Source organism: Sorex fumeus, unplaced genomic scaffold (genome assembly GCF_029834395.1).
Source record: "Sorex fumeus unplaced genomic scaffold, SorFum_2.1 ptg000033l, whole genome shotgun sequence".
Classification (NCBI taxonomy): Eukaryota; Metazoa; Chordata; class Mammalia; order Eulipotyphla; family Soricidae; genus Sorex; species Sorex fumeus.
In genome coordinates, this window is record NW_026606090.1 from 12,839,170 (window position 1) to 13,123,074 (window position 283,905).

Genomic DNA, 283,905 nt, shown 5'->3' on the forward strand with positions numbered 1-283,905 from the left:
CTTTTTATCTTTTCTTTTGTTGATATGGTGGATTATGTTGATTGATTTCCGAATGTTGAACCATCCTTGCATCCCTGGGATGAATCCTACTTGGTCATGGTGTATGATCTTTTTGATGAGTAGTTGCTACCGAGAGTATCTTGCCCACACAGCAAATCCTGGAATGCTCCCTGTGATGAATTTGATATGCTAAATACAGTAACAACAAGTATCACGATGGAGATGTTACGGAGCCCGCTCGAAAATCGATGCACAACAGGAGGATAGTGCTAGTGCTACTCATATACAACATTTTAAAATTTAGAATAATGTATGTATAAGACTCTAATTTCCCCCAATCTTCCTGATGAAAACAGCCTAATATCCATCAAAATTAAGTGGATACACTGGAATACAGTACATTAAAAGGATACACTGGAATACAGAACAAAACAACTATTACACAAATTGGCACAAATATGCCTCACAGACTTAATGCTGAATAAGAGAATCCAGACACAGGTGAGGATGTTTATATGAGTTGATTTTTAGAGTTGAAATCAAGAAAAATGATTATAGGTGATAGAAAGCAGAGTTCAGGGAATGCTGTAGGGTCTGAAGAGACAGGGGCATGCTAGTGATGGTCTATTTCTTGATCTGGATGATGGTTGCATGAGAGTGTGCAGTTTGAAAGTACATCAGGCTAACACTTCAAGTGTACATGCTTTTTTATTTGTATATTTAAGTAAAAAGTTTACTTGAATGCATATTTTACTGATAGTGGGTCTTAAAAATTTTGAAAATGGAAAGCATGCTTCAATTTAGAGGTGGGGGAGGCGCAAAAGAGAATGACTTCCACGAATTTTTCCAAACATTTAAAGAGGACCTGCTGCCAGTCCTCAAGCTCTTTCAGGAAATTGAAAAAACGGAAACTCTCCCAAATAGCTTCTATGAAGCCCATATCTCTCTAATACCAAAAGGAAACAAAGGTACCACGAGAAAAGAAAACTACAGGCCAATATCCCTGATGAACACGGATGCGAAGATTCTCAACAAAATACTAGCAAATAGAATTCAACTACTCATCAAAAAGATCATACACCATGACCAAGTAGGATTCATCCCGGGGATGCAAGGCTGGTTTAACACTAGGAAATCAATCAACATAATCCACCACATCAACAAAAGAAAAGATAAAAATCATATGATCATATCAATAGATGCAGAGAAAGCATTTGACAAGATCCAGCACCCATTTATGGTGAAAACCCTAGCCAAAATGGGGATAGAGGGGACTTTTCTCAATATAGTTAAAGCCATCTACCACAAGCCTACAGCAAGCATCGTCCTCAATGGCGAAAAACTGAGAGCCTTCCCTCTAAGATCAGGGACGAGACAAGGATGCCCGCTCTCTCCACTGCTGTTCAATATAGTATTGGAAGTACTTGCAATAGCGATTAGGCAAGAAAAGGATATTAGGGGCATCCAAGCAGGAAAGGAAGAAATCAAGCTCTCACTATTCGCAGATGATATGATACTATACTTAGAAAACCCTAAAACCTCTATCAAGAAACTTCTAGAAACAATAGGCTTGTATAGTAAAGTGGCAGGTTATAAAATCAATGCCCAAAAGTCCATGGCTTTCCTATATGCAAATAGTGAAAGAGAAGAAAAAGACATGAAGAAAACAATCTCATTCACAATTGTGCCCCAGAAAATCAAGTACCTAGGAATCACCTTAACTAAGGAAGTAAAGGACCTGTACAAAGAAAACTACAAAACTCTACTTCAGGAAATAAAAGAGGATACGAGGAAATGGAAAAATATCCCCTGTTCATGGATTGGGAGAATTAACATTGTCAAAATGGCAATATTTCCCAAAGCACTGTATAAATTCAACGCAATCCCTATTAGGATACCCATGACATTCTTCAAAGAATTGGAGCAAACACTCCTGAAATTCATATGGAACAATAAGCCCCCACGAATAGCTAAAGCAATTCTTGGGAAAAAGAAAATGGGAGGAATCAACCTCCCTAACTTCAAACTCTACTACAAGGCAGTAATAATTAAAACAGCATGGTACTGGAACAAAGGCAGAGCTGTAGACCAATGGAACAGGGTTGAATATACTGACGTCCCCCCCCCCAAGCATACGAGCATCTAATCTTCGATAAGGGGGCAATAAAAGTGAAGTGGAGCAGGGAAAGCCTCTTTAACAAATTATGCTGGCAAAACTGGACAGCTATATGCAAAAAAATGGGCTCAGATCTCTGCCTAACTCCATGTACAAAAGTAAGATCTAAGTGGATTAAAGACCTCAATATCAGACCGGAATCTATAAGATACATTGAGGAAAATGTTGACAAAACCCTTCATGACATAGAAGCTAATAGTGTCTTCAAAGATGTCACACCGCTGGCCAAGCAAGTGAAAACAGAGATAGATAAATGGGACTATCTTAAATTAAGAAGCTTCTGCACCTCAAAAGAAACAGTGACCAAAATACAAAGACAGTCAACTGAATGGGAAAGGATATTCACCAACTACACATCTGATAAGGGGTTAATTTCAAGGATATACAAAATACTGGTTCAACTCCACAAGAACAAAACATTCAACCCCATCAAAAAATGGGGAGATAAAATGAATAGAAACTTTGACAAAGAAGAAATCCGAATGGCTAAAAGACACATGAGAAAATGTTCCACATCATTAATCATCAGGGAGATGCAGATCAAAACCACAATGAGGTTTCACCTCACACCACAGAGACTGGCCCATATCCACAAGAACAAAAGCAACCAGTGCTGGCGCGGATGTGGTGAGAAAGGGACACTCCTTCACTGTTGGTGGGAATGCCGACTGGTTCAGCCCTTCTGGAAAACAGTATGGATGATTCTCAAAAAACTAGAAATTGAGCTCCCATTTGACCCAGCAATACCACTCCTGGGAATATATCCCAGAGAGGCAAAAAAGTATAGCCGAAGTGACATCTGCAATTGTCTGTTTATTGCAACACTCTTTACAATAGCCAGAATCTGGAAAAAACCTGAGTGCCCGAGAACAGATGACTGGTTGAAGAAACTCTGGCACATTTACACAATGGAGTACTATGTAGCTGTTAGAAAAGACGAAGTCATGAAGTTTACATACAAGTGGTACTACATGGAAAGTATCATGTTAAGCAAAATGACTCAGAAAGAAAGGGATAGACATAGAAAGATTGCATTTATCTGGGGAACATAAAGTAACAAAATAGGAAACTAACACCCAAGTATGGCAGAGATTAGTACCAGGAATTTTACTCAATGACCCGGAGGACAACCACACATGTTAGGGGAAGGGGGAGCTCAGAAAGAGAAGGGAACACCAAATAAAGGGTGTTAGGAGGATCCGCCCACGATGGGAGAGCATGCTGAGGGTAGATTGTCCACCAGCATGATTGCCACTCAATGCCTCTTTTGCAGACCATGGCACTCAAAAGGAGAGAGAGGGAAATGCCCTGCCACAGAGGCAGGGTGGGATGGGGGCTGGGGGGGAGGGGATGCTGGGATCCGTGGTGGTGGGAAATGCGCATTGGTGGAGGGATGGGTGTTTGATCATTGTATAATCGAAACCCAAGCACAAAAATGTGTAAGTCTACAACTGTACCTCATAGTGCCTCACTATTAAAAAATAAATAAAATAAATAAATAAAAAAAAGAGAATGACTTCCAAAGGTAAGAAGTTGGTTGGAAGTGTGTGTGGGAGGATTAATGAGATCACACTGCGAATTTCCTTCGGTGCAATGCCAAGGACTGAGAATTCATCTCAAAGGCAATAGGAGTCTAGTGAGAATTGTGTGATGCAATGTGACCAGTTTTATGCTTAAGAAAAAAATTATAAAAATGCACAAAAAATAGTGAAACCGGGGAGAGAAACTAGAAACAGCATTGTAAAGATCACGATCACGATCACGACCACCCTGTTGTTTGTCGATTGCCTCAAGCAGGTGCCAGTAACGTCTTCTTCGTCCTAGCCCTGAGATTTTTTTTTAAAGTGCCATATTCAAGGCTTTCTCAGGGTTAGGAGAATGAGACCCATCATTGTTACTGGTATTTGGCATATTGGGTATACCACGGGGAGTTTGCCAGACTCTGCCGTGTGGGCATGTTACATTTGGTAGCCTGCCAGTTTGACCAAATTAGGAATGAGATGATAAGATGCCGCTTCTGGGAGCTGAGTGTGATGATCTCTGGATCCTGGCCGTTGTTGGAGATACACGGCAGTTGGTGGGTGTAACTGTCTAATTACTGGCAGGTCCAGTCCCAAACTGTGCAGGCTTGGAGATCTCAGCCCAGATATTTACAATATCTTTATCTATTGTAAAGATAGAGAAGGTAAAATGCAAGCTTGAGATGTTGTTTTTCTTACTTGTTGGGAGAGAGGGAGAGAAAGAAAGTAGGAGAAGGATATGGGAAGAGGACAGAGGATAAGAAAGTGAGAGAAGGAAAAAGAAAGGGTAGAGATAAAGTGAGAGGAAAAGAGGGAGGGGGTAAACAAAAAGAAAGAGGGAGAAGGCAGAGAAGGAGAGAGGAGAAGATAGGAACGAAGAGATAAGAAAGGAAGAGGACAGAGACAGAGAGACAGAGAGAGACAGATATTTGAGGGATTGGCCCACAGTCACCAGGAAAAGCCAATCTTGCAGTCCAAATTCAAAAACTATCTGCTAAATCTGCTCAACTTCTTGCTTGGGAGAAGTCAGACTTTGGTCTTCATAATTGTACAATACCCATCCAATTATGACAAATAACCTAATTCATTCAAAGTCAACCAACTAAAATGTAGATTTTGTTCATAACTATGCTCCCAGAGACATCCTGAATAATGTGGGAACAAACTTCTGAACTCTGCAGTCTAGTGAAGCCGACATATACAATTAATCAGCACAACATTGAGCACCAACTTCTGGGAAGAGGCCAGGCAAATGTAGCCTTTTGCTCAGCTTCTGGTGAAAACCTTGGATTGAGTCTCTAATGAGCTATCCTGGTACATGACATTTTACAAGTACTGTCACACCTAGTCACCAGCAGAATTAAGCACATCCTGAGAACTCCCCTAGGAGTGGACCCTCCCAGAAACTTGCATCTGGCTCCCCCCATGCTCTTCTTCACTTTGAGGATGTTGCTTTGCCTTCATTTGCCTTAATAAATCATAGTTTTAAATTCTCCTTGTGAATCATTGAGTCCTCTGAATTCTCCAAGTGAATCATCAAATATGGGGAGAACCATGGGGAAACCCAACACTGGGTATAAGAATCTGTCTTATTCCTTTCTTCCTTTGAACTATATTAAAAGGCACAATTTAATATATCAATCATAAATTATATCAAAAGCTGTTATAATGAATATTATAAATTGGTTAGGATAAACTAGAATTTACATAATATTTTGAAAATTTGAGATGTTACATAAATACCAAATTACAATAATAATAGTACAAATTATACATTTTTCACTTACTTGAAAGAATATATCCTTAAGACCTCTATCAAAAGAAAATAAACTTAATTATGCATATTTAACAAGAATTGTTGTAAACAAATATATATAGAATATTTTTAGTGAGAAGGGAAAATACAGAGATCCATTAACCAAAGAGAAATGATGTTTGGGGACTACTAAATGAAATTTCAAGCCTTATAGGTTTTGAAATCAGTTTCTTAGAATTATAAGTAATTCAAGTATAAACATCTCTGATTTTGCTTAGTGGTCAAAATAAGTATTTCCTGAAGTTCATAAAAAGTGTAGAAAAGTTAACAATGTTCTATACCTGACAAATAATTGAAAGTAATAAGTATTCACATGGTCAATAAAAATTTTTTAAAACTTAGCCCAGTAAACAAGAGTTCTTTAAGACAGTTTTTTCTAATGCCACATGCATAAAATGACTCTACTGACTAGGAGTTCTCAGATTCTATAATGATATATAAATAGAAGTATTCTACAGTTTCAGGTCTATATTAGCATCCTTTCAAGTTCAACTTTAGCCAAATGTTTATTCCCAAGGGATTAACACATCAGACTCAAGTCTGGGACAGGGATAAGACGTGTAAAGGTGTGGGGAAACACAGAACTGAGACTTCACAGAGCTGTCTAAATTGCATAGTTGCTGTAGAGAAGCAAAGTAACATATCAATATCTTAAACAAAGGTAAAGACGATGAATTATCTAAAGTGTAATTTGTAAGAAGTGATTTCAACCAGACACCAAGCAGATTTTATCTGAATATTTCTCACAAACAAAGCTAGAATTTATTCACTTGAAATATATAGGCTTAAAAAGTGAATCTCAACGTATGGTTCTCAACTCATCATAATCTGGAAAGTTGAATAACAAGAGAAGAAGAAAGAATATTAAAACAGGGGATGGGGTTTGGCCCAAAGGGACAAATATATGGTAAAATAAAGAATTGGACTTCCAGTGGTGACCTTAATGTAGAATGTACATATATGTTGATGCTCCATGATATTGACTTTACACGTCAAAGACTATAATGCAGTGTTACTTCAATTTAAAGATTCACTATTGGGAAAAGGAGTTGAATAGATATATAGTTATTTTTTTCCTAAAAATATATATTCACATGAAAAGAGGTCCTATATGGCTGCTATAAATATATCTGGCATAAAGGTTTTGACTGCCAATGATACGTTGTACAGTATATCCACTGAATAAACATCACACCAGCTTACACAGCTACCAGCAAGAAATTGGATAATGTACTGCTCACGTGGCTTCCCTTTTAAAAAGCCCTGTGTAACCTAGATAACATGGTCACCAAGGGATTCTGCTTCTCCTTTATTGCTCCCTAATTCCTGATTTCATAATTTTAATGAGCCAATAAATAGCAAACCTGCAAAACCCTCGCCCCTGGACACCTCACCCCTGGATACCAGGAAGAGCCCCAAGAACATGTTCCTTTTCTTCCTTAACCTGCAATTTTTCTTTGCGGCCCTTAGTTTTTCTATGTTCTATCCAGAATTAGAGGATAATAATTTTTTTATTGAATCACTGTGAGATACAGTTACAAAGCTTTAATGTTTGAGTTTCAGTCATACATACAATGATAAAACACCCATCCCTCCACCAGTGCACATTCTCCTCCATCAATGTCCCCGGTATAACCCCCCTTTCCAACCCTCCCCCACCTTTATGGCAGATAATTTCCACCATACTCTATCTTTACTTTTAGACATTATGGTTTGCAAGATAGATACTGAGAGGCAATCACGTTTGGCTCTTTATCTGCTTTCAGTACACATCTCCCATCCCGAACGATTTCTCCAACCACCATTGACTTAGTGGTCCTTTCTCTATTCCAGCTGCCTTCTCCCCCACAGCTACTGAAACAGGCTTCCAATGATAAAGCAATATCCCTGGCCCTTGAGTCTACTGTCCTTGGGTGTCAGTCTCATAGTATGTTATTTTATATTTGAGGTGATGCTTTACTATAATTCTGGTGTTTCTGTTTTTCTGAAAAATTTTTATGTCTTTGGGTTACATAAATTTAATTAAGAAATTAAGCCTTTGAGTAAGTCTACTAATTAAAATATAAATGTGATGTTAAAAAATTCTCTTAACTCCTGGGAATATATCCCAGAGAGGCAAAAATGTATAGTCGAAGTGACATCTGCACTTGTTTGTTCATTGCAGCACTCTTTACAATAGCCAGAAACTGGAAGAAACCTGAATGCCCAAGAACAGATGACTGGTTAAAGAAACTTTGGTACATCTACACAATGGAGTACTATGTAGCTCTTAGAAAAGATGAAGTCATGAAATTTACATACAAGTGGTACAATATGGAAAGTATCATGCTAAGCGAAATGAGTCAGAAAGAGAGGGACAGACATAGAAAGATTGCATTCATCTGGGGGATATAAAGTAACAAAGTATGAGATTAATACCCAAGAATAGCTGAGATCAGCACCAGGAGGATTACTCCATAACTTAGAGGCCAGCCGGGTATCCTAGAGGAAAGGGCAGTTCAGATAGAGAAGGGAGCACCAAATAAAGGATGTTTGGAGGATCCTCCCAGGAGGGGAGATGCATGTCGAAAGTAGACTATGGACTGAACATGTTTGCCACTCAATGCCTCTTTTGCAGACCACAACACCCAAAAGGAGAGAGAGAACACAGGGGATTGCCCTGCCACAGAGACAGGGGGGATGGGGGGATGGGGGTGGGAGGGATATTATCCATGGTGGTGGAAAATGGGCACTGGTGGAGGGATGGGTATCTGATCATTGTATAATTGAAACCAAAGCACAAAAAATTGTAAATCTACAACTTTAAAAAAAAATAAAATAAAATAAAATAAAGGAAAAAAAATTCTCTTAAGAGATTTTTACTTACTTGTTTATTGGGGTGGGGGAGCTGCACTCCGTGCTGTGCTCCAGGCTTCCCTAGGCTCTGCTCAGGGATCAGTCCTGGTCATGCCCAGGAGACTGTTAGGGTTCAAGAGCCTTGACCATTGTATTACCTATCCAGCCCCAGTTAGAAAAGACTTTTTTCATTGTATTTATAAAGGGCTGCGTAGGGTGTTTGCCTTGCACACGGCCAACCCAGGTTCGATCCCTTCATCCCTCTTGGAGAGCCCAGCAAGCTACTGAGAGTATCCTGCCCTCACAGCAGAGCCTGGCAAGCTCCCCGAGGCGTATTCGTTATGCTAAAAATAGTAACAGCAAGTCTCAAAATGGTACCTGCTTGAGCAAATTGATGAACAATGGGAAGACAGTGCTACAGGACAGTGCTATATTCCACAAGTGTGTGCAGTCATTCTATGTCTGTCCCTCCTTTTCTGACTCATTTCACTTAGCATGATACTCTCCATGTCTATCCATTTATAAGCAAAGTTCATGACTTCATCTCTCCTGACAGCTGCATAGTATTCCGTTGTGTAGATGTACCAAAGTTTCTTTAACCAGTCATCTGTTCTAGGGGACTTGGGTTGTTTTCAGATTTTGGCTATTGTGGACAGTGCTGCAATGAAAATATTGGTGCAGATGTCATTTCTACAGTGCTTTTTTTTTACACCCTCGGGATATGTTCATAGAAGTATTATTATGGGGTCACATGGAAGCTCAATTTCTAGTTTTTGAAGGAATGCCCATATTGTTTTCCAAAACAGCTGGACCTGTCAGCATTCCCACTAACAGTGAAAGAGCATTTCTTTGTCCACACTAACACTGTTGCTTTTGTTCTTTTGAATGTATGCCAGTCTCTGTGGTGTGACATAATATCTCATTGTTGTTTTTGATTTGCATTGCCTTGATGATTAGCGATGTAGAGCATTTTTTCATGTATTGAAAATTTCAAAATGGCCTTTTGGCCATTTGTATTTCTTTTTTGAGGAAGCTTCTGTTCATTTCTTCTCCCCATTTCTTAATGGGGTTGGAAGTTTCCTTCCTGTACAATTTTACTAGTGTCTTATATATCCTGGATATTAATCCCTTATCAGATGGGTATTGAGTAAATATTCTTTCGCATTCCATGGGCTTTCTCTGCATTTTGATAACTGTTTCTTTTGAGGTGCAGTAGTTTCTTAGCTTAATGTAGTCCCATTTGTTTATGTTTGTTTCCACTCGCTTGGTCAGTAGTGTTTCATCCTTAAAGATGCCTTTACATTCAATATCATGGAGGGTTCTGCCTACATTTTCCTCCATGTACCTTATGGATTCAGGTCAGATATTGATGTCATTAATCCACTTTGATCTGACTTTTGTGCGTGGTGTTAGAGAGAGATCACAGTTCATTTTTTTTGCAGGTAGCTGTCAAGTTTTCCCAGCATCACTTGTTGAAGAGAATTTCCTTGTTCCGCTTCACATTTCTTGCTCCTTTTTCAAAGATTAAGTGATCACATATTTCAGAGTCTGTGACAGAATATTCAACTCTGTTCCATTGGTATGCAGGTCTGTTTCTAGCCCAATACCATGCTGTTTTAATTACTACTGCTCTGTAGTACAGTTTGAGGTTGGAAAAGGTGGTGTTATCCGTCTTCTTTTTCCAAAGGATTGTTTTAGCTCTTCGTGGGGCTTTATCATTCCGTATGAATTTCAGCAGTGTTTTGACTATTTCTTTGAAAAATGTCATGGGTAACCTGATAGGAATTGCATTAAATCTGTATAGTGATTTGGGGAGTATTGCCATTTTGACAATGTGAATCCTCCCTATCCATGAACAGGGAATGTGTCTTCATTTTCTAGTGTCCTCTTTTATTTCTTGAAGTAGTGTTTTGTAATTTTCTTTGTATAGGTTCTTCACCACTTTAGTTAAGCTGATTCTGAGGTACTTGATTTTCTGAGGTACAATTGTGATTGGGATAGTTTTTTAATATCTCTTTCTTCTCTTTCATTATTTATATACAGGAAAGTCATGGACTTTTCGGTTTTGATTTTGTAACCTGCCACTTTACTGTGTAAACCTATTGTTTCTAGGAGCTTTGTTGTAGAGTATTTAGGATTTTCTAAGTAAACTATCATCACTTGATCACTTTATCACTTGACATCCCATTACCCATCGATTTGCTTGAGCGGGCACAAGTAATGACTCCATTCATCCCTGTTGCATGCTAGTGTAGCCCAGTGGTGTCTGCTTGTTCTAGAAACATGAAGAGCCTCAAACGATCGTTCAGGGTCTTGATGAAGAAGTCTGACAATCTAATAGGTGGGCGGCCACACGATCTTTTGACGTCCAGGGAATCTAGTAGGTAAAGGAACTAGTACAGCCGTCATGTCAAAATCTCATTAGTGTCCAGCCCATCTGATTTTTGACGCCTTGGCAAACGAGACAGTGTCCCTGATTCTTGACCAATGACAGAGGTCAAAACTCCGGATTCTTTCTCTCATTTGAGTGAAACGTGATACTCCAAGAATAGCTCTTTAGATTCCTCTTTGGGAGACCCAAATAGCATTCTATTCCTGTTTTCCTAGGGACCAGGTCTCTGAGGCGTATTCTAATGCAGGAATAACAGTGGAATTGTTCTTGAAGGCATTACAAGCTGCTCTCTTTGTCCTGTGCAACTCAGGTGCCAGGTCATTCATCATATTGACTTCTAGACCCAGGTACACATAACTGTTGCATTCAGAGATGTTCGTTCCGTTGAAGGTGAAGGGAACGTCAGGAACAAGACTGTTTCTCATGAATATTGTCTTCATGAGATTCAGCTGTAGTCCAACCTTTCCACACTCACGGTCGAAGTCGGCCAGCATTTGTGCCACTTGGCTAATGTTTGGTGTTATTAGAACAATGTCATCAGAAAAGCGAAGGTGGTATAGTTGCCGACTATCTACCTACACTTCCACTCCTTCCCATTCCAGTTGTTGCATGATGATCTTGAGGGTGGCACTGAAGAGTTTCGGTGAAATGGTATTGCCCTGCTGAACCCCTCTCTTGACATGGATGATCACTTCTTTGTAGAATGGTGAGGTTCTGGTAGTGAATCGGCATAACAGCTCACAGAGGATCCTGATGTATTGAGTTTGAATGCCCTGTTTGGCTAGGGCATCGATGACCGCTTCAGTCTTAACAGAATCAAAGGCCTTTTTAAATTAATGAATGTTAGACAGAGCAGCATCTTGAACTCCCAAGAAACCTCACTGAGCTTGGTTATCATGAGGCTATGGTAAATCATGCTGAATCCTTTGCAGAACCCGGCTTGCTCGCATAGTTGTCCTCATCTAGTGTTCTGCCAATCCTATTCAGGATGACTCAAGTGAACAGCTTGTAGACGACAGACAATAGGCAGATCGGGCGATAGTTGCCAATGTTGTGGATGTCTCCCTTCTTGTACAGTAGTACAGTCCTGCTGGTTTTCCATTGGGACAGAACCTTGCATTCAGACATGTAGCGTGTGAAGAGCTGAGCCAGTGTATTGATGAGTACTGATGGCAGGTTCTTCAGGTGTTCAGGTCTGACCTTGTCTGGGTCGGGATGCTATTCACTTCTTTATTGACGAAATGGCGTGTTGGATTTCGGAAGGGAGAATGTTGGGAACAACATATCCATCCTGCAGAATTTGGTATGTGGCTGGTGTATGTGGTTATCGAAGAGATCTGAGTAAAAGTCATGAATAATCTTCTTCATTGCCCTTCTGGACGATGCGATAGATCCATCAGGACATCGAAGGGCAGTCATCTTGGTCTTGTAGTTGGCAAAGGACAGGCGGGTGTTGTGAATGCTTTTCCCAGCTTCTGCTGCATCTGCCAGCACTGCTGCTCTTCTCTCTTTGTGGTCTTCCTTTATCGCTTCTCTTCACTGTTTTGCGAGCTGGACATTCGCTTGTGGTTACCTGAGGCTTGCGCCAAGCCACATTGGTGAATAAGCTCAAGAGTTTTCAGACAGGCTTTTTTTTTCGTGGCTATCTCTCTCTCGGCATTTCCCGTAAAATCATGGAGGTGCTGAACCAGTCGATTGTATTCCTCATCAATGTTGTCAACGACGGCATCTTCCCATGTTGCTGCTATAATGCCAAAGAGCTCCCAGTTGGTGGTAGATCCTGGAAGTAGAATTTTAAAATTCTACTCTGTGAAGTAGAATTTTGCATGAAGGAAATGGTGGTCCGGTCCTCTTTGTAATTTTGGGACAACAGTGACATCAGTCAGGCAAAACCGTTGATTGAATATGATGTGGTCAACTTCGTTGTGGAACCGTCCACCGGGAGACTCCCAAGTCCAATGTTTAGATTCGGCCTTCTGGAACTGTAAGTTACCATTGGTGGTCTTGGTCGACATGATGAACTCAGGCAGTCTCTCACCCTGTTCATTCCATTCTAGGCCATGGGTCACAATGCGGAGTTCTTTGGCTGATCTTCTCGGTCCTTTCTTGGCATCAAAATCACTAACAATGATCTGTAGAAGGTGTGGTCTTCTTTATAGAACTTCTCCAGCTCCATGTAGAGCATCTCAACTTCTCCTTCATCATAATTGGATGTTGGTGCATAGACAATGAAGATAGAAACTGCCGGCAGTGAGCCACATCTATTCAAGTGTAATCGTCTGATTTGGGTTGTTAGGCATTCGAATGAATTAATGCTTATGGCCAATTCATGTTGACAAGGACACTGACACCACCAACGCTTCTTCTGTTGCATGTTCCAAGTAACAGTTCTTCTCCAGTGTCGAAAATGGCGTGATGTGATTGATGCCTTCTGGTCTTAGTCAGACCAATGATGTCATACTTGACCTTTTGCACTTGCACCACCAGGTCTTCGATGGATGCATCTGATGCCAGTGTAACATGCATTGAAAGTACAGAGTCATCTTTGTCTTTTTTTGTTTTGGCAGCCTAGTTCGGCCTTGAGATTTTATCAGCCTCTCCTTTCTCATCCTTCTTAACACTGACGTTTTGGTGGCTCTTTCAGGGTCAGGGGAATGAGACACATTGTAATTACTTGTTTTGGCATATCGAGTATTTGATATACTATCATATCATTTGCAAATAGTGATAGCTTGACCTCTTCCTTTTCTATCTGTATACCCTTGATATCTTTTTCTTGCTTAACTGCTATAACTAGAACTTCCAATGCTGTATTGAATAGGAGCGGCAAGAGTGGGTAACCTTGTCTTGTCCCTGATCTTAAAGGGAAGGCTTTTAGCTTCTCCCCATTGAGAATGATGATTTCAGTCGAAGCAAAATGTCTGTGGAATTCCTCACAAGTAATGTTGGGATGGAGTGTGTGACACAATAGGCATTTCTAGCCATGGGTACTGCCATCAACAGGTCTGGAAGTCAGAAAACACTAACATTAGGAAAATGCAAATCAAAACTACATGAAGACCAAATAAAGACCCTTATGACATTTGCCTCTTGCCTCATTAGTGACAACTTTTGAGAGTACTAGTATGAGGCTGTTAGGAATCTCTTCAAAGGTTCACATTGAATTATCCTTACATATATTTTCATTCTATTTTCAAGAACAAATCATTATACCCAAGCAGATTCATCAGCAGTTGGTGGGTTTTTTGTAACACAGGACCATATTCATTATTTTTTAAAATCTAATGTAGAAAAAAAGCAGCAACTGTTGATACAGTTTTGCGATTAAAACTGATTAGATATTCCCCCAGTCTCCTGTAACCCAGGGTGTGTAAACTCAAAAAGACAGAAACACCTATCTCTCTGGTCCCCGCATTCTATAGTCTCAAGCCAGTTCCCTCACCACAGGGAGGTCAATGGCAATGGGCAGGCAAAGGAAGGAACGAGGGCCAGGCTGGCTGGTCTTCGTTGCAGTTTATTCTAATCCTCTCTCCATTCACTCCTGTATCTCTCCTCTGCCTCCCCCAACCCACTATGGAGCGATAGCACAGTGGTAGGGTGTTTGCCTTACGAGCAGCCAACATGGCCGACCCGAGTTCGATTCCTCCGCCCCTCTTGGAGAGCCCGGCAAGCTACCAAGAGTATCTCACCCGCAAGGCAGAGCCTGGCAAGCTACCCGTGACGTATTCGATATGCCAAACACAGTAACAACAAGTTTCATGATGGAGACATTACTGGGCCCGCTCGAGCAAGTCGATGAACAACGGGAGGACTATGACCGTGACCGTGATCCCCCAGCATGAGGGGTTGGGGTAACAATTTTACATAGTTGTGGTCACAATCAATAGGGGTAAAGTTCTTTCCCTTGGGGAAAGCTGCTTCTAGGACAGATTCTCATTAGCAGGTTAACCCACCCTAGAGCGGAATCCCCTGGGTGTGGTTCTCCTCCGCTTGTCCAACAAATGTATAAGCATCACTTGATCACTTAACATCCCGTTGCTCATTGATTTGCTCAAGCGGGTGCCAGCAATGTCTCCATTCATCCCTGTCATGTGCTAGTGTAGCCCAGTGGCGCCTGTTCGTTCTAGGAACACGAACAGCCTCAAACCGATGGTTCAGGGTCTTGACAAAGAAGTCTGACCATCTCATAGGTGGACGGCCACATGTTCTTTTGACATCCCATGGAATTCAGTCAGTAATGGCACTAGTTCAGCAGCCGCCTCCAAATCTCATTACGTGTCCAGCCCATCTGATTTTCGACGCCTTGGCAAATAAAACAGCGTCCCTGATTTTTGACCATCTACGGAGGTCAAAACTCCGGATTCTTTCTCTCATTTGAGTGAAATGTAATACTCCAAGCATAGCTCTTTCAATTCCTCTTTGGGAGACCAAATAGCATTCTTATCCTGTTTTCGTAGGGCCCAGGTCTCTGAGGCGTATTCTAATACAGGAATAACAGTGGAATCAAAGAGATGTGCCCAGAGCCAGAGGTTCTTAATCCTCTTAGCTATTTCTTCGACATTCTAGAAGGTGTTCCAAGCCACTCTCTTTGCACTGCACAACTCAGGTGCCAGGTAATTCGTCATATTGACTTCTAGACCCAGGTACACATAAATGTTGCATTCGGAGATATTCATTCCATTAAGAGCGAATGGAATTTCAGGAACAAGAATGTTTCTCATAAACATTGTCTTCGTGAGATTCAGCTGTAGTCCGACCTTTCCACACTCACGGTCGAAGTCGGCCAGCATTTGTGCTGCTTGACTGATATTTGGTGTTATTAGAATGATGTCATCAGCGAAGCGGAGGTGTTGTAGTTGCTGACCATCTACCTACACTCCCATTCCTTCCCATTCCACTTGTCACATGATGTTCTCAAGGGTGGCACTAAAGAGTTTCGGTGAAATGGTATTGCATTGCCGAACCCCTCTCTTGACGTCAATGATCACCTCCCTGTAGAATGGTGAGATCTTGGTAGTAAATTCACAATACAGCTCACGGAAGATCCTGATGTACTGAGTTTGAATGCTCTGTTTGGCTAGGGCTTTGATAACCGCTTCTGTCTCAACAGAATCAAAGGTCTTCTTTAAATCAATGAATGTTAGACAGAGCAGAATCTTGAACTCCCGAGAAACCTCAATGAGCTTGGTTATCGTGTGGATATGTCGACCGTGCTGAATCCTTTTTGGAACCCAGCTTGCTCACATAGTTGTCCTTCATCTATTGTTCTTCCAATCCTATTCAGGATGACTCATGTGAACAGCTTGTAGACAACAGACAATAGGCTGACCGGGTGATAGCTGCCAATGTTGTGGACGTCTCCCTTCTTGTACAGTAGTAAAGTCCTGCTGGTTTTCCATTGGGACATAACTTTGCATTCAGACATGTAGCGTGTCAAGAGCTGAGCCGGTGTATTGATGAGTGCTGCTGGCAGGTTCTTCAGGTGTTTGGGTCTGACCTTGTCTGGGCTGGGTGCTGTTCGCTTCTTTACCTATGAAATGACGTGTGGGATTTCGGAAGAGAGAATGTTGGGAACGGCATATCCATCCTGCAGAATTTGGTATGTGGGCAGGTGGATGTGGCTATCAAAGAGATATGAGTACAAGTCATGGATAATCTTCTCCATTGCCCTTCTCAAAGATGTGATAGATCCATCAGGACATCGGAGGGCAGTCATCTTGGTCTTGTAGTTGGTGAAGGACAGGTGGGCATTGCGAATGCTTTTCCCCTCTTCTGCTGCATCTGCCAACACTGTTGGTCTTCTCTCTTTAAGGTCTTCCTTTATTGCTTCTTGCACTGCTTTGTGAGCTCGGACATTTGCTTGCGGTTGCCTGAAGCTTGTGCCAAGCCACATTGGCGAATGAGCTTGAGAGTTTTCAAAGACAGGCATCTTTTTGTGGCTATCTCTCTCTTGGCGTTCTTTGCACAATCATGTAGGTGCTGAACCAGTCGATCGTATTCCTTGTCAATGTTGTCAATGACAGCATCTTCCCATGTAGCCGCAATAGTGTCAAAGAGCTCCCCGTTGGTGGTAGTTCCTGGAGTTCCCTTCTTAAACTTTGCAGCCCTTTCTCCCCACTCTGTGAAGTAGAATTTTGCATGAAGGAGATGGTGGTCCGATCCTGTTTGTAATTTTGGGACAACAGCGACATCAGTCAGGCAAAACCATTAATTGAATATAATGTGGTCAATTTCATTGTGGAACCGTCCACGGGTTCCAACATGTCCAACATTTAGATTCGGCCTTCTGGAACTGTGAGTTACCATGGGTGGTCTTGGTCGACATGATGAACTCAGACAGTCTCTCACCCCGTTCATTCCATTCTAGGCCATGGGTCACGATGTGGAGTTCTTCGGCTGATCTTCTCATTCCTCTCTTGGCATTAAAATCACTAACAATGGGGGCTGGAGAGATAGCATAGCAGGTAGGGCATTTGCCTTGCACGTGGTCGACGACCCGGGTTCGATTCCCAGTGTCCCATATGGTCCCCTGAGCACCGCCAGGAGTAATTCCTGAGTGCAGAGCCACGAGTAACCCCTGTGCATCGCCGGGTGTGACCCAAAAAGCAAAAATAAAATAAAATAAAATCACCGACAATGATCTTGTAGAAGATGTGGCCTTCTTTATAGAATTTCTCCAGCTCTATGTAGAACTTCTCAATTCCTCCTTCATCATAATTGGATGTTAGTGCATAGACAACAAAGATAGAAACTGCCAGCAGTGAGCCACATCTATTCAAGTGTAATTGTCTGATTCGGGTTATTAGGCATTTAAATGAATCAATGTTTATGGCCAAGTTCGTGTTGACAAGGACACCGACACCACAGATGTCTCTTTTGTCGCATGTCCAAGGAATAGTTCTATCTATATTATACGTAATACAAGTCATTTTGTATGGACACAGTAAGAAATGGGCTGGAGCTATAACACAGTGTGTTGGGTGTTTGCCTTGCTCACAGCCAACATGACCAACCAGAGTTTGATTCCTCCGCCCCTCTCAGAGAGCCCTGCAAGCTACCGAGAGTATATCACCCACACGGCAAAGCCTGGCAAGCTACCCATGACGTATTCAATATGCCAAACACAGTAACAAGATTCACAATTTACTGGGCCCACTTGAGCAAATCGATGAACAATGGGAGGACTGTGACAGTGACAGTGACAGTAAGAAATACCTTAAGCTTATAGAATTGTTCTTCTACGGCTATCTCAATCTCAGACTACAGTGCTCAGATCAGATAATCTTTCCTATCCCTAGCAGGGTCCTAGTCTCGTCCTTAATTTTGGATCATGACAGCATTTGTCTATGATCAAGCTCTTAACTTATAGTTAAGAATCGTTGCACTTTGGCCTGGCCCATTTCAATGCCAGGGTAGCTCACAGCTTGCCCTGGGTCCATTCAGTCCATTCAGTCCCTCGTCAGGACCCTGCTTTTGGGGTGTTAGGAACTAAGGGCAACTGAGCTTAAGTCAAGAAAGTAGATGCCGGGGAGTGAATAATAATCAAAGCCAATTAAATCTTAAGTTACAAAGCATAATATTAACTGTCTTCCTGTATCTATACAAAAAGGACATTACCTTAAAATAAACTATTCAAAAGACACAAGGAGAGGAGAAAATCAATATTAACTTACAATACAATTTTAGTGTCCTACAAGGATCTGACCTTACAAATTAACAGATTCTGATTAGGGGAAATCTGACTAACTGGTTGGGGTGGAGAGCATAGAAGAGGTTACAGATAAAGAAAGGAATGGAAGTGACGCGGGAGCAATGTGATGGGTGTGACTCAATGAACCTAAGCTCCTTGTGGCAAGGGGGAAAGGGCAAACCAATGTTAGGCCTAAAATATTTGGAGCTATATTCCAACACCAGGGTCACGCCCATAAGCCACCTCCTGTGGCACCAGATAATCTCATCATCAATCACCATCCAGATCACAGGGCTTTTTCTCCCAGAAGGGAGCAACACGATGCCTGCCATAGCCATGCCACTGGACCTTCTGCCAGGCTGTTTCACTCAGGGTTCTCCAGAACAGGGAGGATGAGAGCCCTCCCCATCCCAAGGGACCCAGCCCGGATAGCCAAAAACCTCCAGAACCCAACCACCACCACGCTCAAGGCCGTTCCCCACACACTCAGGCTGAGATTGTGTAGGTGAGTGAATTCACGGCCTCACACTGCACGAGAGGTGTTTATCACATCCTGGTGGGTTTCCTATTTATCCAATGTTCGGCAGTGCACCCTCTTATAATTATGGTCACCTTCTAGTGACTGAATTTATTTGGATATCTTCCATCCTTCAGAGCCTTAAGATCATAAGTTCTCTGATGCTAATAGAGGCTTAAAATATGAAGTCAGCCAAATCAATAAAATCTTAGCATAATTAAAGTTGAGCACCCTCTGAGTTTGAGAAAAGCCATGATGATGTTCTCATCCTTTAGAAAGGGCTGGCTGGAGTCTAAAGATTTTCAATACTTTAAAATTTCCAAAGAGATTTGTTTCTCAGAGTCCTTAAAGGAAGGGAAAAAACATAAAAAGAATAGGAGAGGACTGTCTTGGAGAGAATTGTAAAGATAATTACCCCCATTAGTCATTTTTTATCCATTTTCTTTCTATGCTTTTTTCTTAAAAAGCTAGAAAGGGAATCCAATTTTTTTAAAAAAAACTTTTTCAATAATGGAACAAATCCCTTTATGAAGTGTAACTACGCTTGAGGTATGAATCTAAATGACAATGGTGTAATTGACAGATGATGTTCAAATATTCTGCCCAAGTCAGGTGTTGTAACTCTATAAAAATACAGATAACTGGTGTTTAGAGGAACTTCTCCATGAGTGCCCTTCAGTTAACCTTGAACTCTCCCAAGGGAGTTTGTGCTATAATTTTGGACATTCTGCTTATATAAGTGCAATCAACTATATGAGGGTATATCTGCTTCTAGATGCACCAGGTCCCTGGGTTACCCAAAACCAAATCTGCCAATACTGAAATGCCATTTCTACCACTCACTCACTGCTTATAATAATATCTGGGTAATCAATGGTGGTACTTCATGAACATACATAATATTTAATACAACATATTTAATGTAATACAAAATAGCAAAACTACTATTAATGGAGATACAAGTTCATGAAACTTTCAACATAGTAGAATTGTATATAACTGCAACTTACTACACGTGACAATCCTAAATAGGAGTGCTACTCAAAATATTTAACAAGTCTTATAATTCAGCCACCAACCATTCATACACACACACACACAGAGTCACGTGTGTGAGTGTATGTGTGAATAACAATTGATGCATATTTATTTCTGCTTTCAGCATACATAAGCCCTATTTATTTTGTATTTTTTTAGAATCTGTATTATAGGAGATAATAAAAGGACAAAGAACCTCCAACTACGAGCACATCTCTTTGATTCCACTATTCTTCCTGCATTAACATATGCCTCAGAGACCTGGACCCTACGAAAACAGGATGAGAACACTATTCGGGTCTCTCAAAGAGGAATCGAAAGAACTATGCTTGGAATATCACGATTCACTCAAATGAGAGATAGAATCCGGAGTTCTGATCTTCGTCAACGCTCAAGAATCAGAGACGCTGTCTCATTTGCCAAGACATCAAAAATCAGATGGGCTGGACATGTAATGAGGTTTACAGACAACCGCTGGACTAGAGCCATTACTGATTGGATTCCACGAGACATCAAAAGATCACGTGGACGCCCACCTATAAGATGGTCAGACTTCTTCGTCAAGACCCTAAATGATCGGTTTGAAGCTCTACATGTTCCTAAAACGAACAGATACCATTGGGCTACGCTAGCACGCAACCGGGATGAATGGAGACGTTACTGGCACCCGCTCGAATAAATCGATGAATAACGGGGATTAAGTGATTAAGTGATGATTAAGTGATTATAGGAGATCTACCATAAACTATTAATCTCAGAACCCAAATGAGAAGACCAAAATAATCTTGATGTCTTTGACCTTAAGTGTAAAAGAATAAAAGAGTTAGATGGAGGATAGTCAAAAAATGTAGGAAGAAAGAAATGTAAAGATTTCTTTTAAAGGTCCTTCTTGAAACTGAAATATTGAAAGGATAAACTATTTTCAGAGAGTAGCCCCACTGGAACGGAAGCAGCTCTGCACACACACCCATTAACTTGGTGTGTGTTTGACAGAAAGGTTTGAAAGAAGAGATCAAATTCTGTCATGAAAGTAAGAAATCAATCTTCATAATGCAGATATTAAAGCCAGCCTGGAAAGTTTCAGGATGTAAGATGACAGAGTTTGCTGGTCTCATGTGAGACGAGATCCACCAGCATCTATTTCTGTCCTGTGTGAGGAACTAGATTCAGGGACTTCGAGAGAAGGAGGAAAGTAGAGAGAAAGTCAAATTGTCATTCCTGTGCCTTACTGTAAGAGCTGCCCATTTCCTTGAGAGACCCATGACTATCATTACTCTGAATTGGCTGTCATTTGTAGAATCCGAATGATGTCAGAAACTCTTAGTGCATAGAGAAGCATGCAATGGGAGAAAGATAAGCATCTTGAAAGAGTGAGTGAATACTCTTCTATTGTAATATGCCATGCAGTCCCAGATTTACTGAGACAAATTGGAAAAACCTAAAGTAGTGTAGTGGAGCTGGTAGCAATAGAAAAGTTAAGTTCTGGGTAAGACTTAGATCTACTTCTTCTTCAATTACTCCCCCTACTATGGGGCAGAATAGGTAACAGGACTATATCAATACCATTTATTTATTATTTATTAAAAGGGTATCATTAATAAAATAACCATATCATGTTTTATATATTTTATAATACATATGAGAGAATAGTAAAATATTAAGACATGGAATGTGTTTAGAAGTTAAAACTGCCATCTTACTCAGCTTCAGTTTACTCAAGAAGTTTTTTAACTGATTACAGAAGAAATTATCCTTAGCATCAACAGTTTATACATGCTAAAAAAATTCGACAATATGCTTTCTATAATTTTATAGAAAAGCTAATTTTTGTTTTATTGAATATGTGTGTATTCATTGAATATGTCAACCTAGTCTGTTGACAGTAACCAACACTGCAAACTTCTTGCCAACTTCTTGCCACTGTTATACAAACTTAGGGACATGATATATAATTGCACACCTGCCCATTTCTCTTTTCAAACTAGAGGAATCAGTCAGGCAGATTCTGAATACAGAAACTGCTGGTGTGTCCCTGGAAGACAAACCAAAGAATAAGGCACCTAAAAAAGTTGAAAAAAATCAAGGAAACATTCTGTCTTGAACCTTCAGAAGAAATTAATACTTAAAATAACTTGACACTAGCCTAATGAAACTTACTGAAAACTTCTCATCCAATAATAGAGAGTAAGTGTGCACTGTTTAACTTTTTCTATTTTAATGTTTTTATTCATATTATAGTTTAGGTAACATGATTATAATAGTGTTAATAGGTACAGCTTTTTAAAAAATTTTTAAAAAATTTTTAATAGTGAGACATCATGAGGCACAGTTGCAGACTTACACATTTTTGTGCTTGGGTTTCAATTATACAATGATCAAATACCCATCCCTCCACCAGTGCCCATTTCTCACCACCATGGTTCCCAGTATCCCTCCTCGCCCCACATCCCCCCCCCCCCCCCATCCCATCCTGCCTCTGTGGCAGGGCATTCCCTTTTGTTCTCTCTCTCTTATTGGGTGTTGTGGTTTGCAAAAGAGGCAATAGGTGACAATCATGTTTAGGCTATAGTCTACTTTCAGCATGCTTCTCCCATCCTGGGAGGATCCTCCCAACACCTTTATTTGGTGTTCCCTCTCTATCTGAGCTCCCTTTCCCCCTAGCATGTGTGGTTGGCCTCCAAGCCATGAAGTAAAATTCCTGGTACTAATCTCGGCCATTCTTGGTTGTTAGTCTCCTATTTTGTTACTTTATGTTCCCCAGATGAATAAAATCTTTCTATGTCTATCCCTTTCTTTCTGAGTCATTTCGCTTAACATGATACTTTCCATGTAGAACAGGTACAGCTTTTTTAGGGAGGGAGGTTCGCCTGGCTGTGCTCTTGGTTCTGTGCTTAGGGATCACTCCTGATGGTGCTCAGAGGACTATGTATGATGCTAAGAATTGAATGAGTCAGCAGGCTGTGAGACAAGTGCTTAACTCCTGTACTCTTTCCAGTCAAACATTTATGGTATTGATATACAAAGTTACTGCATTGTCCCTACTACCAAAGTACACAATCCCCCTTGCTAATGTCCTTTTAATGGCCATATAAATATATATATATGTATATATACACATATACATAAAACAAAAATATTATTGTGTTTATATTTTGATAATACAAATATTAGTTTTATACTTTTAGTGATATTACCCCATGCACATCACCAAACTTGTTTTATTTCCTTATACTACTCACATGAGTGAGACGATACAATACTTGTCTTTTTCTTTTTGACTGGCCTCGCCTCACTTAGCATAACTTCCTCTAGTTCCATCTAAGTTGCAGCAGACTGCAAGATATTTTCTTCTCCCATAGCTGAGCAGTATTATATATAAATGCCATAATTTTTTTACACACTCATCCACTTGGCAGTGCTGGGGTTGTTTCCATACTTGGCTATTGTAAATAATGCAGCAACGAACATAAACATGCATAGACCCTTTTAAGTGAAAGTTCTTGTGCTCCTGAGGTAGATACCCTGGAGTGGAATTGTGCATTGTTTCAAATCACCCAACTTGTGGAAATTGTTACAGCAGCAATAGGAAACAAATACACACCTCTCAGAGTTTTGAGGCTGGCCTGTGCTATGATTGCAATCAGAGTATCCATGTACCCTTCAGGTCCATCTTTCAGTCCTACCTAAGGACGTATTGCTCCAGCAATTTTCCTCTGTCTCCTATGTCAAAATTCTCTCTCTTTCTAGTTGAATCTTCTCAACAACATAAAAAATATGCTTTTGGGGGGATTTGTTTTGAGGCCAATTCCAGCTGTGGTCAGGACTACTGTTTCTGCACTCGGAATCACTCCTGCAAGTGCTCAGGGGATCATATGGGGTGCTGGGAATAAAATCCAGGTTGGATGAGTACAAGGAAAATTCCTTAACTGCTTTACTATTACTATGGCCCCTAAAGTGTGCTTTTATTATTATTTTTTTAATCTTAAAATTTCCTCTTTCTTTTTCTTAAGTTAAGCTAATGGGGTCAAGGTTTATTGATTGGAGTGACGGTTATACAACTCTAAATCACTAAAAATCATTGAATTGTGTACTTTAAATGTTGAATTGCATAAATGTGAAGTATGTTTCAATAGGACTATTTTTTAAAGATATATCAAAAGTTCTATATTCTAAGATTTGAAATGGATAATGTAAGTTACAATGACACTTGGACTGCTTTATTGCAGGATCAGAAAAAATTGGACTTATTCTATAAAAATTAATGCTTGTTCATTATAAATATGTGGTAAAGTAGAAAACAAAAGCAGAGATAAAAGTACATCTTTGGCTATTGTAAATAATGCAGCAATGAACTAATAATAATCCGTCTGAACCTCACTCTTTTCTGCAGTTGTAAATTTAATATTCTCTTTCCGTTTGAATCAAAATGTATTTTTAAAATTGTCTCCACTGTTTTTCCACACTAGAATTTATCAACTCCATACAAATTATCTGGTAATACTATTATAAAAAAACATGGCACTTTAAAAAAAAAATCTCAGGGCTAGGACGAAGAAGACGTTACTGGCACCTGCTCGAGGCAATCGACGAACAACAGGGTGGTCGTGATCCTGATCGTGATTGATACAAATTATCATTTCATCACTTCAATAAAGTCCTTCTTCAGTCACCAGTAACTTCACTCTGCATTCAGGAATCACTCCTGAAAGGGCTTGGGGGACCACGTAGGTGAATCTGGGTCAGAGGCGAGTGAGGCAAACAACCTATCCACTGTACTCTCTCTTCAGCCCCTGACTCACTAATTTGTATTTTTACTCTGACTTCTCACCTGTGAACTACATTTTCACATATCCAATTGTCTACATGTGAATAACTGTCACTTTAAAATTGAATATGCCCCAAGTCACACTCTCAGTCTTTTCTGTAAATTGCCCTCCTTGTAAAATGGTAACTCCTTTCAGATACCCAGCCAAACCCTTGGACTCATTTTCACTTCTATTTTCTTAGTATCATCATCATCTCTTACAGTTTAATAGCCTCTTTCTCCCTAGTGTCTGTTTTCAATAAAGTGAACTAAAGTGAACTTTAAAAAATATAGGTCAGATCCTGCTTTTCTTCTGCTCAAAGTCTTTTAATGATGCTGCAACTCACACTCTGCTCTACCAACACTTTAAAATCCTGTATAATCTGATTTTCTGTTATTCTGTGATCCTATCTTTTCTCCTCATTAATTTTCCTCCAACTGCAGGAACTTCATTAGTATCCCTTGAATATATGAACTATCTCTTGTCCCAGAGCCTTTGGATTTAAGCTCTTCTATCCTTGGAACTTTCCTCCTCTTATTCATGCTTCATTTTATTCTAATCTTTGCTTAAATGTTACCTTTAATGTGAGGACTTATCACATGAAAAATTTCCATTGCCTTCGTTGTCCTGGTTTCCCCCAACTCTTGTATTTCCTATAGGATTATTTCTTTGACAGATCACAGATTTTACCTCAAAGTTGTTTCAATTTTCTCTATAATTCATGAGAGCAAGAAATTTTGTTTTGTTGTTTTCTACTGTATGCTCAGAAGGTGAAATTGTCTGTTACTTAACTTGCACTCTATAAATATTTGATGAGCCATAGACCAGATAGATGACATTGAAGAATTTGACTAATCCACATAAATGACACCTGCTCCATTCATTGTGTGTTATTTGTTGATCTTAGTAATTACTAAATCTTACCTGACATATCTTAAATATAGCAATTAAAAGTGGCTACCTAACAAATGCAGAATGGAACTATCCAGAAAGTATATATTGATGGAGAAAAGGCAAGGATTTCCTAATTATTTTGTGTCTCATCTGGTAATTAATTTGTCTCAGAAAAGCATAATTTGTTTCATTTTGAGACTGCATACAGATGTTCTCAGGAATCCCGGTGGTGCTCATGGGGCCATATGTGGTACTCGGGATTAAATACAGACCATCCACATGCAAGGCAAGTGCCTTAATCCCTGGACTTTCTCTCTCTGATCCAGTCCACCATTTGTTTCAAGTCATTTCTCATTAAAGAAAATACAGTTGGTGTCAAAGAGAGTTAATCTGTGAAGAGAAATAGTATTTCTGCTAATCAAGACAAAAATAGTACTAGAAGAAGACACAGGAATAATTCAGCTTTTGGAAATCAAGTAAAGGTCCTGGAGTTGTAGAAGGGAGTAAAAGGTGAATGTTAAAAGCCTAGATATTGGAGTCAAAATACCTTGGTTTCAGTCTTAAAGATGAGATGATTTTATGTACATAACCTAAATCTTTAGTTCCTTGGATTTCTCCTCTGTGTAATGCATTTAATAACAGCATCTAAGTTATAGGAGTATATGGGTATATTAAATAAGTAGAGATGAGTGTGCATTCACATATGTATATAGTAGGTTTTGTATAAGTGATAGCTGTTACTATTAGAAGCTTTGGTCTTGTTAGACATGTGGGGAAGTTGACTCCTGAAGTCTTTGCTGGACTACACACTCCTCTGTGAACTCACAATATTGTGCTGGTGTTCTTCGTTCATTATCTATCTCTCCCTCTAGACAAGAAACAGTCACCATCTAGGACCAGACTTAACTGATTTTTAGTAACCGCTTCCTGATATAGCACTTGGCATATAGCAAATATTCTCATGCTTCTAGTGTTCAGATATTTAACTGGGTAAACCCAGCTGGAGGTAATTTAGAGGTGGAGATAGTTATCTTCTGGTAATACTGAAAAACTTAGTAACTTCAGCTTATTGTCTGTATGGAAATACATAGGCTGAGGCTTCATATCATCTGATTAAAAAATAAATATTTTTCTTCTAAAAATTAAACACATATTCAGCAAGTTAACATTTCAAAGTCCTTCATATCATAAGGTCTTAGTGGGATAAAATTAAGATTTTTGTGGAACTGTTACAGGGCAGAGTCTGGCAAACTCCCCTTGGCGTACCCAATATGCCAAATACCAGTAACAATGATGGGTCTCATTCTCCTAAAGAGCCTTGAATATAATCTCAGGGCTAGGATGAAGGAGACGTTACTGGGGCCTGCTCGAGGCAATCGACGAATAACAGGATGATTTGTGATTTGTGATTTATGGAACTGTATTCTTTTCTGAAGATTTATTTCCTTACATTATTACCATCTTGGCTCAAGGTTCCCTTCCTTCCTCTTTAAAGCCTACACTGCTCATTAGAGTTATGCCCATAATGCCTTTTTTTTTTTTTGCTTTTCTTTGCACTTTTAAGAACTTCTATGATGTTAGACTTACTCACATCATCTATAAAAATACCCTATGTTAAGGCCATTTGTTTAGCAGTCTTAATTCTATCTGCAATGTTAAAGGTACATCACTTAATCACTTAATCACTTAACTTCCCGTTAGTCGTCGATTTGCTCGAGCGGGCACCAGTAACGTCTCCATTTGTCCCTGTCGCGTGCTAGTGTAGCCCAATGGCATCTGTTCGCTCCGGGAACATGAAGGGCCTCAAACCGATCATTCATGATCTTGATGAAGAAGCCTGACCCTCTGGTAGGTGGGCAGCCACGCGGTCTTTTGACATCCCGTGGAATCCAATCAGTAACAGCTCTAGTCCAGCGGTCGTCTTTAAATCTCATTATGTGACCAGCCCATCTGATTTTCGACACCTTGGCAAATGAGACAGCGTCCCTGATCCTTGATCGTCGACGGATGTCAGAACTCCGGATTCGTTCTCTCATTTGAGTGAAACGTGATATTCCAAGCATAGCTCTTTCTATTCTTCTTTGGGAGACCTGAATAGCATTCTCATCCTGTTTGCGTAGGGCCCAGGTCTCTGAGGCATATGTTAATGCAGGAAGAACAGTGGAATCAAAGAGATGTGCCCGGAGCCGGAGGTTCTTCGTCCTCTTAGCTATTTCTTCGACGTTCTTGAAGGCGTTCCAAGCCGCTCTCTTCCTCCTGCGCAGCTCGGGTGCCAGGTCATTTGTCATGTTGACCTCTCGACCTAGGTACACATAGCTGTTGCATTTGGAGATGGTCGTTCCATTGAGAGCGAATGGGGCGTCAGGAACAAGGCTGTTTCTCATAAACATTGTCTTCGTGAGATTCAGCTGTAGTCCTACCTTTCCACACTCACGGTCAAAGTCGGCCAGCATTTGTGCCGCTTGGCTGATGTTTGGTGTTATTAAAACAATGTCATCAGCAAAGCGGAGGTGGTGTAGTTGCCGACCATCTAGCTTCACTCCCATTTCTTCCCATTCCAGTCGTCGCATGATGTTCTCGAGGGTGGCACTGAAGAGTTTTGGTGAAATGGTATCACCCTGCTGCACCCCTCTCTTGACATCAACGATCACTTCTTTGTAGAATGGTGAGATCCTGGTAGTGAATCCGCAATACAGCTCACGGAGGATCCTGATGTATTGGGCTTGAATGCCCTGATTGGCTAGGGCTTCAATGACCGCTTCCGTCTCAACAGAATCAAAGGCCTTCTTTAAATCAATGAACGTTAAACAGAGCTGCATCTTGAACTCCCGAGAAACCTCAATGAGCTTGGTTATCGTGTGGATATGGTCGATGGTGCTGAATCCTTTGCAGAACCCTGCTTGCTCGCATGGTTGTCCTTCATCTAGTGTTCTGCCAATCCTATTTAGGATGACTCGAGTGAACAACTTGTAGATGACAGACAATAGGCAGATCGGGCGATAGTTGCCAATGTCATGGATGTCCCCCTTCTTGAACAGTAGTACGGTCCTGCTGGTTCTCCATTGGGACGGAACCTTGCATTCAGACAGGTAGCGAGTGAAGAGCCGAGCCAGTGTATTGATGAGTACTGACGGCAGGTTCTTCAGGTGTTCAGGTCTGACCTTGTCTGGGCCGGGTGCTGTTTGTTTCTTTACCGACGAAATGGCGTGTCGGATTTCGGAAGGGAGAACGTTGGGAACGACATATCCATCCTGTGGAATTTGGTATGTCGGCAAGTGGACATGGCTATCGAAGAGATTTGAGTAGAAGTCATAGATAATCTTCTCCATTGCCGTTCTGGAGGATGTGATGGATCCATCAGGACGTCGGAGGGCAGTCATCTTGGTCTTATAGTTGGCGAAGGACAGGCGGGCCTTACGAATACTTTTCCCGGCTTCTGCCGCATCTACCAGTACTTCTGCTCTTCTCTCTTTGAGGTCTTCCTTGATCGCATCTCTGCACTGCTTTGCGAGCTCGGATGTTAGCTTGCGGTTGCCTGAGGCATGCGCCAAACCACGCTGGCAAATTAGCTCAAGAGTTTTCGAAGATAGGCGATTTTTTGTGGCTATCTCTCTCTTGGCGTTCCTCGCACATTCATGGAGGTGCTGAACCAGTCGATCGTATTCCTCGTCAATGTTGTCAACAATGGCATCTTCCCATGTTGCCGCAATAGTACCAAAGAGTTCCCAGTTGGTGGTCATTCTGGGAATTCTCTTTTTGAACTTTGCAGCCCTTTCTCCCTGCTCTGTGAAGTAGAATTTTGCACGAAGGAGACGGTGGTCCAATCCCGTTCGAAATTTTGGGACAACAGCGACATCAGTCAGGCAAAACCATCGATTGAATATGATGTGGTCTATTTCGTTGTGGAATCGTCCACCGGGAGACTCCCATGTCCATCGTTTAGATTCTGCCTTCTGGAACTGTGAGTTACCATGGATGGTCTTGGTCGACATGATGAACTCTGACAGTCTCTCACCCTGTTCGTTCCATTCTAGGCCATGGGTCCCGATGTGAAGTTCTTCAGCTGATCTTCTCAGTCCTATCTTGGCATTAAAATCACCCACAATGATCTTGTAGAAGGTGTGGTCTTCTTTATAGAACTTCTCTAGCTCCATGTAGAACTTCTCAATTTCTCTTTCATCATAATGAGATGTTGGTGCGTAGACAACGAAGATAGAAACTGCAGGCAGTGAGCCACATCTATTCAAATGTAAATGTCCGATTCCGGTTGTTAGGCATTCGAATGAATCAATGCTCTTGGCCAAGTTTGTGTTGACAAGGACACCGACGCCTCCAACACCTCTTTTATTGCATGTTCCGAGGAACAATTCTTCTCCAGTGTCGAAAACGGCATGGTGAGATTCGTGCCTTCTTGTCTCGGTCAGACCAATGATGTCGTACTTGATCATTCACGCTTGTACCATCAGGTCCTCGATGGATGCATCTGATGCTAGCGTACGTGCATTGAATGTACAGACGATCATTTTTGTCTTCCTTCGTTGTGGCAGCCTAGGTCGGCCTTGAGATTTTGTCAGCCTCTCCTTTCTCATTCTTCTCAGTGCTGCGATGTTGGTGAAGCCTTCAGGGTCAGGTGAATGAGACCAGTTGTAGTTACTGGTTTTGGCATATCGAATACACAGCGGATAGCTTGCCAGGCTATTCCTTGAGGGCGGAATACTTTCGGTAGCTTACCAGTCTTTCCGAGAGGGATAGAGGCTTTTGGGGTGACATCTAATCACCCTTGTAGGTGTTACCATATTTGAACCCTATCAAATATGGTACGACAATTCCAGAAGATGGGTATTTAGTGTGTTATGATGTGTCGCGCGGCCGCAAGCGGGTCCGGAAAACATCCTGGAGTGTGGCGACGGCTGGGTAGTGGAAGTAGTGTAGTAGTAGTTAAAGGTACATGGCCATTAAAATAATGTATTCACAGATTACAGGGGTTAGGCCATGAATATCCTTGGAATGCCACTTTTTGAACTACCACAGTTCCAAATAAGGACATAAAAATAAAATTTGGATTGTGGTGGTGATTTCTCTGTCCTTTGTTTGCTTTGATTGCCTGAGTTTGCTTTCTTCTCTCTTGAGGTTAGCCTTTCTCATATATTTGGTGATTTATGATGTAAGTTTATCTTCAGTGGGAGATTCCTTCCCCTCCCCCCCTACAAATAACCTGGATCTCAGAAATTTCAGGAACTATGGTTGTGTTGGTTCCTCTGAAATCATCTTGGTAGTTGCTCTGGAGTTTCTGTCACAGTGGTTTCTTAGTCATTTGGGGGTTGGCCTATTGGGAGGATGTTTGGGCAACACCTGGTGGTGCTCAGCCTTACTCCTGGCTCTGTGCTCAGGGAGGATTGCTGACTGTGCTCAGGAATTGAACTGGGGTCATCTATGTGCAAGACAAGAGCCCAAACCCCTGTGCTCTCTAACCCATGGGCAGAATCTTTCTTCTGGGCTGTGATGCCTTCCTTTGCCAAGTTTCTACCTCTCCCCTTCATACTGAGCAAACATTTACATTTTTACCCAAATATCAAAGACACTTCTACTTTCAAAGCTGAGTAGGTTTTACTTAATGACACCATAGAGTAAAAGAACATATTTGAGAAGCCTAAATAGTATTACCAGATGAAAAGGAACGAACTTTCTATTGGGCAGGCAAAATTAGCGGCCTCCCAGGTAACCTTTTTACAGCCGACACCTGAGGCTCTTTCCACTTCTTCATCATAGAGCTAACATTTACACAGCACTTGTTACGTGCCAGAAGCTGTCCTAAGCACTGGGCATATATTAACTTACTTTTTCCTTTCCTAGCACTTTATTGCAGATGAAGTTACAGAGAGGTTAAATGACTTCTCTGGGACTATTGTATATTTGATTCTGAGCAACAGAAAAGCATAGATAATACATGAATGAATATAAGGGAATACCAAGAGAAACTGCACACGAACACCACTAAACTCAGTTTTCACTCATTTAGTTTCTTCTACCATCCAATGCAACAGCTGTGAGCAAGTAAGAGAAGACAACAGGTTGAGGGAACATGCCATGGGAATGGACTCTCTGTCACTTTCCTTGCCAATAGGTCTGTACATATAGCTAACTCTTTTTTCTAGTCTTCAAACAGGGCTGAAGTGACTTTGTGGTATGTGGTGGTCTACAACCCCTCAGGCAGCCTCAGGAATTAACATTTACCATGTAAAAGGTTGACTTGGAAAGCTGACTCCAAGAGTGGGAAGCAGGTTTGCAGGTTCATTTTATAATCCATTTTTCCTCAGAAGTATTGGCTGCAGTTTGTCTTGGCTGCACCCAATGTTACATAAGCCCATGGGGCTGGGGTGATAATCCATCAGGTAGGGCACTTGTCTTGCATGCAGCCAACTTGGGCTCGATCTATGGCATCCCATATGGTCATCCGAGCAAAGAGAGCATGAGAGCAAACCCAGGAGTAACCCCTAAGCATTACCAGGTGTCCCTCCCACAAAAATATAAAACAAAAATTACATAAGCCCTTGTATCATTCATATGCATTGTGGGATAGTTATACCATACTTTATCAATACATTTCAGAAATTTGGGATTTTTATAAACTTTTTAAGAACATTTTTCTAAACTTATGACTTTGGGGAGTAGCAAGTGTTTATCTCTTTTGAGTTAGGAAACCGTATGCATGGTTTTAATTATTTCTTGAAAAAGAATACTTACAAGTGAAGAAGCTTTTGTCAGAGGGATATAAAAGCTTGTTTACCATTTTAAAACACAGCAAATAGATTTTATTTATTCTTGTTAAAATGTAGGATGAGACAGTTGCTAGTGATAAAGCTGGAATACATATGCAAATTGTCTAAATATAGAATCCACATTCATAATTACTATATTATGCTCTCTTTGCTTGAATATTAATACCAATATTAATACTTCATTGATATTAATGTTGAACTTAATTCCCCCAAGTAAGTAGGACTCACGAAGAGAAAAACCTAAGCACTGAATATCTTGCTAAATAAGTCACTGTCACTGTCACTGTCCTCCCGTTGTTCATCGATTTGCTTGAGAGGGCCCAGTAACGTCTCCTTTGTGAAACTTGTCACTGTGTTTGGCATATTGAATACGTCACGGGTAGCTTGCCAGGCTTTGCTGTGTGGGCAAGATACTCTGGGTAGCTTGCTTGCTAAATAAGAGACATCTTAAAAATCAATCTACAGTTGCTGTATGGGGGTACTATTAAACTAAAAAGTAAAGTATTTTTAAATTTCTGTAATTTTTATGTTGTTTTGCTTTCTTTAATAAACTTCCTCTGACCAAAATTGGTTAACATGATTATAGGGGATTTTTGTTCACCCTTGACTTCATAAGACTATATACTCTTGAGTTTCCAAATGCAGTGTCAGCAAAAATGTCTCTTAGCTTATAGATGAATCTTGTCCATGGTATCTTGAGCATTTATGACATAAAAAGATTACTAGCTCTCCTAAGGACCAGGTGAAAAAATGACACTGTCTCAGTCAAACTATAGCTCTGGTTTGTGCTTGTGGATTTGCAGAGGAGGCATCTAAGAATAAGCAGACTTAGATCTAAAATATGATCCACTGGGAAGCATACAGATAGAATAATCATATCAAATGTAATTGATATATGGAGACTGCAAGGTTTATGATTGTAATTTAAAGAGTTTCCATAGAATCTCTCCAAAATACAGGAACAGAACTCCCATATAACCCATTGATAATACTTCTTGGCATCTTTCCCTAAACACAAAAATATTAATTTGTGAGGATATCTGCACACTATTCATCACTACACTAAGTACAATAGCCAAGAAACAACTCAAATTCCCAAATAAGAATGAATGAATGAATGGATGAAGAAACCATGGTTACTCTTGGCTGTGCACTCAGGAATTACTCCTAGTGTTGCCCTGGGAACCGTATGGGATGCCGAGGCCTGAACCTGGGTCGGCTACGTACAAGGCAAACACCCTACCCACTGTACTATTATTGCTCCAGCCTTGAAATTGTGGTGTATATACATAAAAGAATACAATGTAGATCTAAGAAATAATAAAATCATGCAATGTACAGCAACATGGATGGGACTAGAGGATATAATGCTGAGTGTTGTTAGAAAAAAAGGGATAAATCAGAATGATCTCATATGTGGGACCTAAAGATACACAAGATAGCAACAAAGTGCCAATGGTAATTCAACAATCCACACAACTGAATTGGTGGGGGTTGAAAGAGAGAGAGAAATTGAGGTCTCTGGGGAAGGAAAGTGGGTACACTGGTGATGGGTGTGGTGTTGAAATTATGTGCATAGGAAACCACCACCAACAGTATTGCAAATAACAGAACCTCAATTAAATTTTTAAAAAATTTTCCTGATGGGCTAAATAATATCACAACACACTGACCTTAGAGGTAGTGGATTTATCTTTTGTGTAACCATTATGGCAACATGGTATAGGTTCACATCTTTATACCATTTGGCATTATTTTGGTGAAACAAAAGTTTTTAAATAAGATAAAGAGCTGAAGAGAGAATACAGATGTGAGGCACTTGCCTTTCCATGGCAAACCTAGATTCAATTCCCAGCACAGCATATGGTACCCAAGCACTACTAAACATATTCCCTGAGAACAGAGCCAGAAGTAATCCCTGAGCCCAGACAGGGGTGGCCCATCAAAAACAACAAAATAGTAAGATAGCATACGTGTATAATGCTCAACAAAAATTATTGGATATAGGGACTGCATAAAATTAAGGATCTTTGGGTGAGAAAACAAGCGATCTTTCTTTGCTTAAGATTCCTGATATTGGTGAATATTTAGTCTTAGCCACTAGCTTTCTCATAAAGGTAGTTGTGAGGAGACAGCCATTAGCAACTCTGAGTTCCTATTAATACTTTTATGTATATCTGATAAGGGAATGACATATCCCTAAATAAGTCTTTATAAAACATAGAGGTTATTTAATCCTCACAATTATGCAACCAAAAAAAAAAGAGTTTTAGCATGACCGAGTAGAAACATATCTACCAAAATAGTCAGGCAGTAACTATCAGTTATGAGATTCTTGCCCAGGTTTGTCTGGCTCCAAGCGTTGCTCATTTTTCTATAGTACACTGTATTCTGCAGGGAATTGTACTTAATAACAAGATTAAGTAACGGTAGCTGTCCTTTCTTGTTTAGGGATCAACGTTAATTCATGTAAGTCTAAACTTTACAATCTTATGTACTTTAACCACTTTCAACTGAAAGGGTGGCAGCCATTTCCAGGGCTACGGTACAGCATTTATCCCCTAAGCGTGCCCCAGTAAGCACTGAGCTGGGAGCACCGAGCACACCAAGACTCCCCCTCCCTCCTGCTCTCCATAAAGCAGTTTCCAATAGACTGAACATATCTGAGAGCAACTTAACCTTTTAATTCTCTATCCAGCAGAAATTTTCATTTATTTTGTACTGAAACATACAGAACAATGCATTTTGAATCAGGGTATTACTACTACTACTACTTTTGTTTTATGGTGTGGTATCCAGAGGCTATTCCTGACTCTGCTTGAGAGACTCTTCTGGCATTGCTCAGGGGATTGTGCAGTGCTGGAACCTGAATCTAGATATATAGCACACAAAGCATGCACTCCAGCCCTTTGTCTCTCCAACCCTGTGGGTTACTACTTACTTCTTGTGGATCTATGAGTAATTGGCCACTAGGTGATGGGGTGAGATACTTCTTATTCTCCCGATACAGGAAAAAGGTCATAGGTAAGTGGGAAAAAGGTGAATTGTGAACATCTACTGTGTCATGTGGATTCACTATCATTGCTCAATTAACTTTTGCTATCTGCTGTGAATTAAGCTAGGATTCAAAAGTAGGAGGTTATGTGTTGCAGGCTGCAGCTGAACCAAGAGAGCTTTCCAATCCCACCAAATGTCTACTTTAAATAATGACAAAAAGCTTGTAAGACATTAAAATCCGAGCCCCAGATTAGGTGACATTAGATGTCGCTCATAATATGTTATGTTTTGCTTATTGTATTTAGGTAGTAGTCCTGAGTTAACATACTTATCTTAATGGAAATATTTAAAATATAGTAATTTTATTTTTTATTTGGGAGTCACATCCAGTGGTGCTGAGGAACACTCCTGGTGGGCCTGGGGAGGCCAGATGGGGTACCGGTGATCGAATCCAGAACAGCTATGTACAAGGAAAATGCCCTACCTGGTGTACTATTGCTCTGGGCCACATTGATTTTATTTAATAGTAAACACTGTAAAATAATAATTCATCTTTTTGTTTAATATTTCACAATTTTAAATGTTCACTTGGTACATGTAAGTTTTGTGTTTGCTTAAGACAAAATCGCCATTTCTGTTTACACTATTGTAATAATGGTGTTTGCCTAAACTTCCTGACGCCAAGTTTATTTATTGTACAGGACTCAAAAACTGGGTAACTCAGTGAGATTATCCTACACATTAACAGATTTCCTTTGGCAGACTAAAAAAAAAAAGGCAGTACAGACAGGGGGGAAGTATGTAAAAAATAAATAAATAAATAAAAGATACCAAGTATACCATTGATAAGAATGGATCTGACAGCAAATGACAGATGTTTTTCTTTTTTGGCTTTGGGGGCCAGCACTGTGGTACTACTGACTCTGTGATCAGGGGTTATTCCTGGTGGTGCTCAGGAACCACATGGCACTTATGATCAAACCTGGGCCTCCTGCATGAGCTCAGCCTGAGGAGCTCTCTCTCTCTTTCTCTCTCTCTCTCTCTCATCTAGATTATGTTTTTGTCTTAGTTGTGTGTGGTGGTGGGAGGGTAGAAGGAAAAAGGGTGAGAGCAATGATTGCAAGAGGTTCTGCTAAAAAAATTAATAATTATGAGTGAAGATTAGGGTGAGAATAAAAGTACAATAACAGTCTAGAAAAATATTAATCTTAAGTTAGCATCTATCGAGCTTTTAATTTGATTTTATAATTGAGAAGCAGTAATTAAATAGCATAACAAATTAACAGTTAATAAATGGCAGGCCTTGAATTTTAATCGTTATCTAAACCACAATTGAAAAATGATCTATACAAAGAACAAGAAACTGAAAATTTAAAAAGATACATGGACATCTATGATTCTTATGTTATTTAAAATAGCCAAGATCTGGAACCACCCTAATAACCAACAACAGGTAAGTGGAAAGAAAATCTGATATGTATACACAATGGATTACTACTCAGTTATTACTATCCATCCACATGTAGCAAGAAACTGAAATGCTTCTTGTTACATGTGAATGGGATTGGAGGGGTTGTGTTATGTTAAATATAAAAAGTTAGAAAGTCAGGAGAAAGACACAATATTTGGTGTTTTTTTTTTTTCCCCTTTTGGGTCACACCAGGCGATGCTCAGGGATTACTCCTGGCAGTGCTCAGGAGACCATCTGGGAGGCTGGGAATTGAACCCAGGTCGGCTGCGCCGCAAGGCAAATGCCCTACCCGCTGTTACTATCACTCCAGCCCTAAGACACAATACTTGGATCATCACACTCATAGGTAGTATACAAAGGAACAAATCGAAGGAATCACCCCTGTCCAATGAAAAGGAAGCCTTAGATTCTAACCACAGAACTGAGATTACTAATCAATAAACAGAGGCGGAAATGTATTGGCACTTGGCGATGTGCTGAGCACATTCTAGGAACTTGTATCCCTAAAACAAAGCACTTCAAACCTCAATTAAAGATAAAAGAAATGCCAAGGGGCAAAGCACTATTTAAAAATTTTCATTACCAGGGGTTGAAGCTATAGTACAGTGGTTACTTGCCTTGTACAGGGCTGACCCAAGTTCAACCCCTGGCACCTCAGATGATCCTCCAGGCACTGCCAGGAGCCCTGAGTGTAGAGCCAGGAATCACCTCTGAGCACCCCCAGGCGTGATCCCCAAAGAAATGAAAATAACATTAACCGTAACAGATGCAAATTTCGACAGATATACTTTTCTTTCATTTTTATTTTGGGGTCACACCTGGCGGTGCTTGCGGGTGGCTGCCTCGTGTTGAGGGGCTCTGGTGGGTCTGTATTTAGATGTGGGAAGGCGCCAGACCCCCGAGCCATAGTGAAGCTTTGAAAAGAAACCATGAAAGAGAAATATGCTTATATGACAGAATTAAAAACTGCCTAAAAAAATTAACCAGATTAAATATAACACCCGAATATTTAGTGTCAATTACTAGTGCCTGGGCTGAGCAGAGCTGGGCGAGCAGAGCTGGGCAACCAAGTTGGAAAGAAAGGCAGGAAGTTTCCCTTCTGAAGAAGCTGGTCCCAACTTTCAAATCGGCCCTGCCCGCCCATCCAGCGTCACAAAGCCCGCCCCCTCGTCCCCGACGCCACGCCCCCTCCCGTGGCCGGGCTCCCAGCTCCCAATAGCTCCCTCCTTCTCGCTGACTTTTCCTCCTCCGCCTAGCGTCATTTCCTGTGCGCTGGATGCTCATTGGCCCGCCGGCCGGAAGTGAGGGCGGGTAGTGGGGGGCCGTTGCCGCAGTGACAGTGCTGGGGGAGTGCGAAGATGGCGGCGTCGCGTCGCTCTCAGCATCATCACCACCATCATCAACAACAACTCCAGCCCGCCCCAGGGGCTCCGGCGCCGCCGCCGCCACCTCCCCCCCCACTCAGCCCCGGCCTGGCCCCGGGGACCACTCCAGCTTCCCCGACGGTGGGTGGCTTGGCCCCCTTCGCCTCCCCTCGGCACGGCCTAGCGCTGCCGGAGGGGGATGGTAGTCGGGACCCACCGGACAGGCCCCGATCCCCGGACCCGGCTGACAGTGCCAGCTGTTGCAGTGCCACTAGCCCCGTCTGTCCGGTGGCGCCCGTGCTCCCGACGGTCGCAGCTTCATCCACCGTCGGGGTCGCTCCCAGCCCGGCCGGCGGGGGCAATAACAATTCCCCGTCGTCCTCTTCTTCCCCGACGTCTTCCTCCTCTTCCTCTCCATCCTCGCCCGGATCGAGCTTGGCGGAGAGTCCCGAGGCGGCGGCCGGAGCTAGCAGCGCCGCGACTCTGGGGCCTGGGGCCGCGGGCGCCGGGCCGGGGGTCCCCGCCGTGAGCGGGGCCCTGCGGGAACTGCTGGAAGCCTGCCGCAATGGGGACGTGTCGCGGGTCAAGAGGCTGGTGGACGCCGCCAACGTGAACGCTAAGGACATGGCCGGCCGGAAGTCTTCTCCCCTGCACTTCGCTGCAGGTCAGAGACTTTTTGACTTGTTTCTTCGGGCTTTGGGGGGGGGGGGATGCGGGGGACGGGGAGACGGGCAGGGGGCGCCCAGGCTGGAAGAGCAAACGAGTTTGGTGATGGAGTCACGCTGCGGGCGTGGCTGGAGCCCCTCCCTCACCCGAAGACTTCGTGGGTGAAGGGGGCGTGGTTGGAGCGAGGGGACTTTTCTCCTTTCGCGTTTGCACCGTGCTCCACTTGTGGTGCTCCCGGACAGGACACCCCCGTGTGCTTGTGGCCTCTGACTATGGGTACCCTAACTTTTCCGGTTCGCAGCCTGACTTGGGCGACTTTGGAGAAGTTTTGTGATTTGTTGCCTTTTCCTTTTTGACAGAGTTGAGTATGCCCCTTTCGGAGAGCCTTCGGACCAAAGGAAGTTGACTGTAACTCAAGAAGTGTTTTGCGTCCTAGGGCTATGTTTTGCCCTGGGAAAAAGCCAATGAAAGATAGACATTTTTCACTTGAGTTGACACACTTTCGAAAGTTTACGGTTTGATTGGGGAGACCAAAATAGCCTGTTGGAAACAACTGGCGGGGAGAGTATTTGGGTGCGCAGTGAAAACAAGAGATTGTTGATCCGTTGTCTAGCTAGTTCAGTCGAGATTGCTGTAACTTTGTAACTTTTCTCCTGGGCCACAGCGATGTATTAAGGTGTTGTGAGCATTGAGAAGCCTGTGGAGTACAGGTGCGTCGGGATCTAAGCGAGAGTACAGCGGGTAGGGCACTTGCCTTGCAGGCCGACTGACCAGATTCGATCCTTGGCACTGCATATGGGCCCCCAACCAAAGCAGTAGTGGTCCCTGGGCACAGAACCAGGAGTGAGTGGTGAGCACTGCCAGGTGTGCCACCACCCCCCCACTCCCAACACCTGCAAATGCTAATTCCTAAAACTAACCCATCTTTGCATTTTGATGTTTTGTTTTTTCTATTTAAAAACATCTCAGATACTTCTCAACATATATATGTTTTATATATATATGCACACACATATTTATTTTTTTCTTGATCAGATTTGACATGAAACATTGTGGAAACACAAACACTTACATAAAATGCAGAGGAAAAATGTAAAACAAAAACAAAGAAGTATCACTCTCCAGGTACCTGCTCTTGTTAAAAAAGGTAGTAATGTTGGGGTCGGAGGTTATGGCTCAGTTGTAGAGCACTTTACTTGCTTAGTATATGTGATACTGTGGGTTTGATTCCAGGCATCGCCAAAAAAAAAAAGATAATTATGCTATATATGTTAGAAACATTTACATTAGAAATGTATAATAAGTGTACACTGCAAAATTCATCTAGGTGCAGAAAGATACAAAATGAAAAAGCACTGGGGAAATGGTCCAAAGAGCTGCGAACATGCAGGAGTTATTTATTTATTTACTTATTTATTTTTGCTTTTTGGGTCACACCCAGCGATGCTTAGGGGTTACTCCTGGTTCTGCACTCAGGAATTACTCCTGGCGGTGCCATATGGGATGCTGGGAATCGAACCTGGGTTGGCCGCATGCAAGGCAAACGCCCTACCCACTGTGCTATCACTCCAGCCCCACATGCAGGAGTTTAAATCCTGGTACTCTATGGTCCCATAAGCACTGCAGGGTGAGGTACCCAGTCAGAAAACAATAATAAACTCCACAAGACTCAGATAATATGCCAAAGCTACCTCACCTTCTGTTAAGTCTCAGATAATATGCCAAAGCTACCTCAACTTCTGTTATGTTTCTTTCTGTTTCTGATATGTATCATTCCTACATTTTTGTTCAGTTAATAAAACTTGTTAAAAAACTTTATGTGTTACTTATTTTTACTGGAGCTTGGAAGATACTATCTTCATTTTCAGATGAAACTATTGAGACATATTTGAACTCAAGTCAGTTTGATTTTAGAGCTTAACTCATGCGTATACTGCCATTATTTGTAATTGGGTTAAGGTTACTTTTTCTTTTCTTTCACTCTTTCCCTAGAGATGCTGGGGGCTGTGCTGCAGCCAGAGATGTGAGGTTAGCTCAGGGTGCTGGGAATCATATCTGGGCCCTGTGCATGCCGTCTCCATAGTCCCTGACCCTACTTTTTATTTTCTGTGAACAGTGAAGTATTTTTACATTTATAAAATTTCGAAACTAATAATTGAGCGCACATACCCCGAGAGGTGTGTGCATTTTTTTTCTTATTGCACCCCATTCTTAAAAATTTATTTTACATTGCTAAACATTGTCATGCCTCTTTGGATGAAAAGTTTCAGGAAACAATGCTTTTCTTATACTGCATGTATGGGTTGTACTTTGGTATTTTGATAGCATATACTTTCAGTTTTTAGAAATGAAGTTTGTGATCCATTTGTGGGATTTGACCAACCAAATGAGAAACTCAGTGAATGATTATTACATCACTGGATCCACTATTATATATAAGTACTATTGTTAGGAAAGTAGCGACTTAATTTACTCCATAAGTAGGCCATAAATTGCCTTCTGCTTAGGAGATTTTTGCCAAATATGTTGCTTATTTCAGGTGAAATAACATTTCTTTTTCTTTTGGGTAAATGTAAAGTCTAGGCCTGATGTAAATTAGCCAAAGTTGTTTACTTTTGTTTTATTTCAAATTTAACTATTTCAACACTTTTTTTTTTCTTCGCGTCACACCCTGCGATGCTCAGGGGTTACTCCTGGCTTTGCACTCAGGAATCACTCCTGGCAGTGCTCTGGGGATCATATGGGATGCTGGGAATCGAACCTGGGTTGTTTGTGTGCAAGGCAAACGCCCTACCTGCTGTGCTATTGCTCCAGCTCCATTGTTTCACATTTCTTATTATTTCTCCCCATACTCTTATGTCACTGACAAATGCTAGTTCTATTTATTTGTGTAATACTATTGTTATTAGTCACACATAGGGCTTGTCTCCCAGATGGAATCTTACCCCCTTAGTTAACTTTTCACTTGCTTAGAGTTTTAGGTGTGCCCAGATAGACTAGAAGACAGTGTAAAACAGACCTCTAATTATAGTGCCTTATGTGAGTCTCACCTTGAGTGACATTTTCAGAAGAAGTTCATTTGTGAAAATAAGATACAATTATGATAGACTCTCCATCATATTAATCTTTGTATTAAAATATGACCCCTTGTATGGCTTACTATACTTTTACATTTGTATGCAGATTAAAGCATTGTTAAATCTAGTTTCTCCATCATGCATGAGCTGAGTAGTTGAAAAATTCTCAGTCAACTATTGGTTGTTTGAATGCCAGTCATTGAATTGTCCTGCAATAGATGTTTAAAGGTGAAGTTGGCACAATCTTTTGGATGGCAAGGCTTAAGTTATTTTTAGTTGTCTCACAAGTATTACTTACTGCAGGTCATGTTAAACACTGACACAATTTTGAGGTGACATGTATGTTGTGTCCTTTGGAGTTCACAATATAGTATGAACAACAGTAACAAAATCCTCCCCCTTGAGTTCTTGATTTGGGGTTTAATTATAACCTAGAGTGACAGGAAAAGTACATTCTACTTTGGAACATGTAAGAGGACTTTTGTGTTGTACAATGACTGTCTGGAAAAGAGGCTTTTTTCAGTGTGAATTCTAATGATGAGTCTAAACTAAGATAGAAAGGAAGAATGTTTTTTTTAAATTATGGGTTAACGCTGTTCTTTATGGTCTTGATGTACAGTCACTGTACCTTGCCACCGCCAAAGTTTATAAGACCCTCTGCCATTGTCCTCATGTTATTTATGGTTTAAAAGAATAATACAGTTTCATAAAACTGTTACTATAGTTTTATAGAATGAACAAAATCATTTAAAAATATTTCAGAATTGGTATGAGGCCATATTTAAATCTCTAGGACTTTTAAAATAGCAATACAGTTTTTTGCTACAATAGAACTAAGAATCTCTCCCACTAGGACTGTGATGCTTGTTTAAAATATGATTTAGAGATTATATTAACAATGGAATCTCCCCATTCACAATTAGAAACATAATCCTCAGTTTCCTTAAAAAAACAAAACAAAACTATTTCTAATGTCTTAAGACAGCCATATCGAAATGATCTAGTCTTTTTATTGTTAAGTTTGTATAAGACTTTCTCTTCAATAGATAAGATCCTTGACCCTGGTTTTCTGTTGTTCAAAGGACAACAGTCAAATAATAGTTATTATTTTTTAATAGTTATTATTTATAAATAGTATTCTCTTAGAGTGATCTTAATTCAGTCTGACTAGTAACATAATTTTGTTGAATGATCACTTTATTCTGATGAAAGATCTCAGTTCATTTTTTTTAAATCCCTTTTAACAAAAGCATTGAATTTTGAGTTTGCAGTACTTATAGTCAATTTAAACAGTTTTGAAATAGGTTTCCTGATAATTTGTGACTTGAATTAGAACATGTATTATGAATTAGAACACGTACTAAGCATTTCATTATTAATGCCAGAAAAATATGGATGACAGTTTGGTGCTTTCTTTTGATATGAATGCTAAATACAACACTCATTTAGCCTTCAGAAAGTTATCTTACTCATGTCTCTTCTGATGTTTTCGTATGTTCCTGCTTTGTCTTCACCTTACCCCACTGTACTAAAGTAGTTCTTTTGCAAAACACTGTTTTCTCATTCGTGCCCACCAGTGGGTAAGAGAATGAGTCAGAAATCTTCAGTCTTGGAATGTGAACCTTTTGTACTCCTCTTCATTTGGCATGGCCCTTAATTATACTTTTAAGAGAATGCTGTGCTTTGAGGTTTAAGAACAGTTTAGATAATGGAAGAAATTTCTTGGAGGGTAGGGTACTTGCCTTGCGTAGGGTTGACCCAGGTTCAATCCTGCAGTCCCCAGAGTACTCCCAGTCCCCAGAGTACCCACTCCTTTATATTAAGTTAGAAATCTCACCTGAGCACTGTGTTCCTGACCACAAAACATCCCAGTCCACCCACTGAGGGAAAAAGTCTGGATAGAAGTTTTAGGTACAGTAATGTGTTAAAGTTCTCTTTCTTTTGCCTTAATAATATTCTTTGGATACAAATGACAAAATGGGCAGTGTTCTTGCCTTGCATGTGGCCAATTGGGGTTTGATCCCTAGCATTTCATATGGTCCCCTCAGCAGCACCAGGTGTGTTCCACAAAGAACAAATGAGCTGTATGCGAGATGTTAGGTAAAGTTATTTCTCACAGGGAGAAGTTGGTAACAAGCAAACTGTTCAGTATATTGCCTGCATAAGTTATGGATGTTGCATGAATTCTGTTGCTTATCTGTCTACTTTAGTCCTCTCTCCATCAATATTTTTGGTTTTTGATGCTTGTTGTTGGAAATTGCACGCCATCTTTGCAGTTTCTCCTGAATGTACCAATATGCATGTCCTTATAGGACTCATTGCTTAAGGATTTTTAAAAAAATGTTTAGTTTGTATACTCTTCTGGGTATATTTACTGCATGTTGACAAAGGCAAACACCTGTGCACCCCAAACCATTTAGAAAGCCACTGGTACCTTAGAATGTTCTTTCTTGCTCTTCCCCTCAGTTGTAGTCTTTCTTTCCCCAGAAACAGTTACCATTCCAACTCTTTTTTTCGCTGTGGATTAAAGAGTTGCTTGTTTTAGAGATTTATATAAGCGGAGTTATATAATATTTACTCATTTCATGTAAGACTTCTTTTGCTCATCATATTGCAATGTTGTCAAGTGTTTCAGTAGTTCCTTTATGTCTTAATGGTATTTCATTTATATGTATATCCTGCAGTTTGTTTATTCCTTCTCTTTAGGAGACTTTTAGGCTGCTTCCAGTTTGGGGCTTTGAATAAAGCTGCATGAAAAGTCATATAAATTCTTTTTGTGAACACAGGTTTTTCTTTTTGGCAAATGCCCCAAATTGGAATAGCATGACAGATAAATATTCAATTTTATGACAATGAATTTTTCTCAGAGTGAGTATACTTTCTACTTTCTCATCAGCAGTATATGAAAACTCTAGTTGTTCTATATCTTTACAAACATTTGATGTTCTCAGATGTTTTCATTCAGACCATTCTGGTGAGAAATACTGTTCTGTAATTTCCTTTACTTGCAATGGCTTTGTCAGGTTTGGATATTAGGATTATGCTACCTTCATAAAATTTGTGTTTGAAAGTGTCCATTTCTTTGTTTTATGAATGAGGGTGGGGGAGATTTGCATCTATTCTTGACTATTTGATTTAATCTCCTAATGAACTACCTAAGATGTATAGTCTCTATGGATATGTAGGTGTATATATATGTATGTACACTTGTATGTAGATATACATATATTTATATATAGAGAGAGAGATAGATTTTGTTGTTGGGGGCCTGCACCCAGCAGTGCCGAGAGCTGCTCTGGACTCTGATCAATAGTGGTTTTTCAGTAGTCACTGTGTCACTGTCCTCCCGTTGTTCATCGATTTGCTCAAGCGGGCTCAGTAACGTCTCCGTTGTTGAGACTTCTTGTTACTGTGTTTGGCATTCATGACATAAAAATTACTATTTAATATCATTTTTAAGTCATCAGTAGCATGAAGTACATTCAGTGTTCAACAGTCATCAACATCTCTGCCCATTACCAATATTTTCATCTTAAACCAAAGCTCATATCAAGGTCAACATGAACTGCCTATTTCTCCCATTCCATAGCCCTGACTTACCTTTGTATTCACTGAAATTTGAAACCGTAACTAAACAAAACAAAAAACATCTTAATTTCTTTTCATGAAAAGTAGTTTTTTCTTTTACTTTTCATCTCTTGAGGCAGTACTGGGATACCAGCTTTGATCCCTGGTACCAAGGTCCTTCAAACCTCTGCAGGGAGTGACCCTGAGCACAGAGTTGGGAGTAACACCACTGCGTATAAACTAAAAACAAAAGAACAAAAAAGCACCAAAAAACCCCTACTGAAGTCTAGATTTTGTGCCATGCGAATATCTCTAAATGATGCATGAAATAATGGTTGTGTGTCACTGAAATTTTATAAAAACCATGACCCCTATGGACCATATTTGTTACACAGGTTTGAGGGTTAGAGGATTGATCCCTGTAATAAGGCATTATCTGTGAGATATATATATATATATATATATATATATATTTATGCCTTAGTATCTGAAATGATTTTTGTTTTTAATTCTTTCAATTTCTAATTCAGATATATTTCATATTCTTTATTATTCCTTAATGTCTTTTAACTAGTGTTGAAAGCATGGATCATAATTTTATCTTGTTATTGAGCATTATATTCTGGTGTGCATTGTCTTTAGGGATGTTATTTTCAAATTAGTTTAAAATGAATCAGTTTTTTTTGTTTGTTATTTTTAAATTTGAATGTGGTGCAGGGAATTGAACCCAGGATTTCACTCCTGCGAGGCAGATACCCTACCACTGAGTTCCATCCTCAGCTCAGCTCATATGTTTAAAGGTACTTTGCCTGGTATTTGACCTGATTCTTTTTCTTTTTGTATAAAATTAATTGCTAATTCCAAGGCTAAAAATAGAGATGTGAGATGTCGAGGATAATTTTCTAGTCCTTTGTTCTCATGCTGAACCTGGAACTGCCTTTAAAATAGTGGAAGTCTTTTTAGCCAGCTTATGGCTAAAAAGCTATTTCAGAGGTAGCAGTTGAAATAACCTTCACCTTCTGCTAGTTCACTTTAGCTAGCCAGTGTCATTCTTTCTGAGGAGCCTTAACTAGAGACATTCTGCTAAAGGTACTTTAGGATATTTTATACATAAGGTCTCTTCCTCAGAGTTTGTTTCCATAAAACTTTTTTACAAAATATTTATCCTTTTTTCCCCCCTGGGCATCTATTTCTTTCCTGGTACCAGAGCCATAGTACAGAGGGTAGGGCATTTGGCTTGCACGTGACTGACCTAGGTTTAGTCCCCAGCATCCCATACGGTCCCCCGAACACCACCAGGATTAATTCCTGAGTGCAGAGCCAGAAGTAACCCTTGAGCATCTCCAGGTGTGACCCATAAAGAAAAATAAAAGACATTCATTCTATAGATCACTGGCCAAGGTTTCCTTTCATTCACACCTAATGAGTGTAATTCTTTGGCATTTAGGGGCTAAAGATGAGTATCATGGAGGGCCTTATTGTGAGCCTAAATAATGTTTTTAGAAACACAGTTTTGGAGCTCAGGAGAAGGAAAATAATGAAAATGATGCAGAGGAAACAAATTTTATTACAGTGTTAACGTTTTGAGGAGGAATAAAGATTATTAGGAGTCTCATAACAAAATGAGGGTAAAAGCTGAGTAGCTCATTTTCGAGTGTTTTTATTAGTGTTTATGGACAAAGTTTGGAGTAGTTGATTGTAAAATGTGCAGTAGATACAACTGGAGATAGGCACGTTGTTAAGTTCTTACCTTTCCCCCAATGAGCAAGGGCCTTAAAATTATTTTGGCCTATTATTTCTAATAAAATGCACTCCCCCTCCAAGGTGGGTTATATCCCTGATCTTATGGTTCCCAATACCATATCTATCAACACGGATTCTTAATAGAATTGAGCAGGGAGGGTTTTCTAGGGGTTTCTGTAGAAGTCTAGGTGACCAAGATAAACACTAAACACTTTTTTAGTAAAAAAACTATTTACTACTTTTTAAATTTAGGCAATAATGCTGTTACCAAACCTTTAGACAGGCAGTGTTCCGATACCACACCCGCCACCAGTGATAGGGTTTGTTCACCAGTGTGTTCCTACCCTCCTACCCCCTTGACTAACTCAGCCCTGTAGGCTGACTTAGGTTCTATTACCATTGTCTATTTGTTATTCCCTCATTGTTTGTTTATTGAGGTCATTAAAAAAAAAGACATTTTGATTTTCCATAATTGAGGAAAGTGACGAGTATTTTCTCTTTGTGTGCACACTGGATTTTCCTTTTAAGACTTCATCCTAGTGAAGATTGCTCTTCTCAGCAGTGAATTGCTGTGTGTTCTCTGAGCGGCAGAAACTTGTTTTGCATGTTTGAACAAGTATCTCTAGGACTGGAGCAATGTAAGCCACTTTTCCTTACCTTTTTTCGTAGTTTGTGGATATAAAATTTTGTAAGACATGTCTTTGGAGTAAAAGGAGCTAAAGTTATGGTTGATGGCAGGTTTTTTCCCATTTGATTGTTTGGACCTGAAACTTTTTACTTCTGTGATGGGTTAAAATCAGGGCACATTCAGATGACTTATGTTTACTATAAACTGGAAAAGAAGTCATTTGAATTTGCTTAAACTAATTATTGAACACGAAATCCTTAAAACTAAAATGTCCCTGTATCATCAGTAATTGTGTTAAAATAATCCCACGCCTCTGATGCATGATTAGTGTCCATTTAGGATGCTTTTGAAAAGCCAATATATATGTGTCTGACTAGACACTGGAAGATCACATGCCTGTCTTCTAATATATTCACCATCCATGGGAACAGTTTTTACACTCTCATCCATCATGTTCTACTTTTACGAAACCTCATGTTATTTTGATATTGACTCTGGAAATTTTTTAAGCAAGAAATGAGGATACATTTATAATATTTATAATAATAATACATTTTAGCTATTTTTTAAAATATCGTGAGATGATGAGCCATGCTATTCATTTTTTGCAGGAAATAGGCTCATTTGTTAAATTCTCTCTCTCTGTCTCTGTCTCTGTCTCTCTCTCTCTCTCTCTCTCACACACACACAGTCATGCTCACACAGAACCGAGAGATATTATAGGGCTTAAGGCATTTACCTTGCATGTGACCAACCCTAGTTTGATCTCCAGTACTACATGTGGTCCCCTGAGTATAGTCAGAAGTAAGCCTGTGCACTACCAGATGTGACCCAATTCTCCCACCCCCTGCCCCCCAAATCAAAATACCAAACCAAACCCCCCAACTTTTTGGACTTAAAAAAATTAGATATTCCTCTACTCCAAAAACCCACCAGAATTTAAATTTCATAATAGAAAGGTATGACTGAATCTTATTGGAATTTATAAAAACAGATAAGTTTGAGGTATATAGTAAGACTTCATTTAAACTGCTTATATGCTTTGTAAATATTCAAGCAAGTGACTTTATCAGTTAACTTTTCTGATCTTTTGATTTTCTTCTGTATGTAAATGTTCGTCCATGTGTAAAAGCTCAGTGTTCTGACATCACTGGATCTTTCATTGCTTTAGAATATATAAGAATGAAACAAGTTTTGATGTTACTACAAGTTAGTTTAAACTTGAATAAAAAGAGTAACAATTGTCCTGGAGTGAATTTTGTACTTCCCCTTTGTAGCACTGTAGCAGTGTTCTTCCTTGTTCATAGATTTGCTAGAGCAGGCACCACTAACTTCTCTGTTGTGAGATTTGTTACTGTAATACACCACGGGGAGCTTTCCAGGCTCTGCTGTGCAAGCGGGATACCTTGGTAACTTGCTGGGCTCTCTGAGAGGAACGGAGGAATCGAACCCAGATCGGCTGCGTGCAAGACAAACGCCCTACCCACTATTCTATCGCTCCAGCCCTTCCCTTTGTAATTTTGTTTAATGTTTATAGCAGTCAGAGTCTCTTGCCCCAGTGCCTGGCTATCCTCACCGGGGCCCCTTGGAGGGGGGAGGGTTGAGTTTCCCTCCCCGCCCCCAGCAGAGCTCTGGCAGCCGAAGACCTCCAGAACCAACCACCACCATGCTGAGACCACTCTCCACACACATGAAGATACTGGCAGAGGAACAAAGGCATGCGGGTCCTGGGGCTGAGATCTCCAAGCCTGCTCAGATCGGGGCTGAGCATCCTGCACCCAGATCCTCCATCTTCCAGTAGGCAGGGGCCACACCCACCAACTGGTCCCCTGGCGCTGTGTAATCCCATCAACGGCCAAGACCCAGAGGCTATAAAACCCAGCTCCTGGAAGCTTATTATCTCATTCTTACTTTGGACAACCTGGCAGGCTACCGAATGTTACCTGCCCACATGGCAGAGTCTGGCAAACTCCCCCTGGCGTACCCAATATGCCAAATACCAGTAACAATGATGGGTCTCATTCTTCTGACCCTGAAAGAGCCTTGAATATGGCACTTTTTAAAATCTCAGGGCTAGGACGAAGGAGATGTTACTGGGGCCTGCTCGAGGCAATCGACGAACAACTGGATGATTGTGATCATGATCATTTATAGCAGTTATACCAAATAGTTTTTAATTGTTTTACAGATACTATTGATGGGACTTAGGGAGTAATGTTTTGTCCAAGGTCTCATGACTGTCAGTGATGGAGCCAAGGAAGCCAAGTTCAGAGTTTGATCCCTGGCAGCTCCGGGGTAGCCTTGTTGCCCCTCTGGAGTATCTATAGGTGGCACTTATCACCCCTTGAGCACTGCCAGGTGATACTTGTGGTTTGGATCCTAGCACCATGGGGTCTGAGTAGCAGCACTTCATCAAATCAGGCACTAAACCTTCAGGCCTGCACTGGAATGGCCTCGATTAAAAAATGTAAATACATCAACAAGGAGTAAGTGATGAAGCGAGTAAAACCACTTGATCCATGAAACTGAAATAGTTGTTAACAGTGAGAAATAAGATGTCAGTAGAATAGTTACTGCTTTCTCAAAACATTTTTTCTGAAAATATAAATAGAGATATCTTCTTTCCTCTTTTTGATTTTTATTGGGTCAGGGTTATTTACAAAGTTCTTCACAGTAGAGTTGTTTTAGAGATACAATGTTCTAACACCAGTCCCTCCACAGATACCCCCCACTCGCACCTTCTCCGTTTCCCTCCCATCCCCAGCACCCATAGGCAGGCTTTTTTCCCTGCCCATCTTCTTGCAAAACTGGTTTCAGGGCTATGAATTCCCTAATCTGGTAAACTGTTGCTTGTCTGTGAACCCCTTGTATCCTTCAAATTTGAATGATAATCTAGCTGGATAGCATATTCTTGGTGAGCAGTTCATTTCTTTGCGTTTTTTTGTTGTTGTTGTTTGTTTTCTTACTGTATTCCTTCATATCCTCATGGTTTGGAGAGTCTCATTTCATAGATCTACATCTGCATCCCATAGACACATCTTATGGGATTTCCTTTGTAAGTTTCTTTTTTGGTGCTGCTGCTTTCAGTATTTGGATTTTGTCATTTTGAGTACAATGTGTCTTGGAGCTTTCCGAGTTGGGTCTACATTCACTGAGACCCTTTGTATCTCTTGGATCTTGATGCTTAAATTCCTCAACTCTAGGTAATTCTTATCGATGACTTCTATATTATTTCTTCTTCACATTTGCATTCCTGTTCTTTAGAACTTTGATGTCACTGTCACTGTCCTCCCATTGTTCATGGATTTGCTCGAGCCAGGCCCAGTAACATTGTGAGACTTGTTACTGTGTTTGGCATATGGAATACGTCTTGGATAGCTTGCCAGGCTTTGCCTATGAGTCTTGTTCATTTCTGATTCAAACTATCTTCTGCTGTCTGCAGTTTCCTAGCAGGTTCCTCCTCTTCATTTTGGAGCTCCTTGCTCTCCCCCCCCCCCCCCCCCCCCCCCCCGCTCAGCTGCTGTTATTCCACTATTTCCAGCCTCTACTGAGTCTTTTAAAAATATCACTTACCTTGTCCTTCATTTCTGACTAGTCTTTTAAATTTCCACATTATACTTTCTTGTGTTTTGTTGATTACCTGTACCATTGTTTTTTGGAGTTCATTAAAGATCCTCATCATGGTATCACTAAGGTCATTTTTGGAGGATTTACTGAGCTGGTTGGTGGTGTTTTCACTCATTGCACTTCAGGGCTTCAATGTGTTTTTCCCGTGCTCTTGCTGTGCTGGGAGTGAGTCTTTGCTGAGACTTTAAGATGCTGAGGGATTCTCTGCCCATCTCCACTGAATGACAGGAAGCATAAGTGTGAGCTTTGTGTGATTTGTTGAGTAGATCTGTTGTACAGCCTCATGAACAGCTGTGTGCTTCAGGAGCTGTGGGGTGGGCCCTTAATATGACTCAGGTCAGGTGTGGAGGCTCTTGGGACCCAGAAGGAAGAGAGGGGCTCTGCCTCTGCCTTCCAGACCAGGCCCAGTAATGTCAGCCTGAGGCAGATCTCACTTGAGATGGCAGAGCAAGAAGCAGGCCTTTGTAGAAATTTTTGAAAGCAAAGTAAGCAGTCCATCTTTTCATTACCACTAAAGTCATTGTGGCACTTTTTTCCCTCTGATACTTTGTTTTGGCCTGTAAACTACAGCAAAGGTGACTGTGGATTCAGGATTCATGGGACCATGCTTTTAGTAATACCATATTGAAACTTTTGCAAATATTGGAAGTTGGCCCCTCAGTTGCCTTATAAAGAGTGTGATTGAAACTAGTCTTTGCAGAACTTTGTGATTAAACAAGGGGGTGATTTTGGAACTTCTTTCTTTAAAAGATTACTGAACTCTAGGTCCAGAGAGATAGTACATTGGGTAGGACATTTGCCTTGCATGCAGCCAACCCAGGTTAGATCACCACCACATTTGGTCTCTCTTGTATCATCAGAAGTAAGCCCTGAGCACTGTCAGGAGTGGCCCCTCCAAACAAACACAAAAGATTACTTGATTAAAGTTATCTTCATTGCTATATATTTTAGATTTATGGAAGCTGTCCAGAAAACACTATGGAAATCAAAAAAAATTGAAAGTACTTATTGCTCTTAAAAATGGTAATTGTAGGTTTTGTTACAGATATTTTGCCAAAATAAAAACAATGCAAGATATCTGTATTAGTGGACATTTTGGTGTCTTGTTTTATATATAAGAAAGAAGTCTTTTGCAGGGACGGGGTGGTTAGGGTGGATTTGGACCACACCCAACAGTGCTCAGGGGCTATTCCTGACTCTGTCCTAAGGAATCACCACTGGTGGTGCTCAGGGGAATATATGTGGTGCTGGGAATTGAACTGTAGTCAGCTGCATGTAGGGCATGCTTCTTGCATCCTATACTGTCTTATCTCTCTGACCTCAAGTGAACTCACCTAAATAGAATCACATGAAGTGTAGAAATAGCTTATTCAATACAGTGAGTCCTAGTGATTTGTTGAGACCTTTTTATTTTTTAATTTATATTCGTTAATAATTTAATAATAATCCATTTACATTCATTAATTTACATTCTCTCAGTGATAGTAGTTCTTCTCTGGCATTATGAAACTCTGTATTGATAAAATGCTTATAGAAATTAAAAAAACTTTAATGTGACTTGCTTAGTAGTCGTTGGGACCTTCCTTACTGTGTATTTTTCCCTTTGTTCAATTTTTCAGAAGTCTGCCATTCCTAAGGAGTGCCCTGAGATTTTAAAGTAGTTTAGCAACAACTCAAATATTAAGTGTCATAAGGAGCATGATGAGAATATTTCCTGTCCTTGAGGAAATTTATTGTGAAAATAAATAATGGTTCTCAAATTTTTTATCTCATAGCTCTTTATACTCTTAAAAATAATTGAGAACTTTGTTTACATTGGTTTTGTCTTTGACAATTTATTATATTGGGATTAAAACAAGTACAAAAATAGAAATAATTGAGTGTTATATGTAAATCACTTTTTAATGAAAACTAGCTATTTTCTAAAATAAAGATTAATGAGAGGCATTATTTCAAACTTTGCAAATCACTTTAAGGTTTGAGTTAATAGAAGACACTTTTGTTCTCATCTGCTGTTGCCTTTTATTGTATGGTGTTAAAAAGAGGTTTGAGTTATTTTTAATTTTGCATGTATTTGACGAAGTTTTCCCCACCTCGCTTGTTGAAGAGATTTTCCTTGCTACACTTCATGGTTTTGCTCCTTTATCAAAGATTAACTGATCACATTCCTGATATATCTCTGCATCTATTGATTTGATCATATTATTCTAATTTTTTTATTGACAAAAAATAGTGTGTTATGTTGATTAACTTCCAAATGTCAGACTATCCTTGTATCTCTGGATAAATTCTATTTGGTCATGGTGTTTAGTGAGTTGTTGGATTCTATTTGCTAGTATTTTGCACCTCTGTTCATCAGGGATATTGTAATTTTCTTTTTTGGTGGTAACTCTGTCTGCTTTTAGTATCAAGGTGATGTTTGCTTCATAGAAATTGTTTGGGAGTGTTTCTGTTTCTTGGAAGAGCCTGGAAAGGATTGGCAGTAGGTCTTTAAAGATTTGAAAGAATTCACTAGTGAGTCCATCTGGGCCAGGGCTTTTGTTTTTGGGTAGGCTTTTGATTATCATTTCAATTTCTTCAAAAGTGTTAAGTCTTTCAAGTATTCTGTATCTTCTTGGTTTAGCTTCAGGAGGTTATAGGAGTCCAACAATTTATCCATTTCTTCTAAGTTCTCTTATTTCATAGCATAAAGATTCTCAAAGTTATTTCTCATGATGCTTTGAATTTCTGTGTTATCTGTTGTGATGTCCCTTTAATTTCTGATTTGGCTTATTAGGGTGCCCTATCTCTTTCTTTGAATCTTGCTAATGATTTGTTGATCTTGTGTATTAATTAAAGAACCAACTCTTGGTTTCATTGATCTTTTGAGTTGTTTCTTGGATTCCAGTTCATTAATTTTTGCTCTATTTTATTATTTCTTTCCTCCTGCCTTCTTTGAGCTTCCTTTGTTGGGTGATTTTCCAGTTTCTTAGGTTGTGCAATCAAGTGATTTATGTGAGCCTTTTCTTCTTTCCTGATGAATGCTTGCATAGCTATGAACTTTCCTCTTACTATTGCTTTTGCTGTACCGCACAAGTTTATTTCCAGCAATCTTTTAATTTCCTCTTTGATTTCATCATTGACCCACTAGTTGTTCTATAATGAGCTTTTTAATTTCCAAGTGTTTTGAATTGTTTCTCCATTTTTTTGTTTGTAACTTTTATTTTCAGTGCATCACGGTCTGAAAAGATAGTTTGTATGATTTCTGTGCTCTTGACTTTGTAGAAGTATGTTTCGTGTCCCAGCATGTGGTCTGTCATGGAGCGTGCCCATGTGCTTTGGAGAACAATATCTCTTCAGCATTTTGAAGATGAAAAGCCCTATATGTATTTTCTAAACCTCTCTCTTACATTGGACTGGAGTGATAGCACAGTGGGTAGGGCGGTTGCCTTGCACGCAGCCCACACGGCTCACCCGAGTTCGATTCCTCCACCCCTCTTGGAGAGCCTGGCAAGCTACTGAGCGTATCTCGCCTGCACGGCAAAGCCTGGCAAGCTACCCGTGGCGTATTCGATGTGCCAAACACAGTAACAAGTCTCCTGATGGAGACGTTACTGGGCCCGCTCAAGCAAATGGATTAACAACGGGAGGACAGTGCTCAGTGCTCTCTTAAATTTCTTCCTTCAAAGCCAGTATTTCTTTAGTTGATATATTGAGAGATGATAGAGCTGTGTTGCAGTCTCCAGCGACTCTTGTGCTGCTATCAACATCTTTAAAGTCGATAAGCACTTGCTTTAATTATTTTGCTGGTTCCTCATAAATGTTTAGGAGTGTGAGATCTTCTTGATGTACATATTCCTTAATCATTAAGAAATGACCTTTGCTGTCTCTTATAACCTTTTCGAACCAGAAGTCTGTGTCATTTGATACTAAGTATGGCCACCCCATTTTCGTTTTGAGGGAGTTGTTTGTTTGAAGAATTGTCTTCCAACCTTTGACTTTGAGTCTGTGTTTGCGCTCACTCTTCAAGTATGTTTTTGTTGTAGGCAGTAGAATGTTGGGTTCAATTTTCTGATCCATCCTGCCACTTTACTCTTAATTGTTGCATTTAGCCCATTGATATGCAGTTTTGTGGCATCTTTCTACAGGGGTTTCAAATGTTTGTAGGCTTCACCTTATCTTAAAATATACTCCTTAATTCTTCTTGTAAAGATAGTTTGAGTCTGTGAAGTTCCTGAGTTATTATTTATCTCTGAAGTTGTGTATCATTCCTATAAATATGAATTAGAGTCTGAGTGGGTAAAATAGTCTTGGTAAGGTGTTCATTTCATTGAGGGTCCCCCCACCCCCCCCATTATCTTAGAGTCTGAAAGGTTTAGTTCGGTAAATCTACTTAAATCTTAAGCATGTTTCTTTGATCTTGCTGCTTTCAGTGTTCTGTCTTTATCTGTGGTTTTTATCAGTCTGGTAGGATCTCTTTTAGCTGGGACCCTTTGGTCCTCCTGGATCTGGGTACATGCACTCTTTAGCTCCAGGAACTTCTCAGCAGTGATGGCTTTGACTGTTGCTTCTTCATTAGGTCGCCTTCCTTCCTCTCTGGAACCCTGATGATTCTTATGTTTCTCTTGAATTCATCCCAGGTTTCTTTTGTCAACTGTTTTTTTTTTTTTTGTGTGTGTGTGTGTTTATCTTCTGCTGTTCTCTGGAGGTTTTCTGCATTTGACCTTGGAGCTCGGTGATTCTGTCCTCAGCAACTGTTATTCTGCTGCTGACCTTTTAGTGAGTTTTTCATTTCGCCTACCAAGTTTTTTAGTCTTGTCACTTCTGTTTGTAGTTTCCTCATTTCTGCTCTCATATCTTCTTGTATTTCATTGGCAGTCTGATCCATTGTTTCTTTGATCTTAAACATCCCCAATGTTTCCTCTCATCCGAGGGGTTATATAGCTCATCATTACTGGTGAGTCTTCAGGGCTACCATCTTCACTAACTAAGCATGATGGGGCTCTGCATTGCTTTCCCATTGTGACATTTGTAGTCTGAGGGATATTGTGTGTGTGTGTGTGTGTGTGTGTGTGTGTCTAGTTGATTATGGTTAGGATGTATTTATAAAGTTCATGGTGAGATCATGAACTAATGAAGAAATGCTGGGCGCATAGCAGTTGTATGCCTTCTGAACAAGGGAGATTCTGATCTGGGAGACAAAATGAGTAACAAGCAGATCCTGAGTAAGAAGCAGGGCCCTGCCTGATGCCACCATTATGCCTCAGTTTCTTGGGACTGGGTAAAACCTAAATGCATATCTTTAAACTTAAGGGGAAAACTTTTAAATACATAGATATTAATAAATAAGTATGGAAGATGACTTTTCTTTTTGATGAATTTTCTTCTTGATACACCAGATAAGGTGAATGCATTTAGCAGTTTAAATAAGTACAATGATTGTGGCTCTGTTGACAGTCAAAATTAGAACAAAAATGTCTTAAGTTGTGTTTTGCTATAATAAATAAAGACATTTAAAAGCATTCAAAGCACTTTAAGTTTTTCTCTGTTAAAATTTGGAAGTCATAGTTTATAAGATTTAATATTAACCAGGATTGTGCCTCTTAAGTTTTAATTTCAGATGGCTAAAATGCAGAATACATAGGAAAAAAATTTCATCATTAAACTCAGACCTTATTAATAGGTACCAATGATCTTATATTTAATATCGAAGTCTTTTTTGAATGATACCAATTTTATCTTCAGTATTAGGATAAAAATTGTTAATGTCACTTGACTATGGTTAGGAATGCAGGTTTTATTCTAATACCTCATTATGTAAAATAATGTAATTTTTGGGTGGGGGGTTGGGTCCAGACCTGAAAATGCATAGGGATTACTTCTGGCCCACACTCAGGAATCACTGCTAGTGCTCCAGGGACCTTATGGGATGCTGGGAATTGAACCTGGCTTGGTTACATGCAAGGTAGACACCCTACCTGCTCTGGTTCCAAAATCACTTGATTGTTTCTCACACACTGTTTAGGGGAAGAATATTATGAGGTATTCATAATAGTAAGAACACCAAAAACTCAAAACCCGTTATCTTTAGAATCATTGCAGTTTTCTTTTTTATTGCCTGTAGGATAAGACACTTTTGTCCTTCCTGCATAGCCTCGGGTAGCTTATGTATATTGGGTTGCTCCCATTACAGTGTTCACATTCCTTTTTGTTTATTTGTAACTTCTTTCTTTGTGCTCTGTTGACTAGTAAGTATTGTTTTTCTCTTCTCCCTGTGTCCTTTGCATAGTTTATTCAGAGTAATATCCTTTTTGTATGGACACAAGATGACAGTATATGCTGTGCTTTTGTTATGTGACTTTCAGTGATATTTTCCTCCCAGGAATCTGTTCTCTCACCTAAGCCTCAGCTGCATTTCTTCCTAGCGGCCCCTAAAAGAAGGGTCTCGATGAGGGACTGGATGGAACCAGGGCAAGTGGTGAACTGTGTGCAGTCCTGGCATTGAGATGGGCCTGGCCAAAGTGCCATAATGAAAAAAGAGGTTGGTTATGGACAAATGCTGTCATGATCCAAAAAGTAGTAACTAGATTCGCACCCTGCTAGGGTTAGGAATGATTAATCTGGCCAGATTGCTGTAGTCTGAGTCTGTGGTAAGATGTTCCCAGGAGAGCTGCCCTACAAGCCTCAATGTTATCTCTTACTGTGTCCATACAGAAATAACTAGTATTGGGGCCAGAGCGATAGTACAGTGGGTAGGGCATTTGCCTTGCACGCAGCCGACCTGGGTTCAATCCTGGCATCCCATATGGTCCCCTAAGCACTGCCAGGAGTAATTCTTGAATGCAGAGCCAGGAGTAACACCCCCCAAAACCCAAGCAATGCTGGTTGTGACCCAAAAAGCAAAAAAATAAGTAAATTTAAAAAAAAATAACTAGTATTAAATTGTTGATAGAGTTATTGGACTGAGGAAAGGAGAAAAACACCTTAGGAGGTATTTTGTCCTTGGGCAGTCAGGAAGGGCTTTGGTGTACCTCTTAGTGGTGTTTCCTTTGAACCTGGTGGGCTCTCAGTAAGGGCTTTCTTATGTTGATTTGGCTACCAGACTGGGTGCAGTGTCAGCCCAGAGTGCTGGGGAGTTGGAGAGGCCAGAGAGCTGGAGAGAGGAGAGGGAGGCTGGGCAGCAAGATGGACCATGGAGAGGCTAGCAAGGGGGAGAGAGAGAGGATGTAGAAGAAGAATACAGGAGCAGGCATGTGGAGAGAAAGATCCCAGGCTGCGAGATGAAGTGTGGAGAGATGAGCAGGAGAGACAGAAGGAGACCGGAATGAGGGGCAGTGTGAGACTAGAATGGGGGGCTCAGAGAGACTGTGGCAGGCACATGGGGAGAATGGAATAAAAGGCAGCTGATCAACCAACTGGCTTGGCCCTTGTCTCCTCCACCGCCTGCCCCGTGTCCCGGGCTGCCCTGGCTGGGCAAGTGGTCTGGGGCTCACCCTGAATGCTGGCGGCTGGGGGAAGAGCAGTTGGGGCCTCCCCCTGGCCGCTCCCTAAAGAATTTATATAGTGACCCATCTGTACATCACTGTCTTTTTCAAGCCACTCTCAATTCTTGCCTAGACTATAGTAGAAATAACTCTTTGACAGTTCTCTTTACTCATCAATCCAATTTTCACATACCTGATTACCCTTTTAAAACTTTAGTAGATACAAGTAATTTCTCTTTTAGATAGATTCCCTTGCAGTGAAACCCAAATTTCTTATCCATGACTACCCGAAGTTGTGGCAGGTACTAGTAGTAAGATGATACATATCTGTGGAAACTTTTGGGGATTTTTTTTTTTTTTTAGAGCTGAGTTTCTACAGATAACTTGTCTTCCCGTTGTTCATCAATTTGCTCGAGCAGGCACCAGTAACATCTCCATTGTGAGACTTGTTACTGTTTTTGGCATATTTAATATGCCACGGGGAGCTTGCCAGGCTCTGCTGTGCGGGCAGATACTCTTGGTAGCTTGCCAGGCTCTTTGAGAGGGACGGAGGAATCCAACCCAGGTTGGTCACGTGCAAGGCAAATGCCCTATCCGCTGTGCTATTGCTTCATCTTAAAGTATTTTTCCTTCTATTTTATACATATTTACTTAGTTCACAGCAGGTAGGGCGTTCGCCTTACAAGCGGCCAACATGGCTGACCCGAGTTCGATTCCTCCGCCCCTCTCGGAGAGCCCGGCAAGCTACTGAGAGTATTCGATATGCCAGACACAGTAACAACAAAGTCTCCAATGGAGACGTTACTGGGCCCGCTCGAGCAAATCAACGATCAACGGGAGGGCCTTTACCTTTACCTTTACTTAGTTCACATATGCATAAATGGAGGAAAATAGGACATTCCTACCTGTTTTTTTTTTTAAGATGCTAGTTTCTGACTGTTACACAAGAAGTGACAGTATCGAGGTATTGTTATCTCAATTAAGACCTAATAAAGCGGGAAAGAACGTATTAGCTTAAAAAGATAAAACTGCTAATAATTGTAGTTTTCATACAACAATTTATTATAGTTATTCGTCGATTGCCTCGAGCAGGCCCCAGTAACGTCTCTTTCATCCTAGCCCTGAGATTATATTCAAGGCTCTTTAGGAGAATGAGACCCATCATTGTTACTGGTATTTGGCATATTTGGTACGCCACGGGGAGTTTGCCAGACTCTGCCCTGTGGGCAGGCTACATTCGATAGCCTGCAAGTTTGTCCAAAGTAGGAATGAGATAATAAGGCCCTCCCGTTGATCATCGATTTGCTTGAGCGGGCCCAGTAACGTCTCCATGGGAGACTTTGTTGTTACTGTGTCTGGCATATCGAGTATGTCACGGGGAGCTTGCCAGGCTCTGCTGTGCGGGCGAGATACTCTCGGTAGCTTGCGGGGCTCTCCGAGAGGGGCGGAGGAATCGAACTCGGGTCGGCCATGTTGGCTGCGTGCAAGGCAAACGCCCTACTGCTGTGCTATCGCTCCAGCCCGAGATAATAAGATGTCATAAAAAAGATGTTCTGATAAGATGTTGCGGCTGTGCGGTTCCGGGAGCTGGATTTTATAGCCTCTGAGTCTTGGCTGCTGATGGGATTACACGGCGCCAGGGGGCCAGGTGGTGGGTGTGACCCCTGCCTACTGGAATTTGGAGGATCTGGGTGGAGGATGCTCGACTCCAATCCGAGTAGGCTTGGAGATCTCGGCCCCGGAACCCGCGTGGATTTGTCTCTCTGCCAGTACCTTCATGTGTGCGGAGAGTGGTCTCAGCATGGTGGTGGCTGGTCCTGGAGGTCTTCGGCTGCCAAAGCCCTGGTCGGGGCGGGGAGGAAAGCTCAACCCGCTCCCCTCCAAGGGGCCCCGGCGAGGAACAGCCAGTATTATTCTCAATTTCATTACTGCAATTTAAATTATCACTGGTTATTTTTCCCCTTTATTGATCTTGCTAAGTCTTCATCATGTTGAAATTTGCATGATATTGTTGCTTTTTGATTTTTTTAATGTCCTTTATACTTCTTACTTTTCTAAGTGTTTTCAGGGCATAACACAGCTTGACCGCCCCTTCCACCCTTTTCTGAGTATTCTGATGCTTATTAGTGGTCTGGTTTTTATATTTCCATATTTTCAAATACCTGTATACCCACATTGTGCAATCATTTTTAAAATTTCACATTCCTCATATCAATAATTTAAACTTTAATTGTTTTTACTTAACTACATCATTAGTTTGATTACCAGTCCCAAGAGTAGATATTTTGGTATTTATCTTTAATTCTTTTCAGACCTTTAGCTACCAGATCATCACAGTATTTATTGGGTTTGTTTTTTTGTTTTTGGGACACACCTGGCAGTGCTCAGGAATTAGTCCTGGCTCTGCATTCAGGAATTACTCCTGGTAGTGCTCTGGGAACCATTTGGGATGCTGGGGATTGAACCCAGGTCGGCCATGTGCAAAACAAATGCCCTACCTACTGTGCTGTCTCTCCAGCCTCATCACAGCATACTTGTAGCATCCATACATTCCTTTTCAGTCCCCCTAGTATAATGTCAACTGTTGTGATTTGTGTTCAATTTGATATGCCTAAACATTACATAACCTTTATCTCTTAAAATCCAGTAGATGGATTTCATACCTATAATTTTGCACTTTGAAGCATGAAAATAAATACATTGGACAGGAGTTTATCCTCATTCTTTTTGCATATCAAGCATAATTGCCCAGCAATTATATTTTAAAAATGTTTCTTTGATTTAATTCCCCAAAGATTAAAGGAAGGATGTTCTTAGTTCTGGGAGATCAGAGAATGGCATTCATATAAAAAGAAAGAAAAAAAGAGAAAAAAAGAAAGCACTACCTTTATACTGCTGTAGAACATGGTCATATTTGTTGAGATTGCTAAAGAAATTTTGATGTTTCTTTTTACAAAATTGTATAAATGCATATTTTTCATTCTTTTTAGGTTTTGGAAGAAAGGATGTCGTAGAACACTTACTACAGATGGGTGCTAATGTCCATGCTCGTGATGATGGAGGTCTTATTCCACTTCATAATGCTTGTTCTTTTGGCCATGCTGAGGTTGTGAGTCTGTTACTATGCCAAGGAGCTGATCCAAATGCCAGAGATAACTGGAACTATACCCCTCTGCATGAAGCTGCGATTAAAGGGAAAATTGACGTATGCATTGGTAAGTATTTTTTGATGATATCTAATTTGTATGATCAATCTGGTGATATAATATTTTATTTATTTATTTATTTTTATTTAGATTTTTATTAGTGAAACACCATGAGGTACAGTTGTAGATTTACAAATTTTTGTGCTTGGTTTCAGTTATACAACGATCGAATACCCATCCCTTCACCAGTGCCCATTCTCCACCACCACTGATCCCGGTATCCCACCCACCTCCCACCCCCCCCTCCCACTCTGTGGCAGGGCATTCCCCCCTTGTTCTCTCTTTCCTTTTGGGTGCTGTGGTTTGCAAAAGAGGCATTGAGTGGCAATCATATTTGTGACATAATATTTTAAATGCAAATATATTATTGTTACTTGCTTTTTACTGTGAAAATAGTTATTACCCCAGAAGCAAATAGAGAAGGCTACGTTTGCTTAGATCTCTTTTTCCATCACAAAGGAAGTAGAGAGACAGTAATCTAAAGTTGGTCAAGAACAAGATGCACAGCATTAATTCTTCAAGTGCAAGTCAAATGCTGACTTATACAGAGCTAAATGTGATGGGTTGCTGTTATCGAATCTAGTTAATCTATCATCTCTTTTGAAGACTACAAATTTTCCATCTTAACATAAATAAGAGTTATAAGGTACACGTTCTTACAGAATTACATAACATATTAGATCCTTAAATTGATTCTAGGAAGTACACTTAGTACTAAGGCAAAGATGTTATGTTGCTGAAAAAGAGCATTAGCCATTTTATTGGTACTGGAAAGCTTTGAGTGATTCAAATAAAGTGGTTCAGTTTGATGTCTTCAATTTAGACTATATACTAGAGAAAAAAGCAGTCTCAAACAAAACTTTTCAATCACTTCATGTATTGAGATTATATTAAACTGTATTCAGCATTTTTCTCATATATATGTATATATATTTCCGTATGTATGAATTTATGTATTTAGATCTTGCTTCTTCATTGTATAAAATCTCTTGATTTGAAATCTAAAACAAGCTTCTAAGGCTGTGGTCTTCACCCACTATCCATAGATGGTGCTGGTCTATAGCTGTAGAACCACTGGTCTGTTACCTTCACGGTTAAGACAGGTGTTGTTGATCTGCAGGTGTAAAAATGTTGAAGAACCTAGAGGACAGATGTACATTGTCCTGAGGATATTATGTTTCTCAAGTGGTAGATACTTGTTTAGCTCATACCAGATTTACGTATGTTTTGCTTTGATAACCATTTTAATCAGTTTTCCTATAAAACAACTCAGCTATATCATTTATATTGCTTGTCATCTTGTTACTCATTGATTTGCTTGAACAGGTGCCAGTAACATCTCCATTTGTTCCTGTCACGTGCTAGTGTAGCCTTACTGATTTTCGATGCTTTGTCGAATGAGATGGTGTCCCTGATTCTTGATCATTGATGGAGGGGGTGCCAGCTATTGTAGATAAATGATAAATAGAGAAGGGGCCAGCTATTGTAGATAAGTGAGGAGTAGGAAGTTTCACTGACTGCAGTGGTGCACCGCCTCATCGTGGCAAGGGGTTGGCAACAGTGCCAACTGGTGAAGAGCGAACCAACATGCCACCCGCACGGCAGAGCCTAGCAAGCTATCCGTGGCGTATTCGATATGCCAAAAACATCAACAAAAATGGGCCTCATTCCCCTGACCCTGAAAGATCCCCCAATACAGCAGCGTTGAGAAGGACGAGCAAGGCTGCTAAGATCTCAGGGCCGAACTAGGCCGCCAAAATGAAGAAGGACTAAAATCACTGTCTGCACTTTTAATGCACATATGCTGGCATTAGAAGCATCCATCGAGGACCTGATGCTGCAAGCGCAGAAGATCAAGTCTGACAGAGACAAGAAAGCATCGATCACATCATACCATTTTTGACACTGGAGAAGAACTATTCTTGGAACATGTGACTGGTAGGTGGTGTTGGTGTCCTCATCAACACAAACTTGGCCATGAGCATTGATTCATTTGAATGCCTTACAACCCGAATTGGACACTTAGATTTGAATGAGACGCTTACGTGTGTCATTGCTGGCAGTTTCTATCGTCATTGTCTATGCACCAATATCCAACTACGATGAAGAAGAAATTGAGAAGTTCTGCATGGAGCTGGAGAAGTTCTGTACAAAAGACCACACCTTCTACAAGATCATTGTTGGTGATTGTAACGCCAAGATATGAACTCCACATTGGGACCCATGACTTAGAATGGAAAAAACAGGGTGAGAGACTGTCAGAGTTTATCATGTTGACCAAGATCATCCATGGTAACTCGCAGTTCCAGAAGTCTGAATCTAAATGTTGGACATGGGAGTCTCCCGGTGGACAGTTCCGCAACAAAATTGACCACATCATATTCAAGTCATGGTTTTACCAGAACGATGTCGCTGTTGTCCCAAAATTCCAAACAGAATCAGACCACCTTCTCTTTTGTGTGAAATTCTGCTTCACAGAGTTGGGAGAAAGGGCTGCAAAGTTTAAGAAGAGAACTCCCAGAACAACTACCAACTGGGAGCTCTTTGACAATATTGCAGCAACACGGGAAGATGTTGTTGTTGACAACATCGATGAGGAATATGATTGACTGGTTCAGCACCTCCATGATTATGCGAGGAATGCTGAGTGAGAAAGCCACAAACAGACGCCTGTCTTCGGAAACTATCGAGCTCATTCGCCAATGTGGTTTGGCACGAGCCTCAGGCAGTCACAAGCTAATGGCCGAGCTCACAAAGCTGTGCAGAGAAGCAATAAAGGAAGACCTCAAAGAGAGAAGAGCAGCATTGTTGGCCAATGCGGCAGAAGTTGGGAAAAATATTCACAATGCCCTCCTCCCCTTCACCAACTACATGACCAAGATGACTGCCCTTCAATGTCCTGATTGATCTATCACATCATCCAGAAGGGCAGTGGAATAGGTTATCCACAACTTCTATTCAGATCTCTTCAATAGCCACGTCCACCTACCCACATACGAAATTTCGTGGGATGGATATGTCGTTCCCAACGTTCTCCCTTCCGAAATCCAAAATGCCATTTCATCGATAACGAAGCATACAGCACCTGGTCCAGATAAGGTCACACCCGGATACCTGAAGAATCTGCTGCCAGTACTTGTAAATACACTGGCTCGGCTCTTCACACCTTCCCTGTCTGAATGCAGGGTTTCATCCCAATGGAAAAGCAACAGGACTGTTCTGTTGTACACGAAGGGAGACATCCACGATATTGGCAATTATCTGATCTGCCTGTTTGTTGTCTGTCGTCTACAAGTTGTTCACTCGCGTCATTCTGAATAGGATTGGCAGAACACTACACAAAAGACAACCATGTGAGCAAGCTGGGTTCCAGAAAGGACTCAACACTATCGACCTTATCAACATGATAACCAAGCTCATTGAAGTTTCACGAGAGTTCAAGATGCCACTCTGTATAACATTCATTGATTTAAAGAAGGCCCTTGATTCTGTTGAGACTGAAGTGGTCATTGAAGCTTGAATCCCTAGCCAAACAGTGCGCTCAAACCAGTACATCAGGATCCTTGTGAGCTTTATTACGGATTCATCACCAGGATCTCACCATTCTACAAGGTAGTGATCATTGACGTAAAGAGAGGGGTTCGACAGGGTGATACTATTTCACCAAAACTCTTCATTGCCACCCTCGAGAACATCATGTAAAGGCTGGAATGGGATGGAATGGGAGCGAAGATAGACAATCAGCAACTACACCACCTCCGGTTTGCTGATGACATCGTTCTATAACACCAAACCTCAGCCAAGCGGCACGAATGTTGGCCGACTTTGACCTTGAGCGTGGAAAGGTTGGACTGCAGCTGAATCTCACGAAGACAATGTTCATGAGAAATGGACTAGTCACTAACCTTTCATTTGCTCTCAATGGAATGAATATCTCTGAATGCAGCAGTTATGTGTACCTAGCTCAAGAACTCAACATGACAAACGACCTGGCACTTGAGCTGTGTAGGAGGAGGAGAGCGGTGTGGAACACCTTCAAGAGCATTGAAGAAGAGGACGAAGAATCTCAGGCTCCGGGCACATCTTTTCGACTCCACCGTTCTTCCTGCACTAACAGACGCCACAGGGACCTGGGCCCTATGAAAACAGTCTGCTATTCAGGTCTCCCAAAGAGGAATAGGAAGAGCTGTCACTGTCACTGTCATCCTGTTGTTCATCGATTGCCTCCAGCAGGCCCCAGTAACGTCTCTTTCGTCCTAGCCCTGAGATTTGAAAAAGTGCCACATTCGAGGCTCTTTCAGGGTCAGGAGAATGGAGACTCCATTGTTACTGTTTTTTTGGCATATTGAATACACCACGGGGAGTTTGTCAGACTGCCGTGTGGTCAGTATACTTTTGGTAGCCTGCCAGGTTCTCTAGAGTAAGCACTAGATAATAATCCTGCTTCCGGGAGCAGGGTTTTATAGTCTTTGGTCTTGGCCGTTGATGGGATTGCACAACACTGGGCTGGGGGCAGTTTGTGCGTGTAACGCCTACATACTGGAAGATGTGGGATCTGGATGGAGGAGGCCCCAGTCCCAATCTGAGCAGGCTTAGAAGAACTATGCTTGGAATATCATGTTTCACTCAAGTGAAAGAAGGAATCTGAAATCCAGCAATATATATTATTTAAAAATTTAAAGTTATGGTCCCATTACCAAGGTTTCTCCTATTCCAATCTCTAACCTGTTTTTTTGTTTTCTCCTCAAATTATTGCGATGCTTAGCTATATATAACTATCACATTCTGTATCATTTCAATAATCGTGTCTGGTTTTTTGTTTGCAGTCTTCTCCATTTCTAATTTTTTTTTCATCTCCACCGTTGTCTCTCACTAAATAAACAACCTCCTGGACCAAATAGTTAAATAAAACGGCTTTTTAAAACTTGAGCTTATATTCTGAAATTTTATTCTGTAAATGCTTTTAATATGTTACTGAAACAAAATCATGCCTGCCTTATCATGCCTGCCTTCTTCCCTTCCTAATTTTCTTCTGCAAAGTACATATTGAAAAGTGCCTTTCTGTTTTTTAAATCTAGGTTTTCTTGAAATGAGGGGCTAGATCTAGTACTTGAATCTTTTAAGGAATGGATTTTTATATTTCCCCAGTCTCACACTCCTCAGTGGGCTTTGGCACATACAACTTTCCATCTGGTTCAGTTATTGTGCTTTAAAAATGTTACTTTAAAAATGTTGAGGGAAGGGAAAGGGCACCTTTGAAACTACAATCAAAATATAATTGGGCGACAGCTGTTATTAAAGCATGTAACATAGTTACTATGAAATAAGATTGGTTGTAAACTCTTCTGTACTCCTAAATTAGCTCTCAGGAACCTATTAGGATGGTTTTTAAGTTTATTAAAACGGTTGATTGCTTATATGTTTCTCTTTGTGAATTTTAGTATAGTTGGGGAACTCTAAAATGTTTATGTGGGATAATTTTCTACTTCGGGATTGCTGGATGAAAAAATTGAATATTGTATGCCTCGTTCTACCCTTTTAGATCAAGTCTGAGGAGTTTGACAGATCAATTTGCAAAGTTTTAAAAAGGATTTTCCTAGGACCTGAGATTACAGCAAGTAAAGTGCTTATCTTGCACACAGCTGAGTCAAACTTTGCCAGATATGGCACCCAAAACAAAGAATTTTCCTTGATAATGAAACTCATAATTTTTTATGTGATATAGAATAACAAACACATTTGATTTTTTTTTTTTTTTGTCTTGGGGCACACCTGGCAGTGCTCAGAGGTTACTCCTGGCTCTGCACCCTTGGGAGTGCTTGGGAGACCATTTGGGATGCTGGGAATTGAGCCCTGGCCAGCTGTATGCAGGGCAAGCACCTTACCTACTGTACCAGCTCTTTAGTCCCCAAGAAACACATTTGGTATTGCTTTGTTTTGTTTTATGTTTTTAAATTGTATTTTTACAAAGTTGTTCACAATAATTTATTACATTTAATATTCCAACACCAATCCCACCACCATTACACCTTCCCATCACCGTATTGTGAATGTTTCCACCCTGATCCCCAAAACCTGCCCCCAAAGCAGGACCTAAATAATTTACTTTGTATTGCTTGTTTTGAATAATCTGCTAAAAATGATCCAAAAAAATTTTCATAGAGGAAAGTGTATGAAGATTGTTGTATTTTACCCTGAAACCATTAAGTCTTTATATAACAGATTACTAACATGTTGTTAAAGATTGAGCCATTGTGCTTATATATATGTGTATATATATATATATAATTTTTTTTTCTTTTAAGATAGGTTGCCTTCTGCTTTACACCCCATCAAATGTAGTGTGCTATTCTTGGTACATCAGTGGTGTAGAGTATGAGATTTGTGGTCACGTGTTCTAGGAATGCTAAAATTTTAACATTTGGTATTTTTAAAGGTAGAGCCAAGGGCCAGGAAGATAGCCCCGTGGGTATTTACTTCTTTGCAGGCAGAAAGCCTGAATTCTCTCCTGGTATCACTAAGACCCTGATTACTTCCTGGAGCAACTCCTGAGCACAGAGCAGGAGTAGCCCTGGAGCACTTCCAGGTGTGAACCAAAAATCACGATCACGATCATCCTGTTGTTCGTCGATTGCCTCGAACGGGCCCCAGTAACGTCTCCTTCGTCCTAGCCCTGAGATTTTAAAAAGTGCCATATTCAAGGCTCTTTCAGGATAAGGAGAATGAGACCCCTCATTGTTACTGGTATTTGGCATATTGGGTACGCCACGGGGAGTTTGCCAGACTCTGCCGTGTAGGCAGGTTACATTCGGTAGCCTGCCAGGTTGTCCACAGTAAGAACCAAAAATAAGACAACAATAAAAAATACTAAGTGTAGAACCAAATCACAGTACCAGAAGTAGGGAAGTAGAAAGATAGATGGAAAGGTAGAAAAGTGTAGAAAAACAGACTGCTGCAAAGCACACGTGTTGCTCTTATATCCTGATCCCACCAGCTATATCTGTATGAGATGAGGGTTCAGTATGGTTCCACTAGCCATGCTTTGAAGAGTTTTTGGAAGATTAGCATGGTAGTCCATTTAAAGTACTGGGGAAGGTGAACATAAATATTGATTTTTCTCAATATTATTTTTATGATCTTTACTTGAATTATGAGTAGTCTGTGATGTAGAATTCTGTTTCTTCTATTTGCCTATTATTAACATCAAAAATAAAATGCCAGTTTAGAATATGCCAGACTTCAGGAAAACTGTGGTAGGATTCTTGCTTTGCATGCCTGTGCTCATGAGCTTATTCTTTGGTTCTGTAAGAAATTGTGATCCATGATATCCTGAGACAGCCCCCAGTAAGCACCACAACTAAGTGAGACAGTACTTCAAACTACTCTGGAGAGCATGAATTTGATCTGAGTGTAGGCTTAAGTGATACTAAGGATTTACTCCATTCTTTTTGGTTAATGTTGCTGCAGAGAGACTATTACAAGTAATAATACCTGTTTGACTATTTTTTTTTGAACCAGGGTCTATTCAAAGAAGGGAAGTGTGAGCAATTAGAACATGTGTCCAGAATTGCTAAAATTGCTCATAAATATCCAAATGAAAAATACCCTCCAGGAAAATAAAAATTAAATTTGATTGTGGAAGAAAGTTCATAGCACTAAAAACAAAAATAATCTGTTTGATGAAGTTGATAAAAAAGATGAAGTAAAAACTACCCTAGTAATTAGTAATTATATTAGTAACCTGTAATCTAGAAGATCATATGAGAGAAATAATCCCCAGCATAGATCAGAATGTTAGTATATGGAAATCCTGAAAATCAAGGAGGGGAATTAACCAAGGAGGCAACATTATTTTAAACTCTTAAAAGTGTTAGGAGTTCCAGGAAAAAAAGAAAGAAAATATCTGATGGAAGAAATCACTTATGATTCAATAAATGATAAGCAACAAATCCCAAGTCATGAGATTGATAAATGATAAGCAACAAATCCCAAGTCCTGAGATTGAAGGACTCATGGAGATGCATGCTGTATTGATGAGAAAAGACACATTGAGGAATGTAAATATGCACTGAAGTTCTCCAGGCAGAAAGAATGAGTTGTCTGTGGACCTAAAACCCCACAAATTATCTTCTGGAGATGAGAACGTGGGTGATTAAAAATGGTTTGCATCTTCCCTTTCTCCTTCTTGCCGTGTGCTCTAAATCTTCAGTGTTTATGTCTTACTTTTACAATGAAATCAAATAAAGGATACTAAAATAAAAAAAAAAAAAGAAGGAGGTGTCTGTTAAGGGGAAAAGGCAGCAAAGGGCCTTGCCACTTACAACCCTGAAAGCTGGAAGACTGCTGAGTAAAAGGGGTTAAGCCATAATTCCCTTGATAAAGAGCTGTTCTTTGGGGACTACAGTTGAATTGAGCAAGTGACGTTATTTTAGAGAAACGAATTCTACCATCTGCTTTTTTTTTCTTGTTTTCAAATAATTCTTGACTCTGTCTTACTATACAGAGACTAACAGGTTCCTTACTGTATATCTTTCTTAGAATTTCAAATGCAGACTGCTACCTAAAATTTAATAATTAGCTCTTTAAGAATACTGGTTGGAGTCAGAGAGACTTAGGTCTTTGAATAAATTACTCTCTTCCAATTATTACAGCTGCCCAATTTTATGATAAAAAATATTCCCATGATATTGGGTCAGATACTTTTATATTAAAAAGTCATTGTGCAGATTTGTAAACAACTAGAGATAAGGCCAACAATGTTAAAATATTCCATTTAATACTGTAATTGAAGCTAAGTGGGTTATAGAAATGAATTATTAAAAGCTGTTAGCTATAGTCCACACTTTTATTATGCCAATTTGGAACGTCAATCAACTAATTAATATGTAATAGAATTTCTCTATTTTCTTCATTTATCACTTTGGATTCTTTGTTTTAAAATTAAATTTTATCTCTTCCTTTGCTGTGAAAAGTGAAGGACAGACCCTTAGCTGTCATCATTTAATTAGATAAAGCTTGTTTATACACATACTAGCTTGGATAAAATTCTAGTTCATTAAAGTCAAAATGTCTTATTTTTGTATGTAGTTTTTATGTTTTGTATATAAATAACATGTGTATGCTATTGACATATAATTGCTTAATCATGAGATATTAATATTCTTTAGTAACTCATCATGCTTTAAAAGGATACTTTAGTATCATTTATAAAAAAAAAAAGTAGTAGTCTTAAAATCATGCTTTTGTAGTGCTTGGAAGTGCTAATTGCCCACTGTGTATCTTCTCATAAACAGTCTCCATTGTCCGTTGACCTTTGTTGACAAAAATATAAGGTTCAAGTTAAAATTATTGAGAATTTCGGGGCTGGAGCAATAGCACAGCGGGTAGGGAGTCTGCCCTTGCACGTGGCCAACCCGGGTTTGATTCCCACCTCCCATATGGTCCCCTAAGCACCGCCAGGAGTGATTCCTGAGTGCAGAGCCAGGAGTAACCCCTGTGCATTGCCGGGTGTGACCCAAAAAGCAAAAAAAAAAAAAATTATTGAGAATTTCAAGATGATGACCAGACAGTATTAAAACACGCATGGCTTTTGTACAATGACTACTTAAATGCCCATAAAGTTGACCCTGATCAGATAAATTCAGATTCATGAAAGGATTCTCATGACACTTAAATAAAACCCAAACTTCTTTTTGGGGGGATTTGACCTGACTCAGACTGTTGCCTGTGCCATGGGCGTTGTCTCTGTCATACTCCCTCTTCTTTCCACATTCAGCAACATTGGCCTTCATTCTCTCCAGGAAGTACCAGGCCCCTTCACGAGAGCTTATGTATTTGTTCCTATGGCCTAGACCACGTTTTTCTCAAATTTTTGCTCAGAATGTCAATTCCTGTGCTCTTTCCCTCACAACAGTATCATCATTTCCTGTCCTCCTCTTGTCTGACTATATTTCATTTGACTTCATAAATTTTATATCTAAAATTAGATATTTGCTTGATTATACATTATTTGCTTGTTTGTCCTCTGTCTGCTCTCCCCTACTCTGCCTGAATAGAAAACACAAGAACTTTGCCTTATTTTGCACTGTATCTTCAGTATAATACCATTGTGCGCACTCAGTTCCAGAACCTCTTTGTGATTTTTATTTGCATTTCCCTGATAAGTTATTGTTGAACAGCTTTTTATGTCCTTGTTGGCCAGTTGTATATTTTTTGCGGAAAAAGGTCTTCACATCCTTTGTTTAATTTTAATTGGGTTTGTCTTTGCTGTTGAGTTGTGATTTGTTCTTGATGTGTTTTGTTCTTTGTATATATAATTGCTGCATAATAAGTTTAAGTTAATTCAAATTGCTGTAATCAAAATATATTTACTTTCTTACACAGCCACAGAACCAGGTAACATCTCTTTGTACCCTCTCCATGAAATATATTTGCTTGCCTCTTTTCTTTCCCAGCAAAATAGTAGGTGGGAGCAAAATATATAACTTCTGAGCTGAAGTGGTAAAAACTCGAGTATGGTTCTTACATTGGTTATTGCAGTACATTTGTTTGTTTTGGGGCCACACTGGGCACTGCTCAAGGCTTACTCCTGACTCTGCTCAGGAGTCGCTCATGGATGCCAGGGTTTGAGTCAGGGTCAGCTGTGTAAGGGTCTGCTGTGTACAAAATGTATATCCTTCAAGCACCCTACGTGCTGTCCTGTCATCACTCTGGCCTCATATTGGGGTACATTTTAGGGCGTTCGCCTTACAAGCGGCCAACATGGCCGACCCGAGTTCGATTCCTCCGCCCCTCTCGGAGAGCCCGGCAAGCTACCGAGAGTATTCGATATGCCAGACACAGTAACAACAAAGTCTCCAATGGAGACGTTACTGGGCCCGCTCGAGCAAATCGACGATCAACGGGAGGGCCTCTTCAGATAGAGCCTGTGCGTAAGAGAATTCCTCTACAGTAACTTGTTCAATTTGCAGTGTGAGCAAGAAATGAATTACTTCACTAAGCCCCTAGGATTCTAATCCTGTGTTACATAGATTGTTCTGACTGTTCACACATCTTATGAAATTGAGTTAAACAACGATGGAATGATTAAGAAGAATGACTTGTTTGGTTGCAGTTACAGAGAATAATGTCCTGGATCTCATCTTCAAGTGAACTAGGGTCATCATACTCATAGCATAAAATTCCCTCTATGTAATAGTTTGTATATATAATTGCTGCATACATAAGGTTAAGTTAATTCACATTGCTGTAATCAAAATATATTTACTTTCTTACACAGCCACAGAACCAGGTAACATCTCTTAAATTGAATCAGGTAGTGTGAACTTGAGTATGTTTCAAATTGGTTAGTGCCTTGTTTGATGCTCCTCTAGTATTTTGCTTAGACCTTCCTCACTTGGTTCTTACCTGATAGATTGTTAGTTCTCTTAGTTTTCTGCCACAGAGAACTAATAGTGTTAGACTTGTTTTTCCACATATTTTCTATTCTGAGGTATCATTGTTTACAGTGGAATTGAATTTGTTATTTTATAGTTTCATAATACTCTACCAGACTTATAAAACATCTTCACCATTTCCCTATAATTCCTTTCCCTCTTCCCTCCCTCTGTTCCCATTGATGAGACTTTGTTTCCATTGAGGATTATCTAATCCCTTTCTTTGTTCTTTATACTCTACATATAAGCAAAATTTTCTGTTAATTGTCTTTTGCTTTCTGACCCATCATGCTCATTATGATATCCTTCAATTCCCTCCCGAGTTCCTGCAAACTGCAAAAAATTGCATGTTTTCTTGTAGTCGAATATCAAGTATTCAGTTGTGCATACCTGCCACAATTTTATCTACTTCCCTGCTGTTGGGCATTTGTGTTGTTTCCTGGTCTTGGCTGTTGGTAAAGGTGCTGCTTTGAACATCGGTATACATATGTCTTTTCCAATTAATATTTTTGTGTTCTTGGGGTAGAACTCCAGGAGTGGGATCTCACAGTCATATGAAAGTTGTATTTGTAATATGTTGAGGAGACAATGAACTGTTTCTTGCATTTGTCCACCTTAATTAGGGTAAATTCCTTAGAAGTCACACTTCTTATTATGTACCCAGGAAATTGTAGCTACCAGAGAGCTTCATTGGGGCTCTTGATGAAGTTTGTCATATTTTCTGGCCAAGATCTTTTCCATAAATATGCCGAGTTAAAAATGAGATTTCTGGGGCCGGAGCGATAGTACAGCGGGTAGCACTTTTGCCTTGCATGTGGCCGACCTGGGTTCGATTCCCGGCATCCCATATGGTTTCCCAAGCGCCACCAGGAGTAATTCCTGAGTGCAAAGCCAGGAGTAACCCCTGAGCATTTGCTGGGTGTGACCCACAAAGCAAAAAAATAAATAAATAAATAATGAGATTTCCTATACTTCCTTACTCTTTTCAGAAATGTGTTGAAAATTTGGTGAAGCCTTGAGAATTTGATTGACTTTTGTTTCATGTCTCTCTTTTTTTTTTCTTTTCCTGCCAGAATACCTCTGTTTGGCATTTTTATCATCTATTTCCCATATAAAGACTGAATTGAGATCTCTTAAATAAGTTTAAGTGTAGCATTTTCATAAAAATAAACATTGGCAGTATTCCATACTGATCTTAAAAAGGAGAATAGCTGAGAACTGATGATAGCAATTTTACCCTTCTGAAATAATCCCAGCTGACAAGATACAATTTTTTCTTAATTACATGGCTTCGTATGTTCAGCTGTTTTCAAGAAGGATCGCGTATTCACCCGTTTACCTGATCATTTTGGACTTTAATGGCATTTAGGATAATAATGGTTTTATATTTGTTGATTGCATTTTATTAGAATTCCCAGAAAAGCTGCAGTATATGAATTTACAACTGCATTTTAAGGCCTTAACAAATACATCAATGTTGCTTAAATGAAGGGGAGGGAAATTAGGTCAAAAAACAAGAACAACAAAAAAAGCCTCATAGACTTTTTAAGCATGACTTTATTGTTCCAGAATATCTAATTAGATGCACCTTTGCATTTACTTTTTTTTTTTTTTTTTGGCTTTTTGGGTCACACCCGGCGATGCACAGGAGTTACTCCTGGTTCATGCACTCAGGAATTACTCCTGGCGGTGCTCGGGGGACCATATGGGTTGCTGGGAATCGAACCCGGGTTGGCCACGTGCAAGGCAAATGCCCTACCCGCTGTGCTATTGCTCCAGCCCCTTACTTTTAGCTAATCAGGATGATTCAAAACAATTGGTGAATTTCAGTGAGATGAAGAGTATGTGTTTGGGGTTATAGGAAAGTAAATCCTGTAACTAGTCAGTTCCCACTTTACATCGTTCTCATGTTATCTGAAATTTGAGCATATTTGATCTGCACCCTGGCTTTGTACAATTCTGTGTTAACTGGTATTTCTAAGGAGAATCTAGATTAGAATAAAAGATCTTTAGAGTCCTTCTCCCTTCTTTGCTGACTAACTGGAAAATCGGGAAGATTCACACTTGTTGTTTCAGGCTTTAACAAATTTGTTTTATATTCTTAGTTCATGGATTATTCACGGTCACGGTTCTCCCATTGTTCATCGATTTGCTCGAGCGGGCCCAGTAACATCTTCATCGTGAGACTTGTTGTTACTGTGTTTGGCGTATTGAATATGTCACGGGTAGCTTGCCAGGCTCTGCCGTGCGGGCGAGATACTCTCGGTAGCTTGCCGGGCTCTCTGAGAGGGGCGGAGGAATCGAGCTCGGGTCGGCCATGTTGGCTGAGTGCAAGGCAAACGCCCTACCACTGTGCTATCGCTCCAGCCCATGGAGTATTCAAATTTGCTAATTTTTATTTTATTTTTAATCTTATTTTTATTTATTTAAAACTTTTAAAATTTGATTTTCATAAAGTTCACAATAATTTTTACATTCAATATTTCTGTACCAGTCCCACCACCATTACACCTTCCCATCACCATTATTTTGAATTTTCCCACCACCACCCAAGCCTGCCCCATAGGCAGATGCTAAATAATTTGCTTGTATTTCTTGTTATGAATAGTATGAGTTGTCACTTGACCACAAAAGCTCCTGGAATTGTAAAATTTTTAAATATTTGGGGTCCAGAGGCATCTCTTGTGATGTGCTGCTCTCTCCCAAGATTCATTTGTGAGTCTGTGTATCACGGCTGTTAATGCACTTAGAGGAGTCCAGAGGATGTTCATGGGTATGACTGCCAGGAAACTGGAAGGGCAGTGAGATAGGGGGAGGTCGCCCATCCTGACATTGTGAATCTTGGAGTTTTCAGTCACTCGTCCCGCATACCTGGATTTTTCAGCGGGTACATTCTCATGCATGGAGGACTTGGGATGAGGCTGTGAAAGTCAGCCGTGGACGTGGCGGTGATTGGGTCCTGGAGGTTTGCAGCTGCTGGGGTCATTTGGGGTAGGCAGAGGGACACACCCGCCCCCCTCCGAGGTTTCCTGGTGAGATCAGCCTGGCACAGGGTGGGGAGACATCTCTGCGGTGTGCTGCTCTCTTCCAAGATGCATTTGTGAGTCTGCAAATTCTCACTTTAAAATGCAGTGTATGTTCATCTATAAACAGAATCTAGTGTTTAGAATGTAAGCTTTACTCTGAGGTATTTAATATCCTGCCCTCAGATATGATGGAATAAATAAGAAATTAAGGCATTATGGGCTGGAGAGAGTTGAGTGGGTAAGGTGCTTGCTTGTGTGTGACCCAGGTTTGATCCCCAGCATCAAATATAGTTACCTGACCATTGTCAGTAATGATCCCTGAGCTCAGACCCCAAAGTAAGCCATGAATACTGTTGGGTATGGCTTCAATACAAAAACAACACAAAAAGGTATTCTATTGTGTGTTCAGATGCTTATAATATACCAGTCATCTTATAATCATGTATTAAAGGTAGAAGGCATATATTTTATTTTGCTTTTGGGGGGCTGGTTTTGAGTGTTGTTTTTAAAAAAAAATTGGGTAAATGCATTGAGAATGCAAGAGCAGAAATTCTACCTGTCATGTTCTGGTTTTCTGCTCTACTTCAGGTATGTATTGTGATGGGATTAGGAAGAGAGCATTGGTGATGGGAGTAGTAGATGAGGTAGATGTTGATGTGCCTTTCAGAATTCTTAAGGCAAAGAAAATCAGCCATAATTTAGGGAAGATCCAGGCTCTGTGTAGACTGAAAAGACAGAAATCAAGTGTTGGCATGAAAGTATAAGTTCTGGTTTATCCATGTAAAGACTGTGAATCTCCTTTATAAAATAGACACCATGTGCCTGTTGCATCGGCTGTTGTGGGAAATGAAACAGAACAATAAAGCAGCTAGTGCCTCAGTCCTTGCGTGTTTCCTTTTCTTTTTCCCTTGGGCGGAGACAGGAATGTGTTCTTAAAGGCCATTTTTATATCTTGACACCCAATGAAAGCTTAGTGACTGGTTGGTGATTCCTGTATGCTGTTCTCTGTTATCATTGATGTGAGTTAGTGTTCTGTCTTTTATTTTATATTCTTTGTAATCTTGTGAAACTGAATTAAGATTTTATAAGTCCTTAATTTTTTTTTCTGGTTGCAAATTATGTCTTTTAACTGAGACAGGAGAGGCTTCGCGAATAGAATAATGGAAATTTATTAATATAGTTTAAATATTTTCCCTGTAAATATTTAATAGAAGTTCCAGTGATTTTTCTGTGATTTATAAAAGTGAAGATGTATGCACAGTGATTAATATTTTAAAAAATGAATTAGTCATGGGTAAATAGTTTTTGAGCTGCCAGAGGGCATCATTTTTGCTGTTTCTGAGTATTAAAACCTACTTGAAATGAGAAGAAAAATGTCAGAGGAGATAAAATTTTCTTTTCAGTCTGGGTATAGGAGTGAGGTGGAGTGGGAAATGGTGATTGAATGCTGTCATTAGGACAAACTGGTAACAGGGTGATTTACTCAATCCTATAGGAAAAAAAATTTAAAAATTACTTATTTCCTAAACAATGAAAAATTAAGAGTTCTATTCTTTGTCTCCTCTAGATTAAAGGAACAACTTTATCCTGGTTTGTCATATCATTCCATGAAACCTTAGGAAAATAACTGATGTAATTTCTAAACTAAAATTTAAAGTAGAATAGAAAATGTTGTGGTGTGGGACTGGAGCAATAGCACAGTGGGTAGGGTGTTTGCCTTGCACGCGGCTAACCCAGGTTCGATTCCCAGCATCCCATATGGTCTGCTGAGCACCGCCAGAGTGATTTCTGACTGCAGAGTCGGGAGTAACCCCTGCGTATCGCTGGGTGCGATCAAAAAAGCAAAAAAAAAAAAAAAGTGTTTACATAGTTTTAAAAAAATGTTGTGGTGTAAGATTAGCCACTTTTTTTTTAATGGAAAAATGTCATTAGATGTATAACTTCAGATATGTAACTTTGTTTATACAGTAGATGTATAACTGTAATAGCAGTAAAACTGGTATTGGCTGATTTTAATGTCTTACACTAACAGAAAGCTTTCCGGAATATTATACCCTTGAGAGAGGAGGAGGAGGAGTTAAGCCTAGGAATGGATTAGAAGCACAGGTGAAAGTCTGCTTTTCTTCCAGTGATGGACTGGGAAACACCTTATTTAGTTTTTCTGCAAAATTAGATTAGATTGGATCTGCAAAAAAATCTTTGTTGTTTTTGTTTTGGGGTCATAGCTGGTGGTGTTCACGCCTTTTGGCTCTGTGCTCAGGGCTCTCTCCTGTCCATTCTTGGGGGACATAATGGAGTACCAGGGATCAAACCCGGGTCAGCCGCTTGCAAAGCAAGTGCCCTACCCGCTGTACTATTGCTCTAGCTCCTGAACTGTAAACATTTTGGATGTTATAAATTTGTGTGTGTATGGGGCAATAGCACAGCAGGTAGGGCGTTTGCCTTACACACGGCCAAACCCGGGTTTGATTCTTTCATCCCTCTTGGAGAGCCCGGCAAGCTACCGAGAGTATCCCGCCCACACGGCAGAGCCTGGCAAGCTCTCCGGGTGTATTCGATATGCCAAAAAACAGTAACAAGTCTCACTGGAGACGTTACTGGTGCCCACTCGAACAAATTGGTGAACAACGGGATGATAGTGCTAAATTCGTGTGAACCAGCCATAAAGTTACGAGCTATATTCCTTATTAGCATTTTCATTAGCTGAATCAATCAAGTTTTATTTTAAAATTGTTTTGATTTGTAAATTTTAAAATATTTTTTGCCATGCCCCATGGTACTAACAAGTTGACTCCTGGCTGTGTGCTCAAGGGATCACTCCTGATGTGCTTTGAGTACCTATGGGTTGCTGGGGATCGAACTCAGGTCATTTTTGGAGCACAGGCAAGATAGGCTCCCTACCCTTTTTTACTATTGCTCCAGAGTCAAAGTTTTAGAGGTTTTCTTACTCTAAAAGAGAACATTAAGTGTTTTTTTCCTTTCCTTTCCTCCTTCTCTCCCTCCCTTCCTTTTATCCTTCCTCCCTCCCTCCTTCCCTCATCCATTCCTTCCTCCCTTTCTTATCCCTTCTTTCCTTTCCCTTCCTCTCCCTTCCTTTTCCTCTTTCCATCCCACCCTTCTTCCCATCACACTCCCTCCCAAACTCTTACACATCTGTTTTTGAAATGCAAATGAAAAGATTCTAAACGCATAAACACGGTGTTTATGAATTTCCTCTTTGTACCAAGACTAGGTGACACTATTGTTTTATTTAATGTAACAGTATTCCATGGAAGTAGGTAGTGTATTATAAAAGAGGAAATTAAGATTGACAGAAATGAAATAAATGATTTAAGGTTAGGCTCTTTATAAATACAATGTAATTTCTTAAAACCCAGATTTGTCTGACTACTGGACAATAGTTACAGATTTAACTCTGGGAGTTCCAAATAGAAGGCAATCACTTGTATCACTTGTCATCCCGTTCATCATCAATTTGCTCGAGCAGGCGCCCTGTCTCCATTTGTCCCTGTCACGTGCTAGTGTAGCTCAATGGTGTCTGCTCGCTCCAGGAACACAAAGAGCCTCAAACTGTTCATTCAGGGTCTTGACGAAGAAGTCTGACCATCTCGTAGGTAGGTGGCCACACGTCGGTAGCAGCTCTAGTCCAGTGGTTGTCTCTGAATCGCATTAGGTGTCCGGCCCATCTGATTTTCGACGCCTTGGCAAATGAGACAGTGTCCCCAATTCTTGATCATCGATGGAGGTCAGAACTCTGGATTCCTTCTCTCACTTGGGTGAAACGTGATACTCCAAGCATAGCTCTTTCCATTCCTCTTTGGGATACCTGAATAGCATTCTTATCCTGTTTTCGTAGGGCCCAGGTCTCTGAGGTGTATGTTAATGCAGGAAGAAACATTACATAGAATGCTTTACATAGAACAAGACATAGAAAGCCATGTGTTTTGTTATATTTATTTTTATAATTTTTCTAGTACTTGTTTCATCAATAATAATTTATGGTTTCTATTAGCAGATGGTGCTGACTTTTTAAAAATGTATTGTGGCTTGGCTTAAGGTTTTATTTCCAAAATGAAATAATTGATCTTGTATATAAATCAACTGGTTCAGCACCTCCATGACTGCGTGAGGAATGCTGAGATTGGGAAAGCCACAAGCAGACGCCTGTGTTTGGAAACTCTCGAGCTCATTCGCCAATGTGGTTTGGCATGAGCCTCAGGCAGTCACAAGCTAATGGTCGAGCTCGCAAAGCTGTGCAGAGAAGCAATAAAGGAAGATCTCAAAGAGAGAAGAGCAGCTGATGTGGCAGAAGCTGGGAAAAGTATTCACAACACTCGCCTGTCCTTCGCCAACTACAAGATGACTACCCTCTGACATCCTGATGGATCTATCACATCGTCCAGAAGGGCAGTGGAATAGGTTATCCACAATTTTTACTCGGATCTCTTCAATAGCCACGTCCACCTGCCCACAAACCAAAATCTGCAGGATGGGTGTGTCATTCCCAAAGTTTTCCCTTCCGAAATTCTACGCATCATTTCATCAGTAAAGAAGTGTACAGCACCCGGGCCAGACAAGGACTGACCCTAACACCTGAAGAATCTTCTGCCAGTACTTGTCAATACACTGGCTCAGCTCTTCACATGCTACCTGTCTGAATGCAAGGTTCCATCTCAATGGAAAACCAGCAGGACCGTTCTGTTGTACAAGAAGGGAGACATCCACAATATCGACAACTATCGCCCAATCTGCCTGTTGTCCGTCGTCTACAAGTTGTTCACTCGAGTCATCCTGAATAGAATAGGCAGAACATTAGACAAAGGACAACCATGCGATCAATCCGGGTTCCACAAAAGGATTCAGCATGATTGACCATATCCACACGATGACCAAGCTCATTGAGGTTTCACAAGAGTTCAACATGCTGCTCTGTCTAATGTCCATTGATTTAAAGAAGACCTTTGATTTTGTTGAGACTGAAGTGGTCATTGAAGCCCTAGCCAAACAGGGCATTTAAACCTGTACATCGGGATCCTCTGTGAGCTGTGTTACGGATTCACTGTGACGATCTCACCATTCTATAAGGAAGTGATCATCGACGTCAAGAGGGGTTTGGCAGGGTGATACCGTTTCATTGAAACTCTTCAGTGCCACCCTCGAGAATGTCATGTGACGACTGGAATGGAAAGGAATGGGAGGGAAGATAGACGGTCGGCAACTACACCACCTTTGCTTTGCTGATGACATTGTTCTAATGATACCAAACAGTAGTCAAGCGGCACAAATGCTGGCCAACTTTGACCGTGAGTGTGGAAAGGTCAGACTGCAGCAGAATGTTCATGAAAAATGAACTAGCCCTGACATTCCATTTGCTTTCAGTGGAAGGGACATCTCCGAATTCAGTACCTGGGTCGAGAACTCGACTTGAGGAACAACTTGGCACCAGAACTGCACAGAAGGAAGAGAGCATGGAACATCTTCAAGAGCATCGATGAAGTTGTTAAGGGGATGAAGAACCTCCGGCTCCTGGCACATCTTTTCGACTCCACCATTCTTCCTGTACTAACATATGCCTCAGAGACCTGGGCCCTATGAAAACAGGACAGAAATGCTATTCGGGTCTCGCAAAGAGGAATTGAAAGAGCTATGATTGAAATAATCACATTTTACTCAAGTGAGAGAAGGAATCTGGAATTCCGACCTCCATCGATGATCAAGAATCAGGGATGCTGTCTTGTTTGCTAAGGCGTCGAAAATCAGATGGGCCGGACATGTAATGCGATTCAGAGGCCACTGCTGTACTAGAACTGTTAATGACTGTATTCCACAGGACATGAATTGGACACGCGGCCGCCCACCTACGAGATGGTCAGAGTTCTTTGTCAAATCCCTGACTGACTGAATGGTTTGAAGCTCTTTGAGCAAATCGATGATCAACAAGATGACACGTGACACAAGTGATACAAGTATATAGAAATCTACACATATGCAGTAATCACCATCTAAATTATTTAAATTATTGCTTATATAATAATGAGTCCTTTTAAAAATCCTGGATTTCTGCATTTATTGAAAAACTCAATGGAGGTGACATTTAATTAGATGATTCTTTTGTTCTAAAATGTAATCCCAGGGTTTGTTCATAAAGTGCTGTTCTTTTTTATTAAAGTTTCTAGATTAATTTTTGAGTAAATAAATATTTTGTAATGTCTTTTAAAAACTCTTCCGTACACTTGCCTGTTTTATGCAGGGCACTGTTCTAAAACCTCCTCAAATAGTTGTTTGAGGCTCGTGATCCTATAAGGTAGGTGCTATAATTGAATCCTGATTGACTGATGAGGAAAATGCAAATGCAGGGCTGGATCTCCACAGCTCTGCTCCTGTTTGTTTATTTAAATTCATTTATTTGTGGTGCCACAGATTTAACCCAAACCTCAAAATGAGAGGCCTATGCTCCCTGACGCCACAACATTGTTCTTAACCATAGCTGTAGGTTACCTTTCTGGCAGGCACTTTTCCCTCTCCCCTTCCCCTCTTCCCTGTTTTGGGCATTGTTTGCAGTACAGATACTGAAATGTTATCCGGCATATCCCTTTACCTACTTTTACTACTTATTCTTGTCCAGCATGATCATTTCCAGCTATTATTGTCATCCTGGTTCCTTTTCTACCCTCTGCTCCCCATACACTTGTGGTTGGATCCAACCGTGACCAATCCTCTTAGGCTCTATTTTCCCTGGCCATGGATATGTGTTCTAATATCGATAGATAGATAGATAGATAGATAGATAGATAGATAGATAGATAGATAGACAAACACACATATCTGTCACTGTCATTGTCCTCCCATTGTTCATGATTTGCTCGAGCGGGCCCAGTATCGTCTCCATCGTGAGAGTTGTTACTGTGTTTGGCATATTGAATATGCCACAGGTAGCTTGCCAGGCTTTGCCGTGTGGGTGAGATACTCTAAGTAGCTTGCTGGGCTCTCCAAGAGGGGTGGAGAAATCGAACCCGGCTCGGCTGGGCTAGCTGCACTCAAGGCAAATGCTCTACCACTGTGCTCCAGCCATATATACATATGTATGTATATATATATATATATTATATACCACACATTAATGCAGTCATTCTGTATCTGCCCCTTTCTGACTCATTTCGCTTGACATGATATTCTCCAAGTTCATCCATTTATAGGCAGATTTCATGACTTCACATTTCCTTACAGCTGAGCAATATTCCATTGTGTAGATACGTGCTGTAGTTTCTTTATCCATTTGTCTGTTCTTGGGCACTCAGGTTGTTTCCAGATTCTGGCTATGGTGAATAGTGCTTCAATGAATATAGGAATGCGGGTGGTTTCTACTGTGAGTTTTTGGGCCTCCAGAGTATATTCCCAGAGGTGGTATTGCTGGGTCAAATGGGAAGTCAATTTCTAGATTTTTTGAGGAATGTCCATATTGTTTTCCAGAGAGGCTGTACCAGTTGGCATTCCCACTAAGAAAGAAGGAGAGTCCCTTTCTCTCCATATCTGCACCAGCACAGGTTGTTCTTACTCTTTTGGATGTGTTTCAATCTCTGTGGCGTGAGATATCTCACTGTCATTTTGATTTGCATCTCCTGATGATTAGTGATGAAGAGCATTTTTTCATGTGCCTTATGGCCATACAAATTTCTTTTTTAAATAAATTTCTGTTCATTTCTAATTCCCATTTTTGGATGGGGTTGGATGTTTTTTTCATGTAAAGTTCAACCAGTGCCTGGTTATCTTTGATATTGGCCCCTTATCTGGAGGATTTTGGGTGAATAACCTTTCCCATTCTAAAGGTTGTCTTTGTATCTTGGTCACTGTTTCTTTTGAGGTGCAGAAGCTTCTTAGTTTAATGTGATGTTGAGTCTTTAATTTTATCTGATTTTTATATATGGTGTTAGGTAGAGGTTTGAGTCCACTGTTTTCTATGTGGCTGTCCAGTTTTCCCAGCACCACTTGTTAAAGAGGCTTTCCTTGTTCCACTTCACATTTTTTGATTATTTATCAAAGAATAAAGATATATTTGAGGGTGTGTGTGAGAATATTCAATGCTATTCCATTGGTTTGTGGGTCTGTTTTATTTCTAGTACTATGCGGTTTTAATTGCCACCACTTTGTAATACAGTTAGAAATTGGAGAAGGTGATACGTCCCATCTTTTTTCCCAAGGATTGCTATAGGTATTTGTGTGGGGTTATTGTTTCATATGAATTTCAGGAGTGTTTGATCAATTTCTTTGAAAAATGTCATGGATATCCTTATAGGAGTATTGCCATTTTGACAATGTTAATTCTCCCAATCCATGAGCAAGGAATATATCTCCATTTCCTTCTGTCTTTTCTCATTTCTTGAAGCATCATTTTGTAATTTTCTTTGTACAGGTTCTTTGCCTCCTTCGTTAAGCTGATTCCAAGGTAGTTGATTTTCTGAGGCACAATTGTGGATGGGATTATTACTTTAATATCACTTTCTTCTCTTTCATTATTTGTATATAGGAAAGCCATGGACTTTTCGGTATTGATTTCACAACCTGCCACTCTACTATGCAAATCTAGTTTCTAGGATATTTTTTGCTAAAGATTTTAGGGTTCTCTTAGTATCATTTCATCTGCAAATAGTGAGAGCTTGACTTCTTCCTTTCCTGTCTGGATTTCCTTCATATCTTTTTTCTTCCCCAACTGATATGGCAAGTATTTCCAGTACTATATTGAATAGAAGTGGCAAGAGTGGGCATCCTTGTCTTGTGCCTGATCTTAGAGAGAAGAATTTTAGTTTTTCCCCATTGAGAATAATGCTTGCCCTGGGCTTGTGGTAGATGACTTTGACTATATTGAGGAAAGTTCCTTCGGTTTCAATATTATTGAGAGTTTTCATCATAAATGGGTACAGGATCTTGTTAAATGCTTTCTCTGCATCCATTGACATGATCATATTGCTTTTATCTTTTATTGATGTGTTGTATTATGCTGATTGACTTGTGAATGTTAAACCATCCTTGCATCCCTGGAATGCTGCATCCCACTTGGTCATGGTGTATATCCTTTTGATGATTCTATATTTTGTTGAGTATATTTTCATCTCTGTTCATCAGGGATATTGACCTGTAATTTTTGGGGGAGGGGGGTTGTCTGCTTTTGGTATCAGGATGATAGGTGCCTCAGAGAAACTGGGAGTGTTTGTGTTTCTTCAGTTTCCTGGGAAAGCTTGAAAAGGAATGGTAATAGGTTCTCTAGTAAGGTTTGGAATTCACTAGTGAATCTATTAGGATCTGGACTTTTGGTTGTGGGCGGACTTTTGATTACTGTTTCAATATCCTTGATAGTGTTAGGTCTATTCAGGTATTCCAAATCTTCTTGGTTCAGCTTTGGGAGGTATAGGAATCCAGGAATTTGTCCATTTTTTCTAGGTTCTCTTTTTTGTGACATACAGCTTCTCAAAATAATCCCTGATGATCTTCTGAATTTCTGTGGTTTCTGTTTTGATGTCCCCCTTTTCATTTCTGATTTCATTTTGTTTATTAGTGTTCTCTCTCTCTCTCTCTCTCTCTCTCTCTCTCTCTCTCTCTCTCTCTCTCTCTGTGTCTTGCTAGTGGTTTATCAATCTTGTTTATTTTTTTTAAAGAACCAGCTCTTGGTTTCATTGATCTTTTGGATAGTTTTTTGGGAATCCAGCTCTTTGATTTCTGCTCTCAGTTTTATTATTTCTTTCCTTCTGCCTACTTTGGTCTCCTTTTATTGGTTATTTTCTAAGATATTAAACTGTGAAGTCATGTTATTTATGTGGCCCTTTCTTCCTTCCTGCAGATCTATAAATTTTCCTCTTAACACTGTTTTTGCGGTGTCCCACAAGTTCTGGTAGCTTGTTTCTTGATTCTCATTTGTTTCCAGCAATCTTTTAATTTCTTCTTGATTTTCTCTCTAACCCATGGTATTAAGAAAATAAAACATGAAAGGGGCCGTGCAGCGGCTCTGTCTGTCTGTCTGTCTGTCTGTCTCTCTCTCTCTCTCTCTCTCTCTCTCTCTCTCTCACCCCCTGCGTTCCCTGGTCTCGCACCACTTCCCCCACCCGGGTGCCACCGATGGTGATGGGCAGGCAAAGGAAGGAATGAGGGCCAGTCTGGTTGGTATCAATTGCAGTTTATTCCAGTCTCATCTCTCACCTCCATTCTCTTCTGATTCTCCTGCTTCTCTCTCTCTGGGTCCCCCCCCCCCCATCCACCCACTCTTACAGCCTAGTTTATATAGAAATCATGTAGGGTGGGGATACAAAGGTGGAGTTGAACATTAACAAGTCAGCAAAGAGAGGTGAGGCCACTCCTCCAGGAGATTAACTCAAGAACAAAATCTCATCTAAGGACATTACTCCAGATTACTAGGAGATCTGCTCAAGAACGGGATTCCATCCAGGGTAGTTGCTCTCTTCTTTCCTCAGCTAGTTACTGTCACTGTCCTGTCCTCCCATTGTTCATCGATTTGCTCAAGTGGGCCATTGTGAGACTTGTTACTGTATTTGGCATATCGAATATGCCACGGATAGCTTGCCAGGCTTTGCCATGTGGGCGAGATATTCTTGGTAGCTTGCTGGGCTCTCCAAGAGGGGTGGAGGAATCGAACTCGGGTCAGCCATGTTGGCTGTGTGCAAGGCAAACACCCTACCCGCTGTGCGGTTAAATACCATGTTGGCTGCGTGCAAGGCAAACACCCTTCCCGCTCCTCAGCTAGTAATCCACCTAAATAGTAGTTGTAAATTTACTTCCAATATTTCTAGCAGTGTCATTTTGTATGAGCACAGTAAGAGACATATCATGCTTAAAGTTTGGTTCTTCCTGAGGACATCTCACTATATATTCCAGACCACAGTCCTCAGGCGAGGTTACTCTTCCTAACTCCAGCAGGGTCCTTATCCAGTTACTTCTTTTGGGTCATGACAGAATTTGTCCATGACTGTGTGATTAACTTATAGTTTAGTATTATGGCGCTTGGCCTGGCCCATTTTGATGCCAGGGTAGCTTACAGCTTGCCCTGGGTCCATTCAGTCCCTCATCGGGACCCTGCTTTTGGGGTGCTAGGAACTAAGGGCACTGAGGCTTAAGTTGAGAAAGCAGATGCCCACGAGTGAATATTGTTTGGAGTCCATTAACTCCCAAGTTAAAAAAGCATAATATTAACTCTCTTTCTGTGTCCATACAAAAAAACACATTGCTTTAAAGCAAACTATGCAAAAGACATAAGAGGAAGAGAAAAGCAATATTTAACTTACAAGTTCAGTATCCTTAGAAGGATCTGACCTTACAAATTAACAGAATCTGGTTAGAGGAATAAGGTGAAAAACTTGTTGGGGAGGAGAGTACAGAAAAGAGGTTACAGATAAAAGAATGGGAGTGTCTCCAGAGCACTTAAACCTCTGCTCCCTGTGGCAAGGGAGAAAGGACATACCAATGTTATTTTAAAATGTTTAGAGCTATAGGGGGCTGGAGCAGTAGCACAGTGGGTAGGGCATTTGCCTTGCACGGGGCAGATCCGGGTTCGATTTCCAGCATCCCATATGGTCCCCAAGCACCAGCAGGAGTAATTCCTGAGTGCAGAACCAGGAGTAACCCCTGAGCATTGCTGGGTGTGACCCAAAAAAAGCAAAAACCAAAAAATTGTTTAGAGCTATACTCTAACAAACCTACTGTTTGTTCTGCAACTAGCTGTTTAGTCTTCTTTCTTTTTTGGGGGTGGGGGGTTTACACCAAGCGATGTACCGGGGTTATTCCTGGATCATGCACTCAGGAATTACTCCTGGCTGTGCTTGGGGGACTATATGGGATGCTGGAAATCGAACCTGGATCAGCCACATGCAAGGCAAACACCCTACCAGCTGTGCTTTCACTCCAGCCCCGAGCTGTTTAATTTTCACGTGTTTGATTTTATTTTCTGTTTCTGTGTGATTAACTTCTATTTTCAGCGCGTCCTGGTCTGAAAATACAGTTGATACAGGTCTGTCATTTTGATTTTATTGAGGTATGTTTTGTGGCTCAGCATATGGTCTGTCTTGGAAAGTTTGCATTGGAGAAGAATGTGTATCTGGCTTTTGGGGAGATGAAAACCCCTGTATATTTCTACTAACCCTTTCTCTGCCATTTCTTTCTTCAGGGCCAGTACTTTCTGAATTTTAGTCTCTTTTGATCTATCAAGAGGTGATAGGTGGTGCAGAAGTCTCCAACTACTGTTGTGTTGCTACCAGTGTCCTTCTTGAAGTCTATTAGCGGTTGTTTTAAATATTTTTCTTGTCCCTTGTTGGGTGCGTATGTATTTACGAGTATAATGTCTCCTCTATATATGTATCCCTTGATTATTAATAAATGACCTTCGCTGTCCCTTCTAATCTTTTTCAGCCTGAAATCTATGTTTTTGGATACTAGTATGGCCACCCCAGCTCTTTTAAAGGAGTTATTTGCTTGAAAAATTGTTTTCCATCCTTTGACTTTGAGCCTGTGTTTGATCCAACTGTTCAGACATGTTTCTCATAGGCTGCAGAATGTTGGATTCAGTTATTCAATTCCTTTTAAAAAAAACTCTTGTGTCTCTTAAATTGGTGCATTTAGACCATTGACATTGAGAGAGATTGTGGTCATGGGGTCTGTGTCATTTTTCTGTAGAAGTTTGTTGTTTTTGTGGGGTTTATCTTTTCTTACAGTAGCCCCTTCAGTCTTTTTTTTAAGGTTGGTTTTGAGTCTATGAAGTTACTGAGCTGTTGTTTTATGAAGTAGTGCGTCGTTCCTTGAAGTATGAGTGCAAGTCTAGCTGCAGAAAGTATTCTTGGTGAGGCGTTCATTTCATTGAGTTTTTTCAGTATATCCCACCACTGTCTTTGGGCCTGGATAGTTTCATCTGGTAAGTCTGCTGTAAATCTAAGGGATGCTCCTTTGTATTTAATTTGTTTCTGTGCTCTTGCTGCTTTCAATATTGTTTATGTATGGTATTCGTCGTCCTGATTATATGTCTTAGAGTCTTTTTATGAGGGTCTGTTTTAGCTGGTACCCTTCGGGCTTCTTGGATCTGGATGTCTGCACTCTCCAGCTCTGAGAATATCTCAGCAATGATACCTTTAACTGTTGCTACCTCATTGGAGTTGCCTCCCGGTCCTTTTGGTACTCTGATGATTCTTATGTTTTTCCTCTTTTATCACATACACCTCATACTTTGCCCTTGTGCTATTTCGAGGTCTTTTTCCATCTTCTGTTCTTGCCTGGATGCTTTCTGCAACTCATCTTCAAGCTTACTGATTCTGTCTTCAGCTGTTGTCATTCTACTATTGAGGGCATTCACTGAATTTTTAATTTGATCTACTGAATTTTTATTGGTGACACTTGTGTTTGTAGTTTATTTCTGCTCTCATTTCTTCCTGTATTTTATTGGCTGACCATTCCACTGTTCTCTTCATATCCTCTTATATTTTATTGGCTGTCCCTTTCTCTGTTTCTTTGAGCTCATTAATATCTGCATCATTTTATCTCTGAATTCTTTATCAGAGAGATTCGGGTATTCCCTGTTGAGACCTTCAGGGCTCTTCATTCACTTCTGGTGGGGATCTGTTATTTCCCCATTATGCTGTAGTAGTATGGAGGTGGATCCCTCCAGCTCACTAGCAATGTCTGCTCTCTCACTACTAGGGAGGACTCCGGGCGAGCTCGATAGATGGTGGTCTTGAGACCTTTTTCCCCTTCAAGGATATTACCTTTCTCTTTGGTGCTACTGCGTGTCATATGTCAGGCCTCTAGCGCTGATCAGAGGACTGTTCTTTTAGATTGGGTGTGGAGCCATAGTGCAGTGGTAGGCCGTTTGCCTTGTGCGTGGCTGATCCGGCCGAGCCGAGTTCAGTTTCTCCGCCACTCTGGGAGAGCCCCGGCAAGCTACCGAGATTATCTTGCCCCCACAGCAAAGCTTGGCAGGCTACCCGTGACGTGTTCGATATGCCAAATACAGTAACAAGAAGTCTCACAATGGAGACGTTACTGGGCCCGCTCCAGCAAATCCATGAACAGTGGGAGGACAGTGCTACAGTACTTGTACAGATTCTTGTGTTCACTGTTATTTTGGTGAGTTTGGGGGGCATTTTGATTGGAATAGGTTAGTGGACTATTGACTGAACATAGTTGGTGTAGCCAGGCTGCCTTCATTAGAGTTCAGATAGGAGACTGAGGTACGGGTCCAATGCACTATGAAAGGGGAAGTTAACTGGTGGCCCAGGGGCCATGCCCCGCTGCCCACATATCTGTGGGGGGAGGGGCCTTATATTGGCGCAGATTCTGGGTTACAGTACTGAGTCCCACTTCCTGTGCACTTCAGGGGAAAAACTGCAGGGATCCCCTCTCACCTAGTTGCTTATTAGGGCACCTGTGACTATGCAGGCGCCTTACTGCTTGTTGTTGCTGCTCAACATAGTGATTTTTGGTGGGGGGGGAGGTTCAGAAAGCATAATGGACCTCTGGAACCCCATTTTGTTGTCTGAACACTTCCATGAGTGATCCCTGACCACAGAAACTGAAATGGACCTTCAGTGTGTTACACCTTGATAATTGTGTTGGGGGTTGGGGGGAGGGAGAAAAGAATGAATTCTTAAGATCTAAAGATCAGTGGTTACCACCACGAGCACTTTCACCCCTTTAAAGGGGTTAGAGATCAGAGGCATATCCTTCAATGCACAGGATAGTGCCCCACTGTCAAGTACAAACAAGACAAAACGGTCCCAAAGCCAAGGTCTGACTGAAGGACTAGTAAAGTTGCTCTAGTCTACGCCTACCTTTGGGTAGTTTCAAATTACATATACAGTACAAAAGAATGAGGAACCAGGAGTGCAAGTTCCACATGGTTTAGAAAAGATGACACTGAGGGGCCAGAGTGTTGCTACAGGAAGTAGGGCATTTGGCCTTGCACATGCTGACACTGGTTCAATCTCCTTCATCAAATATTGTACCCTGGATTCCACTAGGGGTAATCCTGAGCACCTCTTCCCCTGGAACTTTCCACCTCCAAGACACTGAGAGAAAAAGAATCCAACAACTGCAGCATGAGCTGTGGGACGTGAGGTACCCTGTTCTTAAAGCCTGTGAAAGGGGTGTACAAGAGCTTCATAGCTCATTGCGGTGGGGAGTGGGAGGACACCACCCTTTGGCATCCTCCAGTGCAGCTACAGGAAGTGAAAGATGGTCTCAGAAGAACTCTTTGCAAGCCTGTCATCCTTTCTTACTGCCAGAGACTGCAAGACTTTGCACCAAAATTTAGATAAACTGAGATTTATGCCTTTACTTACTACTTGAAGACACTTGCAGTGTCTTCAGAGCACTTTGGTGGAGTCTTCTCTTGCAATGAAGAATGGCCAGAATATATTAACAGTCCTTAAGATGAAAAACTTGTGTGTAGCACTGGTCAATAAATATAAAATGTCAGGGGCCAGAGGGTGATGCTTTTGCCTGTACACAGCCTGCCAGTTCAGTCTCCAGCACCGCAGAGCGTACCCTGAGAACCACCAGGATGCCTCCTCGGCACAGAACCTAGGGGTAAGCCCAAGGAATTACAGACCAACTCCTTACTTTATATATAATTTTTACATATATATTCACATGTATACTATATAATGCCAGGCAAATATAATTTGACATTTCTATCACCTGTGATAAACAGAAACTGGTGATAAAAATTTAATAATATATTTTCATTAACCCAGCTATCCAGATTATTGCATCCCATAAAGCATATATAAATTATTTTGAAATGAAAATCAGAAAGTCTTATTAACAATAAGAAGATAGCTATAGATCCTTTTCAGCTAAATTTCTAGTGTCTTGTATTTTATACTGAAATTACCTTTGACTTAATACAAAATTCAGACATAATACTTGATGTATAAACAGTAAAGTTTGCAATTGAAAAATATAGGTCCATATACTTGAGATGTTCAAAGTTTAGTATTTTCCAGTAACTGACTCAAAAATCACCTTTAAATTAAGTTGAAGTTAAGTACGATTAATCTGATGGTACAGGGTAGGTGCAGTTCCAGAACATAGTACCAATGTATGACTAATGGCTACTTCTGTGGGACACTGTAACTTTTGAACATGGGAAACTTTTACACTGTGGACAAGCAGACCAAAGGAGAAGCAACAGTATTACTTTGGGATTTTTCTTGTTGAAACCAAGTCACTTAGTATCAAGAGGTTCATGATACTGTTTAATCTCCATTTCAGAAGCACTCTCTATACATTTCTAATTTTTCACATTAGGCCATGCATTCTATTATGAATTTCTCAGAGGATACACCAAAAACTAGTAATTAATGAGAAGGAAATCTTCACTCATTGAATGTCACTACTGATACATTGAAGGGGCAGTGAATGTCAGAAGTGTTGTGCTCAAGAGAAATACACTTAATTGGCATGAGTATTTTGAAAGAGAGACAGATTCATTACTCTTTTTGAGCCCCAGCTTTAATTTGTTATGCAGAACCCTTATGTCCTATGAATATTGGGATTAGAAGAATTCATTTTAGTTAAAACAATTTCATTACTCAGTTTATTTGGAGATAGAAACTCACCTGTTTGAAAGGAAATGGAACTTAATAATCAAAGAGATTTCTAAAAAGAAATGTAAGTAGAAATAAAACATATAATGCAGAAATTTGCAAGTGAAAATACATCCAGAGTTCGGTCTGACTGTTAAGATTTTATCCAGGAACTTGGTCCATGCTTGGAAGCCTGCCTCAAGCTCTAGGGGAGAGGGTAGTTGGGATAGAGAAGGGATCACTGTCATAATGATGGTTGGAAGTGATCATTCTGGATGGGAGATGTGTGCTGAAAAATGAGTGAAGGACCAAACATGATGGCCTCTCAGTGTCTGTATTAAAAACCATTATTCCCAAAGGAGTGGGGGGAGGGAGGGAGGGAAGGAGGAGAGGGAGAGGAGATAAGTACCAGCCATAGAGGCAGAGTGGGGTACGGGATGGGAGAGGAGGTGGCTGGAGGGAAACTGGGGACTTTGGTCGTGGGAAATGTACACTAGTGGAGGAATAGATAATGGAACATTGTATGACTGAAACCCTATCATGAAAGCTTGGTAACTGTGTATCTCATGGTGATTCAGTTAAAAAAAAAAAAGATTTTATCCAGGGCATATAATATATCTGTATTGTGGTTGTAGAATAATTTAGAAAACTTTGAACTTATGAATTTATCTACTTTCCTATTACCATTTGTCAAAAAAATTTTTAAGTAATTTATTGTAATTAACTTGATGCTTCTAAGTTATGAATAACAATGTGATGTTTACACACTTATAAAATAGTTAATTTTTGGAAATCTATCTGGAAACAGTATAATTAACTTACTGTTCAGCAGTCTTTGCAGTTTGACACATTGTAGTTTAACAGTCCATACAGTTGACATGTTGAGTAGCACTGTAGCACTGTCCCACTGTCCTCCCATTGTTCATCAGTTCGCTCGAGCGGGCACCAGTAATGTCTCCATTGTGAGACTTGTTACTGTTTTTGGCATATCAAATATGTCACAGGTAGCTTGCCAGGCTTTGCTGTGCAGGCGACATATTCTCGGTAGCTTGCCGGGCGCCGAGAGGGTCGGAGGAATCAAATTCGGGTTGGCCACTTGCAAGGCAAACGTCCTACCCGCTGTGATATTGCTCCAGCCCGACATGTTGGATAATATCACAAATTATCTAACATTTTTATTTTACTACATTTTAAATATAACTACTCATGCTTAGCATTTTCAGCTGTTTTTGTAGTAGTTATTTCTGTTTTATATGTATATATTTTTTCCTGCATTCCTCACTAAATTCAGTGTCTGGGCTTCTTGCACTCATAATCTCTTATCAGTTTTGTGAAATCTCAGGAATTCTTTTTAAATATGTGTTAAAATCTGAAGAGGAATGAAGCTGTGTGAGATGGTCTTGTACCCCAGCATCGTGCCAATTAAAAATATATGTATAGATAGGTACAATTTTCTCTTCCTTTAGGACTGAGTATGTTCTGGTTCTTCTCACTTTATTTTTACAAACTGAGTTGTCTTATTACTTACTTATTTTGGGGCCATACCCAGCAGTGTTCAGAAGTAACTCCCAGCTTGATGCTGGGTGGGTGTAGGGGTCAGGAGATGCCATTCCTGGTAGTGCCTGGGATGCCAGAAATGGGACCTGGGCCTTCTGCATAGAGAGCATATGCGCTGTCGGTCCAGTTTTGTTCCTTTTTTTTTTTTTTAAGTAGTCCCCCCTCCCTGTCACCAGCAGTGCTGTGGCAGTGCAGGAGGCCCTGACCACTCACAGCAATACTCAGCTGGATGTATAGACCCGATGAATCTGTGCCCCTTTTAATACTTCAGATATGAAAGTATTCAGTGGTGGTACTCGGGGAGATGCTGTGGCGGGGCTCAAATCCAGGATCTCGGAAAGGCCAGGCCTATATGCTAACTTGAGCTATCTAACAGGCCCGTGTCTTCTGTCGATGTGTGGGTATTATATAATGTGAATCTATGCTGTTATATTTATTTCTCTCAGATGTTCTAGCTGTGGTTTACCTTTTCATGATCTTGTTTTTTCTGTTTGGAGGTGATACCTAGCAGAACTCAGGTGCCATACTCTGCTTAGTGCTTTGGGGGTCATTCTCAGGATGCTCAGGGAGCAGTGAGGTGCTGGGGTTTAAATACAGACTTCCCACTCTCTGCACTATTTTTCAGCTTGCCTTCTCATATTGTTTAATAATGTCCTTTGAAGCTCAGAAACTCAAGACTGACATAAAATACAATTTATCAATGATTTCTTTTGGTTTTAAGGCTCCTTGCATTCTAACATATGTTTCCTATCTCTATCATAGTAATTCTCTTCTGTATTTTGTTCTGTGGGGTTTTTGGTTTTTGACTTGGTTAACTTTTAAAATTTATGTTCACCCGAAGTTAATTTGTTTGAGGTGAGTTAAGTTATATATGTTTTCCTTTTTCCTTTGTAGATAACCAGTTTTAGCATGATTATAGCACGTTAGCACTATCCTCCTGTTGTTCATCGATTTGCTCGAGAAGGATTATATATGGAATGTGTGTGTGTGTACATTTAGGAATGTATGTATATAATGAAACAGTATCAAAAAGTTTTTTTGCTGCCACTGAATTTGCCTCTGTAATAAAAAAATACACATGTGTATTGGTTTGTGTTGTTGTAGTGCTCTACTATTCTTATTCTAGCAATACACTATATTATTACAGCTTTATATTGGCGATTCAGATCTAGATTTTTCATGTGATTATCAGAGAGTATCTCTGCTTAGTGTTTCAGGCCATATTTTCATTTAATTTTTTGAATTTATAACATACTTTAAAGTTTTGCTGTGTCCAACATCTGTATCCTCTTGGCTGTAGTTTCTTTTATTTGCTTTTTTTGTTGTTTATGTTGTGTGACACATGTTTCCTTTCTCTATATCTAGAAGTTTTTGGCTCAGTGATATTTCAGACTTTCTTCAGTGTTGATTTCATGTGTTACTTTTCTCTGAATTTTTTTTTTAATTGTTTTGGGCTCACTTTCCACACTGTCTTCTGTGCAGGTCTTAGTGAGGTTTGGTTTGGAATTTATTAAGGTGTGCCAAGAGTAGGGCTTACTTGAGAATGGAAGCTTTCAAATATGGGTTTGTTCTTACAAAATTTCAAGCATTTTGAAAAGCTTTTGTCTATATGTGCCATACATAATTATATTGGACATCAAAACTGCAAACTTTTAAAAAGTTGCATATTTAGTAGACAATAAATTGGTATATGTGTTAATAGAACTAAAATTAAAATATCTTCATTAATGAAAAAAGTGCAGATAATCACTTTGTTTTATATGAACACAACTTTCTTTATGACCTTGATCAAGGTCAGATGGATTTTCATATTGCTTCTATGAGCGATATTTTCTAAAATGTTCTTTGTATTGAAATGTATACAAAGCATTCAGATTTGTAGTTTAAAGAGAGAAGCTTTTAAAGTAACTTTTTTCAAATGTTGTATATTTTTCTTTTTTCCCCCAATGGAAGCCACACCAGGTTGGTGTGGGCCAGAGGGTCTGGAGTTCAGGCCTGCCAGTGCTCAGGAGCCACCAGGGCCACACCTGACATTGCTGGATGAGAAGCATGCGGTGCTGTGATGTATCTCGGGAATTCGCATGTGCTGAGCACATGCTTTGCCATTTGAGCCACATTTTTGGTGCAATTTTGATAATCTTACCTGATAGTTCATCCAAATGTGACAGCTTAGTAGTTAATTGACACTAACACTAAAACAGAAATTTTTCTGTCCTCTATCTTAACATCACAATCTGGTGGTCTGTGTTTTACTTTGAAAGCATGTAGCTTTGTAATAGTTTCTGTTGCTCATTTTGAGAACATTGGCTTACCGAGTTCATAGGTATTCCGATATGTTTTCACATTTTTGTTATGTAAAAAAAATTCATTTGTTATCATTAATACTTATATCAGCAAAACGTCGAGCTCAAGCTCACATAGCAGTCAAAAAGTTATTCAAGGGCTGGAGAGGCAACACAGGGGTTAACAAGTTGATTGGCCCCGATTCAGTCCCCTAAGCCTTGCTGGAACATGTGTCTCCGAACACCATGTGGTTCCAGCCTCCACCTATCTACCCCCAATGATTCGAATTGTAGTTTCTTTTCAAAGCTTAAACTTACCATTAACATTTTAAGACATGTCTGCCAAATAATCAGGTCTGATTATCCCTACTAGTTCTGCATTTTTTTTAATTAAAAATGTTCCTGACTCAAAATGGTTAATTCAGCCTAGAATTCCAGTAGTCAATCAAGTCCTATTTCTTGAAACACCTTGTTGCTTAGATAAGATGCAGAGGTTCTTTAAGTGTACTTTCATTTCTTCACTGAGAATATAAAAGGATAGATGTCCAAGGGTTAATATTTAGTAATAGCGATTTTTACTGCTTTCTCAAGGGCATTCTGAAAGGAAACAGCCTTCCCCGCTGTTACTGCAATGCTTGATGGTAAAGGATGCAGTGATCATTAGTGTGGTTTGGTGCTACTGCTTGATTTGTGCTCTGTTAACAGCAAGTTTGATTCTTCATTGCTTTGCTCCATCTTGTGCTAATGTTAATACTGTGAAACAAGGAAATGTTGTGATATTATTATAAAAATAGGTTTGACATTTTAGACCCAAACTCTCTGCTCTAGGGAATGGTGCTTATTTATAAGGTGACCTTCCCCCTAGCTCCGACTCTGCACCAATTGTGTTAATGGAGTGTTTTGAGGATCTCTTTACTCTCTAAAAGTCCAGATTTGAATTGCTGGACTTTTAACCACTAGCACCTCTGTGTTTGCTCTTCATCAATGGCAGCTTGTACCCATTAGCCTCAGAAGGCCTTGTCTTCAAACCACGTACATCCTAGCCAACAGCCTGGTAATCACAGGGGATTCACAGATGTCTTTGTGACCAGACCCCTCTCCTTCCATATCCTACCCTGCAGATTCTGGTCAGCTCTTTGTATATGATTATTCGAGAAGGAGAATTGAGTAGCCAGGAGGCTCATCTTTTGGTTTTCCTTCTTTTAAGAATCACAATTTAGAACCACTGTTGATCCCTGCCTTCAATTATTTGGTTCTATATTTGTCTGGCGGCTGGAGCGATAGCACAGCGGGTAGGGCGTTTGCCTTGCACGTGGCCAACATGGCCGACCCGAGTTCGATCCCTCCGCCCCTCTCGGAGAGCCCGGCAAGCTACTGAGAGTATTCGATATGCCAGACACAGTAACAACAAAGTCTCCAATGGAGACGTTACTGGGCCTGCTCGAGCAAATCGATGATCAACGGGAGGGCCTTTTATATTTGTCTGGCATTGTAATTGTTTACGTCAGGGAGAGCGGGTTAGCCTGATACAGTTATACAACCATGACTAGAAACCAAAGGCCTCAAGTTTAATATTGGTTGTTTTATTTTTATTTCAGACATATTTGATAGCTCTTCATGTTTGCTTTCACATTTTGAGTAGTTTCTTCTCAGCTTGTCTGTTAAAATAAGTACAATAAACATAGTGTTTTTTTTTATCATCTGGTAGAAGTTATTATGGGTCTGTGTTTGTATTGTCTGTTGCCACTCGTTATTTCTGTATTTTAGATTCATGTTAGACATGAACCCATAGTTTAGTTCTCTTGACTCTTTACCATACAGTTATTGACAGGAATTTTTTTTTCTTTGATAAACATACCATGTCCTGAGTGAATGAGCATATATCTGCCAGAACTCTGGCCTACTGCCAGGTAGGGCTGCCACAAATCAAAATTAAGGCTTCAGAAATCTTTGATAGTGCCCACAGTTTCTAACCAAAGCTCCAACTCTGTAGTAGTTGACATTGACTAAATCGTCAGCTTGGGAGGATAACCTTATTGTGTGGTTGTGAGTCTTTCGTAGGGTCCTTACCCCTGTTTTTTCTAAGAATGTCCTTTTATTTCATTTATTTAAAAGAATTCTTTTTAATTGAATCAGTGAGATTCACAGGTACAAAGTTGTTCTTGATTGGGTTTCAATCATAGTGTTCTGGCACCCTTCCCTTCGCCAGTGTACATTTCCCACCACCAATGTCCCTGGTTTCCCTACACCTCCCTCTCCACTCCCCCACCCCCATCTCCGGTCCTCCCTCCCTCCCTCCTTCCCTGCCTCCCTCCCATTGGGCATCATTCCTTATCTATTTTTAATAGAGGCTCACCCAGTGGTTCTGAAGGGACCTTAGGCCACTCTGAGAGAGAGTTCAGTGCCTGAGTTTAGTATGCCCAGGGGCCACCAGGATGATCTCTTCTTCACACCTTTACCCCCAGGGTGATCTCTTCTTCTTCCTTCCCCCCCTCGATTTCTTTTCTTGTCTGTCTTTCTCCCTATGTCCTGGGGTGAAAGGTGATCTAGGATCCCCCTGACTACATTACATTTCACTGTCTAGTTACTCTGTATACCATGCAAGTGAGATCATCCCATGTTTGTCTTTCTGGCGTACTTCACGCAACATATCTTCCAGCTCCACCCAGGTTGCAGCAGATTGCATGATTTCATTGTTTCTTGCAGCTGTATAGTATTCGTGTGTGTGTGTGTGTGTGTATCATATCATCATGTTTTCATAGTCCATTCATCTATCTTTAGATACTTAATGTTGATCCCATATTCTAGCTCTTGAGCTAAGTGCTGCAGTGAATAATGGTGTGCATATGTCTCTTGAATATTTTTTTTTTTTGTCTTGGGGGAAGGTGCCTCAAAAAGTGAAATTGCTGGGTCATATGGCAGCTTAATTCTAAGTTTACTGAAACCCCTCCATATGTGAAAAATATAGTTATATTTAAAATAACCAAAATGGCAAGAAATCTTCGTGGACCATCAGTTGTCTGTGGCCAGAGATTGGAAACCATTGATGTAGTCCTTAAAGTTTAAATACTTTCAATCTGATTCTTTCCAGGAAAAATAAAGATCTGACTATCTGGCTCTAGGACATAACACTGAATTAGTAATTAGTGGTAGAGTTGAGTATAGGCAGCTTCTATATTTTAAAGTGCTTTAAATATTGCCAGTAGCCCGTGTCTATTATTACTGTTTTGTTAGTGCTTTAGCATGCCACTTTTTGTTCTATATAATCCTGTTGATACTGACCTTTTATAAAAGTTAAGTTTAGGTCTTTTCTACTTACAGATTCTTTTCTTGTTCCCAAGACTCTTGGGTTTAATCTTATCTAGTAAATTAAAAATGGTCAATTGTTTTCTAATGGGGATTTTGTTATTAGCAGCTAGCTTCTGGTTCAGAAAATTCAGCCTCTTCCCCTGTCACTGTGTTGCTTTGCACTGGATGTTTCTGTCAGTTCAGGTTCAGTTACAGAGATAGTTGTGGCACAGGCATACTTTGAGGGAAAAAATTCTGCTAGAAGATTGCTCCTGTTAAGCACTAAAAGCAGAAGTGCCACAAAAGTAGAAGTTGTAAATATAATAAGTTATAAAGAGATTATAGGTCAGAAACTGCTTATACACAAAATTAAGATTTGAGGTACTTTTAGAATAGTAAGGTTTTGAAAGTGTTATCTGTATCACTCATTAAGCTGCAAAATGAAAGCCCCCGTTATATTTTTTGTCCATCCTGTTAAAAAAGCATGTGACTTTACTTTTTCAAATGCAGGTTCTAAAGTTCTTGAAGCATGGAATAAAAACCTCTGCTTTTCATGGCAGCTGCTATTTGTTTTTCTGTCCTTTACTTATGTGATCCATAAGAACTAAAGAAAGAAAATATTAATATCTGTCAGTTTTACATTTGATACGTGAGTGTTTCATAAGAAAGGCTGTTTACAGACCTAATTTTTATGTAGGAATTTCTTGAGTAAAAAATATTGCTGTGAAAGCTTATTCTTTATAAGGAAAGAGTTACCATATTTTATATATAGTCGCACTCACTGTTTTGACTTACTCTTAAAGCAGTTTGTAAACATCTGTAAAATAATTATGTGCATTGCTTACATTCAGTTATGAAATAATATAGAAAGCCTTGGGCATAACTCAAAGCATCTTCTCAAACTATGCTAGCTTTTATTATGCCATATTGGAAAGTATCTTAGATTTAATGCAAGGAGCCCTGATAGTTAGTGCCCCACCAGTGTTGTCCTACTTCTAGATAAGGCTATTCCTTTATTCATTTTAACAAAGCCATTAACTCGGTGGCTTATGAATTAAATGCAGAACTTCAAAAACAGCAGACTTCTTATTTAGTGACATCTGAAAAATTGCCTTTGAAATAGTCCAAGAGAATTGGTTTTCTTTTAGCACGGAACTGTAATGAATGAAAAAGTGGGACTCATCAACTGTAGTGACTCAGGTGTTTTGAGATATTATATAACATATGCCTTTTAACTCTTTAGTTGAATTCAGTATTTCTGCTTTGTTTTAAATATATGCCACAGTAGCATTGTAAAGAGTAGCAACTTTTATTCTCTCCAAAAATATACAAAAACATAACTAAACTTATTAGAATAACTTACATTGAACTGTGCTTAAAAAACATTATTTTTTAAGTATATTAATTTTAACATTAGTGGCCAATATGATGATGACAGCTTTTCCCCAGGTCCACACATATCAGATAATGCTGAGAAATGTTTTGGCTTGATAAATTTCTGTATCTGAATTTTACTTATTAAAATATATATATTAAGACAAATAGATTTATGTACTTGGATTTTTACTTATTACTTATAGGTATCTCAATTTTTTTTTTGTAGTGGCCTCCGTATTAAAGACTTCTTTATAGCTAGTTCCTACTTAATATAGCATGAACAGCATTTATTCATAGATAGTGATTGAGTGTTCAGTTTCTAAAAATTTTCTGATGAAAGAATGATTGTAGATGCAAGTTCTTTCTTATTCTTTTTTTGTGTGCAGCTTAGCTGCAGGGGGCCAAGCTACATGCTTTACTATATCTGTTAAACTTCTTGGAAGCAAGCCAGTGAGTTTCATATGTAAGTGGTGAGCCTCTAAAAGGCATGCACAGTATTACAGCTGCTCCGGGGAGAGAAAGTGTTAGGACAACCCAGCAGTCAAGCTACAGCAGCAACAAGCAGCCACGGCAGTGGTAAAGAGAGGGCTACTCATGGCATACTTCACAGCACGAGACTGTGAGCAGCACAGCATCCTGCTTTCTGGAAAGAATCAAAACAAAAGTGTCCATTGCCAGATTTTTTGAGTTTCATGTTTATGATGTGAAGTCATGTGACCCTACTGTACCATAAGTTGCCAACTTCGCTGTACTCGAGAGACGGTCCTTTACTGCAGTGCTTTTTTTCCCCTTCCCTTTTTCCGGCTCTTTTTTTTTTTCCCCTCTTAAAAGATAAAAGAACTGTGCAATGTATGTTTATGCCTACACCATGCCGAGGCGACACTTACCAGTAAATAATCTTTGTGTCCCTGAGGTAAGATACTGTTTCTGCTTTCCCTGCACAGTGCTGCTGCAGCACGGAGCGGATCCAAACATTCGGAACACAGATGGCAAATCGGCCTTGGACCTGGCGGATCCTTCAGCAAAAGCTGTCCTCACAGGTAAGAAAAGAGCTGTCATGGGATTTTATCACCAGAACTACCAATCTGATGTTATACGAGCTTTCTGCATTGAATTTTCTTTTCTTTTATTTTTTGCTAGATATGCTCAGTGGATGCACATGTGCCATTATTTCTATTATTTATTCGATCTATTAACTGTCTCTTGAATTGTTCAAACTGTCATCAGCATAAGCAGATTGTTCTATATAGGATTTCTGAGGATTAGAGCATTAAACGATAAGAGCCAGAGTTCACGTATAGTTATCTCTTTTTAATGGTTTGGGTAATAGTTTTGTGTGCCTCATCCTCCCCGTTGATTGTTTGAAGACCTTCAGTGTTGTGCAAGCAAGGGCATTTGTATTACTTTATACAAGTAGTTTTGATTGATGACAACCTGCTGCCTTTATTACTTAGATCAATAGTTTAAAAATTTGATACTCCCTCTTCCTTGTTACAGTATTTATCTTTTTTGTCATATAGTCTTGTTTTTCCTCTAATTATTGAGTACTTTTTAACTGAGGCAGTGTATTTCCTTTTGAGTCCAGATAGTGAAGAAAAATGGGCTCAAATACTCCTTTTTATTTGCTAAATATCGGGAGCTAGCAAGGAAACTAGACTAGAAGAGAAAGGATCTCTCTGAACTATAGAAAATAATGGCCCAACTAATATGATATTGAGCAGCTGTTTTCATTGATCTTTATTCTCAAAATGCTGCATTGGAACTATTTTTGTTTTTCCTCATAGCATCTGACTTCTGCTGCCTTTGCCTTCTTTTTTTTGTTACTTAACTGACCTTTGTAATTTGGACCCTCTTTGTCCCTGCAGTGCTAACAGTATTATTTTAGGTTGTGTGAGAGTTAATGACTTTTAACTTCCTTTTAAATTTGACCATGTTTGAAGAAAATAAATCTTCTGTTGCCTTTGAAGTTTAGAGCTTGTGCTGTGCATTTTTAACAGCAACACTGAGAATGGAAACATTTGTAGAGAGAAAGCTTTGGAAATAGGTGGAATTTGCTTAATATATATAGAAGACAACTTCTCATCCTGTTAGAATTAATCTGTGTTAAATCAGTCAAGATTTTCCTCAGTGAATAAAAGCTTAGATAACCCTGCTCTTGAATCACCATAGCATGCATTAGATATAAATATATTATTTAAATACGATGATGAAATTTTAAGTAACACAATGAAAATACTTTCAAGCCAGCTTTGGTTCTGCAGCCTTTCAGCCTTCCTTGAACAAAGCCCTGAGCAATAGTGATCCCTGACCAGATGAGAGATTGGTCAAAGTAATACAGATGGACTAGGAATGCTGACCAAGACTGTCTCTCTGTCCTCCCTCTGACCTTTCCTTCTCCTCAGTTCTCAACGGCTGCCTTTCCCATGTGTTCGACTCATTTAATGCAACACCACTTTTAGATCCACTTTCATGTTTTAAAAGGCAAAGTTTAAATGAAAGTTGTTAAAAAGAAGAAACTCTCCCAACTTGAAACGCATTTTCCAGGGGAGATTGTTTTGGCTCTGGTTGTGAAAGATCTTTAGCCTAATGCTCATGGGGACTAGGAGTTCTGGAGGAGAGATACCACGTATGCTAAACCTGATTTAAGAAGCGTCTTGCACTGGGCTTGACTTTGATGGGAAGATAGTAAGTTTTCATTGCTCATACTGCTGAGTATATTAATTGTTCTCTTTTGAGAACATTTACTTTTTTGGAAGTGACATGCAAAACATTTTAATAATACAAACAAGTAGTACATCTTTGTGTTATGTAATGCAGTGAAATAGCACTTAGATGAAATACATCCTGAAATATTTTTCTTTCCATGTTTTCTTCTAAGCAGTTTTTTTCTTGATGTAATTATGGAGAATTATTTATAAATCTAAAAGAATAAGCATCAACTATAAAAGGGATTTGAAAGGAATTTGAAAAGAATACTTTTAAGTTAGAGCTATTAGAAATGATTCCGGGTGATATGTCATTCTTTACTTTTATGATAGATACAGCTATAGTACCACTGCTTATTTTAAGATTAAAGTTTCTGTTCTTAATTTTTGGCTTCTTTGAGTACTTAGCTGCAAAGGATCACTTGCCAGCATCTTTTTGTTACTACTTTTGTGCTTTAGCCAAATGGTAGGTGTATATTTATATGTTCCTTAAAGGAAATGAAGTGAAAATTTTGTTTCACAGAATATCTGAAAGTATGTAAATGACTAACGCCCTCTTCAGCATAAAGAATGCATGTATTTTTACAACACTTTTAAAAACAACTGCATTTTCTTGGAGGTACAGTTAAATGATGCATCATTCGGGTCCTTTAGCAAATATAGTTTAATTAGTACATACATGTATTTTAAAAAGAGTAATTAAATAAATTTCTCCAAACTGTTAGCCATGTTATTGTATAAAGTCTTAATGTGCAAGAAATCTTGAGGGACATTTTTGTTTTGTTTGGGGGCCACATCTGGTAGTGCCCAGAACTTGATCCTGTGTCAAGGATCACTCCTGGCAGTGCTCAGGGGGACTATGTGGGGTGACAGGGATCAAACAGGATCACTTAGGTGCAATACAAGTGCTTTAACTCATCTCTCCAGTCCCAACAGGTTATTTTCTCTGCACAATTTAAATTTCTTTCCACCATTTTTACTGAAGTACTGGCATTTATAATATTGTTAATTATACTTTTGATGCATACATCGTTCCAGCACCATACCTGTCACCAGAGTACCCACTTCCTTTCACCTATGTTCCAAGGGCCCCATATCCCCTCCATGTAAATTCAGTTCTATGGACAAAATCTACAGTTCTTATGACATTGAACATTGATGTTGTCTTACTATGTTTCTTCTTATCCCACATCTCTGTAGAGGTAGCATCACCTACACGTATATAGATGAAATGAAGAGCTTAAATGATTGTTTACAAAATTATAACCCAATTGGTTTTATTTTTTTATGACACCAAAGTCCTAAACTATCAACCATAGGAGTTGGGGGTGAGTTTTGTTGTTGATTGTGGTTGTTAGTGGTGGTGTAGAAAAATAGAATATGAAAATTCTAAATCAGACTTTGTAAATTTATTTATGAGTGATTTTGGTGAATTATAATTAGGACTATAAAACTTTTATTTTGCTGTTTTTTCTAGTTTAAAAATATTTACTATGGAAATTGAACCAGGGAAAGCATGAAAAGGGAGAAAATCACTAGAAATTCTGCCACCTAGAGAGAGGATATTTTGGCATGTTTAATTTCAATGTTTTGTCTTAGTAGTATTTTACTTGAATAGATTATTGTGAATAGTCCTTTGAATTTCATTTTTTCATGTCTTTTGGAATTGTGCTGCTTTATTAGTGATAGCACCAACAGATGTGTTGCATCTCTCCATGCCTCACTCATTTATATGAGGATTGAGAATGAGGAACGTACATTTAGAAGAACTGAGGCATATTTAAATTAAAGGTGCTTGGCCAATGGGATTTTCATTGGAGAATGTAGAGATGTTTCTTAATCATGTAAAGGGATTATGTGGGACAAAATGTTTTGTTTAGTAATATTTAACTTGAATAGATTATTGTGAATAGTTCAATTATTATTACTAGCTAAATCAGTACTTATCAAGGAGATGATAGTGTTTATCTTTGGAGGTGGGTGGTGGTCATAGTTGACTCATGGAGAATGGTATGAGTGTTGTTGGGGTGTGGAGGTCGTGGGGAAGTTCCTTTTGTTTGCTTAAAGAAGGTGGTTTTTCAGGGGATCACTGAGTGATTTATTTTGTTGACCGGATAATTTGGGGAACCCCAGGCCTAAAAGTTTTTTTTATCTTCATAGATTGCCCCCTTTCTGGTCTTTTGGCTTGAAGGCAAGTGGTTCCCCCCCCCCCCCCCCCCCCACACACACACACACCCATTGGTATTTCTGGGTTGCCAGTTTAGGGACTTACACAGAAAACTTTTACCTAGGCTACTGTGGTCCATAGCCAATCTATTTTCTTCTGTTGGTCATTGAAAGTTGTTTTATGTTTATTTTATATATGATGTCCAGATTTTTTGTCACTTGAAGGGAAAAATCATTAATAGAATAAAATCATTAATTTTAAGAAGTAGGGCTCATAAAATTATTGTAATTACATGGAATCAGTTATTACTCATGCATGCCCTCTCACGATTAAAGAGTTGGGTAAAATGGTTTTCTTTTTTTTTGGTTGCACCCAGCAATACTCAGGTGTTACTCCTGACTCTGTGCTCAGGAATTACTATTGGTGGTGCTGGGATTGAACTCAGGTCGGCGACATGTGCAAGGCAAACATCCTACCCGCTGTATTATCACTCCAGCCCTCTGAACAGAAATTTTTGTGGTACACTTATTCTTATAAGTCCCCTTGATAATTAAATTTAAGCAACTAGAGTTATGGAGGGTGATACTGATCCGAAGAGAAAATACAGTTGCTTAATGTTGTCACTTTAAAACTCAAGTTAAGTGGCTGGAGACATAGTATATTGGGTCAGGCACTTGCCTTGCATATCGCCAACCCAGGTTCAAACCCTAATTTTGAGCACGGAGCCAGGAGTACGGCCAGATGTAGCCCCGAAAACAAAAATAAAGGCAAAAAAAAGAATGAAAATTCAATTATTATCTTTAGTTTTTATTAGTTGAAATAATTGTCACTAAAAGTAAATGTTATCTGTGGCTTCTGGTATGTCAGTTGATAACTGGTAGAGAAGGCCATGGTCTCTTCGTTCACGCTCTTCTTCATTGTTCATCAAGCCCATTTACTCATTGGCACAGACAAAAGATCAGAAGTAGTTCAGTAATCAGTATTTTCCTAGTTTATTTACTTTACAAGAATTATTTTTGTAAATCATTACAAAAATCATTTTGTAAAGCATTGAAGATTTAGCATGAGGTTATTATTATTTAAAAAGTAAGCTATGATTGTGTTGGCTTTGGGGTCATATTCAGCAGTGTCTGACTCTGAACTCACAATGTGCCTTTCAAGAGTTGCCTATATATCCAACATTGATGATAAATATGAGGCAGGTGTCTGACATGTTTTATAATGAGACAAAGGTAAAAAAGTTTTCACACCCTTTCAACTTCTGTATCAATATGGATAGCTTTGGGGATGAATCCAGGGATTTCTGCTTTGTCAGGAGGTTATATATATGTTTTTTGGTGAGGGGACCCACATCCGGCAGTACTCAGGGTTTACTCTAGGCTCTGTGCTCAGGCATCACTACCAACAATGCTCAAAGAACTGTATGCAGTACCCAGGATCTAGGCAAGAGATTGGCTGCATGCAAGACAAATGGCATAATCCCTGTACTCGTTCCAGCCTGAACGTTATATTTTTTAAAGCAATAGAAATCTAAGCATACAAAGTAATGAAAATAAAATATATGTATATATTTTTCAGACATATATACAACATAAAATACCAAACACTGCACCAACCAAAACTACAATAAAACAAAGAATCCCTTCAAGTTTATTCTTTTTTCCTGTCTTTTTTATTTTCTTTTAAAGAAAAGTTTTGATTGCTTAAGAGCTCAAAATACCTCTTTGTTTCATTTTATTCTAATGAGAAATGTACATATTAGTTTCTGGAACATGTCATATACTTTGTTAAGTATTAAAGGAGATAAGAGCAAATGTATGAAAGAAGCCAGAAGATTTTACTCTCCTTTGTAAATGCTAATTTATTTACTTGGACAAGAAGAGGTTGGTTGGTTGGTGAGAATTGGAGATAAAAATTTATACTGTTGTGGGGTACATAATAGACTGTGGGCTATTTAATGAAGACATTAAGTATAGATTATGGTCTGGGACTGTTAAGAAAATTTGTGCATTAAAGAGTTCTTGAAGCCTCCAAGCTGCCAAGTTGTCCCAAGTTGATGGATCTCCAGGCTGAAAGTTCTGTGGCCTTCTCAGAATGGGCACTGGCAGTTTCCTTAGTTCCAGATAGGTCCAGAAGCCCTCATGCCTGAAGTCCTCTGACGTATAAACATATCAGTTCCACAGTTCTTGAAGCATATGGCCACATATGCAGGCACATAAAACCTCCAAATTTCATGTACTGGCAGTCCTGTAGGACCACAGCAAATTTGAAGGGAAAGTTACATAGAAACCACCAATTTCAGCCAGTGAAACAAACACAGAAGACTCAGCCAGCACCAACCAGCCCAGTAAATCCTCAGTGACTTCAGTAACACCCTTGTCAGAGAGAAGTTAGCACAGGTTGACTTTTATTGGTCTGTTTCCTGATCATTCCATTTACCATTTGGTTTTAACAAGCAAAATGAAGTAAATTCATGACTGGTAAGAGGACATGCTTGGGAGGGGGGGTAGGAAACTTGGGGACATTGGTGGAGGGAAGGTCACACTGATGATCGTACTGGTGTTGGAACTTCAAATATCTGAAACAACTGTATTATAAACAACTTGGTAAATCATGGGTTTCAAATTTTAAAAAAAATGTTCTTGATCATGAAGCAAAGATTGGGATTAAAATATACAATTTCTAGAGTTTGAAATAGGGTATAGAGATAGAATTTAACGAATCTTGTAGTGGGCAAGATATATGTATGTATACAAGCTCTTGCGATATTAGGTGTGTTGGCTGTTTGCTGTTTGTACACTAGATACAGATTTTTTTCCCTTGTAATTTTATAGTACTTTTCTATGTCTGGAATTACTGAAAAGAAAATTTTCTAAAAGGTCACTCTGAGTAAAAAAACAAAAATGTGAATTTGATCTATAAATTTTGTTCTCTTTGTACTGTTTTCCACTATTTATCCCAGCCTCATTTTTAAAAAAAAAAATGTAATGTCTCAAAATTAAATGCCCCCCCCCCTTTTTTTTTTTGGTGTATGTGACTTAAAGTCAAAGTGCCTTTTCCTTGCTTTAGATCAAATACCATCTCCTGGGCATTGTTAAGATTGTTAACTCTCCATGCTTTCTCTCGTCCTGAAGAAAAATTCAGGGTATTGAATTTGTTGAGATTGTTCTGAGACTAGTATCTGTACCCTTTTGACTTCTTTTCCTCATGAGTAAAATAGACTCAGTGTTCCTATTGGGTGAGAATATATTCAGTTCTTTCTTTGAGGATACATTTCCTTAGTGGTCACTGAATGGATCCTAACTAATTCCCAGGAAGCTTTGTAACCTTCTTAGCTTTATACAGATCATTCTATTAGGTAGGTGAACAGTATTTTATTTTTTCAGGAAGAGAGTCGGTAATTTATAGTATCATAAAATTCTATGTTGATCTAGAAAACTGACTCTGACAGTTTTAGCACTGCTCAACTTTTTTGATGTGGACATTGAAAATCATCTGAATTGATAGACTTACAGGGTATGGGATGGAATATTATGAATTACATGCTCATTTTTTTTGAATGAAAGTAGGAAGTGTATAATTATCTGAAATGGCTGACTATAATAATTATTTTATATGTGTCTACTTCTTTCAGAAGAATTAGTTTTTCAGAAAGTCAGTCTTGGTTAAAGAATGCTTTTCAAATAGGCTGTCCATTGATTATGGATTATCAGAATGTAATCACCTGCAGTTTGTATTGTATTGCAGAGAGAAGAAATATTCTGGGCTATCAGATTTAATGTTCTTTCCCTTGGGTTTTTTCTTTGTGGGGAAAATTTCTTTGCTTTTTATTATTCTAGTTATATATATTTGGCTCAGTGTTCAAAAATAGGCCCTAGGTGATTGGTAAAACATCTTTTTTTCCTCGATGGATGTTCTCATCTTTTTTTCTTTCTTATTCTTTTTTTTTTTTGTATTTTATTACCCTCCATTACACAGAGAGTAAATGACATATTGCTAAAGATAGAACATAAAAATAGCTCTTGTTTTTTAAGAAGTTATTAGAATGCCAGTGGCAATAACTACAGACATGGGATAGTATCCTTTCTCTAGAAAAGAAAAACGTTTTGTGAACTTACTTGCAAAATAAATCTTTTTATTTTTGAAAGTTAGTAAGGGAAAATAATGTAACCTGCCTCTTCGTAAAACATCTAGAAAATTTGCTCAGAATATTAATGGTGAAAGAGAAAGCTAGCCAAAAATAGAGAAGAAAAAAACTCACTTAAGAATGGAACCAATATTTAAGCTCCTTCTATCAAATGCTTTATACCATCATACTAGAAGTTTATGACTTTATTATATTTTTTCCTCTGAATATAGTTTAATAGGGACTGGAGTGATAGCACAGTGGGTAGGGCATTTGCCTTGCACACAGCCAACCCAGGTTCGATTCTTCCGTCCCTCTCGGAGAGCCAGGGAATCTACAGAGAGTATACAACCCGCATGGCAGAGCCTGGCAAGCTCCCTGGGGCGTATTCAATATGCCAAAAACAGTAACAACAAGTTTCACAATGGCGACTTTACTGGTGCCTGCTCAAGCAAATCCATGAACAAGGGGGTAGAGGAATGACTGTGCTACTGTGCTACCTTATCCATATTTACGTTAGGGAATATTTGATCACTCACAAGACAAGGGTTCTCTAGAACTTTTTTTTTTTTTGCCTTTTTTGGGTCACATCCAGCATTGCTCAGGGGTTACTCCTGGCTCTGCACTCAGAAATTACTCCTGGCGGTGCTTAGGGGACCATATGGGATGCTGGGGATCGAACCCCGGTTGGCCGCGTGCAAGGCAAGTACTCTACCCACTGTACTATCCCTTCGGGCCCTCTGTAGAACTTTTCGAATCCTTTTATATCTACCTTCTCAGGATTCCCTTGTCTGTCAGTGTTACTCAACTCTTATTTAAAATACACATAACACCTAGTATTATGCTTAATGTTGTGGGTAATAATTTGAATTATGACAGCTTTTTAACCTTAAAGATTTCTAATTTCCTGAAGAAAATAATGACCATAATCATATAACCAAGCCTCTGTGTGTATATACATACATACACATTAAAAAGATATGTACATTTACGTATGTTTACACATATACATACATATATGCACATGCGCATTTTATGTAACCTCTGTTTTTCATAGTAAAGGAAATAGATGTTACTGGACCCGCTCGAGCAAATCGATGAACAATGGAAGGACAGTGCTACAGTACTACAGAGTTTTGTGGTTTTAAGGAATGGTAGGTGTGAATCTTATGGTAATGACAGTGCTACAGTAAAGGAAATAATGTTACTGAATGGTAGTTTGCATATTTGTTTCTGAAAGATTAGTCCAGGTAATTTTTCGTTTTGGTCTTGTGTAATACTTTTGAAGGAAACTTAGACAAAAATTTAGGTGAATGAGACCAGTTGTAGTTACTGGTTTTGGCATATCGAATACACAACGGATAGCTTGCCAGGCTCTTCCGTGCGGGCGGAATACTCTCGGTAGCTTGCTAGTCTTTCTGAGAGGGATAGAGGCTTTTGGGGCGACCTCTAATCGCCCTCGTAGGTGTTACCATATTGAACCCTATCAAATATGGTACAAAAATTCCGGAAGATGGGTATTTAGTGTCTTATGATGTAGCGGCCACGCGGGACCAGAAAGCATCCTGGAGTGTCGCGGTGGCTGGGTAGTGGAGGTAACTCACAGTTCCAGAAGGCAGAATGTTGGACATTGGAGTCTCCCGGTGGACGATTCCACAACGAAATGGACCACATCATATTCAATCGAAGGTTTTGCCTGACTAATGTCGCTGTTGTCCCAAAATTCAGAATGGGATCAGACCACCATCTCCTTCGTGCAAAATTCTACTTCACAGAGTGGGGAGAAAGGGCTGCAAAGTTTAAAAAGAGAACTCCCAGAATGACCACCAACTGCCCAGAATGACCACCAACTGGGAGTTCTTTGGCACTATTGCGGCAACATGGGAAGATGCCACTGTTGACAACATTGACTAGGAATACGATCGACTGGTACAGCACCTCCATGAATGTGCGAGGAATGCCCAGAGAGAGATAGCCACAAAAAAACGCATGTCTTCGAAAACTCACGTGGTTTGGCGCATGCCTCAGGCAACCACAAGCTAATGTCCGAGCTCGCAAAGCAGTGCAGAGATGCGATCAAGGAAGAACCTCAAAGAGAGAAGAGCAGAAGTGCTGGTAGATGCGGCAGAAGCCGGGAAAAGTATTCGTAACGCCCGCCTGTCCTTTGCCAACTACAAGACCAAGATGACTGCCCTCCGACGTCCTGATGGATCCATCACATCCTCCAGAATGGCAATGGAGAAGATTATCCATGACTTCTACTCAAATCTCTTCGATAGCCATGTCCACTTGCCGACATACCAAATTCCACAGGATGGATATGTCGTTCCCAACGTTCTCCCTTCCGAAATCTGACATGCCATTTCGTCGGTAAAGAAACAAACAGCACCCGGCCCAGACAAGGTCAGACCTGAACACCTGAAGAACCTGCCGTCAGTACTCATCAATACACTGGCTCGGCTCTTCACACACTACCTGTCTGAATGCAAGGTTCTGTCCCAATGGAAAACCAGCAGGACTGTACTACTGTTCAAGAAGGGAGACATCCATGACATTGGCAACTATCGCCCGATCTGCCTATTGTCTGTCATCTACAAGTTGTTCACTCGAGTCATCCTAAATAGGATTGGCAGAACACTAGATGAAGTACAACCATGCGAGCAAGCCGGGTTCCGCAAAGGATTCAGCACCATTGACCATATCCACACAATAACCAAGCTCATTGAGGTTTCTCGGGAGTTCAAGATGCCGCTCTGTTTAACGTTCATTGATTTAAAGAAGGCCTTTGATTCTGTTGATATTTAAACGGTCATTGAAGCCCTAGCCAATCAGGGCATTCAAGCCCAATACATCAAGATCCTCCGTGAGCTGTATTGCGGATTCACTACCAGGATCTCACCATTCTACAAAGAAGTAATCATTGATGTCAAGAGAGGGGTTCGGCAGGGTGATACCATTTCACTGAAACTCTTCAGTGCCACCCTCGAGAACATCATGTGACGAATGGAATGGGAAGGAATGGGAGTGAAGATAGATGGTCTGCAACTACACCACCTCCGCTTTGCTGATGACATTGTTTTAATAATACCAAACATCAGCCAAGCGGCACAAATGCTGGCCGACTTTGACCGTGAGTGTGGAAAGGTAGGACTACAGCTGAATCTTACGAAGACAATGTTTATGAGAAACAGCCTCATTCCTGACACCCCATTCGCTCTCAACGGAACGACCATCTCTGAATGCAACAGCTATGTGTACCTAGGTCGAGAGGTCAACATGACAAATGACCTGGCATCCGAGCTGCGCAGGAGGAAGAGAGCAGCTTGGAACGCCTTCAAGAACGTCGAGGAAATAACTAAGAGGACGAAGAACCTCTGGCTCCGGGCACATCTCTTTGATTCCACTGTTCTTCCTGCATTAACATATGCCTCAGAGACCTGGGCCCTACGCAAACAGGATGAGAAGCTATTCAGGTCTCCCAAAGAAGAATTGAAAGAGCTATGCTTGGAATATCACGTTTCACTCAAATGAGAGAGAGAATCCGGAGTTCCGACATCCGTCGACGATCAAGAGTCAGGGATGCTGTCTCATTTGCCAAGGTGTCAAAAATCAGATGGGCTGGTCACGTAATGAGATTTAAAGACGACCGCTGGACTAGAGCTGTTACTGACTGGATTCCACAGGATGTCAAAAGACCGCGTGGCCACCCACCTACCAGATGGTCAGACTTCTTCATCAAGATCATGAATGATCGGTTTGAGGCTCTTCATGTTCCCAGAGCGAACAGATGCCATTGGGCTTCACTAGCACACGACAGGGACAAATGAAGACATTACTGGTGCCTGCTTGAGCAAATCGACGACTAACGGGAAGTTAAGTGATTAAGTGATTAGACAAAAATTTAGTTTTAATAATATTTAGTTTTTGGGGGCTGGAGTGATATCACAGCGGGTAGGGTGTTTGCCTTGCACACAACCGACCCTGGTTCGATTCCCAGCATCCCATATGGTTCTCTGAGCACCACCAGGAGTAATTCCTGAGTGCAGAGCCAGGAATAACCCCTGTGTATCACCAGATGTGATCCAAAAAGTTTTAGTTTTTTAGTTTTAGTCTAAGCAAGCTGGCAATGATTTAGCAAAACCTGGCAAGCTACCGATGACATTTTCAATATGCCAAACACAGTAACAATAAGTGTCACGGTGGAGACGTTACTGCCCCCCCTTTCCTTTAGCAAATTGATGAATAATGGGAGGATAGTGCTACAGTGCAGTGCTAGTAACCATAATTCGTGATTCACAATTTTTTTGTTTTTTGGGGTTTTTAAAATTATTATTACTGGTTTTTTAGAGCATTACAAAGCCACTCATGATTGCATTTCAGTCATACAGTATTCCAATACGATCCGTCCACCAGTGTACATGTCCCAGCACCAGTATCCCCAGGTTCCATCTCATTACCCCATACCTCCCTTCCCTTCCACCCTTTGCCTGCCTCTTTGGCAGGCTCGCTCTCTCTCCTCTCCTCTCCTCTCCCCTCCTCTCCTCTCCCCTCCTCTCCTCTCCTCTCCTCTCCCCTCCCCTCCCCTTCCCTCCCCTCCCCTCTCCCCCTCTCCCCCTGCTCCCCCGCTCCCTCTCCCCCTTTCTCTTTCACAGTTTTTCAATATTGTCAGTGATAGGATTTCATGAATACAGTATACCACACCACCCACAGACTGTCCCCTTCTGTCCAATACTGTCTCAACTGTCTCAGGGTCTACTCTCAGTTTTCTTTCCTCCTTCCTACTATCATGGCAAACTCAGTTCTTAACTGTTTCCTACTATGCTTCTTTATATTCCATGTGTCAAAGCTATCTGAACCTCAGTTAGACCTGAGAACGAAAACGAAGGCAATATTATTTTCCCTTAAAAAAATCTTGAAAATGTGAAGCAGAAAAATTCTTTTAAATGTGTTCAGAGCTATAAGAGTGGGCATATTATTTGGAATGGAAAAACCGTAAGAATATGTTGTACAAAAAGTTCTAAATGAGAGTGTACATACCTTGAAATGTTGATTGGTACACAAATCATAGTTACTTTTTTTTTTGCATAGTTACTTGGAATAAAGGAATAAACAATTGCAAACTTTTTATTAACTTAAAGAGATGTAAATTGGGTAGAGGTGCCCTAAAGTTTTACTCAAAGTATATGAAGATACCTAAATTTTAAAAGCACTTAGATTTACAAAATTCCTCTGAACAATTTTTGCTCAGATCATATGGTTGTCTTATTGTCGTCTATTGTTATACATTATGTTTTTTCCCATGAATCTTAATTGAAAAATATTGCTAGACTTTATTATTATCTGTGCCAACCGGTCTGCCATTGTTGGCAACATGGTAAAAGTTTGAATGTTCTCATTTAAAGCAACATTAAAGTAACATTTATTGGTTCTTTCAGATTAAAATTCTGGAATACTAGCTAATTCTTTTTAAATTACCTATCTTTTGGGATATATGGGGACACCCAACATTGTCTAGGGCTTAATTTTGACTCTGTGCTCAGGGAATTTATATCTATTGCCAGGGATTTAAACCAGGGTCAACCCTGTGCAAAACAAACACTTTAAACCCTGCACTGATTCTCCGGTTTAAAAAAAAGTCATCTGTCTTTAAATAGTTTTAAAATTAAGGAGTGTAGGATATGTTTGAAAGGGCAGGATTGCCCCCCAACCCCAAAGAAAACAAAACAGCTCTCAGGTAACATATACTTCTGAACTGAAACTTGTATAAACATAAGGAAAACAGTTTCTGAATAGTTCTCACTGGTGGGGTGTCAGAATGGCTTTATGAGTTTTGACCAATCATTTCTTTGTGGATTAGGAAAAAAATTTAGAATAGGGGGAGGAAGAAAGAAAAGTTTTTAATTGAAATGTGAAGTAAACACGATTATTATAAATGACATAGTTGGTTATTTTCCTACTGTATACTTTTCTTCATCTAATTCATTGATTTAGATGCCCTCCCCACATACTCTCTGTCTCTCTGTCAGGGAAAAAGCTATACAGTCTCCAGAAAAGTCTTGCTTTCTTTAAACAAAGTGAAAGCCACCCATTCTCCACTTGCACCTAAGGCTGCTGCATCTTCTTGGGATTAGTCGCCAGTCCCTAGGGTGTGGGAGTTCAGCAACACTGACCTAAACTGTCATTTGTGTAGCTCCCTGGATTTTCCAAGTTTTTTTTTTTTCTTTTTTTAGTGAGACACCATGAGATACAGTTGTAGACTTACAAATTTTTGTGCTGGGTTTCAATTATACAATGATCAAATACCCATCCCTCCACCAGTGCTCATTTCCCACCACCATGGGTCCCAGTATCCCTCCCACCCCTCATCCCCCCATCCCACCCTGCCTCTGTGGCAGGGCATTCCCTTTTGTTCTCTCTCTCTCTCTCTCTCTCTCTCTCTTTCTCTCTCTCTCTCTCTCTCTCTCTCTCTTTTTGGGTCCTGTGTTTTGCAAGAGAGGCATTGAGTGGCAATCATGTTTGGGCTGTTGTCTACTTTCAGCATGCTTCTTCCATCCTGGGAGGAGAATCCTCCCAACACCCTTTATTTGGTGCTCCTTTCTCTATCTGAGCTCCCTTTTCCCCTAGTATGTGTGACTGGCCTCCAAGCCATGGAGCAAAATTCCTGGTACTAATCTCGGCCATTCTTCGGTGTTAGTCTCCTATTTTGTTACTTTATGTTCCCCAGATGAATGGAATCTTTCTATGTCTGTCCCTTTCTTTCTGAGTCATTTCGCTTAACATGATACTTTGCATGTAGTACCACTTGTATGTAAATTTCATTACTTCATCTTTTCTAACCGCTACATAGTACTCCATTGTGTAAATGTACCAAACCAGTCATCTGTTCTCAAGCACTCAGGTTTTTTCAAGATTCTGGAGTGCTGAAATGAACAAACAAGTGCAGATGTCACTTCGACTATACTTTTTTGCCTCTCTGGAATATATTCCCAGGAGTGACATTGCTGGGTCAAATGGGAGCTCAATTTCTAAATTTTTGAGAATCGTCCATACTGTTTTCCAAAAGGGCTGAACCAGTCTGCATTCCCACCAGCAGTGAAGGATGGTCCCTTTCTTGCCACTTCCGTGGCAGCACCGGTTGCTTTTGTTCTTGTGGATGTGGGCCAAGTATTTTTCAGTCAAAGATCTGGTGTCTTTTTATTGTGTAGGGTGAGATGACAGATTTTCTGTGTAATGTATTAAAAGAGTTCATTAACTTTTGTATTTCTCTATGACTTAATAAAATGTCCTTAATTAACATGGGGACTACTCTTTCGAAATTGTGGTGAGCTCTTATTGTCACAGAGCATTTGGGTGTGGAATGACTATATTGATCCTGGGGCAACAGTGGAGGTAAAGAAAAAGGAGTCTTTTGAGTATTCAAAAGTCCCGAAACAGTCTTTAATTCATTTCTCCGAGGACATTTGTATGTGTGTCATCTTTCAGTAAATTGTATAAAGCTTGATGTTCCAAAACACAGTTAGGAGTAAGTGTAAATAGGTTTTCACACAGTAAAGGACAATTCAGAAAAGCGTCCCATACCTCTGAAAAGTACTCGTACAAAGAAAATATCAAAAGATCTCTTTGCCAATATTGATATAATATTTTCTTTTTTTTTTTTTGCGGGGTGATCACTCTTGGCAGTGCTGAGAACTTATTGCTGGTTCTGTGGTCAGGAATCACTCCTAGAAAGATCAAAAGGGGTACCTGGGATCAAACCCAGGTCAGCTGCATGCAAGACAAGCACCCTACCTGCTATACTATCACTCCAGCCCACAATTTGATATTCGTATACCTATCTTAATCATTTCCAAAGGAAGTTTATTCTTAACTATAACACACACATATATATTATTTAACTTATTCCTTAAAAATGCCCCGAGCATTTTAAACTATAGTATTGTAAAGTAAATAAGTCACTGTCTATCTGAATAGATCCATTGTGTTTAAGAATATTTCTCTGACTATATGGATGTCAGTCATTGAAAGTTAATTTGTCAGCATAAGAATGTTACAAATACAGGTGTATTCTTATTGCTTTAAAAATGCTTCAAATTTTTAAAGTGCTTTAGAAATGCTTTAAAATTGCTTATTTTGATGCAGTGTCTGGAATTTTCGTAATTTTTGTCTTTTACTTTGACATGGGCAACATTTTTGAAATTCATTCAGAAAATATTCAGAGAAACTAATGTGGCAGAATACACATGACATAAAAGGATACCCTCTGAGAGTGTGTGTTGTATGTGCGCAGATGTACGCACATGGCTGGAAGGAGGGACTGAGAGACACTAACTCGTACAATGGCTTTGGTGGAACCACCTATGGCTCCTTCGGATGATAAATTACATCCCTTTTCTAAAATATCTTCAGAAATTATTGTTCTTTTCCCTATCTGCCCCAAGGTATGTCTCTCTCCACAAGTCTATCTATCACCCATATTTTCTGTGGAATGTGAAAGCTTCTCAGTTCAGTCTTTGTCATAAAAGCAATAGATAACATTTCACGCAAAGCAGAGAATGAATTTTAAAGGGTTTCATTGTTTTACTGCATCAAATAACATCACTGTTCTTAAATTCCAGAGCAAATTATTGGACCCCTAGGATTTCAGATGTTTTTCCTTTCCAGACAACTGCAAATAATTCTTTATGAGCTTGATGTATAAGTGTTTGGTTTAAGTCTTTTAAGTGTATTAAAATGAAAAAAAAATTCAGACTGTCAAGAAAAATAGCTTGCTGAAATTTTGTGCTCATTCTTATTGTCTTTGTCACTGTTCCTGGGTATTGTTTACAGAAAGCATTGTACAAATGACCAGTAATACCAGTTAAAATACAGTTGCTCAGAATAAATGTATGATTAAAGAAAAATCTAGCACAGAATGAGTTTATGCAAAGGAAGAATTATGTTCAGTGTTCTCAGCTAGAGTTTTCCTTAAAACTTTACAGTCTGTGAATTATATAGGCATATGAACTTATTTGAAACAGTTATCTACTTTGTCCACCTAGTTTAAAATTTGTATTTATATGCTCTCTGGGGCTGAGGACAAATAATGTGCATTGTTGCAGATGGATCAGAATAATGGCATCCTTTATAAACATGATCAGCCAGTGAAATAATCTGTATACTTGTCCAACTGTTATTTTTTATGTATAAAATAAATCTTTAAAAAAGTTTATTTTTATCACCGTGATTTACAATACTGCTCAATATATGTGTTTGTTGTAGTTAAGTTCCAGCCCTTAGGCCTCCTCCAGAGTCACCACTTTCCTCCATCAGTCTCATCTCCTTCACCCCCGAACTCACCCCTGCTCATCTCTCCTCCATAATTAAGTCTTTAAAGGTTGTCTTTGAAATAAGATTTAATTTGCTTTGGAATACCAACCATCATTTCTTTTTCATTTTTCTGTTTGTGTTATTATTTCTCAAATCATTCCTGAAGGAGATAATTTAATTCTTAGTTAAAAGTGAGTAAGGGGTTTGGCTGGGGCAGGAAATAGTGTATAGTCTGGGTGTGTTTCCAGTACTACATTCCATGCCCCTAACACTTTTTGGATATTACCCTGGTGGCCCCCAGCACTGCTGAGGAACACCTCCAGACAGAATAAATAAAGGTATACTTAGAAAATGTGCTCATCTTTCATAGTATGTAAACTTTGGTTTATATTGTGAAGAAATATTAGTAAATAAGTGACATATTTTAATAACTCAAACATTCATACAGTTTCAGTATGTAGAAAATTAATATTTTACTTTTGGGGAGGATAACCTGAATAAGGGTATGCAAATACTGTAATTCTTTATGTCCTATTGTATAGTAACTGTACTCTGAATAAAAATATGAACATTTTTGTATAAATTTATGGAATTATATAAATTTTAAGTTGGTGGAAGGATGGCAGAGATCAAGTAGAAACCAAGTAATTCTTGGTTAGAGAAATTATTCAGATAGGTTTGCCTTTGACCCATATTGTAGACTTATGGAATCTTGGAATATTAGTCTTTATTTTTCAAAAAGTCATTCATTAGACTTGATAGGGATTAGACTTGATCACTAGGCTTGATTAGGTCTTGATAGGGATTTTAAGGAAATTTGTATTAAGAGGATTTGATACCCTTTAGGATAACTGCTGCTTAATCAAAAAAGAAATAGTAAATATTGTTGAGGATATAGAGAAATTAGAACCTTTGTGTATTGGCAGAAATGTAAAATGATGCAGCCAATATGGAAAGCAGGAATTCCTTCAGAATAAAGATAGGATGTCTACCTACCGAGGTCACCAGTCGCCCCCCACGAGTGGCTCTCCAGCACAGCCACGGCCCCAGAAGCACAAGGACTTAATGCAGAACCCAGCAGCTTGGAGCAGAAAAGTGAACGGACTATGCGTTGATCCAGGCCATCAAGTCTGCCGGAGGGGAAAGGGTGTTGCCCCATTCGCCCTCTCCTCTCTGGAAAGAAAGATGGCGACCACATGGGAGCCTTGTGGACAGCAGGTATGAGCTGGGAGTGTGGGGGCGACTAAAACCTCATGGGAAGGGGGGCGTTTCAGACCGCCCTTCACGCCCTACCGAGGCCACCAGTTGCCCCCACGAGCGGCTCTCCAGCACGGCCACAGCCCCAGAAGCACAATGACCTAATGCAGAACCCAGCAGCTTGGAGCAGAAAAGTGAAAGGACTATGTGTTAATCCAGGCAATCATTTCTGCCCAGAGGGGAAAGGGTGTTGCTCCCTTCCGCCCTCCTCCCTCTGGAAAGAAAGATGGCGGCCACATGGGAGCCTTGTGGACAGCAGGTATGAGCCGGGGGAGTGGGGGCGACTAAAACCTCATGGGTCGGGGGGCGTTCCGGTCCGTCCTTCACGCCCTACCGAGGTCACCAGTCGCCCCCCACGAGCGGCTCTCCAGCACGGCCATGGCCCCAGAAGCACAAGGACTTGATGCAGAACCCAGCAGCTTGGAGCAGAAAAGTGAACGGACTATGCGTTGATCCAGGCCATCAAGTCTGCCGGAGGGGAAAGGGTGTTGCCCCATTCGCCCTCTCCTCTCTGGAAAGAAAGATGGCAGCCACATGGTAGCCTTGTGGACAGCAGGTATGAGCCGGGAGTGTGGGGGCGACTAAAACCTCATGGGAAGGGGGGCGTTTCGCTCCGCCCTTCACGCCCTACCGAGGCCACCAGTTGCCCCCCACTAGCGGCTCTCCAGCACGGCCACGACTCCAGAACACAGAAACCAATTTCTTAACTATCTGACTTTCAGTAGAAATACCTCCAGGGTCAATACGTAAAATAGCAGAAATCCAAAACCAACATTTAATTCTTGAACCCAGCTGTAGAAAGCAAATCACTTCACAATGCTTTTTCAGCATGTCTGATTTGGGGGGGCGGGGGTAAACTCTAAAAAATAGTGGTGAATCTTTTATTGAAACAATGAATCTAATCAAAGCAGATAGAGTGTTAACTAGAATTCATCTGCCTCACAGGGACGGGGAGGGGTGGGGGTGGGGCTTTATTGGGGTTCTTCATGGTAAAAAATAAGTATTGGTAAAGGGAAATGTGTTTGATATTTGCATGACTGAGACATAAACCTGAAAGCTTTGTAACCTTTCCCACAGTGATTCAATAAATAAAAAAAAAACAATAAACAACAACAACAAAAAAAATAAAAAAAAAAGATAGGATGTCTACATGATCTAGCTATTCAAGAAAATGAAAGAGATGCAAGAAATATCAATATAGTTTTGGTCACAATAGCCAACAGTCAGGAGCACCACAGTGTCCATTCATTGGATAAACCAAACATGTTGTATGCATAAAATGGGAAATTATTTAACTTTATAAAAGGCTAACCGCGTAGAATTAGTCCGGTATTCTGGAAAAAACAAAAGAGGAAATGAAAATAAGTTATTTGCATCACATAAATGGCGGTATATTTAGTTAGTTTATGAGTTGTCATTAAAAAAATTCCCCCTATAACATTCAAATAGCCCTGTCCTCAAAACTATTTGCATTTAAGATAGGAGACTTGTTTTCTGAAGCTGAAATGTTATAGCTAGCCAACTTCGTGCTTTCCAGCTACATTTATTTGTATTTGGTTAAATATTTTTCGCAGATGAAAGTGTAATATTTTTATTCAGCAGCTTCAAATTGCCACATCCATTATTTTATTCTGTCCTTATTAATAATGCTGTTTTCTAAATCTATATCCAAATCCTATCTTTTTTTAAACAAATCTTCCTTTGACCTTGTGATAGTTTCTTAAATCTATACCTACAACGGACTCCTGTGTTGCTTAATGCAGTCCCTTTGAGATTAGACATCATTTTTAAGAAATATGTTTGACTCCAGGAGTCTGAAAGTGACAAATGTAGGTGCTTCCCACACCCTCTTTAGAAATATCACATACATTGACATTTCTAGGGATGAATAAAGAATATAAAAGATGAGTCAAGGAGCTCAAGTAAGGGAACAGACAGAAGAACTATGAATGACTTTTCATACAATTTAGAAGATGTTACGGAACAAAGAAGAAGAGCCATTGATTAACTGAAGAAATAACTAAAGTCAAGTGCTCAGCAATTACTGGTTTGATTTGAATAGCTTTTAAGCATTACGATTTTCTAAAGTTTTTGTGTATTTTTCCAGTTAAAATATTTTGCTTTTTTCATATTTTTGTTCGGCAGTGTCAATAGAAGCTTACCTAAACTTAGAACTAAGTGAACTTGCTTACTCTTCACTTACTTCTGGGTTCTCTAAAGAAGCTTTGTATGACATAGATACAATAAAGGAGCGATAGCACAGTGGGTAGGGCGTCTGCCTTGCACGCAGCCAACATGACCGACCCGAGTTCGATTCCTCCGCCCCTCTCCGAGAGCCCGGCAAACTACCGAGAGTATTGGATATGCCAGACACAGTAACAACAAAGTCTCCAATGGAGACGTTACTGGGCCCACTCGAGCAAATCGATGATCAACGGGAGGGCCTTTACTTTTACTTACTTAGTAAAGTGAGGCGAATAAAACCTCCTCTGGCTTATTCTCATTAATAACAGCAGCATTCTACTAAATATATAGTACTTGCTTCTATAGCCATCAGGAGATAATCAAATGATCCGAACATTTATGCAAAACGTGAACACAAGAAATTCCTGTCTAGCTTGAGGGTAAAGGTGTGCTTGCTTTTGTACTCACAACTGGTTCCCTAGTTGTTCCTTCAAGTTAACATATAATTTTGAAACCTGATTTTCAAGAAGATGGAGATAGGGAGCAGTTTATTTAGATCTCAGTTTGAGTTCCTTTCTTTAATTTTCCTCTTCCCTGCCCCCTCCCTTCTTTCCAAGGAGCAAGAGAAGAAAATAGAGTTGAGATTTCAATCCAGCAAATCTTACATTCCTGTCCTTTAGCTATGAATGCACATAGACTCTCAAGGATCAGTGGAACTGATATTGACTCCATCCTCTTTCAAAAGCAGCAGTGACTTTGAAGGAAGGATTGTTGGTCTTTTTTTTCTTTTTTCCTTTTTTTTGAAGGGGGGGTGGTGTCACACCTGGCGATGCACATGGGGTTACTCCTGGCTCTGTACTCATGAATTACTCTTGGCGATGCTCAGGGGACCATATGGGATTCTGGGAATTGAACCCAGTTTGGCCCTGTGCAAGGCAAGCACCCTTCCTGCTGTACTATAGCTTCAACCCCTGGTAATCTTTATAGCTATGATGTGACCTTGTTTAGAAATACTGTTTTGTATGAACTCCTTGGCCATATCTAGTTTGAAAATTGTCTTTGTTAATGAGCTGACTTGCCTTTTCTCAGTATTGATTATTCAACGAATCCCAGAAAAATTTTAGTTTTAATTTATCTCAAGCCTCATGCTTTAAAATGCTGCCTATTTATGAACATATAAGTCAGATTTCATCATATTTGCTGCATTGCAGTGTTGGAAATTTTTGTAGATTAAAATATGGAAAAATTCATAAGCAGTTCCCAAAATCATGTAACAAACTAAATCTGAAGTTAAAATTGGGAACTGAAGAAAAATTGTAACAAATTCAAAATTTTTTTTAATGTGCCTTAACTATTACTGACATGTGAATATACTTGAAGCTGCTGAGAGTCAGTAAATTAGCATTTGGGATATTAATCAATATCATATATTTGTCTGATTAGTATTTACTCCTAATATTTGCATCTTTATTTCAGAATGAGGTTTTCTCTCTACTGAGGAAATAGTTTCACTAAGGTTCTAATTTTTTTGTATGGTGAAGAGAGGTTCATCTGCATGTTTTTTAAAAAAATTCTTCAAAGAGCTGCTTTTTTTTTTTTCCTTGAAAGCTTGAATGTTATTTTCCCAGCTGTTTTGTTAATGTCATCCATCAGTTTCCATGCTTTTCCTCTCAGTTTGTGATTACTGTTTTTTTAGGGACTTAGTAAAGATTTGGGGAAAGAAGATAAAATGCTTCTCCTCTTTTCAGTTAAATGTTACTTTTTGTTATGGTAGTGGGGGTGAAGATTGTTCTTTTCAGAACCCTAAAGGTTCTTTTTAATCAAAATTCCCTCATTGATGTTGAAGTTGCTTGCATCCCTGTTCTGTTACTTCCTTTGTAAACCCTGGTGTTTACAGGGAGAAATGTTAAAACAATGGTTAGAAATGAAATGCTTTATACTTTAAAGGCGTTATTATCATTGTTACTGTCATCCAGAACTGGAGACTTACTGAGTTCAAGTATGGTTGGATGTTTTATTTATATTCTCCCTGAACTTTAGCACAGTTCCTAAGAGAAGTCTTTTCTTTCTCCTTTTACAGTGAGAAACATGAAGCTTAGAGGAAGTTGAGATGATGTGATAAAACTCACTTGGCTAGTTAGTAAATAGCAGAACGAGGTTCACTCTAAATGTCTGACTCCAAAGGCAGTACTTCTGATTATGACTTATCTGGAGTCCCAAACCAGAACCCCATCAGCTACATTGAATAGAAGCTAGTGTGGATAAGTACATGTATCACCTCCTCCTTAGGATGATAAATAAGAGTGCAAACAGCAGTAATATATCTTGACTCTAGTCAGACCTTTTTAGATAATGCTTCTGCTCTTTCTTCCTTTCTCTTTCCTTCCTTCTTATATTCCTTTTTCTTCTTTCTCCTATATTCTTCTTTATTCGTTCTCATTTCTTCCTGATGCCCTTACAAAGCATGTGTAGCCCTGAAAGAAAATCATTATTTGCCTATATTATTTAATAGCAAAGGTTACTGTGAAAATCTTACAAGCAACTGTTTTTTTGTCCAGAAAACTCATTCTTGGATCCAAAAAGGAGAATATATAAGTATTTTCTAGAAAATTAGTTTTGATTGAGTTACTTATAGAATGTTCATTTCAAAGGGTTTGTGGACTATATTCTAGTAGCTATGAATACCAGCTTTGCAAGCAAACAGCATGAACTAAATAAACTTGAATTAAATTATGCCAGTATTAAATTATTTGGACTCTACGAAGGTTGTGTTTTTTAAAAGTAGGTTGGAGGGCTGGAGATAGAATACAGGTGTTAAGGCACGTACCTTGAGTCCCTCAGATCCTGGGTCGAATCCCCACCACCACAAATGATCCCCCCGCAAGCACTAATTGGGGTTGTATACTGAGCGCAGAGTCAGAATTAACCCCTGGGCATCATTGGATGTGAGCCATACACTCTGTCGCCCTTTCCCCCTTTTAAAAAAGAAAACAATTTGAAGATGTAACCCACTGGAGATTGGTTTGTGTTTGCCTAGTATTTTTTTATTATACTGTTTGTATACTGTTTGTGATTAGTGGGAGAGGGAATCCCAAGCAGGACTCAGGGGGTCTAAGGCCCCCATAAATGACCTCAGCCAGCCCAGCCAGTGGTTCAGTGCAAAGGCCAGAGGATGTGGTGCTGCTTGGGCCCTGCAGTGCTGGTGATACTCCGAGCACCCTGACAGTGCAGGGGGCATGTAAGGCTGCACTTGGCGATGACCAGGGTGAGGGTGATGGATGTTGTGCCTGAAATCAAACCTGGGTCAGATACATGTACTGTCTGCTGTACTGTTTTCTGGCCCGGCATAGATCTTGTTTTGTTTTGTTTTTTCTAAGGTGAAGTACAAGGAGTAGGGAGCAATTAAAGGCAGGAAAACAAAGCTCATTGTAAAGACTCACACATCAGATTAAGAATACTTAATTCACAATACTTAACTGACAAAATGTAAGGGTACCAGTATTTTCCATCTATAAAAGAGCAGTATTTGAGAGAGTTAGCTAGTTACAGATTCTCCTTAGTTGCCAGTACTAGCTATGGCAGGCATAATAATGGTCGTCGGACATGTGTCTACAAGCATTTCCAGCATTCCGTAATTCCCAGCATTTGTGAATGTTTGTTTTGAGTCCAAAGACTTTACAGTTGTAATTAAATTAAAGAACTTGATGGAAGATTATTTTAAATATATGGGTAGGTCCTAGACAAGCATAAGCACAATTGGTACTTTACAAGAAGGAAGAAAGATGGTAGATAGAGGTCACACAAAAACCAAGGAATGAGGGCATCCTTCAGAAGCAAGAAAAGATAAAGCCATTTGGTCTCTCCTAGAGGTTCCCTTAGAAGAGCAGCCTTGCTGATCAAGTTTATTTGTTCATTTATTTATTTATTTATTTATTTTTGATCACTTTTGAGATGGGCTGGAGTGATAGCACAGCGGGTAGAGCGTTTGCCTTGCAAGCAGCCAACATGGCCGACCCAAGTTCGATTCCTCCACCCCTCTCAGAGAGCCCAGCAATCTACCGAGAGGATCTCGTCCGCACGGCAAAGCCTGGCAAGCTACCCATGAGATATTTATTGGATATGCCAAACACAGTAACAGTTGTCACAATGGAGACATTACTGGGCCCGCGTGAGCAAATTGATAAACAATGGGAGGACAGTAACAGTGACACTTTTGAGATTTATTTGAATCTCTGAATCATGGCCACTGGATAAGCTTACATGGCGCCAGAAGTGGTTCATGGGCGTGAATGCTGGGGACTTCTGGAAGTACAGCAAGATGGGGGAAGTAGCCTGTCCCTAACTCCATGAGAGTCTGGAGACTTCAGTCTCAAAACCCCATATGCCTGAGTTTTTCGGCAGATTAATTTCTCTGTGAGTCTCAGCTGGTCTAGTTTAAACCTCTAATCTCCAGAATGTGACAGAATAAAGTAGCATTATAAACCAGTACATGTTTGATAGTTAAAAATTAGCACAGCGGTAAGGTGTTCGCCTTACAAGCGGCCAACATGGCCGACCCGAGTTCGATTCCTCCGCCCCTCTCGGAGAGCCCGGCAAGCTACCCAGAGTATTCGATATGCCAGACACAGTAACAACAAAGTCTCCAATGGAGATGTTACTGGGCCCGCTCGACCAAAACAACAAAAGGAAGTAATGCATTAGTAATATGACCTTCTATTAGTGTTCTTATCTGTAAAATCGAGATATAGACCCAAAGCCTTGAAGATTTTATGGAGTTCAGTCAATAAACATGTCAGACATGTAGTAAGAGTTAGGTATTACTATATTTATGTTATAACATTATATAATGATGTCTTTTGTTTAGCTTTTTAACTAGCTACTTAAAAATTATAAATCATATATAGCCTTACATTTTTCTATTCTACTGGATTAACACTTTTGAGTCATTCTAAATTAAAAGGAAATACATTAAAGAACTTCATTAGCAAAAAGGAAAGATAAATTATACATCAAAATGTATAACATTCTGGAGCTATTTATGATTAGTATCTACTTATAACAACTATTCTTCATTTTAATAGACCTAGAGAGCATTGCTATATTGTTGTATGATCTGGTAGAGGGTAAGAGTAATTGACTCTGAATTGTCAAGAAGGGTTGCATTGGACTTGGAATAATCTATTTTTGAATGCAGAGAAGTATATATAATATTGCAGGAAGAAATTCTATCAAGAGCAGAGGAATTAAAATGCTAAATTGGCATTTATATTGAAAACTTGGCTATCTGGATTTATTTAGTCCTTGAGTGTTCCTAGAAAGTTAATTTTTATGGTAACATCATTTTAGTAAGACTCAGTGATAACTTTTTATGAGGGTATTTGATAAATTTATAGGAAGAAAATCTCTCAGTAGAAATTAAAATATCCAAAATTACTTTTTCCCCTTCAGTGAAGTTTCTTAATATTTAATATGAAATAGTTTATTAAAAGTATTTCAAAAAGAATTTATTTTGACTGCTTTTTAAAACCAGCATGCACATTTCATCTCTTCAAGAAAATCTTGTTTCCAGACCCTCTCTCTCCTCCCTTTTCAGAACATGCATTCTTTGGACCCACCTCTCTCTCTACGGGACTCTCAGGTCAGGGAAGGGTGCCTGAGCCTGAACAGGACCTGGTACAGGCGAGCATCTAAGGACCAAGCAAGAGCAAAACCCAGACCAGGCTTAGACACCCAGGAGGGGATAATGTGCTAAGCATGCGACTGTCACTCACTCGCACATGGTTGTCGCCAGAGAGTAGGAAACCTGAGACTATATACAGCTGCTGGGGTACTGCTGGGATGCCCAGTGATGGTATGGAACATAGGGATCTTGCCTGCACACGGGGTGGTGGCTGGAGACTGGGAAGGCACTCACAGGATAGAGAGCAGCATGGGACAGGACCAGGTTTACGGGTAAAGGAGAGGCCTGCACGTAAAGATAGGGACCTGGAGCCACCTACCTTTACTGGACAATAAACTAACTTTCAATCTTAAAAAAAATCTATCACTATCACTATCCTCCCGTTGTTCATTGATTTGCTGGAGCAGACCCAGTAACATTGTAAAACTTGTTACTGTGTTTGGCATATCGAATACGTCATGGGTAGCTTACCAGGCTTTGTTGTGCGGGTGAGATACTCTCGGTAGCTTGCTGGGCTCTCTGAGAAGGGTGAAGGAATTGAACTTGGGTTGGCTGTGTTGTCCACTTGCAAGGCAAATGCCCTACCCGCTGTGCTATTGCTCCAGCCCTCCTCCGCACAGATTTTTTTTTCCCCAGTAAATACAAATTGTAAGATTTATTAACAGAAAATTTTTTGCTGTGACCAGAACAGAAGGACAGTGGGTAAGGCACTGGCCAAGGAATGCGGCTGACCCGGATTCCATCCTCAGCCCTTCCTCATATGATCCCCAAGCTCTGCCAGGAGTAATCCATGAGCACAGTCAAGAATAAGTCTTGAGCATCACTGGGTATAGGACAAAAACAAACAAAAAATTAAACAAAGAACTTTGCTTAAAATATAATAACTGGTAGAGAGAAGTTTCTTTTGTTTCCAAAAGTAGAACATACCTCTGAAAACTTTCATTGTTTACATGAGCATAAATCATAGAAGTAATTATCATTCATTTCTTTTGGGGGGAAATGGGGGCTTTGGGCCACATCTGGCTGTGGTCAAAGCTGACCTCTGTTGGGGCCAGAGAGATAGGAAGTACAGTGGGTTGGCATTTGATCCTCATCATCCCATATGGCATCTCTCTCTACCCACACCCCATCATCCCGTAAGGTCACTCCACCGCCTGGAATAGTTCCTGAGTGCAGAGCCAGGAGTAACCCCTCAGTATCACTAGGTTTTGTTTTTTTTTTCATGTAGGTGTACTGTTATTTATTCAGCCACTGATTAGCTGATTGAATTGGTCATGAACTCCACCTTACTTTTTTTTTTCTTTAATAATTTTATTTATCAAATCACCATGAGAGCAGTTACACAATTTTTGGGTTTAAGTCTCAGTCATACAATGAAACACCCATACCTTCACCAGTGCCCATTCTCCACCAAAACCCGCAGTATCCCCCCATCCCACACCCGTGCCCTACCTGAGGGGCAGTTGATTTCCACATTACTCTCTCTCTACTTTGATTACATTCAATATTTTGACACCAGACCCACCATTATTATTTGGGATTTTACCCCAACACTCAGATCTGCTGAAAAGGCAACAGTAAAAAATTTGTTTTCTATTGCTAGTTATGAATAACATACGATGTTGTGTGGCTGCAATACTGGCCACGCAATTTTGAAATTTTAAAATTTTAACACTTAAATCTGGAGGGATTTCTACCAAAACCTGCTGGATTCCAAGATTTGTTCCTGAGTCTCTGGTATCATAGCTATTAAGCAGCTTGATCAGGAGCCAGAAAGGCCGTTCATGGATGGTGACTTGGAGTCTCATTGGGATGGGGAGGAAAGGGCCAACTCCACCCCCATCCCATGAGGCCCTGCATGTCTTATCATTGAGGGCCCAAACCTGACTGTCCACTGGCCTCTGGAAGATGGCCAGTGAGTTGCCTAGGGGTAGCAGGCAGAGGGACAGCACCCTATCCCCCCCTGGGGTGGCTTGGCGACAGTAACCTGCTGCATGGTATGGGTGCATTTCTGCCAAAAGCTGCTGGGCTTCGGGATTTGTTTCTGAGTCTCTGGGATCATGGCCATTAAGCAGCTTGATCAGGAGCCAGAGAGGCTGTTCCTGGGCAGCGACTCGGGGTCTCGTTGGGGTGGGGAGGAAAGAGCCGGCTCCACCCCCATCCCGTGAGGTCCCATGTGTCTCATCACTGTGGGCCCAAACCTGACTGTCCAGTGGCCTCTGGAGGATGACGGCCACCAGGCCGCCAGGGAGAACAGGCCAAGGCACGAAACCTATTCCCACCTGGGGTGGCCTGATGACAGTAATCTACCTCGGGGACTGGACGCAATCCTGCCAAAACCCACTGGGTTTCAAGATTTGTTTCTGAGTCTCTGGGTTCATGGTCATTAATCAGCTTGATCAGGAGCCAGAGAAGCTGTTCATAGGTGGCGACTCGGGGTCTCCTTGGGATGGGGAGGAAAGGGTGGCTCCACCCCCATCCTGTGAGGCTCCGCGTTTCTCGTCACTGCAGCCCCAAACCTGACTGTCCAGTGGCCTCTGGAGGATGGCGGTCACAGGGGGAAAAGGCCAAGGCACAAAACCTATTCCCACCTGGATTGGCCCAGCGCCAGTAACCTACTACAGGAACAGGACGCATTTCTGCCAAAAGCCGTTGGGTTCTGAGATTCGTTTCTGATTCTCTGGGTTCATGGCCGTTAAGCAGTTTGATCAAGAACCAGAGAGGTCATGCCTCCAATTATATAGCTGAGCTAGAGGTGGTTTGTGGGTATGTCTCCCACATACTTAACTTTTGGCCTTTTACTTTCTTGCTAAACTTTGCCCCAAGTTGTTGGGGTCTGGCCAAGGGCACAGCAGCAATTTGGGTGTACCTGAAAGTCTGACGGTGCCATCAGCCTGCTGATACACTCGCCTCACAGGTACAGGTTGACCTGCTGGTGGCACCATACCCCCTCCCCACAGATTTTTACAAGATATGATTTGACAGTTTCTTACAAATTTAGGCATACATCCATTATACAATCTGGCCACCTGTTCTCCGAGGTGTTTGCCCAAGAAAGATGAAAAATGTTCATTCAGAATTTTGTTGGAAGGTACCAAGGGAGGGAGTTTGCCTTGCATGTAGCTGACCTAGGTTGAATTCCCACCACCTCGTACAGCCTCCAAGCTCCCCAGGAGCGATACCTGACTCTAGTGCTAGGAGTAATCCCTGAGCATAGCTGTGGCTCCAAAACAAAAACATAAAAACCCAAATCTTGTCTATTTTTTTTTTGTTTTTTGTTTTGTTAATGTATGGAACCTCTTTTTCATAGTCATCAAACACTGTCAGCAAGTAAATGGATGAGAACATTTAGGTGCATTTATATTATGGAATACTTTAAACATTCTAAAGGAATAAAAAACTGATTTGTTTAATGGCATGTAGAGATCACAGAAGCATTTATCACTGTATCACTGTCATTACTGTCATCGATTTATTCGAGCGGGCGCCAGTAATGTCTCTATTCCTCCCAGCCCAGAGATTTTAGCAGCCTCTCCTTACTCCTCTTTCCCAATGATTGGAGTCTCTTTTAGGGTCAGGGGAATGAAACTTGGGTATAGTTACTGGCTTTGGCATAGTGAATACACCACGGGGAGCTTGCCAGGCTCTGCCCGTGAGGGTGGGATGCTCTTGGTAGCTTGCCTGGCTCTCTGAGAGGCATATATATATATATATATATGGGGGAGAGAGAGAGAGAATTTGTTGCCTACTGTCTAAACTCCATCAAACATGGTGTTGGAGCTTGGTGGCCATTGGGTAGTGAAGGTCAGCTCCTGTGGCTGGGCCCCTTGTGGCAGGGAGGGCTCTCACCCACCCTCCTCTGGGGCGCCCAGAGTGAGAACAGCCTGATGCGTAGTCCAGCGTTTATACTGAGTTAAAGAAAGCAGATTCAAAAGCATACATATTTTGTGATCTCTATCTTTTAGTAATAGCCACATAACTTACTTAGCTTACATAGTTGAAATGCACAGAATTGTTCATGTAAAATGGGTGAACTTTACCCTATATAAATTATTCTTCAGTAGGTAAAGATTGTACGTCTATCATATTTTATAAAACATCTCAGTGGGAGCTTAGATAGTCTCCTGTAATCAAACATTAATAGATTTGCAATGAATGATACCCATGTACACTGCTTAAGTAAATCAAGTTTTGCTGCTAAATGAGTTTTTAGAACTTTCGGGGGTTTGGGTTTCCTTGTAAGAAGTTGTGGGCTGATAGCGATAGAAAAAGGGCCACTGATTGTAAATCAAAGAATACAAAGCTGCAAAGCTGTTAGCCAAACTATTTTTGGATCAAATATGAATTTGACTTTCCAAAACATCACTTTTGGGAACAAACAGTGGAAGACTGGAAAATCAGTGTTTCCCTTCTCCCAAGCCAACTGCCATTACCACATTATGCCATAGTTACAATGAGAGCTTTTCTTTTCCTCCTTCCCTCACTTATGTCTTCCCTTTGCTAAATCAGAACTTTCTCTGTGACACAATCTAAAAGTTCTTTCTTAACTTTTAATATCCAACATTAGTGAATTTAATGTTTGCTCTTGCTTTGGGGGCCACTCCAGGCAGTGCTCATGGATTACTCCTGCCTCTGCCTTCAGTGGTCACTCCTGGCAGGCTTGGGGGACCATATAGGACTCCAGGGATTGGCTGCATGCAAGGCAAGTATCATACCCAGTGTACTATCACTCTGGCCCCATGAATTTAATTTTTTTTAATTGATCACTTGACATTCAGAACACTGGGCAGAAATTATATTGCGTCAACACCCCCGGCGGGCCCTGCCGATGCTTTGTTTTAACTAAACAGTCGGATTCCCCTGGTCCACACCAGTTCTAAGTAGGCTGCTGGGTGCTGGCCTTGCCGAGGTGAGGCACCGTATGGAATTGGGGCCCTGGGAGCAGTTCCACCGCCAGGGGCGGAGGGAGAGGGGGGATGAGCCCACCCGGCTCCCCAGGGACGGCCTCCCTGCCCACCACAGCTGGGGCTATCCATGGGAAGGGCCAGGCTCGCTTCCAGAGTCGTCGCCACCCCCTCCCATGCCCCCCTCCTGGAGGTAGGGGGGGAATCAAGGGAGAGAGACCCACAAGGCTTGGGAATCAGGGTGGAGGCGGGCCAGCTGGGGATGCCCCGGGCATGGGGAGGTTGGCTGCGCCTAGTCCAGTTTTACGGGCCCAACTCTACTTGGTGCCCCAGCCAGACCTACCCAGCCCTTATAGCCAATCCTTATTGGAAAGTTACGGATCTGGCTTGTCGACTTCCCTTACCTACATTGTTCCAACATGCCAGAAGCTGTACACCTTGGAGACCTCCTGCAGATATGGGTACAGCCTCACCCAAGATTTACACCCTCTCCCTCAGATTTTCAAGGGCCAGCGAGAGCTCACCGGATGCCACCAGAACTGCGACGCTTTCTGGTTCACTTGATGCTCCCTGTGATGTATTCAATATGCCAAACACAGTAACAATAAGTCTCACAATGGAGACCATACTAGGCCAGCTCTAGCAAATCGATGAGCAATGGGAGGACAGTGTGCTACAGTGCTACATTGATCACTTGACATCCCATTACTCATCGAGTTGCTCAAGGGGGACGCCAATAACGCCTCCATTCGTCCCTGTCGCGTGCTAGTGTAGCCCAATGGCGTGTGCTCGCTCCAGAAACATGAAGAGCCTCAAACTGAACGTTCAGAGTCTTGACAAAGAAGTCTGACCATCTCGTAGGTTGGTGGCCACGCAATCTTTTGATGTCCTGTGCGATCCAGTCAGGCTCTAGTCCAGCATCATCTCCAAGTTGCATTATGTATCCAGCCCATCTGATTTTCAGCACCTTGGCAAACGAGACAGTGTCCTTGATTCTCGATCATTGACGGAGGTCGGAACTCTAGATTCTTTCTCTCACTTGAGTGAAGCGTGATACTCCAGGCATAGCTCTTTCGATTCCTCTTTGGGAGACCCAAATAGTGTTCTCATTCTTTTTTCGTAGGGCTCAGGTCTCTAAGGCATATGTTAATGTAGGAAGAACAGTGGAATCTAAGAGATGTGCCCGGAGCTGGAGTTTCTTCATTGTCTTAGCTCTTTCTTTGATGCTCTTAAAGGCGTTTCAAGCCGCTCTTTTCCTCCTGCGCAACTCAGCTGCCAGGTCACTCTTCATATTGAGTTCTCGACCTAAGTACACATAACTGTTGCATTCAGAGATGTTCATTCTGTTGAGAGCGAGTGGAACGTCAGGAATGAGTTTGTTTCTCATAAACATTGTCTTCGTGAGATTCAGCTGCAGTCCGACCTTTCCACACTCATGGTCAAAGTCGGCCAACATTTGTGCCGCGTGGCTATTGTTTGGTGTTATTAGAACAATGTCATCAGTGAAGCAGAGGTGGTGTAGTTGCCGACCATCTATCTTCTCTCCCATTCCTTTCCATTCCAGTTGTCACATGACGTTCTCGAGGGTGGCACTGAAGAGTTTCAGTGAAATGGTATCACCCTGCTGATCCCCTCTCTTGACGTCAATGATCACTTCCTTGTAGAATGCGATATCCTGATAGTGAATCCATAATACAGCTCACGGAGGATCTTGATGTATTGGGCTTGAATGCCCTGTTTGGCTAGGGCTTCGATGACCACTTCCGTCTCAACAGAATCAAAGGCCTTCTTTAAATCGATGGACGTTAGACAGCAGCATCTTGAACTCCCGAGAAACCTCAGTGAGCTTGGTTACTGTATGGATATGGTTGATCGTGCTGAATCCTTTTCGGAACCTGGCTTGCTCGCATGGTTATCTTTCATCTAGTGTTCTGCCAATCCTATTCTTGATGATTCGAGTGAATTGCTTGTATATGACAGATAAGAGGCTGATCGGGCGATACTTGCCAATGTTGCGGATGTCTCCTTCTTGTACAGTAGAACCGTCCTGCTGGTTTTCTATTGGGGCGGAAACTTGCATTCAGACAGGTAGCATGTGAAGAGCTGAGCCAGTGTATTGATGAGTAATTTTTTTGTATTACATTTTGAAATTTATTTTAAGTTTAGGCATTGTGGGTTACAATACTGTCTGTTACTATTGGGTTTTGTGCATAAAACATTCCAGCACCACACCGTCTGTCTACCAGTGTCTGTTTTTCCTTCACCACAATCTCACTTTCTAAGCCCTTCCACCCAAATCTCCTCCCCCGCCCCCCCCCCCACACACACACACAGACACTCATGTTAAGCTTTCTACTGAAGACCAATTCTCAGCTCTCAGTTTCCATTACTTTGGGTATTTGCTATTCCCTTTTATGTTTCTTTATGTCCCACTTGTGAGGGAGATTAATCTGTGTCTGTCCACGATTTAACTAATTTCACTCAACGTGATATTTTTCAGATTCATCCACATAGCTGCAAATTGCATGACTTTAACTTTTCTTAAAAACAAGTAGTATTCCACTGTGTATATTGTGCTAGTTTCTTTATCAAGTCATTTGTTTTTGGACTTGGGTTCTTTTCAATTTTTTTTTTTTATGTAGGAGTACTGCTATTTATTCAGCCGCTGATTGAATTGTGCATGAACTCCGCCTTACTTTTTTTTTCCCATTTTTTATAATTTTATTTATTGAATCACCGTGAGAGCAGTTACAAAGCTTTCGGGTTTAAGGATCAGTCTCTGGATTCTCAGTTCTGTTCCTTTGGTGTGAGAGCCTTTGTTCCAGGACTAAACTGTTTTGGTAGTCCTATAGCTTTATAGTATAGTTTGAAGTTGGGAGGCTTAAACTTCTTTTTTTCCTAGGATTGCTTTGGCTGTTCATTGTATTTGTGGTGGGGTAATTTCTCCATATAAATTTCAAGACCATTTTATCTATGTCTTTTAAAAAGGTGATGGGTATTTTTACAGGGACTGCATTGAATCTGTTTAGTGCTTTGGGAAAGATTTATATTTTGACAGATTAATCCTCCTGTGCATGAAAGGGACTATTACTTGCATTTTCTACTGTCCACTATTATTTTTCTTACTAGTGATTTATAGTTTTATTTATTCATATTTCATCTCTTTTGTTAAACTTATTCCTGGGGCTGGGGTCCCTGTAATATCTCTTACCCAAATAATATTTTTAAATTAAAAAAATTTTCTAAGTACAATTGACAAAATGTCAAAAACATTATTCGAAATCTTACTTTACTTCAAAAATTATTTGAAATCTTACTTGATTTCCATAAATAGAATATATGTGTTAAATGTTTCTGGGGCTAAGAGAGATCTGTTACTTCTTATAAAGAAATCATTAACAGACACATTGCTATTTGCATTGCATATTTTTTTCAGAGCCTTTGTTATGTCTGAATATTATATTTTTTTTTGAAATGCTTTTGCACATTGGTTGAGTTTTTAGCAGTTCTGTGTGAAATGAAACATCTATAGTTTCCTAAAACAATAAGGAAATTATTCTCAGATAAGATGATTCTTAATTTATGGATATCTTCATTCACATTGAAGTAAATGTTTTTTTCTTAAATATATCTTTTTTCTTCTGTAGCACTATAGCACTGTCCTCCCGTTGTTCATCGATTTGCTGGAGTGGGCCCAGTAATGTCTCCATTGTGAAACTTGTTATTACTATGTTTGTTGTATCGAATGTGTCACAGGCAGCTTGCCAGGCTTTGCCATAAGGGCACAATACTCTTGGTAGCTTGCCAGGCTCTCCAAGAGGGTCAGAGGAATCGAACCAGGATCGGCTGCATGCTAGGCAAACGCCCTACCTGCTGTGCTATCGCTCCATCCCTTTTCTAAAAATATTTTTTCTTAGTATAGAAATATTTGTAGTTAAGCATCAGAATTAAACCAAAACACTGATTTCTTCTCAAAGAGCTATCTATGTATAGTTGTTTTTTTTTTTTTTTGACTGTTACCAAAAATTTAGCACAGTGGGTTTGCCTTGCCTTAGGGAGTTTGCCTTGCATGCAGCTGACCCAGGTTTGATTCTTCTATCCCTCTTGGAAAGCCCACAAGCTACCAAGAGTATCCCGCCTGCAGGGCAGAGCCTGGCAAGCTCTCCGTGGCGTCTTCGATATGCCAAAAACAGTAACAGCAAGTCTCACAATGTAGACGTTACTGGAATCTGCTCGAGCAACTTCATGAATAAAGGGAGGACAGTGTTACAGTGCTACCAAAAATTTAGAACTTTTAGCATGTACGTAATACATATTGGGTAAATTGCTCACTGATCCACTGTATAATTTCCAGGTGCTACTTTTTTTTTTTTAATAATAGTTTAGTAGCGGTTTTACCCCGATAATTTTATGTTTGGAGCAGCATTGAAACTATCTTATAGAAACATCTGACTAATGTTGAGAATTATTTACAGGATTACAATTTTAGAGCTGAAATTCAAGGATCATTTAACCGCTCATTCTCGTTTTCCAGATGACAGTGGAGACTTCTGGGAAGATAAAATCATATAAGAAAGTTGATGGTAGAGTTACAACTTCATCCAGATCTTTAATCAAGCAGCTCAGTGTTTTCCCTGTATTCTGTGTTTTGAATGGTTTTTTGGTAATCAGAAGGGGAAAAAGGATTAGATTTTTGGCAGTAACAATTTTAAGAATAAGAATAAGGAAAATAGTTTACTGGACTACAAAATGACGTATAAATACTCATTAAAAACACTCTTAACAAGGCCCTAAAGAAGTTTCTGACTTCATGGATGGATCTGGAAAGCATCATGCTGAATAAAATTAGTCAGAAGAAGAATGGTCTAATATGTAGGATATAAATAAACATAGTGAGGGAATAACAAATGGCCAGCAGAACATGAGAACTGATCTCTACAGAACGGACATTATGGGAATCGGGAGGCAGGGGCACACGAGGAGTTTAGGGGTAGAGGACACAGGGAAAGGTGGAGGGACTCTGGTGGAGAGTATGGTGTTATAGCATTGTATGCATGACACTCTAAAAGTATATGTGGAGATACCTGAAATTTATAATTATTTTCCAAGTTTCTGATGGTAGGCATAAATTATGTGTATCGGAGGAAGAGAATTTTTAAGATCCTTTTCTTTGGTTAAGAGGAGGCATGTAAGACCACAACACCCAAAAGGAGAGAGAGAACAAAAGGGAATGCCCTTGGAGCTGGAGTGATAGTACAGTGGGTAGGGTGTTTGCCTTGCACATGACTAACCTGGGTTCGATCACTGGCACCCCATATTGTCCCCCAAGCACCGCCAGAAGTAATTCCTAAATGCAGAGCCAGGAGTAACCTCTGAGCATTGCTGGGTATGACCAGCATGTAACAAAAGGGAATGCCCTGCCACAGAGGTAGGGTGGGGCAGGGGGAGGGGGGATAAATAAAAAATAAAAGCATTATGAGAATTGCAAAAGTGCTTTAATAGTTTGAATTTAGATCTGAAATGAATTTTCTTCGTTGTTTTTTTTCCCTTGGTTCAAATATGAAAAGGCAGACCCTATAAATTTTATGTGTTGACAAAATTTTTTATTAGTGAAACTCTATGTGGTACAGTTGTTGACTTTACAAATTTTTGTGCTTGGGTTTCAGTTATACAATGATTGAGTACCCATCCCTCCACCGGTGCCCATTCCCCACCCCCAGTGCTCCCAGCATCCCTCCCCTCCGCCACCCCTCCATCCCATCGCACCCCACCCCTGTAACAGGGCATTCCCTTTTGTTACATGCTGAGGGAGAAGACAGCTCAGATAGAGAGGGGAGCACCAAGTAAAGGGTGTTGGGAGGACCCTCCCAGGATGAGAGATGCATGCTGAAAATAGACTACAGACCAGACATGATAGCTACTCAATGTTTTGCGAACCGCAGCACCCAAATTCTTAAGAAAGTTCACACACCTTAAAACAGTTCATATTGATACATAGATTTGGTTTTATTATGTAAATATGTGCTGTCTACTTAAGGTTAGTTGTCTTTTTAGTTTGTTTTTGGGCCGCACCCTTGATGCTCAAGAATCACTCGTGGTGATGCTTAGGGAATATGGGATGTAGGAATCAAACCCAGGACAGCTGTGTGCAGGGCAAGCACCCGACTCGCTGTGCCATTGCTCTAGCCCCTACTAGTTGCCGTTTTTAAAATTAGTATTTTCTGTGTGTGTATTGCTGGGGATTGAACCCAAAGCTTCACACATTTTGAGTTACATATTATACTGCTGAGCACATCCCTGACCCTAGTTTTCAAAATAGTTTTGTCGTCATTTTCTTTTATTATTCTTTTGTTTTTTCCAAAGCTCAGATTTGTAAGTACTTACTATCTTAGTTCAGAAGCTAATTTGTGCTTAGATGTTAGCTTAATTGAGGACCTGATAGGGAATAATACTTAGGCCTTAGGCAGTTAATTTAATTACCTTAGCACCAGTTTCATTTGTGGTGAGTGAATATGTTGCAGATGATATTAGCACAGGGTTTCAGAAATTGAGGGGTGAGATGACAGGAGAGAGGGGTATCTTTCAAATTACACCTCCCTTATTGCGTATAACAGGAGACGTTACTGTCTAACATGCATTATGCATGGTCTCAAAGTAGAAGAGAGATCATTCCATTTTTTTTCAGTCCTTTTTTTTAAGCATTTATGATTCTGTGTTTATAATCTTCCCATGCTGTTCCATTTCAACAAAACCAAATGACATTTTTATACAACCAAGTCCACTTTGTTCCTGTCAGATACTTAAAGGAAGGGACAGAAGATCCTTAAAATATTGAAATTGAGATGTCACTATACAGCTTCTATTTATTGATGCAAATTTTCTTCATTTCTAGTCAAAAGGAAATTCGCCTCTACACTAAAGGAGAGAGGTTTAATTACCTAAGAGAAATACAAAGGAAGTTACAGTTTTAACCTTTCTGATAAGCTAGCTCATTCAGTACATTAATTCACTCTTTCTCACTCCCCCTCTTCTTTCATTCCTGTTCTACATATATTTGCTTATCTTTATATGTACTACAACATTACTTTATTAATAAAAGCAATCAAGACTACAAAAATAGGAGCTTTGCAGTTTATTTTCTTATCCCACTTATCCTAATCAAAGAAAAATATTTCCAGCATCTATTTTCTCCATTCTCGGCTGCTAGACTATAATTGCCGAGTTTCCTTTCTGGCTGATCTATTACTCGCCTTTATCTGGATGTTATTAAAGAATATAAATGCTCCACAGAGCACCATAGTCACAGCCAGAATATTTTCTGATTTTCAGCTAAAATGCAACCGAGCTGGTGGTTTGACTGTTAAGTAAATGGTTCTGATTTGTTGTCAGAGTGTGTGAGGGACTCTAATTTCATTATGTTGGTTGTTCCTGCAATGTAGCATTTGAAAAATAGCTTAGACTGTTTTCGATTGTGGTCCTTGGGCACCAGATAGTGGATGTTGCCGTGTACTGCAGAAAGGCTGATTAAAGCAGGAGGAGCTTTAATAGTAAAGGTAGAAAGTCATTTGTAATACTTGTGTCTAACTGTTGGATGCATAGACATGTTTGCTTTAAAAAGTTTGGTTTTATTAGCAGTTTATACTTGAGCAAATAACATTTTCTTTGCATGAAATGTCTCTTTTGTAGAAAATAGGCTATACTTGATGAGTTCATATAGATATGAACTTCTACGATACTTGACATTTTGTTTAGCATATTAGAATCATGTTTCAATATTATTTAGAATTCAAGATAGCAATTTTCATTTCAGTTCAAAATATTAATTTTATTTACAATATATCAGAAATATAAGCTTAATCTTAAATATGAGCTTGGTCAGAATTCATTCTGGTGCCTCATCCCTTTGCCAATTTTCCCCCCAACAAAAGTTCACTAAAGAGCAGAGAAAAATTTCATATACTAAAATTCACGATTAAGTCTATGCTTTATACTCCCCTGTTAAAATGTCTTATTTTTCATTGTCTTGAAAATAACGTTCAAACTTATTTCAAAGAATTATTCTTGACCTTTGTGTTTCTTTTCTGCTTCTACTCACCGCTCTGCAGGTTCCTCTACTTCAGGTTTTCAGAGCGACCGCCTTCTTTCATTCTCATCACTGTTTTCCCTCCCTTCTTTATATGAGAATCTCCTGTTCCTTCAAAACTCTGCACAGTATCCCTCTTCCAGAAACCACCCAAAGTTCTATTAATCCTGTTTAGAGCCACCTTTGTTAGCTTTTTAATAGGTTTCTAAAGATTTTTTCTTAATAATTGGCTTATGTTTTCCAGTCTGATTTAACAAATTTCCTTAAGTTTGGAGGTGATGTGTCTGTCTTGGTTTTGAATCTGGCATATAGTCTTTTATAGATGATTCCATGTTTTTATTTTGCTCTTGATCCTTAAGGCATTTGCAGGTTTGGGTTATGCTATTTTCCTTACTAGAAGCTTTCAAAATTGGTTTTTCTGTCACCACTTAAAATGTTTAGTAAAGTTAAGCCTTTGACTTTGGAAGAGAGAAATCTTAGTGGCCATGGGATATAATAATATATAATATAATAATAACATGAGTCTTAAATTGTCAATCAAGGAACCTGGAAAGCAATGCATGAGGACTGGAAAGACCAGTTAATTCTTAAGGTTGTAAAGCCCTGAGTTCTAGTTTATCTGTATACATTGTTTGATTAGTAACTATTGATATGTACATATTCCCCTCAGGAGAAAATGGTTGACAGCTTTTACCTGATTTGAAGTAATTTTTCCTGATTTCTAGGTCTTAACGTAATCTTCTTGAAAAAGGCAAGACAAAATTTAAACTAAGAGATAGGATGCAAAATTTAATGAAGGGCTAATAAAACTTAATGATACAAAACTTAGTGATTCAAAACTTAATGATGGGATGTAAAACTTAAAAAAAGAAATAAGGTGCTGGTGATCCTGCAGTGTCTTTATACTACTCACATCAGCATTCTGTACCCTATAGAGAACAAATAAAATGCAAATAAATTCACGTTTACAAACAAGATTTAAAATAATTTAAGCTATTGGAGAATTTTCATTTAGCTGAAAATTGTATGTTCTCTTCTCTGCATTCTGCTCCTGGTTTTCGTATAATTATTTGCTTTCACACTTCATACAATTACTTCTTAATGAAATGGCAAACTTAATCCTTGTATTATAGCTGAATCATAGTCTTGCCTAGTCTTTTTACTTTTTAAATGAAGAAATGCTGCACCTCCTTTTTCATGCATTGAACTTACAAAGAAAATTTGTCAGATCTTGAATACCTTAAGAAATTTCATTTGGAAGTTTTAAATTTTATATATGTATTTATTTGGGACATTAAAAAATAGAATGGGAAAATTATCCACAGTAGTTGGATATCTGCTCATTCTTAACTATAACTTCCTTTCAAAAATAGTTTTAAATATTTTTTGTTAGGATTTTTTTTTTGTATTTTGTATACAAATTTGGTATTTGTATAAATAATGCAGTTCATCAGAATACTCTCACTTTAATGTTATCGCTGTGTCATGTAAGGTAGTCAGTGTTTGGGTTTTGGAGTACTGCCTCCGAGAGGTTCCTAGCATTTGGTACGGAGTTCACGTCTTCCTAGTATACAGACCTGCCCTATTGAGGCAAAGCTTTCATGATTCAGATTTTTTTTTCATTGCTCTCAAGCTCTGCAATGGTAATTACTGTTGTTGTTTTGTTGTTGTTGTTGTTTTAACTTTCCATGCCTTTACAAATAAAACAGCTTTTCCGGAAGGCTAGTCATTTGTACCTTTAAAGGGGAACATTATTTTGCTTTTGTCTGAGAATGTATTTTGCTTCCCAAGTATACTGTGACAGCCTGAATAGGAAAGGGGGGAGGGGACATTGTCTTCAGCTGGCATGCTGTTATCAGAGGGAATGTGTTTCTGGACATGAGATTTCGCATTCATTGGTTGTCTGAAGAAAGCTATTTCATCTGAGGATTGGACAAGAAGCTGCGTCAATTTGCTGCCCGTCTCCAAGGCACTGGTGATGCTGCCTTCACAAGCTGGCTAACGTCACGGCTCCATCACCCAGCGGGGTGTGGACTCTCTTTTTCTGTTCTTCTCTATTTAATTCTCTATTTGCTGCCTACTGCATTTCTTCATCTGTCTTCTGCCAAATGCTAACAGCATGATATTTTGCAATCATCTAGGTGAATACAAGAAAGACGAACTCCTAGAAGCTGCTAGGTAAGTGATTCCATTCATTTTAAGTGAGTATAATACATTTAAGCGAGAAAGGGGGAGGGCAGTGGAGACTATGAAAATTATAGCGTGTTATTGTCTCGCTTGGATTTTATGCAATTATGTGGAAGAGACTTTATTTTAAACATTTGTTTTACATGATCAGTCTGTTAAACGATACAGTCTTTCAGTGTGGAGATGATTGTAAGGTTAATTTTATTTAGAACATTTCTTAAGATACCTATAAACCTTAGTTGCCCAGCTCTTTGAATGAAATTCGTGGAGTATTTAAATACCTGTGTCTTCATTTTCCTCTGAAAATTTTTTAAACAAAGCTTGAATGAGGAGCATATAGTAAATGTTAAAATTCTCATCCATTTTCTTTTGTTCTTGGTCATTTATAATGTAATTGATTAGCATCTTATTTGTATTTTTAACTCCAGTATTTTAGATCACTTACCAGAATAAAGTTTGTCTATAATTAAAAAGGTGGCTTTATGTGTATGAATAAGACAAAATGTTGAAAGCTACATTATTCAAGATGTACCACTATTCCGTGATTAACTAGAATTAATTAGGAATACATTAATTGAATTGGATGTAACAAAAGAGGTTCATTGAAACCACATAAAAGAAAACAAAACAAGCCTATTATATTTTCTATTTTTTTGTGAAAAAAATGCTTAAATACTGATAAAACACTATAAATTTCATGGAAATTGACTTACTATGTTTTTTATAGGAGTGGTAATGAAGAAAAACTAATGGCTTTACTGACTCCTCTAAATGTGAATTGCCATGCAAGTGATGGACGAAAGGTAAGTAATTTAAAATATGACATATTCCTTCAATTATTTTTTACAGTTAATTTTTGAAGTAGGCATATACACAGATATATATGTGTACACACATACAGCTATATGGCTATATTTTTATTGGCATCTTTTCACTAAAATGAAATGCTGCTGTATCTGTTATTGGCAGTTATAACATGTTCATAGAATTGATGAAGCCTGGATCTTAAGCCTTTCTCTTACATATTTGACACTAAAAGTTTTTTCTTAAATAGGACTGCAGCTTTTTTAGCAATTAAATTATGACAACATGCATATACTATTTTGTTTATGATTATCTTTTATTAGAATATTTATATTTTTTAATTTGGTGGAAGATTTGCTTGCTAGACATCAACACATTTTCAATTTCAAGGTGTGAAAATTGTGCTATTGATTTTTTAGATCTATCAAACACCTTTGTTTCTGTTTATAATTTTGTATTGACTAAGTTTTATTATGGTATAGTGGAAGGAAAATAGAGTAAAGCAGAGAGCATATTCTGCAAAAGGTATAGTTCCCATCAGTGTAAGATCATAGATAAAAAGTACAACTTGCATTGTCCTTAACTGCTTTATGTTTTTGTGAAATTTGGACTGAAATGTAATCCTTTACAGCTTTTGGTAATCCACTTTAAAGTTTTGCAGTGATTCATGTAACAGATATTTAAAAAAAAAAAAGGACTCTGCATGGCAGAGTTCTTTGTAAAATGAGTTGAATTTTTATTTAAAAACATAGAAAATGTTTTAAAAGTTTTACTTAGACCTGAAAGAAAAATACTTAAGGAATTAATTCCTTAAATGAGTGTGTAGTATTTAAGGGATTGATTACTTTGAAATTATTTGTAGTGAAAATATGCTATGAAAAAATATCAGGTTGATGGTATTAGAAATAAAAATTTTGTTTTTAAAATTAATTTTTTTCTTAATGAAAAATTTACAGTTCAAAATTGTTCTTTTCCTGACGCTTCCACAGTTTTTCCCTCCCATTCTAGTAGGATTCATATAATAATAGCAAGGAATTAAATCCTACTAAGTATATGGTATTTGTTAGTGTAGGTAGTTCATATATTATTTCACGATGACTAAGTGTTCTGTTTCTCAGGATAACCCAAGGACAGGTTTCTACTTTCAGGGAAAGTTAAATTATGTGTATCAAACTATAAAGTAGCAGAGACTTAACTCAGTACTAGTAATGACTTTTGGGTGATATTTTTAATTGACTGTTGTCCATTTTTCCCCTCCAGTTTTGAAGAAGAAATAGCTGGGGAATTTTAGTACTCTTGTGTGTACTTAGAGCTGTAGATTTTGTTTGAATTCTCTCGGTAGATAAAGTGACTTTTATTACTGCAGAAAGGGGCCTTCTTTTCTGTGGTAAGTGAATCTACCTCTTTATCCAGAACCCTTTTAGAGCACAGCCTGCTTCTGTTTCTAAAGCCATTTTAGTATGACAAAATTGATGTAAATTTCTATAGCAGGAGTTAATTTTCATCTCAGACTCATTCTCCCAATCTTTTACCTTGGCAGTCCCATTTCTTGTTCAGTGAATCATAATAATTAGAGAACATGAGCACTGATACTTAACAAATTACCTCTTCTCCATGTCTGAACCCTACACAATATACAGAATTCTTCCAATGATGATATCCTTCCTCATACCTTTAGCTAGAACATCTGCATTCTTTATTTAAATCCCTCTGACTTCTTTTCTGTGCTAATTTTCTAGTATTTACCAGAATTTTTGAAGTTTAGTTATTCATACGTATCATTTCTTTCCGCCTTATTGTTAGCTGTTTTGTGTTTTGCACAACATATAGCCTAGTACTTACCGTGTGGCAGAATCTTACATGTGTATATTAGCCTAGTACTTACCTTGTAGCAGAATCTTACATGTGTATAATTATGTCCACGTAATAAACATAACTGTGAGAAAGAATCATCTGTACTCTTCACAGTTTAGAAAATTAACTCATAAGTAGGTGAGTGGCAGTTTCTATGTTTTGTTGCGATTACTTGTTTTTAATTTTAGCACAAGGTATAATTATATATTTTAATGTATCTAATATTAGTATGCTTAAAGAGTCATAGCATGTAAATAATACGATCATTTCTTAAAATGTACTACTGTACTTTGTAGATGACTAATTTTCAAATTAGATTGAAATAGTAAATTAAGTTTAAGTGTTTATCAGGTTTTGATACTATGTGTATAACATAAAAAATAATGTACAGTTGTCATTAGTTTGCAAAATATGCATAGTTTTATAGTTATAACTGAATAATTATATTTAGAGAATATCTTCATTTATGGCACAATGTGATTCTGAATGTACCAGTTGCAGTAAAACTGTGAAGTGGTAGTTCTACATGATAATATAGATTGGAATGAGATCCTCTTGTTATGATTAGATTTTTTGTTTCCTTGCTGTTACATTTTTCAAAATGTAAGAAAATCTAGCTATTAAAATTTAAGTTCATCTTTTATATTTAATATTTTTCCAGACCACTTGCATTTGTTTATCTAATACTAGGACTTCATATTGAACATTAATGAGGATAAATGTACTTCACTAATATATGTTAGGTATATAAAATTTTTATTTCCTGATATGCACTTTAGAATGCAGTATGTAATCAATCTTTTTTCAGAAGGCTTCTAAATGACTGTATTAATACTTTACTGAGTACTTTCTTGTGTGTATGTTTTTGTTACAATTCCAGGTTTGTAAATTTACAAAACCTATAAAAAAGTCAACTTTGTAATCATTATAGAAAAGAAAGATCTATTATATGTAAACTAGTAGGTAGAGAATTTTCCTGCATATATTTAATGATTTCAGACGTAGACATTCCTTTTTAATGTAATAATGAAATTAGGCAATGACAGTGTAAAACTCACATGGTCTCATTTCTATACTATGAGTTTATGGTTATCTAGGTATTTTATGGGTGGTTAATAAATTCTCCAGCAGACTTTGTTTTCCTAATCCATAAAATTTGGAAAATGGTGTAATTAGGAACAATTAGGGTTTTAACTAGTTTATTATTGTATTATGCTTTTACTTTACATGTAAATCTAAATGGATCTTGTCAGCTCTAGAAATTTCTAGTTTTGTTTTTTCCTAAGTTTACAAAGGAAAGCAAAATTTCTTCACCACTGTTTTCTAAAATGCTACTTTGGGGGCTGGAGAAATAATACAGGGATTAGGTTCTTGGTTTGCACACTGCTATCCCTAGTTTGAATCCCAGCATGACATTTAATTCCCCGAGCACCACCTGGGGTGATTCCTGAGCACAGAGCCAGAAGTAACTGGAGGTTCTGGGTGGGGCCAAGCCCTCTTGCCCCAAACTACTTTAGTAGAAATAAGTACAAAGAAATTGTCTATACCAGAAGTTTGATGGAGTTGGCATTACTATACATATCCCTGCACTTCTACTTCTGTCATTATATGTACTCAAATGTTGAAAGACACTAATGTTTGTTTCTTTGAAAAGTGTTCCATGTACTGTTATTTTAGGTTTTTCTTTTATTCATCAATAATAAAAGAAGAGCAATACTTATCTTCTATAGGTCAATGTGCTAAGAATGATGGGTGCCCCAAGGAATTCAAAAATTTAATGGACAGTTATTGCAGTACATTGATGCTAACATGGCTGAAAAGATATTGGATTCCTTTTCAGTGCTACAGGTATACAGTGTAGATTTGTGAGATTTATTTTTCCTGGCCCTTTTATTTTTAAAGCATAAGTATCTAGGCATGTATGTTCTTCTAAAAAATTTACATGACCAGTCCTACCCCGCCCCAACAAGATCCCGAATCACTGCCCACGAACAGGCCCTCTAGCTACTCAACAAGTGGCTTAAGCCATGATCCCAGAGACTCAGAAACAAATCTTGGAACCCAGCAACTTTTGGAAGAAATCCATCCAATTTATTTATTAAGATTTCGGAATTTCAAAATTGTGCGAGCGCTACTGTGGCCACGTGACATCATATGCTATTCATAATCACCAACAGAAAACAAATTGTATAATGTTGCCTTTTCGGGAGATGTGATTGTTGGGGTAAAATTCCAAATAATAATGGTGGGTCTGATGTCGGAATATTGAATGTAATCAAAGTAGAGAGAGAAATAATGTGGAAAATCATCTGCATTACAGGTAGGGGGAGTGTCTGGGATGGGGGTTATACTGGGGTTTTTGGTGGTGGAAAATGTGCACTGGTGAAGGGACAGGTGTTTCATCATTGTATGACCGAGACTTAAACCCAATAGCTCTGTAACTGCTCTACGGTGATTCAGTAAATTTATATTTAAAAACATTTACATGACCAGGTAACAGAAGCATGATTTTAAGTTCTTAAAAGTTGACAAGTTTCTTTAGATTTCTATTGATAAGTCTGTTGCCTCCAAAAATTAGTGGGGAATCAGACTTTGGAAACACAGGAAGTGTTAAAAAATTATTTTAATAGGGGTCAGAAATAATAGTGGTCAGTGCCATCTAATTTTGAAGGTAGCATAAAAGAATCTGTGATTTACTTGAAAGAGCAAATAAAGACCAGACAGGTTAGATTTTCTTCTAATTCTGTGTGTATGGCTTTACCATTTCCCTTGTGCTTATTCACAAGCAGGGACAGAGTCATTTTACAGAGTTTTAAAAGGATGAAGTGAAGTAATATGATGAATATATACAGTTTATAGCCTAGTTGGACCTTGTATATTAGGTTCCTAAACATTTGGTATGATTTTTGAAGGTTTTCAGTGTAGTCAGAATGTGCACATAGTCCAGCATTTTCTACCTACCCACTTAAATTGTTTTTATTTGCCAAACACAAATAATCGAGAAAATATCTTATCAGGTTAGTTCTTTTAGAATTTGGCCTTTACCTCTTGCCACTTAACATCTTAATAAATGTATATGTTTAAATTAGCTTACCCATTCAAGATGCATTTTGATTATATATGTGTATATATACTCCCATGCACACCCATACATAGTACATGTACATACATATACACATAGCAGTGTAGCACTGTCCTCTGTTGTTCATCTATTTGCTTCAGTGGGCACCAGTAACATCTCCATTGTGAGACTTGTTACTGTTTTTGGCATATCGAATATGCCACAGGGAGCTAGCCAGGCTTTGCCGTGTGGGCAGGATACACTTGGTAGCTTGCCAGGCTCTCTGAGAGGGGCAGAGGAATTGAACCCGGGTCGACCATGTGTAAGGCAAATGCCCTACCTGCTGTGCTATCACTCCACCCTACATATATGCATATATACCCATTTTAAAGAATATGTTGTAAAATAGTAGCTGGCTGAAATTAATGATTTTATTGTAGTTTTTATGGAATTTGGTAAAGTATATCAAATAATGAAGCACAATAACATATAGGACTAGTATAATTTTTTTATTTTTATGTTTTAGGCTCATGCATTTATCATATTCTAATGTCGAGTTTCTCAATATGCCTGGTTAACGACTCTTTTATAATCAGTTTTTTCAAACTATCACATTTGACCAATGTTCTAACAGTCTTTATGTAGTAAATTGTTACTTGAAGGGAAAAAAGTATCCTGACAATTCTACTAGTGTCTTGTACCTCCAAACCCATCAAAATATGGGGAGAAGAAGTGAACAGAAGGTTCCTCAAAAAAGAAATACAAATGGCCAAAAGGCACATGAAAAAATGTTCCACTTTGCTAGCCATCAGAGAGATGCAAATCAAAGCAACAAGGAGATATCTCACACCACAGAGACTGGTACACATTCCGAAGAACAAAAGCAAGCAGTGCTGGCGTGGATGTGGGGGAAAAAGGGACGCTCTTTCACTGTTAGTGGAAAAGCCCACTAGTCCAGCCTTTCTGAAAAACAGTATGGACAGTCCTTCAAAAACTAGAAATTGAGCTTCCATATGATCCCACAATACAACTTCTAGGAATATATCCCGAGGATGCAAAAAAGCACAGTAGAAATGACATCTGTACCTGTATGTTCATTGCAGCACAATAGCCAAAATCTGGAAACAACCCAAGTGCTCTACAACAGATGACTGGTTAAAGAAACTTTGTACATCTACACAATGGAATACTTTGCAGCTGTTAGGAGAGATGAAGTCATGAAATTTGCTTATAAGTGGATAGACATGGAGAGTATCATATTAAGTGAAATGAATCAAAAAGAGAGGGACAGACATAGAAGGACTGCACTCATTTGTGAAATATTGAATAACATGAGGCTGACACCCAAGGACAGTAGATACACAGGCCAGGAGGATTGCCCCATTAGCTGGAAGCCTGCCTCATGAGGGGAGGGGAGAAGGTAGCTGGAATAGAGAAGGAATCACTAAGAAAATGATGGCTGGAGGAATCAGTCGGGATGGGAGATGTGTACTAAAAGTAGATAATGGACAAACATGATGACCTCTCAGTGTCTGTATTGCAAACCATAATGCCCCAAAGTAGAGAGAGAATATGAGGAATATTGTCTGCCATGGAGGCAGGGGGAGGGTGGGAAAGGGGGGTATACCAGGGAGATTGGTGGTGGGAAATTGCACTGGTGGAGGGATGAGTGTTTGATCATTGTGTGATTATAACCCAAACATGAAAGCTTGTAACTTTCTCACAATGATTAAATAAAATTTAAAAAAAAACAAAGTATCCTTGATTATATTTTTATCTTTCCCCTCCTACCTTCACTCTGAGCTAGGTCAAGGGCTGCTTAGATTAACAAAACTTTACAGCAGTGATACTGTGATGCCAGTTCCAGAACTAGACTCTGAATTGGTCTAGCAGCTCCCAGTTTCTTGCCTAAAGAATGCTCTTTCTTGGACCCTCAGCTGCCATGCCATTGAGTTCAGTTATGTGTCTAATGAATGGCCGTCCAGGTGCACAAGACCTTCTGGTCACAACTGAGCTCACAGGCCAGGCTCTGGAAGGTACTAGCTATCCTAGCAGTCTGAATCTTTCCTATCATAGAAGAATCCCATGAAAATCTGCCATTTGGGGGCTGGTTTGTTATGTTGTAATAGATAACTGATTGTCCCCCAACTTGAAGAACACGTAACTCAGTGTTTGTCTGCTGGGCACTGAAGATTACATCTTTTCTTAGATGTGTTACATAAATGGTTCTTTCATAGTTGCCTGGAACATGTGAAGAATTTAAATCTCTACCTATATTATTTTCTTTAGATATATTTATTTTGAATCTGTATCTTCTAACTTAATATTTTTTCTTAAGAATTTAAACAAATATCTTATTTTTATCTTTTGAGTTCATGCTGTTACACAGAAAGCAAGAACTTGAGGCTAGATTTTCAGGTTTTAATTATGTGTGTATATGAACTCACATATAATAGAATATCCTATAATATTTTTTATAGATAAGTTCAGAATTTTTTTAGTCAAAAAATGGAAGGATTGGGCTTTTGACTACTACAGTAATTTTGAGTTTTCACATTCTAAGATTGTAATATATTTTCTTTTTATTAGTTAAAAGTAATTAGTAGTACAAAATTAGGTTGTGTAAGTGTCGATAGCATCGCATAAGATAAAAACATTTCTTTTATCTGGAGTAAGGTTTATGTAGATTATTTTCTCCCTTTTGAGAAAGTGTTATTAGCTTTAGGTGAGGGCACATGCCTGGCCTTTATCATCCTCCTCTGTTCATGTCAAATCTTGTTACCGAAAAGGTCACACCGTTTTTTGAATTTCCAACTTTCTTGAATCATAGTTCAGATGTTACTTGGGATTGCAAAAAAAAAAAAAAAAAAACGGTGGAAATGCAGGAGGTCTGCATCGGGGAACTGTTTAGATACTTTAGGTAATTGAGTCTTTGAGCCGTGCCTGTCTTACCGTAATGCCAAAGTCCCTTAGAGCAAGTTTCCTTGCCTACTTATGTGGTCTGTATTATATGACCTCTTTGTACTACTGTGTATCATTTTATAACAATACAAGCTGGAAAATGTCTTTTTTATTTTTCATTATGGAGTAACTTTTGCCAAAACAGTGTCTATTTTGTCAAGCCTGGCATATCTGCTGGTAAGGGTAGTTGGTCCCTGTGTCAACAGGTCTGCTTCTCTCTTTGAGAAAAGAATGTGTAGTAAAGAGACCACTACAGGTGCTAAAATTTAGGAGTTCATTTTAGCACTTATCATGTTATCCTGTTCTCTCTCTCTCTCTCCCTCTCCCTCTCTCTCTCTCTCTCTCTCTCTCTCTCTCTCTCTCATACCACAGACACACACACACACACACACACACACACACGTTTCCTGCCATTTTCTTCATTAGACTTATCAAGAGAGGAAAAAGTAATGAGCACCAATTCTGCTTTGAGTGTGATTCATTAGTAAAATTTCACTTGGGAACCAAACCAGAAGATAACACATCAGTTTCTCCTTTTAAAATGAGAAGAATCTAAGTTTCAGGCATGTTTTTCACTTCCGTAAATGAACCAGATAGACTGTCAGACAAGGAGGAGCTTGAAAACCATCTGTGGGAAATGGTGATGAGTGAATTAGATTAGGAAGAGACATGAAGTAGCTTTTTCAGTTCTAATGCTGATGTCCTGGTTCTTCAGTTGGATGGGATGGTATTTACATATTCCATGTATCAAGTATGATTAAAAAATTAAAACATTGCTATAATGATTATGATTGTTTGTGATATCTTTGGCCAGAAATGTTTGATTAATTTCTATTGATGGTGGAATATTTACAGAGTTCTTAAATCCTTTTAGTAAAGGGTGAACCATTAATGCATACAAAGGCTTCCTTTTGTGCAAATACAAATTTGATTCCCTTCTGGCCTACGAAGAAGTAGTATAAAGGAAGTAAATAGTTAATTATGATTTTAAGAGGTGTTGCAGACTAAACATTTGTGTCACCCCACTTCCTCTGTCCCTAGATTGCATGTGTTGAAGCCCTAACCTCCGTGATGATATTTGAAGTTTGCCTTTGGGAGAGGATTAGATGAAATCATAAAGGTGGAGCCTTCCTGATAGGATTAGTGGCCATTAAATACCTCATGAGCCAGAGCTCACGTAGCAAGAAGGTAACGTTCTGAAAACAGGAAGAGCAGTCAGCCCTCGGCAGGAAATGACCATTTAGCCTCCAAAACTGTAAAAAATACATTTATTTGTTGTTCAAGTCTTTTAGTCTGTGGTATGACTGCCTGAATTAAAACACCAGGTAACAGGTACACAGTGAATTAAAATTTTATTGATACTGGTTCTCTAATATGACCAAGCAACTATTTAAAATAATGCTAACTCAAAGCTCCAGATACTTTTAAGGGTTGGCTTTTTTTTTTTATCACCACCTTTTATTACTTAGAAGAAATGTAATAATTCCTCAGAAAACTGGGCCCGGAAACATTGTATAGCAGGTCAGAAAAAAAACCTTCCCTTTATCATAGAAGAAATTTCAAGATCGTCATATATTTTCAAAATCCTGGCGCTCTGAAACAAATTAAAGTCATCTAGAGGAATTTCTGATGCTCCCAGTTTACATAGTTCAAATGATTAATGATCTATGGTGGAATGATTCCCTCTTTATAATCTCTGAATGCCCATCATTGTAATAACTTGTTTAAAGAACAAGTCATATGCTGAATGTTAGACTCTTTGACATTTAGATCTGAAAACCTAAGATTGCAAATACTTATTGTAAAATAGGAATTCTTGTGAAATTTAGGTAGCATGAAAACTTCTCAAATGTATGAAGCATCTTGTTACTATCAGGCCAAGAAAGCTGGCTTCTATAAAGTCTACCAGCTATTTCTCATTAAATAATGTGTGATTAATGTTGCACCTTTGGAGAGTGCTAAACATTTTCCCCCCAACTCCTATCCCATAACAAACCTTATGGGAGAATGCCGGGAACTCATTTTCATGCATACATTTCAGTTCTTCTGTTGAGTCTGAGACAGGAAAAGAGAAACACATATTTCTGGCTATTGAAAAATCCCTTTGGAGTTTCCACAGTGATAATGTGAAGTAAATTGAATTTAGTTGGCATTCACAGCTTTATTCTTACAAGCATTGCCCTATGGATTTCCAATTTTTTTCTCATTCATTTCCTTTCCCATATCCCAATACATACATAAAGAATATAATCCTTTATATTCTCACTTTAAATATAAAATTTCACTGTTTATTATGTATTTGAAGCACAGAAACTCTTTTTGTAAGATGTTTCCTAAATCCTGTAATTGTACCTCAGGTTCCGTCCTAAAGATGAGAGATGACTATATACGCTCTGCTGTGTACATATCTTACTTTGGAAGACCACCTCCTCTGGACTTGTAAAATAGCCATTATTGTTTTATCTTTATGTGTTCTATCAAGAATTCATAGAGACTTAACAGATTGGAATGGGTGGGTTCTTCACTGGTTAATTTGACCTTACAATGCAGTGTTGGGGGCCTCCCTGTGGTAACTGATAGGTTGTCATCTGGTTCTTTTGGAACGCATTTTTATTTTTAGATGAACCCTCACAGATTTGAATGATCTGAATCTAGTGCCAAATTTTGGGTTTCACACTTTGAGGATAGCTATTTGGCTAACTCAGATCAGGAGAATAGAAAAATAAGACATGGTTGAGGCAAGTGGAAGTATTTAGTTCAGGTAAATACCACATGTATTAGGAATTAAATATACCCAACCACACTTAGACCCTATGTGTGGTTGGGTATATTTAGCTCTAAAGACACTGTGCTTCAGAGAACTGTTTCCCAAGAAGGACCAGAGGGAATGACCTAGAATAGAAAAGAAAACAATATAAGAAGATCTGTAATTTGTCATCTGTAGAAAAAAACAAGATAAAGAAAGTGGAAGGATTATTTAAAAGTTTCATTAAGGTAACATTGGTTTACAGACTGTATATGTTTTAGATGTATAACATTTTGGCATCTTTAAGAGTTGTCCTAAAACACCTCGCACCAGACTGCCAATGTCCTTCCACTACAGTTCACTGTACTGCATACCCTCCTTGATCTCTCCTCTTCTTTCCCTCACATAACCTTATTTTGGTCATCAAGAGTAAAAGGGAGAGTTTGTTTTTGTTTGATTTATGTTGCTTTGTTTTTCTGTATACCAAGTAGAAGTACTGTCATCAAGTATTTGTCTTTTCCTCTTGAATTTTCCACTTAGTTTAATCCTTCCTGTTTCATTTAGGCTGTTAGAAAAGGCAGAATCTTGTCCTTTTTATAGCTGAGTAATACTCCATCAGTATGAATCATGTTCTTTATTTCCACTCATCTTGTTAGTTTGCATTTGGAATACTACCGTATCTTGGCTGTTGTTAATAAGCTGTGCAGTGAATATAGATGTGTGTTTGTCTTTTCAAATTGGTATTCTTATGTTTTCAGATAAATAGTAGAATTGCTGGGTCATACAGGATTTCTACTTTTAATATTTTGACAGCTTCATATTGGTTTTCATGGAGGTTTGACCAATTCATATACCAATAGTGAGAGTTCCTTTTTCTCCACACCCCTGCCAGCACTGAGATTTCTGATCCTTTATATATAGATTGTTCTCACTAATATGAGGTGATACCTCATTGCCATCTTGATTTGCATTTCCCTGATAATCAGGGGTATTTTTTTCATGTGCCTGTTGGTCATCTGTATGCTTTCTTTGGAGAAGTGTCTAGTCATTTTTACTACTCATTTTATTCATGTGATTGTTGGTTTGTTCTTGAGTTTTATGAATTCTTTATAAATCTTGGATATTAGCCCTCTGTCAGGTGTTTAGTATATAAATATTTTATTCCATTCATTTGGATCTTTTTTATTTTAATGGTAATTTGTTTTACTATGTAGAAGCTTTCCAGTTTGATGCCAGTCTGTTTGCTTATTTTTTGCTTTTGTTTTCTTTGTTATTGGGATGGAATACTGAAGTTACCATGAGAATGAATTTCACTGAGTGCTTTGTCTAGGTTTTCTTCATTCTGTGTATTTTAGGGATTTAAGTCTATCACTGAAATCCTTAATCTATTCTGAGTTTACTTTTGAAACTGGTAGACGATAGTGGTTAACTTCCATATTTTGAACATGGGTTTTTGCCTTTTTAACATCATTTATTGTTGCTTTTACTTCATTTTATGCTGATACCACCTTTGTCAAAATTAACTGTCCATATGTATTAATTTTGAGCTCTCAGTTGTAATTTACTGATTTATGTTTCTGTTTGAGTCCCAGTTTTGAAGTATAGTATAAAATCAGGGAGGGGGCTGGAGCGATGGTCCAGTGGGTAGAATGATTGCCTTGCATGTGGCTGACCTGGATCCATATCCCCAGCATCCCACAAGGTCTCCCGAGCACAGCCAAGAATAATTCCTGAGTGCAGAGGGACTAACCCCTGTGCATCACCGGGTGTGACCCAAAAAGCCAGAAAATAAAAAATAAATCAGGGACCTGATGTCTCCATTCTGTTTCCTTCAGGATTATTTTGGTTATTTGGGGGTCATTTGAGGTTCATCATAAGTTTCAGTGTTTGTACTTTTAATTCTTAAGAGTGCCCCCTAATTCCTGTATGTTGGCCCAAGTTCCTCTTGGTTTTTTTTGTTTGTTTGTTTTTTCTTTTTTGCTTTTTGGGTCACACCCAGCGATGCACAGGGGTTACTCCTGGTTCATGCACTCAGGAATTACTCCTGGCCATGCTCAGGAGACCATATGGGATGGTGGGAATCGAACCCAGGTCGGGCCGTGTGCAAGGCAAATGCCCTCCCCGCTGTGCTATCACTCCAATCCCTCTATTCCTATTTCTTAATCATTTTTGTTGTACAGGTCTCCCACCAACTAGACCAAGTTTATTCCTAGGACTTTAATTATTCTTGATGTAATAAATATAACCAATTTTCACATACTGATTTTGTATTATGCTATGGTTTATTGTTTTGAATAGTTTTGATTTTTTTATTATGCTATCATGTAATCTGCAAATAGTGAGAATTTACCCATTTTTCTTAACTTTGCCTCAAAGGAGACATTGTCTTGAGAAAGGTATAAATAAAATTGCATTTGACCTTATATTCTTCTTTATTTTTGACCATACCTGCCTGGCTGTGCTCAGGGTTTACTCCTGACTCAGTGCTCAGGGGACCAAATGTGGTTGTGAGGCTCAAACTCAGGTTGACTGTATACAAGGCATGTGCCTTATCTGTGCTATCTACGTGAACCTTTAAAACCCTTTTCTCATAGTCCCAAGGTTGAGAAACTTCAAGAAGACTTTGTAATCTTCCTTATGCTTCTACTTAAAATGTTCTTTCAGAGGACAAGGAAATGTATTTATATCCATGGACTCATGCCTTTATTGATTCTCTACCTTTTAATTTGTTTAGATTCTGATTTAAGTAGCACTATTTTAAAGCACTTCTTAGCTATACTTAGCAAGGAGAGTTGATAGATCCTGTCTCTGTGCCTGAAAGAAATTTAATAAGCTTTCATTGTGTAAAGGTAAAAGGTAAAGGTAAAGGCCCTCCCGTTGATCGTCGATTTGCTCAAGCGGGCCCAATAACGTCTCCATTGGAGACTTCGTTGTTACTGTGTTTGGCATATTGAATACTCTCGGTAGCTGGCCGGGCTCTCCGAGAGGGGCGGAGAAATCGAACTCGCGTTGGCCATGTTGGCCGCTTGTAAGGCGAACGCCCTCCCGCTGTGCTATCGCTCTGCAGTATTTTACTTGTGGAAGGGAAACATTGATCTGTTAAATAAAAAGTTTGAATGAAGTGTACTTTGAGGATCGTGAGCACAGATGGAACAACTTAACTGTCCATTTATAGCCAATGGCTAAATAAGTATAGTATAATGAAATTTTTTAAAAAATTTGTTTTAAAAACCTACATGTTCTCTTATTTTAAGAGAGATAAAAACAAATCGCAGAAAAATATAATATGAAGTATTTGTGTGACAAAAACTAACAACATAAAGCTCAGAGCACATTCATATGTTTCATAAACACAGAAATATAAAGCAGAGGGGACTTCTGTAAACCCAATCAGTGATCCCCTTGGGCAGAGTTTCCCAAAATGGGCAATACTTTGGGAGGATTCTGGGGATGCTGGAAGAACAAGGGTAGGGGACAGTGGTATGCTTGGGTATACTTGGTGTCGGTGCTTTCTCTTTGACTACTTAATGCAGGTAGATAATTTAGATTTGCAGCAGAAGCTTCATGATTCTCCCCGCCCCTAAAATGAGGGTGATAGAACAAAAACATTTTAGAATCTCTGAGGTAAAAAATAATCTAGAAATTTAGCTTTGATATTCTAGGTACATACTGATAATATCGGTCTTCCAAAATTGATAACTATATAATGTGGTCATGAGCTTTTCTTAATTTTGGTATTTAATCCACAGGGCTGGAGCGATAGCACAGCGGGTAGGGCGTTCGCTTTACAAGCGGCCAACATGGCCGACCCGAGTTCGATTCCTCCGCCCCTCTCGGAGAGCCCGGCAAGCTACCGAGAGTATTCGATATGCCAGACACAGTAACAACAAAGTCTCCAATGGAGACGTTACTGGGCCCGCTCGAGCAAATCGACGATCAACGGGAGGGCCTTTACCTTTACCTTAATCCACAAAAACATTTTGTCTTACATTGTTCTTTGACTTTGTTTAGAAATCATATGTGAACTTCAAGTGAAGTTACTTCTAGGACTTTAATTTTTTTTTTCAAAAAATGGTGTTCTTATTAGTATAATCTGATCCCCAAGTGGTTTGGGCTAGTTAATAATTATTGGCTCTGCACTCTGGTTACTCCTGGTGGTGCTTGGGAGACTGTATTGGATGCTGGGTACTAAACCCAGTCATCCACATTTGAGATAAGTGTTTTACCTGCCGTACTATCTCATCAGTCCTAGAGACCTCTCATGATTACCTAGATTAGATGTTCCTAAACTTACTTGTCCTTCTTTCCCCTTTTCAGGAAAAAAAAATGCCAGGACCCCAGGAATCTACCTTTTTTAAGTAAACAAAGTGGCCTTCAGGGGTAGGAAAGACTGCTATTGTGCCCTGGCCCTGGATTATTCCAGTACCCCCACAGAGCAGAATCTAAATTTTTTCCATTCTCAAACTCTTGTTTTCCAGAGAAATTCAAGGTTGATTGATGAGAAACACCTCAGATTTATTACATAGTTGTTTTTGAATTAGCTTCTGGTTTGTTTACATGTTCAGAAATCTTAAAAATTGCCAATATCTCGTAATCTTGTAATCTACCATGTTTGGTTACGGGACTCCATGTGGAGTCTTAACACACAGTTTAAGAAACTGGGTTCTAGGTCATTTCTGAGATATGAGCTTTTACTTAGAGTGAGATGAAAGTCATTGAAAAATCCTGAGTACAGGTCTGATAGAGCTAACTTACCTTGGCAGAATCATTTTGCTGCAGTATTGATCTAAGGAGATTATGCTGGAATCAAGAAGATGAAATGAAAAGCTGTCTAATCAACCAGCTGAGAGAAGATGGGGGCTTAGACTCAGGTGGTGACAGATGTGGTGAGAAGTGATTGGATTCTGAAGATGCTTTAGAGATATAGCCAACAGAAATAGTCTAATGTGATGAGCCTGGTGTATACTACGAAAGACGAGACTCAAACTAGAGTCTTAAGTTTTTGATCCAAGTAACTGAAAGGATGGAGTCCCATTTACATTCAATAGGAAGTTCTGATGAACAAATTTGGGAGCAAGTGCTGGGAGTTGTTTGGGATATGGTTAACAGGAGCTGTCTCCCATAGACACACAGAGTGATTTCCAGTAGGAAGCTGGATATTCAGTTTGGAGTTCTGCAGAGGACTGAACTGTAGGTATTGTGAAAGAATTTTCTGTCCGTGTATGAGTAACTATTTAAAAGCCACAAGACTAAATGAGATCACACACCCAAAAATAAAATGCATAAAAATAATAAAGAAAAGAGGTTACAGAGCAGTCTTGGCACACACAAAGAGCAACCAGATGAGGAGTGAACGAGGGAGGGCAGGTGTCCAGGTGTCCAGTGGCAGAAATATTGCACAGAAAGCATTAGCCGTGTCAAGTAATGCTACAAGTAAAATAAGATATGAGGATTGTTAAGTGAAGGAATCAAAATGTGTAAAATACTTATTAATACAATAGATTTTATTTTTTTTTATCTTTGCAGTCCCTAGAGTCAAAAGGTCTTTTTTTAAATAATTTATTTATTTATTGAATCACTGTGGGAAAAGTTACAAAGCTTTCAGGTTTAGGTCTCAGTCATGCAAATATCAAACACATTTCCCTTTACCAATACTTATTTTTTACCACAAAGAACCCCAATAAAACCCCACCCGCCACCCCTCCCAATGCCTGCGAGGCAGATGAATTCTAGTTAACACTCTATCTGCTTTGATTAGATTCATTGTTTCAATAAAAGATGCACCACTATTATTTAGAGTCCCCCCCCCCCCCCAAATGAGACATGCTGAAAAAGCATTGTGAAATGATTTGCTTTCTACAGCTGGGTTCAAGAATTAAATGTTGGTTTTAGATTTCCGCTATTTTACTTATTAACCCTGTAAGTATTTCTACTGAAAGTCAGATAATTAAGAGATTGGTTTCTGTGCTCTGGAGTTGTGGCCGTGCTGGAGAGCCGCTCGTGGGGGGCAACTGGTGACCTCGGTAGGGCATGAAGGACGGACCGGAACGCCCCCCTTCCCATGAGGTTTTAGTCGCCCCGACACCCCCGGCTCATACCTGCTGTCCACAAGGCTCCCATGCGGCCGCCATCTTTCTTTCCAGAGAGGAGAGGGCGAATGGGGCAACACCCTTTCCCCTCCGGGCAGACATGATGGCCTGGATTAACGCATAGTCCGTTCACTTTTCTGCTCCAAGCTTAACTCTGATTTTCAGGGAGAAACGTTGGGTGATTTACTTCCTATTGATCACTTTGTATATACGGAGATGTCGCAGGGCCGCTTTGGAGGAAAAGTCCTAGTTCCCGCATACTCGAGCTATGCTTGTAGAGGCTTCTGGTCACCGGGATTCCATCTGGGGGAGGCGGGATGCGGCACCTACCCCATCTGGGACTTCCCGGTGATCTCAGCTCTTTTTGGAACCTGGTGTCTTCTCAGGGAGCTGTGGAGCCAGCCCTCCACGTGGTCCTTCTCTGCGGCTGTGTGCTGTAAAGATGGCGCTGCGGGGGGGGGGGGGGGGGGGCGGGCCGTGGGCATGACTTCCGGAATCAGAGGTTACCTGGGAGCCGGGATGGTCCCGGCAGTTTGGAGGAAAAGTCCTAGTTCCCGCATACTCGAGCTATGCTTGTAGAGGCTTCTGGTCACCGGGGTTCCATCTGGGGCAGGCGGGATGTGGCACCTACCCCATCTGGGACTTCCCGGTGATCTCGGCTCTTTTTGGAACCTGGTGTCTTCTCCAGGAGCTGTGGAGCCAATATACGATAGATTTTAATACCATTATTGAGCTACTACTGAAAGGTGGTATACTAGGTGTTTTATATAGTTACCTTTAATCTGTGCAACAACCTTCTATGTAAGGAATTATATTTCTCACTTTACACAGACTGAGAGCCAAGGCTGAAAGCTACATTAAAAAATTAGTTGAGGACCAGAGAGATAGTTTAAGGTTTAAGATGTGGGACTTGCATAAAGCTTCGATGCCCAGAGCTGCATATGGTTCTCAGAACTCTGGCATAAATGATTCCTGAGCACCATTTCGTGTTCTCCCTCCCATCCACGGCATGGGCGGGAGAGAGGGAGTGTAATGCGATGAGTTCAACACAGTGCCAGGAGTAAGGCCTCATCACAGCCATGTGTTGCCTAATAGAAAAATTAGTCTGAAGTCACATGTCTGTGAGTTTTGCAAAGCGCTAATGTAATGCCAAGAATTTAAAAGTAAACTTTTATTTACTTTTATTTATTTTATTTACGGCATTTGCCTTGCTTGTGTGGGACCCCAGTTCGATCCCCAGTTCCTTATAGTATCCCAGGCATTAGCTGATGTACCCCTGCTTGCCCATGGCCATCACTGAGTGTGGCCCTGGGGGCCCTCTGTACAGAGTCCTCAGACCCCAGCATTGGGAGTGATCTGAGCACTGCTTGAGAGCCCCACTCATCTAAGTGGAGAAATTAAAATGAGACTGGAGCAATAATACAGCTAGGAGGGCATTTGCCTTGTACGAATCCAACCAGGGTTCCATTCTCTGCATGCTACATGATCACCCACTTAGAGTGAGCCCTGAGCACAGAGCCAGGAATAAGCCCTGAGCACTTCTATGTGTGGCCCCCAAATTAAAAATACATATATACACACACACACATAAAAATAGAATAAGTTAAAACTTCCTCATGCTTCATACTGAACTGTAAGTCTATCAAATGTTAAGCAAATATGCATATGTCTATCAAAATTTTTAACCTGGTTCCAGGTAAATACTTTGAAATTGGGAATTTTGTGAAGGATTTTTTTTCTGCTAACATTGATCATATAAAATATTAGTAATAATACTTTTTTTTTACAGCAGAATAATAGACGTTTAGATAGTTTTGGTAGTTAGGAGTTGGTATTTTATCTCACAACTTGTTTGACTTTTAAGTTATTCCCATTAAAATAATGTACTTTAATAGTAAATCTCATGCATACAAAGTTGTTGTAATAGACAAACTGTATGTAATAATGTCTTAGCTGTTTGAGTCCTTCATTAGTTTACAACACAAAATTATTAAATGTGAATATTTCACATGAGTATGCTCGATTTTTTTTTTCAGTTTTGACATTTAGAAACTTTTATCATTGCTTTTCCACTTGGCAGTTGAGGTGTAAAGTTAGTTGTGTGGTAACCATTTGCTAAATTTAGTTTTAGAACACATAATTTTAATTGCTTTGCATTAGAAGCTACGATTTGGTGTGTAATATTTCACTGTGAATGTTTCTTCTAATTTATGTGCATTCAAGTGATGTTATACAATGTGTGTGTGTGATAAGCATCCTCACTGAAGCAACTACTCAGAAAGTCTCATCCCACTTTTCCCATCCTCTCCTTGTGAATTCATCCTTCTTCTAGCTCAGCTCTGCCCATTCAGATGCTGCTGCCATTTTGCTGACCCACTCTGTCATGCAGCCTGGATTAGCCTCCAGTTGTCCTCTCTCTGCCAGGTTCTCTGGAAAATAACTAAAGTGATTTTGCCAAAATCCGAGTCTTTTTTGCTGTTTTGTTTTTCATTTTTTGGGTCACATCCATCAGTGCTCGGGATTTCAGGCTCTGAGCTCATGGATCACTCCTGGTGAGGCTGGGTTGGGGTGGGAGATATGGGCGGGGGGGGGAGGAAAAACCACATGGGATGCCAGGTTTTGAACCCAGATGTCCATGTGCAGGGCAAGCACCCTACCTGCTGTACTGTTGTTCTGGCCCTTTTTTTTAGGCAAGGATTTCCTGCTTGGAACCTTCCTACACCGCACCCTCTGCCCAAGAGTCCCCTTTCCACCACTGTTGTCCGGGTATCCCCCCCTCCTCTCTTGTAGCAGGCCTCCTGCTGAAGGCCAGTTGTCAGTTTGTAACCTTTGGGCATTTATTAGTCCCCTGCTGTGTTTCTTTATATCACATATCTGAGAGACATAGTTCTGTGTCTGTCCCTCTCCTGGCGACTTCACTTACTAGCATGACACTCTCCAGATTCATCCAAGTAGCAGAAGACTGCACAATTTCAACTTTAATTAGAACCGAGTAGTAGTCCATTGTGTATATGTACTATTGTTTCTGTTCATCTCTTGTCCCACTTTTCGATGGTTTTTGTTATTTCTTGTAAAGTTCTGCCAGTGCCTTATATATATCTCAGATGAATGGTGGGGAAAACTCTAGTATGTAGTGGTTTTCAGCTTAAAGTCTTTAGACTTTCTCATCGCCTCCAAAAGATGCTACACTTGGCTGCTTATATTTTTTTGTTAGTTTCTCAAATATACCATGTCCACCAGGTATTATTATGTGTTTTTTATTCTACTTGAAATAAAGTTCCCCATACTGTGTTTAACATTTACCACAATGCTTAAAATTTACAGTGGCAGATGCTAAAATATCTTTAAGTAAATGCCAGTTATGACCAAATTGCTTCTCAGCTATTATTTCTCCTGAATTCTATTCCTTTTACCACTAGGGTATCAGATAGACACTTCAAATTCAATTAATCCAAATTTGAATTCCCTCTGGGCTCTTGTATTCTGCTTTGCTGTTCTCAACTAATCTTATCTCTTCTTTCCTCCCTCCGTTCCTCCCTGTTTCCTTCCTTTCTTGGAGCTCTCGCTGACATTTCCAATCTAGAAACTACTGTATCTTTTACTGCCTGTATCAGTTATCTTATTCTATCAGTTCGGCTTTGTAATCGTTTTGACATTCACTGCTTAACTTCATTTTTTCACAACCATTTTATTGTAGACCATCTTTCACTTTCTAGCTTGTCAGAACCTTATAATTTGAGTTATATAAATGTCAACAGTTTAACTATATTACCATTTTGAAAACATTGTAAATAATTTTGTCTTAAAGTGGCTAAAAATTCAGAAACTGGGTTTTTTTTCCTTATGCTTTATACTTTTAAATGTGTCTGAGTATATGTGTATTTGTCCACTTTTGTTCATTTTCAAGAGTAAGAAAAAAAATTATTGAATCAGTGATATACAAATAAAATTTTGTAAACTTAGTATAAAAAGAGAAACTGATTTTGTCCATCATCAGTGAAGATGTCACCCTATCCGTATAATACGGATGTCATCAGTGTTCTGTTAAGAACTGACCCGTGCATGGACCAGTCATCCAAAGTAGTCCCTGTAACCTCTCTAGAGGAAACAGCTTCAGTGAGTGCCAGGTCCAGGTCACTCCTAAAAGCCACCCAAGATGAAATAATGGGGACTAAATTACCTTTCATCCTGAAACAATAAAAAAGAGACAAATTAAACATAATGCAGTTTTCCAAGACTGGACATCAGGCAGTGCGTGGCACCCATCCCTGCGAGATTGATAGATAATGAGTTGAGCTTGTCAGTGTTCCAGTGTTCCATCTGGAAGGATTTCCAGGTTTTGCTTCAGGGAGAAAGCCAGAGGGAGCCCAGCAGTCTCTCTAATTGAGAAATAGAATTAGGAGTTGGAGGAGACAAAGCTGATCAGAGGTAGCAGGATGAATGGAGGACCAGCCGGGAAGAACAGAGAGTTCCAGAGTTCTGCAAATGTTCCTCTGAGGGTCTTCAGCCAAGTATTGACTCATACATGAAGGAGAAAGCTGCCTTGGGCTGATCAAACAACCTCCCCCAGAAGGATTAGAGGTCATAGTACTGCCAACTCACACAAAGTCTAATTGTTTCTGTTGCTGTCAGCCAGAGGAGACATGTTAGAGCGCTCAGAAGGGTAGTGCTCAGTAGGCGTTGTAAATTTGTCCTAGAATAAAGGCTGCTTAGGTCCTACTTAACAAATCTTCAAAGCAAGCTTTGAATGCAACTTGGTCTGGGTGTGCTTGGAGTCACTGAAGGAATGAATAGTAGGAGAAAAGGCAGGAAAATAGGTGAAGAAATAGTAGCTGAGGGCCTTCTAAATTTTGTGAAAGCCATTATCAGGTCAGAGATACTGAGCAACTTTCCGAATATGAGCTCATGCACACTCACACAGAAGAGAGGGTGCACGAAGGAAAGGATAAAGTGAAAGAGATGTACACAGCTTTTAAAAAGATAAGGACAGTGACGTGTTCCTCCTGAAACAGTGCATGCCTGAAGATAGTGAAGCAAATTTTCAAAATGCTTGGAGAAGGTACCTCAAGTCCTCAGAAGTAACATTTGACGTGTATCTAATGCAGAGGTTGAGTAAGTTGTTTTAAGGTTATGAAAATTTTAATGCTGTTTTTTTCTATGGTCTTTTATATCTTAAAAGGTTTTCATGTATCTTAAAAGTATTTTCACATTTTGTAATATGTTCTTACATTTTGTTTTATTAATTTTCAGTTGTTAGAGATATTTAGGGCAGGTGATTTATCTCCATTTTATATATGAAGTAGACTGAGAAACATAGGTGATATGATTTATACAGAATTCATCAGTTCCTGGAGCATGATCGTGTTTCCAGACTACAAAACCCACTTGTAATTTATGTGACTGCCTCATTATTAGCTGTCATTGCTCAAAGATATTTCCTAAGCTCGGACAGTCAGTATATTAAAATGTATGGAATTCCTTGGAAGCAGTAATAGATAATGCAGTATTTAGTAATTCTCTTGTATCTTGACATTTCGAATATGTGAAAAAAGTAAATTGAATATGTTATTAAATCCCAAGATGTAAATAGAAGACTAAAAAATAGAAAGCATAATTGTGTATAAATTTAAAGTAACTGAGCAAAGGTATAAAAATTGTTGTGATAATGAAAAGAGCTTCTAATTAAAAGTTATTTCTGATTTTCTTACGTGACAAGTTTGATTGTTGTAATTACCGTGTTAAATTCTAGCAGAGAACCTTTTAATGACATGGTTAAAATGAAAATGTGATAACTATATTTTCCTCTTGTATTTATGCAGCCTATCTATTTTACAAAATAACATTAATTAAATACTGTCTTTGCATTGTTTTTATATCCATTGTAACAAATCAGTTTTGGCCTGTCACAAAGAACTGAATAGAATGAATCAGTCTATTGTCTTACCTGTTTCCACCAAAGTGTTCTCATATAATTCTTTGGGGATGTTTATCACTTTTTCATATTAAAGAGAAATTTGAGAGCCAATTCTTTAAGGTTTATGACATAATATAAATGGTTAACAGGATTGTATTAGGATAAAGAAGGGTGCTTGCTCTAATAAGTAGGAGCCCTAATATATTTTCCAGAACCGTGAGAGTGGTAATATTAGAAAGTAATATACAATAATGTAAAGCAGTTAAGGTAGGGCTTGGGACTAAAGGTTTTGAAAAACATGTAGGCGATAGGTAGATAGAATTTACTTCGAGGCTAGTGAACTTTGAAAGTAAGAATTTTTTGCAATTCAACCTAGTGTTTTCTGTGTATGTTAACCTTCATGGTGTTTTAATTTGAGCAAGTATGGATGAAGGGGCAAATCAAGAATTGCTTGCCTAAGGAGGGAAATGTGTTTTTCTTTTCTAGTCTACACCTTTACACCTAGCAGCAGGCTACAACCGGGTTCGGATAGTGCAGCTTCTTCTTCAGCATGGTGCTGATGTTCATGCAAAAGACAAAGGGTAGGTGTATTGATTTATTTCCTTCGTAGGTTTTGCTCCTGGATCATTATGCTTTCACCTTCTGATATGATACAGCTTTAAAGCTGTAGCCAAGGCAAGTCATCTGTGTCATTTCTTTTTCAGCTTATGGAGAACTGTAGGCATGTTTACAACTAATGTTATTGCAGTTTTATTATTTGAGATTCGAATTTTTTGTTCTCAGTCACCAGTTTTTCAACTTTCCAAGTTACTTTTCAGAGAGATCAAAAAATAGGTATCATCTTCATCAGGTATGAAAGGATTATCTCTTAATAATAACTCGAAGCATTCTTAATTTTTTTCCTCTCTGATGAAACCTTGGCAGTTTATACTGAGAAAACCTAAAAAAAGATCTTTTTGAAACAACAGTGATTTTGGGTGAGTGGGAACCAAGAAAATAGTCATGTTATCTTATGAATAGGTTGACTTTTGGAAAACATTGTACCGGTTTTCTCTCTAGTCTCCGCAGACATATGAATTCTGTCTGTTATCTTATGTGCTGCGCTAACATTTCTCATTATCCCATCTTAAGATCTAAAACCCAGGTAAAGTGCTCATATTAACTGGTGATTGGCATAGTGGAAGCAAAACCATGGCTAAGGGTATCTTTCACCTTGCCCCTCTCCACGGCAGGAGACAGAAATAAAGAACTCAGTACTTCAGACAGCTACAGAAAGGGGAACCATCCATTTCAAATCTCCTTTTATGGTGCTTGATTTCACTCTTGCCTGTGCCAGGTTTTGTGCCATATGTGAATGGTGTCCCAAGAGTGCAGGGGCACAAATGCCTGATGCTCTTGGACATCTCTGTTTCCTTGTGCATGTCTGAAAACAGATGGGTGTACAGTAGGTGAGTGACCAAGAGAAGTGAACCACACAAAGGGGATCTTTGACTCATTCATAGTGATACTTTTACACATGCAAGTGACAGTAGTTTGGACATTTAATTCTTTTGCTGGAAATTATGCTGAAGATGAAATAAAATACTAGGAATCTTTCAATTGACTACTAATATTTATTTTCTAGAGCTACATGATCTATAAAACATGAACTGTTCATTAGCACATGTTCTTTCACCTAAATGGTTTTCTCATTGGATTTTAATTTTTAAATTGAAGAATTACACAAAAAATAAGATGAATTTAAAGTTTTTGAACCTAAACAGTAATTTAAAAAAATCTTGTTCACTATTTGTAAATGTTTTATAATAAAATTTTGTTAAGATTTATTTGATTTTTATTTTTTAGTGCTTGTATAAGTATGTTTTTGACATTTAAGTATTTTAATATGCCCTCTTTTTGTTTAGTGGTCTTGTGCCTCTTCATAATGCATGCTCATATGGACATTACGAGGTCACAGAACTACTACTAAAGGTAAGAGAAATTTAAAACACTGAATGAATGCTATCATATTTTTTAACTTGTCACAATTTTTCATGTGTTTTATTGCCAATAAGATTTTTAAGAGAATAAAATCTTTTTTTTTAATTGCTAAACTTTTACCTACTCTGGGGATGCCTGTACTTCTCTTCCTTTATTTCTCAAATTAATTTTCTTTATTGTAGCACTGTAGCACTGTCCTCCTGTTGTTCATCGATTTGCTTGAGCGGGCACCAGTAACGTCTCACACAAAATACATGTTGCCGCTGCTTGACTAATTTTAAAGTATTCCACTTATTTAAAATTGTTTTTGAAAGCTGAAATTTATAGAAAAATTAAAAACATGTATTGAGATTTCAAAGAGTTATAATTGAAAGTGTTGTCTTTTGCATTTTATTTGGTCTAGAAAGATCATTCCAACCTAAAACTTTCTCTCTGTGTTCAGCATGGAGCTTGTGTTAACGCTATGGATCTCTGGCAGTTTACTCCACTCCATGAGGCTGCTTCAAAGAATCGTGTAGAAGTCTGCTCTCTCTTACTTAGCCACGGTGCTGACCCGACATTAGTCAATTGCCATGGCAAAAGTGCTGTGGATATGGCTCCAACACCTGAGCTCCGGGAGAGGTTGACATGTATGTATTTATGTCTTGATTTGGGGGGTTGGAGGGGTGGGAGTGGATTGTGGTTTATTGTTTTGTTTGGGGGCCATACCTCGTGATGTTCAGGGGTTACTCCTGGGTCTGCACTCAGAAATTATTCCTGCCAGTGCTCAGGGGACCATATGGGATGCCGGGGATCGAACCTAGGTTGGCTGTATGTAAGGCAAATGCCCTACCCTCTGTTCTATCACTCCAGCCCCTGTCCTGATTTGGATTTCTTATAAATGGAGCTCTCTCATTTTCCTTTCATTTTTCTAACAATCTATTCTTACACATGATGTAGCACTGTCTTGTAGCACTGCCCTCCCGTTGTTCATCGATTTGTTCGAGCGGGCCCCATAATGTCTCCATCGTGAGACTTGTTGTTACTGTGTTTGACATATAGAATACGTCATGAGTAGCTTGCCAGGCTTTGCTGTGCGGGTGAGATACTCTCAGTAACTTGCCGGGTTCGCAGATGCCCTACCCACTGTGCTATCACTCCAGCCCACGTAATATACTAGTTTATAAATCGCATAATCTTTATTACACATGCACTATTTATTTTTGTATTCCAACTGAATTTAAGTCCATGTGGCAAGGCTCTCTCTCCATAAGGATGATTCGGTTATCAATTTATTGACTGTCTGTTATGTCCTTGACACGTGTGGAAGCACAGCAGTGTACTACCATAAAATTCTCTCAGCTCAGTATTTGTATCTTGTGCCACTGGTATTATATCTTAATATGATTAAACACTCATGTGCCCTTGGCCCTGCAAGGTAGTGTACTTATGTACACTATGTGTGTGTCTGTGTGTGTCTATGTATGTGTCTGTCTCTCTCGCTCTGTCTCTCTGTCTGTCTCTCTCTCCCTTACTTTCTTTGTCCCTCTCTCCTCTCCCTCCTCTAACCTTGGTATTTCTAGTATTCTGATTTATACCCCTCAGTAACAACTTTCCAGAGCATGGATGCTTCATGTTTTTATTTCTTAGGTGTGTGGAAGTCAAACTGCCATTACTTTCCCAAATTTAAATATGATCATTTTTATGATTCACTGATTGTGTACTATCCCCAAATAGTAACTGTACATGTGTCTTTAAAATATTTGTTTTAGAATAGTTTTAGATTTATAGAAAAGTTACAAAGATAATAGTTTCCATATTTCCTATTTCCAGTTTTCTCTATTAGCATTTTACATGAGTATGGTACATGTTGCATAATTACTGAGCCAATGTTGATACATTATTAAATAAAGGCCATACTCTGTTCATATTTCCTTAGTTTTTGCTTGAAGTTCTTTTCCTTTTCAGGATCTTATTTAGATAGGATGTACTTTACAATAAATTGTTAGATCAGTTATTGAGATACATTTATTTCTATTTGTGATTATTCAGAAATAGAAATAAATTAAATTAAATTTAAATAAAGCTAGTTGTCACCTACCTAATTTTCTTCCACTTAAATATCATAGTTTACAACTGTGCTAATACTTTTGTATTGGGCTTATAATGTTGCTGTACCATACCCACTTCCAAAATAACAATCTCTTCTCCACTAGGTACCTTCTCTCTTACCTGTCCTTTGCTCCACCCTTGTAGCCCCATTTACCCCTCTTTCCCCAGTACTGTTCAGCTAACCCAGTTGTGTTGGCAGAGTCTCAGGGCTTATTTTCATTGACCTATTCTCTTGCTTTGGTTTCATTCTTTTTTTGAGATGGGTGCTCAGAACTTACTCCTAGCCCTATGCTCAGGGATCATACCTGGACCTGCTAAGTGCATGGGAAGTGTTTCACTTGTTGTATTCTCTAATCCTTGCTTCTTTATACTCCACCTCCGAGTGTTACATTCCAGTGTTTGCCTTTCTTCTGACTCAATTGTCTTGCCTTAGATACTTCAGCTCCTTCCAAGTTGTAGCAAATGTAAGACATTTTTTTTACTTATAATTGAATGATAGTCCATTGCGTGCACACGCACACACTCTCTCTCTCTCTCACACACACACACACACACACACACACAAGACATGCACACACATACACACAGATACACCCCAATTTTTTTATCCAGTCTTCTATTGTGGACAGTTGAACTGTTTCCAGATCTTGGTTATTATAAGGAGCACTGTGATGAACATAGCTCTCTGAACTGTCATTTTGGATTCTTGGGTTAGATACCACGGACTGGAATTGAGCGTCACATTATAGCTCTATTTTAAAGTTTTGAGGGAGTGTCCATATGGGTTTTGATAGAAGCTCAATCAGACGCCAGTTCCACCAACAAGTGAATGAAGGTTCTGTTTTCACTGTATCTCTATTGGCATGGTTGTTTCTGCCATTTTTGACCCACGCAGTGCTCTTTTGTGTGATGTCTTGTCTCCTGGTTGTTTTGATTTGCATTTCCCTAGTTACCAGTGATGAACACTTTTTTTTTGTATGTCTGGCTATTTTTAACTGATCCTGTGGATTGTTCTTTCTAGCATTCAGGTTTTTGTTTTTTTTTTTTAAAGAATTGAAATGCCTAAGAAAGATCTTTAAATGATGGCTTTTAAAAAAACGCACAGTGAAAGCATTGTTAAACAACATGTAATTTTAAGCATGTTTCAAACTAGTTTATGTTAAAACAAGAATTTTTTTTTGTAATTTTGATTTTATTTAAGTGGAAATTTAAACTTATTTTGGAAATGGAACAGATGACATCCACTAGATTATAGGCCAACTCAAACCAGATTATAACTGGGCAGATGTCTTAGCATTGAATCCTTGACAAAGTACATTTATTTTCTCTCCCACTCAGGGTTCTTGCCATATGTTATTTTGCATTATGTTGCATTATATAGTTTATGTTTTAGTGTTTATATCTTATCTTTCCAGTAGAATTTAAATTCTTAGAAAGACCTGGATTTTGGTATTCTTTTAAACATTTTTGCAGTGTCTAGTTACATAATTTTTAAAGTGCTATGTTTGTATTTAGGCCTGTGTATCTTACAACCTCAATGTGCCCAGCAAAGTGCATGATGTGCCCAGGGAATTTGTTCAATTTAATTGGGCTGGAGTGATAGCACAATGGTAGGGCGTTTGCCTTGCGCGCAGCCAGCCCGGCCGAGCCGGGTTCGATTCCTCCGCCCCTCTTGGAGAGCCTGGCAAGCTACTGAAAGTATTAAATATGCCAAACACAGTAACAAGAAGTCTCACAATGGAGACGTTATTGGGCCCGCTCGAGCAAATAGATGAACAACGGGAGGACAGTGACAGACAGTTCAATTGGGCTTAAGAAGTTGTTTCCTTCCAGTTTCTTAATTTTAGCTTAAATCCTGGGATGAGCTTTAGCCTTGTGCCAACATTCACCACCCTCCCACCACTTTTCAACCATCTTGCAAATTCTGAGTATTTGGAGACTTAACATTGCGCTTCACCAGTTTCATTCCAGTGTAATCTTTAAGATTTAAGCTAAAGTTCTGTATTTTGGTATGGAGAGTACTCCCCTCACTAGCATAATTTTCAGTCTTCTCAACTTCTCTGTTATTTTTTTTAAATTGATTTTGCCAAGGAATTACCTGTAAATAAGGAATCACTGAACTTGGAACATTTCTAACTGAAGACATTCCTGCAGCTTTATATTAAGCATTTGCAATTGCAGAATTCTTTTTTTAAATTATTTTTAATAAAATTATAGAGAAAACAAATAATTTGGGGTTTTGTTTTGTGTGTTTTTGTTTTCCCTCCAATTTTGAACTTTGTTCTTTTTTTAATTTTAAATTTCCCACTTTATCTCTCCCTGCTTTCTCTCCTCAAGTAATCTTAATTTTATTACAGATGTCCATTAAACTATCTTTTTCATTTTGTCTTGTCCGATCATCAATTTTTTCAATTGTATTTTACATGTAGATGAAATTATCTAATACTGTCTTTTTCCAATCATTTTATTATTATGCACTTTCAATTACTTGCATTTTTTAGCTATTTGAAATAATGATATAACTTCTTTTTTCAGTTTCATATTTTTAGATACTTAAGTTTAATTGCTGAATCAAGAAGACATTTTGACCATACCATGATTACTACATTTTTATTGTACACAATTTTTTTCTATTCTTGTTTTTTTTTAAAAATTTGTTTTTCGGGGCTGGAGCAAAAATATAGCGGGTAGGATATTTGCCTTGCACACGCCGATCCGGATTCAATCCCTGTCATCCCATAAGGTCCTCCAAGCACCACCAGGAGTAATTGCTGAGTGCAGAGCCAGGAGTACTGTGAGCATTCGCTGGGTGTGATCCAAAAAGGAAAAAAAAAATTGTTTTTCTAAGAACAAATGATCAAAAGAGTGTTCTCCACCTGTTGAAATGAAAAATACTGAAAGTTGCTTTTATTCTTCTTAAAATTGCATTGAGAAAATTTAAGTGGCATTTTAGAAATACTAAGTTTCAGTCAGGGCAATTTTGAGTTAATTTGCCTACTGCTTTTAACCTAAAATTTAATTTAAAAAAACCCTTTTTATAATCTGTGTGTTGAGAAGGAAAATTACACAGTTTTCCCTTTCTTTGAATTATATTTAATATAAGTATGTATAAATAAAATAATTAAAATTTGAAAATATATATGGGCAAATTATTTTTAAATTTTCCCCTAAAGAGCAAATATAAAGGAATATTTTGCTACTTATTATTTGAGATTGCATTATTGCACCATAATTTCTTAATTACCTTTGTGTAGCTATTTTTTTTCTTTGTCTAAAACTTCATATTTAAGTTTTTCTCAGCCATTTTTTTAACTTAAAGGAATAATTGGAAAGGTAGAATTACTATGATTACTTTGATGGGCAGAGAGTATTTGTCATTTGGGAAAATGCTAATATGATTTGAATTTAGTTTCTGTTTCTCCAGAACAATGGTTTTCAAACTTTTATGCCTGTGGATCAATTCCAGTCTGCACAGTAACAGTTGAAAACCACTATTCTAGGCTATGACTCAAGATGAAAACATGCATTGTGCTTGAAATCAGTTATCTTCATAGTACCTCTCTTTTCAGTTGTCAAGTACTGCTTATTCCATATTGTAGTTAGTAATTCCTGACTTATTTTGTTCCTGAGTTTATTATCAAAATTGAAGTCTGGCATCTTATTTGAAAATACTGATTTTCATTTCATTTGACTTGGATTTTTAATTTATGAAGTTTCAAAGTCCTGTACTTCGTGGAATTTAGCAGTGATAAAGGAGTTGTATAAAAATGGATTTTTCCCACTCTGAGCTTACCGGGGTTTATTTTATAAATGGTTTGACTTTCATTAAATTTTTGTTGTGAACTACTACATGCCAAGCACTGGGCTGAAAAATTAGTACAGAAATGGGCAGTTACGTTGCTTAGGATTAATGCAGGTTCAATCCCTGACACCCCATATGGTCCTTCATAATTGATCCTTCAGCACATTACAAAGGACTAAGCCTTGAGCAACTGCCACGTATGACCCAAAAAACAGAACAACAGTAACAAATAATTGCATAGTACTAATTGGGTGATGGGCCTAACATAGCAAAAGCAATGTGTTCTGTGATGTAAAACTTAAGTACAAGCGAAATAAAATTTTTCAATTTTCCAACTCTAACACACTTACTTCGTTGCATTCTTTATTTGAGAAAAAACATAACACTGTAGCACTGTCCTCCCATAGTTCATCAGTTTGCTCAAGCAGGCACCAATAACGTCTCCATTGTGAGATAAGATATAACTCTGTTAATATTTTGGTTATCAGAATTTCCTTTTTTCTGCTATTATTTATCTTTGGTTGTGTTGACAGTAATAGTAACCAAACTAGCAAAAGTAGAGATAGTACAAAATATTGGTTCAGCCTGTCCTTTCTTTGGCTGATTGAATATTTATTTAATAATATATGCTTTCATATCAGCATATATAGATACAGCTTTCTTGTTAACGCTGTTAAAGTATCCCAGTTTGAATTCACTGGTTATGTAACACGATTACTTTCGTTAAACTATGGGGTTGCTTGTTAAGCTGTCTGGAATATATTTGTATGTGGAATTTTATGATCTGTAAGAGGCAGTCCTGTTTCAGAGCATACATCTTCCAATTTTTTTCAACATCCCCACATCCTTTGCATTATCATCACAATTCTGTTGGTATTGCCAAAATATGTAATATATTAAACTAGTGGAATTTTTTAGGTTTTTCTAATCAAGCTAATGATTTTGTAGATTTAAATCTTATTTTTGTCTACTACTTTTTTCATTAACAGATGAATTTAAAGGTCATTCTTTACTACAAGCAGCCAGAGAAGCAGACCTAGCCAAAGTCAAGAAAACACTTGCTTTGGAAATCATTAATTTCAAACAACCACAGTCTCATGAAACTGCACTGGTAAGATTCTATTATGTATACATTCCTTGAATACATACACAAAATATTTTTTTTCATTTAGAAACGTAAAAGAAACTTCAGAAGTACTAAGGATTTGCCTTTTAATGTTCCAATGATTTTTAAAATTGTTTCTGGAGGGCCTTTCATGGGTGAGAGAGCATTTCATCAACCTTGATTTGGAAATTCTTTTTCTTTGCTAGGGTGTTGGACGGGTGGAGTTAAAGGCTAATGGAGCCTTACCCAATGGTGCTCAGGGATTATACATGGGGCTATACTAAGGGGTCACTTGAAGCAGTGCTTGGAGACCTTCCGTGGTGCCAGTGACTAAATCAGGGTTGTCTGTGTGCAAAGAAAGTGTCTTAACCTTTTTTTTTGGCTTTTGGGGTAAAACCCAGAGATGCTCAGGGGTTACTCCTGGCTCTCCACTAGGAATTACACCTGCTGGTGCTCAGGGGGCCATATGGAATGCCGGGGATTGAACCTGGGGTGGCCACGTGCAGGCAAAAACCCCGCTGCACTATCGCTCTGGCCCTGCAAGTGTCTTGACCCTTAAACTACCTCTCTGCCCCAAATCTTTCTCCCCCAAGAGTAAAATAGCTTTATTTGGGAAATATGAGAGAAAGAAAAGGAAGAGGGAATACCATAAATATAAGAAAGGAATTATACATCTCAGATTGGGATTAGAATGATCCCACAGTGGAATATCCTGTAATTTATTTTCACTTTTGGATTTAAATGAATAGCAAACTACAGACCAACTAAGTAGCTTATTTTTTGTAGTTTGGAAGAGGTATTTTAATACTTTAAGATAAATATATATACTGGATATACTGGATAAACTATTGGTTAAAGAGAAAGAAAGTTTCTCTGTTTTATTAAGAGCATCATTTCACCTGAACCTAAGGCTTATGTTCTGGTTGATTGTGGAAAAATCTTAATTGTCTCCAAAATATAAGTAAATTCTGATACTCTCTGAGATAACAGTGTTCTATGTAGTCAGCAGGTACTATTTATTTAGAAATCTGCTTTTAAGTCTTCTACTTTACCAACTTAGTTTTGCTTACTTTACAGCACTGCGCTGTGGCCTCCTTACATCCGAAACGAAAGCAAGTGACAGAATTGCTACTTAGAAAAGGAGCAAATGTTAATGAAAAAAATAAAGAGTAAGTAGAATTGTAGGAAGTCGTTCAGTTCTTAAAGGGCAAAGGCAACAGATGTTCATAACTCAAATTCCCCGTTTTTTTTTTCCCCTCTAGTTTCATGACTCCCCTGCATGTTGCAGCAGAGAGAGCTCACAATGATGTCCTGGAAGTTCTGCATAAACATGGAGCAAAGGTAAGACCTGAAACTAAGCACCAAACTCACAGATCCCAGGACTGTTTGTTTCTATTAATTTTATAAGAGACTGTTAGGTTGTGTGTGAATTCACTAATTCTTCTTCAGAGCCAATGTAGATCTTGCTAAGTTCTTGTGTTAGTTAACATTTTTGGTTCTGGAGTTTGAAGCCAAGATCTAATGCTTCTCTAAGTTGCTTCAGTCCAGCTAGTCCCGGATATTACTTCCTGGGAGGTTCAGTGGCAAAGAACTGACAGTAATAGCTAATTCATCTTTTCTCTCACCATGTTGTGACTGAGTGCTCTTCTATCCTCTCTGACCCCCACACCCATTTTTTTAATATAAATTTATTTATTGAATCACAGTGAGAACAGTTACAAACTTTCAGGATTAAGTCTCGGTCATAAAATGATAAAACACCCATCCCTTCACCAGTGCCCATTTTCCATCACCAAAAACTCCAATATACCCCCATCCCACCCCCTCCCCTTGTGTGGCAGATGATTTCCACATTACCCTCTGCTTTGGTTACATTCAATATTTTGACACCAGATCCACCATCATTATTGGGATTTTCCCCCAACACTCAGACCTGCCAAGAAGGCAACATTAGACAGTAACTAGCATGAAATTTTAATAATTAAATCTGGAGGGATTTCTGCCCAAAGCCATTGGGTTCTGAGTTTCATTTATGTGTCTCTGGGATCATGGCTGTTAAGCAGCTTGATCAGTAGCCAGAGGGGCCATTCGTGGGCAGTGATTTGGGGTCTTGTGGCGGGGAAGGCCAAGGGCCAGCACCACCCCCATCCTGTGAGGCCCTGTATGTCTTGTCACTGCTGGCCCCTACTTGTCCAATGGCCTCTGGAAAATGGCGGCCACCGAGCTACCGGGGAAATAGGTGGAGGGACGGCACTTTTTCCCACCTGGGGTGACCCGGCACTGGCAACCTAATGCAAAGTACGGACACATTTCTGCGAAAAGCCACTGGGTTCCAAGTTTCGCTTGTGTGTGTCCCTGGGATCATGGCTGTTAAGCATCTTGATCAGTAGCCAGAGGGACCATTCGTGGGCGGCCCCTAGGTATCTGTGCCCTTAGTTTTTAAATTAAAAAAAAAAAAGGTTTCATTTCTTTACCTTCCTCTGTAATTTTTTTAATGAATTTTACATCTGTGTATATAAAATACAGTGTAGCACTGTTTAATTCATTTGAGTTGATAAATGAATAAATGTATATTGAGGGGGACTGGAGGGATAGTACGGTGGATAGGGCGCTTGCCTTACACGCAACTAACCCAGGTTTAATCCCTCCTAATCCCATATGGTCCCTGAGCCTGCCAGGCAAGATTCCTGTTGCAAAGTCAGGAGCAAACCCCTGAGCATTGCTGGGTATAGTCCCAAAAGAAAACAAAAAAGGTGTTTGTTGAGAGGACTCTCAAAAGTTTGTTTGGGGCCATCCTGTGCTGTACTCAGGGCTTACTCCTGGCAGGCTCAGAGTACAAGATGGGGCTCCATGGATCGAACCAGGGTTGGCCACTTGCAAGGCAAGCGCCCTATCCATCCCCCAAAATATTTCCTTACTTTTGGGGTGCCAGGAATTGAAACCAAGACCTCATGCAGAGAAGGTAAGTGCTCTGCTACTGAGCTCCATAGCCGGTTCCTCAGATCGTTGAGGGAAGGTGTTCTTGGGCCACAGCTGGCAGTTCTCAGCTCCTATTCCTACCTCTGTGCTCTGGGGTCACTACTGGTGGTGTTCTAGGGATTGTACACTGTGCTTAGGATTAAAACAGTACCAGCCACAGGTAAGGCAAGCCCCTTAACCTCTGGACTCTCTCTCCAGCCCTCAAAAGATTTTTTAGTCAATAGCACAGTGGCTAGGGCATTTGCGTTGCACGCAGCTCACCCCAATTCGAGTGCTCCATCCCTCTTGGAGAGCCCGGCAAGCTACTGAGAGTATCCCGCCTGCACGTCAGAGACTGGCAAGTACCCCATGGCATATTTGATATGCCAAAAACAGTAACAACAAATCTCACAATGGAGATGTTACTGGTGCCTGCTCAGCAAATCGATGAACAACAGGAGGACAGTGCTACAGTGCTACAGGTACATATCCAAAATTTTTCCTATCTTTGCATAGGAAGGACAATTGATATTTTTAATTTAAAAGTCAGGCTGGAGTGATAGCACAGTAGGTCCAGCATTAGCCTTGCATGCGGCCAACCCGGGTTCGATTCCTCTATCCCTCTCGGAGAGCCTGTCAAGCTACCAAGAGTATCGTGCCCACATGGCAAAGCCTGGCAAGCTACCCATGACGTATTTGATATGCCATAAACAGTAACAACAAGTCTCACAATGAAGACGTTACTGGTGCCCTCTGGGGCAAATTGGTGAACAACGGACTACGGTGCCACAGTGCAATTTAAAAGTCAGGATGAACAGGAACGAAAGGGAACAATTCATCAGATTTATTGCCTCTTTTGTAAGTACAACTACTTCATTTTTTAAATATAAATAATATTTTGTCTCTTGGACAAGTAGTAAATACTAAGAGAAAGACTCTGCTACACTTTAAAAGCATTGTAAATTTAATCACTGTTTTTTTGATTGAATCACTGTGAAATACAGTTACAAAGCTTTCGTGATTGAGTTACATTCATACAATGATCAAACAGCCGTCCCTCTACCTGTGTACATTATCCACCACCAATCTCCCCAGAATTCCTCCCGCCACCCCCACTCCACCCCACCCCCTGCCTCTCTGGCAGGCACTTTTCTTTACTATTCTTTATCTATTTTGAGGCATTATGGTTTGTAGTACAGATACTGAGAGGCCATCATGTTTGGTCCTTGTCTACTTTCAGGACACATCTTGCATCCTGAACGATTCCTCCCACCATCATTGACTTAATGGTCCCTTCTCTGTCTTGGCAGCCTTCTCACCGACATTCTTTTTAGTTCAGGAAATGCACTCTACTTTTGTGACCTTGGACTTTATTTTTTGGTATCTCAATTGGCTCTGGTCAAAATGTTGTTGCTAATACCTCCTTTACACGTGTTTTTGTGTTCCTTTTTAAAAAGTTTGATGATTCTTTGTGATTATAGAGTGCCTGACACACAAAACGTTGCCTTAAATTACCAGCAGATATGAGTATTGCTTTTTTTCTTCTTTGTCTTTTAAAACTGTTACGTATTTCTCTTTAATTATCTAAATTTTTATGACATCTAATCTCTTTATAATTTGTTTTGACCTACTCAAGCAATATGAAGATGTTATATGATTAAGCGTGTGCTGCTGGTTACTGTGGAAAATGCCAGTTTGGGAGTTAATGCAATTACCAAACTTGAAGCTAATTAATCCTGAACTAATTTAACAGCAGTAATGAAAAGGGAAGAGAAAGATGCAAGCAACTTATGAAGGAATAATTTTATTACTTGAAGATGAATTAGGCCTTGAATAGACTTAGAAAATTGTGATAAAATTAATGGAAGTAGGGGCCAGAGAGAAATACTTGTTCCCTGTGCCTTGAGATGGTTTTTTAATTGGGAGTTGATTGATAGATATGAGGTTTCTCTAGCACATCAGTTCTAAATAAAACAGCCGGAAATACAACACTTTTGTATGAAAGATAGTTTAAGTTTAGAAATATTTATTGGAAATCCTTAAAAATCCTCCCCGGGAATGAATGGTAGAATTAACCATCTGTATTTGTAGACGCGAGATTATGAAACTGAAATATCTCTCACAGTGTCAGTACACTAAGAATATGAAGAAGGAACAGAGTTGCAGAGAATTCATTTGGCAATTTTCAGGCAAGGGCTTTGATTGCTTCTAAAGGAAGTATTCTTCAAAGAGAGGAAAAAGGAGTATATGAATTAGGGGTTGGCAATAACGACATACTAAAATTAAATCATTTACTCATATACAAAGTTGTGGATTAGGTTTAAAGAAATGAGCAAGACACAACAGACAGTACTAGAAGCAACTGGGCATCTATTATCAGAGCTGGGTCTACAGGTAGGAGGAAAGAGAAATCACTAGAAGCAGTAAAAGAGTAGCATTTTGGAGAAAGTAATATAACAATACTCATTGCCCACTCCCTTCCCCACAGACTCCTTATCTGTTGGCCACATCCAACAAAATGTTAAAATGTCAGAAGAACTCCTTAGTACAAGTCATTTTCTTAGGACCAGAGTAGGATAGAGAATGGAAATTTATCCAAAGGGGCAAACAAGCAATATTTGGTGAAAAGATGGAAACAAATGGCTGATTGAGAATTGCTGGGAGGAGTCTCTGGGTCTCTTGTGTGCCACTTGAGAGAGCCATCCCCCCCAGAACACTTAATCTATTATCTATTAATCCTCTGTTTTGTGAGCATACATGGAACTTTGTCTTTCGTGGAGTAATTTTCTCCTGTGAGTCTGCACTGTCATTCTGTAGTCTGCCTTCATTCTTTAGTAGAACTTAAGCTCTAACTGTATATGGCATTATTATTAACTGAAAACAAGATGTTTGGTTCAGAAGTGCTTCTTATCATACATAAAACTACTGCTATCTTGTCATTAGACTATTGAATGTGTGGAACATGAAATTTCTGACTTTTCATGTTTTAATTTGACAGATTCAGATTGTTATGTAAGAAGAAATTGTGTCAATAGTAATTGGCCTTTAATGGGCTTATTTTCTCACATTGAGAAGTGATCAAGAGTCTTTGCTCATTTCAGGAAATGTGTTAGATCATCATAAGGACTTTATTAATGCTATTTAAAGGTTGACTGATGAGTCAATTCCATTACCCTAAAGGTGCAAAACTGCTTTTAAAGATATAGATGCAAAGTATTTTTTTATAGTTCAAATAATATCTGAGGTGTTACAATATCAATGTCAAGTCTAAATGGGCCAGTAACTCAGAGACATTTAATAATTGATCAGCTGAATCTAGATTAGGCACAGTGGAAATGCATGTTTTATATGTGTTTTATCAGTGTATGTTTATTACTTCTGTGAGATAATTATGAAGACTCCTTGGAGATCATCAATAGAAATTGCACCTTAGATACTCAGGCTTGGACTAGGAATTTGAAAAGTGTTATGATGTTTTCCATGTCTGGAGATACGAAATTGTTACAGTATGTTCTCTATATCTGTCTCATTCCCTCTCTTTCTGAGGTTACATGGATTTCTTTTCTCGTATATTTGCTTGCTTGTATTTTAGACTACTCTCGGTCTCTTTATTTACCTTTAGCTTAAATATTTACAACTGATAGCTTTCTGACTGTCTCCCAACTGGTGAAGGAGAAAGAAAGAATATGAATGAGACTTTCATTCGTTTAACAAAACCACCTGATTAGCACTCCCTAAACAGCTGTGCTCAGGGAGTTATTTTTCAGGTACCCTGTCCATAAAGAAAAAGATAACACCTATGCAACCTCTTTAGAGAGCTTGGAATTTCAAAATTCCACAAGGTCCTTGAAGTTTTACAAATACTAATATTAAAGTTCAACTAGTAACAAACCTTATTCTAGTTTCATGGCTCAAATTATATTCAGATTTAACTTCCTGCTGCAGTCTGTGGCAGGCTTGCAATATAATAAAGGATTAAAAATTTTTAAAGCAAAATACTGATGACTATCAGAATTCTAATTGAGAATTAAATTTTTGGTATTTTGACTGTTTCAAAATACCAAAGTTAAAGCTACCCAAGGAGATAATTTAACAGTGTATCCACTATGAATAATGAGTCCTAGAAGTATTTATAAAACCTTAAGAATCATTAAATTACACTTTCATGACATAAAATAAATTGGTATTCTCTATATTTAAAAATATTTTAAAATATTGTAAACACTTGGCATTTTTTCTCATTTATAGTTTAAGGAAAGCACATGATTATTGCCAGACCTATATACAGAATATTATGTTGGAAATAATATTACTAATCACTAGATTTCGCAACCTTATTACTCTTACCATTCATTTACCAGCCATTTTTGAATACCTGCTTTTGCAACTCATAGTTTTACTGTGGGTTGTATGTAAAGTTTGTATTTAAAGAAGATCCTGTCTTTAAAAATATCCTAATAATGATCTTTGGTGATGATGCCTGATTTTTTTAATGTATTGTTGAATTCAGTTGATGAACAGTGTTTTACGACTTTTATATCTATGTTCATCAAGGTTATTGATCAATAATTTTCTTTAATTTAGTGTCTGATTTTGGTGTCAGGGTAATGATGAACTTAGGAGTTTGGAAATACCCTTCTGTTCTGTATGTAGAGAGAGTTTGAAAAGGATTGTTGCTATCCTTCAGAATTTTTGGTATAGCTATTTGGTCTTGGACTTTTGTTGGGAAGTTTTTTATTATAATTTCATCTTCTAATTGCTTAGTTTTTTTATTTCTTCAGACTAATTAATTTGTATATTTTTAGGAACTTAACCATTCCAAATTTGTTGACATATCAATAATAGTTTCTTATGATTCTGTTTCTGTAGTATCAGTTGTCATATCTCGTATCTCTGGTTCTTTCTGGTTCCTTTTTATTTTTTGCTCATGGTGAATCTAGCTAAAGACTTGTCCATTTTATTTACATTTATAACAACCCAGAAAATTGTAGAATGGAACCAATTCCTAGTTCCATTGATATTTTCGTTATCTTTTTAGCTTCTGTCCAATTGATTTACTTCTGATCTTAGTTATTTCCTTTCTTGTACTAATTTTTTACTTGATTTTTTTCCTTTTATTTCTGTGAGATATAAAATTAGGATGTTTCTTTTAGATTGTTCTTTATTTGATGGTAAGCATTTATAGTTGTGAACTTCCCTCTTTGTACTACTTTTGCTACATCCCATAAATTTTGTTACTCTGTTTTTCTGTCTCAAGTACTTTTTGATTATTTTTAATTTTATGAAGAAAATAGAATTTTAGGTATCTATATACAGATGTTAGATTTATGGAAGTAGGTATAATGATCAAACATTTAAATAGTCTCTCAAGCTAAAGGTTTGTCAACAAAGGAGCTTTTTATTAAACAGCGATGGTAATGATTCAGAAAGATAAACACAAGAGGTATTATGAAAATCTGAGAATATGTGCTGAAACTAGATCTTGTTAGTTTTAGTTGGAGAATTTTAATTGTATTCTTAGATTTAGAGGGCCATTGTGGAATTTTAAATAGGCAGATGGCATAAGCAGAATCCTGTTTCAGGAAGATAGTAACATTGTAGGAATGTAGGAAGATATTACATCCTAGTAGATGTAACTTTCTTAGATAATTACAGAAACTGAAACCTGTATATTAGATAGATAATAGATAAAATGGTAATGATACCATATTTTAGCTGGTACAGTCATTTAATAGTCTTCCAAAATATTAATCTTTTGAATAAGATCTTTTAAAGAGGCATATCAGTATAATGTTTCTTACTGTTAAAACAGTTTTTATATGTCTGCATTCTGTTCTTCAGGCTCTGTTTCATCTACGAGTGACTTGTCTCAGATCCACATCTTTCGTCCCTTTATTATTTGATTAATGACCAAAAACAAAATAAAACAAAAAAACAATTGATGTTGGTTTTTTTTTTATTTGTTTTCACTTTCAAAGTATCCAGATTTCAGAAAAGGTCATGGGAACTAAAGAAATACAGAGTTTGAACCTATGCATGTTCACAGTTGAAATTAAATATGGGTTAACAATAAATGCTTAATGCCAAAATTTCGTTGAGTAGCTCATGATTGAAGTACAAAATGAGTAATATGAGCATTGGTAGTCATAAATTTAAGAGAAAAATGCTTCCTCGGTTGGTTTTTTGTGACTAGACTATTTTCCCTAATTAGCATATATAAAGATTCCATTAAGTAATTTCCATATAGCCCTCTTGCTGGCTTCTGGACTTTCCGCAACTTTGAATCATAATTGTATAGCCCTATACAACTCACATCAAATGCCTGAAATATAATATCTTGTGGTTTTATATCATGTCCAGTTGCCCTAAAAGAAAATCATAATCACTTTGTAGGTGCTTAAGGTTATTATCTGTAGGAAACAAAGTAAAAAGGGGCACTATGCTTTATCTCTTGAACTGCCAAGACATTTGTTACTCATCTCATACCTTTAAATATATATCTTAGGCCAGTCATGACTATCACAGTGTAGGCTTAACACATTAAGTCTAAAGCATTTTTCTTATTTGAGGCAGTGTCTGTACTTTTTATAGCACTCTATCTTATCCTTGTGAAATGGATTATAAGAGGGGAGGAAATTAGAGAACTGGGTTTAAAAGAGACATTCTAACCCAAATTTCTTCAGTAAACATATATGTTGTTAATATGTATTTCAGATAATATATATTAGAAATTAAAGTAATATCTCTTTAAAATATAAAGAATAAATGAATGCTAATATATAAAAATAATGTTTTTCTTTTAGGAACAAATTATGTATAGCAAAACATGTGTATATATGTGTACTTATTTAATTTGAAAGGTTATAGAAAAACTCTTCTGGGTGTTCACCTTCTAGTTATTCTCCTCAGCTCGAATGTTAGAATATATTGTTAGACTGTATTTCTTAGCTATCTGGGGTCTGTTGGTTTTTCGTTGTTGTTTTTAAGAATTTTGTCCTTATACAAAAGTACGTCAAATGTTGTTAAGCCTAAGTTTTGAGCCTGAGAGAAAAATTGTCAACTTATGAGTCAAAATTATCAAAGCCAAGAGAGCTAAAACAGCATCAGTTAAAATATTTCAGCACTTGGGGCTGGAGCAATAGCACAGCAGGTAGGGCGTTTGCCTTGCATGCGGCAGACCCAGGTTCGATTCCCAGCATCCCATATGGTCCCCCGAGCACCGCCAGGAGAGATTCCTGAGCGCATGAACCAGGAGTAACTCCAGTGCATCTCCGGGTGTGATCTTAAAAAAAAAAGCAAAAAAAAAAAAATTTCAGCACTTGGTCTATATTTTGTACTTTAGATAGTTCCTTTGTGTGCTTCCAGTATTGATTTTGTGGATAATGTGCACAGGTTATTTCATTCCTCCAAATGTCTCTATCAATAGAGTGAATTACCATCATTTGCCACTTATATTACTTAAAGAATAGTATAGATTAGTAAGTCCAAAACTTATGAGAACTTCCCTTGAACATTTAAAGTTCCCTCATATTCAGAGATCACAATGAAAATTGTTAGCTCCAAAATATCAATCTTCTTTACTGTGAAACTGAATTAGAACAAAATTACAAACTCTGACAGATTACCCATTCCAAAGTTCAGGGTATGAGGATTGATTTATAGTTATATAAAATAGCTACTGCCACCCTCTTAAAAAGAAACCTATCACTTACTTTAGAATGCAAACACATTTTGGACTTAAATGCTTTGAACCACTTCAGACTATATATGCGGGAATATTAGACTGACCACTTCTTAGAGAACTCTGTCTCATGACTAAGTGATTTTTTTAAAAGTGAACAGAATTAGGACATTGAGGTTATTGACAAATAAAATAGGAAGTTTTCTTTATAACTCTTCAGATTCGTAAAAGTGGAAAATTGAGTGTTGAAATCACTTTTTGGTTGTTAAATATTCATATAATTTATTTAGGTTTTCTTGTAATTAGATATTTACCAAAATTTAGAAAATAAATACCATTGACTGCTCTTTGTTTACATGTTTTGTTGTCTTGATACTCTAGGAGTAGGTTTAATAAATACTTTCATCCTAAAGTATTTAAAATGTACTTTTAATGTGGTAAGCAGTCAACATAAGAATCCCAGTCTGTATGGACTGAACATGTTTGCCACTCAATGCCTCTTTTGCAGACCACAACACCCAAAAGGAGAGAGAGAACACAGGGGATTGCGCTGCCACAGAGACCGGGGGATGGGGGGATGGGGGTGGGAGGGATATTATCCATGGTGGTGGAAAATGGGCACTGGTGGAGGGATGGGTATCTGATCATTGTATAATTGAAACCCAAGCACAAACAAAAAATTGTAAATCTACAACGGTAAAAAAAAAATAAAATAAAGGGAAAAAATTAAAAAAAAAAAAAGAATCCCAGTCTGTGGGCAGGAACAACAATACAGCAGGTAGGGCACTTGCCTTACATGTGGCTGACCCAGGTTCAATCCCTGACATCCCATATGGTTCCCTGAGCACCACCGGGAGTGATTCCTGAGTGCAGAGCCAGGAGTAACCCCTGAGCATCACCAGTTGTGGCACAAACGAACAAAAAAGAATCCCAGTCCACAGAGATTTTCCATTCTACTTATTGAGGAAAGTGGAAGATGTGAGGGGAGTTGTGGATAAAAAGATTGTTATTTAGGAAAAGGATGGGTATATTGTCATTTTCAGTTCATTGGTCAGAGAAAGGTTTTTTGTTGTTGTTGTTGTTGTTGTTGTTTTAATGAGTCTTCAGTACCACCAAGCAAAAGTTAGTTGCATGTGGTATTTCTTTCAAAGTAATTCGCTGGTTTTTATTTCTCATCTCATTTTGCTGTGACTTGAGAGATTATACAGGGGTTAAGATGCTGGTCTTCCCCTCATGCACTAAGTTGTGGCCTGGAAATCCTGAGCACTGCAGGCCTGAGCATCACCACTTCCCCGGGATCTCAACGTCAGCTATAACATTCAATTGACAATCACAGGGAGTGGTTCTTGGACCCCTGGGTAGACAAGAACAAAGTATCTTTCCATGACTCTAAAATAAAATTCTCATTATTGCACTCTTAAAAAAAAAAAAAGATGCTGGTCTTTTAGATGGCCAACCCCAGTCACCACACATAGTTCCCTAAGCACTGCTAGGAGTGATACCTGAGAACAGAACCAGGAGTAAGCCCTGAACATAGCAAGTGTTCTTTCTCCCCAATAAACAAACAAAAAGAATATTTGCTACAGTGTGAAAAAGAACAAACTAAGTGCTCATTTCCTTGCCTCTGTCTCTGGTTTTTCAGATGAATGCACTGGACACCCTTGGTCAGACTGCTTTGCATAGAGCAGCCCTTGCAGGTCACCTGCAGACCTGCCGCCTTCTCCTGAGCTACGGCTCGGATCCCTCCATCATCTCTTTGCAAGGCTTTACAGCGGCACAGATGGGAAATGAAGCAGTACAGCAGATTCTGAGTGGTGAGTTCTACCCTTCCCCTTCCATGCTCATCCGTACACACACAGAATTTTGTCCACTTGCTTTTGCAATATTTTCTCTGCCTCAGTATGTTCTGTCTTTTTCTTCCCCCCTATGTTTTCTTCCTGGCTCTTCAGTCTGTGGTCCTCCCCATCATTCTTTTTTCTTTTTGTCTTTTTGGATCACATCTGGCTATGCTCAGGGGTCACCCTACCTCTGTACTCAGGAATTACTCCTGGTGGTGCTTGGAGTACCATATGGTATACCAGGGATAGAACCTGGGTCAACTGCATGCAAGGCAAATGCCCCACCCACTATGCTATGGTTCAGGGCCCTCCTCACCATTCTTTTTTGGTGGAGCTAGATAAGCATCACAAAAGTGGCAGGTTAGCTCAGTATGTGCTGCTCAGGAGCTGTTCATGGTGTGTGCACAGGAGTGATCCCTGAAGCTGCCTAGGGGCCCAGGAATCACACAGATGGGCTGCATGCAAGGCAAGCACTTTGCCATCTGCACTGCCTGTCCAGCCCAATTGTTGATGGGGATGTGTACACCCTGCTGTGCTTAGGGCTTACTCCTGACTCAGGAGTTACCTTCGGTGGTGTTCAAAAGACCATATGTGATGCCAGGGACCAAACTGGTGTTGGCTGCAAGCAGGTAAGCACCTTAACCTGTACTATTCCTCCAGGTCCTGTTGATTTATTTTTGTTTGTTTTGAGCTGTCCCAGTCAGTTTTCAGAGCTTACTCCTGGCTTTGCTCAGGGGTCACTCCTGGTGAGGATTGCAGAATCCCATGGACTGCTGGGGTGCGAACCCAGGCTGACCTTGCACAAGGCAATTTCTTGACCCGCTATCCTAATTCTTGTCCCAACCTGTTGGTCTTTTTAAAATGTCTTTCATTACATAAAGCACTCTTTTCCCCCTTTTCTTAGCATTTGATTTTCTACATACTTATTGTAACCAAATAAATGCAGTTTATTTTTGGTGACTTCTGATAAGAGGTGAAGTCTTTCTTTTAAAAATCGTGTGTGTGTGTGTGTGTGTGTGTGTGTGTATTTGTGTGTTTGAACCACACCCAGCAATACTTAGGGCTTACCTGACTCTGAGCTCAGGGATCAATCTTGGAGGGCTTGGAGGATCATAAAGGACGCCATGGATCAAACCCCTTGTTGGCCACTGCAAGGTAGTTGCCCTACCCACTGTAATATCACTCCAAACCAGATTATATTTAGATCAGTCTAAAATCTTGGTCTGCCATTTTGGATAATACACCCAAAAAGGTGTTTCTGATCATAGGATTTGCAACCTAAACCTGAACTCTTTCCTAAAGGAAACTAGCACTAACTTTGGAGGTGCAAAAGTTAAACCATTAATTGATGTGTCTAAAAATCACAGTTTAAATAGAGTTCAGTCTAAATACTCACCCGTGTATGTACATGTGCATTATAAAAGCCACACACAATGTCAGTGGACATCACTGGACATCCTCCGAGTGATACATTACAGTTTTCCTTTGTGTTTTCCTTTCTGCCAAAGTATAATGAATTTTTGATCTTTTAATGTTGGACTCATCAAAATACCTTGTTTGTTAGTCTCATACTACTTGCACTAACAATCCTATTTAACCACATTCTCTTTAGCATTTGTGTCACATCTTCCAGTGATACACATTTTAAATTGCACTTCTCTGAAACAGTTCAATGAATTAAACTAATTTCTGTAGTTAATAGATCTTTTTTGGTGCAGATTAGATTTTGCATGATCACTGATTTTGGAAATAGTACATCTGCATCATGTTAAGGATAGGGCACTTAGTCACTCAGCACTGAAAGTTGGATGGCTTCCCTAAGTTCACATAACAAAATTGGCACAATTTTGCTATACCACTTGGGGAAATCGGTATATTCCAGAGATATTCTTGGTTCTGTTTTTTCACTTTTCCCTACCAAATTATGGCCCCAGACTTGGAAGAATAGATTATCAGGGTTGGAAAAGAATCTTTTTGTCTTAGAATTTATTTAAGTATGACTTAGAATGAAATGCATGTAGGTTGAAATAAGAAACCACTTATTTAATTTAGCTGGAAAGGATTGAATTACCCAGAATCTGAGAAAAGGCCTAGATATCAGAAATCTCTGACTACTCATTCTCTTTCAGTTTCCCACGTAATTTACTTCCCTTTACTACTCTAGTTCTACCAAAAAAAGTAAATAAATAAGGAAAAGAAAAAAAAAAAACCTTCCCTTTTTTCACTGTAGAAAGTACACCTATGCGCACTTCGGATGTCGACTATCGACTTTTAGAGGCTTCTAAAGCCGGAGACTTGGAAACTGTGAAGGTAAGTCTGCTTTTGTACCTCTACTAGCTAATTCATCGTAAGCATATAAGTAAAATTACTTGAATCCAAACAGTAAAACAAAAAGCAGGGTTGATTTGTGAACAGGAATGATCTCCCAATATATATCTTATATCCATGCATTAAACCATTTTGTAGTCGCATTTTCCTCTAGTTATATAAAAGCTCTTTTCTTTCCACATGTAGTTACTAAAGAGTGAGTTGAGGCCACATTCAGAAGCACAGGTAATAGTAAAATGAGACTTGGAACAGTCTTAACTGAACTTTTACAAGAAAGTTTTGCCTTTGCTCTAGGATGGTATTCCTATTATCCTACAACCACTGGGGCTTAATTTTATGCAGATTTTTATTTCAAATTCTATTCTAATGTAGAGTATGCCTTTAAAAACAGAGATCTGTAATTATTTAGGAGTAAAGATAACACAAATTAGATATGGTTATTAGTTTTGGGGGTGGTTTTTTCGGGGTATAACTGGTCTTGGGTTTTATTTTCATTTGATATTTTTAAATAAAGTGATTTGGTACTGATTGGCACAGATTTGGTATTGATTGTCATATCCTCTTTTACAATCTAAACTCTGATTTCTAGCACACTGATTTTAGCACTTTTCAACTGCTATTAAAATGGTTGATAAGAGCACTGTTACTTTGCCTAGAAATTTTGCTTTTGTTTCAATAAGTAATTGACTTCAGTTGCAATAATGACTGGGGAGAAATTAAGTTCTCTTAATTTATGAATTTGTTTTAAAATGTAGCTATAACTTACCATGTATTCTTATTCAGGAAAATTCATAATACAAAAGTGATTAGGACTCCTTTTCTAACACATGATAAACTCTGCTCTAGAATTGGTACATGTTCCCATTATAATTCAAACAATAGTTTGTTTTAATATATAGATTTTAATGCCATATTTGTATGGACTAGGAAATATACTACAACTTTCAATGTTTCCTAAACAGCACAGTCTCAATAAAAGCTAAAAGTCAATGAAAGTAACTGGGGGAGAAGCATAAATTTGGTAATTAAACCTGGAAAATTTCTTTTCCTAGAAATTTGGAAAGTATTGAAAAATAGGTATTCAAAGAAAAGGATGTTACTTAGGGAATATAATTGTAAAAAACTGGTAGATAGGATGCTAAATTGCTTTGGTATGAGAAGACAATTTAAATTCGTGAAGTATTAAAAAGCAAATACTCAATAAATAGAATAGACTTTCAAAAGAGTTGGACTCTATAACATACCACTTTCCTGGTATGTTAAAAAAATAAAAAACATAATAAAAAATAATAAAAACCATAATTAAAAATCTGTTTTTTTTTTAAGATTTTCCAGGGAAAAATTATTACTATTATTTTTTGGTTTCAGGGTCAACCTGGCAGTGCTCAAGGCTTACTCCTGACTGTATTCAGGGGGGTAACTCCTGAATGGGGTGGTAGGGACTAAGGCTGGGTGTGCCACATTTAACACAATAATAATCCTAACTATTGTACTAGCTCTCCAACTCCTTTAAAAAAATTAAGTTACAAAGTTAATTTGAAATTTTTTTTTAATTTGGAATTTTTAAATAGGTTGTGGCAATGGGAAGACTCCAGTACAAGTATTTAGTACCAGTTCTTCAACCTTTTTCTTTTTTAGTTTAGGTATTTATTTATTTAAATTTTATGTTTTAAATCTATTATTTAGATACTGACTTAGCCATAAGCCTTATTCTGAAAAAATAAGGTATTTGCCCTGACCAGATAATGACTCTCAATTTTAGGACTTTGCACTTTTCTAAGAAATTGATGAGATTGTGGACTCGAGTACTTCTGAGTACATAGATCCTCTTTGTCTTATAAAAATTATACCTCTGAAAATCCCCTTTTTTTTACTCTGCCAACCAGTGTGATCAGCCCTCGTCAGTGTAGCAGGAGAAATAGTTGTCTCCAAGCTCTTGGTTTTTCTCGAACAACAGCTCAGCTCGGGAGGAGAGGCAGCAGAACCTATATCTCATCACCTTCTCATTGCTTCCCCTCATTAATTAGGTCATTTAGAAAGTTAGCAGTGAGACAGCAGAAAGATCAAGAGATGGAAAATCAGGGAAATAGGGTTTGAGTGCTTATAAAAAAAGTATTAGTGTTATTATAAATAATACTATTATTGTTTTAAAAAGACCATCAGCCCCTCTATGGCTGGTCTATCCTACGATGAAGATAATGCTTACTTCATAGTAATAATTCTCACTGAAAGGATATGAAATTCCTTATTTTTTGCACAGGGGTTACTCCTGGCTCTGCACTCAGGAATTACCCCTGGCGGTGCTCAGGGGACCATATGGGATGCTGGGAATCGAACCCGGGTTCGCCGCATACAAGGCAAATGTCCTACCTGCTATGCTATTGCTCCAGCACCCCCTCCATACAAATTATTATTCAGATATCATTGTAATTCATCTTTCACCACAGATGACTTATCTTTGCTACCTACTTAATTATTATCAAACAGAATGGCATTTGTTCTGAACTGGTAACATTCAAAGAGGGGAAAGGAATAAAAGGAGAAACGTAGATAGAAAGGTTGAAACAGTGAAAGTGAAGGCCAAAACTAGGAAATGAATGGAATCAGTCAGACTTGAGATATTCCCTTCCCGGAGAGATCAAAGTAAAATATTGTTGGCTGTGTGACTTTGCTGCACAATTAAAATTTCCAGAGCCTTTTGCTTGCTTAGACCTTGTCAGAAGAGACTAAACTCTAGGTAGTTTTGCAGTCAACCAGGCTTGGTCTTTACATGAGCAAAGAACAGCTAAGCGCATTCAAGCACAGTAGACATGCAATAACAAGCATTCTCAAGGGGGAAAACTAAATAAAGAGAAAAAGGAAAGCATCATAAAGGAAGGTATCATTTGCCTTGGAAATGCCTTATGATAGGCTTTTCTTTTTTATTAGGCTTTTGGCCAGGAAATGTTTAAAAGATTAAATTACTCTGTAAACAGTTAAGACTATTCATAGAGATTGTAAAGCCAAGCGGAATGCTGTTTTTTTTTAAAAATATATTGCTTGTACTATTAAATCTTTAGAAATAAAAATTTATTAGAAAATTACAACTTATCCTAGAATACTTATAGTATTTTGTAGCAAGATCTCTTAGTAAGTATTAATTTTTGTGTATGTTTCTGTGTGTGTGTCATCAAAGCAACTTTGCAGCCCCCAAAATGTGAATTGCAGAGATTTAGAGGGTCGACACTCGACACCCTTGCACTTTGCAGCAGGCTACAATCGAGTGTCTGTGGTGGAATACCTCCTGCACCATGGTGCCGATGTCCATGCCAAAGACAAAGGGTAGGTTCACGTTCAGCCATATGGGTTCATGCTTTTGATATTTAAAAAAAAATAATAAATGCTATATGTTTTTAATAGACTTTTTTCCCTATTAAAAAGTAATGAGTATGGGGGGCCGGAGTAAAATCATCAAACATAATTGTACAATGTGGAAAGTGAATGCCCTGTGATCCCACTTTTCTAGATTGCAGGCATTGAATGTTTGTTGTAATCCTCCAGATTTTCAGTGCATTTGCACACCGGCACGTGTGCGTGCCGATGCTGCTTGGCTTGTTGAGGTCGCTTTTGAACACAAATGCCATTCTGTTGCTTCGCTGCTTGCCTCCTTCACCCAGGAGTATGTCGTTCGAATCTCGCTCTGTATCAAGTACTTCTGGGTTTAGAAGTTGATAGAAAGTTCATCTCGTTCTTGTAATGCCTGTCTAGAGTAGTAGTTTATTATATGTCATAAAGTTTATATAGTTTGTACCTTATTGGCTATCTCCTTTTTTTGCTGTTGAGAGCGTATAATCTCTTCCAAAAAGAAGCCATCCACTCCAAAGGCATTTGTACTAATGGAAACATAATTTTCATTTTACGAATGCAAATCATCTTCATTTTTATATTAGTTTGCTAAATTATTTTAATTTATCTTAACAAGACTGAACATCTCCATGGAAGCTATGAGAAGTATTAAGAAGGAAATTTTTAACTCAAATGAGCTTCCATATTTGTAGTTAGTTTTATATCATCCCAAAATATAAATGAGCTATTACCTCTGTGTTATTACATAGCTAGGCCACACCACTTAGGTTTTAATGAACCATTATGGGTTTATTTATCTTTTTAAAGAACACTTCAGACATGAATATTAAACAGTATCACTGGCTTTTTTGGAGTGTTGTATTGCATTGAAAAGCAGTATTTGTTTCAATTGTCTATTTTAGCAGTGAGCATATTTGATCTCAAAACATTAGGAAAACAAAATACACCAATCTCTTTAAATAAGAAAGGCACTTAATCTCTTATTTTGTCATGTCTGAACTGTATCTTTCATTTGTGCCTTTTTTTATGGGTACATTTTTTGGTTATTTTTATCTAGACACCTTTTTATCAGAACTTAGACTCATCTCAGAATGAAGCTGTTTTTCTAAATTCAGATAGTAGGTTTTCTCATCTGACTCTAGAGTTTATGATTAACAAAATTATGAGTTTGATTTTCTGTTGCTGTACATGTCCACATGTACATATTCGCACAAGTGTCACTACCAAATTTGCAGGAATTTAAATAAGACATGCCTAAGTAAATTAGTAAGTAAAGTAAAAAGTAAAGGCCCTCCCATTGATCTTCGATTTGCTCGAGCAGGCCCAGTAACGTCTCCATTGGAGACTTTGTTGTTACTGTGTTTGGCATATCGAATACGTCACAGGGAGCTTGCCAGGCTCTGCCGTGCGGGCGAGATACTCTCGGTAGCTTGCTGGGCTCTCCGAGAGGGGCGGAGGAATCAAACTCGGGTCGGCCATGTTGACTGCATGCAAGGCAAACACCCTACTGCTGTAAAATTACATATATTTCTTGACAAAGCCTGGCAAGCTATCTGTGTTGTATTCATTATGCCAAAAACAGTAACAACAAGTCTCACAGTTTTTTGTGAGATGTTACTGTTGCCCTCTCGAGCAAATTGATGAACAATGGGAGGACAGTGACAGTGACATATTTCTCAGTATGTATATCGTTTTCATTAGAAAAACCCAAACTAAAGAAGATCATGTAGATGATAAAGCCAGGTTATTTTTCAGTACATCCTTGTATTCACTTATTCATAAAGTATTGGTCTTTGTGTTACCAGGGTAAATCTTGAAAGTATTGTGATACAGTCTTTTCCTCTTATAAGGAGAGTGAAATTTAAATTTAAATCACCATAAAACTTGGGAACTTTTTTATGTCGTAAAGGATACTTTTCAGATTTTTCTAACTTGAGAATGAATGTCTGTATCTTCAAGACAAAAGGAAGAATTATATATTTTTTAGTCAGTGTTCAGTATAGTTGATGCTACAAAGAATTAAATTGCTTTTAAGAATCATCTTAATTCAAGAGTTTGTTATATGCCTTTAAATTAATTTTCCTTCGTTTAGTGGCTTGGTGCCCCTTCATAATGCCTGTTCATATGGACACTATGAGGTGGCTGAACTTCTAGTAAGGCACGGTGCTTCAGTCAATGTGGCCGATTTATGGAAATTTACCCCTCTGCACGAAGCAGCAGCTAAAGGAAAATATGAAATCTGCAAGCTCCTTTTAAAAGTATGTACTTCTTAAGATTATAAGATATAATTGCTTATTGGGGGGCTATAGGGGTTAATATGTGGAATTATATCAAAGTAATGGTCTTTCTTTTTACCTCCAAGCAATGCTCACTAGTACTTTACCCACGCAGCCCACAATGCTTTACCAACCTGGGCAGATAGTTTAGTGCAAAAGCCCAGGAATACATTTTGGGGCCCCTGGTCCCTGTCCTGTCTCCAGTCCTCTCTTAGCATTATTACTACCACGTGGCTCAGTGGTCAAGCTCCTGTCTGGCATGAGTGACGCCTGAGTTTGATCTCCAGCACTGCTCAAACAAAAAGTCATTTGCTAAGTAAAACAAGTTCTGTAGAGACTGCTTTCAATTTCTCTTTTCAAGAAAGTTTAAGTGCAGTACAATATATCTGTAGCTTGAACTAATGCTAAAGTTCCATCTGAATGATTTATTTAGCTCATCACAGTACATCAGATTGTACATTTTAGAAAGAGTAAATCTGTTTACGTTGCTTCTCTAACATTAATATCAGAAAATTATTCTAAAAAAGCAAGTTTTTCAATTCTTTCTTACTGACCCTCTAATTAGCTTCATTTTTAAACACTTGCCGGGCTCTCCGAGAGGGACGGAGGAATCGAACCCGGGTCGGCCATGTTGGCTGCTTGTAAGGCAAATGCCCTACCGCTGTGCTATCGTATCTCGCCCGCACGGCAGAGCCTGGCAAGCTACCCATGACGTATTCAATATGCCAAACACAGTAACAACAAGTCTCACGATGGAGACGTTACTGGACCTCTCGAGCAAATCGATGAACAACGGGAGGACCGTGACAGTTAAACACTTATTTAAGTGTGTGTATTCTACAAACCTTATTCTTGTGTTATGAGTATATTAAATCTTTGAGCAAAGTTATCTATACAGATTTGGGGGATATGCTTTAAATAGTGTAAACTAGTAATTTTATGATGATCACATAAATTTGTGTTCAAATTTGTGTACTTAGTAAATCAAAGGATGATGAAAAATCATCAAACACATATTTATGGGGCTTTTTTAAGTTAAAAGAAAACTTATTCTAGTTAAATATAAATGAAATTCTTCTCTCAATGCATTCACATATTAATATGTTTTTGTTAAAAGTAATATTGTTATATTAAGAACAATGTTTTTTATCCTTGTTTTTAATACTGCTAGTTGTATAGAAGTACCTTTTAGATCACTCAACCTCTTTCTACTTTGATTTGTTTCTGATTTTTTTTTCCTTTTTGGGTCACACCCGGCATTGCACAGGGGTTACCCCTGGCTCATGCACTCAGGAATTACTCCTGTTAGCGTTCAGGGGACCATATGGGATGCTGGGAATCGAACCCGCGTCAGCCACGCGCAAGGCAAAAGCCCTACGTGCTGTGCTGTTGCTCCAGTCCCGTTTCTGATTTTTACAATTTCAATTATCCTTTCTGAAGTTAGTTTCTGGCAGGTTTTAACAAAAATAATCTTGACTTCCATTTATTTTTAATTAAAATCAATTTGTTAGCACATTTAAACCTTTTGCATGATTGATGTTAAGCTTATGTTTTTCAGACTTCTTTTTCCTTATTGATTCAATTTAGGATTAAGCATTCTTTCCACCTGTGTGTCTTTCTCTTTATTCTTGTTTTTTATGATGTCCGTTAAATATATTTATGCAACTGGAATCTGATTAAAATTTGCATCTCTGCCATTCTTAAAGAGAAAAGAGATTTTCAAAGACAGCTTGGAGTCTGAAAAAATAAATAATACAATGGTCACAGGCACTGATCACCTCCTATACTTCTCTGTCCCTGTTGGTCAGTAGGCTTTGCTGAGTAGAGCTGCTCCACTGTATTGTCAAGTAAGAAATTTGCATTAAAATAGGATTCACCTTACAGTGTGATTCAATAAAAAATAATGTCTAAGCAATAAATAAAACAGGATACACGCCTGCTCTTTTTAAGTTGCGTACAACAAAGATATCTTCCTTTGAATTGAGGGTGAAGTTAATAGTGATAATATAAATTAAGTCACCTTATGAATGATACTATAGATGATATAAACTCATGTTTGATTTTCTTCTCTACAGCATGGAGCTGATCCAACAAAAAAGAACAGAGATGGAAATACACCACTAGATCTGGTGAAAGAGGGAGACACAGATATTCAGGATTTACTGAGAGGTGATGCTGCCTTATTGGATGCAGCCAAGAAGGGCTGCCTGGCAAGAGTGCAGAAGCTCTGTACCCCAGAGAACATCAACTGCAGAGACACCCAGGGCAGGAACTCCACCCCTCTGCACCTGGCTGGTAAGGACCACCAGCCCTGCCACGTTTCCCGGACCTTTCTGGGAGATTGAATATACTTTACTAGTGGAAGAAGTGCTGGGCATAAGAACCACTTAATGCTTTTGATTGACCTAATTTTAATTTCTTTTCGTTAACGCTCAATTATGTGATAACAGTAAAAGCTTTTAAATTAAAAAGTATTAAAACCTTAACATTTTCCTCCTCATAATTTACACACATATATACACACACACAAATTATAAATCACATATATACAAAAAAACAATTTTTTTCTTTCAAAAATTTCACATTTGTCCTTTTTTTCCCCCTCCAATAGCAGGTTATAATAACCTGGAAGTAGCTGAGTATCTTCTCGAGCATGGAGCAGATGTTAATGCCCAAGATAAAGGTGGTTTAATTCCTCTCCATAACGCAGCCTCCTATGGGGTGAGTATGCTAAAGCTGAAGCCTAGAAAACTACACTAACATTTACTCGGAAAGGCACACTTCACCTGGAGTAGAAATGTGAGCCTAAATTAGCACAATTTTAATCTGTTATTAACATTTCTGGCCCAGTTAAGCAAGACCATCTTTCAACCAAAGTTCATCCTTTCTATAGCATTTTTTTTTGTCTCTACTTTTTATCTAGTACAGAAATAGATGTTGCTTGAGCCAGCCAGAAGAAGGACTTTGTGGCACTCTTAAATCTTACAATTTAGTTAGGAATAATCTGCATGCCTAGCCAGCTGAATATCAATGTGAAATAGTTAGTAATTGAGTTCAGATAATGGCTTATAGCCTAGAGATAGAATAATGTGATATCTATAAAATTTCATTAGTCATGCTGTTATTTGGCGGTAAGTATTCTTTGATGCCTATTGTATTTTTCTCTAAAAAGCTTGGTCTGTGTTTTGGGCCTTTTTATACAGAAAGAACTTGCTGTCTCAGTTTTCCTCAATTCAGAAACACATTGTTGAAGAAATTTGAAAGTTAGATTTGGAGAGATAGAGCAAGGGTTAAGGCATTAGCCTTGCATGTGGCCAGCCCCAGCCTAGTACTTGGAACATGTTTCACCCTGCCAGGAATGATCATTAAACATAGAGCCAAGTGCATACATACCCAAGAAGAACTTTTAAGATTGAAGGGTTTTGCATCTTTATAGTCATATCATGCCTTATTCTGTTCAGTGCTTTTGCATATACTCTTTCTGTTGTCGTTGTTACTCATGTAGCATGTCATTTTATACTGAGTAAATCAATTTGCTGGATTTTCTTCTCTGAACCTTTTCATGTTTCACTGATTTCTCTTTAAACAAGTGTCCAACATTGGGAGACAAGTGGCATCAGTTTACAGTTTTAAAAGAGTTTTAAAAGAGGTTTTTAAAAGAGTTCTGACTGGAGCCCCAGCATGTCTCCTCCCCTGCTTCCCAGGTCTCTACAATGAAAATAGTTGTCATTAACAGCATTTTGTTGTACAACTTGATTCTCCAACTGTCTTTGATGTACTCTTGTGGAAACATTTCAGTCATCCTTTTTTAGATCTTTCACTTGAATGCTTTGCTTACAGATGCATGTACACACTTTAAAAAAAACAATGTGGGAGATGGAGGCACATTGGCTCAGGGTTTACTCCTGACTGTACTCAGGAATCATTTCTGACGATACTCAGGAGACCATGTGGGATGCCAGGGATTCAACTCAGGTCAGCCACATGCAAGGCACACATCCTCCCTGCTATGCTGTGGCTATGGCCTCACGTGTGCTTTTTTTTAAAGGTTGAGGAAGATGATTTTCCTCCTTACCTTCATTATTGTTGTTACATGACCGGGATCATATGGGCCTGGCTGTGGTACTGACACGGGTAGTTACGTTGCTCTCCATCAGGCTTTTTTGTTTACACACGTGGTCAAGGTGTTTGCCTGGACAGCTGGACTCTAGTAGTTCTGGTGCTTGCACACATGTTCCCCTGTTCAAGCTCCCTCCTGGTGCTTGCTTGGTACTTTCAGGGTCCAGGATGCTTCAGAACTCACAGTTGGTTACCAAGCAGTGCATTTTGCATCTGTGTGACTTACATTTCCTATATTTGGTTGCAAGGGTTGCACCCCTTTAGTTGGGGTGCTCACACACACCTGATTGCTGTGTGGCTGCAATTTGCTGCTCTAAGAATCCCAGGTGGTACAGTTGCCAGACTGTTCTCTGTGAATAGCATGAGCTGTTAGTCTGTGCTTAGTGCATGGTAGCACCAGGGACCAAACTTGCATCCTTAGTCTAAGTTCTAAGCCTTGAGCCCTGTTCACGCCCCATACTCTTAAAAATTGTATAGGACTGAAATGTAGCCTGTTTATGGCCTTTGTTAACCTTCGTTTCCAGGGATCTTTTTACCCAGGTGGTGTAGATTTGTAAGTGGTAAAAATTGTGTCTGTAGTCTGTTTAGATAGTAGTGTGCTCTTGACTGATTTTTGTTTTTTGAGATGTTTTTTAGCACATTGACCCAGCATAGAATTAGTTTCTCCACACAAAACAATACATTCAACATAAAGTTTAATGATTCAGAGCATATACAGAACTCATTCTATACATACACATGTAATTTTCACTGGATTACCAAATTTTGAAAGCTTATTCAAATTAATCTTTCAAATTATATTCTCTTCCAGTGCATATGGAAGTAGAATAAATATAATCTTCAGTAACATCATTTAAATAGCCAGTAAGCTTCCTGGAAGTTTGAAATTATTCCATATTTGTGGTTTAACTGATCAAAAATATTCTTTTCAATAAATATTCTTTTATTAGGTAACTAAATTACTGTGTTTTATGTTGTATTATTGTAGGTAATTTGGTAGCTACATAATTGGTGCCCATTTTTATCTTTTTGTCAATTTTATAATGATGCTATAATCATTTATTGAAAAAAGGTTAACATAAAAATAGCCTCTTTTCAGAAACCCTTGCCTGATCGTGCTTTTTATATTTGGCCTTTATATTGTCAGAATAATTATGTATGCTTCCTTGGAAGTTCAAGTTTTTTCTTAAATATATTCCTTCTAGTTCTCTGAAATTATTTTTTCTACCAATCATTTATGTGTATGTATATTTATTTTGGTTTGGCGGCCACTCCCCATAGTGCTCAGGGACTACTCTCTACTCAGGAGTGCCCCCTGACAGTGTTCAGGGAGCCATATGTGGTGGCGGAAATTTGAACCAGAGTGTGCCGCATGTGAGGCTAGTGCCTTCTCTCTCATATTGTATCTACAGCCCAGAATTTTAGAATGTTACCCTTGAAATATTACCTTGAGATGGGTTGCAGGAATCCCTTATTGCTTCTATACATAATTAAAAGTTACATTTAATATTATCAAAAGCTTCAAACTACCTTTGAATAATTTTTTGTCATAAACTTTCATTTTTTGTGTGTTGTTTGGGTACCACACATGGTGCTGATCTATAACCCAGGGTCACCCCTAGTGGAACTTGGGGACCACCAAAGGCCGCACTTGTGTTTTGGGGGAGCCATGTGGTGTGAGGGACCCAGGACCTCCCCCTTGAAAGGTATTTGCTCTCCCTCTTGAGCCCGAAAATGTTTTGTTTTTGAGGTTTTGAAAGACATTTTCAGGCTCCTGTCTCAGGAGTGACCCCTGGTGATGCCTGGGAGCCCTGCATGGCACTAAGGATGAGCCAGATTCCTCAGCTTTTGAGGCAGGCACCTTTCCCCCACTGTACTCTGTCCCTGTACCCCAAATGTGTATACTGGATTTTTGCTTTTTAAAAAAGACACTGATATACAAAGTTGTTCATCATAAAGTAGTTTCTTGTATTCTTAAAACACACCAATTTTGGTGAAATGTTCTTTTCCTATAACCTTACATTCTGAAAAGCTGAAGAAAGAACATTGAAACTCTAAGAAGAGTTGCTTCAATTAGTATATCAGATTGAAGATGAGAAGAGAGGGGTGATGGGCAGAGAAGACTCATTTGAGACATTTGCCACTCAGGGTTGACCATTAAGAGACTTGGAGTTAGATAGTAATTTTATAGGATTTGTTGTTGTTGTCTTTAGATAGGCCTGACGATATTAAAAGGCTTGGTTATTTTAAGTTCCTGTGACTAGTTAGATAGTAAAAGAATCATTGTAGGATTCAAATTTTAGAAGAGGCAAGCGAAAATGAAATTTGAAAAGGAATGGATCAGTACTCCCTAGAACATCTGTTTTTTAAGTGTGAGAATACATATAAAAGAGGGATGAAATGTTAAACAAGTGGACATGGTGAAGCTTTCCAAGATCTCATTTTTGATTCTTCATCTCCATGTGCTTTTGTGCAGCATGTGGACATAGCGGCCTTATTGATAAAATACAATACATGTGTAAATGCAACAGATAAGTGGGCATTTACTCCTCTTCACGAAGCAGCCCAGAAAGGAAGGACACAGTTATGTGCCCTGCTCTTAGCACACGGTGCGGATCCAACTATGAAAAACCAAGAAGGTCAAACACCATTGGACCTGGCAACTGTAAGTCCACATAATAACATACTAAGCATGGCCTTAGGTGACAGAAGATCCCAACCCTTAACAGTTTCTACTTTAGTAATGCTTACTTTATTTCACTGATGTTACAAACAGATTTCTCTCCTTCCACAGTGGTTTAAGTATGTGGTTTTTTTTTGATGGAATTTTTAATTCTGTTTGAACACAAACTCAGCAATAAAGTAAGTTTCATTCTTTTGGCAGTCCGTGGAGGGCAAATACAAGTCTCCATGAACGCCATATGTAATCTAGAATATATCATGTAAAGAGCCATGTGCTTCTTTAAGGATCACAGTCTAACTCCTAAGTAAATAGTCTTAACTCCTCCTGCATTTGACATTGTCCTAAGACAGCTGGTGTGCTTGATGACTTACCTGAGACTAGGAGATCTAATCAGGAGTACATATTGAAGTGTTGGTACAGTTATTCTGAAGATGGTGAAATAAATGGAGATTTTGTAGAGCATTTTAGAAATCTTATTTTTGTGGTTAGAGGTGACTCAACTAGAAAATGAGACACAGCATCATCTACCTTTATTTTTTGAAGTTACCGGGGACTGACTTAGGACCCCCATCAGTGATCTAGTTTTTAAAGCCAGCAATCATTTTCCAAGCCACACTTCATATCCAATAATGATTGAGTAACAAATGACTTAGAACACTTTTATAATTTTTAACAAGAACAGAATGGCTTGACACAACGGGTTCTTATTTCTCAGTCTGTTCTGGGAGTTCAGTAAATTCCCCATGTTCCCCCTCTCAGTCTTGTGAGTCGCACTATCCCAGACTTCTTTACAGCACACAGGACACCTCAGCACTCACACCCTTTGCCTTCTGCTCACAGACTCTCGCCAGGGCTGTGCTATATACCCAGGGGAGGAATTCATGGTTGGTAGCCCTCCCGGGAGACTGTCTCACTTATAGTCCTGTCAGCAGTTATCCTAATACCTATACCCTACACATTTTATGAAGAATCTAGGCCAGACTCATCTACCTTCCATTGAATACTCCATTCGATTTTAATTTTACATTGTTATTAAGTCTGTACTTAATAACCAAAAAAATGTTTATAGGTGAGTACAAGTAGAATACAGTGACGAGAGTTCTGTGAATGAGGACCAGTATTCTGAAATGGGCTTCTGTAAAGGGACCTGGAGCAGTTGGACTCACAGTTCAGATCTTCATTCGCATGTACCCATTAAATACCTGTATTGTCAAATCTTTCTTGTTAATATTTTGTATTCTTGTGGCAAGAACACTTTGAAGCCTACCCTCAGCAGATTCTCAGGTGTGTAATATAGTTATCACCAATCATCACCACCAGGCTATTAGATTTTCAAAAGAAAATAGACTTTAAAAAACCGTACACATGCTTGCTTAGGCATCACATATACTAAAATTGGAATGATACAGAGAAGATTAGCATGGCCCCTGTGCAAGGATGACACGCAAATTCGTGAAGCGTTCCATATTTAAAAAGAAAAAAATACACTGGTCAGCCCAGGTTCAATTCCTCCACCCCTCTTGGAGAGCCCGGCAAGTTACCGAGAGTATGTCACTTGTATGGCAAAGCCTGGCAAGCTCCCCGTGGCGTATTTGATATGCCAAACACAGTAACAAGTCTCACAATGGAGATGTTACTGGGCCCGCTCAAGCAAATCGATGAACAACGGGAGGACAGTGCTACAGTGCAGTGCTTAGTATTCCTTCTGAAATGTCTGGCTGTAGAGGAAGGGGTGATCAGAAACCAAGAGGGGGTGACAGGGCATTTGGTTTCTTAGTGAAAAGCTAAAGTAACATCTAACCTGTTTTGCACAATTCCTTTTAGGCTGACGATATCAGGGCGTTGCTGATAGACGCCATGCCTCCCGAGGCCTTACCCACCTGCTTCAAACCTCAGGCCACCGTAGTGAGTGCCTCTATGATCTCCCCAGCGTCCACCCCCTCTTGCCTGTCCGCCGCCAGCAGCATAGACAATCTCACCGGCCCTCTAGCAGAGTTGGCGGTTGGGGGAGCATCCAACACGGGGGACGGCGCAGCAGGCACAGAAAGGAAGGAAGGAGAAGGCAAGTATACCTCGAGAATGCTTACTTTATCTGGTTTCCTCATTTTTTAAAAAGGAACAGATTTGCTTAATTTGATGATTAGCGATAGGGAAAAGCAAACCTGTTCATTCTGTCCTTAAATGTTCATAGACACAAGAGTTTATAATACCTCTACCTTGCTAGAAGTTATTTGGCCTTAACTTATTCATATATATATGTGTGTGTGTGTATCCCCTTACATTTTCAACATAGTATTTTATCAGACTACTTAGTACTGAAATTGTGTCAGGGAAAAAAAGAAAATTAGAGAATGAAAACAAAAATGCCAGCAAATTGCATGTTCTTGGTCACGTCACGGTCCTCCCATTATTCATCAATTTACTCGAGCAGGCCCAGTAAGGTCTTCTCCATCGTTACTGTGACTTGTTACTTGTTACACAGACTTGTTACTGTGTTTGGCATATTGAATACGTCACGGGTAGCTTGCCAGGCTTTGCCGCGAGGGCAAGATACTCTTGGTAGCTTGCCAGGCTCTCCAAGAGGGGTGGAAGAATCGAACCTGGCTTGGCCGGGCTGGCTACACGCAAGGCAAAGGCCCTACCACTGTGCTATTGCTCCAATATGATATTTTATTAAAAGCATTAAATTATGCTCTAATATTAAAATTAATGTAAATACTGCTTTTACTTCTTCACAACTTTCAGAGATGAAGTGTCTGAATGAAGTATAAGGTCTGCTTTTGGAGGTGGGAGCAGCAGGTGGCATGTTGGCAACTTTGGACCACATCCAGCTGTGCTCACAGCTTACTCCTGATTCAGTGCTCATTGATTGCTTCTGATAGGCTCAGAAGAATATGACCAGGGTGCCAGAGATGGAATCTGAGTCAGCCATGTGCAAAGCAAAAATGCCCTATCTGCTGAACTGTCTCTCTGGCCCCCAGTTTGCATTATTTTATGCTGTGTGGAATCACCTGCACAGCCAAGGGTATCAGAGAGATGGCTGTTTTAATAAAATTCTAATTAAGATTAATTAAGGAACTTCCTTTAGACTTGATAATCCCTTCTAAAAAACTTTGTGTCTCTCCTAGTTGCGGGTCTTGACATGAATATCAGCCAATTCCTAAAAAGCCTTGGGCTTGAACACCTTCGGGACATCTTTGAAACAGAACAGGTAATTTCTCTTATTTGGAATCTTTCAAATTAAATATAGTTATTTATTACCATGCATTTTATTATTGTCTCTCAACTGCTGTTTTTTTTTAACCTATAGCAAATCTATAAAGAAACCAGGGGACCCAGTTTTTTATACTTCTTTCCCCAAAATGTCTCATTGATGGTAGAAGTCTTTTTTGTTGTTGATGGTGGTGGTTTGGAGGCCATACTCAGGGCTTATCCATGACTCTGCTCAAGGATCACTCCTGTCAGTGTTCCTGGGGGACCGGAAAGGGAATCCAGGCCCAACACTTGCGGCAAGTGCCTTATCTGCTATACTACTACTCCAGCCCCATAGCAAATCTTTCTGACTGTGTTATGTCCTTTTATGCTACCAGGTTCCATAAGTTTAATTATGTCAAAATTTATACTACGAAACATATGAATATTTTCAACATCTTTGATTATTTTGCTTCCAAAACCTACTGACATTTATTCACCCCTTACCCATCTTAAAGCAAAGGAAAAAATTGTGAGAAATATTTTGCAAAAATGTTTATGAAGCAATTGTTCATTTAATCAAAAATTAATAGAAAAGTGCACCTTTGGGGGGCTGGAAAGATAGTATAACAAAATAGGAGCTTGCCATGCACACACCCGGTACTCCATATGGTCCCCCAAGCCCTACCAGGAATGATCCAGGAACCCAGAACCAGGAATAAGCCATTAGTACCATGTGGCAAAAAAACAACAGAAGTAGATAAATGCACCTTCTTTCAAATCGCCCTTTTATAAATTTCCTGATAACCAGCTGAAGTCCAAAGCAAAGTTGATCCCAAAATTGGCCATACCCTCAAAATAGACCGATTATATTTTCAGAATAATGTTAGTAGTTAACGAGGGTCTTAGCTGTGAAGTCATCTTTAACAGCATTTATGAATTGAGATCTTTGTTTCTCATTCTGTTTTTATGTTGAATCAGATACTAGATGATTCTAGAAGGTTATTGGTATATTTAGAATCTTAGAAAGAGACAGTCTTTAGAAATTATTGTCATTCACCCAGATATAGAAATGACTTTTTTAAACATCTACATGGGATGCCAGCTTGCTACAATTTGGGCGGTGTTATTGCTTATTTAATGTGTGCCAAGATCTACCCACTGGATCCACTGATCTCAATCCTGCTTATATTTTTCTGTTTTTCACAGAAATCAAGCTTCTAGTCTACAAATCTTTTATTACTTTTATAGAACTACCATAACAAATAATCACAGACTTACTGACTTAAACAATAAAAATTTAGTTCTTTTCTGAGAAGTTTGATTCTCACAGCTCCGGAAGCTGAACGTTCCAAATCCAGTGATGGTCAGACCGCACTGCAGATGGAGAGTCGGAGGGGAAATTCGCCTCGTGCTCCTGGCCCCCTTTCCCTGTGGCTTGGAGCCATATTTCTCTCCTTTTTCACATTACCCACTTGCCGTCTGTTCTCTCTACTGTGTGCATGGCTCAGGTTAAAACTTAAGATGATCTCTCTTCAGGATCTTTGCATCTGCAGAGGTGTCATTACCTCACAGCCAGTTATTTCACCAGCAAATGGGTTTACTTAGAAACAGGAAGGAAGGCTTTATGGAAAAACACAGCACACTTTTTCGGAACCAAAGAAGGAATCCTCTGAGGAGCCTATTTTTGTAGGTTCTTGAGGGGCTGTTGCTGTTTTCCTCCATTCCCTCAGTGACTGCCTGCTCCCACCCACCAGGGAGCCTCTGTGCACAGGCCTTGTTGCCTGGACGGCAGGCTTTTCCAGTTGGGAAACGCTTTTCCAGTGTAGTGAATCCTGACCACACATATGTGAGGACTCTCTTCCAGCCTTGTGACCCTTCTTTGTGTTGCTTTTAACAAATGTAAACAAAGGTTGACATTTCCTCTATGGGGCTTGTGGATGAGAACACAATCTTCTGGTCAGACTTTCTGAGAGCTAGCGAGCAAGAGGCTGACCCTTGCGGCCATCCACTCCTACAGACTTCCTTTTATTTGAGGACAAATTTGCGACCTTTTTCAGTTATTCTCTATATAAACAGAGTTCCCAAATTCCTCACTGCCTGCTACCTCTGTGACTTTTATACTTTAAGTCATCCAGTTTAATTTAAAACCTGTATCCTTTTTCTATCATTTATACTGGAATCATTTTTCTAATACTGTTTCTTGTTTCTTAGCTAAATTTCAATATATTGTTGATTGTAGTTCATCTTTAATACCCTAATGATCAAAATAACTGAGAATATCCATGGGGTAAAAAAAAAAAAGTATATCTTAACTCTGATTATTTTCTCCCTATTACTGTTTATGTAACATTTTAAACCTGTCGCTTACTTTACCTGTAAAATATTCTTTCAAATGTCCACAAAATGTTAAAATTCCTATCTTCTGTGTCTGTTAGTGAAATATGTGTTAATGAAACATCAGATGGGTCTTCTGTCTACTGGTAAAGACTTTAAACCCGGCCATAATAATTCCCTTTTCCCTTTAAACTTCACCTTCCATTGGTTGACTCTATTTTGAGATTTTTAGGAGAATATTGTAAATAGAACATTTTTACCTTTTTTCTGAAGGTATTGGAGGGATTTTAAAAATATAATTGCCATATCCCAACTTAGTCCCTTTTTTCTAAATTATATCCATAATAATATTTTATACTTCTTGACTTGATGAACTGAATATTATAATTTAGACAAATTACTTAAGTTGACTGAAGAAAATTTTTCATAGGAATTGAGTTTCATCTTTTTCCATCAGCTTGCATCATACATGTATGCTTTTTGTTCTTACTGTCTCTTCCATTTACTAATCTCCTGTGGCATGACTCCCATCTGATTGATTTTATTAGTTAAATAATTCAGTCATAAGTCCTCTTTTTTTTTAATTCATAAGTCCTCTTGACTCATTATCCTGGTTACATGAATTTATTATCTTTTTTTCACTGCAACTTTGTTCTGTCTGAGTAAATGTGTTCCTTGATTTCTTTTTCCCCCCAACCTCTTTTTTTTTTTTATAAATAAGTTGACTATTTCATTTAAAGTATACTAGCACTGTTCTTCCCGGCAAGTGACCTTTTTTTGTAATGAACCACATTTGACTGTCCTGGACTAAGTAATAAGCAATCAGATTCATTTTTATTGTTCCTTGACTAGTCTTCAGCTACAGAGTAATGAATGCCATAACTCTTTTTAACTTACCTATTGAACTTTCTCCCATTGTCATTCTGTTATCAAGCCAGTAATATTATGCTGATGATCAGAATAGCTGGGGGGAGAAAGTGAAGGTATATATATTGTGCCCATTATTTTGTGTCTGTGTAGCATAAGCTAGAGAGCCCTTCTGTTACTGCTTTTAGCTACTTCTCACTCAGTGGATTGGGGAAAGAGATACTTTATTCCTGGTTCCTGAAACACTTCCCTTCCAGCACCATAGCCTTATCTAAAAGCCTTCACAGTTACATGCTTAGTAGTTGCTTAACTAACTGGATTCATTAGCATAAATATTTTGTCAAGTTTTACTTTAACATATAGCAATTGTCTTTGTTATTAACTGTAATACCAAGTGTCATTTGCACCCTTCATTTATTAAATGTAACTTGATTTATATTGTAACTTCTGGAACATGATGTGATAGAACTTGGAAGACTCCTTGTGAGCCTGTTCATGATCATTGTGGGCTTATTTATCATCCACGTGTTTTTATACAGTGTGATTTTATAAATTTTTAACAGTTATTTAAAGATTGGTTGTTTTTTTTAACTGACATATTAGCTTCATCATAGGTACACATTAAGAATACAACATCATGTTTCACTATTTTTATATATTGTGAAGTGACCACCATAGTACATCTAGTTAAAAGTTCAACACCCTCAACAAGCCATCAAACATAGGTTAATCTCAGAACTGAAAAGTCTGAGGGCTTTTGGAATGTGGGTGGGCAGATTCCTCTCCCTTCTAGTTAGTCCCAGCAGCCATCACACCTGAGATCCTCTGCCACATAAACAGGCCCAGCTCAACAGCTGAATCTCAGCAAGCTGTCAAACCACCAAATGGTTCCAGGTAGATCCATCTCCAACCTGAAAACTCTTGAGTCCTTCTTGCATTGGGGACAGGCAGATTCCCCTCCTTTCCCACTAGGCCGAGTAACCCCCACACTCAACTTCCTCTGCCCTATAAATGGGTCCAGCTCCACAATTCCTGAAGCATATGGCCACATATGTGACCACTGGGCACCTCTGGATTTCACAGTATTTACATACATCTCTGTAAGAACACAGTAGATTTGACGGGAAACTTGCATAGAAGTCCATTAAGTTCAGTGAGCCAAAACAGTACCAAGGAAGACTCAACCAGCACCATCCAGCTGAGTAAATCCCCAGTGACTTTAGTAACACCATGTGAGATACAACAGTCAGTCATCACAGATTGACTTTTACTGATCTATTCCCTGATAATTCCACTTATTTTTTTGTTGCAGAAGCAGTATAAAGTAGATGTGTTATGAACCTACCAAGGAGTAGGCTTGTAGGTGGGAGGGAAACAGGGACATTGGTAGAGGGAAGGTCACACTGGTGGTGGAATTGATTTTTGTTGAAACAAGTGTATTATGAACAACTTAGTAAAATCATGGTGTTACAATAAAAAATCCAACACCATGCATAGTATAAATACGTGTTTCTAGTTAAAATTCTTTAAAGATTGGGGCTGGAGCGATAGCACAGTGGATAGGGTGTTTGCCTTGCACACGGCTGACCTGGGTACTATTCCCAGCGTCCATATGGTCTGCTGAGCACTGCCAGGAGTAATTCCTGAGTGCAGAGCCAGGAGTGACCTCTGTGCATTACCAGGTGTGACCCCAAAAGCCAAAAATAAATAAAAAGTAAAGACAAAAGCATGGACTAAAATATTGTGAATATGAATTTATAGTTATTTTTATTGTTACTCTAGTCTGCGATCTAGAGTAAAAACCCCTAGTAAAAGAATTGTCTTTTTTTTAACTCTTTCTCTCCCCATTCCTGAAAAATTAACAAATCTTAGGACAAGAAATAGTTCTTGAAGTGGCATTTGCATAATATGCAAGATAAGTTTGCTGATGCATGGATTATCTTTTTTAAATTATAATTTTATTTTAATATATGCTGAGTATAAAGAAATAGCAAACCTCTGATTTTCTAGATATAACTCAAAGCACCTAAACTCAGGTTTGGTTATTTTAGCTTTCTGTTTTCTTCTAGTTGTCATCATTATTAAGAAATAGAAGCTGGGGGCCAGAGAAATAGTATAGCAGGTAGGGTGTTTGCCTTGCACATGGCCGACTGGGTTTGATTCCTCACATCCCGTATGGTCTCCTGAGCCTGCCAGGAGTGATCCTGCCTGCAGAGCCAAGAATAAGCCCTGAGTACCACTGAGTGTGCCCCCCCAACCTCCCAAAAAAAGGAAATGGAGGAAGGGCAGGAGAGAAGCACTAGGGAAAGACAGCCACTACAATACCTTTCTGCTCTTCTATGAATGTTCTTTTTGACTTGTCTGAGCCTGTTTTCTCAGAAGGACATTAATGTTACTTTTTTATTGTGAGAATGAAATAAGGTGTTTTTGTTATGAACAGATCATTCTCCATCTCTCCCGAGAACCTCTAGAGCAGTGGTTTACACTTCCAGGCCACTGACGGGGTATGACCCATGAGTGTAAAAGGTTTGGAACCTGCTGGCAGGTAGCGAACGCTGTGTTTACTGGCTTGGTTTCTGTTGCTTCCAGATATGCACTATGTCAATTCAGAAGAATGTAAGGAACCTTGGAATTGGAACTGGTAATTTGATACATGAGACCCTGTTTGTTTTTTTTTAATATCAACCTTGTTTGAACTCAGGTTATTTAGGAAGAAAAAAAAAGGAATATCAATAATGTAGATTGTACATGTTTCCAAATTGTAATAAAATCTTACTAGCTAAAATTATACAGGCATCTATAATTCTTTTTTTATTGAATCACCGTGAGATAAAGTTACAAAGCTTTTATATTTGAGTTTCAGCCATACAATGATCAAACACCCATCCCTCCACCAGTGCACATTTTCCACCACCAATGTCCCCGGTATGCCCCTCACTATTCCACCCCTCCCCTGCCTCTATTGCAGACAGTTTCCCCCATACTGTCTCTCTACTTTGGGGTTACGGTTTTCAATATAGATACTGAGAGGCTATCATGTTTGGTCCTTTATCTACTTTCAGCACACATCTCCCATCCCAAATGATTCCTCCAGCCATCATTGATTTAGTGATCCCTTCTCTCTACCAGCTGCCTTCTCCCCAGCTCATGCGGCAGGCTTCTGCATCTATAATTCTGTGAACTGTTATTTTCACAAAGATATAAATTTCAGAACTTTTGCTCTTTAAAAATTGTTCCCTTTAGATGAACTGAAGTAGATTAATTGCTTATACAAAGGAGCAATTACTTTTATTAAATGATTTTGAAGTATGGTAAATTATTTCCAAAGGGTGAGTGGGTGCCTGCTTGTTGCTCTGAGAAGATTGGACTCCTTTATATATATGAGATTTTATTCTGACAATAAAAATCAGTAGTCCTAGGCTTCTTTTTTTTTTTTCAAATATCGTGTGCAAATAGAGTTGCAGCTAGATTTAAAAGCATTTCATTTTTTTTGGAAAGGAGAATTTATAGAACAATTTCTATATTATTATTTATAGAAGAATTTCTCCAGTTTTCTTTGGAATGGAATCAAGGGCAAATTTTGGGAAGTAGTATAGAGGACAGCTACTTCTGAAATGGAAAATCTCACGTTTTTCCCTCTCAGGAAAGTTGAGTGGCTTTCACTCTGTTTGGAGTACTGCCACTGGGTGGCAGTAGAGTCACAGTGACTATTCATCAACAAAGGAATGAAGTAATTTTGAGTCTTGGTTCTAGCTCCATTTACAAGAATGAGTAACGTTTTTAAAACAAACTTTAAATAATTATTTTTGTCCCTTCAAAAAGGATTATGTTGAGACTTGGGGGTTATTAAATCTTATACAAGAACTAACTAAATAAAGGATTTTTCTTCAGATTGGAATTCCTTATATTGCTTCTATGTAAAATGGTCTGTATTCTTTTTTTGGGCGGGGGGTGTTGTTGGGGCCACACCGGCAGTGCTCAGTACTCGTGACTCTGAGCTCTTTCTTGTACTCGTGGCATGGCTCTGGGGGATTGAACACATACCTGATGGGTATAAGACAAAGTCCCTACCCACTGTTCCCTCAGGCCCTAATCTATAATCTTAGCATTTGGAATATAAATCTCACTCTTTCAACAGCAACTTCCATACTTGAATATTTCTTGGTACTGGGAAGTTCTTGCAATCTTTATTCAGATTATCCTGACCTAAAACCCCTTACTCCTTTTTTACAATGTTGGGTCTCCTTATGCTAATCTTCTTTCTCTTTGACCTCCCATTCTTCTCTACTACCTGTTTGATTCCCAGAGCTGATATTTCCCCACCATCAAGCTGATTTTTCTTTCTATTCTAAAGCAAGCAATAGATGATGTTTCTAACAATCTAAAAGAAAATTTAAAAGTTATCATTTTATTAAAAAGGTGAAAAAAGAAAAGAAAGCAATATCCCTCCAGTTTCAATTTCCAGTAACCAAAAGCAGATGGAGTATTTCAAGAGAGTAAAGTGCTGGTAAGATTAGCAAAGTAACTCAGTCAAGGAATTGTTAAATATTTTGCAACTATTTTGGTTTATCTTTCAGATTACACTGGATGTGTTGGCTGATATGGGTCACGAGGAGTTAAAAGAAATAGGTATCAATGCATATGGACACCGCCACAAATTAATCAAAGGAGTGGAAAGACTCTTGGGTGGACAACAAGGTAAGCGTTTGAGAAAACTCAGAAATTGGTGATATATAGTAAGCCTCAGGGCTGATGTTAGGACTCACGCTGAGCTGGAGCTCATGCTCTTGACTCTGTCCAAGGTATTAGCTTCATTCTCCCTCTTGCTTCTCTTCCGTGGATATCTGTGTCATTCGTTCTTATTCCCCACACTTTATATCCTAAATGTATCTTCCAGTCTCTATTTTTCTCTGCGGTCACCAGATGCAGTCTACCATCCCCTCTCCTGGAAAGTCACGCTACCATCCAGCTTATAACTCATCTTCAGCTTTGCCACCTTCTAGTTCTTTCCCTGGGTTGTAACCAGAAAATTCTTTTCAAAGGACTGTATGCTCATATCATTCCATCGTTTTAAACCCTTCAAGTAGAAACCTGTCATATGCAGGATTATATCAGACATTAATAACATGACCCTTCAGAATCTTGACCTTTCTCTCTTACCTCATCTTGAACTTTCCTCCTCTTGGTTATCAACTCAGACTTTTCCATTATATTTAGAGTATATTGTCTCTTATCTTTCTCCTTCATGTGTTTCAGTATTTATTTGTTAGAATTGCTTTCACTCTAGGAAAGCAAGGTAAGAGGCATTTAGTCTTTAGCGCCAATAAAATTGCAAAGGTGTTATGAAATTTAACATTAGTAGGCCCCCCTCTCTTTTTTCCCCAACCTCTCCCCTTGCCCCCCTTTCTCTCCCTCCACCTCCCTTTCTCTCCCTCCCTCCCTCTCCTCCAATCCCCTTTCTCCTTTCTCTCCCCTCACATTTCTCTATGTAAATCTCTTTAAGTAGGGCATTTGTCTTGCATGTAGCAGACATAGGTTCAATCCCTCATACCACATATGATCCCCTGAGCTGCCAAGAGTGAGCCCTGAGCACTGCCAGGTGTGACCAAAAACACCTTCAATAAAACCCCATCTGTTTTACTTCCTAAAATAACATAAGGAAGGATTGAACTTTAATCTTGCTTATATGTCTATTAAATGACAAAGAATAGTGAAATATACATGAATGATGCATTTAAAACTTTCAGTAGTGGGGCTGGAGCAATAGCACAGCAGGTAGGGCATTTGCCTTGCACGCGGCCAACCCGGGTTCAATTCCCAGCATCCCATATGGTTCCCCAAGCACCGCCAGGAGTAATTCCTGAGTGCAGAGCCAGGAGTAACCCCTGAGCATCGCAGGTGTGACCCAAAAAGCAAAAAAAAAAAAAAAAAACACCCTTATCAGTAGTGACATTCAAGCCATTTCAGTGTTTCAATGTGTTTTAACTGCAGACCTGGTATAGTGTCAGTATAATCTATGTGTCTTTTTCGTCATCGGACATGACTCCATATATGTTCCTTGATTGAGTTCAGTCCAGCAAATACTGACTGATTTCTTCTGTGTACTCAAGAAACTCTATTTCTTCTCTTGTCTGTGTGTTTAATAGATTTATGGATTAGATTCAGATTGCAGTCTTGTTCCAAATTATCAATTATTTATGACCAAGTTGTCTCTACAATAGAGCCAGAGCGATGTGGTTTAAGTGTGCCATTTTTTTCTTTCCTGCAGGCACAAATCCTTATTTGACTTTTCACTGTGTTAATCAGGGGACTATTTTGCTGGATCTTGCTCCAGAGGATAAGGAATACCAGTCAGTAGAAGAAGAGGTAACGTGTGTCAGCATTTTTCATTATATTATCCTGAAATGTATGGCTAGACCTGTTTTTTCAAGAAGAAATAAGCTTGTCTTATTTTTTTACTATCACTTGCCATCTGTTATTCTCTGTCTCTCAGCTAAGAGTGAAAAAGGTATTTGAATGCTGTGTTGGAATATAGAAAAAACTAAAATGGAACTCTAGGTTGATTACCACCAAAGCACATTGCTTTCACATCATAAACCTAGGGTTTCCCGGGAGTGGGCCACATGGGCCTTTTGATTTTGGAAACTTTCTTGATAGTCATACAAGTAAGGATCCTCTTAGAAAATGTTTAAGTTTTGTTGTTAAAATCTCATATAAGAGGCCAGAGAGTTGGAACAGCAGGTTGGGTATTTGCTTTGTGTGCATATGAACCAGTTTGATCCTCCACATCCCATATGATCTTCTGAGCACCGCCAGAAGTGATGCCTGTGTGCAGAGCCAGGAGTAAGCCCTGAGCACTGCTGGGTGAGGCCCCAAAACAATTTTTGTTTGTTTCTTCTCTTTAGTTAGTGCTTATGTTATTCCCTTTCCAGGAACTCGGCACCTTTACCTGAGAGTAGTTTTTCAGCTCATACCAGGAAAGCATCATGTTTTCTAGGTCTTTTGCCCAACCATTCTCTGAATAATTAAGAAATCCTGATAATAATGTCAGAATTGTGATTAATAACTTCACTGATGGAGTTACAGACCTAAGTTCTGTTAAGCAATTTGGGTCTTTACTTTCCCATTGTAATTCTTTTTTGTTTGGAAAGTAGATGATGTATACTACTCAGAAGAAAGTTGTCCCACTTAGTTGTATATTATATTCAACTTCCTTTGGTCTCTGTCGGTGTACTTGGACATGCTAAGTTAAAGAGAAAATTTGGCCAAAGTGATAGTCCAATGGGTAGGGCTCTGCCTTGCACGTAGCCAACCCAGATTCAATCCCCAGCATCCCATATGTTCCCTTGAGTCCTGCCAGGAGTGATTCCTGAGTGCAGAGCCAGGAGTAAGTCCTGAGCACTGCCAAGTGCAGCCCATAAGCTAAATTTTTTAAAATCAAAATCAAATTAAAGAAAAAACAGAAAATATTTTTCCTATAAAATTTTTTTAACATTTTAAGTTTTTAAAAATGTAGAATTTGGAGGAGCTGGAGCGATAGCACAGTGGCTAGAGCATTTGCCTTGCACACAGCCGACCCAGGTTTGATTTCCAGCACCCCATATGGTCTCCTGAGCACTACCAGGAGTAATTCTTGAGTACAGAGCCAGAATTAAACCCTGTGCATCGCCAGGTGTGACCCCCAAAAAAAAATTTTTTTTTAAATTTCATTGCTTTTAGTATTCAATCAGTGGAGTATTAATTTAGTGTGAAGAGTTTTAATCACAAAGTTATGCCTAAGTCCTGAAAAATAGTATTATAGGTGGCTTAAGGTGATAATTTGTTTTCTCATTGTGTAATTTTTTATTAATAAAGTGTAGAATTTGGGCTCAAGAGATAGTCAGTGGCTGGAGTATGTACATGTTTTGCACAAAGGAGGCCTGGGTTCAATTCCTGACACCTTGTAATGGTCCCCCAAACACTGCCACCTGTGTTCCAGGAGCATCCAGCCTGAAGGAAAAAATACAGAGACTATGTAGAACTTAATTTGATATGGTTATATTCTTATCAGAACTATTTTTCATTAAGTTTATTAATTTATATTATACTATATACTGTATATAGTATATCATATTGATTAATATATATAATATAATTTCTTTATTAGTAAAACTGTAATAAAAAATTGAAATGTTTAAATAAAAGAAGAAATGTCTTTAGAACTGGCCTGTTTTCCAAAAGCTAGTCATTTCACTTTGTTCTATAGATGCAGAGTACAATCCGAGAACATAGAGATGGAGGCAATGCTGGTGGCATCTTCAATAGATACAATGTCATTCGAGTAAGTGTTTTAATTTTCAAGGTGAAAATTGGATTTCAAGGCCTGCCTCAAAATCAGATATACATGGGCTGGCAAAATAGTACAGCAAATAGAGTGTTTACCTCACGTGTGGCCAACTCAGGTTCAGTTCCATGAACCTCATATGATCCCTGGGACCCCACCAGGAGTTCAGAGCCAGTAGTAATCCCGAGAAGTACCGGATGTGTCTCAAAAATAACAACAACAACAAAAATTCACATGCATGCAATGGAAAAAATGAACATTTTGAAACTGTCAGGGATAGTCACCTGCTGCATTGGATTATCTTCGCTTCAAGATAATCTCTTAACCCATCAACATCCCACCTTACAAGAAATGGAGACACTCAGGATTCACCAGCACTGCTGACAGAGGCTCAGTCAGCCTGAAGCAGTGAGGCGATGATAAAGCTCCCAGCTAACCCTCAGATTGGGTTGTAAGGACAGTACTTTCTGTTTTTACTATCTCAAAGGCCTGGGTATTCCAAGGCAGGAGAAATATTTCAGTGGATCAGGCACTTGCCTTGCACACAGCTGTCCCAGATTCAATCTCCAGTCCCCATATGACCATTCTTGAGCCCACCAGAAGTCATCCCTGAGCACAGAGACAAAAGTAAGCCCTAAGCACTGCCAGATATAGTATAACCCCAAAATAAACAGACAAAAAATGGAACCTCTCTAATGTAAAAATGAGCTTTTCATTTTAATCATAAAAATCCCCTTTCTGGGGCAAGAGCACTTGACTTGCTTGTAGGAGACATCCCTTCCCCGCACCCAGCCCCCCCCCCAACACACACACACATTGCTAATCGCTAACGTCTTTCTCCCTCATCCTCAAAAGATTCAGAAAGTTGTCAACAAGAAGTTAAGGGAGCGATTCTGTCACAGGCAAAAAGAAGTGTCTGAGGAGAACCACAACCACCACAATGAGCGCATGCTATTCCATGGTAAGGACGGGCCTGCTCCTGCAGGGGACGGTGGTCTTCTGTCATCTCATCAGAGAGAGTTTATTCTGTCCACCAGATTAGTGCTTGGTGCTTGTTTCTTTCCAGAACATTACGTGTTGATTGTTGATTCTAGCTTTTTAAAGCATTACATGTTAGCATATGTGCTGCCCTGAGCCCATGTGCTGATTGTGCCCACATAGCCAAGCACATGTGTCTCCTGCACTCTTCCTGTGATGTGAACTTTCATGCTTTCATATCTAACTTAGGGTGTGTGTACTGGGGCTCTCTCTGCCTTTGGAGAAGCCTGCATTCTCAAGCACACTCCCCCTCCCTTCTCTCTCCTCTCTCCTTTCTCTTCTCTCCTCTTTCTCTTCTCTCTCTCTCTCCTTCCCCTTTCCTTTCCTTAAAACCTCCAAATAAAATCTGTTTTACTTCATTGCTCGTCTGCACCTGAAGATCCTTTCTGTGAGGCGAGCCAAAAATAAATAAATAAATAAATGAAGCATTACACGTTAATATGGACTTTCCAAAGCATGAACAATGAAAATAATTTATTTGAAATTGTTTCATAATTTAAATTGCAAGTCATCACAGATAGTGAATTACTTAATTGTATTTTATTGAACTATCTGGGCACGCTACTGAGAGTATCTCAGTATTCGCCTGCACTTCAAAGCCTGGCAAGCTATCCATGACATATTCGATATGCCAAACACAGTGACAGCAAGTCTCAAAATGGAGACGTTACTGGGCCCGCTCGAGCAAATCGGTGAACAACGGGAGGACAGTGCTATACAGTGCTATCTTTGCTTGCTTAAAGTAAGTTTGGATGTAATCTCTATTTTCAAAACTTTATACATGGACTTTAGTATTGCAAAACCTAAAACCATCTGCAGACTCTATGTAACATCCTTGCTTAATAAACTTTCAGGTCCCTGACAATATTCTAGTATGTGTTGTTATGTGTAAAAACCATCTCATAAAATGATTTTTTATGTGTGCATTGCAGTTGTTTAATATTAATCTTCCAAGTGTGAATTGTCTGTGGCTAATTGAGATTCTGAAAAAGTGTTCAAAACTGTCTTCACTTTTCATGTTTTCAGGTTCTCCTTTCATCAATGCCATTATTCATAAAGGGTTTGATGAGCGGCATGCATACATAGGAGGCATGTTTGGCGCTGGGATTTATTTTGCTGAAAATTCATCTAAAAGCAATCAATACGTTTATGGGATTGGAGGAGGAACGGGCTGCCCCACGCACAAAGATCGATCCTGTTACATATGTCACAGGTAAGCTGCCTGTTTTCACGTCATGGCTGCTGCTTTGAATCCACGAGCCAAATTTATTTCCATAGAAATCATGTGTTACCCTCCCTTTTACTCTTAATGAATCAGACCAATGTAGCCCTTGCTCGGCATAGCTGATATGCCAATAACAGTAACCATGATGGTGACAACTCAACACGTGTCACCCAGTCAGGGTTACAGTGCACATGCCCTCCATCATGGCTTTCTGCCCTACCTTCATTTTTCTTATTTCAGAATCTGAATAAGAAAAAGTTGGGAATTTATTCTGTAGAGCAAAAGGCACTCTGGCCTTATTTAAGCTAAGTCCCAGCTGTTATAAACATGTAGAACCTTAAATTCACTCATGATGTTGCTTCATGATGTTCTAAGACCATGTAATAGCCTAGACATGTATGATTCGGATTATTGATTTCATGGTGATTATTAAGTGAATATTGGCTTTTTAAATAGGATATTAAAACTCGGAAATTCAAGAGAATAATAGGATATTCTCTTTAGTCAATGAAATAAATTCCCTTCCTTGCCAGTGAGAAACAGTAGAGAAGAATTGTACCTTACATAAATTGTGATTGATTGCATTTCTTTTAAATTAACCAGATGCATTATTGTTGCAAAGTTAGGTTAATAAAATAACCTGTAGTTCAGTTGAAATTTCTGAAGTTGAAGATTCATCTGACTGGGAAATTTGATATAGTTGTTGACCCTAAAACTTCTCACTTGGTTATATTACGAAAAATGTGTACCCCTCAGCACTTTCAAGATGGAGATAATATATCCTGAAGGAAATATCTTTTTATGTCAGTTCTTGTTAGTAACACACAAAAATCCCCCCAGGATATGTAACATCAGAATTTTGGTACTTCAGATCTAAATCCTAAATAAGCAATAAAAGCAAACCTAATGAAAACTCAGATTTTTTATTTTTAAATTTTTTTTAAGTTAACCTAGTTGGAGGGTTGCCATCATTGCTCATTAAAATTAGACACACAGAACAGGCCTTTATGATATTACAGCACGTAGGGTTCGATCCCTGGCACTCCATACTGTCCCCCAAGCCCGCCTAGATGATCCCTGAACACCGAGCCAGGAATAAAATCTGAGCACCACTGGGGTGAAGTGATGGTACAGCAGGATAGTCGCTTACCTTGATGGACTGAGGTTCAATCTCCAACATCCTCTGTGGTCTCCAGAGCCCTGTTAGGGTGATCCCTAGAAACCAGAAGTCAGCCAAGAGCACTGCTGGGTTTGGGGACACACACAAAATCACACACACATTATCACACATACACACACACACACACACACACACACACACACACACACACACACAATCCTAACTAGGATTTCCTTGAAAAATGCCTAAAGCAAAGCCTGATAGATTTGCCTTTCCAGGCAAGTGCTAGTCCTGGGGAAGCCTGGGTGGGGCAGACAGGGTGGCACAGAAGGAGAAGTACGCAAATAATGAGAGAGAAAAAAGTGACATGAAAAAAACGATCCTGTTCACAATTGTGCCCCAGAAAAATCAAGTACCTAGGAATCAGCTTAACTGAGAAAGTAAAGGACCTGTACAAAGAAAACTACAAAACGCTACTTCAGGAAATAAAAGAGGACATAAGAAAATGGAAAGATATCCCCTGCTCATGGGTCGGGAGAATTAACATTGTCAAAATGACAATACTACTGAAAGCACTGTATAAATTCAATGCAATCCCTATAAGGATACCCATGACATTCTTCAAAGAAATGGAGCAAACACTCCTGAAATTCATATGGAACAATAAGCCCCCATGAATAGCTAAAATAATTCTTGGGAAAAAGAAAATGGGAGGAATCAACTTCCCTAACTTCAAACTCTACTACAAAGCAGTAATAATTAAAACAGCATGGTACTGGAATAAAGGCAGAGCTGTAGGCAGAGTTTTGGCATATCGAATACACAACGGATAGCTTGCCAGGCTCTTCCGTGCGGGCGGAATACTCTCAGTAGCTTGCCAGTCTTTCTGAGAGGGATAGAGGCTTTTGGGGCGACCTCTAATCACCCTTGTAGGTGTTACCATATTTGAACCCTATCAAATACGGTACGACAATTCCAGAAGATGGGTATTTAGTGTCTTATGATGTGTCGCGCGGCCGCTTCGCGCGGGTCCGGAAAGCGTCCTGAAGTGTGGCGACGGCTGGGTAGTGGAAGTAGTAGAGGTTGATATCAAGGATATACAAAGTACTGGTTGAACTCCACAAGAAAAAATCATCCAACCCCATCAAAAAATGGGGCGACGAAATAAGCAGAAACTTTCTCAAAGAAGAAATCCGAATGGCTAAAAGGCACATGAGAAAATGCTCCACATCATTAATCATCATACAGGGAATTCAGGGCTGGAGCGATAGCACAACGGGTAGGGCGTTCGCCTTACAAGCGGCCAACATGGCCAACCCAAGTTCGATTCTTCCGCCCCTCTCAGAGAGCCTGGCAAGCTACCGAGAGTATTCGATATGCCAGACACAGTAACAACAAAGTCTCCAATGGAGACGTTACTGGGCCCGCTTGAGCAAATTGATGATCAACGGGAGGGCCTTTACTTTTACTTTACTTTACATTAATCATCAGGGAGATGCAGATCAAAACCACAATGAGATATCATTTCACACCACAGAGACTGGCCCACATCCACAAGAACAAAACAACTGGTGCTGGAGTGGATGTGGCGAGAAAGGGACCCTTCTTCACTGCTGGTTGGAATGCCAACTGGTTCAGCCCTTTTGGAAAACAGTATGGACGATTCTCAAAAAATTAGAAATTGAGCTCCCATTTGACCCAGCAATACCACTCCTGGGAATATATCCCAGAGGGGCAAAAAAGTATAGTCGAAGTGACATCTGCACTTGTTTGTTCATTGTAGCACTCTTTACAATAGCCAGAATCTGGAAAAAACTTGAGTGCCCGAGAATAGATGACTGGTTCAAGAAACTTTGGTACATCTACACAATGGAGTACTATGTAGCTGTTAGAAAAGATGAAGTCATGAAATTTACATATAAATGGTACTGCATGGAAAGTATCATGCTAACCGAAATGAGTCAGAAAGAGAGGGACAGACATAGAAAGATTGCATTCATCTGGGGAACATAAAGTAACAAAATAGGAGACTAACACCTAAGAGTAGTCAAGATAAGTACCAGGAGGTTCACCCATGTCTTGGAGGCCAGCCGCACATGCTAGGGGAAAAGCAGCTCAGAGAAGGGAGCACCAAATAAAGGTGTTGGGAGGATCCTCCCAGGATGGGAGATGCATACTGAAAGTAGATTATAGACCGATCATGATTGCCACTCAATGCAAACCACAGCACCCAAAAGGAGAGAGAGAACAAAAGGGAATGCCCTGCCACAGAGGCAGGGTGAGATGGGGGGGTGGGAAGGATACTGGGATCAATGGTGGTAGAAAATGGGCACTGGTGGAGGGATGGGTACTCGATCATTGTATAATTGAAACCCACGCACAAAAATGTGTAAGTCTACAACTGTATCTCATGGTGTTTCACTAACAAAGCTTAGAAAAAAAAAGCACCAAAAAAAAAAATCTGTGCCTTCCTTTTTCTTTCAGACAAATGCTTTTCTGTAGAGTGACCCTGGGAAAATCCTTTCTGCAATTCAGCACCATGAAAATGGCCCATGCCCCGCCTGGACATCACTCTGTGATTGGGAGGCCGAGTGTGAATGGGCTGGCGTACGCGGAATATGTCATCTATAGAGGCGAACAGGTATGCTGTTCATCAGACAGGCTTTGCCGCTTTACTCAGTACATCATGAGACTTTGGAAACCATGTACGAGTTAACAAAAGTCGCTTAGCGGAATAGCAACCCCATAGTCTGATAAACAGTAACTGACTTAGGTCAGAATAAAGATCTCAGATATCTTTGATATCAGCTCTGCATACAGAACACTTTGGTGTCCCCTGAGCCATGGAACAGTGTGAACAAAAGGGAGCTGAGGGGTAAGAGCAGAGAATCTCTTGTTCTGGTGGTCTGCTGCTCTAAACTCCTGCTTCCTGGCCTTTCGTGCCTAAAGTAACCTCTGAGGCTAGTATTACAGTGTTTTCTTGCATGCTCTTAGTCTTGGACTGGGCACTATGGAGAGCAGGGGTAGCAGATATAAGGAAATGATCAGTTATGTTCAATATAGTTAATGTTCAGTATGGTGTAGTATGAGTAAAGGAATTGATTTGATTGATGTGTTGATTTCTGTTCTAGGCTGCGAGAGAAGGGACACATATGGAAGTGGGGGCTAAGGAAAATTATAGGGATGGAATGAAATCAGAAGTGGGTGTTAACTCGTAGTTTCTAATGTTTGTATACGTTTGAATATACGTGTACGTGGGCTTGTGTCTACATAAGCACACATGAATATGAATATGTTTATACATTTGTTAAGCATGTCTTTAAAGTGACTTTTATGCTTTTTTCCACTCAGGAGAAGTCCGTGTTCTCTCTTATACATATCTCTCTTTCACCCTCCTTACACTTCTCTGAGTAGATTTCTTTAAATAAAAAAGTATTTGCCTCACTAAAATTAAATAATTTTAAAATTATGTGACATAAGAATTTTATTATTTGTTGGTCTTCCCTGGGCCATTGTAGTCCTGCAGCTTAAGAAAGTTTTTGCTTTAGGACCAGAGAGATACAGAACAGTGGGTAGCATGCTTGCCTTGCATGCAGCCAACCCAGATTCAATCCCTGGCACCCCATATAGTCCCCCAAGCCCGGCAATGAGTGATCCCTGAGCACTGCTGGGTGTGGGCCAAAACAGGAACAAAAAAAGAAGGGGCTAGGGGAGAATTTCCTTGCTTTAACTCTATCTGGGCTTTTATGTGATTGATCAGTATTTCTGCTGTAGTAAATAAGTTAGCCTATTCATTATGAGCAAAGAACACTCAGATAAGGGTCTTTAAATAATTTATACCATTGTGGTCTTAGAATATAGGTACCTGACTCAAACTTAGGCATGTCAGGATCTCCTTAAATAGCTATGCTACCAACATTCATACACTGGCATTACCAACTCCTTTACTTAAACAGCTTTCCCACAAGCAGAAGGAAGGTGTGATGCCAAGTATCCTAGGCGTTACATTTCGTTGGGACACACGGAAATGTAGGAGTGTGCTTCACGCTCATTTTTGACACTTGGCACTCGCCAGCTTGGGTTATTTTCAATTTTTTTTTTAATCTGTATTTTTCCTTCCAAACAAGATGGTACTTTTTTGATATAGAGCCCATGTCACACCGGAGGAATAGTATTCATGGTGCTCTTTGAACATAGAAGATGCTTAACGTAACAAAAGTATGTTACAGATAAATTTCATTCAGTTCTGTTTAATTGCAACATTGACCAGATGAAAGAGAACTCTGGTCAATGGAAGCAACATCATTCAAGGTCTTGGTTTGGTTTGGTTGCACATCAGCCATTAGGGCTCAGGACTTTGGCTTTGTGCTCAGGGATCACGCTGCTGGTCCTCAGATGTAGTGCTTATCCACATGCAGGGCAGGCACCCTGTCCATTGTACACCTCTCACCCTGGTCCTGGCTTTTTTGTAAATCAGTCCTTTAATTTCAGTTTCAAAGAACTGATTCACATTGTTTAATGAGGACTCTTTTGGGTCTATATTTGCGATGAATAAGTAAGCAGCTTGACCGTTAAATATCATCTGGTTAACCAAATCAGCATTTCCATCCTTTCCATCAGTCTTTATAGGAGGGGTCTCCCTCCAATCACCAGTCCACAGATCAGTGCTAGTCAGGAAGTGCTAATGGGGAGGCATAAAATCACTCATCTACCACCTTGGTTATAACTGCTGGTCCTTGGACCTGTGTGCAGGACAGGTACCAGTTAATAGATGTAAAAAGGTGAAAGAACGCTGGTTTAAAGTATTCCTAGATTTTTTTTTTTATACCCAGCTCTGACATTAGCAGTAAATAGCTAATCAGGCATTTTTTAATAACTAAACATTTAAAAATTGTGTAAGAGTTTTTTTCAAACTATAATAAAACTCAACCCATTAGGCTAAAGAAACTTCATTGGAAAGTTCAGAGAGATGTGGCTTCTTGGTCTTGGTTAATAAAGATGAAAACTAGAGCCGAGAAACAGCTCCAAGGACTGGAGCCCCTGCCTGGCATGCCCAAGGCCAGCCTGGTGAGCCCTGAGCGCCTCCACTGGCATTTCTGGCCAAGAACTGAAGCGGACCCACCTGCAGCCAGAGTCTGTCTCCAGGATTCGTGTCTGCTCCCCTCAGTTCTGCTTGGGAGCCTCGCAAAATTAATTCATCACAAAATTAAAGATGTAGACCCTGACACCTTTCCATCAAAGCAAGAACACACTGGAACTTTGGAAAAGAGTGTAATTCATATATGTATAGAGACAATGACAGCTTTCAAATCATATAATATTATTCCAAGCACTACCGGATATAAATCCTAGTCTTTCCCAAGCACTGCCAGATGTGGTGTGGCCTGGTGTGTGTGTGTGTGTGTGTGTGTGTGTGTGTGTGTGTGTGTGTCAAAACAAAATTTTTGTTTATTCAAAACAAAACTTGGTAGTATTTTTTTATTCTTGCTGAGATACCAGGAGGAACTAGAATTTAATGCATGACAATAATATTAATATTACACATGACCCTCTTACAACAGTCTAGAGCGTTAATATTATCTTCATTGTTGTAATTCTGTTTTATAGGTGAGGAGAGCTGAGACTCAGCCATGTAATAGTTTCTGCTGCTATGATAAGAGGTCTAAAATTATTTTTAAAAAATTCATTAAATCAACGCCAGAGCAGGTCGGACAGTTACCTTGCACACAGCTGACCTGGGTTCAACCCCTAGCATTCCTTATGGTTCCCCAAGTACCACCAAGAGTAACTCCTGAGTGCAAAACCAGGAGTAACCCCTGAGCATCACTGGTTGTGACCCAAAAATCTAAGAAAATACTAAGAAGAATGATGGTCCTCCTGTTATTCATCGATTTGCTCGAGTAGGCCCAGTAACATCTCCATCGTGAGACCTGTTGTTACTGTGTTTGGCATATAGAATACATCATGGGGAGCTTGCCAGGCTTTGCCGTGCGGGCGAGATACTCTCAGTAGCTTGCCAGACTCTCTGAGAGGGGTGGAGGAATCGAACTTGGGTCGGCCATATTGGCCGCTTGCAAGGCAAATGCCTTACCCACTGTGCTATCGCTCCAGCCCACTAAGAAGAATAAGAATAAATAATAGTAATAAAGTATAATAAATAAAAATTCAGTAAATTGGGGCTAGAGTGATAGCGCAGCGGGTAGGGCGTTTGCCTTGCACGCAGCCAACCCAGGTTCGATTCCCAGCATCCCATATGGTCCCCTGAGCACTGCCAGGGGTGATTCCTGAGTGCAGAGCCAGGAGTAACCCCTGAGCATCGCCGGGTATGACCCAAAAATTAAAAAAAAAATCAGTAAATCTTACCACCCATCAGTTTCTGCACTTTAAATAATAAGCAGTACTTTAATAAATTTTTTTCCTTTTATAAATTCTTTTAATTATGCATGTATTTTTTATTGCAGTTCCGATATCTATCCCTTGACTTTAAGGTGTATGTAGAGTTTCTGTTAGAACCAAAAGCATTTGAGGCTTTTAAGGAAATCTTGAATATTGATGTACCAGGAAGGTGATTTGTGTTTCTTCCTGTCCTTTTCAGGCATATCCAGAATATCTCATCACATACCAGATCATGAAGCCAGAAGCTCCTTCACAAACTGCAGCAGCCGCTGAGCAGAAGACCTAGTGAATGCCCACTGGTAAAGGCCAGATCAGATTTAAGCCTGGGACTGAACTACAGTGAATTGTTTCCAACAAAATCAATGTTCCATAAATCCCCAACAGCCTAGAAATAAGCTGTTCGTCTTTTATAAAGCATTGCTATAGTGATGGATATAGTATGAGTAATTGATACATACTCAATTGCTACTGTTCCCTTTGAGGAAATGTTTACAGGGGTGGCCTTTCAACATATCTCAGGCTCATTTTCATTGCAGTCATCGGTTTCTAAAACAAGATTGCTTTGAGCTAGACTTGGAAATAGTAAAAAAGCAAACATAACCAATACTCCTACCAAACATTCACAGTTCACACACTACATTTACTTTGTTACATATGACACATGTAAATAACAAGTATACACATATGACAGACTTACATTTCATTTTTCTAAACATGCAGTTGCCTTTTTTCCCCATCTTTGTGTGTGCACACCCATGCATGTATGCATGCACACATGCTTACTTTGAAAATGAGCCAGAGTCTTCTTGAGGATATTTTGCACAAAGTCATGGTGACGAAAATCATTAGCAATGCAGCCCAAGCTCAGCCCTGGCTGAGCAAGATTTTGTTTCCACTTTTTCGTGATTTATTTTGTTATTTGTAGTGTGTCATCGACATAAATTGAGATGAAATAGAAAAACGTCAAGTTTTGGCTTCCTTCTCTGTGTTGGCCAGTCATACACGAGAAAGGCATGACCAGCAACCTGATTTCCGAGCTCCAAGCCGAAGAAAGCCAGCCCTGAGGAGGGCCACTTGCTCTCGCTAGTGCCAGCCTCCCGCCAAGGGACCAGGCAGTGCAGGAATCAGAGCACCAGCAGGGAAGGGGGAGGCATGGGGCTCTCATGCCACAGGGCTTCCGCAGAGAAGCAGCTTAGAGACTTAGGGGGAGCCTGAGCCTCCAGCATTCGCAGCAGAAACGGATTCCTCAAAGGACAAAGAACTTCACTGAATCCTCCCACTGGAATGGTCACCCACAGAATTCGCTGCCTTATTTCCAAATTCAGTGATATTTTCGTGCTTCATTTGAGTCACTGTATTTTTGCGACTCACCATATTGTTTTATTGGTTCCCTGGTGTAGAAAACTAGGATTCAGATCATTTAGTGACTCGTGACACACAAATGCAAGAACTTTGTGTTTACCCCAGAGTTGGGGTTTATTTTGAGTGAGCTGCTTCAAGAGTTTTCATAGGTCCCTGCACTACATTCTTTGAACCATTTCTTCAACCTTCTTACTAAACAAGGAGAATAAAAACTTAAACCAAAGCTCTTTCAGTTATTTTTTAAATGAAGATGGAGAAATAGTTTCCTCATGAAATTACTATTTTGTTTTGCTTGTTTTTTTTCCATTTTCCAAGTGTACATTGACACTTGTAAGAAATTATCACAGTTTAAGTTGCCCTTTTCACCTTAACTAAATACCAAATTGAGTGCATTAATTTTAACTTTGATATGCTGTGCATCTTTGATATGCTGTGCATCTTAATGAGCTTTAAGCAAAAATAATATAAATGGGGTATTAAAAAAGAATGGCTCAAATTTGCCACTCCAACTTGCAGTCCTAAAAAAAGTCTATTTTTTAAATGCAGATTGATTCGGCTTATTTAGAAATGACTGCATGAAAAAAATTCTTGAATAGGCTCTTACAGTAAACTTTTGCTTTCCTTTTGACTTCTGCCCGATGCTAGAATCTAGACATTCGAGCTAGTTTGAGTTTTGTAGCTGAATCTTGCATGGGTCCTCAAAATTACATCAAAAATTAGCCTCAGTTGTTGCTTCTATTGAAGTTTTAGTGACCCAAGCTGGGTGTTTGTGTCTGGCCTACTTGTTTATTAGAGTAGAATTCCACATGACGCTTGGAAGTTTGATACCCATTGAGAGGGCTTTCTTTTCTTCCTCTGTTGCTGTGGGTAACTGTGTGTGAAGGGGATGGCACCCCTGTAGTTCCCTAACTGTGAAAGTGTGTTACCGTCTCCCCACTTAGACATAGTTTAAACTGGTAAACACAGCTGTGATTTTTGATTAAATAAAGGGTTATTATGGTATAGATTTTTTAAAAAGAAAAGCTTTTATAGCTTCCATTCAAAAGATAAAGCCACTATCCTACTGTGGTTTGATATTGTTTCCATCATTCTAATTCAATTAATATATGTACCAGTTTAAACTTCGGCCTTACACTTCAGAAGTTAAACTGTGGTCCAATATTTAAACTGCCAATGTTACATGTCTAATGTTCTGTGTGCCAAGTGAAGGTACCGTGTAAGGAAGATACTTGCAATGTGTCTTCACTTGTAATGATGCAAATAGTAGTTCTTGAAAGGATGTATGTGTTGTGTGTGTGTGTATACATGTATACACATATAATATATATATATATATTATTCATCTGCTAAAGAGAATGGATTAGTTGATTGCTCATAGGAGCCAACTACATTTTTTAGAATTTGAAAACCAAAGGTCATCATGAGTGCACCCAAAAAAGTTGGCCACATTTGGCATTTCCTTCTATCACAGCCTAAAGCATCCTTTGGAATATGAAAGCATGGCATTCAATGAGGCTGGACTTCTTTAATATTTTTTCGTCTCTATACTTCATAAAAGAAATAGTAGCAAATCTAGGACTTCCAATCTGACCACCCCTGAAATAGCCCCTGCTTGTCAAATAGTTGGAAAGGAAAATCCAAGTGCCTCCATCAGTTTTACCACAATTCTCCAAAAGCTTCTAGATCTGATGCTTCTAGTCTACGTGGTACTGGTCAGCCAGATGAGTGCCTGACTCCAGCATGAATGAAGTTCTCTAGAAGTCCTTGTACTTGATCTCCTTCCTTTTTCCCCAGATTGCTTGTTTGACATTTTAATTAGCTCCAACAGTTACCTTTTACCCTTCCCTTTTCCTTTTTTCTTTATCTTGAGTCTTCTAAAAGACTAGGAGACAGTGTCTCTCTATGTCCGCATCACAACCAGAACTGGGTGTTAGACCCTCTGGTGTTCTGCTCAGAAAATTTTGCCACTTTATTAACAAATGACAACTGTCGGGCCCAGAATTTCCATTCTAAGCATAACAGTACAGTGCAACCAGATACTTAGGTACCTTTCCTTCCTGGAGTTTGGAATTTTGGTTCTTCCAACAACATAAGTAGAACAAATCATATTTATTAGGACATTTTTATGAAATAGCATCCTTATGTTCTGTTGAGCTTAATCTTTATTTACTTTGCTCTCCAAGTAGTGAAGTGCTTTGAAACATGCAGCAGAATGCTTGAATATGGCAAATCATATAGATTAATATTCTATTATCATATGCAAACAATTGACCTGTTGCAAATGCTGGAAGAACAGTGCTGGAATGCAGTAAGTTGTCTAGGTCTCTCTCCTTGGCAGAACTTCTCCCAGTCACTCAGAGGGCTGAGAACAGCATTCCCTGGCCCTTTCTCAACCCTGCTCTCTGGATTCCAGTCAGCGCCCTTGAAACTGCAGCATGTGCATTTCTCTGCCCCCTGCCCCGTTGAGCCCTGTTTCCACTGGGAAGTAGCCATGAAGCACAGCCTTCTGACTGCGCTTTCTGGTAGACTGGTGATCTTGCCGAGAGGTACAGTTTCAGGGAACATTCAGTGCTGACATCAAGATGAGTTTCATGGGTCAGAAATTTAAGGCTTACATAAAACTCCTTTGATGTCAGATCAGTGGGAGAAAAATGGAGTGTCATTGTGAAGATAATATTGTAACTCGATTTGGACACACGTAGCCAATGGAAAGCAAAATGTATCTTAAAAAACGAACACCCTCTGGATGTTTTGGGCACATTGGTGGTGGTGAAGGTGCTGAACTTTGTATGCCAAAAGCATAAGCATTAGCACTATGATGATTTTTAAAAAATGATAAACAGCAAAACATTCTAAGAAGTGAGGATTCCTCACATACATTGTGCATTCTGAAATACACAATTAAATGTTCTTCCTAAGAGAGCCTTAACTATGGCAGAAACTTTTAAACTTTTTATAGTCTAATATATAAAAGTTGTAATCCCATTTTTTTTAACATTTGAAAGGTGTTAGTCAGGTATGTCTCCATGTGTCTCATCCAGTGAAGTTCATGGATGAGGGGACATTTCATAAGGAATGCTCTCTTGCATGCAAAGGAGCTGATATAATCAGTCCTTTATAATTTTCTATCAGAAATTCTTCAGTTCCAAGGTCTTCTGGTTTGGAGAAATACTAGAAAGATTTCAAAACCTAGAAAGTTCTGTGTATATGGGGATACATCAGTTCTTAGAGTGGTGATACCTTATAGGATCTGAGTATGACATAAACTTCAGTCATCTTCAAATGTAACCATGGTGGTAAGTGTAAAGCATCAGGAGCTAAAGATACTAGATCTTCCGTCAGACCAGATATGCTCATGGGATGAGCATTCATCCATCTCCCAGCCAGAGGGTTTGTCCCCCCTTGCTCAAGCCTTCATACTGTAGAGATAGATGATTGCATTTGACTCTTCATTCATCCACATTTCCTCTGCTGCTTTGCACCTCCACCTCTCCCCATGTTTTCAAATGGGTGTCTCCTGCTGCAGAATACAGATTGATTGCTCCTTCGTCTCCCCAGCCACCCTGAAAGCTCTGTTGTTGATTCACAGTATGCACCAAGAAAGGAAGTCAAGCCTTGGTAATGGGGCACCGGAAGTCAAGCCTTGATAATGGGGCGCCCCTTCCACATTGCCACGCACCTCCCAAGTTTCAGGACAAAGTCCAGAAGGTATAACTGAAAACTTAGAAAGAAACCCAATCTCTGAGAACAGTAGCCCAGACCTAGAAGACCTAGTCTTGGTACTTTCGTATTCCTGAGTGTTTCAGCTCCCCGTGTGTGTAGGATGCCTGCTCCGCTGCCATCCTTTCAAGCTCATCGTGTCCTGTGGTAGTACTGTCTATCTTTGAAACTTACAAACTTAAAAGGTACTTTTATCAGTGTGGTTTCTCAAAAACATTTACAAAACCAGCTTTGAGGAAACCTAGAATGTTTCCTGGCAACAGCATTTGAGTAGCCGTATTTTCTCATTGTGATGTTCTGTGTAAGTAGTCAATGAAGTGACTCTTTGGTTCATTACTGGTGTTATTATTTTGAGTCTGTGTGACCTACCAGTGGCAGGAGGGTTAAATCCCCTCCCATTTTTAGTTTGTTTGTAGAAGTATCATAAAATTATAAGATACCCATTAAAATTTGAATTTCATATAATTTTGAACCTGTATTTCACAATATTTGGCATCTATTTACAATTTAAAAAAAAACCTATCTCCTGAAATAACTTTTTAAGTGAGCATCCCGGCCTTTTACTTTGTTTTATTTGTTTTACTAATCCTCACAGCCCTATTGATTCGGTCCTGGAAAATCACTCTCAGCATGTAAATCCTCCAGGTCTTCACTGTCTCATGTGGAACGGAAGACATTCTTCCCTCACCCTTGCCTTCTTTCCAGAAAAGGGCATCTGGGACCTTAACCTGCCTCCATGTGGGCTTCTATTTAAGACATCTTTATTATTATTATATTTAACCTGTAATTGTGCTTTGACTAAATGTCTAACTTACGTTATAATGTCTAACTTGTAATTGTTTAATATTCAATAAAAACATTTTTGAAATATTTCACGTATGGATGGCAGTTGGCTCTGACGTTTCATTCTGAAGTTCATCTCAGCCGGACTGACTTTCCTTAATGCTAATGAGCAAGCACGAATAACCTCTCTGCCTCCTTCCTCTCCAGGTCTGCTTGGAAAGTACCTTCTTCAGCCCACATAGGAGGCAGTGAAGGTCCGAGAGAGCAGGAGAAACACTAGGGGTTCTCTTTGCCAACCTCATAATGGTTCCCAGGGCAGACCCTGCATAGACTCCCTCCCTCCCTCCCTCCCTCCCTCCCTCCTTTTCCCTCCATGCACCATGGGGTAGAGACCTGCCTGTCCCACAGAAGCCTTCAGTGCCTGGCACAGCATGGGAGATGGCCCTCCCTTTTCTATCCTCTTTTCTCCATACCTGTTACCGACTGGATTCCATGGGATGGCAAAAGACCGCGTGGCCGCCCACCTACCAGATGGTCAGACTTCTTCATCAAGATCATGAATGATCGGTTTGAGGCTCTTCATGTTCCCAGAGCGAACAGATGCCATTGGGCTACACTAGCACGCGACAGGGACAAATGGAGACATTACTGGCGCCCGCTCGAGCAAATCGACGACTGACGGGAAGTTAAGTGATTAAGTGATTTCTCCATACCTGGTAATTTGTTAGAAAAAATGGAGCCTAGAATTTTATCTGCAACCTCTTTTCACAGGGCTTGTCAGAGTTCTAAGGCAACAAAAATTAAGTAAGCACTTTTAATCACCGTGCAAGTAGCACCAGTGAGCCCATTCAGATATGTGGTATACATTGCAATGTGGAATCCCAGCAGCCCTGCAGAAGAGGTAGTTTCATCCCCCAGTTTCCACAGGAAGAAACTGCGGCTCAGAGTGGTGACAATGATTTATCGTGTATCGCAGACCTCTGCCCACTATAAACTGTGATAGCAATAGAGGGACCCCAGGCCCTAACTGTGTGTGGAGCCTCCACATTTATAGCAGAAGTAGAAACCCTGAGGTAGCAACTTGACCTCATAGCAAAGCCTTATGGGAGCTCAGACTCTCAGCACTTTCACATGGGGGCCTCCCTTTAGGTTGTTGCTGTTAGGAAATAGAAAAATGATGGGAATTGTGTTCAGAAAGCCAGTGCAGGACCAGGAGAGATATTTCACAGGGCTGGAGTATGGACTTCCCGGGCACCTCAGGGTCTTCTGAGCACTACTGGAAGAGACTCCCAAGCATAAAGCCAGGAACAGTTTTGTGTGCCTCCCCAAAAAACAACCCATCCCCCCCCAAAAAAAGGATTTTTCAATCAAAACCTAAACAACCAAAGCCATCCTATTTTGTTGACATATTCCTAAGGCCCACTTAGGGCATAGCTTGGCCACCCTGCAGGGTAGGAGGGCAGTGTGGTAGGGAGGCTATGAATGACTGGGTTGGCTTTATTATCAGCAGGAAATTACCAGAAAAGTAGGTCCCACTGAGATAAAGGAGCAGGTGTTCTGGGGCAGCATATTGTAAAGAGCTGTTCTGATTTCTGGTGTCTATAGTGAGTCTCAGAATTAAGGGGTCCCCATGTCTCAGAGCAGGGTAATACCTGTTTTTTTGAGGGCAAAACCCAGTGGTGCTCAGGGGTTTATGCAGTGTCGGGGATTGAACCAGTATCGGCTGCATGCAAGGCAAGCACCTTAATCCCTGTCTGACTCTCCCAAGCACCTTAATCCCTGTCTGACTCTCCAGCCCCATGTCTCTCTCGTCATAGTGCTTGTGAACTATATCATGTCCTACCCGTCTTCTCTTTCTGAGACGATAGAGCAGGCCTCCAACCGGAAGCAGCAGCTAGCACTAGATTAAAAATAAAGGATTTTTTAAGTTGGGGCCTAGGTGGCATGTTTTCTCTTTGGCATCTGCTCTAGGCCTAGAAATGGAGCGTGCATCTTCCTCGACCGATTCTCCGGCCTGCACTGTTTATCAAATAGCTTCATGTTAGTAGGCGCATGTTTATCTCTAGGAGTCTTAGCAAACTTTTCCTGGCCATGGTATGTGAAGTCAGAGCTACGGAAAGAGGTCAACTGAACTAAGATGTTCACTTCGGGATTCTAGAAACAAGCGTCATCCCCCAGGACATACTGGGCCTGAGATAAGGGCAGGAATGGATCATTAGACATCCAACTTCTAACCCCGTGAACCCGAGCCCTCTGCTGATAGAACCACACTCCCCACCCCTCTTCCCCTCACCCCCAATTCACTTTCCTAGTTACAGGGGAAAGGGGGGAAGGGGCAGACACTGGCAGGGGAAAGAACAAGGAGAACCTGTCAGTCTTGGGACAGGAATGGCATCCAAGAGAGAAATGTGCAGTGGACAGCCTGGGCTCTGGCCAGGTGGCTAGGCAGTTCCTCTTCCAATATAGTGCACTGGGGGGGGAGGGGGGGGGGAGGGAGGGACTTGGAGGAAGAAGAAAGGACACCTGAAGTGCTTGGAAACAAGCCCCTAGGTTAGCTCGCACCAGGCTCCTTTCAGAGGAGACACCTTCCGAGAAGGTTGGCGGGCCATGCCCCATGAAGTGGGTGTTTTCCTGTTTCTCCCCCCACAGGTTTTATACAGGCCCCCAAATTGACAAGGCTGTGGTAGGTGGGTGCACTCTCTGACAGGAAGTAGCAAAGTCCCATCTGAGGGGGCTCTCAGGAAAACAGGCAACCTTACCTGAGCCAGCCCTGAGGCCCTGGCACCCCACTCCTGGTCACAGGAAGGTCAGTGGGAGGCAGCCTGCTTGGAGCTGGTGATCCCAGGCATCGCCCATCTCAATGCTCCCTTCCCTCTCCAGCTCCCCATTAATGGGGGCCACAGAAACTTAATTGTTTCCATTTATTTTTGCGATGCTGGAGATGGAAACCAGGTCCTCCACAGGCAAGGCAAGCAGTGTACCACTAAACCACGTCCCTGGCCTTTCCGTCAGTCAGTAGCCAAATCTGGAAACCACCCAACTCACCAATGACACATGCACGCATTAAGAGCCTGTGCTTAGTATTACAAGAAAACTATGCAGATGAAGAAAAGGAGAGAGCCTGCCTTTGCCACCACTTGGAGCTACAGAAGGACAAATTCAGGACGATGTTACACATGTATGGTATATCTATAAAACCTACAGCAACAAAACATGCCAGGGGATGGACAGCATCAATGACCAAAACACTTTGGGTCCAGAACTAAGTTAATCAAGTGGGATGGGGAGAGGAGAAAAGGGATGGAAGAGGGGGCTAGCAGTGATGGCAAGACAGATGGAGGGTATGGGGTGGGCACATTCACATAGAGAAGCGATTTTTCTCAATTGTAAAATCAACCACTTCCTGAATTCTGTCATTTTGGGAGCTCTTCAGTTGAACCTTGCACTTTCTGCACAGAGCCTCTGCAAAGGATCTGGCGTGTCACCTGGAAAACTTGAGTTTGTCTCACTACTTGTATGTGTTCATCACATGGGTTCATGCTTCCAGAAGAGTTGGGGCACTAGAGGTTGGGGTTGACTTGAAACTCCTGTAGTGGCAGCATCTTACATGAGCAACTCACAGATCAGCCTTGGTAGCGGGCACGGAGTGGGGGTGGGGAAGAGGTAGAGATTGACTTTTAAAAATCATCTTTACCTATTTATTTCCCCAACTTTGAAAAGTTATTTCCATGATCCCAATAGAAGTTAGTAAAATTGCATTAGTGAGGGTGAAAGAAGCAAGGGCCAGTCACCAGAGCCCTGTGCCCATTTGTTGGATAAAATTGGATTGTCCTTGTTCCTCCCAAAGGGAGCTTAGGTTCATTGAGTTACTCCCCCAACAGTGCTCCTGAGGCACACCCAATTCCATCAAGCACTAATAATCCTATATTGCTTTTCTCTTTCCTTTATGACACTTGCATGGCTTAGCAATGTCCTTTTTGTGTAGACACAGGAAGACAGTTGATGTTATGTTTTTGTAATATGGCAGTTAATTGACTCCAAGTAATATTTACTTCTGGGCATCCACTGTATTTACTTAAGTCTCAGTTGACATTACTTCCTAACACACCGAAAAGCACGGTCCCGAGGAAGGGACTAGATTGGACCCAGGGCAAGCTGTAAGCTACCCTGGCATCAGAAAGGGACTAGCTAAGCACCATAAGAAGTATAATAAGAGCATGGTCATGGAAGAAACTGTCATGACCCAAAAAAGAAGTAATTGAATAAGGATCCTGCTGGGGTTAGGAAAGACTAACCTGGGCTGAGGACTGTGGTCTAGGATATATAGTGAGATGTCCCCAGGAAGATCCAACCTTTAAGCTTAATACATCTCTTACTGTGTTGATACAAAATGATTAGAAATAGAAGTAAATTCTCTATGTTGTTTAAATAGATTACTAGTTGAGGAAAGGAGAAAGCAATACACCCTCGATGGAATCCTGCCCCTGAGCGGGTCTCCTAGTAATCTGGAGTGTTGGACCCTCAGCTGAGGTTTTATCCTTGAGTTAATCTCCTGAAGGAGTCACTTTACCCGTTTGTTATGACAGTGTTCAACCCCATTTGTGTATCCCCACCCTTCATGATTTTTTTATAATTATGCTGTAAGGGGAAAAAGGGAACTAGAATATAAGGACTATGAGGACTACAGGACTAGGAGGATGAAACTATGATGACTGGGACTACAACCAAAACTATGACTATGACTGTGCTGTACTATACTGGGGAGGAGAGAGAAATAAACTGACTACCAACAAGCCTGGGGCCCTGTTTCTTCATTCCCCTGGACTATTGCCGTGGGCGGCCAAGGGAATGATTCTTGGCCACCGAACTCGAGTCCTGCACACCCCCACACTTTTCTTTGAAACCCACACCTGTTCTTGTCACAGCCCCCAGCTCTTGCACTGAGGTAGGTTTGAGTCAACTCTGCCACCCAAGCTCAGCCCTCAGCTCCAGCTGCGCTGTTATCAGGGCAGAGTCTCAAGCTGCATCCCTGAGTATTCCATTCTTTCCGGTGGGGTCTCAGCCTGGAGAAACAAGCTCCTGGATTTCTGCCAGCCACCCACATTCACGATTCCATGCACTAAAGGGGTTTGCTGGGGCCGGAAATGCTCATGCTCTTCTGCCTGCCCCCCCCGCACTCCACTCCCCCTTCATCCGCAGCAGCAGTACCTAAGGAAGAGTCAGTTCCTCTTTTCCTTAGAGGTGAGCCAGAGGTGGTTGAAGATGTATTTTATTTTCTTCAAATGATCTTTCCCAAGCAATAAATGCCAGAAGTGGTTGAAAATGTATTTTATTTTTCTTCAAATGATCTTTTCCAAGCAATAAATAGACATGTTTGACGTCTCTAAAAAATTAACAAAAAAATCAAAAAAAAAGTTCCCTAAACTATATACATCCTACAGAAGTACAAGCATATCAAATGTAGAAATGACATCACTCTGAGATGAGGCTATTTACACAGGGGCAAGTATTGCATGGCTGTCTGAGGGCCGCTTCACAGGACTCGGGGGCGCCAGGACAGAGCAGGGGCAGGGGAGAGCATCTTTCCTGGTGCGGCATCATCCATCCTTCTTGATGGACGGGAACATCAAGAACCCACACCCCACTCCCTACACCTCTCCCTTCCGAGCAGCAGTCTGGAGAGCCAGGTGGGCTGGCAGGGACATCCCACAGAGCCGTGGCAACCCCTCAGCTGAGGGTTCTGAGACAAACAGGTCCTGTGTCATAAAGGTCTAGCCTCCCACAGCAGTTCACCCCCTGAAAAGCAAGGCGGTCTCTCATCCAGAGCGGCACTGGATAATGTTTACGGGAGCTCTGAAACCTCCAGCGCCAGCCAGATATTCTGATGCAACACAGCTGGGTTATTAGTGGGGTACCAGAGGAGCCCCTCATTAATACTGTGGGCAGAGTTGCCAACTCCCCATCGAACTTTCAACTGACTAGTCCACTGGCCTCTGCCCACCTTCCCCAGCAGTTTTTTTTTCAAATGCTTCCCGAATCCCCGTACTTGCCAAACACTCTAGAATCTAGCAGGAATGAGTCCCTGAGTAGAAGGGTCTCAGGAAGGAGGGGCTGCAGCGCAGTATCCACCCAGAGCACCTCTGAGCAAAAGGCCATTGCTCTCAGGGACCCGCAGACCTCCAGGGTCCCACCAGGTCCCAAGAGGGAACTGGCAGCCTTCTTGGTTTCTGGGAGCAGATCCCACCAGTTTGTATAATCCAGAGTTGGTCACAGTGCAAGTTGGTCATACTTCCTGGCCACAGCAGTGACCCAGCAGGGTCACCTCATTCACACTCTTCCAGGTGTGAAAGAGGCTTCGAATGGGAGGATGAGCCCCCAGACCCTGCTCCAGCCAAGCCCCTGCTGTTTTATTTCTCAGAGTTTGCAAGCTTGTGTTGGTCTCAAGTACAACAACAAAATGGCTTTATAGTAGTTGTTGGACCTAGAGGAAGGAGACTTGAACTGAAGTGTGGGGGGCAGGCGAGGCCAGAAGCTGATGTGAGTTCCGACCGTCTGTTACTGTCCGTGGGGTGGGAATCTCTTCTGGGAATGCAGAGTACAGACCATTTTTTTGGCAAAAGTACACTGTGTAGAAAAGGTGAATCTGTTCTGGGTTACTTTCCACCCTCCCCCCCAAACCCTTCTTCTGGGGCACATATGCCATAGGGTCCCACAGCTTTCTTTGCTACAGAATCCACTTGACCACCTTCATCACAAAAGGTGAAGCAACTTCCAGAAATCAGGAGAAACGTGGGACCACCCAACTGCTGTCTCTTAAGAAGCCCATTGCCCAGAAACCCCACTCTGCCATGCCTTACCGAAAGTTCGGCAGTTCAGCAGATGGGAGTGGGGACAGGGAAGCCCAGGGCTCCCCCCCTCAAGAAACAGCAGGCAGGCACTGTGGCCTCGCCAGAGGCGAGCTCGGCCAAAGCAAGTTGGACGGGACCCAGTCAGCTCCAGCGCATGGGAAGAAGTGTGAGGATCTGGGTCATCTGTCCTCGGTACTGGGGAGCGGCAGTTGCCCAGGTTGGTTCTTCCATGAAGGGTGGACCTGGCTGTGCACTAGCAAAACTGTTCATTTCCACCTAGGTTCTCCAAGGGCTACAAGCAAGCGAACAACTTCTCATTTCTAGACAAGGCTCTGATTCCCTCTAATCCGCACTTTCTAACACAGCTACACAACACCACAAACAAGTAGCTTGTTCCTCTCCCCCCTCCCAACCCCCTACAACCCAACCCACAGGAAACCTCTTCCTCCTCCTCTCCCCAAAGCATCTCTCCTTTTAGAATATGGCTTTTCCCTCCAAGGATCCCCAAGGGGCACCAAGGGTGCTTGGCAGAGAAGGCCAGAATCCCAGAAAAGCCTATCCCAACCCCTCATCCCTTGGAGGTCACTGAGCCCCCAAATGTGATGTCCACTGCCCCTTCTTTATTTGAGAGGGCCTCTCCACATGGTCAGCAAGAGCCAGGAATAGGAGAAATGCAAGACTCACAGGCATCGTCCATTTCAAGTACATCCTCCCCCCTAGCTCACCCCCCCCCCCTTGAACTCAGGGGCCTGGAGAGAAAAGATGCTGCTTTGGCCATCTTCACCCAAGGTTGCTCTCCTGTCTCCTTCCCCAAGAGCCAAGCCAAGTAAGTCGCTATAGGAAAATCAGAAACTACAACCTGATTTTCCAAAAGCACCTTACATGCAACGGCCTGTATACCAGAGGACGCAGGAATCTCCGATTGATCTGGGAAGAAAAATGCTCCTGCACCATGCTAAAGGGCAGATCACGGAGAGCCAAGAGTGTGTGGCTTCATAATCTGCTTACAGACAAATCAGAAGTTTCCTGCCTTCCTCACCCTGCCCCCTGCTTCTCAGTGGCCAAAAGGGCAAGTGAATCATCCCGTCCCTACCGCTGCCCATTTCTTCGCTCCCCAGTGACCTCCACACTTGCATGCTATTAAGCTCTACCACCGGATATCAACAGAAGCAAACCCTAACCCTACAGCAAGCCACTGCAAGCCTCCTTGGGTTTAAATCCTCGGAGGGAATTCTGAACAAAATGCCTTTTATTTATTATCAAGCATAACTAACTTGGTGTGGGGGACAAAGGAAGGCCTCTGTCCCCCAAGGTGGCTACAGAACCAAAGGGAAACTCCTGGAACTCAGTGGAGAGCACCGAACCAGGAACCTGGGCATGCCTGTGGTCTTCCCTGGGTCCTTCTCCCTCCCTCCCCCGTGAATAAAATCCAGTCAGCACATTTTGCCAGGGTCCGTGGGATTCCTAACTTCAAGCCTGACTGCTTAAAAACATGAGGTAAGAAAGTCCTACGTAGAAAGTAAAAGTGCCCCCCGCACCCAACCAGGCGCTCCCCCCGCCGGGCTGCCAGCGTTATTGCTCTGGGTTGGAGTGTTCTGTAGTTTGCTTCGAGTAAGTGGTCCGCATCCTTATTGCCATGCTGGCTGGTGGGAGCGGAGAGGGCTCCCGGCCGGAGGGATAGATGGATGTGGGCAGGCGCCTGGTCATCACCCCCACCCTCGGCTCCTGCCTCGGCTCCTGCCCGCCGACAACCCCTCCCGGCCCTGGCTGCAACTCCAGGCTGGTGGGCGGGGCGGGGGTGTGGGAGGGAACGTGGCAGGTGGCTCTAGCAGCTGGGGGAGGTGGTGATGGGGCTGTGCAGGTAGGGCAGGCTGCTGGGCGCCGCGTGCACCCCCACAGAGACCGGGAAGCTGAAGACAAACTGCGATGTGGGCGTGGGAGTGGCCTTGCCACGCTCCCGCAGGGGCCCGGAGGGGCTGGCGGCCTCGGCAGCGCACGACGTGGCCAGCACCTGCGACTCGAACTGCAGCAGCTGCCCCATGAAGCTGAAGTTGGGCGAGATGATGCTGCGCCGCTGCTTGACGAACTCGAAGGCCTCCTCGAGCCGCACGCGCTGCTTCATCATCAGATAGGCCAGGCAGATGGTGGCCGAGCGCGAGATGCCCGCCTGGCAGTGCACCAGCACCCGCCCGCGGCACTCCTTCACAGCGTCTGCGGGCGACAGTGCAGCCCCGTGAGGCCTCCTGGGGCAGGGTGGGCGGCCCGAGGGGAGGGGACAGACCCTGAGGCACAGCCACTAGAGGCGCAGGGGGCTGGGAGCCATGCACCACTGCGGGGCGGGTGCAGAAATCCCACACATTCTGGATCTTCAAACCAAAGCACTAGGCTTGGAAGAACGCTCCAGCCAATCGCAGCCCCCTGGCAGAAATAAAATCCACAACCCCCCATTCCTCTGTCTTCCTCCCCAGTTCCTTTTGCGGGGATCTGGGGGGCAAACTTGGGGAAGATCAGGGGGCTATACCTGGCTCGGGCTCCCAGAACTATCCGCAGTCCCCAGGGATTCAAACAAGAGTGGCAGGTGCCAGACACAAGGCACGAGGCAAGTGTCCGACCACCTCCAGGGCTTTCTGTCCCCCTTCTCACCCTTTGCACCCACAAGCCCAAGTCGTTCTGCCTTGAAGCCAACAGTACAGGCTCCCGCCTCACCCAGTGAGCAAGACTTCCTCTGGGAACAGAGGTGAATGGGGAACACTTCGTCCCCAAGTCCCTCCCTGCGCCCCCAGCAAGCCCCAGGGTCAGCTTACCGATGTACTCGATGGCCTCCATGAACCAGGAGCTTATGTCAGCCTTGTGGTTGTCCTCCACAGGGATGCATTTGTACTGGTAGTGTCCTTCAAAGTGGTTGGGGCAGTCGGACGAGACGTTCAACAAGGCCGTGATGCCCAGGGCGTCCAGCATGTCCCTACGGGCCGCATGGTAGGCGCTGCCAAGGTAGAGGAAGGGGAGGATCTCCACAGGACCCCCCTGCAGTGAGAAGGGAAACAAAGGACCCCCGCCCCGACAGCATGAGCAGGGGCCGGAGACGGGACCCGAATTCCATCCCAGCACCCATCCGGGCCCTGAGCACCACCAGGAGAGATTTCAGAACACAGAGTCAGGAGGAGCACTGACGGCTATTGGGCCCCAAATCAAAAAAATTTATAAAAACTGGGTGTGACCCAAAAGAAGAGAGAAAGAGGGAATGTATCTGCCACAGAGGCAGTGGGTGGAAAGGGGTAGGGGTGGTGGGAGGGACACTGGGAACACTGATGGTAGAGAACAGGTACTGGTGGAGGGATGGGCACTCAAACGTTATTTGATTGAAACATAATCACAAAAATATAAGTCTTTAACTGTTTCTCACAGTGATTCATTAAAATAAAATACATATATATGTATATATATGTAAAGGGAAACTGGTGGATTCTTTTAAAACTGTAAATGCTTTGAATAATAGGATACCTTTTAAAATGCTCTATGTGGGGATGGAGAGACAATATAGTGGTAGAGCATTTGCAGTGCATGTCCTTGGTCCTGGTTCAATCCCGAGCCTGGGGTGCATAAAGTGAGGAGGAAGCCCAAAACCAGGAGTAGCCCCCAAACCAAACCAAACTATACCAAACCAAACCAAACCAAACCAAAGACTATCTATGTGTGGCCTCTTCTAAACACTTTTGAGAAGTATGATTTTAATTTAAAAAATTATGCATGCTCATTCAAAAAAAAAAAAAGAGGGGGGTGGACAGCAGCGATAGTCTGAATGGAGGCCTGGGGCCTCCCCTTCCCAGCAGGGCGTTCTCTCAGCTGCCTGTCTGCATGCAAGGAACCCCAGGGCCAATCACAACCGTCCACTGGAGTCTGGAAAGTGAATGATAACAGCAGGAAGGCGAAGGCATGCAACCCAGGGAGCCGTCCACTGGGGGCCCTGGGTTCCCTGTTTCCCTTGGCAACACTACATTCAGTCTGTGCCTTTCCCAAGCAGAACACGGGCCCGCCCACCTGGTCATGCAGAGGGGTCCCGCAGGGGCCACAGCCCAGGTCCAGAGGCTCCGCAGTGCTGGGGGGCGCCGCGGGGGCGATGGCTGCCAGGGCCTTGGTTTTGGAACAGAACTCTGGATATTCAGAGGAAAACCTCTCGTAGCCACCTGTAAAGGAGAGAAAATTCCAGTTACTGGGGTGGCTAGGCTGCAAGCAGCCCTTTAGAACTCAAATCGCGGCTCCTGGCTAAGGAGAGCGGTGGGGAAGCTGGCGGCGGCCACGGCCGCTGGGTGGCGCTGTGGGCCAGTGAGAAAGCTCCCGGGAGCTGGAAGGCTTTTGGAAAGCAAGCTGGAGGATTTCAATTTGTGATGCAGATACACAAAGAAGGATGCGCGGCGTGGGGGAGGAGAAGTGGGGCTGGGGTGGGGGGATGGGTGGGAGGTGTTGACGTTAAGGACTTCCTACAGCTCTGCACTGAGATGGCAACGTTCGTTAAGGAGTGGCCAGTGCGTTTCCAGGAGCGCGGAGATGCCAGCTTTCCCTCCACACCAGGCCTGTCTGTGGACAGGCGCGACACCACTGAAGCAAAGAAACACAATTGCTCAGGCCTGGGGCTCGGGATGGAGGCCGCGGAACAGATGCCAACCCCGCGGTCTCCGGAACAGCTGTGCTGTCCGCACGGGGCCAGAACGAGAGGAAATGGGCTTCAAACTCAATAAATCCCTTTGGGCTACAAACGGTTTTGGGGCACGGGAGGATTTCCTGACCTGAGCGTTTGTTAAGCCCTGGAATGGTTTTATCTGGGATCCTCTTCCGGGGAAAGGAACCTTTTAAGTAAAACAAGACAAAGGGGCCAACTTACTTGGAATCCGGTGAGTGCCAAGGTGAGGGAGTGCACAGGAGAGAGGAGGGGGGACAGCCTGTACCTCGGTTTTCTTAAGATCTCTGGCACTTGGCGTTGAGGCTATTCACTACCGTCCTGTCAGTTATCTGGCCCTGCTTGCATTTTTATTGAGCAGATAAAAAACTGGCTCCCAAATTCCTTCCTTCCTATGCCTCAGCATCACGAACTCACCCAGCCCCCCGTCACGCTTGAATTTTTATAAGCCTGAGGCACGGTGCCCATGCAATTCATATGCAGACATGTGACGATGATCAAGCACCCAGCCCCGAAGCCCAGTCCCAGAAATGCCTGCTTCAGAGATGAAGAACATCAGAACGCTTGTGGAGGACCTGGGCTGGGTTTTTTTTTTTTCTCTGACTCAAGCATAGGCAAGGACATGGCTCTGATCATGGGCCCTCGGTCCTGCGAAGGCACAATGACCAGCCCCCAGGAATGGAAACCCTGCAAGAGGGGTGCATGAACCAGTTTCTGCTTCACTGCTGGCCACCTCCTGGCTAGGGCACCCACCACCCTCCCATCATCACCCCCGCCTAATCTCCTGGGCCAACATGTCACCCTGCAAGCAGTGACTATGGAGGGTAGAGAAGGCATCTGCAAGTGTCCTTCGCTCCGGCTCCCCACTAGGGGATCCACAGTCAGTGCTCCCCGCTTTGGAGTAGTAGGGAAGGGAATGGATCACTCAATGTCAGTGGACTGCGGGACCCTCACATTGATGACTGCGGTTAGTCAAGCACATTTCCCCCAAGGAGATGGAAAGCCTGCAAGTGCCTGGCAAAGACTGAGCAGCTTGAAAAGCATGTCACCTTCGAGTGAAAGTGGGGACACTGGAGGGCTAAGTCCACACTGGGCATCCAAGTCACAGAGGAGCAACCTGGACCGGTGAACCGGCCTCGGTGTGTCTGAAAATGGGCTTCCTGCTACAAACTGATGGGTGCGCCAGACCCATCAATGCTCCAGAATAAGCTTGGCATTTGCAGCCAGACTCAGGTCTAGGCTGAATGCAAACTCAGTCACCGGTCACTGTGCAGCTCAGGGCTCCTCCTGAACCTCTCAGAGCCTCCTCTTCTTCCTTAAAGAAGAAGGAAGACCCATTGCCCGGACTACCTCAGGGCCTGACCTGAACCAAATAACTAAAGCTTCTTTGAGGGAAAGGTGGGGAGGAAACAAGGAACCTACAGGGCCTCCATCCCTGCTGGCAACTTCCCATTCGGAGCCCAAACTTCCTCCCCCTGCTCTCCCTTCCCTCTAGGCCGCCCACTCCTTTCCAGGGTCAGACTTCCAGAGGCTTCCTTGGAGCACAGTGGGGACTCCCAGTGGTTGGGGCAGAATGGGGCACTTAGTCCCCTCCCCCAGGGGCTTACTCACAATAGGATGGGGGTGGGGTGGGGCAGCAGAGCACAAAAGCCCCAACTGAGAAGTCAATTGTCTGTCTGACCATCCGCTGGTCTGAGGGCTCATTATTGAACAAAGCTGAAAGGAACTGGGTACAGAGGCAGCTCGAAACGCACCCATAACCAGGCCTACTCTGCTTAGTGCCTGAAGATGGAGTGGGAGAACCGCCCTCCCCCAGGTCACACCCCAGTCATCGGGAGCATGGGAGGGAGGAGGGAGGGCACCCAGAGAGTCCCCAAGGAGAGCAAACACACCTCCAGAGCAGAGTCCTGGAGGAAGTGAGGACTCAGACCAACTAGACACAAGAGGAAACTGGGGTGCAGGGCTGATCCCATGGAAGGACAGGGACAGCACTGAGCCCAGGGTCCTCAAATCCAGACCACAGGAGTGGCCACTCCCTCCCGGGCCAGGTAAACCTGGGTTCTCAAGGGGCTTGTCTGGAGTCTGGAGACCATCAGGGTACCAGAGCACCAGTCCACTCAGAAAACTCTCCGGGGCTCCTGTCTGAAGCTGCAGCTACTTTGGTGCTCAATGTGGGTTATTAAGAGCCAACTAGCCTTGAGGGTGGAAGGTCATGGGTCACGCCTGGCAGTGCTCAGGGCGGATGCCTTTATCTCTGTGTCAGAGATCACTGCTGGGGGTCAGTATGAGCTACAGGGATCAAACAAGGGCCAGTCATGTGCAAGGCCCTTTAATCCCCATGTTATCTATCTAGTCCATTTCGTTTGTTTAATGATATACAAGTGCAGAAAAACTACCGTAATGGGGTTTGAGGGGCGGAGCAATAGTACAGCAGGTAGGGCATTTGCTTTGCACGCGGCTGATCAGGGTTCGATTCCCAGCATCCCATATGGTTCCCCTGAGCACCACCAGGAATAATTCCTGAGTGCAGAGACAGGAGTTACCACTGTGCATTGGCAGGTGTGACCCAAAAAGAAAAAAAAGGGGGGGATTGATTTCATGGTGTATCTGTTCCCCTATATTGGGTCATGAAAATGACAATGTACTACTGGGGGGGTCCGGGAGGACAGCAGAGAAAAGACTGCTGTCCTAGATATTTTTCCCATGCCTCACCCTACCTCACCCCACAGTGGTGCAGGAAACCACAGCCCGGAGCTCTCCCTTAACCTCTCTGGGTCCTCTCAGAAAAGCGAGATTTTTTTTTTAATAGAAAACCCGAATCAGGTATTCATTCCCTGTGCTTGGCTGCAGCGGCTGGTTCTCTCCAGAGCTGGCTGCAGGTGAGGTGCAGGAGAAGCAGGGGCCAGCTGTGGGAACTGGAGCAGGGGGTATCGCTCTAATCTGGGAGGGGCCGGGATTTCAGGCATTTCCTCTCTAAACTCAACATCCAGGAACCCAATGCCTGAGATCCACTTAGCTGCACAATTTACAAACTTTGGGCCTCTTTCCTAACAGACAGGCCAACGAACGTTAGCCTGTTTCTCTCCTTCCAGGTCCGTATAATTCCGGAAAAGACATGGTGACAATTCTGACCTGTTTTTTGCCATGTCCTTTTACTGAGGGATGTAATTTATATCCTTAAAACTCCCTTTACCTTATCGCAATTTTTTGAAGTGCTCTTCTTACTTTTCTACATGTCCTTCTTAGTCATTCTTATTAACTTAGGTGTCCGTGGGGTTCACCATGGCACGCTCAGATGTTGCCCCTAGCTTGGTGCTCAGGGATCACAGTTTGGTGGTGATGCAGGGGATCCAAGCCAAGTCTCCCGCGCACAAGAAGCATACCCTCCAGCCCAGAATCTCCAGCCCCTCATCTGAATTTTTTTTGTTTTATTCCCCTTTCTCTTTGCTGCAGATGTCTGGGGGGAGGGCGGGTCATACACATTTTGAATGCAGTTTCTCGTAGAGATCAAACACGTGATTGTGAGTCTGACTTATTGAGACACTTGGGGAATTATAACTGCAGTGCCGGGAACTACATGGGGTGGAGCCTGGCCTTACCCACGAGGCCTCCTGCACGAAAAGCAGGAAAGTTACCACCCTGGCCCCTTACCTTCATTTCTCAACTGGCACTAGAGGACAGAAAGGAACAGAGAGTCATTTTCAGGGGCCGGAAAGAGTACAGGGATCAGGCATTTGCCTTGTCAGGGTCGACTGCAGTTTGATCCCTCGGAACACATATGTTCCCCGTGCACTGCCAGGCGTGATCCCTGAGTAGACAGAGGAGTAAACCCTGAGCTCTGAGACCACCTGAGGGTGTGGTCCAAAAACCTACACTCCGATTTACGCATCTGTCTCCGCACTTGCACCCTCAGGAGTGTGGGAGGCTTGAGATCTCGGTCTCTTAAAACAGTTCTCAACACAAGGTAGGGCTGCCCAGGCAGAAAGCCTGGGGAGGAGGATCACTTGAAGGTCATTTGAAGGTCACTTGGCTCTATATATTTTCATTATTCTGGGTGCCGATTTGGCCAGCACCCCTGTAAATGCAGAGGAATATTTAATATAGACCTAAGTGGGCTTGTGTTGGGGACTCCAGGCTCAGACCTGTGGGTCATGGGTCAGCAGGCCACCACCCCAGGCCAGGCTGGGGCAGGATCTGTCTGCAGGCCCCTCCCCCACCACCATCATTCTTCTGGCCCCAGGGCTGGCTTCTGTGGGAAGACGAAATTCTCTTCAGCTCAAGCTTCCTCTGTTAGGAGACACTGCCTTTGAGAAAGGAAACTGGCTCTCCAGTTTCAGAGGGTCTGATTTATTCAAAGGAATAGCTTGGTTCTTTCAAAGCCCACCTTCCCTCCTCCCCATTCCCTCCCTCCAAGGACCCAGGACAAGCTCACAGGAGCTGGGATGGGCGCCACATAACCAGGCTGTCACTCTCAATAGACACCTTTAGCTTTGTCCTGAGCTCCTTACGCTCATTGGGAAACATCCCAATTTAACTGGTGCAAAGAATAGTGACCTTTGGTTTCATCCACTATCATTCTTTAGCAAATTCTATCAGGGATTAGACATGATCTTGAAGGTCTACCATGTTTTATAATTGAATCCTGGGTTGTGTGGGCATGTATATTACACATCTGTCTTTTCGAGGGGAAAACAAGGTTCCCTTGGCATGGGAGAGGCAGGTAACCTCAGAGCTATTCTGCCTGGTACAACTGGCCCTGAGGGAACTAGGAGAGACCAATGGGGACAGAAACAAATAGTTTAGGGTAGCCTAGACTGCTAGCTAAGCACCCCTTCTTTCCCCCACAATTCATTATTGCCTAGGGACTCTCTTTTACATTTTTGGTTTTAGGAGCACACCTTTTTGGTGGTGCTCAGGATTTCCTCTTGCTTCTATGCCCCAGGGTCGCTCCAGGCAGTGCTTGGGCCCCAGATGCCCAACCCCGTTACTGCCTCCAGCCCCACCGGGCATCTGTCTCCTACAGAAAGTGTAATGTAATGGTCAAATATGTGGTGAGGTCCAGATACAGAGGCACTCAAATTTCTCCTGGAGGAAGATTCCAGCCAGAATATTGAGCCTCCCAATTTCTGCAGACGGCTCCAAGAAAACTTTTATATTAGAACTTGAATAGGAACTAGGGAAGGCACTTGAGCTGAGGTCAAATTTGGACAGAAAAGGAAGACAGAATGTTTTTCTGCCTGAACTCATCTGCATAACAGAGGAATATCTTACACAGGGAAAGGGGCAGAGATAATACAACATCCTAGGGCTCCTGCTTTGCAGGTGACCAGCCGAGATTCACTCTCTAGCACCCCATATGCAACCCAAGTCCCACCAGGAGTGATGTAAGTGCAGAGCCAGGAATAGCCCTGAGCATCACTGGGGGGGAGGGGGAGCTCCCCCGCAGAGACCAAAAAAAAAAAAAGAAAAAAGACTAGAGGGAGAAGGCAAAGAAAGCCTTCTATTAAAGTTTTTAAAATGCTCTTTATCTTTTGTTATGAACAGGAAAGTCTTAAGTCCTCTGCAAGGATTTATGATGCAGAAAGATATTTCAAAGGAGATGTTGACTATAATAAAATCGAAAAAGCTGAAATTTCGAAATTCCTTGAAAATAACTTATAGGATTTAAATTAAGCTTTAAAAAGGAAGTCGGGGGGTAGATTCCAATGGTAACATTTCACTAGCAAAAAGATCCAACAAATGTAGTTAGTAATTTTGGTTTCACATTTAGGAAAGTTCACTTAAGTGAGGATGAGACACGCACTCGTGGGCAAGGCACTTCCATTGATCCCCAGCATCCCACATGGCCCCAGTTAGCACCAGGAGCCATGCCTGCATATGGAGCCAGGAGCAACCCCGAGTATGGCCCAAAAACAAACCAAAAAAAAAAAATCAATAGCTAGCTGAAGGCCAGTTGGCTTTTTCTTTCTTTAACTTTTCTCTCTGCTATGAATAAGAGATTCTGTTACCCCCACCCCCCAAAATGGCATAAAATGTGAAAAACGAATTTTCAAATGTGACTGGGAGAAGCAGTTAGCTGTCTTGGCCAGGAAGAATAAACTTCAGAAAGTGCCCTGCTGTCTGTCTTACTGTGCCTGCAAAGAGAGCACACACTGAGAACGGGTCTCCCAGGGGCGAGCGTTGAGGGCTGTGCTCTATAGCCACCATCCGAGGAGAAAAGAACATACAAGACCCATTGGCAGCAGTGAAATGGAAGAACAGGTCCACTGCCACACAGCCGCCCCATCGCACAGGACTCAAGATCAGCTAAGGGGGCAGTTCTTTCCTGGCTGCCTCTAGTTCTCTTGGGGTCCCTTTTCCCCAGAGTGCTCACCCTCGAATCCATGCTCACTCTCCTCTGGGGGGTCAAGGCACTGCATCTTCCCACTATGGTGTAGGGAAACACCCTGCTCTAAAAACCGCCCGTGCTTAGAGAGAAAATAAGCTGGGCTTTCCTGAGTATGACCCAATTAGCTTCAGAAACATTTGCTCAGCTCTGGAGCCCCTCAGAAAAAGCCCTCCACAACGTGCTCTGCCCATTTCGGGCAAGCTGCTCCCGGGCTTGCTTGTGAAGCCTCCCCAAGGTACTCCCTGGGCCCGGTTCCTAAGAAATGATCCCCAGAAATGACCCACCGCCAGCGCTGGCTTCTGCTCTCCAGCTGCTCTAGCTCCCTGGGTGCCCACTTGCAGGTGCCAAGGGTCCAGCTCCTGCCCATTTCGCCCATCCCCACCGGGCACCATGGCAGATCAGAGACTGCAAAACTGAATCTCCGGAGCAAACAGTCCTAAAAACACTATTTTTCCCATGGACCAGACTGGGGTGGGGGGCGGGGGGGGGGGGGGCGGCAGCAGGAATGTCGTCTGGCCCAGAAGCCCCATCCCCCATGCATCCCTCCAGTCTGGCTCTAGGAATTGATCAGCCTCCGGTTGTCCCAGCGGATTTCGGGGCGGGGTGGGGAGGGGAGGGGGCAGCAGGGAGGCGCCGAAAGCCCTGAGCAGGAAACTGTAAAACTCTGCCTGCCCTCTGGGAGACCAGGGGCGAAGCGTCTGCGCGCCCGGAAGCCCCAGGTCCCCAGCTGCCGCTCGAGGGCGGGCCCCTCCGGATTTCTTCCAGGAAGAAAAACACAAACACAACAAAACGAAGCCAGACTCCACGTGGGTCTGCTCGCCTTCCAGCAAGGCTCCCTCGAGCCGGGGACTCCCGAAGAAGGCTTAGCGCTTGGGCTCTACTCCGAAGGCGCAGCTCGGGTCACCAGAGGGGACTTTATTCCAAAAAAAGGTCTCTCTCGCTTGCCAGCAAAGATTGGGGGCTCGACAGCAACCAATACTCCCCCGCCCTCCGCAGCCCGTCTAAGCGGACCCTGCCCCCGGGGAATGCGCTGGCTGTGCGCCCACCGCGACTCCCCAGCAGGGTTCGGGCGCGCTGGGCAGGTGAAGCTGGGGGGCTCCCACCGCACCCGAGCGTACCCCACCCGGCGTCTGCTTCTTCTGGGCCCAAGTCCCTTCCAGGCGTTTTCTCCTCGGGGAGTTTTGGAGGGGGAGAGCGCTGGAGTGGAGGTGCTTTAAAAGGCAGCTCCCCCGAGAGAATGAAAAATCAGCAATATCGCTAGTTCAGCCCAAGGTCGAGCAGCAGCATTTCCCCAGCAGCTGACAGGTCAAATGGCCAGGAAACAACTGCGGAGAACAAAGCCCCCCGCTGTTCAGCAGCCGCAAACCCGGCCGCTCCGCAGCGGGGCAAGTTGGCTGGGCGGTGGGGAGACGTGTCAGACCTCTTCCCACTTTCCGATCCCCGCCCCTCCCCATCCCATATAGCCCTTTGGGGGAGACCAGGTCCAGAACGTAGAGGGAAGGAGGAAGGGCGTAAGAGGGGTGGGGGTCTCCCGCGCTAGGAGCGGCTCTTTGAAGCCAGGTCTGAAATGACTCCGGGTGGCAGGCGAGGGGCCGACCTCCGTGAAAGAATGCGTGGAATGCGGCGGCGGGAAGAAGGGGTGCGGCGCCGCAGGGGGCGTCCCCACCGCACGCGCCCTGAGCACTCGCCCACAGCCCAGGGCTGCCAGGGCCCAGGCGCGACACAGGCGGGCAGGTGCAGCATACGCGCTTTGGACTAGCACCCGGTCCACCTCTCCGGGGTGCTGGTCCTCTAGATTGGACAGGATCTCCCCGTCCTCGAAGAAGAGGTTCGCCGGGGCTCCGGCTCCGTTAAACCGAGCAAGCGCCACCACGAGATCTTAGGGAACCCTGTTCCAACAAAAGGGTCGGACTTTTCCGTTTATGAACTGACAAGGCACGCATCGCGCCTGGCGTTCCCCATATCCCTCCTCCCGCTCGCCGGGCCGGGGTCGAGCCCGAAGCAAGACGAGTGGACCATCTTCCAGGAAGGGCTCCGAGTTGGGACGGCGGGAGCCAATATACGGATCACTGCATTTACCCGGCGGGAACGATCCCAGCTCGGTGCCCGGTTTCCCTCCCCCTAAACCCTTGCGGGGATGTGCCGAGTGGGACACGCCGTAGGGCAGAGCACGCCAAGCCAACAGGCCCACCCAGTCCCCACTCGCGTTCTGTAATGTTTGGGAGCACTTCTCCAGACTCGGGGGTGGGCCATGCAGAAGAGTCTCTCGGTCTCCAAGGCCAGACCGTTGGAGAATGTAAACAAATGCAGAAGAGCCAGGGAGGGTGTAGAATCGCAGGTGACCGGAGCAACGCACCCTTCTTCACCGTCTCGGAAGGCTCCAGGCGGGACTGGCACTTGGACGCAAATGCGCAAAGCCCGTGCCAACCCATGCACACCAACACTTTGCACAAAGGGAGCGCGGGCTGGGGGGTGGGGGGGAAATGGGTCGCTGCACCCACGAATATCGCGGACTTCATCCCCTACCCTCTAAGGCGCAGGACGCCAAGTGCGGCTCCATCCACCAACCCTTCTCCCGCTTGCTCCCGGGCGCCCGCGTTTACCTTTGAGCAGACAGATGTCTGTGCGCTCGGCGTTTCGGCGCAGCGCCTGCACCACCAGCGACACGGTGCTGTCCTCGCGGAGGCTCTCGGCGCGCGGGCTGCGCTCGTCGTAGACGATAACGGCCGAGTAGAGGCCAGAGCGCAGGCGGGCGCGCACCTCCTCCTCGGCCGGCAGGATCTGCTCCAGGCTCACCGAGCCCTTGGCCCGCCGCCGCACGATGGTGTTGCAGCGCACGTTGACCGAGCCTCGGATGTAGCCCGCGCTGTGCGCCAGGAACGGTCTGCAGTCCAGCAGCAGGCACTTGCCGCCGCTTAGCAGCCCCAGAGCGCCGTGGCTACCGCTGCCGCCCGCGCCGCCGCCGTTCTCCTCCCGGTTCATCAGCCTTTTGAGCACGCTGCAGTCCATCTCCCGCAGTTCCTCCACCGTCACCATGATCGCCGGGGACCGCGGCTGCCGGGCAGGCGACGAGACGAAGGATGACCCGGGCCAGCTACCGAAAAGGGGCTGGTGCGGGCGCGCGAGCTGTAGTAGCCACAAACTTGGCCCCCGGGAGCTCCCCGGGGCCCAGCTCCGCTCCCGAGTTCCCTGCCTCCCGCAGGCGCGCGGTTACATAGCAGCCGGGGCGGCCTGGAGCCGCGCTGCGCGGAGCCGAGCTAGCGGCGGCGGGGAGCGTGTGGACGGGCGAGGCGTCCCTCCGGGGGTGGCCGCTATTGGATCTCGCCCGTGGAGCGGCTCCAGCCGTCGCCGCCGCCGGCGCTGCCGCTGCGGCCGCCTTTCCACCCCCAACCCACAGCCGGAGCTCCGCTCGCTGGCCCAGCCAGTTTCCTGCTCCGTTTCTAGGTTTATTAATGCTGCTGCGCGGTACCCCGGGAGGGGGCAGAGGCATTACTACCCCGAGGCCCCGCCCCCACGCCCCGCCCCGCCGGCCCCTCCGCGCGCGCCGCTGCGGGCGCCTGAATGGAGTGTCGGCCGCTCGCGCCCGGTCACGGGACCGCGACGTCACAAAGAGCGGAGTAAACAGGGCGCGCGGCGCGCGGCGCCAGGCCCATTCATAAAACCGGGACCTGGAGAGGAAGAGGGAGGCGGCCTCCGACCGCCGGGCGGGCCGCCGCGGCCGCACTTTTGTGAATGGAGCGCGCAGCCGCCGGGGCTCCCCGCGCTCGGCCTTCCGGACACGCGGGCCAGAGTCCCCCCGCGGCGCGGCGGCGGCGGCGGCGTCCCCGGGACAAACAACCAAAAACGGTAGCCCAGAAGTGTCCCCGACCCAGACCAGGGCTCGTCTCGTCGTTTGACCTCGGTGCTTTCCTCCGGGACAGTGGCCCACGTCTTCGCAGTGACCGACGCGGAGATGGGGACTGGGGCCCGCGGCCCGCCCGCAGCGCCGGGACCGCGCCTCCCCCCGGGGCTTACCCAGTGCCCACGGCCCGGACTGGTACCGTTTGGGTGCTTTTCGTTGGTTTTCAAAGGCGACTCCGCGTCCGTTAATTTTCTGCATTAACGTGATCGATTTTTCACCTTATACCATTGAAGCGGCTTTATAGCTTCCCGAGGAACTCGGCCAACCCGGATTTAGCAGATGAAAGAGAGAGCCCTCCCCCCACCCCCAGCCGAGTGAGAGAAGTAGGTGTAGGGGGTGTTAAGCTTCTACCACCCAGTGAGAGCATGTTGTTCCCGCGGAGGAAGACGGGTGCCACCCAGACCACGCTTCCTAAAGATGTTTGTTTAACCCGGGTGTTGGGGGCGGGGGAGACTTTGCCAGCTTGAGAGAGGGAAGTCCTCACCCCACCTCGCACACGTGTGAATTGTCTTCTCAGGAAATGACTCTTGAGGGTCCACGTTTGGTGCAAAGTGCAGGCCGGAGAAACTGACACGTAGGGCAGGATTTCATAAGCTCCCGGGCCGATTCGGGTTTCTTGGCATCCTCCTTTCCGGGTCAAGAAGCTTTTCCCTGCGCGCACCGCATCCCCCTCCCTCTTATGTTTTACTTATGCATTTGACTTCCCAGAGGCCGCTTCTGGTGGAGGGAAGAGGGGCGACAGAAACCAAAAATCATTCTCCCGACGTTGTGCCAAATCTTGTTAGCAAGAATGAACTACTGACTTCGGGGGAGCTTCCAGATCTCGTTCGCGATCTTGGAGGCTGTGGGGTCTACACTTCCAGGTCGCGCTTGAAAGCCCAATAGGACAAATGACGGTGGGCAAAGCCACCGGATTCCGCCCTCTGTTCTGCCCCTGCTACCCGCGGAGCCCCTCTCAGGAGCCAGCACCCCCTCACAGGGTTACCCCCGCCGGTCTTCCCCTGGAGCCTCCACTTTCGAAGCTGTCCAGCTGTGCTCCCCTCCCACTGCTCCCGGAAGCCGCCTGGACACCCCGATCCCCCCATCGGGTGGGCTCTGATGGACGCCACGCACCCGAAGGGATCTTCCCTTTAGCCAGAGCTCCCAAATGGCTCAGAGCTGCATTGCCGGATCCTGTCTATGTTAAACTGAGTATTTTGTTCACCGTCAACACTTTTTGGTTTGTGCAAAAAAAAAAAATTTATTTGCAAAAGCATCGCATTCAATACATTAGTTTAGCCACTGAGTGTTTGGGTTTCCCCCTTTGACATTCAGCGTCCGAGGTGCGTGCTCAACCCCAGTCCATGCCCGAGTAAGAGGCAGGAAGTGTCTTACCTCCAGCAGGAGGTCAGTGGACACACTGGGAGCGGGGGTTCCTTTCCAGGAAGTGTCCCCTGCCTGCCCCCTCCAGCCCCCATCTCCCTGGGCTCCATTCGCTGCAGCCGCGGGCTCCTTCCGACCCCGGAGTATGGCTCCGTGCGGTTGACTCCGGACCCCTGTCCGCCCAGCGGAACGTCAAAGCCTTTGCAAGACCTTTGACTGTACATTTCTTGGCGGCGCTTCTTAGTTGCAGGCCAATTTCACGCGTTTCGCAGGAGCTGGAGAGACGTCGGTCCCTGGATTTTACAGGACGCAGTCCGGTGACTTTTGTCTCCTCTGCGTTGCGGGTGCCTCCCAGGCAACCAAATCTGCGCCCCGGCTCACGTGGCCGGGAGATAACACTCTCCAACCAGGGGAGGAAATGCCCACCGAACAAAGAATTACTTTCTGCCCCGACAATAATCCGTGATTACCCAGATATCCCACAGAGCAGCTCACGGACAGGGGGACGAGGGGGAGGTGGGTAGTGAGGTGTCTCACCCACAGCCTCTTAACCCTTGGTCCAAGCCCGCCTCAGTTTACAAATTCCGAGCCCCGACAGAGACTAATAAAAATTTTTTTTGCCATTTTTTTTTCTTTTTGGTTCTCGGGGGACCATATGGGATGTTGGGAATTGAACCCGGGTCGGCCCGTGCAGGGCAAACACCCTATCCGCTGTACTATCACTCCAGTCCCTTTTTTGCAATTTTTGTAAAGAAATAAAATCCTCCCCTTCTACTCAGGAATTACCCTTTGGGTGTTTGAATTTTAAACAATGAGATTTTAATTTTGTATCATTCCTGCTCCTAGGTAAGCAACTGATTTTGGGGTTTTTTTTTTTGGTGGGGGGGAAATTGGGTGTGTCCAGTTGGTATAAGTGTGGTTAATACAACGTATGATGTGCCTTCCAGATATGCTATAGAGATCACGCAACTGGCTCCAAATTAATGGGCTGACTAGGGTTCCACAAGGTGCCCAGATAAACAAGCCTTTTTATTCAGTCACCTTGTGGAACTGTTGGTAAAAAAAAAAAAAAATCGTCTGGAAGTAAACAAAGACTGGAAGGGGAAGGCATGGTTTGAATGTCATTTCAAAGTTAATTTAATTAAGGAAGGCATATCTGCAATCCTATTGCCAAGGAGAGATATTTTGTTTATATTCAGGAATTAACTGTGGGATAAAAATGCGCTGTGCCATGTAAACCCAGCTTCTCTTTCTGAGAAATCCTGAGCCTGACCTTTTCTTCGGTGTCAGGCCTGGCCAAACCCCTGCTCCTGTTTAAGAACATTTCTTTCTAATTAGGAAGTTGTGATTGGGAAGTTCAAGCCCAGTGGAGGCTGGGCTCCCCGGAGAGAACGAAGACTTCTATTCTGGTTCTCTTGCCAGCCTCTGACTCACTACTTATCCCAAAGCTCCTGAATCAAACTTGCCTGAAAAAGAAATCATTAATGAATTCATCAGAGTGGCGGTGATGGTGAGAAAGGGCCCAGGGTTCCCTCTTCCCTGAGCAAGGAAGGACACTGCACATTCCTCTCATCTGGGGTAGGCACCATCCAAATGATGGACCTAGTGGGGAGACTCACATGCTGCTGCTGAATCCCCCTTACACTTACAAAGTGGGGATACCCCAAAAACTGGGATGCTGTTTCATGCTCCTCAAAGTAGAGAAGCCAGCATCCTCAGTGTGTTCTTGGGGAGTTCTCCTACAGGGGCTTGAGGTGTATCTGTTCTTCATTGCCCTTCTGTACACATCCGGTCAGGACTCCAACACAATGGAAACCCATATTTAGACTGTACAGAGCTCAATCAAAAAACATGGAGGGAAGGTTTCTCATCCTGACTTTGTACAGATCTCTTCTGTATCCTCTGCGTGCAGGACTTGCTAATGATTTTCGTTTCTGCAGAAGGGTTTGAATATAGTACGTAAAATACACTTATTTGAAAAACGCCCATTCTAGGCTATGCCACCACCTAACGGTAGTGGCCTGGGTGAGCTGATCTCTCAGCTCTTTTTCTTCATTTGCTCAGGGAGAGTGTGGAGAAGCTATTTTCCGTCTAGAACTTTCCCAGTAAAGCCCAAACTGAGACTGCCACTTCTGCTCCCACCCCATGGCCAGAACCCCAAAAAGCACAACTGTTTCAATTTTGCTCTTAGAAAATTAAGCTCAAGAGTTTCTCCTTTGTTTAGCTAAATGCTAAGTACCCAAGCCCATTGATAAAACTTGAGGTTTTCAAAATCAGATTTTAGAAACAAATATTTGTCCAAATAAATGATGACAACCCCCCACCATAAACACACACACACACACACACACACACACACACACACACACACACAGAGTTTCACACTTTTCATTCTAGCTGTGCATGTTATATTTTTCATTTCTTCAGCAAATATGTTAAGCTGGGTGGGAGAAAGCAATTTATCTGAACTAACTATGCCTTCAAGGAGTTTATAATCTAGTGCTTTGAATTTATGATTGTCACTGTGTTACTGGAGCAGGGCCTAATAAATGTCACAGGGAAGAACAAACAACAAGTCACGGGGATTTATCCCAGGAAGGGATTGAACTGCTGAGTGGGATTAGGGAAATGGAAGAAAAAGGCCATCATGAATAAATGCATTTCATCTACTTAAATGTTCCCATTGCTGTCTCTTAAAGTACCACCCTCTCCCCGCCAAAAAAACAGAACTTTTATCCTACCTCTGACTTTCATTATGTCTTTGTGCCTTCTATCTTCTCCTTTCATTTGTTAACTATTCTCTTCCCTTATGGGTTTGCTTGCTAAAAATAGATGAGGAATTGGTCTGAAGCTAGGAGGGTGCCAAGTTGCTGCAAAGCACTGTAGAAAATTTGTGCCACAAACACTGACAGGGCAGACCTAGATGGAAGATGGTCTAAGCGGGGACCAGAGTAGAACTCTAGCTTTCATTGCCATTCTCAGCAAATCCATCGTTCTCTACTTTCCTGTCTCAGTTGTCCTAAGGATCCAGCGGCAAGCATTATTTTCTAAATCAAATATCGGAGTATACAGTCAGAAGAATTCGGAGGACTTGTAAAATTATTTACACAAAGAATGAAATATTTATATGAAATGTTTTCACCAAGAAGTAAACATCCCAGCTCATTATTTATATCACTCCTAAATCTTTGAAAGTGACCAAGCTACCTAAAATTAGGGCTCTCACAACCGATCTGGGACTTGGGGCCTTATTTCTTCCTTGGTGCAGCAGAAAGGAAACGAAGTCCAAAAGATCTCTGTTTCTTGTGCCACCTGTTCAGTCCCATCACCCCAGTTCATCAATTTCACTTCCAGTAAAATCATACTTTGGTTAAATCAGATGAACAGATTTTCATCAGTGATGGGTTTCTCGGATCATTAGCCTTGGAAAGGAGCAAGGGTAGCACCATCCCTGTCCTCAGCTTGTGGTGTTCACAAGTCCTGTGTTCTCATCCTCTTGATTATTCTGTGCTCCCGAGATCAAGTTTGACCCAGGAGGCTCAGCTCAGGAAAATGTCTGAGAAATGAAGGCGTGAGTCCTCCCTGACAGTAGCAGTTTGCTCTCCGGCCATGGTCTTTCCTGAGTTTCTAAGCAAAGCATCTATAGGGTCAGATAGATGAAAATGTCACCAGTGGTGGCAGGTTTAGAGGTGACAGTATCATCCTAAATTTACCTTATGATTTCTTACTTTCATGTCCCTTTGGGGGATAGATTCTCCCTAGCATTGCTCAGGAGATGAGGCATTCCTCCCTCTGGAACCCTCCTCACAAGATCCTCCCTACCCTTTTGCACCCCCCCCCCATCTACTCTTTCTTTGAAGTTGCCTATCCCACATAATTTAAAGGGAATCATATGCTATTTCTATGTTTGGGGGGCTTATTTCACACAACATAATATTTTCAAGGTTCAGCCATGTTGTCAACATCTGTCAAGAGCCTCATTCTGTTTTCAGATGGGAATCATGTTCATAGAGTGTACCTGACACTTTTTGTTTAGCCCTGCCTCTGTAGATGAACATATGGTCTGCGTCTTCCCTCTGGCATTTGTGAATTGTGCTGTTGTGAACATCACTGTTTGCTTTAGTCTCTGCTTTCAACTCTCTGAGGTATCTGCCAGCATGTGGTCTGGGCAGATCACATGGTCAATCTCAATTTAACTTTTTGAAGGAACTCCTGTTTTATCCATTTAAACTGAATATTCAGTACTCATATATGCTTTATAGTTTTCTATAGCTAACATCTCATACGATATGCCTTAGTTCATCAAGGCTATTATAATAAAGTAATCAAAGACCAGGTGGCTTGAACAGCAAACTTGAACTTCTCACTGGGGACTTGAAGTCTCAGATCAAGATGCCAGAACGAGTTGCTGTCTGAAGAGAGCCAGTTTTGAGTTCAGAGATGCCACTTTCTCTCTACACAAAGGACTCTAGCTGCACTGAGGGTAAATGTCAACACAGCAAATTTGAGGGGACACAAACATTCGTCTATTTGTTCTGTTATCAGCTAACCTCATTTTCTGAAGCAAAGTGAAGTAATGTTAGGCCTTGCAGCAAATTCACCTGACAATCCATGTCCCTGTTACCTGCCTCCTATCACAGGTCTGTTCTGGAATGAACCCTGCAATCTGCCAGCATATAAGCCCGTAAAAGACTTGGAAACTACCTCAGTTGTTACATCATTATTATTAATTTTGATTTGGGGGCCACACCTGGCTGTGTTCAGGGATCACTCTTACTTAGCTCTGTGCTCAGGACTCACTCTTGGTAATGCAGGGGATTGAACCCAGATCAGCTGGGGTCAAGTCCAGCACCTTAATACCTGTGCCATCTCTCTAGCCCCAGTTATTGTCTTATTAATGACTAGGGGTGCTCAGGAAAAATAAATGCCAAGAGCCCTACCACTTCCCCACCCTCCGTGCTACCACCCTGTCTGCCCTTCAGATGCTCCTTCCAGCTTCAGATGCCCTATCGGTTTCAACTGCTCCAACACCCCAACACTGCTGCTGGTCTTGCTAGTCCCCAGTTCCCAGTGATGTCTTCTGTCACTCTCCATTGGTCATGGCTCACTCTCCCAAGAGACCCGTCTGGGTACCCTGTTCACCCATCCAATTCCCCAGGGCTCCCACAGCGCAGTCAATAGCCCAAGAGGCCGGTGCATATTCTGCTAGTGCCTCTGAAACACAGGCTGAACCCTCTCTTGAGCTTTGCAGGAACTCCTAACCCCAGGCACTGCTTCCCTCAACAGAGACTCACAAAGGCAGTCACTCGGAAATGCGCGCCTGTGTGCAGATGACTCTTCGGAGCAGAAGCCCAGTTACAGGGGACGCTTCCTGGCCCCAGGCATCAACACCAGATATATATTTTCTCTTTTCACAAGGGATATTTTTCATGCTTGCAATGATGTGGAGTCAGAATGTGTTCTCTTCTAGAGTATTAGCTCACACAGAGCCCTTGTCTCCTGCTTTCTACACAGGAAAGAAAATGGAATAAACAAGATGGGTCATTAAATAGTCACACATGTGTTCCTAGATGTGGTTCTAGAAGAGACTTTCTTCTCACCTGTCATTCGTGCCCTGAGCTTTTGATGATAGTTTAAAGGAAAGAGAGGATTAGATTGTCTTTCATAATAACCTCACAGTCCTTGGAGCAGGAAAAACAAAGAAATCATTTCTAAAACTGATCCAGATTTCCATTTGGAATATATTCAATTTGAAAAATATCAAGTGGGGGCCAGAGCAATAGTACAGCAGGGAGGGCATTTGCCTGGCACGTGATTAACCCTGATTCAATCCCCAGCATCCCTTATGGTCCCCAAGCACTGCTAGGAGTAATTCCTGAGTCCAAAGCCAGGACTAATGCTTGATCATTGCAGGGTGTGACCCCCAAAAGACCATATACACACACACACAAATACAGAAAAATACCAAGTGGTTGTGAGGTATAGTGACTGTACAGCAAGACCATAAATGTTGAGAATAATAAGCCATACTACCTAAATTAAAATCACTATCACCCCATTGTTCATCGATTTGCTTGAGCGGGCACCAGTAACATCTCCATTCGTCCCTGTCATGTGCTAGTGTAGCCTGATGGCATATTGGGGGCTCTTTCAGGGTCTCCTGGCTGTCCTCACCTGTGCCCCTTGGAGGAGGGCTGGTTGAGTTTCCTTCTCTGTCCCGAGCAGAGTCCGGGCAGCTGAAGACCTCTAGGACCCAGCCACAGCCATGCTGAGACCACTCTCCACATGCTCAGATGAGCCTCACGCATGAAGGAACCAGCAGAGGAACCCAGATGAGCGGGACCCGGGGCTGAGATCTCCAAGCCTACTCAGTTCAGGACTGGGCCTCCTCCACCCAGACCCCTCATCTTCCAGTAGCTAGACAGTTACACCCACCAACTGCCGTGTAACCCCATCAATGGCCAGGATCCAGAGACTATAAAACCAAGCTCCTGGAAGCTTAAAATAAAATAATAATTAAAAATTATTATTAATTTTTAAATTAATTTTTTAAAAGAAAGTGTACCATAGTATAAAATATATATTATTTTGGTCTGATGTACAAAGGCTCTTATTCCCATGTCTTCTCTCCAACTGACTGATAAAAATCAAAATAAGAGGTTGGAGATGGGCTTAACCTTCTCCTCAGAGACACTTTGAATAAAGCCTGTGTCTGTGTAAAATTACCTCTGGCTTTGCATTCAGAGAGAGAGAGAGAGACAGAGAGAGACACAGACAGAAAGACAGAGAGAAAGTTCACTTATACATTTTGGGGGGTTTAAATGACTGCATGAACTGAAAAATATTTATTTATTCCCCCCCCATTTTTTAAAAATTTCTATTAGTGAGACATCACCATGAGGTACAGTTGTAGACTTAAATTTTGTGCTTGGGTCTCAATTATACAATGATCCAATACCCATCCCTCCACCAGTGCCCATTTCCCACCACCACGGATCCCAGTATCCCTCCCACCCCCATCCCCCCTATCCCACCCTGCCTCTGTGGCAGGGCATTCCCCTCTGTTCTCTCTCTCCTTTTGGGTGCTGTGGTTTGCAAAAGAGGCATTGAGTGGCAATCATGTTTGGTCTATAGTTTATTTTCAGCATGCTTCTCCCATCCTGGGAGGATCCTCCCTACACCCTTTATTTGGTGCTCCCTTCTCTATCTGAGCTTCCTTTTCCCCTAGCACGTGTGTCTGGCCTCCAAGTCATGGAGCAAAAATACCTGGTACTAATCTCGGCCATTCATGGGTGTTAGTCTCCTATTTTGTTACTTTATGTTCCCCAGATGAATGCAATCTTTCTATGTCTATCCCTCTCTTTCTGACTCATTTTGCTTAACATGATACTTTCCATGTAGTACCACTTGTATGTAAATTTCATGACTTCATCTTTTCTAACTGCTACATAGTACTCCATTGTGTAAATGTAGCAAAGTTTCTTTAACCAGTCATCTGTTCTCAGGCACTCAGGTTTTTTCCAGATTCTGGCTATTGTAAAGAGTGCTGCAATGAACAGACAAGTGCAGATGTCACTTCGACTATACTTTTTTTGCCTCTCAGGAATATATTCCCAGGAGTGGGAGAAAGTTCACTTATACATGTTTATATATACACATGCATAATGGATACATGTGCATATATATTTTTTCTTTCTTCTTACAACTTCAGTTTCTCCTCTCCTGCTCTATACCTGGGTTCATTTTTGTCATCTGAATTCCTCACAATTCCAAGATGCTTTCTTCCCTCTTCAAGTGAGTCCTGATTCATGTTCACTCAGGATAGAACATCCTCACACAAAATTCTGGCCACCCAGAAACCTGTGTAATGGGTGTTCACACTTGCGCCTTTACTTTGCTATTGTTTTTGGAAGATCCATCACAGTGCTCGGATTTTGACTGTGAGTCAGGAATAGAGAGGACGGGACAGTGCGTAGGAGATGCCTCGCACATCCTTGTAAGAACCCCAGAGGAGAGAAGCAGAATTCAGCACTGGCATCCCATGCATCCACTGGCCTCTAAGTCAGCTTGTGCCCGCTGTGATGTAGAGAGCCTGCTGTGAAGGGACACCTGTAGCTGTTGACAGGAGCATTAACATAGAAAGGAAGCTGACAGGGGCAAATGTTGTGTTCTGAGCTCCGTTGCTGAGGTATCCCAGCTGTTAAAAGACTGCAGCAACTGCAGCTCCTGCACGCCCCGTTCACCTCTTCGAAGGGACTTGGTTCTGAAGTTACCGCACGGCAGAAGACTCCGGAGGGTATTAAGAACAGAGACCCAGTTACTGGGACAATGGCTTGGCCTGACAAAGGAATAAATGACTGAAGTAACAAATGTATTTTTTCTCAGTCCTGGAGGCTAGAAGTTCAAGATCAAGGTGTTGGCTGAGTGATCTTTTTCTAGGCCTGCTTTCCAGGCCTGATGGTGGCCGCCGTCTTGCGTTCTGCATATCTGCATTCTAACTTCTTTTAAAAGGGATTAGAACCCATGTAAAGACCTCATTTTATTTGACTACCTCTTGAAAGGCCCTATCTTCAGATGAATCACAGTTGGACATATTGAAGCTTAAGGCCATTGTACATTAATTTGGTGAGATCACAGAAGAGTTATTATTACCTCAGAAAGAAGCCTATACCCTCTTGTAGTTCTTTCTTACACTCTCTCCCAAGATGACACTTCCCTGTTGGTTCTGAAGTTGGCCAAAGCTGCGTTGTGCACACTGGCTTGACCCCTTAGAGCTGTGTGACCCCAGGTTGGTTCCTGTAGATCTCTGAGCTCCAGTTTTCTTCTGAAGTGAAATGAGGACATGGGGGGCTGGAGCGACAGCGGGGAGGGCATTTGCCTTGCATGCAGCCAACATGGCCAACACAGGTTCGATTCCCAGCATCCCATATGGTCCCCCGAGCACCACTGGGAGGGATTCCTCAGTGCATGAGCCAGGAGTGAACCCTGAGCATCTCCGGGTGTGACCCAAAAAGCAAAAAAATAAAAAAATAACGAAATGAGGACATGATATACACAGGGAGCGTGAGCAGAGAATCCCCCGCATGACCCCTGGCTCAAGAAACGGTTCCCTGACCTTGTTTCTTGACTCATTCACATCTCTAATGGCCCCAAGAACATTCCTGCTCAGAAATCAGAGGCACCACTTGTGATGAGATGAACCACTGCCTCTGGGTCCATCACCCAAGGACAATCCTCTGAAGCCTAGAGCCTGCAAGGAAGGACCTCAGGGGTCCCAGGGCCCCTCACTCCTGCCTGATTGTTATATGATCAGATGACCTGCTGTGGCCCCCTCTCAGCACCCCAGGGCAGCTACTTCCTTGCTGACCTTGAGGGCGGGGTCCCCCTCCAGGAACCGGCCCTCAGACCAGTGGCTCTCAGGAGTGGCTGCAGCCTGATAGGAATGTTCTGCCCTGGCCTGGAGGCCAAGGCAAAAGCCACTCACACTGCTTGTCAGATTCCAGTGATTAGCAGCTTCCCTGTGGGCTAAGGTGACCTCTCCTCTCCAGCTGTCAGGAGTCAGGAGTGATTGCTCAAAGTGGTGAGTAGCATAGTCGAATGGGGCCAACTGTGAAGGAGTCCTGGAGAAATGGAAGCTGTCTGGGTTACAGGGCTGCTGGAGTCATGGCCTGCCACGAGCCCCTGCAGAATGCTCCTGTGGGGGCTCTGGCAGAGAAACCCGAAGTAGAAGGAAAGAGGTCAGTTAGGTGACAAACTGTGTGGCCAGGCACATGGGGGCGGGGGTGGAGGAGGGGAGCTGGGATGGGCTGTCTCCCTATAGCTTGCTTGTTCTCTCCCTCTTTCCTTCCCTTCCTTCCTCCCTTCATCCCTTCCTTCCCTCCTTCCTTTTTCCCTCCCTCCTTCCTTTCCTCCTTCCTTCCTTCCTTCCTTCCTTCCTTCCGTCCTCCCTCCCTTCCTCCCTCCCTCCCTCCCTCCCTCCCTCCCTCCCTCCCTCCTTCCTTCCTTCCTTCCTTCCTTCCTTCCTTCCTTCCTTCCTCCCCTCCTTCCTTTTTTCCTTCCCTTCCTCCATCACTCTCTTCCTCCTTTCTCCCTCTCCTTCCTTCCTTCCTTCCTTCCTTCCTTCCTTCCTTCTTTCCTTCCTTCCTTCCCTCCCTCCCTCCCTCCCTCCCCCCTCCCTCCCTCCCTCCCTCCCTCCCTCCCTCCTTCCTTCCTTCCTTCCTTCCTTCCTTCCCTCCTTCCTTTTTTCCTTCCCTTCCTCCATCACTCTCTTCCTCCTTCCTCCCTCTCCTTCCTTCCTTCCTTCCTTCCTTCCTTCCTTCCTTCCTCCCTCCCTTTTCCTCCTCCCCTTCCTTCCCTTCTCCTCCCTTCCCCTCTCCTCCTCTCATCTCTCTTTCGTTCATCTTGTTCGAGTGTGTGTGTGTGTGCTTGTGGCGGTGGTGGGTGGGGTGGGATTTGAGCCACACCCAGAGGTCTTCAGGGGCCACTCCCAGCTCTGTGCTCAGGATCTCACTTTGGAAGTTCCAGAGGGACCATGTGATGCTGAGAACTGAACCAAAGTCAGTTCCATGCCAAGTGAGTGCCATAGCCCTGTGCTACCCCTCTGGCTCTGTTGCCTCTTATTTCTTGTCCTTTTTCCTTTGTTTTCAATGTAGGGGATGAAAGCCACAAGCAAGACAACATCCCCCCCCCCCTACTCCCTCCCCCCGCCCCCCCACCCCAAGCCCACATCCCCACGCCTGCCTTCTCTTCCTGACTCGCTGGTGCTTCCTTCTTTCCCAGAAGAGATAGGAAGTTGCCAAGGCAACAGAGAACTAACCACATTTTAGTTACCATGGGGTAGCTGCATACCAAATCTTTGATGTGAGTACTCCACACATCCCTGCTCTTCAATACCCCAGAAACAGATGAAATTTACAATCAGCCTGGATAGGGTTTAAGGGACTTGCCTTGCATGTGGCTGACCCCAGTTCTGACCCATAACTCACAGTGGCCTGGATATCCCAGGCACCCCAAGACTGAGCAGCCCCATACCCTTGGGCCCTTACATCCAACCACTGAACTGGTTAACCAAGAATCGCTGCTAAGTTCCTGGGAGTTCCAAAGGTTGGTAAGGGAGACACATGCCAAGCTTGTGTGAGGGCCTGAATGCTATTACAAAACAAAACAAAAAAAAAGCTTTAAATAGATACTTTTATTAAATGCTCAGAATAAAGGAGATGGATAAGACCAGGAAGTTGGGGCCCAGGATGTGATCCAAGTGGTAAAGCCTATACCTCATAGTACTGGTGTCCTGATTTGATTCCTGACCTCTCAATCTCCCCTAGTCCCCTCTGGGTGTGGTTCCCACAACAAAGATTACAGGAAACCTACAGGGACCCCCCCACACACACACCTCCAGTCTCCGCCCTTTGCCAGGGACTCATGCTTTGCTCTAGATGTGCTCTGCATTTTCTTCCCTAAGTGCTTCAGCTCATAGCTAGTCTCTGCCTCAGAAGAGCTCCTCTGGCTCTCTCAAGACAGTCTTAAGAAAGAGTTTGTCTAACTGCCGTTAACACGGAGCACTGACCAGGTGTCCTGAACACTTTGGTGGGGTAGAGGTGACGACACTGCATAGTCCAGAGTTGCAAGAGTCAAAACTATTGGAAACATGCATTCCAAACTATAATAATTCAATGAAAATGAACACGAGGGACTGGACAGTTAGGATAGCAGGTAAGGCGCTGGCCTTGCTTGTGACCAACCTGGGTTTGATCCCAGGCGTTTGCTATGGTCCCCTGAGCCCCACCAGGAGTCATCTGTGAGTACAGAGCCAGGAGTCCTGAACACAGCCAGGTGTGACCCAAAAACAAAATGGGGGGGAGAGAAAAGAAAATGAGTCTGAGGGTTTTGAGAAATACTAGAAAGATTAAGCTGGAACGATAGCACAGCGGGTAGGCGTTCGCCTTACAAGCGGCCAACATGGCCGACCCGAGTTCGATTCCTCTGCCCCTCTCAGAGAGCCCGGCAAGCTACCGAGAGTATTCGATATACCAGACACAGTAACAACAAAGTCTCCAATGGAGACGTTACTGGGCCCACTCGAGCAAATCGACGATCAACGGGAGGGCCTTTACCTTTACCTTTACCTTACCTATATATGGCTGCGGCTTTGACCCTGCTTGGGATTCTGGTACCGCATATGGTCCCCTGAGCACAGAGCCATGTGTGGCCCCTGAGCAAATCTGGGTGTTACCCCCGCCCCTCAAAATGTGTTTGCTAAAGGAGGCAAGAGAGAACTTTGACTCGCTAGTGGAGGACGGCTGACACTGGTGGTGAACTTGGAGTTGGAATACTGTATTATTAATAGCTTCGTACATCATGGTGCCTAAATTCAGAAGGAAAAAAAAAGGAATTGGGAAAGAAACCGAGGACACACATTTTCTCTCACCAAAAATTTAAATCTGTCACTTTAATCATACACTATGATGTATCATCTAACTTCTTGTATGCATAAATTTTACTTTCCTATTGTCCTAAAATCCTAAGAAGTAGAGATTATCTTGTCATCTCTCTAAAATATAGTACAATCTCTGACTTCTTAGTGAAGAAAATTGTATGTGGGCAAAAACAAAGAAAGATCCAGCCAGATTTGAGCCAGCACGCAGGAAGTTGCCACTGTGTCACACCTCGCCAGGGGTGGGTGAGGCTCCCTTCCTGGGTCTGTCCCTCTTTACTGTCACCCGTCACCACCAGATGGGCAACAAACAGAGGCATCACCAGCACACAGGAGAGTCGAAAATGCCACCCTCAGGGCTGGAGCGATAGCACAGCAGGTAGGGCGTTTGCCTTGCACGTGGCAGACCCGGGTTCGATTCCCAGCAACCCATATGGTCCCCTGAGCAGTGCCAGGAGTAACTCCTGAGTGCAGAGCCAGGAGTAACCCCTGTGTATCGCCAGGTGTGACCCAAAAAGCAAAAAAAAAAAAATGCCACGGTCTAACCCACTGGAATGTGGAAAAAATTCTTTCTAGACTGTACCTGTTCTGTGAGCTTGGGGATGCTGGCTGGTCTTTCACAGATGCTGGCTGTGACGGGTTTTGTGTGGCAGGGAAGATGTGTGTGTGTCTTACTCTGAGTCAGCACTAGTTGTCTTTGTTTAGTAGCATCACCAAATTCTTTGTGGAGTTGACTTTCCACCCAGTAGCAATCCTATTTCTTTCTCCCTTCTTTAGCGTTTCTTGAAGTGTTCCCTAGTCTTCGGATATTTGGCAAATATCCGGGCATGGTTATTCCAGATTCTCTTATTTACTCTCTTGTTATGTTGGGGAGCTTCTTCCTCAGAAGCAGGTTTCTTATAAAGAGTAAATAAAAATAAAATAAAAGAATAAAGAAAAATAAAGAATATAGATGAGTCACATATATAGTAGGATTTATAGAGCAGGTTAGATATCATGGATCACACATGCATACATGCATGCACACAAAAACAAAACAAAAAATGGGGAGAGAATGGGGGACAATGGAATGTGTTTTAGATAAGAAAATCTCACTTGGCCTCAGGTTGAATATGCACAGTTGTGGAGTCTTTCTGATAATAGCGTCTGCTAAGAAGTCTGAGTTAAGTAACTTGCCATTATCCAGAAAGTCACCATCAAAACACTTCTCCAATTAGAATCTGCACATGACATTTATTAACTAAATAATGTTTAGTAATAATTTGAGTAATCGTGTTCTGAATTGCAACAGATATCTTGACATTTCCATGGTTTTCTGCCTTTGCAGTGGCATCATGTACTACAAATTCTTCTAAGCCAGCATCTGGACACAGGGCTCTGTAAGGATTAAGTCTCTCCTGTGGCATAGGTCACACAATTCGATGGGTTAAAAATATATATATATACCCTTTAGGTAAGATGGTTGCAGTAGTGGTAAATTTTATGGTATTAATGTACAAATTGCAGCCCATCACCAAAATGCCTAAGACCCTCCACTACTGTCCTTAGAAGTAGCTTTGGTCCATCTTCAGTGGCCCCACAACTTGTTAATCAGTTTTATAATCCATGCCAAGGATTTGTCATTGTTTGGTGCTATCTGTTCCCTTGTTTTGTTTCTCTCTTTAGCACAAGATGAGCGAGATCATCCAGTATTTGCTATTCTCCCTCTGACTTAATTACTTCACATAATGTCCTCCAGTTGCAACCACATTGCAGAGAACTGCAAGATTTGATCTTTGCTTACAGCTTCATAGTATTCCGTTGTGTATATATGCTACAATTTCTTTATCCATTCATCAGTCATTGAAAATTTTGGTTCTTTTCATATCTGAGTATTTCACAAAGCACTACAATAAGCAGAGAGGTACATATACCTTTTTAAAAGAATGTTTTTGTGTTTTGGGGTTCTTCTGCCCTGTTAATATGAGAATTGTATGTCAGTCCCTAAGTTCTTAAATGACTGTATCTGTTTGTATCAATCCACAAAAACATTTACATTATACCTAAGAGAGTCAATTCTTCACTTTCACTATATTTCTTGTTTCAAGAATAAAGAATAATTTTTTAAAGTGCTAAAAGGAGGGGCTGGAGCGATAACACAGCGGGTAGGGCATTTGCCTTGCACTCGACCACCCGGGTTCGATTCCCAGCATCCCATATGGTCCCCTGAGCACTGCCAGGAGTAATTCCTGAGTGCACAGCCAGGAGTAACCCCTGAGCATCGCTGGGTGTGACCCAAAAAGCAAAAAAAAAAAAGTGCTAAAAGGAGGCAAAACCACAGGGTGGGAGAGAGAGAGAGAGAGAGAGAGAGAGAGAGAGAGAGAGAGAGAAAGAAAGAAAGAAAGAAAGAAAGAAAGAAAGAAAAGATAAAGAAAAGTGTCTGGTATAGAGGCAGGGCAGGGGGTAGGGGAGTATTGAGAGGGACACTGGGACACTGGTGTTGGAAATCATACACTGATGGAGGGATGAATATTGGAAGACTGTATGACTAAAACACAATCATGAACAACTTTGTAACTGTGTATCTGAGTTGATTCAATTAAAAAAACAACAGCAACAACCTGGATTTCATGTGCCCATTAGCCATGTGCTGGTTATCATTTGAGATACTAATAATGTAAATTCCTACAGCTGCTAAGCCAAAAAAGCAGCATTTTCTCTTAGAATGCACATAACTGGCCCTCTGCAAAATAAAAACCTAAGTCAGCTGACACATACCTAATCTGGTCACTATGTTGGGCATTTTAAAGTAAATACAAGTACAGCCAGGTGAGGGAAGACCTCACTGGAAAGTGATCTCGAGATATGCTTGCTGGGAGAGGAGTGTGAGCTGTGCATCCCTTGGGAACTTTCTTAATCACTTAACACTTAACTTCCCGTTAGTCGTCGATTTGCTCGAGCGGGCGCTAGTAACGTCTCCATTCGTCCCTGTCGCGTGCCAGTGTAGCCCAATGGCATCTGTTCGCTCCGGGAACATGAAGGGCCTCAAACCGATCGTTCATGATCTTGACGAAGAAGTCTGACCATCTGGTAGGTGGGCGGCCACGCGGTCTTTTGACATCCTGTGGAATCCAGTCGGTAACAGCTCTAGTCCAGCAGTCTTCTTTAAATCTCATTACGTTACCAGCCCATCTGATTTTTGACACCTTGGCAAACGAGACAGCGTCCCTGATTTTTGATCGTCGATGTCGGAACTCCGGATTCTTTCTCTCATTTGAGTGAAACGTGATATTCCAAGCATAGTTCTTTCAATTCCTACCGACATGGCAGCACTGGGAACTTTCTAGGCTGAACAAAGAGGAAATGCAAAGGTTCTGGGAACGCTCTATGTGCTTGGGGTGTTTGAGGAGAAGCAAGAAGTCCAGTGGGACTGAAGGTGAGTCACAAAGGGATGAAGGGACAACGGCAGATGGTGTCTGGAGCAGATCACACTCAGTCCTGTAAATCCTTGTAAGTGAGATGGGAACCCCTGGAGAATTGGAGACAGAGGAATGATATCCTCTGGGTAGGCTCCACGTCAGTTTGGCTGCTGTGCTGAGAGTAGGGTGACGAGGGCCAAAGCCAGGAGGCCAGCTGAGGACTAGTGAGAAAGTCAAGGTGAGAATGGCTTAGGGGAGCAAGAAGTGACTGGATGCTGCCCAGCACCTGAAGAAAGAGCACGGCAATTTGGTGATTGATGACAGGATCTGAGAAATAGAAAGAACTAAACATTGGGCAGGAGAGATAGTGTGGCAAGTAAGGCCTTTTACATTTCGGACCCAGGTTCAATCCCTGGGATGGCATACAGTTCTCTTATCACTGCCAGGAGAAATCCCTGAGCAGAGAGTCAAGTGTAAATAAACCCTGAGCAAAGTCAGGTGAGAATCAACCCTTCCCCACCAAGAAATAATAATATCAATACCATTGTAAACTCATATCTCAATAAGAATAATTAATTTGGAAAACATTGCTAATTTATTTATTTTTTAAAATTAAAGCACTATAATTTAGAAAATTTTTCATATTTCAGTTTTAGACATACTATATTATAGCAGCCATGCCACCACCAGTATCAGCTTCCCCTCACTAATATTTCTAGGTTCCCTTCCATATCTCTCCCCCATACCCCCTTACCTCAGCCTGCAGCCTGCCCTCTTGGCAGGCACCTTTCTAAGTTCACTTGTTAATGTTTGAGTCTCTTGATTTCAGGAAAACTCACTTTTTAAAAAAAATGAAAGAAAGTACTCAGAGTTGACTCAAGATGTTTTCACAGAATGATGAGAAGGCTGAGCTGCAATTCACTGAGATGAGGAATCTGAAGGAGAGGAGGACACCTGAGGGGGGAAACAATTAGAATATTGATGTAACAGGTTTGAGAGGTGGAGTAGGAATGTGCATATACAGTTGGATGAGGAGCCTTATGAACAGAAAGAGAGGTAAGAATTATATATTAGAAGGCAATCCACATAGAGATGGTGCTTCTAGCCTGGACTCTGAATTAGCTACAAGAGTGAAAAGATAGAACAGAGCAGAGGTCACAGGACCCATTAAGAAGTCCAAACTGAGAGGAGAAACTAGCAGAGAAGTCTAGGGAAAAGCTCCCAGTGGGAGAGAGTAATACCAGGAGAGTGTGCACTCTGGTGATCAGAGGAAGAAAGTGATGAAGGAGGAGAAACCACCAACGGTAGAAAATAACAGAACTGACCACTGGGTTTTACAACATCTTCACTGTTGTTAGGTATGTTAACTAGCTAAACCTCTATGGAAATGAGTATGGAGACTTGCAAAAACATAAAAATAGAATATCCATATGATCCAGTGATTTCACTCCTAGATATTAAGGGAGTGAACAAGAACAGATGAACATTTATTCAAATACATATATGTGCACATAGATTCATGAAGCACTATTGACAGTATCTATGATTTGGAAACAACCCAAGTGCTCAACAGCAGATAAGTGAATAAAGAAGATATGGTTTATGTACACAATGGAATACTGCTCAGCTATAAGAAAAGATAAAATTTTGCTTCTTTCTACAACAAGAATAGAATTAGAGGATATGAATCACACTAAGTGAAATCAATCAGAGGGAGAATGGCAAGTGTTGGGTGGTCTTGCTCATATGTGACATGTAAAGAACGAGTAAGGGAACAGTGTCCAGTGGAAACTAACTCTCAGACTCTGGACACAGAACTGATGTTAGCTAAGGCAGGAGGCCGGAGGGAGTGGAACAGAAGGATCTTTTGGACTGTAATGGAGACCAGTTGGCTCTTCAGTGATGAATGTGGTATGGAAGCATTGAACCTTTAAAATATATAAATATTTTACACTCTTGTGAACTATTTTACTTACTTAATTAAAAACATACATACAGGTCTGGAGAGATAGCCCAGTGTTCTGAGCAAATGTTCTGCATGCAGGAGGTCTTGGTTTACTCCCCAGTACCTCATGGTTCCTGGAGCACTGGCAGAAGCAACTCCTGAGCACAGAGAACAGAGCAGCACCCCCCCTCCCCCAAGCATTACCAGGAGTAACTGCAAAAGCAAAATCAAAAAAAACAAAATCAAAACTACATACACAGTGCCACAGAGCTGGCCGGTGCTCTTGGCAGGAAGTAGTGCAGATAAGTAGTTGGTTGGGGGTGGATGTGGGGGGGGGGGAACGGAAGTGAAAACAGTGAGTGCAAGTCACTATTTGATCTGTCCTGACAACAAGGGCAAGAAAAAATGGGGAGGAGAATTAGTGGAACCCTCATTCATACAGGAAATTAATATTAGTATCCTAAAAACAAATTGTACAAACTTCCACAGGAGCAGAATGGGGCAACGGCTCACAGTGGGGGCGTTCAGGAAGCGGCATTTGACTTGATCTTGAAGGAAGGGTGGTGGCTGCAGGGCAGTTTCAGAGGCAAATCTTTCTCAGCAGAAGGAAGAAGATGGTAAAGACAAGGCTGTAAGCTGCCAGAGATGGGAGCGGCCTTATTAACTAAGGTTGATACTGACCTTGCCTGAGATCATGTGTTTGCCTATTTTTAGCTTCCCAAGCAGTGCTCAGGGGGATGAGGGAACATGCCCAGTGATACTTTGGTTTGGTGTTTGGACTTGGTTGGCCAACTGAGCCTACTCTGGCCCAGTGGTATGGGTATTATCAGGGCCACCTCAGTGGTGCTCTGGAGACCACACACTGTCAGGGACCACAGTTGAGCCCTTGCACATCCCTGGTACAAATTCCCAAGATTTTTCTTCCATTTTAAATTTTTTCAGTGCTCGGAATCCAACCCAGAAGCTCACACAAGCCAGGCAAGCGGTCCACAAAGCACCTCCCTAGACTTCCCTAGACCCTAATGTGGTATCTGAACCGTAAACTCCTTTACAGGACACACAGGCAGCTCTTAACTCTTGCAGTCAGAGATCTAATTTGGGCTTTGGTAAGACACCTCCAGGGCTTCCTTAGTAGGACCTGAAGGCCCAGAGACCAGGAGGTTTTGTAATAACCTAGGCATCCCCCACCCCCAGGGCAATGTCCTGAGAAGTTCCGGAGGGGAAGGATGCGGTGAAAGCCACAGGACTTGGGGCTGCTGCTGCTGGGGCCTAGGGCGGCAGGCAGCTGTGACTCAAGGTCTCTGGCTCCAGTGAGCAGATGAGTTGATTCATCTTCTTGTCCCCTAAGCACTTAACACATAATAGATTTGAGAGCAATATCCCTGGGTTGTTTACATTCGAATATACAAAACCTAAGAGACAGTTTTGAAATCAGTTTTTCTGAAATCAGCTCTTCTCATTGGCTGCTCTAACCTTCCCTGCCCTCCCCCACCCTTCAATGTCCTATTTCCCCTGAGATCCTTGGCCACATGCAATGCAACTGGATGCTCAGTCTCTCTGCGGAGCACCGATGAGCCTGTGGAACAGCACAGAGTGAGCCTGTGGAACAGCACAGAGTGACCGATACTTACTGACCATGTGTGATAGAAAGTGCCCTCATGCTCTTGTGAGCCAGGCTGCATGTGGCCCAGTGGACAGAGAGGAGGAAGACCACAATGAGAAGGGGAGAGTGGTCCCACAGGCAGGATTAGGCAGGTGTGGTAATGATGATGTGCATTAATCAAGCATTTCCTGAGTTCCCAGAGTTGCTGTAGGGGGCTCCAATCTCCCGCTTAATCCTCATATGGGGCCTAGCAGGTGGCTCTGTGCTTGCACCTAATTGACAGATGAGGACAGGTGAGGCACTGAATCTAGAGCACTTCCCCTAGGACTGATAATGTGAACTTTCAAGCATTGGCAGAACTGTGCTTGGGGAAGGGGGAAGTACAGAGGTGGGTGTGGGAGAAGGGGTGCTCTGGAGTCCTTCCTCCAGTCAGAGGGAACAGTGAGGGCAGCTTAAGGGCACTCAGCAGCCAGTTCAGGGGCAGCAAGCCTCTTTGAATGACAAGAAGAAGCTGTGTTGGGCAGAGCAGGACACAGCTTTGCTAGGTGGCAGGGGGCCTACCCCAGCCCCAGATAGTTGATTGTCCAGGGGAAGTCTTTGACCACAGAAACCATGGGGAGAAACAGAAATGCAGGCCTGGGAGCTGCAGTTAGCAACCACAGCCCCAGGCCCCCGAAAAGGGGATGGAAGAAGAGCTGGTATTGGACTTAGCCAGCAGAGTGCAGGGGAAGGGTGGGGAAGGAGGGGCAGAGGAGGCCTCCCTCAGCCCCAGGGGCCTGAATTGTCTCCCAAGCTCAGCGAAAGAAGCTTCTTTCAAGCAGCAGGTTTCCCCTCCCTTTCACGAAGCCTCTAGAGCTGGAGGAAGAAAAGCAATCTCAGAATAGCGCCACCTGGGAGATGGAGCCGAGCAGAGACTTTGGATGCACCTCCCTCCCGCCAGCCCCTGTCCTTCTGGCTTCTCCAGTGAGGTATCTGTCTGCCTGGATTTCAACCTCATCAGTGCTGAAGGTGGACTTCCCATTCACCCGCAACCCCCATCTCTGCCTGGCGCTGTTGCTCGGCCACCTCCAAGATCAGAATCCGAAAGGTGCCTTCTCCACAGACTGACTCAGACACTTCAAGAGGATATTCCAAGCAAAGTTGGGGAGGAAAACTAGGGCCAAGCAATATCACCCATGTGTGCTACAGACACTCTGGAACTCCAGGAGCTGCTCTATGCCATGGAGGTTTGATCGAGCTCAAAGCCAATAGGTAGGTTCTGCTGTTCCACATTCATGTTTCAGGGCATGCAGGACAGAAATGAACCAGAGTCTTAAGAAGTCCAACTCTAAGAAAACGTTGGCCCTGTGGGCATGCCCTAGGTGCTGTTGGTCCCTTCCTCTGCCTTCTCCCAGGAAATACTTCTGTTTCTGGTCCCCCTGGAAGGTGGCACCGATTCTAGGACCAAACTCAGCTCAGGTTCACACTTGTGGGCCTCTTCTTCTTGCCCATGTGCCCAGCACAGGCCTCGAAAGCAGCAGACTTCCAGAAAGCTGGTTTCAGTGGGAAGCAGGGAAGGGTGTGGTTTGGGCCATACACAGAGGTATGCCGGGCTAGCTGCTGGCTCTGTGCTCAGAGATTATTCCTGGCAGTGCTTGCGAGACCAAATCTGGGTCATCCATGTGCAAGGCAAAGCGCCCCACGCATTGGACCACCTCTCTGACCCCTTGATTTCAGCAGAGTTTGAAGGGGGAAAATACAGGGCTTTCTCAGCCAGAGACAGAGGTGATCAGAACACTTGTTCAGGGAAGACTTCCCCTCTGTTTGAGCTTGGGTTGGTTCAAAGGGGATCCTGAGAGGCTCACATCTGTGAGTGTTCCTTGACTGGTGGATTTGGGAAGAAAATACATTCTGTAATTCACATTATTGACTGTCCTATTCACTATTTGAGATCCAAACAGGAGACTGTAGGGGAGAGTATTGGGAGGAACTGTGGGGTAAAGTATACATTCAGACTCACGAGGCCAGGATGCTCCATGATAGCCAGTTATCACCCAGAAAACTTGAGGCTTGATGAAGACATAAGTCAAGCACCAGAGGGAGGTTGTGAGGGATGGGGGTTGCTGCCAAGACCCTGACTGCCCAGGATTTTGGCCACAGCTCTATGATTTTTCTTTGGGGAGCAGTACTTCCCCTTAATCTTTTAGGGACTGCCAACCAAGCTGGTTGCCTTTAATGGATACAGTTGAGCTGGCCTGTCAGAGTCTTCATGTGGAGCAGACCCAAGATCAGCTGGCAGGGCTGAGTCCCCGTGGGCCTGTCAATGTGATTCTGTTTCTCAGATCCCAGATGGTCCTGGTTCCTGTCCTTCACAAGCTTCATTATTCCACTGTCTCTTCATCTTTGGGAACTCCGCTCTAACTGTCTAATACATTCAGTGTCTGGCCTAGAATAACCAGATTTGTTCTCTGTTCCAGGCAACCTTGGAATACTAAAGGAAAGCTAACTGGTGGCCTCTGCAGTGTCCTATTCTGTACATAGACAGGGTGATTCTGAAGCAATCAGACTTCTAGGGGACTCAGAACTCTGCTCTCCCCGGTGACTGTGAAACTTGGAGAGAGGTCAACTCGCAAAGTTACCCAGAGGATTTGTGAGGTCCATGGACTAGTTGACCAGCTCCAACCCTTCAGCTGCCTGCTCAGTGCTGCCAGTGAGGACATTCCTTCATAGTTTAGAAAGAAAATTCCAGAATGTTCTTTTTTCTTTGCCTGAGGCCTGGGTGGAAAGAAGAGAGGTCCTTCCAGCATTTATCCAGCTTCCTGTCAGTCTCTCAACTATGACTGCAGGCTCCACGGTCAGGCCTCTGTGTGCTGTCTCCTTTCCAGTCTTCAAAACTGACTCATCTGAGAGCCCTGCAGTGAGGCCAGTGCCAGGAGACCAGGAGAGAATGAGCCAGAGAGGGAGGACCAGGATTTAAGTCTCACAAATAAATGGCTATTTAAGCTATAGCTCTGCAGCTGTGCAGATGTGGTCAGCTTTTACTCACAGTTACATCCAATCCTAGTGCTATCCCACCTCTAACTCTAATCTTAATCCTAACACTAACGGTAATCCTAACTCAAACCCTAATCTTAACTATATCCTTAACCCTAATCCCAACTATACCCTAACCCTAATCCTAACTGTAACCCTAACCCTCAATCTTATCCTTACTGGTAAGTGCTCCAAGAATGGTATTTCTGGAGCAAACTTGCCCCTAAGGAGGGTGGAGGCTCAAATTTGCCCCTATGAATTTCCACAGCACTCTAAATTTGTACCTCACTGGCTGCTTAGGGGGTAAGCAAGTCCAGTGTGGAAGACTTGTTTGGGGTAAAGGGGTCCAAGTTCAAGAGGGGACAACTGGGTAAAATGAACTCAGATCCCTTTAAGTTGGATTTGATGATTTTATATTTGTTTTTCTTCTTTTAGAATCTTCTTATTGTTACTTTGGAAGTATAACCAATAACTATTAGATTTTAACTTTAACTTTTGCCATGTTTTTATCCTAATACAAATGAGCCTTGTGAAGAGATTTTTTTTCCTTTTTGGGGTAGATGGGGCATACCCAGCAGTGGTCAGGGTCCACTTCTGGTGGTACTCAGGAGACCATATGTGTGGATCAACTTGGGGTCTGCCAAATGCAAAGCAAGTGCCTTAAACTCTGTATTATGTCTGCAACCTGAAGATTTATTTCCTCAATGAGATCTTTCTTTTTTTTTCTTTGTTTTTGCTTTTTTGGGTCTCAACTGGCGATGCACAGGTGTTACTCCTGGCTCTGCATTCAGAAATTGTTCCTGGCAGTACTCAGAGGAACAACCATATGGGATGCTGGGAATCAAACCCAGGTTGGCTGCATGCAAGGCAAACACCCAACCCACTGTGCTATTACTCCAGCCCCTCAATGAGATATTTCTTGAAGTCTAGTTTACATATGTTAAAGTACACAGAGTTTGAGCACACGGGATGGTAATTTTAATAACTGTGTACATGTATATAACCACCTCCGCAGACAAGGTATAGAATTTTCCCTCATCTCTCTTCCACTCATAACCCCTCCCCCACCAGAAGCACCCAATGTCCTAATTTCTCTCAGTACATATTAGTTCTACCTGTACTGGAACTTTATATAAATAGACTTGTCCACAAAATCCTCCTTTGTGCCTTGCTTCCTTTTCTCATCCTCATGTTTTTAGTTTTCTTCTATGAAGCTGTACACATCAGTCATTCATTCCTTTTTACTTCTGTGCAATATTCCATTGTATAAATATTCCATAATTTGTTCACCTAGTGATAGACACCACTCAAATTATGTTTGAATATCATGTTCATCCAAGATATATGAAAAATATTCACAGAGAGACTTGTCCAATAATATATCTATATTGATCTATCTATCTAGCAAGCTTTTCTCTTTATAACCCCAGAAAACCCAATTGCCTATTCTGGTATTTTTTCAATGCTAGGGATCAAACCTGGGGTTTGATCATATATGCCAGATAAGTGCTCTACCACTGAGCCACATCTCCATTCACTATATACTACTTTTTTCTTTCTTTTTAAAATTGTAGTTTAGGTGATGTGGTGACCATAGTGCTAAAGTCTATGGCATCAGTATACATAGTTACTGCATCCTCCACTATTCTGTTTTTATTCTATTTAGTTCCATCATAGACAATGAGGCCAGAATGTTCAGCTGATTCACCTGAACTTCTTTTCATTGTAGCTGACAATTTGGGAAAACCAGTGAGTCTCTGAAGTTGATAACAGGAAGTAGCAGAGGGAGAATTTTCCAAACTGAATTCAAGAGATAACAGTGAAATCAGCCTTGGTCATTTACAGGGAATAAAACAGAATGTTAGGGAAAAGTAGGTGTGGACTCTCACTAAGCCTTACTGCTAAGCCTAGCAGGACAAATATTCAAAATATATCTGCTGAATTAATTAATGAATTAATGTATACTCAAATATATATTCATGCTGTATGAATACTTTATGTGAATAAACTATTGAATGAATCTGTAGGAGTAAGAATATGTAAAGGGTTGCGATTGCTAGGTCCTCTTGAGTTCAGATCATCCTATATCTAGATCATTCTAGATCATTCTTCCTTCCTTGAAAAACACCTTTCAGTCTACAGGAACAATGATAATGTGAGAAAGAAACCCCAGGTATGTGGGACTTGCAACTATAAACTCTGGGTTCAATGGAATTGGGAATGTGTGCTCTCCACCTCTGTCCCCAAACGTTTCTAGCAATTCAAAAGTCACACCCATAAGTCACCTCTGGCTGGCACCAGATAATCTCATCAACGGCCACGATCCAGGACTCATTGTCCTTCTCTCTTGAAAGAGAGCATAAAATGACACATGCCTTAGCCATGCCACTGAACCCCATGCCAGGCTGTTTTATCAGGGTGCCCTGGAAGGGGGTGGGTGAGGTCCCTCCCTGCCTCAAGGGATCCAGCCTTGACAGCTGAAATTCTAAACAGCACAGTCGCTTTGCAGCCATGAAATATCTCCTACTTCACACCACTCATATTCCAAGAGAAGGGCTTAATGATCTCTGAGTGAAATACAGTAATCTTCATACACTCTCCCCTAAGGAAAGTTTTTTTTGGAACATTTTCAGCGGTTTACTCATAACAAACAATACAAAATATAGCACAGCGGTAGGGCGTTTGCCTTGCACACAGTCAACATGGCCGACCCGAGTTTGATTCCTCCGCCCCTCTCGTAGAGCCCGGCAAGCTACCGAGAGTATCTTGCCCGCACGGCAGAGCCTGGCAAGCTCCCCGTGACGTATTCGATATGCCAGACACAGTAACAACAAAGTCTCCAATGGAGACGTTACTGGGCCCGCTCGAGCAAATCGAAGAACAACGGGAGGGCCTTTACTTTACTTACTTTGGGGTAGTTTAGGTGTAGTTTTAGTTTGGGGTAGTTGGGGTTTGAGATGGAAACATCCAAAATATAGTGGTGGGAAGGTGTAATGGTGGTGGGATTGGTGTTTGAATATTAAGTGTAATCAAATATTGTGAACTACTTTATAAAAATAAAATTAAATAAAAATAGAAAGGTCTGGGTATGGGGCACTAGAGACAAGGACAAGGAGGTAAAGGTTTCCAGAAAACCATCATAATAACCTGGGTTCTCACTCTGACCTTCAAAACTCATACCTTATCTGCTGAGATCTAGCCCCAAGCTTCCTTCCAGTCAGAATCAAGACTTCCACGTAGAGAACTGGCCTGCCATCATATCTGGGATAGTGTTTCTCTTGCTTTCCATCCTTCTCCCGGCTGGCACTCTGAGATCTTTATTATGAAGATATTAAATACAGCCAGATGATATAGAGCTGTTCATTACTGGGCCAGACATGGATAAGTGAGACCACACCTTCTATCCCTTGTAAAAATCAGTTTCCCATCCAGAGCCCCTAATTTCACTTCTCTGTATTTGATCTAATGCAGAGACAGACATGCTTTCTTCAGTCACAAGTGTTAAGATTTCAAGATCTCCTAAGTAATAATTCCAAGTTTTAAGAGGAGCTCAGTGAAGGAGTTTCCCAGGCACTTGGAGTCCAACGTGACTCTTTGTCATCAGAAGGTCTCATATGTAGGGATCTTGAGGCATCAATTAATCTTTGTGGGTACTGTCATTTCTACTAATAGGTGCTGGGAAGAGGACACTGGGATTGTAGATTGCTTTGAGTGGTTTCTTAGACTCTATGTTCCCTAACTCCCCACAAGTTTTGTCTTATTTTTTCCTACTTCTGGGAATCCAGAAAATGGTCCTACCACATTGGCATAGACATGGCATTAGGGATGAGTCTCGGGATCTCATAATTGCTCTGGGTGCTTCCTAAACCACGAAGTTATCCGTGGGGTCCCCATTTCCAATCCTGTCTGGTGAAAACGTTGGATTTAAGGGAT

General features: G+C 41.1%; 2 protein-coding genes and 1 non-coding gene across 3 annotated transcripts; 2 read left to right on the forward strand and 1 right to left on the reverse strand.

Moving 5' to 3' along the window:
- The first annotated feature begins 38,269 nt into the window (after positions 1 to 38,269).
- Positions 38,270 to 229,492, forward strand: TNKS (tankyrase). The gene is made up of 27 exons (XM_056116682.1): positions 38,270 to 38,958; positions 62,056 to 62,280; positions 102,755 to 102,850; positions 144,364 to 144,400; positions 145,137 to 145,212; positions 168,325 to 168,419; positions 169,743 to 169,809; positions 170,261 to 170,447; positions 176,701 to 176,822; positions 177,894 to 177,985; positions 178,079 to 178,157; positions 189,098 to 189,269; positions 191,524 to 191,603; positions 194,797 to 194,942; positions 197,059 to 197,224; positions 199,318 to 199,537; positions 199,854 to 199,963; positions 203,838 to 204,026; positions 205,869 to 206,106; positions 207,173 to 207,255; positions 215,018 to 215,138; positions 216,709 to 216,806; positions 218,686 to 218,760; positions 219,619 to 219,724; positions 220,828 to 221,014; positions 224,631 to 224,787; positions 228,742 to 229,492. Exons 1-27 carry the CDS (start codon positions 38,289 to 38,291, stop codon positions 228,826 to 228,828), a joined length of 3,981 nt encoding a protein of 1,326 aa, XP_055972657.1. The 5' UTR covers positions 38,270 to 38,288; the 3' UTR covers positions 228,829 to 229,492.
- On the forward strand, positions 205,414 to 205,516 carry LOC130026249 (U6 spliceosomal RNA). The gene has a single exon (XR_008792859.1). It is a non-coding gene; the product is annotated as a U6 spliceosomal RNA (small nuclear RNA).
- A 12,942-nt stretch (positions 229,493 to 242,434) lies between the features above and the next one.
- Positions 242,435 to 255,761, reverse strand: DUSP4 (dual specificity phosphatase 4). The gene is made up of 4 exons (XM_056116756.1): positions 254,922 to 255,761; positions 245,294 to 245,439; positions 244,060 to 244,279; positions 242,435 to 243,466 (listed from the first exon to the last, which is right to left on the reverse strand). Exons 1-4 carry the CDS (start codon positions 255,352 to 255,354, stop codon positions 243,081 to 243,083), a joined length of 1,185 nt encoding a protein of 394 aa, XP_055972731.1. The 5' UTR covers positions 255,355 to 255,761; the 3' UTR covers positions 242,435 to 243,080.
- Between the last annotated feature and the right edge of the window lie 28,144 nt (positions 255,762 to 283,905).

Excerpts from the sequence above, each read along its gene's own strand:
- TNKS (XM_056116682.1), top strand. The coding sequence starts at position 38,289 with ATGGCGGCGTCGCGTCGCTCTCAGCATCATCACCACCATCATCAACAA. Across the intron at positions 168,420-169,742 it reads GTTCATGCAAAAGACAAAGG|TGGTCTTGTGCCTCTTCATA; the intron begins GTAGGTGTATTG and ends CTTTTTGTTTAG. Across the intron at positions 191,604-194,796 it reads GAGACTTGGAAACTGTGAAG|CAACTTTGCAGCCCCCAAAA; the intron begins GTAAGTCTGCTT and ends GTGTCATCAAAG.
- DUSP4 (XM_056116756.1), bottom strand. The coding sequence starts at position 255,354 with ATGGTGACGGTGGAGGAACTGCGGGAGATGGACTGCAGCGTGCTCAAA. Across the intron at positions 244,280-245,293 it reads GGACCCCTCTGCATGACCAG|GGGGGTCCTGTGGAGATCCT; the intron begins GTGGGCGGGCCC and ends TTCTCACTGCAG. Across the intron at positions 243,467-244,059 it reads GGAGGCCATCGAGTACATCG|ACGCTGTGAAGGAGTGCCGC; the intron begins GTAAGCTGACCC and ends TGTCGCCCGCAG.